Below are 283,077 nucleotides of genomic sequence, written 5' to 3' on the forward strand. Positions count from 1 at the left end.
CCCCCCTCAGGGGTTTTGGGGACACACGGGGGGGGTCCAGCCCCTCCCCAAGTTTTGGGGTTCCCCTCCCTCCCCTCCCTTAGCATGGAGGGACCCCAAAACTTCCTCGGGGACCCAAATTTGGGGGTGCAGAGGGGGAATCCCCCTCCCCTCCCACCCCCGGATCGTGGGGTCCCCCCTCCCCCCCCCGGGTTTGGGGGGTCCCTCCCCTCCTCCCCCCCCAAATTCTGCCAAACCAACTTTGGGTCGAGTGCGTCAAACCAACGAAACTGGAGCCGGAGGGGACGCGGGGCCACCAAGGGCCACCACGGGCCACTGAGGTCACTGTGGGGTCACCCAGGGCCACCGACAGGACCTTCAAGGGGCCACCACAGGGTCAGTGTGGCCACCAAGGGAACAGCCAGGGCCATCAAGGGTCACCAAGGGCCAACGGACAGTCACCACAGGGTCACCAGGGCCACCATGGGGGTGGCCAGACGGCCACCACGAGGCCACCACAGGGCCACTGGGGCCAGCACAGGAAGAGCCAGGAGGTGGCCAGGGCCACCAAAGGGGCACCAAGGGCCATCACAGGGAGTCAGGGGATGGCCACCACCGCCGTGGGGGACAGCCAGAGCCACCAAGGGCCACCACTGGGATGGACTGGGCCACCACAGGAAGAGCCAGGGAACAGCCACGGCCACCAAGGGGCCACCAGCACCCTGGTGGCCACTTTTGAGGCCACTACGGCCACCACCGAGGTGACTAGGGCTACCAAAGGGACCAGAGGAGAGCCAGGGCCACCAGGGCCATGGAGGGGGTGGCCAGGGTTGCCATGGGGACAGTCAGGGCCACCATGGGGTTGGTCAGGGCCACCACGGGGTCAGGGCCACCGTGGAAACGGTCATGGACAGGAACCAATAAAGGTGACACCAGTTCTTGGAGCCACCGCCTGTGTCTGGGGGGGCATGGGCACACCGGGGGGGCCACAGGGACATTGGGGGGAAAGGGACTTGGGGGGCGCACAGGGACATGGGGGGAGGGGCACAGGGAGACCAGGGGGGACACCGGGGGGCTCTGGAGCTGTGGGCCCCCAGTCCCCCCCGTTAATCCCGCCCCTCCCCCAGTGCCGGGCCAAGCCCTGTCCCCACAAAGGAGGCGGAGCCTCCGGCTCAGGCCCCGCCCCCGCGGCGGCCCCGCCCCCGGGCGCGCCCTGCGCACCGTGACCCGCCCGATCGTGGTGACGCTGGGGACACCCCGCGACCCCCGCGCCCGGTACGGGACCCCCGGGCGGGGACACCCCCCGGGACCCCCCGGACCCCAAACTCCGCTCCGACCCCGGCACCCCCTGACCGGGACCCCCCCCACTGGGATCACGCCCCCCGAGACCCCCGGGCGGGGGACCCGCCCCCCAAACCCCCCGGGACCCCCAACCGACACCCCCCCTGGGGACCCCCCGTAACCCGGGACCCCCGACAGAGACCCCCCCACTCCCCGCCCCCGGAACCCCCCCCCCACAACAGGGATCCCCCCCCCCCCAACCGGGACCCCCCCCACAACCGGGGCCCCCAATTTCCCCCCCCGCGGGCAGAAGGCCCCCCCTCCCCTCCCCTCCCGATGCCTCCCAGTAACCGCCCCTCCCCCCCAGGTGCCCCCCCGGGGCTCCCCCCGCTGCCGTTCCCGCCGCCCCCGCCCCTCCTGCGCCCCCCGCCCCCACCCCGGGAGCGGCCCCGGGCCCTCCCCGCGGGTGAGTGACAGGAATGGGGGGGGGGGGCACCGGGACCCCCGGGATTGGGGAATTTGGGGGGGGTCCCGGAGCCCTAGGTCCTTCCTGGGGGGGTTTGGGGGGCTGGGGAGGAGTCCCCTGGCTCATTTGGGGGGGGGGGGTCCCGAACTCCTGGGTCCCTTTTGGGCCAGGGGGGGGATTTTGGGGGGTCTCGGACCCCTTGGGGGGGGTTTGGGGGGGCTGCGGGGGGGTCCCGAACTGCTCAGTCCCTTTCGAGGCAGGGGCTTTAGACGGGGGGGGTCCCGGAGCCCTGGGTCCTTCCTGGGGGGGGGGGGTTGGGGGGCTGGGGGGGTCTCGGAGCTCTGATTTCCCTTTTGGGGGGGTCCTGGACTCCGGGGTCCCTTTGGGGGGGGGCTTTAGGAGAATTTGGGGGGGTCCCGGCCCCAAATTTGGGGGTCAGGATTTTGGGGGGCTGACGCTGCCCCCCAGCCTCCCCCGTGCCCCCCGGGGCCGTGGCCGCCGTTTCCTTTGGTGCCTTTGTGGTGGGGGTGGCGCTGGCGGGGGGGGCTCTGGCTCGTGCACGGTCAGACAGGTGAGGGACCCCCCCCCAGAATCATCCCTGTCCTCCCCAAAATAATCCCCTCAACATAATCCCCCTCCTCAAATCATCCCCAACTCCAAAAAGACCCCCCAACAATCCCCCCCAACAATCCCCCACCCCAAATAATTACCGTCCCCAAAATATCCCCCTCCCTAAATTAATCCAATCCCCCCAAATCCCCCCCCAAATTAACCCCATCCCAAAAGAACTCCCCCGAAATAATCCACAGCCCCCCAAAGAATCCCCCTCCCCAAAATAACCCCCCACAAATGACCTCCTCCCCAGAACAATCCCCACCCCCAAAATCCCCCCCCGAATCCCATCCCTTGGCCCTGCCCCTCCCCCAGACCCCCCCAGGGCTGGGACCCCCCCCCAAACTCCCCCTTTGCCTCCCCAACCCCCCAGGACCCCCAAACCCCCCTTAAGCCCCCAAATTCACCCCCCCCCCGCAGTTCCCATTTAACCGAGACCCCCCCAAAATCCTCCGAGCCCCTCCCCCACCCCCCAATTTGGGGTGGGACCTCCCCTGATCTCTGCCCCTCCCCCCCACAGCCCCCCGGCCCCCCCCCGGCCCGAGCGCTGCCCCCCAGCCCGGGGGGGGGCAGGTACTGGGGGGACTGGGGGGAGTGGAAAGGGATACTGGGAGCACTGGGGGCAACTGGGAGGGACATGGGGGATACTGGGAGTACTGGAAGGGGGGAACTGGAGGGCCAGGGGAGAACTGGGAGCACTGGGGGGATTCTTGGGGGAACTGGGAGGGGATTCTGGGGGGAACTGGGAGGGATGTGAGGGTATTGGGGGGACACTGGGAAGGGATGCTGGGAGTACTGGGGGAATCGGTCATACTGGGGATACTGGGAGCGGCACATGGGATACTGGGAGCACTGGTGTTATAAACTCCAATCACTTGGTTTTTAAAATTTTAAAAGTTTAATAATAATAAAATAGTTATAAAAATAGTAATACAATTAGAGTAATGAAAATTTAGAGTTAGGACAATTACAAGACAATAAAAAAGCAAAGAATTACGGACGTCCGGATGCTCTCAGGCACTTAAGCCCGATAAGCATGCCTTGTGAACAAAGGAATAATCTTTAAAAGCAGTAGCCTGTTGCATATTCATACATCTCATACATGATGCATAAGTTCCTTGCAAATTAAGAACTTTTCTGGTTTTTGTCAACTTCTTCCCCTTAATCCTGGTGGTTCCATACAGACGGAGAGAAGGTGGAAGGATGTTTGTCTTTTCCGATAAGGAGGCAGTAATTCTTTATGGGCCCCCATCATTGTCATCTCTGTGTGAAGAGTTTCTTCATTATCTCATCTCTTGCTTGAGCTAGTAAAAAAAAAAACCCACATACATAGGCTCTATTTTAACTACAAAACTACATATACCATACTATTAAAATGTTAATACAGCACTTCTAATCAATATAACATAATACATATAGTATTCAATTTAATATTTGCAAAAAGCCAATCATAAAATATGCATTTTTCACACCACTGCTCCCAGAGCCCCCTCCCAGTGCTCCCAGTGCCTCACCTCCGTGCTCCCAGTTCTCTTCAGAGCGCCCAGTAGAACTCCCTGGTTCGCCTCCGTGCTCCCAGTTCCACCCAATGCTCCCAGCTGACTCGCAGTTCACTCCTGGTGGACTCAGTGTTGCTCCCTGCAGTGCCATCCCAGTCTCACCCCTTGTCTCCCCCTGTGCTCCCAGTGCCATCCCCGTGTCACTCCCAGCCTGACCTCAGTGCTCCCAGTTCACTCCCAGTGCTCCCAGGGTCACCCCTGGCCCCCCTCCCCACCCCCCCCCCCCAACTTTTCAATCTTTCTGGAGTCGTGGGCTCACCCCAAAGTGACTCCGGCTCTTTCAGATTCATCAAGGACAGAGCAAAGGGGAATTTCTGGGGAAGCTGCAGAACCCCGGGCAGCACTGGAATTCCCAATGTTTCACCCACTGTCCCAAGGCAACACCTAATCCTGGCTCTTCCCACCTAAACCTGGGTCTTCCCACCTAAACCTGGCTTTTCCCATCAACGACTCCGGGAAATCGCACATGCCAAGGACCTGTAGTCCCGGACACGGCACCAAAACGGAGACACAAAACTTCCTGCAGAGCCCAAGCCCCAAATCCTGTGGCTGCTTTGGCCGTTCCTAACCTGGAGAACACTCTGAGATCACCCAGAGCACAGACATGGGGGACGAGGACACCCCGAGCCCCTCAGAGCCCCTGGGTGGAGGGGGGGGCTGAGGACACCAAGGCCCCCAGGAAGGCTGCAGGGACCCCCTACCCCGCTGGGATCCCCCCGAGTTCAAACCCCCACATGGCTCCCCCTGAATTTTCTTGACCAGTGGATATTAACTGAGTTTTTCCTGGTTTTCTTTTGTTTCCAGGAAAGGTTTCTGTCCATTTTTGGGTGTAGCCCCTAGGGGGGCTTCATCTGCCCGATATGCACCTGAAAGCACTTAAATAAATACAACTGCTTTTTATTCCCTTAATGTTGTCTGGCCTCTGTTTTTAGGTAGCCCCAGAAAAGGCATCAGGTTAATGAAATGCTTATTTTAAAAAACCCATTGGCCGATGGAACCGCATGAGGCTTTTTCTGTAGGAAGAAGAACTGGAAAGCAACCAGTCCAGCTGTGCCAACTTTTACCAGTTGTGACCAACTGGTAAAAGCTTTTACCAGCTGTGCCAACTTTTACCAGGGGTGACTTTGGGGTTGCCAACTGCCAGGGACCACCAAAGAGACCCCGAAGACTGAAGAACACGTGCAGAAAGGGAAGAGAAAATACATTAATGATCTTGGGGAAATGATTATCATATGTATGTTTATTCCAGGATAATCAGTAAACATGTATATAAAATAGAGTATAGAAACAGAAGCATTTCCTATAATCGGTGTGTGAGTTTGGAGGACTCGCACCCCACACATCCGGCTAAATAAAGAATGCCTGCTTTCTACAGGAAAACACGTGAGAGACTTCCTCTAACATAGAACTGAAATGCAAAAGAAAGAAAATACCCACAAAATGTTACCAAACTATTTCCAAGCCACTGATTAATTAAAGAAATATGGATATTGATCTAGTACTGATATCCAACTGTGACAGACAAAAACTCTCTAACAGTTTAAAGTTAGAAAGTGTATGTTTATTACGACGCCGGGCGGCGTGCGGGATAGCTCCCAAATACACACTGTTCCTTTCAAATGAATACAGAGTCCTTTTATCCATACAAGTATTGACTACCCAAAATACAAATGCATATTCATAATTTTGGTACATCCCATCCTTGCTTCGTTCAAAAGCTATTAAGCATGTGTAGTTTGTTCCTTGAAATGGGTCAGTGGTCCCTTTAATGAGGAGGGGGTCCCAAAATGAGGAAGTAAATGAAGTCTTCCCCATTCTGACATTTCTACCTTTTCAATGCAAATATGACAAATGAACCTTGGTAGAACTCCCATTCCCTGTTTTCAGTTGGTTTCAGAACAGAGGAGGCCCACAATTGTCTTATGTTCCTAAAAGCTATTTGTCAGTTTCCATATTCTTCATTACAAACCCAGGTAACTAAACATTGTGCTGACAAGCAATCAATTATTAGTTAACTACTAATTCTTAACTTCATCAAGGCCTACTCGTTTATTTTAATTAACTCTAGTAAGGTGTCAGGGGTGTCTGGCAAGACCCCAACAGAGTGAAAGTCCTTTTTTCCCTAGCCTGGCAGCCGAAGAAAAGGTCTGGAACGCAAGAAGCTGAGTTTTCAAGGTTGTTTATTTTTTCTTATCTATAATAGTTTCTCTCTGACCTGCTGAGGTCCCACCTAGTACAGAAGCCATGGCAGTCTGCCCCGAGCCCCGGGCATCTCCCACATGATATACTCAAAACTACGTGCACCATGTTTATAGTTCCCGTACCAATACCTAAGATCTATGTTGGACAGTGTGTCCCTATCCTAAACCAATTGAAAAGTGTCACCATCACACCAAGACATGGAGGACGAGAAGAAGGGAAAGGAGGCTAGGACACGCCCAGATTCCTCCATCTCGTACCCCTGAATTACATTCTAAAAAACCCCAAAATTCTACTTTTCCACCCTGTGTCAACTCACCTATTACATTACTTAAACTCTTTTGGTTTGTAATTGCTCATGAAGAGTTGGCAGCCTCTCCCATGGGCTAGAATCAAAGGCACGGGTATTTTTGACTTCTTGCCAAGCTCCCCGAGCCCCCTGCCAGGGTCTCGAGACATCCAGGGCAGCCAAAGGGATGCTCTGGACTCCGACAGTAAGGCTTATCTCTAACTAAAATCTTAGCTCCTCTAAAATCTCTAAATTCCTTAAAGTTTATGTTTCACCACCAAAATCCATGAAATGTAATCAGACAATTTAATTTAAACTGCAGAATGTGACAGGCTCCTTAACTTTGCTTTGCAAAGAACAAAAAGTACAGTATGTCTGTGGTGGCGCGGCAGGAGCTGCCAAGATCACCGCCTTCCTGAGAGCATCTTACTCCAGAAGGGGATGGATAGCTCAGAGCGCACCAGACACTCGTGCTGCCAATGGTGATTGCAGGCCAAAGGAAAAAAGGCGGGAGGGGTTCTTTCTTTGGAGTTCCAGTGTAAGTTTATTACCTTACACACTGAAGGAGTCCAGGCACAGAAGAACCAAGAACAAAGGAGGGTTCAGGGTTTTACATGGGGCTATGGGGGCAGAGCATCAGGTCTGAGGACCAATGGGTATAGGGAGAAGGGGCGGTACAAAGGAGGGGCTGTAAGGAATGGGGACCAATAGGGTAAGCGGGAGTGAGGAACATTCTGGAACTGGGGAGGACAACAGGGATGATGTGACTGGGTTCATTAACATAACGGGGCAAAGGAACTGTGGGACAGCGCCTCTTTGGGTTGCCCTATCCTAGAGCTGTCTATCTTCTCAGGTCATCCCAGTGTAAGAGCCCGTCTGAAGCCCCTTGTTCTCCATTCTGCCTTCCGATTGCCACGAGAAAGAATCCCTTCCCCCGCTGCAGTTCCAGCTTAGAACAGGACACAGTGCAGGTGGAACCACTGAACCATCATGCTAGCTGTTCCGAACAAGGCCTGGCAAGAACTTGGCAAGGAGTTGGCAAGGACTTGGCAAAGACCTGACATTGACCCAGCTCGGGACAGCCTGATGCACGGCCTGCTTCTAATCTCCGTTCTTAAGCCGAATGAACTTCTGGGGGGACTCCCGTGGTCCTTCATTGAAGACCCCTCATCTGCCTCCTTACCACTGTGACAAATAAAGAATGAGAACCCTCCTCCCAAGGACTGAGACTGAGACCCCTGCTATAGGGAGGAGGGGAATTTGGTGGTCTGACCACTAATGACATGACCGGTTTCCCTTCAGTAATTTCAATGGACTTATTCTTCATTATATTCGTCTTGCTTTGGTGGTTTCTGTGGACTCACCTGTTCCCTCGTGGTGATTACAATGGGCTTTCATTGTTACACTTGTTCCCCCCTCTTTCCTCTGTGGACTATAAATGGACCCCCACGTCGACCAGAACTTCGGAGACTCCCCTGACACGACAGACGGATCCCCATCGTCTGGACCACTGAGGATCTCGCCTGTGTTGGTAGCTATTCCCATCCCCCTCTTTTCTCTCTCTCTCTCTCTATCCTTTTCTCTCCTTTCTGATCCCCACTATCGCATTTACTGTTTTGGCCCCTAATAAAGGTGCATTTGTTGTGATTAACTGATAGTCCCTTGTTGTTTGCCTTTTTTGCACTTTTGGGATCGGTGAAAAGAACCATCACGACACCCCGCAATAAGCGGATCGTGACATTAAAATTGGCGTCACGGACAGGATTTCTGTCTAGACAGAAGGGCTGCAGCTGAAAAGGCACCCACACTGTCTTTGGAAATTCATAAAGGATCCCTTAGTGCAAAAGGTGGGACACTGTTGTTTTGTTGTTGTTGTGTGTATCTGGTCTGGGAAGGAAGGGACAACTTGAAGAAACTAAGCAGAGCCTCCCAGGCAGATTATTGTCCTTTCACCCACCCAGGGAAGCGAAGGGTGACACAGCGAGGGCTGCGTGGTTTGTGGAACTTAAGTGTGTACCTCCCTGTCGTGGTTTTGGTCCCTTCACAAAATGAGTGATACCCTTAATGATAAAGCTAAAGTTGGGCTTTATGCTCTACTAGCTAAACACAATGCCAAACCTTCTCCGGGAGGAGAGGAATGGGCACAAAATAATTGGTTTAATTTGGATAATGTGGTTGATAGAGTGTGTTCTTTACAACATGATACAAAGTTCAAACTGGGCAAGAATAAAACCATCTTATGCTCAGTTTTGGGAGCTTGTCTTATGGCAGCCGTAGAAACTCGCTCACAACGAAGAAGTGAGCAAGAAATAATAATAGACTCCCTTCAAAATTTAGTAGAAATTTTACAAAAACAGTTATATGAAGCAAGAAATGTGATCTATGCATTGCGAGCTGCCTTAACAGAAGAACGTGTTAACAAATCACACAATGCTGATTCCCCTACAGAAACAGAGGAGAAGGAAACTCCTCACAATAAACAAATTTACCCCCAAAAGGAACTTGAAGCAGCAAGTAATTGTGAGGAACATTGCTGCCATCACTTGAGACCCCTAATTAAAGCAGAGTATAATTATCTCAGTGATGATGATCTCGAACCTCACATCACAACCAAACACATACCATACACTGCCACTGAGTTAGCTAAGCTTAAAAGGGAATATGGACGCCTTCCACACGAATCAGAAACAGAATATGTTTTCCGGGTGTCCCTCACTGGTGGTGATCAAATTAAATTAACTGAACAAGAAGCCAGCGGGTATTGGGGACATGGTGTCTTCCTAACAACGGGAGATAAACGTGACACGCGGTCCCTGACACAGCGTGCGGCTTTTTGGGACTGGGGAACGAGCCCCTTGGAAAGGGGAGACCCCATAGCTATAATTAGTACCCCTGACCAACTCTTAGAAAGTGTGCATAAAGCCGCTTGCCTGCAAATGATTCATGAGAAGAAATTAATTCCTGGCTTTGAATCCCCAATGCAATTACCTGTGAAGCCCGAAATAATGACCCCTTTAATTCGTGGGCTTCCAGAAACACTTAAACCTACTGCCATTATCTTACAAAAAACTATTATGACACTAAGCCCTGTGGAAAGACTGGACAGATTCCTGGGTAATCCCACTGATTGCACTGGATCCACTGATCCCAACTTCACCCCATCCCCTTCATCCTTACAAGCCGCAGCTTCTAAATGCAGCTCGCCTGCCAGTAAAATAACGAATGTGAAACAATACCCTCTACCTTCTGGTGCCAGAGAAGGTATCAAACCAGTTATACAGGATTTGCGAGACCAGGGAGTAATAATTAACACACATTCTGCTTTCAACTCGCCTGTCTGGCCAGTGCGTAAATCCAATGGGAAATGGAGGCTAACAGTTGATTTCCGCAGGCTTAATGCCAACACAGACCCTCTCACAGCAGCGGTCCCGAATTTAGCTGAGTTGATAACATCTATTCAAGAAAAAGCTCATCCAATTATGGCAACTATAGATGTCAAAGACATGTTTTTTATGATACCTATACAGCCAGAAGATAGGGACCGTTTCGCTTTTACGTGGGAAGGACAGCAATACACTTTCACTAGGCTTCCCCAAGGATACAAGCATTCCCCCACTCTAGCCCACCATGCACTAGCTAAAGAAATAGAAAAGATATCCAAACCTGATGATGTAGCTGTTTACCAATACATTGATGACATTTTGGTGGGAGGGGATGAAATTGAAGCAGTAGGAGAGACTCAACAGAAAATAATCTCTCATTTAGAGAGTCTCGATTTACAGATTCCCCCAGAAAAAATTCAAAAGCCCTCCCAAGAAGTAAAGTTTTTGGGAATTTGGTGGAAAGGGGGCATGACATGTATTCCACCAGACACCTTGACTTCTTTAGATCAGATTAAAATGCCTCACACTAGGAAGGATCTCCAACAGGCTCTGGGACTATTAGTGTTCTGGAGAAAACACATTCCAGATTTCTCGATAATTGCTAGGCCCCTTTATGACTTGCTGAGGAAAGGGTTAAAATGGGATTGGACTCCTTCTCAGGAAGAAGCATTGCAATTGCTGATTTTTGAGGCAACAGCTCATCAAGCATTGGGTCCCATCCATCCTACAGATCCCTTTCAGGTAGAATGGGGATTCGCTGCCTCAGGGCTGTCAGTACACATATGGCAGAGGGGACCTGAGGGTCCAACAAGGCCTGTGGGCTTCTATTCTCGTGGTTTCAGAGATGCTGAGAAAAGATACACTGCCCGGGAAAAGGGGCTGTTTGTGGTTAGTTTGGCTCTCATTGAAGTGGAAAAAATAGCACGTCAACAACCTATTGTGCTAAGGGGCCCCTTCAAGGTTATTAAGACAGTCACTAGTGGAACCCCCCCCCCCCGACGGGGTGGCTCAGAGGGCCTCAGTTAGAAAGTGGTATGCTCAAATCGAACATTACTGTAATATTTTTACAATAACAGAAGGAGCTGTAAAAAATTTAGCAATCCAAGAAACTGAGGGGTTGGATAATGGCCAAGATAAACCAGTCTCTGTAATCAAAGTGGCCCCTCCTTTCTCTTCTGAACAATCAGCAAATTCTTGGTTTACTGATGCTTCTGCTAAAAGGGAAGGTAAAATGTGGAAGTATAAAGCAGCAGCCCTTCACATTTCCTCTGGTGAGTGAATAATTACAGAAGGAGAAGGTAGTGCAGAGGTCGGGGAGCTGGTAGCTGTCCGGAGTGTTTTCCAACGAAAAGCACAAAATTCCTCTTTGGTCTGCATTTATACTGACTCTTATGCTGTATACAAAGGTTGTACTGAATGGCTTCCTTTTTGGCAGCAAAACGATTGGGAAGTCAACAGAATTCCGGTATGGCAAAAGGAAAAGTGGCAAGAAATATTAAATATTGCAAGTCAGGGGAACTTTGCAGTAGGCTGGGTGGCCTCTCATCAAACAGATGGGAATCCAGCAGGAGAATGGAATAATAAAGCTGATGAGCTAGCAAGGCTTAGTCCCCTGAAAAAGGAGCAAATTACAGAGGAATGGAATCAATTGTTAGAATGGCTGCATGTAAAAAGGCAGCACACAGGTGCAAAAGATTTATACCAGGAAGCTCATGCCCGGGGTTGGCCCGTTACTAGGGAAATGTGTAAAACATGCATATCAGCCTGTGAGCAGTGTCGCAAGCGACTGGAAAGACACCCTTTAGAAGATGACCCTTTGCATTTGAGGAAAGGCAAAAGCTTGTGGGACGCATGGCAGGTAGATTATATTGGTCCCTTTAAGAAATCAGGAGGAAAACATTTTGTGTTGGTAGGAGTAGAGATTGTGTCTGGGTTAGTCCAAGCTGATGATTTTAAAAGAGCTACTGGGGACAATACTGTCAAAGCTTTGCAGGGGTGGTTTGGAACTTTCCCAAAGCCACAGGAAATTCAATCTGATAACGAGTCTCATTTCACTGCTAGAGTTGTACAGGACTGAGCAAAAGGTGAAGGAATCAAATGGATTTTTCACACCCCTTACTATCCTCAAGCTAACGGGATTGTAGAAAGGACTAACGGTCTTTTAAAGCGACTGTTAAAACCACAGGAAGGAAATTGGGACCTCCGATTATGGAAAGCTGTCAAAGGTGTAAATGACAGATGGGGAGTAAATGGGTGTCCCAAGATCACTGCTTTTTGTCCAACAGCTCCAAGCATCATTCCCGCACTGGAAGGACCTGACGATTCCACAAACCCTGCTCATTATCCTGGACAACCTGTTTTGGTAGACCTCCCTACAGTAGGGGAGGTATCACTTGTGTTGAAAACTCCTCTGAATAAATATGCATGGATAGCTTCCGATGCTCTGGGAAAGGAGCACAGGATAAATACACGCTGGATAATTCCATCATTCTAACCTTTTCTGCCATATAGTGGCAGAACTTTTCTGTTGTGTTTACCTTTACAGAAGAACCTCGAGGGACGACATCATCTGAACCATGATAAAATTGGTGATACTTTTCTGCATCTTACCACAACTCTTTGGCCAGAACCCTGCTGAGTGGCTGTGGTCTGAAGCTACCATCGAGCACACTAATGTCCTGGGATCATATCCTAAAGGTCGTCACCCGAATCTGGCAACTATTGTGCTACATAACTCTAAGGTATATCGTCCAAGTGAGTGGGGATGGGATCAGAAGGAATGGACCAGAACCCTAACTGGAACGACTGGTGAGACTATTGTGGTAGCATGCAGAAAAGTGGAAGGATCTCTACATGAGAAAGCTTCCTCTATCACAATTGCTGGAAATTTTATGGAGCCAGGAGGAGAAAATTATTTTAAAATCCCTTCAGCAAAATTATGCCCTACCAAGAAATGGGAGTGTGCCAAAATATTTCCCCTTACCCTATGCTGCCGTCAAGAATATATTGGTAATTATACCGCAGTTCGCCGAACTAACAATATTGCAATTACAAAAGACTGTAAAAATGAATCTGTTGATTGCTGGTATAGCTTTACTTTAGCTAAAACCACTTATGTGACATGTAGCTGGCAAAAAACTTGACTAAACCATTTAGTTTGCAAGGCCTGGTTTACAAATTTAAGATTAATGCTGCAACCAATAATAACACAATAGTCATACCCCAATGGACGGAAAGCCCCTTCACCGAAGGACCTTGGTCCCAAGCTTTTGTTTATTTTTCTGGATACATGGGAAATATAAAAGATTTAAATCTAATAACTCTTGTCATGCATAATAATCAGATATACACCAGGCAAGAATGGAAAGAACACAAAACCTGGCAACTTCAAGGGATAATGGGGCAGAAAATTAGCATAGGATGCCGAATGGTTAACAAAACTGCTTAGAGTAAGGCAACCTCAATCAGTGTTCAAATAGGTCAAACAGACAAGCAGGAGAAAGTTTGCACGCACCCAAGCGTACAGGATTGTTGGCACAATTTTACACTAACACAGACTGCAGAAGTGGTTTGCTTATGGGGAAAAAAAACACCGAAGGGCTTTCTTTTAAGTTCATAATAAATGCTGTAGCCCAATCCACTACGGTTTATACCACCACCACTACCACCACTCGAGCCCAACCACCAGTTATGCTTACCCCGAAAATTTTTGAAGTTGGACCATATATAATCGGGAAAGCTGGCCAACAACAGATATTATTTAATCCGGCATGGTCTCTTAAACAAGTTAAATTGCTGATGCAAAACAATGTCTCAGAAATACAACCAGCTTGTTCACCCTTTTTGCAAACCTCTTTTCAGGGCTGGACAACCTGGCTGCGACAGTGGAACCCTCCTAAAAACCGGGTGCCAAGAGACATAACTGGTGTCGTGGGAACGGGACTGGGAATCCTAAATAGTATAGATTCAGAAGTATTAATGAATAAATTGGCTTCTATGACTAAAGATTTAACCAAAATACAACAACCACTGCAATCGTCCTTATCGGCCTTGGGAACACATCAGTGGTTGCTATCAAACATATTATCTAATTGGGAAAAGACAAATGTGAATGATAGCAAATTGATAATTGATGCACTTAATGCCACACAAAGCAATGTTTCCTTAGCTCTTAGCTGTATCCAGGCTTAATTATGGATGCAGTTGGTTGCTGCCTCAATTGTAAGAGAAGGTGAAGAAGGCACTTTTCCTACTGAAATTAGGAAAATAGTCTGGGGCAGTGCCACTGACCTTGAAAGAGATTTCCAATCCTGGTGGAATTTAGTGAATTTTACCTATGAGCCCATCACAAACATAGCCACAGCATTTGTGTTGACCATAAGTGATGCCTCAGTACATTTGATATTCCCTATCATTGCACTAGGATTAAATCATGATGGAGCCACTCTCTATCCTTCTGAACATAGAGAATGGGCCCGTCAAATTGATGACAAATGGCAAACTGTCAATTTAGAGTCCTGTACTATCCGAGAACCACTAGGGTTTATCTGTGAAGGTAATGCAATTGTAGCTCAAGATATTTGTCTGGACACAGAACAAAATATCTGTCACTTAGATATTCATCCTAACGAGACTTCTGAAACAGTCCTTGTATATACAGGCAATGGGTGTGCCTGCTTCAGAACCACTTGTGATACTGTGTTTACAGAAAGTACAGTAGTAGATACTAAAAATCATTCAAATTTTTGTGCTTGCAACTTTACTAAAATTGCAGGATGTGATTTTTCTTTTGTAGCTCCAGTTACTTCACAGGAATTTTTAGAATCCAACCTCACGTTGATTCACAAGCTACTGCCTACTCCCATTGGGATGAACCTTACTCTGGTAAAGCAATTATTACTTCATCAAGATCTAATAGAGATCCTAGGAAAAATCAAGGAGAATGGACAGAAAACTCTGGTAGCTGTTCATCATAATGTGCAAGAAATACATCGTGTTGTAGAAAGGGTGAAAAGTGATGCCGAGCACAGGTGGTGGGATACCCTTTTTGGGTGGTCGCCTACCGCCACCAGTGTCCTGAACAAATGGTGTCATCGCATTGTTGTTCTTTTGATTTTAGTTATGAGTGGTTTTGTTTTATTAGTAATCTTGCTTATTGTGAATTGGAGAATGATGAAGCGGTTAACAAAATTGACATCTATAATTAATGCACACCACTTGGCCGACATCCTTTAGACTATAGATGTTCCCAGGACTGTAGACACAAGGAGATTATAAGGTTAGAAGATATGTTTTACATAATTTTCTCCTATGATTTGTTCTAATCACTGTTTTAATTATTTTTGTTTATTGATTATAAAATTGTACTGAGTAATATTGGTTATACTAGGTTTATTACTTTATTGTTTAATATTGATTATACTGGTTTACTATTTGATCAATTTATTGTTTAATTGAATAATACTGATTATTATCTAAACAATTTATTGTTTAACTATTACTGATTTAATTAATGCTTATTATTTAATTATAATTTGCTTACAAATAGGTTGTGATTGTTTTATTTTTCCTGTTTTCTCTTTCCTTTCCTTTTTCTCTTCTCTTTTCCCTGGGATGTGCTGCCAACACTTGATGAGTCCTGAAGACTCCACAACGATGCCATGGAATCCTGCTGATGAAGATCTTTCAAGGGCAATCGTCAGTCACGAGGTGGTGTAAGAGCCCGTCTGAAGCCCCTTGTTCTCCATTCTGCCTTCCGATTGCCACGAGAAAGAATCCCTTCCCCCGCTGCAGTTCCGGCTGAGAACAGGACACAGTGCAGGTGGAACCACTGAACCATCATGCTAGCTGTTCCGAACAAGGCCTGGCAAGAACTTGGCAAGGAGTTGGCAAGGACTTGGCAAAGACCTGACATGGACCCAGCATGGGACAGCCTGATGCACGGCCTGCTTCTAATCTCCGTTCTTAAGCCGAATGAACTTCTGGGGGGACTCCCGTGGTCCTTCATTGAAGACCCCTCATCTGCCTCCTTACCACTGTGACAAATAAAGAATGAGAACCCTCCTCCCAAGGACTGAGACTGAGACCCCTACTATAGGGAGGAGGGGAATTTGGTGGTCTGACCACTAATGACATGACCGGTTTCCCTTCAGTAATTTCAATGGACTTATTCTTCATTATATTCGTCTTGCTTTGGTGGTTTCTGTGGACTCACCTGTTCCCTCGTGGCGATTACAATGGGCTTTCATTGTTACACTTGTTCCCCCCTCTTTCCTCTGTGGACTATAAATGGACCCCCGAGTCGACCAAAATTTCGGAGACTCCCCCGACACGACAGACGGATCCCCATCGTCTGGACCACTGAGGATCTCGCCTGTGTTGGTAGCTATTCCCATCCCCCTCTTTTCTCTCTCTCTCTCTCTCTCTCTATCCTTTGATCTCCTTTCTGATCCCCACTATCGCATTTACTGTTTTGGCCCTTAATAAAGGTACATTTGTTGTGATTAACTGATAGTCCCTTGTTGTTTGCCTTTTTTGCACTTTTGGGATCGGTGAAAAGAACCATCACGACACCCCGCAATAAGCGGATCATGACACTCAGTCTGGCCATCCCCTTCGTTATCCTGGGATGAAACATATGTCCACTGAAGACAATTCCTTCTGGAATAACACATTGTTCAATTTCCCCTGAAACTGGGATTTTGAAGTAAATACAGACAGGATTAAGACTTTTTTTTAAACCTGACTTTCGTGGCAGTCCATTTGTGTCCTGTGAGTTCCGCCTTAAAATGCTTTTGAAGAGATTGTTTTATCTCCTATGATTTTGTGCCTGTAATCAGGAAGTATTTTTAATTATTCTTTTCACCATTGCTGCCCTCAGAGTGAGTTTGCCAGAGGAGAATAGAAGCTCAGGCATGTGGGTGTGAGCAGGCTGCTTCCCCTGGAGAAATCAGAGCAAACACAGAGCTCAGATCTGGGATTTGAGGGGTCCCGGCTGACTGGAAGCTGGAGAATGTTGTCCTGATTTTCAAGAAGGGCAAGAAAGAGGACCCAGACACTACAGGCTTGTCAGTCTCACTTCAATACCTGATAAAATCACAGAAAAGTTTATTCTGGGAAGTATTGAAAAACACCTGGAGCACAATGCAGGCATCAGTCAGAGTCAGCACAGCTTCATGAAGGGAAAGGCCTGCTTGTGAAATCTGAGTTCCTTCTACAACAGAGGAACACATTTGGTTGATCCAAGGAAAGGAGGAACCCACTTGGGATCCAGGAAAGCCATTAGATGGAATCTTTCTGGATTTCAGCAAAACTTTTGGTCCTGTGTTTCCCAGAATGCTTCTGGACAAAGTTTCCAGCACACAGCTGGATAAACACATTGTGGGATGGGGGAGCAACAGGCTTATGGGTCAGGCACTAGGGGTGGCAGTGACTGGGGTGACACCATGCTGGCAGTGGTCACCAGAGGGTTCTGCAGGGCTCCATTGGCAGCCTTGGCTCCCCAACATCTTTGTTAATGACCTGAACACAGGACTTGAAGGGATAATCAGTAAATTTGCTGATGACACTAAACAGAGAGGAGCTGTCAACTGTCTGGATGGCAGAGAAGCTCTACAGAGAGACCTCCTAAATAGAGATGGGCAATCACCAATGGTGTGGAGTTTAACAAGGGAAGGGTCAGATTCTGCCCCTGGGATGGGCACCACTGGCTTGGTGTATGGACTGGGGAAGGAGAAGCTGGAGGGCAGCTGCCTGGGATCCTGGCCAAGGGCAAGTGAACATGAGCCAGCAGTGCCCTGGCAGTCTAAAGTGTCACTGTGTCCTGGGGGCAGCAGGCCCAGCATCAGCAGCTGGGCCAGGGAGAGGATTGTCACACTCTGCACTGGGGTGTGGAGACCCATGAGCCTACTGGGGAGAGGGCAACAGTGATCCCCTGGAGATGCACCTTAGGCTCCGGGCATTCCTCACCGCTCAGGGTGAGGAAAGAAGCTTCCCCCATGGTGCTCTGCAGCACTATGTTAGTTTGTCCCAGTTCTGTCCTCTCCATTGGCCCTTCCCTACTCCTTTTACCCTTATAGGAGTAGGTCTTCCCTGCCCCTTTTACCCTTATATGTGTATGTTCTAGTGAGTTCTCCCTTCCCTGACTTCCCATTGGTTTGTGTAACCCCACCCATCCACCCTGGAATGTCCTATTAGTCTCTTCCCTGTTTACCACCCTTGAGCCCTCAGACCATTGGATCCCCAACACTCTTCTCCACCCCCTCTTTCCCTGTATTTATACCCTGGACCCTCCTTTGTCTTAGGCTTTGGTCCCTGGACTCCTTCAGAGTTGGACCCTAATAAAACCTTGTTGGAACTCCATGTCTGGACTCTCCCGTGTCTTCACTGCCGAGCTGCTGCTGCTGTGTGTGTGTGTGTGTGTGTGTGTGTGCTGGTGGCTCCTACCTGTTGGCACAAGATGCTCTTGGGGAAGGTTGCGTCCACCACCACTGTGGACCGCAACAAGTGGCGCCCTGTAAGAGGCTGTCTGAAGCCCCCCTCATTCTCCTTTTGCCTTCCGATTGCCACGAGCAGAAACCCCTTCCCTCACTGCAGTTACGGCTTGGAGAGAGCGGCAGTGCAGGTGCAGTTGCTGTACCGTTATGTTACCTGTTCTGAACAAGGCCTGGCAAGGAGTTGGCAAGGAATTGGCTAAGACCTGGCACGGACCCAGCAAGGAACAGCCAACTGCATATTTACCCACTCTCCTCCTTTAAGCTGAATGAACTTTTGGGGTGACTCTAGTGGTCTCTCACTGAAGAACCCTCATCTGCCCCGTTACCACTGTGACAGATGGAGATCAAGAACCCTCCTCCCAAGGACTGAGAGACCCCTAGCACAGGGAGTGGGGAAACCACTAATGACACGAACTGTTCTTCTTCAGTAATTCCAATGGACGACTTCTTCATTGTGTTTGTCCTGCTTTGATGGTTTCACTGGACTCACCTGTTCCCCTGCAGCAATTTCAATAGACTTTGACTGTCCTGCGTGTTCCTGCCTCTTTCCTCTGTGGACTATAATTGGATCCTCAAGCTGACCAGGACTTTGAAGACTTCCCCGACACGACAAGACGGATCCCCATAGTCCGGACCAGTGAGGATCTCGCCTGTGTTGGTAGCTATTCCCATCCCCCCTTTTTCCTCTCTCTTTCTATCCTTTTATCTCCTTTCTGCCCCCTACTCTTGCATTTACTGTTTTGGCCCCTAAAAAAGGTACATTTGTTGTGATTAACTGATAGTCCCTTGTTGTTTGCCTTTTTGCACTTTTGGGATTGGTGAAAAAGAACCATCACGATTCCTTTGCCCCTACGGGCGGATCATGACAGGCCCGAACAGGGACCTTCATCTGGTATCCCTGAAGAGAATCTCCAGTGTCACTGGACCTTAAGTCGCCTTCAGGTCAGCCACTACCCCAAAGCAACCTCTGAGTTTTATCAGGGAACGTGGAGGGGAGAGAGCGGCAACCCTCCCAGAGTCACGGACTGGAGGATCGCTCTCCTCGACAGACCCCCACAAGATCCGTTGTTGACCCACCGTTGGTTGAATATGTCACGGTCAGGGTCACCCTTTTCTTTTGTTTTCTTATTTTAAGTCTTGTGGGTGGGAAGACTGTGGAATGGGCACAAGACTCACCATTCTGCAGTGGGAGATTTATATCCAAGTTAAATTAACCCTTGTTGCTTGGGGAATTCGTTTTGTTCATTTTCTTTTCAAATATTTTGTGAATGTTATGAGGGAATCAGTTTTATTGCTTGAATTTTGGGATAATGTTGCGGTAAAGGTATTTGTTTTACAAATAGAGGGAAATTTTAAGGTTGGGAAGTTTTATCTTCTTTTTTGTTTTATGATTCAGTAAAAAAATCAGGGGAAAGTTCAGAAGTTACATGTTTACATCTCCAGTTGTCTCCCCAGTTGCTGTGTTCCTCCCCTTGCTTCCCTGCTCCCTTGTCCCCTAAGGGGAGCAACGGAACCTACCAAGAGGTGCAGGAATGCCACCAGCTTTCTGCTGTCTCCCGACCTCTCCTCTCCTTCTCTCAGGATGGTGCTGGCCACGCCATCCTGAGCCCTAACCTCCTTCCCATGCCCTCTACCCACTTCCCCTGTCCAGTTTTATTAGCCAAGATGACGCCGTGAAGAGACCCACCATCTTAGGCAAAGTAGCACCAAATTTCGTCACTGCAAAATGGCACCCAGGACCCTCCTTCTCCTTTTTCTGTTCCCGCTCCTACATCATCGGGCTCCTCTCCTGCGACGCGTTCCCCTCCACCCGTCACTTCGACGGTCACCCTGCGTCAGGATCCCCCCTTTCCATCAGTGCCACCCTTCGTGGCACTCCCCTCGTGGCTTCCACCCCTTCTGCTTCAAGCTCCACCCCCAGCGGCCATGACACTTCCAGTTCCCATGTCACCAGAACTGAAGGTAGCCATGAAGGTGATCAGAAGGCAGCCACCTTGGCTGCTGGCAGCCCACGCCACCAGACTGCACCAGTTAACTGGAAGCACCACACCTCTACCGAAAGATGTCCCTCCTCCTCTGAGGAGGAGGACAGTGACTCCTTGAACGCGACTACTGAGCCGGAGTATCACTGGGCAGAGGTGCAGGAGACACCGTAACAATTCCATGCCCTTCCTTATTGGCTGCCTGTAGGGGGGGCATTTGCAGGGTACCTTGGCAGGGGCTGTGGCTTCCCCAGCCATGGAAGGGGACAGAACAGGCTGTGGGTGCCTCCCGTGCCCCTGTCAACCATGGGGGGTGTGGCAGTGATGGGGGACAGGTGGCCCCTGCCACCAGGGGTGCCAGGATGGGGCATAGGTGGCAATGGAGGTGCCACAAAGGGTGTGGTGACAGCAGGGTACAGGTGGCTATGGAGATGCCACCGTGGGTGTCATGACACAAGGGGACAGGAAGCCATGGAGGTACCACCATGGATGTGGTGACATCGGGGACGGGCAGCCAGGGAAGTGCTACCATGTGTGTGGTGACTCCCGGGCACACCTGGCCATGGCGGTGCCACCGTGGGTATGGTGACACGAGGGGACAGTTGGCTGTGGAGGTGCTACCATGGGTGTAGTGACACCAGGGCACACGTGTCTATGGACATTCCACTGTGGGTATGGTGACACCAAGGGACAGGTGGCCATGGAGGTGCCAACATGAGCGTGATGACACTAAGGGACACATGGCCATGGAGGTGGCGCCATGAGTGTGGTGACACCAGGGCACACGTGGCCATGGAGATGCCACCATGATCATGACAGTGCCAGGGTACATGTGTCCGTGGGGTGGCAATGTGGTGGGTGTGGAAGTGTGACAGTGGCAGGCCACACACAGGGCCAGGCCCCGGTGGCTCCGTGCCTGCCCTGTGGGTGGCCCCACTGGAGCCAAGCCGGTTTGGCTGGGTCCCGGTGGCAGTGCCACGAGGCCCGTCCCCGTGCCACCATCAGTACCATCCCTGACATGGGGAGACACAGGAACAGCCGCTTGAGACAGGGGAGACCAGGCACCCTGGGGGGCTGTGCCAGGCCAGCACCTCCCACCCAACACCCCAAAATTCATCATCCCCCACTCATCATCATCATCACCATTACCCCAAAAGTCATCACCCCCCCAAACCATGACACCCAAATCATCTTCATCACCCCCCACCCATCACTGTCACCCTAAAATCCATCACCCCCCACCCACCATGATCACCCCCTAACCCATCACCCCATAATTTGTCACCCCACCTATCATCATCATCACCACCTCATAACCCATCACCCCCCAACCCATCCTTATCAGCCCCCACCCATCACCCCAAAATTCCCCCCACTCTCCTACCTGTACCCCACTCACCTGCCCCATTCTGCACCCCCAGCTCTGCCCTGGCCCTGCTGTGGCTGTGTCCCCTCCTCCTGCCCACGGAGCGCAGGTACAGCTGCAGGGGTGGCCTCATCCTCTCGTGTCCCCTCAGGTCCCTGTGGCTTCTTGGGCCCCTTGGAGGGGGCAGAAACGCCCTCTGGAACAGCGACCAGTGTGCACTGGCCTTGGGGACACCCCTGTCACCTCCCCTGTTGCCGTTGGTGTTGGGGTGGCTGGTGGAGTGTTTCCAGCCCTGCAGCCGCACCCAGCGCTGGATCCCCAGGACCCCCCGCCCGTTTCAAGGTCCCCTCTGGTGGTGGTCGCAGTGTGCCACTTGTAGGTCTTCAGTAGGGCGGGGAACTCAGGGGTGGTTTGGGGGGCTTCCACCTCCATCAGCTGGGGAGGGGGGTGGGAGTAGAGTTTGGGGGTTCAGAGGGTGGATTTGAGGGTGGTGGGATGGGGTGAGTCACTTTCGGGAGTCCAGGGGCCAGATTTGGGTGTGGTGAGGCGGGCATCCCCAACCCGGCATCCGTACATTGAGGGGTCCCCAGTATTTGGGGTCCCAAATCTAACCATCCAGGTGTCCCAATTTTTTGGGTGCCCACTCCAAGGGTCCCAGTTTTATGGGTTTTCTCCTGCCCATTGAGAAGGTTCCCACCCAGTGGGTGCCCGGACCAGCCTCTCGCAGTCCCTACCCCAGCCAGGGACAAGGGGACAGGGTGACCCAGTGACAGGAGGATAGGTGCCCTGCCACCCCTGCGTCCCGGGCACAGGCGAACCAGAGGCATTTCTGTCGCACCCCTGCCGCGCTTCCCCTCCCCCTTTGTCACTCCCTCAGCAGGGGGGGCTTGGTGGCACCGCAGGACCCCCTCTCTGTGCCATCCCCGAGGTGGCACCTGTGCTTTTTGTCACCACCACCCAACAATTTGTCACCAGCGCCCCAAAACAGGGGTGGCTCACATCCTACGGTGCGGGGGGAGGGACAACAACATTTTTGGGGTCCCCCCGGCTACTTCCACCCTCCCGCATCCCTCCGAGGATGCTGTGTGACCCTGCATCCCTCCCTGCCCTCACCTCCTCCTCCTCCTCCTCCTTTGCCTCCGCCCTGGGAGGTGATGCAGCTGCTCCCACTAAAGACGCACCGGTGACACCAGGGGGACACTGCGGGTCACCCCTCGAAGGGACTGTAGGGTCATGGTGGCTCCTGGAGTCCCCCCCATGTGACAGCTGGGGGTCCCACAGTGCTGCGGTGACAATTTGGTGGGTGGGTGCTCATCTTGGGGTCTCTCCAGGGTGGGTCCCGAAGTCTGCTGCCATCACCACAACATCATGCCCCCAGCCTGTGCCTCAGTTTCCTCCTCACTCTGCAAGGAACACCTCCTGTCGATGTTTTGGAATTGAGTTTATTTTGGGAGGTTTTGGGGTTGGGGCTACTGGGACGGGCTAGTGGGACAGCGGGATGGGCCAGGGTGTGACCAGGTTGGTGGTCATCTGGGCTGGGGGCTGGCCAGGCTGGGGGGCTGCAGGGTCAGTTGCTGTCCAGACCAGAGTCCAGGTGGGATCCATGGCTCTGGTGTCCATCTGGACCAGGGTCCACCCAGAGTGGGATCTATGGCTCTTGTCTGTGTCCATCTGGACCAGTGTCCAATCTCTCCTGCCCTCGTCCATCCCAGACTCCCTGGCCGTGGCCACTCCTCACTGCAGAGTGGACAAGACCCACGGTCAGTCCCAAGATGACCCCAAGCCCCCTCCCACCAACCCCACCAGGCCACCCACCGCGAGCCCTGGGGCCACCAGTGTCCCCCGGAAGCCAGGCCAGCTCTGGATCTCTTGGAAGAGGAGATCTACAGTCCTGGGCTGGGGACTTGAGGGAATCCAGGATGGTGAGCACTGAATCCTTGTGGCATGGGGGGACAGATGGGGACACAGCTGTAGACAGGCCTGGGGTGATGAGGCCGGGGGGTGAAGGGGGTTTAAGGGTAGGGAGAGGGTTGGAGGGTGGAATGCGCCCAAAAATTTGCCAAAGTCGAAGGGGAGGATGCCCAAAATTGGGGGGAAGGATGTAAAAGAGGGAAAGGATCCAAAATAGGGGGAAAAGGACCCCAAACAGGGGAACAGTGACCCAAAACAGGGGAAGGAGCCAAAATACAGGGAAAGGATCCAAAACAGGGAGAAGGGACACAAACCAGGGGAGAAAGGACCCAAAATACGGGGGAAAGGATCCAAAATTGGTGGGGGGAGGACCCAAAATCAGAGGACAAAGTATGTAGTGGGATGTCATGGGATGCTGTGGGGTGTCACAGGATGCCCCTACCTGTGCTGGGGTGGGTGCAGATGCTCCCCACCAGGAGCAGCCACGGGAACATCCTGAGGAACACGGTGACACCTTGAGGGACATGAGGACACCTTGTGGGACATGGGTTGGGACCTCTGGGACTTTGGCCCCACCAGGGGTGGGGGACAGGGACATCGGGGGAGGGACAGGGACACACAGAGGGATGACAGGGAGCCATGGTGGGGGATGAGGACAGAGGGGAGGGGACACGATGCCACCAGGACACACATCAGGGGACAACGTTGGCACACCTATGGGAATGCTGCCACCAGGACATCTCTGGTGACACCCAGCACGGGGTCATGTGACCCTGTGGGTGACTCTGACCCTTGCCCTGTCCCCAGGGGCGGTCAGGGTCCCCCGAGTGAGGAGGCCCTGGGACACCCTGGTGTCTGTCACTCTCTTCCAGGCCACTTGTCACCAGCTGAAGAAGGTCCCTGTCCTTCTGGGTGCCCTTTGGGTGGTGACATTTGGCTGGGACACCACAGTGGTGACAGTGGGGATGTGGTGCCAGGAACTGCATCGGGTAGTGCTTGGTCATGGCCGAGATGAAGGTGCTGGTGGCACTGTGGTGGCACAGGTGGTGGCACTGATGCTGTCCCAGTTCATGTCCTCATTCATGTTCCACATGTCCCCATCCATGTCACCTCATGTCCCCACCCAGGGCTGTGACCCCACACGGACCCATCCATGTCTATGTTCCACATGTCCCCATCCATGGCCATGTCTCCATCCACGATGCTGACCCCATATCCACGTCCTCCTGTATGTCATTGTCCCTCACATGTCCCCATTCATGGCCACGTCCCCATATCTCCCCATCCATGCCCTAGTTCAATGTCTTTATTTTTACCCCAATTTCAGGGCTTTCAAAGGTGATGCATGGACAGACGACTCCCCAACTAATTAAAGTTAAAAAGTGGTACATTTACTACGATGCCAGGCACAAGCAGAATAATTTCCAAAGGCATGTGCACCCCCAAGAGTCCAGACCTCCCCTTTGTCCCCTAACTTGTTGTATAGGCATTAAGTTTTGAAATAGGTTCATGCATATTCATTTACTAGTTTTGCATTATAATTAGTTATCTGCTTGTCCATCCCTCTCCTGCAGCCTCAGTTTTGGTTTGCTCCATGTTTCAAGGTCCAAGGGGCCCCTCTTATCTTCCTCTAGCTTGGAAGTCCACATTCCTTTCATCTTGTTTGAGGCAGTTTTGCAAGCTACTGCACAACAAATTAACAGACTCTACAGACTAAACAATTCAAGGCAGTGAACTTCACCAAAATCTGAAATGGATTTCTAACCCAAGTTAATTCCTAACCCCATGTCTCAAAGGGATCAACAGAAACCTTTTTGTTTCAAGGCAAAACAAAAGGATTTACGTGTCCCTGCTGGCAGAGCATCCACATGCTTGAGTGGGTGGGAAGAACCTTTTTTGGAGGGGTTTCCACATCACTGTCTCCAAAATCAGGGGTTTACCCCAGTCTGTTCCCATTTAGCTGTAGAAGATCCCCAAGGGTCAGAGAGAATTAAAAGAATGGATTTGTGTTGGAGAAGACCTTCAAGGCCATCCAGTGTTGCTTGATGACACCAGAAGATGCAAAAAGAGAGATTTTTCTGGGGTCAGAAGTCAAAAAAACTGCTCTCTACAATGGATTTCTGATGTTGGTCTGTGGATGTGTGCAGGTGCCCACAGGGAGCCAGGAGGATGTGGAGCCCCCAGGCAGGTGTCTTCCCAACACGGATCACCAGCACCATGGATCACTGGGGCTCTGCTCACCGGGGGTCACTGGGGATCATCCAGTGAGGATCCTCCCACAGGGGATGGAGCTGGAGCAGCGCACGGAGCTCTTCCTGCACTCAGGGCACTCACAGGGCTTCCCTTACTGGTGGCTCCGTTGGTGTCTGGCCAAGTTACCACTGTGTGAGAAGCCCTTCCCACACTCGGGACACTTGTGGGGCCTCTCCCTGGTGTGGATGCGCCGGTGCTTGAGGAGGGTGCAGTTGCGCTGGAAGCCCTTCCCGCACTCGGGGCAGCGGAAGGGCCTCTCATCTGTGTGAGTGCGCTGGTGCAGCATGAGAGAGGAGCTCATCTTAAACGTCTTGCTGCATTTATCACACTCGTAGGGCCTCTCATCCGTGTGGCTCCTCCGGTGCCTGACGAGGGTGCAGTTGCGCTTGAAGCCCTTCCCGCAGTCGGGGCAGCGGAAGGGCCTCTCATCCGTGTGAATCTGCTGATGCCTGAGGAGACTGGTACTCTTCAGAAACCTCTTCTTGCATTTATCACACTCATAGGGCCTCTCCCCGGTGTGGCTCCTCTGGTGTTTGATCAGTACAGCATGCTTGCAGAAGCTCTTCCCACACTCGGGACACTCGTAGGGCCCTTCCCCCATGTGGGTCCTCTGGTGTTTGATCAGGTCAGCACGCTCACAGAAGCTCTTCCCACACTCGGGACACTTGTAGGGCTGTTCCCCTGTGCTGCTCCTCTGGTGTCTGGTCAGTTCGTAGCTCCTCTTGAAGCTCTTCCCACACTGCCCACACTCATAGGGCCTCTCCCCCGAGTGGATTACCATGTGGCTGATCAGGCTGGAGCTATAGCTGAAGCTCTTCCCACACTGCCCACAGTTGTAGGGCCTCTCCCCTGTGTGGGTCCTCTGGTGTTTGATCAGGTCGCCACGCTCGCAGTAGCTCTTCCCACACTCGGGACACTTGTAGGGCCGTTCTCCTGTGTGGACCCTCTTATGTCTGGTCACTTCAGAGCACGTCCTGAAGCTCTTCCCACACTCCCCACACTTGTAGGGCTTCTCCCCCGTGTGGGTCCTCTGGTGTTTGCTCAGTCTGGCACGCTCACAGAAGCTCTTCCCACACTCAGGACACTTGTAGGGCTGTTCTCCCGTGTGGCTCCTCTTGTGTCTGGTCAGTTCGGATTTCATGGTGAAGCTCTTCCCACACTCCTCACACTCGTAGGGCCGTTCCCCTGTGTGGATTCTCCTATGGTAGTTCAGTTCGGATCTCCACCTGAAGCTCTTCCCACATTTTGAGCACTTGGGCTTCTCCCCATTGTGAACCTGCTCATGGACCCCCAGCTCTGAGCTCTGGCCGCCTCCCTGGCCCAGGGTGGGTCTTTCCTCCTCAGATCCCTGTGATCTGCGTTTGAAACCCCTCCTTGTGTGGGATCTCTGGGGCTTTTCCTCCCCTTTGGATTCCTGATCCATGGAGCCACTCAAAATGGCCTCTTCCACGAGGTTCTGCTGTGGGGACTTTTCCTCCCTGGTCTCCATCCTCAGCTCCTTGTCTGGGGGAGGAAGGACAAGGAGAGGATGGGATTTGCCTCTGTGCCACAGGGAAGGGGAAGGAAATGCCCCCAGTGCGTCCCCGGCAGGACGGTGTTGGCAGCGGGGCTGTCCTGCAGCCGGGGGCCGTGCTGGGCTGGGAGAAGGAGCAGGAGAGAGGGGGAAAGGGGCAGTGACTTCCTCCTCACCTGACTGGAGCTCCTGGTCCATCTTCCTCCTCCTTGCGGCCTCCTCCTCCTGCATTGGGCCAAGGTTTGGAATGGGAAATCCTGGTTTGGGGAGAAAAACAAGGGCTGAGCGCGTTGGCTTTGATGGTCCTGCTGCCCAAGCACAGCTGGAGAAGTCAACGCCCCTTTCAGCCTCGGGGGGTCTGTAGCCCACTCATCCCTGGCCTCCCCCACTGCTCCAGGCTGCTGGGGGTGCTCCAGCTCCCGAATTGCCCTGTGGGAACCCTTAAAATCAGGGTTTTGGGCAAGTTGCCAAAGGCAGGCCTCAGAGACAGCAGAACTGCGATTAGAGCTAAGCAGTAGACCTAAGATTTGTCAGCAGAAAAATACAAGAATATACAAGAAAATAAGGACAAATAGAGCAATGGTCAGTGTATTAATGCTTGGCTAGAATAACTCCATAAGTTATAGAAAAGGATATCTAGTGTGAAAAGTGCTTATTATATGGCTCTACACAGATGTTTACTATATGTATTATGTTATATTGATTAGTAGTGCTGTATTAACATTTTAATAGTATGGTAAATGTAGTTTGGTAGTTAAAATGGAGCTTTTGTAGTTAAAATAGAAACTATGTACGTGGGAAGAAAGGAATGAGGTACTTGCATCGAGATAGCACCCACAGGACACCTAAATCTTCCAGAGAAAAAGAATTTATGGCTCCCTTATCAGAAGAAATTAACATCTTCCTGCCTCGCTCAGCCCTGAGGACGCCACAGGATTAAGAGGAAGATGTTGATCAGAGTTCTTGGTTTCGACAGAATTTATGCATCATGTATGAGATGTATGAATATGCAACAGGCTATTGCTTTTAAGGGTTAATCCTTTGTTCACAAGGCAGGCTTTTAATGGCTTAGTGCCTGAGAGCATCCGGACGTCTGTAATTCTTTGCTTTTATTGTCCTTTATTGTCCTAACTCTGATTGTCCAAATTCTTATTGCTCTAATTTTTATTACTGTTTTTATAACTATTTTATTACTATTAAACTTTTTAAATTAAAAAAAAGTGATTGGCGTTTTTCACATCTAGCAAGATATTAGGAAATTCTAAGCTTAATAATGGAGCTCTGCGCATTGTATCTTAAGGCTTACAAGCAAGTATTGTATTCTAAATAAGCAAGCATTGTTTTAACCAAAGGTATGTGTGCTTATAGTGGTTGGATAGAACTACTGTCATTATGCTTTTGCTTTGTGTGATTGGTCAAGAAGCTTTCAGAGTAAGTTGTAACATTAAGTTCTTGGTCTGCTGCCGGGGATGTGAGCTGCTGGCATCTTCCCATTGTCATAACCATGTCATGAGACTGACGCTGGAAAATAAACAGCTCGAGACGCGTTCCTCAGCAGTCCCGTCCCGTTCGTGATTTGTACATAGTGCCCCGGCCGGCGATCTCGCCCCCCCTGCACTGTCCCCGCTCCGGGGCTCCCGCCTTCCCCCCCGGCTCTCCCGAGCATCCCCAAACCCGAGATCGCCCCTGTGCCGCCGGTACCGGGCGATCACCACGTGGAACCCGCCAAGATCCCTCCAGAGGCATTTCCGGCTCGGCTCTGGAGTACTGCAAGATCCAAACATCCCCCGCCCCGCAGAAAAACCCTCCCGGAGAACGCCCCGATGGATTTGGGGCGAGCTCCCCCTCCCTGCTCACCTGCGGGTTCCGAGGGGGGCGATGCTGGTGGATCCGGGGGAGCTGCGGACCGAGCGGGCGGGGGAACCGCGTGTCTCTCCCGGTGCTGCTGCTCTTCCTCCTCCAGCCGCTCCTCTTCCTCCCGCTCCTCCTCCGCTCCCAGCCCGCGCCGGGCAAGTGCTGACACCCAAAAGCAGCCGCGCTCTGCCCTGGGGGGGTTCCAAAGCGGCGCCTCCCCGCGCAGCTCGAGGAGCGATCCTGGGAGCACCGGGCAGGAACTGGGAGCGCTCTCCCTCCCAGCACCGCTCTTACTGGGAGCACTGGGAGGGAACTGGCAGCAAACAGCGCCCGGCTCCGGCTGCAGCCGGCGCTGGGCGGGGCCTACCGAAGGGCGTGGCTATGCAAACACAGGAGAGATCCCGCGCTGGGATTGGTGGGCGGGAGCAGCGCGGGGGTTTCCTCGGTCACGTGAGGGCCGGGAGGGCGGGAGCGATGGCGTCCGGTGAGAGGAGACAGGGAGCGGGAATGGGGACAGGGAATGGGGACAGGGAACAGGAATGGGGACAGGGAATGGGGACAGGGAATGGGGAGAGGGAGCGGGAATGGGGACAGGGAATGGGGATAGGGAGCGGGAATGGGGACAGGGAGCGGGAATGGGGCCAGGGAATGGGACTGGAAATACAGTACAGGAACCAGGAATGTGAATATGGGAACGAGACAGGGAACATGGAAAGAGCAACCGCAGAGAGAATATGGGATGGGGATTCGTGTTCCAGAGTGTCCAGGTGGAACCCAGGAGGGGCTGTGAGCTCTGCAGCTGCGCCTCCCCTGGGCTGCTGCGGCCCGGGGCCCAAAGCCGGGAGCTGCAGCTTTGCTCCTGTGAAAAACTGCATTGACTTGTTTGTTCATCGAGAATGTAGAATTAAAATAAAGAAAAATGTAAGGGTCAAAGCTTAAAACTTACAGGCTTAAGCAGAACTGGTAACCGAAAGCAAATATTGTGACACAATGTAATGACTATATATGGAAGAAAGATCTTGCAGGCTTAGTCCGAACTGCTAACCGCAACGGAGCAGGCCCATCACCCCGCTTGTAAGATCAACCTATGCCCACTTAACACAGCGCGGAGAAGGACACGAACACTGAAGTTGTAGAAGAGTATAAAAAAGGGACTGATAAGAAGGAAGTGTGTGAGCCGTTGGCGGAGCACAGACTCCCCGGCTGCACCCAGCGCTATTTGCTTGCTATCGCTTGCTATAATTAATAGAATTGTTAATTGATCTTTACAGGCTGAATCAAATTATTCGCCAGAAATTTATAACACTCTTGTCTCAGGAGCAGGAGCCTCCTCCAGGCCCATGTCCCCTCCACGGCCCCAGCATGAGGGAGGGCTCTGAGGCACAGCGGGTGCTGGCAGGAGGGGCTGCTCTGGCCAGCTGGGGGCCTCTGAGAAATGCCCAAAGCCTTGTGCTCTCTGCAGCTGGCCAAGGACAGCAGCAGGGCTGAGGGGTTCGTGTGGCACAGCCAGCCCGAGCTCTGGAGCCCTCAGGGCCCCATGCGAGAAGCGGCCCAAAGGAATGGGACCGGGAATGGGGACACGGACCAGGAATGGGGACAGGGACTGGGAATACTGGACTGGGACTGGGAATGGGTACAGGGACAGGGAATATGGAACCGGGACCAGGAATGGGGACAGGGACCGGGAATAGGATCATGAATCAGAATATGGAATATGGGAATATGGAAACAGGAAGCAGAGAGAGAATATGAGATGGAAATTAGGAAGATAAGACTGGGATGGGAAATGAGAATATGAGAACGGGACTGGGAATGGGAATATGGGAACGGGATAGGGAATATAGAAATAAAAAATGCAGCAAATAGCAGCGGGGCCAGGAATATGGGAATGGAAACAGGACAAGGAATATGGGACTGGGCATATGGGACTGGCAACCAGACAGAGAATATGGGACAGGGAATGAGATTCGGGATGGGACCGGCAGTGGGGTGACATGGTGTTGTGGGTTCAGTGTTGGTTAAACGCTCGTGTACTCTCTAGAATTAGTTACTTATTTGTTGTTGTAAGGTAGGATTATGAGGAAGGTAAAGTAGGGTTAAAACTTTAACAGGGTATAATGAAACCTTTAGTAGTAGGACTAGAAGAAAAAATAAGAAGAATCAGAATAAACTTTTTGAACACTTCTCCTCCCCTCCCCACAACTTTTTATCTTTCCTATTGACAATGTCCAGAGACAAATTTGGTATTCTCGGTCAGTTTACTTCTCCTAAAATAATCTTTCATCAGTTTTCTTAGGGAGAGGAGTCTTTCTTGCCATGGCTATGGAGATTTCTCTACAAGAAACAGTGTTCTTGTGGCTTCAGTCTACACCAATAGCAGCCACTTGGGAATCTGCTTTTGTGAAGTCTTTCTCATCTTTCACAGCCTTCCCACAGCTGCGTTTTTGGGCAATGTTAACTTATTGGGGTGCCATTTTTAAGGATGAGCTGTTTAAAAGCAAAGGTTCTTTTTATGTATCTCTGAAATCATCTTCATTTCTGAGAACAGAAGCTTTATTCTTCTTTCCTGGGAGCAAAGGGGCTTCATTACTTTTGTCTCTGCTCAAGTTTCTCATCAGGATAGCAGCTACTTTAACAGCTGTTCACTGTAGCATTGGTGTCTCTGTTCATGACTGTAATTAAAACGCTATATCCTTCTAATGCAGTTTAAGGAGTTACAGGGGAAAAGGGTCTGATGTATCAATTACATTCTTCTCTATAGCCTTATGGAAAGATTTCAGCCCAAGACTAAGGCATTTCTTCATTCTTTCTCTATCTGGGACTTGGAATCCTTTATTACTGACTTTGGTGTCTTTATGTTGTCTTCTATATGTCTTTATCTTTTTCTATCACTCGAGAGAGGACTGAAGGTCTCTAAGTTTCATTTGTGCGGTGAAGGAGTTGATGTTACCCAGGCATTGCATCCTTCTTGCCGTTGGTTCTGCGATTCCTGCCAGGCAGTGCTTGCAGCAGTCACGGTGCAGTCTTTCAGGCTGCGCTGAGGGGGCTGTGCCAGGATCTCAGGAGGGCCTGGGCTAGAACAGCAGCACGCCACAGGCCAATGGCTTCCGCTCCCTCTGCTCGGCAGTTTCTGGTGAAATTCAGCTGAGCCGCGGGCCAGCCTGGCCGCGTTGGAGGGGAGGCCAGGATCTCGGTAGCCAGGCTAGAACGCAGCAGCAGCATGCCAGGGCCCGATGGCTTTCCCTCCCCCTGCCCGGTGGTTGAGGACAAACCTCAACAGTGGCACAATCTTGGCCGAGCCGCCAAAAATCCAGCGGCGGGGCCGGCAGAGCCCAGCAGCTGCAGGTGGGGCTTAGCAACAGCCCGCACCATAAATGTGAATGTCACAGAGGTGAATCTAGGTTTAATTGGCTTGTAAACATGCCTGTTCTCAAAGCTAGGCAGCAATTGCTTTTGCTAGGCACAGAGAAGCTCTCACCAGCCCTTTCCAGAAAAAATAATTTCTGTGGGTGACTTCTTCCCTCCTCACTAAATGTCAATTAAGCAAACACAAATGGGAACCACTGGGGGGCAAGGGAAGTCACAGCAGGGAGAGGGGGATCCGGAACAGGGGACACCGGGAAGCAGAACAGGGGGACATGGGGGCAGTTCCAGAGCAGGGTTCCTTGATCTGCTGCCCCACAGCCTCCGCCAGGGTCTCCCAGCACAGCCACAGCTACTTGGCCTGGTCTGTGGCCAAAGGCCTGAGCAACCCCCAAGTCCCTCCCAGGAATCCTCAGCTCCCTCGGACCCAGCATCCCTCACATCCCGGGAAGATCCCCCCATGTCCCCAACCTTGTCTTTATACCCTGACTTTGGGTGTTTGGACAGGACAAAGAAAAATGAAAAGAAAACCCAGGCTGCAGGGAGCCAGGACAATGTGGAGCCCCCAGGCAGGTGTCTTCCCAACATGGATCACGGGCACCACAGATCACTGGGGCTCTGCTCACTGGGGGTCACTGGGGATCATCCAGTGAGGATCCTCCCACAGGGGATGGAGCTGGAGCAGCGCACGGAGCTCTTCCTGCACTTGGGGCACTTGCAGGGCTGCACTTAGTGCTGGCTCTGTTGGTGTTTAGTCATGTTAGAGTTCTGGGAGAAGCTCTTCCCACTCTGGGGACACTCACAGGGCTTCTCCACGGAGTGCATGCGCTGGTGCCTGGCGAGGTTGGAGCTTTCTTTGAAGCCCTTCCCGCAGTCAGGGCAGCGGAAGGGCCTCTCATCTGTGTGAGTGGCGTGGTGCCTGAGGAGACTGGAGCTGGTCTGAAATGTTTTCCTGCATTTGTCACACTCATAGGGCCTCTCCCCTGTGTGGCTCCTCTGGTGGACAATCAGGTGGGACTTCTGGATGAAGCTCCTCCCACACTCGGGACACTCGTAGGGCCTCTCTCTGCTGTGGCTCTTCCGGTGGGCCATCAGGCTGGAGCTCTGGATGAAGCTCTTCCCACACTGCCCACACTCGTAGGGCCTCTCTCCGGTGTGGATGCGCCGGTGCTTGATAAGTACGCCGTTTTCTTTGAAGCCCTTCCCGCAGTCGGGGCAGCGGAAGGGCCTCTCATCTGTGTGAGTGCGCTGGTGCCTAAGAAGACTGGAGCTGGTCTGAAATGTCTTCCTGCATTTGTCACACTTGTAGGGCCTCTCCGGTACAAGTGTGGTGGATCCAGATTCACCAGATGTGTGGATCATCTGGTGGTGGATCAGACTGGCGTTTGTGCTGAAGCCCTTCCCACACTCCCAACACTTGTAGGGCCTCTCCTTGCTGTGGATCCTCCGGTGGACAATCAGGTGGGAGCTCTGGGTGAAGCTCTTCCCACACTCGGGACACTTGTAGGGCCTCTCCCCGGTGTGGATGCGCCGGTGTTCGACAAGGTGGGAGTTGTTCCTGAAGCTGTTCCCGCAGTCGGAGCAGCGGAAGGGCCTCTCGTCTGTGTGAGTGCGCAGGTGCTGGAGGAGACTGGAGCTGGCCTGAAACCACTTCCTGCATTTGTCACACTCGTAGAGCCTCTCCCGTAAAAATGTGGTGGATCCACATTCAACAGATGTGTGGATCATCTGGTGGCGGAGCAGGGTGGAGCTCCTGGTGAAGCTCTTCCCACACTCCCCACACTTGTAGGGCCGTTCCCCTGTGTGGATTCTCCTATGGTAGATCAGGTGTGATCTCCACCTGAAGCCCTTCCCACATTCCAAGCACTTGTGGGACTTCTCCCCATCATGAACCAGGTCATGGACCCCCAGCTCTGAGCTCTGGCCGCCTCCCTGGCCCAGGGTGGGTCTTTCCTCCTCAGATCCCTGTGATCTGTGTTTGCAGCCTCTCCTTGTGCGGGATCTCTGGGGCTTTTCCTCCCCGCTGGATTCCTGATCCATGGAGCCACTCGAAATGGCCTCTTCCACGAGGTTCTGCTGTGCGGATTTGTCCTCCCTGGTCTCCATCCTCAGCTCCTTGTCTGGGGGAGGAAGGACAAGGAGAGGATGGGATTTGCCTCTGTGCCACAGGGAAGAGCAAGGAGATCCCCCCCAGTGCATGCCCAGCAGGATGCTGTTGGCAGTGGGGTTGTCCTGCAGCCGGGGAACATGCTGGGCTGGGAGATGGAGCAGGAGAGAGGGGGAAGGGGGCCGTGATTTATTCCTCCTCACCTGCCTGGGGCTCCCGGCACATCTTCCTCTTCCTCGCAGCCTCCTCCTCCTGCATTGGGCTGAGGTTTGGGAATGAGAAATCCTGGTTTGGGGGAAACAAGGGCTGAGCCCGTTGGCTGTGATGCCCCCGCTGCCCAAGGAGTCAGCGCAGCTGGAGTAGTCAGCGCCCCTTTCAGCCTCGGGGGCCCGGTGCCCCCTCGTCCCCAGCCTCCCCCTCCCCTCAGGCAGCCGGTTTGTTCCCCACTCCGGGATCGCCCCCCTGCGCTCTCCCCGCTCCGGGGCTCCCGCCTTCCCCCCCCCGGCTCTCCCGAGCATCCCCAAACCCGAGATGGCCCCTGTGTCCGCCGGTACCGGGCGATCGCCACGTGGAAACTCTCCCAAGTTCCCTCCAGAGGCATTTCCGGCTCGGCTTTGGGGTCCTGCAAGATCCAAACATCCCCCGCCCCGCAAAAAAACCCTCCTGGAGAACGCCCCGATGGATTTGGGGCGAGCTCCCCCTCCCTGCTCACCTGCGGGTTCCGAGGGAGGCGATGCTGGTGGATCCGGGGGAGCTGCGACCTGAGAGGGGAAACCGCGTGGTGTTGGTGCTGCTCCTCCTCCTCCTCTGTCCCTCCGCTTCCTCCCGCTCCTCCTCCGCTCCCAGCCCGGCCCGGGCAGGTGCCGACACCCAAATGCAGCCGCGCTCTGCCCTGGGGGGCTTCTCAAAGCAGCCCCGCCCGGCGCGGCACTGGGAGCGATCCTGAGAGCAACGGGCAGGAATTGGGAGCGCTCTCCCTCCCAGCACCGCTCTTACTGGGAGCACTGGGAGGGAACTGGGAGCAAACAGCGCCCGGCTCCGGCTGCAGCCGGCGCTGGGCGGGGCCAAGTCAAGGGCGTGGTTATGCAAACACAGGAGAGATCCCGCGCTGGGATTGGTGGGCGGGAGCAGCGCGGGGGTTTCCTCGGTCACGTGAGGGCCTGGGGAGGGGCGGGAGCGACGGCGGCGGCGTCCGGTGAGAGGAGACAGGGAGCGGGAATGGGGACAGGGAATGGGGACAGGGAATGGGGACAGGGAATGGGGATAGGGAGCGGGAATGGGGACAGGGAATGGGGACAGGGAACGGGAATGGGGCCAGGGAATGGGGACAGGGAGCGGGAATGGGAGCAGGAATGGGGATAGGGAGCGGGAATGGGGACAGGGAATGGGGACAGGGAATGGGGACAGGGAATGGGGATAGGGAGCGGGAATGGGGACAGGGAATGGGGACAGGGAGCAGGAATTGGCATAGGGACCGGGAATGGGGACAGGGAACTGGGACATGCACCGGGAATAGGACAGGGAATGGGACTGGGAATAGGACTGGGAATGGAATCCAGGCTTGGATGAGAGCAGGATGGGCCCAGGACTGGAGTGACACGAGAATGGGCGGGGAGCAAGGGGGGTGATAGCAGGGACAGGGGGATGCTGGACAGGGGACACCGGGAAGCGGGATGTGGGGACATGGAGACAGTTCCAGGGCGGGAGTTCCTTGGTCAGCTGTCCCAGTACCTCTGCCAGGGTCTCCCAGTGCAGGTGGAGCCGCTGGGCCTGGGGTGCCCAAAGCCTTGAGCAATCCCAGGAACCCTCAACTCCTTTGGACCGAGCATCCCTCATACCCCCTGAAAGACCCCCCCATGGCCCAATTGCTGTATTAGTTCAGCGTCTTTATTTTTACCCTGATTTTGGGTGTTTGGAAAGGACAAAGAGAACTTAAAAGAAAATCCAGGCCGTGGGGAGCCAGGAGGATGTGGAGCCCCCAGGCAGGTGTCTTCTCAACATGGATCACCAGCGCCATGGATCACAGGGGCTCTGCCCACCAGGGGTCACTGGGGATCATCCAGCGAGGATCCTCCCACGGGGGATGGAGCTGGAGCAGCGCACGAAGCTCTTCCCGCACTCGGGGCACTCGCAGGGCTGCCATTACTGGTGCCTCCGTTGGTGTCTGGTCAAATGAGACCTCCTGGAGAAGCTCTTCCCACACTTGGGACACTTGCAGGCCCTCTCCCTGGTGTGGATCCTCTGGTGGTGGATCAGGCTGGAGCTCTGCGTGCCGCTCTTCCCACACTGCCCAAACTTGTAGCGTCGTTCCTTTGTGTGGCTCCTCTGGTGGGCAGTCAGATTGGAGCACAAACTGAAGCTCTTCCCACACTCAGGTCACTCGTAGGGCCTCTCCCCAGAGTGGATTCCCATGTGGCAGTCCAAGTGGGAGCTGATCCTGAAGCTGTTCCTATGCTTCTCATACTTCCCATAATCCCCACACTTGGAGGGCCGTTCCCCTGTGTGGATTGTCCAGTGGATGATCAGGTCGGATCTCTGGCTGAAGCTCTTCCCACATTCTGAGCACTTGTGGGGCTTCTCCCCATCATGAAGCTGCAGGTGGATGCCCAGCTCTGAGCTCCGGCCGCCTCCCCAGCCCAGGGTGGATCTCTCCTCCTCGGATCCCTGTGATCTGTGTTTGCAGCCTCTCCTCGTGCAGGATCTCCGGGGCTTTTCCTCCCTGTTGGGTTCCTGTGCCATGGAGCCACTCAAAATGGCCTCTTCCACGAGGTTCTGCCATGCGGATTTGTCCTCCCTGGTCTCCATCCTCGGGTCCTTGTCTGGGGGAGGATGGACAACGAGAGGATGTGATTTGCCTCTGTGCCACAGAGAAGGGCAAGGAGATTCCCCCAGTGCGTCCCCAGCAGGACGGGCTTGGCTGTGCGCCTGTCCCACAGCTGGGGGCCGTGCTGGGCTGGGAGAAGGAGCAGGAGAGGGGAAAGGGGCACTGACTTCCTCCTCACCTGCCTGGGGCTCCTGGTCCATCTTCCTCTTCCTTGCAGCCTCCTCTTCCTCCATCCAGCCAGGGTCTGGGAATGGGAAATCCTGGTTTGGGGGAAAACAAGGGATGAGAGCTTTTGGTTGGGAATTTCTCCTGCCCAAGCCCAACTCTAGAATGTCACCAGACATTTTGTGTCCATAAAAGCCTTCTGACTACCAAGATTTAGCTGGCAAAACCTTTAGAATAATAGGATTGAGCCCACCAAGACTTGAATGGCTCGTGATCATCCCAAAAAAAACCTCTCCAGGAGTTTGTCCTCTCTGGTCTCTCCCATTTGGACTTCTGGGGGTCCTGCGTGTATTGAGGGTTTTCTCTGGGGTCCCCACCCTCTCCAGGCTGTCACGGGTCCCAGGAATCCCTAGGGTCCCCCCTCTCTGCTCTTCCGACCTTGGGCTTCGTGGGCTCCCCCTTCTCTGTGCTGCTGGGGGTTCCCTGCAGCCCCTGGGGGTTCCCTGGCTCCCCCTCTCTGGGCTCCCACTTAGCGATGCCGGGGCTCTTGGGCTCCCAGTGCTCCCCTTTCCCCTGACTGCTTCAGGCTGCAGGGAGCTCCTGGGCTTCCCCCTCGCCAGGGTGTTCCCCTCTCCGGGCTCAGTCCTGGGGGTCTCCTCTCTCTGGGCTGCACACTTCGGTGTCCCAGAGTTCTCCCCTCTCCTGCCCTCCTCCACGAAAAAACAACCACCCGGGACACCCCCAAAATCTCCCCTAAGGCCGTTTGCGGCTTAGCTTTGGAGTCCTTCGAGCTCCAAAAATCCCCCGCCCCCCTTAAAAATACCCTCCCACGGAGTTCCCAGGATATTTGGACGAGCTCCCCCCCCGAGGTCACCTGCGACACAGAGGGGGGGACAATGCCCCAGGGGGCGGGAGGGCTGCGGACACAGCGAGGGCTGGACCGTGTGGTGCCCCCGCTTCCACTTCCTCCTCCTCCTCCTCTATCCCAGCTCTTCCTCCCACTCCTCCTCCTTTTCTTAATCCCTCCAGCACATGTCCCGCTGCTTCTCCATCACCACTCCGCCATCCCCATTCCTCCTGCCCCGTTCCCGAAGCCCTCGCAGCCCGCGGCAGGAGCGGGGATGGAGCCGGGACAGGTCGGGATGGGCAGCGCGAGGCTCTCGGCTGCTCCCACCCGCTGGGGGCGGGGGGAACCCGGCCCGAGGAAAAGGAGAGGCAAACTGGGAAAACCGGGGGCTGCACATCCAAACTGGGGCTCGGTGGGGACCCTGGGTGGGAAATTCCATCCCTTTGGGCTGATGCCCAAAAGACAGGCTGGAAATAAATCCCCACAGACCGGTGTCTATAGAGCAGGTATTTGTTTATTGCAGCGCTGGTGGTGAGGGGATTTCTGCGCCCAAGTCACCCACCTTTGTCCCGTGCTGTGGTATATTTATAGATTAAGTGTTGCTCAGTGTCACTATGTCACCACAACATTGTAGTATATGATTTAGGATAAATTCGTGCTCAGGACTAAAAAATACAGTATCTTTTAAAATGGAACCTAATGACCGGAAAGAGCAATATACACAGGATGAATTCCTGCCTCAAATGATGGTTATTCTGACGGATTATTCCGTCTAGAAAATATACATTGAACAATAAGATGAATATTAGTTGCCAGAACAAGATGTTTGAGGGGATTACTGTCTAACAGGATTTCAGCAATCAGAATATTCCGGGAAAACCTCTGTTTAGAAACACCCCAAGAAAAGAACATGCATTAATATGTGAAAACAGTCAAGATCTGTTCGAGAGGAAACAGGAAGACCCCCCCGGAATCCTGCTAAGTCTGAAAACAGTATAAAAAAGGCCCTGTGAAATCAGTACCTCGTGAACTGCCAGGGGTACGGAGCTGCATAGTCCAAACCCAGTTCACCCAGCACCGAACGCCTGGCTCGGTGCTGATTTGCTTGTGGCTTTCCCAATTTTACTTTGATTTAATAAATTCCTTAAATTATTAAATTGGCTGATTCATTTGTAACAAACATCATCACATATGTGCTGGAACTCATTTACATTGTATGAGCTTATGGTAATTAGATAGTTCTTCACTGCACTTGCACCTCTCTAATTTGGGGTCTGTCAGGAGTCTGTATTTGTCCTGGTTTTGCAGGGGAGGCATTTTAGGGAGGGCTTCTAAGGTTGTCTTCGCATCTGAACTTTTCAACTTTGTCTTCGGAGCATGTGCAGTTACGGTGTTCCTTGGTGTGTCTGGTCCTAACCAGCCTAAATTCTTTTTTTATTGTGGCTATAATTGGCATTGCACTTGCCAATTTCTCACTAGTACTATACCCTCTAAAACTCTCCACCTGGCAAGTTTTTTTCTCCTTTTTGTGGTCTATTCAGCATTAAGCAACTAGTTAACCATATACTAGCCATTACATTGTAGAAAGTTATTTATATCAGGTTTTATAGGTATGAAAGTTATGATTCAGGTTATATAGGTACAAAAGTATGATTCAGGTTATCTAGATACTCAGTTATATAGAGATATAAAAAGTCATTATTTAGGTTCTATTGATATCAGCTTCTATAGATATATCAGGTTATACTGATATCTTATAACTCAAGCTATATCATCACTTTGTAACTTTGCACTGTCCCAGCTGCAGGATCTGCTTCCCATCGGCCTCTTCCTCCTGTGGCCCCGAGCCCAGCTTGGTGCTGAACAAAGGGGCTGTGGTGGGGTCATTTGCGCACCCCCTCTGCCCCCTCCCCAAATTCCCTCCTGGGGGACCAGGAGCTGGGTCAGGAGCCCTGTGGGGAGGGAAAAGGGGTGACATTGGAATGGGGGAGGAGGTCACACACAGCCCCTGGGGATTGCCCCTCACTCCCACAGTGCCAGAGGACAAAACCCTACATGGAGCCCCTGTCCCCTGGCAGCACCTTGTGGGCAGGGTCTGGTGGCAGCTCTGGGGGTCTGGGTGGTCACAACTCCCCTAAAACCCCCTCCCAGTCCCACAGCCACTCCCAGCCCCCTCAAACCACCCCAAAGATCTCTGCTGCCACCCCCATCCATCCCAAACCACTTTGTGCAATAGAAATGGCCCCAAGATCCATCAAAACTCTTTCCTACCTCTCCAAAGACCCATCCAAATTCCCTACAAGCCGCACAGCCCTTCCAGAACTCCCAAAATTCCCTCACAGATGCCTCCAAAGCCCCCTAAACCCCCTCCCAGCACCACAAATGCCCCTAAGAGCCACCAAAACCCCCTTCCAATCCCCTCAGGATCCCCTAAACCCCTTCCCAGCCCCCCATGGCACTGACCAGGAGAGGTTTGTGGACAGGAACATGCACAGCTGGGACCAGTTCCAACACTTCATCCTTCTAAGCATTAATCTTTCTAAGATCATGTAACAATCACCAGGCACCAGAAGTTTTCTTGCAGATGACAAACACAGGTGAATTCCACGGACTGGTAGTGGGTTTAACGTGGCCTTTTTGTAGCTGCTCAGCCACTAGTTGTTTTGAGGGCACTTAGTTTCTTATCTTGTAGGGACCACTGCGGTGTTAGTTTTCCAGGTCAGCTTCAGGGTGGTGAGTGCCTCAATGGCCCCTATTAAAAACCCACTTCAATTTTTGCTCTCATTGAGAAAGCAAATCCCTTCCCCACACCGTGATGGGTTCCTGCACTACACAGGGGCGGATCAATGCTTTCTTCCTTTCTGGTCCTGTGACACTAATGATAAATTCACTTTGTAAGCACCGCGTGGCACCGCCGATGCCTGTGAGAGTGCCTGGAGGTGTTCTTAATTTCCAATTTCTTGGCCAAAGAGAATGAGATATTACAGTAACATCGGCTCCTGTATCTACCGTGCCTGTGATATCAACTCGAGCTTCACACTTTGATAATTCACAAGTCAGCAGTGGTCATTGGTGATGAATCTCTTGAAGCCAAAAAACATCAGGATTTTCAGGAGCAACCGAAAAACAGCGTGTTGGCATTTGGTCTGCAGTCCCCAGAGGCAGAGCTATAGCAATGGCTCTAGGGCTTCTAGGTGGAATATGCAGTGGGGGATAGTAAGCTTTAGCTAACACCAGTAACTCTTCGTTGCAGTCTACAGACATTAGGCAAGGCAAAGCAAGCAGTCCAAGAATGCTGTTCCTCTCTTTACCAACAACTAAAAAGTCTTGTCATTTTTGTGAGGTTCCAGCGACTCCTGTTGAATTATAATAATAGCCATTATCTTTTAAAAAGGTTGTTGGTTTGGATGTAGCCAAAGTGCAGCAGGACCCAGGGGGTAGTAGGTCTGGGTCACTCCCTGGGATTTGGCTGGCAATGAAGCATAGTGCTTCAGAGTTGGGGTATTCACAAATCTTACCCTGGGTGTGTTCTCAGGTATGTGTGGTGCCACTGTGTGCTCATTTTGAAGTCTTTTGGACTCGGATTTCCACCAACATCATATTTAGAGCGGCACCATTTAACAAAATGCCTTCCTTTCCTACATTTTGGACAAAGGTCCGATGTCCGTGCATCTCTTTTCAGCTCCGGGAAATTTCTCATTATGTGGCCAGGTTTTTTTACAGAAATAGCACAGCCCTGGGACCACAGAAGCTTGCATAAAAGCCCCATTGTTGTCCTGTTGTTGAGAGTTTAAATGAAGAGCAGCCAAGATTTCAGTAGGGTTTTGGTCTCATGCTTCTATTTGCGCTGCCTGGGCTGTAAGAGCTCTTTCAATTTTTTCTCCTAGAGTCTTTCCAAGCTCATTTGTATGGATAGCTGCCACGTGCTCTTTGACCTGTTGCTTAGGCAGGTTGCTTTTTGGACTTGATTCAATTAAAGATTTTAAATGCTGATACACATCCCTCTGACTTGCAGATATATTCTGCCCCACGATTGCCTGGTGCGCACCTGCTGTCCTCCTCCGCACCAGACACTGCAGTTGAGCTCCAGGCCGCATACTGTCCAGCAGCAACAGCATCCGGGCCCTGGACCTTTCTTTCAAAGTGCCAAATCTGCTTCCCTTTTAAGTTCACTGGGAAGTCTCTCACTGCCAAAACTCTGAGTTTGCCTACTAAAACGTGGGCACAAATTGCAAGAGCCATATTGAGAGATGCGGGACTCCAGGCGACTCTTCAAAATGCAGTTTATTGTATCCAAGATGTTACAACAGTCCAGGATCGTGGGTGACAGAGCCATGGCTACAGCTGTCAGCTCCAGCTGCAGACAAGTCTGAAGACCCTTTAATGTTGGTTACAATGCATTATATACTTTGCTGAATATCTTAATACATAAGAATCAATCTATTGCCTTTACTTTTACCCATAGCCTATCATAACTACTATAATTACCATATTCATGTTACTATTCTCCAATCACAAAAGGTTAGTATGTTAAGAGTTTAAGCTAGAAGTTGTTTTTCAGTTTTCTTGCAGTGGAAAATTCTGAGACCTTTTTTCTACTTGCAACATCAGCAGCCTTGCCGATTCTACAGTTTGTCTGTGGAATCTTTCTGATTGGCAAAAACATCTTCTTGATGTGGGTTTGAGGTGGGTTTATCCTTTGCTCTAAGCCATAAAACCCCCTTCTAACTAACATACCCTTTGCCTTCTTAGTTATCCAGCAAGACTGGCTCAGCAATTCTTTTCTTCTATATCAAAACTTGCTTTCATCTCTATTCCTTTTTCAGATTCTACATTCAAACATAGTTCTGCCAAGAATACATATCTGTGAGGCTTTCTTGTCAAATGTTGATCCGTCTCAACACTAGATGCCACGTTTTGCCCCTTTCCCAACCCTTTTCACACAATCCCCCCCAATCCCCAGCCCCCGCCCACTCAGTTTCAGGATGCCATCCTTCCTTTTCCCCACTTTTCTAACCTCTCCCACCCCTTTGCTGTCATCTGCCAGTCCTCAGCCCCCTTCCCACTCTTGCTTTTGGGGGGGTCCCATTCCCACTACCCCACCAACTCATTTTATGCGTCCCACCCACCCATTTCCCCTCCTCTCTCTACCTTTCCCACCATACCCTGGCTCCTCTTCCCACCCCCTCTACTCACCTGACAGCTCTGCACCCAGAGCTGGGGCGGCTTCAAGTACCACCAGTGCCACCAGTATAGCCCCAGCTGCCCCCAGACACCCCATCCTCAACACTGGGCAGGTGTTGAAGCCTCCCCCCTCCCTAAATTCGGCTCCTAGGGGCACTGGGGGCTCGGGGCTCACGGGTGGGGTCCAAGTGGGGAGCGCTGGGCACTGTGGGTCTGCCGGGCACCAGTGAGAAAAGCTCTGCTTGGCTAATCATTTAGTGACTTTTCTGACTGGTTGAGGAAAGGCCCAGGAGTTGAGACAGGGCCTGGGAGAGATCCTGCCCCGATCACCCGCAATGGAAAAACACCCAGCCTGAGGACTGCATTTATTACCAATGAAATCAGAGCAGGAGAATAAGAACTGAAAGAAATCTCTCAAACACCTTCCCCACACCCAATGGGGATTATCTGGAATGGGGGTCACCAGGTTTCTGCCCAGCATGGGTCACTGTGGATCATCCAACATGGATCCTCCGGTGGGGGATGAAGTTGGAGCAGTGCACAAAGCTCCTCCTGCAGTTGGGGCATTCGTAGAGCTTCCCTTATTGGTGGCTCTGTTGGTGTCTGGTCAAGTTAGACCTCTGTGAGAAGCTCTTCCCACACTGGGGACACTCAAAGGGCCTCTCCCCAGTGTGGATGCGCCGGTGCCTGACGAGGTTGGAGTTGTGGGTGAAGCCCTTCCCGCAGTCGGGGCAGCGAAAGGGCCTCTCTCCAGTGTGGATCATCCGGTGGGAGGTCAGGCTGAAGTTCTGGCTGAAGCTCATCCCACATTCCTCACACTTGTAGGGCTTCTCCCCAGTGTGGATGTGTCGGTGCCTGATGAGGTGGTAGTTTTGATTGAAGCCCTTCCCGCACTCAGGACAGCGGAAGGGCCTCTCCCCTGTGTGTGTCCGCTGATGCGTGAGGAGATTGGAGCTGCTTTGGAACCTCTTCCCACAGTCAGGACAATCGTAGGGCCTCTCCATGGTGTGGATCCTCTGGTGCTCGACTAGTAATGAGCTCTGGCTGAAGCTCTTCCCACATTCCCTACACTCACAGGGCTGTTCCCCCGTGTGCAGGCGCTGGTGCTTGATGAGGCTGGAGCTCCACCCGAAGCTCTTCCCACATTCCAGGCATTTGTATGGTCTCTCCCTTGGGTGCACACTGTGGTGGATGAAGAGGTTGGAAGTGTGGCTGAAGCTCTTCCCACACTCCAAGCACTTGTAGGGCCGCTCCCTGGTGTGAAGCTGCTGATGGACTACCAGGTTGGGGAGCCAGCTGAAGCTCCTGCTGCCACCCAGGCCCAGGGTGAGTCTTTCCTCCTCAGATCCTTGTGATCTGTGATTGGAGCCCCTCCTCCTGAGGGATCCCCAGGGCTTTTCCTCCCCATTGGATTCCTGCACCGTGGAGCCGCTCAAAACAGCCTCTTCAACAATGTTCTGCTGTGGGGATTCGTCCTCTCTGGTCTCCATCCTCAGCTCCTGGTCTGGGGCAGGAAGGACAAGGAGAGGATGGGATTTGCCTCCATGCCACTGGGAAGGGGAAAGAGATCCACCCAGTGCATCCCCAGCAGGACGAGGTCGGCAGCGGGGTTGTCCTGCAGCCGGGGCCTGTGCTGGGCTGGGAGATGGAGCAGGAGAGAGGGGGGAAGAGGCAGTCACTCCTCCCTCTTCAGTCTCCCCACTTAGGGATGCTCTGGGGTTTTGGGATCCTGGGGTCCCTTCTCCCCTCATTCTCTGCTTTGGGCTGCAGGGGCTCCAAGGAGTCCCCCCTGTCCCTCTTCAGGCTGTTGAGGGTCCCGCCAATGGTGGCGCTCCTCCCTCTCTGGGCTCCCCACTTTGGGCTCCTGGGGGACACAGGGCTCTGCTCCTCCAGGATGCCTCTGCCGGCAGCCACTACCGGGATCCCCCAATGTCCCCCCAAGGGGCCTTTTCCGCTCAGCTTTGCAGTTCTTCATTCTCCAAACATCCCCTCAAAAAACCCAACCCAGGGCCCCCCAAGATATTTGGGCTGAGCTCCCTCTCCCCGGTCACCTGTGAGATGGGGGGGACAATGCTCCCACAGGTGGGGGGATTGAATTCAGAGAGTGCTCAACCTCACGGCTTCTTCTACTTTTTTTGATCCTGCTTTGTTCTTCCTTTTCTTCCTGCTCCTCCTCTTCCATCTCTCCTCCTCTTTCTGCTACTTAAACCCACCTCCTTCTCCTACTTCCATCCCTTCTGATGCTTCTTCTTCATCCCTCGTCCACTTCCCCCGGGGCTACCAACACCCTCGGTGCCCCGTTCCCGCAGCCCTGGCAGCCCGCGGGAGGAGCGGGGATGGAGCCGGGACAGGTCGGGATGGGCAGCGCGGAGCTCTTGGCTGCTCCCACCCACTGGGGGTGGGGGGAACCCGGCCCGGCCAAAAGGAGAGGCAAACTGGGAAAACTGGGGGCTGCAGATCCAAACTGGGGCTTGGTGGGGACCCTGGCTGGGGACTGCCAGCCCTTGGGGCTCCTCTTGGGAGATCCAGGCGGGGGGAACACAGAGAGGGCTGAAGGATCCCAGGAGTGGCAGCACTGGGAGAGACTGGGCTGTACTTGGGTAACTGGAACCTTGCTGGGGCAACTGGGAGTGACTGGGAATAACTACAAGCATGCTGAGGGCAACTGGGATATACTGGGAGTATCTGTGACCACACTGGGGTGACTGGAACTACACTGGGAACAGCTGGGTCCATGAAGGGGAGGACTGGGACCATGCTGGGGACAACTGGGAGCGAGTGGGAGTCACTGGGTCTTCACTAGGGGTAACTGGACATGACTGGGACCATGCTGGGAGGGACTGGGATCATATAGGGAGTGACTGGGACTATACTAGGGGCAAATGGGTGCAGCTGGGATCACTCTGGGATCACTGTGGGAGCAGCTGGTCAGGATTAGGGACACTGGAATCAGGCTGGAAGCAACTGAGGACAACTGGGAGTAACTGGGAACATGCTGGCAGCAACTGGGATACACTGGGAAACACTGAAACCATACTGGGGGTAAATGGGGGTAAACTGGAACCACACTGGATGATAATGGGAGCTGCTGTGCCCATGCCAGGCATCCTGCTGGAACTGGCTGGGATCATACTGGGAGTGACTGGAATTGTACTGGGAGTATCCGAGAGTGACTGGGATCCTACTGGAATCAGACTGGGAGTGATTGGAAAGGTGCTGGCTATGACTGGAACCATGTTGGAGGTGACTGGGAGCAACTGGGCCCACCCTGAGAGTGACAGGGAATCACTCTGGGCATGACTGGAATAATACTGGAAGAATCCAGGAGTGACTGGGGTCATAGTGGGGGTGACTGTAAACATACTGGGAGTGACTCAGATTGTAGCAGGAGTGGCTGAGATCATCCTGGAAGTGACTGGAACTATACTGGGAGTGACTATGGGTCCTACTGGGACCACCCTGGGAGACACTGGGATTACAATGGGTGTGAATGGAACCTGACTGGGCATTACTGGGAGCTACCAGGCCCATGCTGGGAGCCAACTGCACACACACTGGGAGGAACTGGGAGCAACTGGCAATTATGGGGTGCATGCTGGTGACAACTCGGATATGCTGAGAGTGATTGGGATAATCCTGGGGGGAACTGAACCATGCTGAGGTAAATGGGAGTGCCTGGGAATGACTACAAGAATGTTCAGGACAGCTGGGATGTACTGGGAATATGTGAGACCACGTGGGTGGTGACTGGGACCAGATTGGTAAGGTGCTGAGAGGAACTGGGACCATGCTGGGGGCAAATGGGGGCAAGTCTGAGTGACTGGGGCCCTGCTGGAATAGACAGAGATCATACTGGGAGTGACTGGGACTATAGAACGGGCAGCTGGGAGAACTGGGAACACACTGGCTGAAAGTGGGAGGAACTGGTGGCAACTGGGACCATGCTGGGGGCAAATTGCATCATAATGGGGAATGAATGGGAGCAACAGGGATCATGCAGGGAATGAGATAAAGTGACCAGCATCATACTGGGACTGACTGGGCTCATACTGGGAGCAGCCCGAACCCCTTTCCTGGGCAATCCCGCCCCTCCAGCCCCAGCACGCCCCGCGGAGGTCTCGGGAATCCCAAGGGTCCCCACCCCCGGGGTCCCCACTTTGGCCTTCTGCGGGTCTCCTCTCTCTGGGCCCCCTCTCAGGGAAGCCGCGGCTCTCCCGGGGCTCCCCAAAACCGGTGTCCCCCCGCCGATCCCGCCACTCCCGCACGGTCCCCACGTGGTCCTGGCAGAGCTCGGAGAGCCCGGCCGGGAAGCCCAACCCCCACTGCGGGGGGACCCGCATCCCCCCGGCCCCCGCCGGGGCTCTGCCGCACCCACACCAGGACTCCCCAAAAACACCTCCCGGGGACCCCCCGATGTCCCCCCGAGGGACATCTAAGGCTCGGCTTTGGAGCCCTGCGAGCTCCAAACATCCCTCCCAAAATCCCCAAACCCAGGGACCCTCGGGATATTTGGGGCGAGCTCCCCCTCCCCGGGCACCTGCGGGATGGGGGGCGATGCTCCCGGGGTGCTGCGAGTTCAGGCAGCGCTGGATTGGCGCGATTCCTCCTCCCGTCCTCCTGCTTCCTGCTGCCGGTCCGCCACTTCCTCCCTCTCTCCTCCTCCTGCCCCGTTCCCGACGCCCTCGCAGCCCGCGGGAGGAGCGGGGATGGAGCCGGGACAGGTCGGGATGGGCAGCGCGAGGCTCTCGGCTGCTCCCACCCGCTGGGGGCGGGGGGAACCCGGCCCGAGGAAAAGGAGAGGCAAACTGGGAAAACTGGTGGCTGCAGATGCAAACTGGGGCTCGGTGGGGACCCTGGGTGGGAAATTCCATCCTTTTGGGCTGATACCCGAAAGACAGGCTGGAAATAAATCCCCACAGACCGGTGTCTGTAGAGCGGGTATTTGTTTATTGCAGCGCTGGTGGTGAGGGAATTTCTGCACCCAAGTCACCCACCTTTGTCCCGTGCTGTGGTATATTTATAGAGTAAGTGTTGCTCAGTGTCACTGTGTCACTCCAACATCATCACTTATGCATGGGAACTCATTTACATTGTATGAGCTCATGGTTATTAGATAGTTCTTTTGCGCTGCCCTTGCGCCTCCCCGATTCGGGGGTTAGCAGGGGTCTTTGATGAAGGCTTCCAAGATCTTCTTCACATCTGAACTTTTCAACTTTGTCTTCGGAGCACGTGCAGTTACAGTGTTCCTTGGTGTGTCTGGTCCTAACCAGCCTAAATTCTTTATTTTGTGGCTAATTGGCTTTGCGCTTGGCAATTTCTCATTAGTATTATCCCTATCTATCTCTAAAGCTATCCACCTGGCAAGTTTTTATCTTCCTTCTTTGTCTATTCCGCATTAAGCAACTAGTTTACCATATATTAGCCATTACATTACATAGAAAGTTATTTACATCAGGTTATATAGGCATAAAAGTTATGATTCAGGCTATATAGGTATAAAAGTAGGATTCTGGTTATATAGGTATATTTATATAGATATATAAAAATTAATGTGTTGAAACCCAGGGCAAGGGGGATACCCCCCTGTCTGCCCTGGGATGCTCTGACTCCCAGGAAAACACTGACTTTGACCCTCATCCACGGAGAAGGCCTCCTAAGCCTCAATGTAAACCAGAGACCACAAAAGTGTAAAATGGATTCTAGAGATTGAGAGAGTAGTTTAGTATGTCACATGGGTGAGAAACTTAGATTTTAGGATTTTTAGCATATTGTCGATAGATGCAATATGGAGGATGCAGGGTGTTGTCTTGTGTTCCTTTCTTTTTTCTTCATCTTCCTTCTTCTTCTTGGGTTTGGGTGGTATCTTGTAATTGGGCAGAAAAATCCACATTGCGGGCTTTTAGGGGTCAGTTATTGGGTCAGAAAGGGAAATAATCTAGGTGTCACTTCTTAATTGGGTAGTTTACTTCTAGATTACACTTAAAAAGACCTTGCGGCGCGAGTTTGTTAGCCATTTTGTGCTGTTTTCATGCATGTAAGATCTGAGTGCAGACAGTGTACTGAAGTCATGATAGGATAACAATAAAACAAGAACCTGAAGACTGAAAAAGTCCTGTGCGTCTGCTTCACCTAACAAAGAACTGCTTCAAGAGGGTTTCCCCCTGCCGGGGGAGCCCTCAGGGAGTTGCCCGACGTGGGGCCCACAAACTCACAGTAATGATTTAGGTTCTATTGATATCAGGTTATATAGATATATCAGGTTCTATTGATATATTATAACTCAAGCTGTATCATCACTTTGTAACTTTGGTCTAAGTTCTGTTGGCACCAGGGCTCTTCCCAGAGGCCTGGAGATGTTGGAGTGGGGACTGAAGAGACGGATGAGGGATCCCAAGAGTGGGATTTTGGGGATAGGATCCGTGGGGTGGGAATGTGCAACTCCATTCCCAGGGCCGGGTCACACCTGAGCCAGGTGTGTGCAGGGCAGGACCTTGCCCTGACCCCAAGCACTGTCCCAGCTGCAGGATCTGCTTCCCATCGGCCTCTTCCTCCTGCGGCCCTGTTGCCCTATCCTTTTGAGAGTTTTAAAGTTCTTCTAAAAGTTTCAATGCCTTCTGATATTTAGGTATTTCTACTGAATTTTCTCACACTGTTCATGTAAATAATGATTGTTTTGCATTCTTCTTTGTGGGTGGAGAGAATTGATGGACTGTTGGTTTGACCAGTGTGGTTGGAGAGGTGGCAGTTTCACCCTCCAATCCACTGTCACTTTTTCTATTGTATATATAGTGGAGTCAGAAAAGAAAGTTTCCTTTTTTGGGTTCCTTTTCTTTCCTTTTACATCTAGCCTGCGTCTGTGAGTTATTTCATGTCACAGTGTGACACGGCCCTAAGCCCAGCTTGGTGCTAAACAAAGGGGCTGGGGTGGGGTTATCCCCGGTGGGGGCTGCACACCCCCTCTGCCCCCTCCCCAAATTCCCTCCTGGGGGAGCAGGAGCTGGGTCAGGAGCCCTCTAGGGAGGGAAAATGGGGTGACACCAGCATGGGTGGGGGGCGGGTCACGCACATCCCCTGGGGATCCCGCCTCACTCCCACAGTGCCAGGAGGACAAAACCTTAAAAGCAGCCCCTGTCCCCCAGCAGCACCTTGTAGGGAGGGCCTGGTGGCAGTCACTCGCTTCCTGGCCACTTGTCACCAGTTGAACAAGGTCCCCATCCTGCCCTGGTGGTTGGTGACATTTGGCTGGGACACCGCGGTGGTGACAGTGGGGACATGGTGATACAAGTGCATTATGGTAATGGCCAAGATGAAGGTGCTGGTGGCACTGTGGTGGCACAGGTGGTGGCACTGATGCTGTCCAAGTTCATGTTCCCATTAATGTTTCCCATGTTCCCACCCATGCCCATGACCCCACATGTCTTGACCCAGGGCTTTGTCCCCCTGTGTCCCCACATGTACCCATTCATGTCTGTGTTCCCCATGTCCATGTCCCCCCATGTTCCCATCCATGTTCTCCATGTTCCTCTCAATGTCCATGTCCCACCATGTCCAAGTCCACCATGGCCTTACACATGTCATTATCCCCTACACAGCACCATCCATGCCTTAGTTCAATACCTTTACTTTTACCCCAGTTTCAGGGCTCTCAAAGCGATGAACAGAAAACTTTTTGTTTCCGTCAAGGATAAAACAAGGTAATCTGTGTATCCCTGTGAGCAGAGCATTCATTTGAGTGGGTGGATGGGAAGAATCATTTTTGGAGGGGTTTCCACCCCACTGTCTCCAAAATCTTATGTTTTGCCCCAGCCCATCCCCATTTGGCTGTGGAAGATATCCATGGGGCAGAGAGAATGAAAATGATGGATTTATGTTGGAAAAGCCCTGCAAGACTATTCAGTATTGCTTGATAACACCAGAAAATGCAAAAAGTGAGATTTTTCTGGAGTCAGAAGTCAGCAATGGATGTTGGTCTGTGGATGAGTTCAGGTGACCACGGGGAGAAAGAGGATAATTTTCCAACACGGATCACCAGCACCACGGATCGCCAGAGCTCTGCCCACTGGGGGTCATTGGGGATCATTCAGAGCAGATGCTCCCATGGGGGATGGAGATGGAACAGTGCATAAAGCTCTTCCTGCACTCGGGGCTCTCTCAGGGCTTCCCTTACTGGTGGCTCCGTTGGTGTCTGAACAAGGCTGAACTCTGGGAGAAGCTCTTCCCACACTTGGGACACTGGTAGGGCCTCTCCCCAGTGTGGATGCGATAATGCCTGATGAGGTTGGACTTTTGGTTGAAGCCCTTCCCACAGTCAGGGCAGCGGAAGGGCCTCTCCTCTGTGTGAATCCACTGGTGGTGGCGGAGATAGGCACTGCTCAGAAACCTCTTCTTGCATTGCTCACACTCATAGGGCCTCTCCCCTGAGTGGCTCCTCAGGTGGACAATCAGGCTGGCGCTGTGCCTGAACCTCTTCCCACACTCCTCACACAAGTAGGGCCTCTCTCTGTTGTGGCTCTTCATGTGGACCGTCAGGTGGGAGCTCTGGATGAAGCTCTTCCCACACTCCTCACACATGTAGGGCCGTTCTCCTATTTGGCTCCTCTTGTGTCTGGTCAGTTCCGAGCTTGTCCTGAAGCTCTTCCCACACTCCCCACATTCATATCGCTGTTCCCCTGTGTGGATTCTCCAGTGGCAGACAAGGTAGGATCTCCACCTGAAGCTCTTCCCATATTTCAAGCACTTGTGAGGATTCTCCTCATCCTGGGACTGGTCATGGACCCCCAGCTCTGAACTCCTGCCACCTCCATGGCACACAGTGGGTCTTTCCTCCTCAGATCCCTGTGGTCTGCTTTTGCAGCCCCTCCTCCTGCGGGATCTCAGGGGCTTTTCCTCCCCTTTGGATTCAGCGCCCTTGAGCCCCTCAAAAGGGTCTCTTCCATGAGGTTCTGCTGTGGGGATTTGAGCTTCTTGGTCTCCGACCTCAGCTCCTTTTCTGGGGGAGGAAGGACAAGGAGAGGATGGGATTTGCCTCTGTGCCACAGGGAAGGAGAAGGAGTTCCCCCCAGTGTGTGCCCGGCAGGACGGTGTCAGCAGCAGGGCTGTCCTGCAGCTGGGGGCTGTGCTGGGTTGGGAGATGGGGCAGGAGAGAGTGGGAAAGGGGCACTGACTTCCTCCTCACCTGACTGGGTCTCCCAGGACCTCTTCCTCTTCCTTGCAGCCTCCTCCTCCTCCTGCATCGGGCCAAGGTTTGGGAATGGGAAATCCTGGTTTGGGAGAAAACAAGGGATGATCCCATTGGGTTTCATGGTCCCACTGCCTGTTTTGATTTTAAAAGACAGGTGTCTGCTAATGATGGCTGGAACGTTCCTTGAAACGGAAAATGTAAACCCCCTCCTTCAAAATTAAGATTTTGAAATTAAGGGGTTCTCGGGCAAAGATGTGGGAAGAGTGATAACAGTTCTTCATTAGGAAAATAAAAAATGTAATTGTAATAGTACCAAAATAACCCCCAGCCACTGACAGAGTCAGAATACAATCTGACACCCTGTTGGTCAGGCTGTTGGTAGCAGTCTGATAGAATGGTGGCTGCAGTCCTCCTGGAGGGACAGATGTGGTTCTGTTGAAGCAGTGATCCTGTAGAAGGGTTTCGTTTTATTCTGAAGGTCTAGTGGTGGTGTCGATGGGCCTGGTCTTCCTCTAGGAATCCAGTGGAAAAAGAGGCTGCTCCTCTGGGAATCCAGTGGGAGAAGGCTGCTCTGCTGTTTCAAATGTCAGATTATATCCAGGTAGGGGTGCTTGGCTCCTCCCACTGGGTGGAGCATCTCACAATGGGATGATGTAATTTTATCAGTCATGCAGTGACACTCAATGGCCCATTAACTGAAGATATTTCCCTGGACAGGGGATGGGTTGTGGAAGAGATAAAGAAAACGGCCCCACCTGGTTTTAACAGCTGGCCCATTAAGAGAAGATATTCCCCCCCAGAGTTATGAGGGATGGGTCATGGAAGAGATAAAGAACACTGCTCCACCTGGTTTCAACAGATGGTGATAGAATACAAACTTCTGCTTACATCTTGCATTGCAACCCAAGACAAGGAGGGACACAAACCACGGGGTGAGACCGAGCAAGGGGTCACTGACACCGGGGTGACGCTGGGACAAGGGGGACACTGGGACAGGGGGTGACATTTGGTCTGAGGAGCACATGGACCAGAGTGTGATGCTGAGCAGGGGGCACAGAGGATCAAGGTGACACCGTTGGGTGTCCCCAGAGACTGGGCAGCTGCTAAACCGAGGCCTATGGTATGGAACAGCTGAGGCGGCCCTGGGTTCAGCCCGACACCAGTGCCAGTATCAGAGGAGGAGGAACAGGAGGAGGAGGAGGAGGAGCTGCTGTGGCACCTTCTCAAGTATTTCTTCATGAGCCCCTGTGACAAGTACCGGGCCAATGGCAGGAGACTTGTGAACTTCGTGCAGCATCTGGCCATGATCGTCCTTGTCACCATACAGATGACACGGGCCAGGGACAGCGAGGATAGCGGGAACTTTGGAAGTGCTGTGGGGCTGGGATACAGGATAACTCAAACAGAGTGCAGTTGAATCCTTCATCATTTGCAAGATTCTCTACATGACCAATTCCCACCTGGCCAGCGTCAAGATTTGTGTTGCCTACCCCACAAACACTTCCAGCTACGAGAACATGGATATCCCCTTCCATAAGCAGTATTCCCACATTTCCATGCTGGACTGCAACCCACGGGGGAGGGTGCTCTACACCTGGAATAACGGCCACCAGGTCATCTACAATTTCGCACTCTTCCACATCGTCAACATGGCTGGAGAGCTGGAACTGACATTCCCAAGGGAAGAGACAATTCCTGGCTTTTTTTAATACGCTTCCACGCATTCCCTTTCCATCCACAGAATTACCGGGGGAAGCAACGAGGTGGAAATTCCCGGTTCTCAGCACATCCCAAACACAAATTCTACTTAATTCCAACTATTTCCTGCCCATGTTGCATTTTTCACTTTTTCCCTCGTTTTTTCCTCTTGTTCCCCTATTTTTTCTTCGTTTTTTCTCCTTTCCCCTCTTTTTGTCATTTTCCTCCCTCTTTTACCCTTTCTCTTTTCTTTTTCTCCTTGTTTCCTTTTTCTCCATTTTTCTTTTCCCCCCTTTTTTTCTGCCACTTTTTTTTTTATTTTCCCCTCCTTTTTCTGTCATTCCCCCTTTTATCCCTCATCACCCCCATTTTTCCGTTTTCCCCATTTCTCCCTCTTACCCCACTTTTCCCCCCTTTTGTCCCCTTTTTTACCCTTTTTTCCCCAGTATATTCTATTTTCTTTTTTCTCACTCTTTTCTTCCAATTCTTCAACAGTTTTCCCCATCCTCTTCCTCCTCCTCCTCAGTTCTTCTGGAATTCGGTGAGATTCATGATGCATGGAGCTGCTCTGCCTTGGGTTTTCCCCTACTTTTGGGGGGAATTTTGGGGCCAAATTCCATCTCTATTTCGACAGGAAATTAAAAAAAAATCTCTCTGGCCCTTGTGGGGTTTTGGTGACTTTTTTCCTCCACCTTTTTTCTCTGTTTTGAATTAATTGTTTAAATATTACTTTAATTTCTCGCTCCCAGGTTGTTCTGATATTTTCCTGCTTTTTTCCACCTGTTTTTCCAAGAGGAAGAGGCAGAAAAGTGCGGGGAAAAAAGGACGGAAAAGGGGAGAAAAGGATGGAAAAGGGGAAAAGAGGGCAGGGGTGGAAAAGTTGTGATGATCCAGAGGGGATGGAGAATTTGGGGTAACCCTGAAGATTTGGGATAATCCCAGGAATGGTCAAGGATCCTGCTGGAGGTTGGGAATAGGCACAGATCACGTTGGAGACTGGAAATGGCCATGGAAACTGTTAGAGACTGGGAATGGGCATGGAACCTGTTGGAGATTGGGAATGGGCATGGATCACGTTGGAAACCGGGAATGGGCACTGACCCCATTGGAATGCAGGAATGGGGACAGGTCCCATTGGTAAACAGGAATGAACACAGATCCCATTGGAGATTTGGAATGGGCATGGATCCCGGTCCTGGCGCTGGAGGAAGAATTTTGGGAAGTGAGTGAGTTCCCACTGGCTCTGGGCAGCACTGGAAAAGGGCCCTTAAGGGATCAATTAGGAATTTAATTGGGAATTTATTTGGGAATTTAATTGGGAATTGCAGTCACCATGGATGGGGGGAATACAAGGGGCTGGAGCAATGGAGGTGGTGTCCGGTAAGAGGGCACAGGGACTGGGAGCAGGACCAGGAATTGGGACAGGGAATGTGGACAGAGACAGGAAACGGGACCAGGAATGGGGACAGAGACCAGGATGAGGGCCAGGCATGGGGACAGGGGCCGGAAACTGGGAGAGGGAGTGGGTCTGCAGGATTTGGACTGGGAATGGGACTGGAAAAAGGTGATAGGAGCCGAGAATCCATGACCTGGAATGGGACTGGAAATATGTGACAGGGACAATGAATGGGACCAGTAATGGGGACAGGGACCAGAAATGGGGACAGGGACCAAGAATGGGGACAGGGACCAAGAATGGAGACTGGGACTGACAGGGGGTACAGGGACACACAGGGCTGGCCAGGGAAACACAGAGGGGTGACAGGGAGTCATGGCAGGGGATAGGGAGGGGAGGGGACGTGCTGCCACCAGGAGACACATCAGGGGACAGTGTCACCACACCTGTGGTGTGATGCTGCCACCAGGGCACCTCCAGTGACACACAGTGCAGGGCCACGTGACCTCTGCATGTGGAAGTGAGCCTTGCCCTGTCCCCAGTCTGTCCCCAGGGGCGGTTGAGGTCCCCTGAATGCAGTGGCCCAGGGACACCCTGGTGACTGTCACTCACTTCTGGGCCACTTGTCACCAGCTGAACAAGGTCCCCATCCTGCCCTGGTGGGTGGTGGCATTTGGCTGGGACACCACAGTGGTGACAGTGGGGCCGTGGTGACCGGAAGTGCATCAGGGACATGGCCAAATTGAAGGTGCTGGTGGCACTGTGGTAGCACAGATGGTGACACTGATGTTGTCCAAGTTCATGTCCCCATTCATGTTTGCCATGTTCCCACCCATGTCCATGTCCCCCCAGGTCCCTATCCATGGCTATGTGCCCATCCATGTTCCCCATGCCACTCTCCATGTCCCCCCATGTCCATGTCCCCCCATGGTCCTATGCATGTCATTGTTCCCCACATGCCCCAATCCATGCCTTAGTTCAACACCTTTATTTTTACCCCAGTTCCAGGGATCTCAAAGGGACGAACAGAAACCTTTTCCTTTCAAGGATAAATCAAAATAATTGATGTGTCCCTGCCAGCAGAGCACTCATGTGCTTGGGTGGGTGGGAAGAACCTTTTTTGGAGGGGTTTCCACCCAACTGTCTCCAAAATCGTGGGTTTTTCCCCAGACCATCCCCATTTGGCTGTGGAAGATGCCCATGGGGCAGAGAGAATGAAAACAATGGATTTTGTTGGAGAAGACCTCCAAGGCTATCCAGCATTGCTTGATGCCACCAGAAGGTGCAAAAAGTGAGATTTTTCTGGGGTCAGAAATCCACAAATCTGCTCTCCACAATGGATTTCTGATGTTGGTGTGTGGATGAGTTCGGGTGACCATAGGCAGCCAGGAGCATGTGGGGCCTCCAGGCAGGTGTTTTTCCAACACAGATCACCGGCACCACGGATCACCGGGGCTCTACCCACCAGGGGTCACTGGGGATCATCCAAAGCAGACTCTCCCGTGGGGGATTGTCAGGGTTTGCCTGCTTGCAATGACCCCAACAGTGTGATAGTCCTTGTTCCCCTAGCTCGGCAGCCGAAGAAGAGGTCTGGAACGCATGAAGCTGAGTTTTCAAGGTTGTTTATTTTTTCTTATCTAAAACTTTTTCTCTCTGACCTGCTGACGTCCGCCTAGTACAGAAGCCGTAGCAGTATCTGCTGAGTCCCGGGTGTCTCCCACACTATATACTGAAAACTACGTGTACCATGTTTATAGTTCCCGTACCAATACCTAAGATCTATGTTGGACAGTGTGTCCCTATCCTAAACCAATTGAAAAGTGTCACCATCACACCAAGACATGGAGGACGAGAAGAAGGGAAAGGAGGCTAGGACACGCCCAGATTCCTCCATCTCGTACCCCTGAATTACATTCTAAAAAACCCCAAAATTCTACTTTTCCACCCTGTGTCAATTCACCTATTACATTACTTAAACCCTTTTGGCTTGTAATTGCTCATGAAGAGTTGGCAGCCTCTCCCATGGGCTAGAATCAAAGCCACGGGTGTTTTTGACTTCTTGCCAAGCTCCCCGAGCCCCCTGCCAGGGTCTCAAGACAGCCAGGGCACCCAGAGGGATGTCTTGGACCCCGACAGGGGATGGAGATGGAGGAGTGCATAAAGCTCTTCCTGCACTCGGGGCTCTCTCAGGGCTTCCCTTACTGGTGGCTCTGTTGGTGTCTGGTCAAGTTTGAACTCTGGGAGAAGCTCTTCCCACACTTGGGACACTGGTAGGGCCTCTCCCCAGTGTGGATACGATAATGCCTGATGAGGTTGGACTTTTGGTTGAAGCCCTTCCCACAGTCAGGGCAGCGGAAGGGCCTCTCCTCTGTGTGAATCCACTGGTGGTGGCGGAGATAGGCACTGCTCAGAAACCTCTTCTTGCATTGCTCACACTCATAGGGCCTCTCCCCTGAGTGGCTCCTCAGGTGGACAATCAGGCTGGCGCTGTGCCTGAACCTCTTCCCACACTCCTCACACAAGTAGGGCCTCTCTCTGTTGTGGCTCTTCATGTGGACCGTCAGGTGGGAGCTCTGGATGAAGCTCTTCCCACACTCCTCACACATGTAGAGCCGTTCCCCCGTGTGGCTCCTCTTGTGTCTGGTCAGTTCTGAGTTTTTCCTGAAGCTCTTCCCACACTCGGCACACTCATAGGGCAGTTCCCCTGTGTGGATTCTCCAGTGGACAATCAGTTCGGATCTCCACCTGAAGCTCTTCTCACATTCTGAGCACTTGTGCAAATTCTCCCCTTCCTGGAGCTGGTCATGGACCCCCAGCTCTGAGCTCCTGCCATCTCCATGGCACACGGTGGCTCTCTCCTCCTCAGATCCCTGTGATCTGCTTTTGCAGCCCTTCCTGGTGCGGGATCTCTGGGCCTTTTCCTCCCCATTGGAGTCCTGCGCCGTGGAGCCTCTCAAAACAGCCTCTTCCATGAGGTTCTGTCGCGGGGATTTGTCCTCCCTGGTCTCCATGCTCAGATCCTCTTCTGGGGGAGGAAGGACAAGGAGAGGAGGGGATTTGCCTCTGTGCCACAGGGAAGGAGAAGGAGATTCCCCCAACGCATCCCCGGCAGGATGGTGTCGGCAGCAGGGTTGTCCTGTAGGCGAGGGCCTTGCTGGGCTGGGAGATAGAGCAGGAGAGAGGGGGAAAGGGGCAGTGACTTCTCCCTCCTCACCTGCATGGTGCTCCCGGGCCATCTTCCTCTTCCTCAGGGCCTCCTCCTCCCTCATCGGGCCAGAGTTTGGGAATGGCAAATCCTGATTTGGGGAAAAACAAGGGATGATCCCATTGGGTTTCATGGTCCCGCTGCCTGTCTCGATTTGAAAAGGCCAGTGTCTGCTAAGGAAGGTAGAAGCCTCCCTTGAAATGGCAAATGTAAACTCCATCCGAATTATTGGGATTTTGAAATGAGGGGGCTCTCAAGCAAAGATAAGGGAATAGGAATAACAGTTCTTGACTAGGAAAATTAAAATCAAAGTGCAGTAGTACAAACAAATCACAGACAGAGTCAGAATACAATCTGACACCCTGTTGGTCAGGCTGTTGGTAGCAGTCTGGTAGAATGGTGGCTGCAGTCCTCCTGGAGGGACAGATGTGGTTCTGCTGAAGCAGTGATCCTGTAGAAGGGTTTCGTTTTATTCTGAAGGTCTAGTGGTGGTGTCGACGGGCCTGGTCTTCCTCTGGGAATCCAGTGGAAAAAGAGGCTGCTCCTCTGGGAATCCAGTGGGAGAAGGCTGCTCTTGTGTTCCAAATGTCAGGTTATATCCAGGTAGGAGTGCTTGGCTCCTCCCACTGGGTGGAGCATCTCACAATGGGATGATGTAATTTTATCAGTCATGCAGTGACACTCAATGGCCCATTAACTGAAGATATTTCCCTGGACAGGGGATGGGTTGTGGAAGAGATAAAGAAAACGGCCCCACCTGGTTTTAACAGCTGGCCCATTAAGAGAAGATATTCCCCCCCAGAGTTATGAGGGATGGGTCATGGAAGAGATAAAGAACACTGCTCCACCTGGTTTCAACAGATGGTGATAGAATACAAACTTCTGCTTACATCTTGCATTGCAACCTAAGGCACAGCAGGCCTTAGGGGGACACTGGCACAGGGGTGACGCTGGGATGAGGGTGGCACTGGGAAAGGGGGTGACACTTGGGCTGAGGATCACAAGTGGGCTGAGCTATGAGAACATGGATATCCCCTTCCATAAGCAGTATTCCCACATTTCCATGCTGGACTGCAACCCACGGGGGAGGGTGCTCTACACCTGGAATAATGGCCACCAGGTCATCTACAATTTCGCACTCTTCCACATCGTCAACATGGCTGGAGAGCTGGAACTGACATTCCCAAGGGAAGAGACAATTCCTGGCTTTTATTTCTATGCTTCCACGCATTCCCTTTCCATCCACAGAATTACCAGGGGAAGCAATGAGGTGGAAATTCCCGGTTCTCAGCACATCCTGAACTCAAATTCTATTGAATTCCCACTATTTCTGGCCCTTGTTGCATTTTTTGCTCATTTCCCCCAATTTTTGTTTTCCATCTTTTTCCCCCTTTTTCCCATCTTTTTTTTCTTTCTTCCTCCCTTCTCCCACTTTTCTCTTTTATCTCCCTCTTTTTCCCTTTTCCCCCTTATTTCCATTTCCCCGGCTTTTTTCTCTCTTTTTCCATTTCCCCCTCTATTTTCTTCTTTTCCCACTTTTATCCCTCTTTACCCCTATTGTTCAAATTTACCCCCATTTTTCCGTCTTTCCTCCCTTTCCCCCCTTTTATCCCCCTTTTTTACCCCTTTTTTCCCAGCTCAATTGCTCTTTCCCACATTTTCTCCAAATTCCTCAATATTTTTCCCCTCCTCTTCCTCCTCCTCCTCGGTTCTTCTGGAATTCAGTGAGATTCAGGGTGGCTGGAGCAGCTCTGCCTTGGTATTTTCCTTTTTTTGGGGGGGAATTTTGGGGCCAAATTCCATCTCTAGTTCGACAGCAAATTAAAAAAAAATCTCTCTGGCCTTTGGTGGGATTTGATTACTTTTTCCCTTCCTTTTTTCTCTGTTTTGAAATAATTGTTTAAATATTTTTTTAATTTCTCACCCCCAGGGTTGTTCTGCTATTTTCCTGCTTTTTTCCACCTCTTTTTCCAAGAGGAAGAGGCAGAAAAGGGGGGGGAAAGGATGGAAAAGGGGAAAACAAGGCAGGGATGGAGATGCTATGATGATCCAGAGGGGATGGAGGATTTGGGATAACCTTGAAGATTTGGGATAATCCCAGGAACAGGCATGGGTCCTGCTGGAGACTGGGAATGGGCACGGATCACACTGGAGACCAGGGATGAGCACTGATCCTATTGGAAAGCGGGAATGGGCACAAATCCCATTGGAGATTTGGAATGGGCACGGATCCTGGTCCTTGCACGGGAGGAGGAATTTGGGGAAGTGAGAGTGATCTCCCTCTGGCTCTGGGCAGCACTGGGAAAAAGCCCTGCAGGGTTTAATTGGTAATTTAATTGATAATTTATTTGGGAATGTAATTAGGAATTGCATCCACTACGGATGGGGGGTATCCAAGGAGCTGCAGCTATGGTGCTGTTGTCCAGTGAGAGGGCACAGGGACTGGGAACAGGACCAGGAATGGTGACAGGGAGTGGGAATGGGACTGGGAATGGGGACAGGTACCGGAAACTGGGAGAGGGAGTGAGTTTGTGGGATTGGGACTGGGAATGAGACTGGAAATATGCGATAGGGACCAAGAGTCCATGACCTGGGATGGGACTGGAAATATGGGACAGGGACCAAGAATGGGGACAGGGACTGGGAATAGGGGAAAGGAACCAAGAATGGGACTGGGAAAAGGGACAGGGATTGGAAATGGGGACAGGGACTGAGAATGGGGACAGAGACCAAGAATGGGTAGGGGAATAGGGAGAGGAAAAGAAACTGACTGGGATTGGGACCAGCAATGGACACAGGGACTGGGAATTGGGACGGGAACCGGGATTGGAAACGTGAATGGGGACAGGGACTGGGAACAGGTCCAGGAATGGAGACTGGGACTGAAATACAGGACAGGAACAGGAAAAGGGACCAGGAATGGGGACAGAGATTGAGAATGGGATCAGGAATGTGGACGGGGACTGGGACTGGGAATAGGGACAGGGACAGGTACCAGGAAAGGGAACAGGAGTGGGAACAGGGACCTGTAATGGGGACAGGGACTGGGAATTGGATCTGGGATTGGGAATACTGGACAGGAACAGAGTAAGGAACGGGAATGGGGACAGGGACTGGGAATATGGGACCTGGATTGGGAATGAGACTGGAAAAATAAGACAGGGATTAGTAACGGGATCAATAATAGGGACTGGGAATGGGACAGGGAATACAGGACTGTCCTGACTTGTAGCATGTGTGTATTCTATTTCCCATCTGATAGAGGTGGGGCAGTTATCTTCTGTTAATTGGGCAGTTTTCTTTATCTCTTCCACAACCCATCCTCTCTTGGGGGAGATATCTTCTGTTAATGGGCCATAGAGTGTCACTGCATGACTGATAAAATTACATCATCCCATTGTGAGATGCTCCACTCAGGGGGAGAAGCCAAGCATTCGTACCTAAATATAACCTGACATTTGGAACACAAGAGCAGCCTTCTCCCACTGGATTCCCAGAGGAGCAGCCTCTTTTTCCACTGGATTCCCAGAGGAAGACCAGGCCCATCGACACCACCACTAGACCTTCAGAGGAAAACAACACTCTTCTACAAGATCACTGCTTCAACAGAACCACATCTGTCCCTCCAGGAGGACTGCAGCCACCATTCTATCAGACTGCTACCAACAGCCTGACCAACAGGGTGTCAGGTCGTATTCGGACTCTGTCAGTGGTTTGGGGTTTTTTTTGTACTATTTCATTTCTATATTTAATTTTCCCAGTAAAGAACTCTTATTCCTTTTCCCATACCTTTGCCTGAGAGCCCCTTAATTTCAAAATCACAATAATTCAGAGAGTGGGGGTTTACATTTCCATTTCAAGGAAGGCTCCTGCCTTCCTTAGCAGACACCTGTCTTTTTAAACCAAGACAGATTTTGTCACACAACATGAGGCCCAAGGGCATTGGGAGAAAAAGGGGGAAAAAGGAATAATATTTCTTGACTAACCTAATTTTTGTCTGCTGGTATAGAAACCTCGTTAAGTGCCACCATGTGGTCCAGCCTACCCTGGTTTGGGTGGAACGTGGTCGTGGCTATATTTCTCCCATTTGCAGGCCATTATCTAAAAACAAATCCTATAACTAAGGCTTCTGTGGCTGTTATCCAGTTTGCTTTATGGGTTAATAAGGTGAGGGATTCATGGATTTTTTAACTTCCTCTAGAAGGCAGGCACCCAGATTCAAAGCTACCACACACTAACTGTATATTTTTGGGGTTACTTTAATAATTGTACCTACTGTAAAGAAATTCCACTGGGGGAAATTTTCTCCCAACCCTTCAACCAGCCCTTTGCATCTGCCCCACCACTTTTCAAAGGGTTCCAGTCTTCTCTAAATGCTAATGATATCACACAGTTGTTGGTGTAGCTGATATGCCTGTCCTATTTAGCATTCAGAGATAAGGGAAGGTAGACTTGGATTGGATAACCACCCTGACCCCTACCTCAGAAAGCAGGGGTGCTGCCACAGAATCTGACATTGCCCTGAGGACTAGAGATGCTGCCCCAGAACCTGACCTTGCCCCACAACTATTGTGATCCGCTTAGAGGAGCAGGGTGTCGTGGTGATTCGTTAACCGGTGAAACAGAGTATGAATTTAACAGGGTAGAAATCCATTTGGATTAAGGTGAAATGTGCCGCTTTGAGCTTGCTAGCATAAGTAAAATATGCTGTTTAGTCTGGTAGCTCTGCTGCCCTAGCTGACGCAAAAGAATGCGAATTTCTAAGCTGAAGAGATGAGAGAGGCTCCTCGAACCTTGAAACAGACAGGGCAGCGTCACCCAGGAGTTCTTTCTGTACTTTCTGATAAAAATCTGGCTACCAGTGTAACTAGCTGTAAGTGTAATGTGAAATCAGTAGAATGAATATGCATGACCCTCATGTGAAACACTATGCATATGTAAACTAGTAAAGAGGGTGAAAAAGGGATCTGGAGTTCTCAGGGATGTGCATGTTCTTTGAAGGGGAACAATCCCCACATGAGTCCAGGCTGTAATAAACATTCCTTACAAATCTTTATGGCAATTGTGGGGTTTTGAGTTTTCATCCGCGTTTCATGGGAGCCCCAGGAAGGTGCAGAGGAAGTCACTGCCCATTTTCACCTCTCTCCGGCTCCATCTGCCAGCCCAGAGTGGCTCCTGGCTACAGGGCAACCCCACTGCCAACTCCATCCTGACAGGGATGGATTGGAAAAATCTCTTTCTCCTTTCCTGTCGCATAAAAATAAATCTCCTTCCCTCCTTCCTTCCTTCTGTCTTTCTGTCTTTTTTTCCCCCTTTTTCTTGTTCCTTCCTCTCCTTGTCTTTCCTCCCCCAGAGAAGGAGCTGAGGATGGAGACCAGGGAGGACAAATCCCTGTGGCAGAACCTTGTAGAAGAGGCTGTTTTGAGAGGCTTGACAGTGTAGGAATTCAGTGGGGACAAAAAGCCCCAGAGATCCCAAATGAGGAGGGGCTCCAAACCCAGCCCAGGGAGCCTTGAGAAAGAAAGGCCCTCCCTTGGCCAGGAAAGCAGCTGGAGACCCAGATGCAGCTCGCAGCTGGTGGTCCCTGAGCAACTTCATGGCAAGGAGAATCCGAACAAGTGCTTGGAATGTAAGAAGAGCTTCAGTCAGTGCTCCAGCCTCCTCGCCCACCTTCGGGTGCACGTGGATGGGACCCTCTTTGAGCAGGACCAGATTTGAGCCAGAATATCGGGATTCCCAGAGCCAGGCAGGTGATTGCACCTGGCACATCCCCCACCGACCTGGAGATGCTGCAAGTCCAGTACAGGGAGAGCAGGGGTGAGTAGGAGGAGCCAGGGGTTGGAGGGATCCCTGGAAATAGGGGTATTTGTGGGGCTGGGATGGAAGTTGTCCTCCTGCTCCTCACCATCCTGGGCTTCCCAGAGCCCAGTCACTCCCCGTTTGATCCCAGTTGTCCTCAGCATGGTTCCAATTGCCTCCTGTTGCTCCCAGTGTGATACCAGGGGCCTCTAGAATTGTCCCAGCCACTCCCTGTATGATCCCAATCTCTTCCACCAGGGTCCCAGTCACGCCTAGCTGCCCTCAGTATAGACCCAATCACTCTCTCTTGCTCCCAGTTGCCTCCATCATGGTCCCAGTTGTTCCCAGGATGGTCCCTGTTGCTCCCAGTGTGGCCCCTGTCAACCCCCAACAGGGTTTCGGACACTCCCAAGATATCCCAGTTGCCCTCAGCATGCTTGGAGTCATTCCCAGTCACCCCCAGTATGATCTCCATATGATGCCAGGAGAGCCCAGTCACTTCCAGCAGGAGCCCAAAGCTCATGGAACACCTGGAGGATCCACCCGGAGGAGGGTCCCTACAAGTTCCCTGGCTGCAGGAAGAGCCCCAAGGAACGCAGGTCCCACCAGAGCCACCACCCAAAGTAGGAGGTGGAGACAGCGCTGCAGCCTGGGGCCTGGGACCACCAGGAGGGCCTGCAGACCTCCACCCCAGCAAGTGCCTCACACAGCCCCTCATCCTGTCCCCAAAATGCCACTCTTGGCATCCCTCATCCCTCTCTGCAGTCCCCCCTCCAACATCTGCAGACCTCTGGGAAGAGCCCAAAGGGATGGAAGTGCCCAAAACGCTGCTGAAGTGCTGGAACTGCTCCCAGCTGTGGATGTTCCTGTCCACAAACCTCTCCTGGTCAGTGCCATGGGGGGCTGGGAAGGGGTTTAGGGGATCCCGAGGGGATTGGAAGGGGTTTTTGGTAGCTCTTGGGGTCATTATTTGTTCTGGGAGGGGGTGTAGAGGGCTTTTGAGGGGTCTGTGGGGGAGTTTTGGAAGTTCTGGAAGGGCTATGCGGCTTGGAGAGAATTTGGGTGGGTTTTTGGAGAGGTGGAAGAGAGATTTGATGGATATTTGGGCCATTTCTATTGCACAGGGTGGGGGGCAGCACGGATCTCTTGGGTGATTTGAGGGGGCTGGGAGTGGCTGTGGGACTGGGAGGGGGTTTTAGTGGAGTTGTGACCACCCAGACCCCCAGAGCTGCCACCAGACCCTGCCCACAAGGTGCTGCTGGGGGACAGGGGCTCCATTTAAGGTTTTGTCCTCCTGGCACTGTGGGAGTGAGGGGCGATCCCCAGGGGATTTGTGTGATCTGCCCATGCCGGTGTCATCCCTTTTCCCTCCCCAGAGGGCTCCTGACCCAGCTCCTGCCTCCCCAGAAGGGAATTTGGGGAGGGGACAGAGGGGGTGCGCAGCCCCCACCGGGGGATGACCCCACCTGTTCTGGTTTAGGGCAAATTTGGAAGAAAACGTCCAGAAGGAGAGCCAGAAAGCAAACCCCCACAGCCCATCCCCCCACCTGGTTCCAGAAGAATTTCCTTGGAGAGAAGTGGAAAAAAACCTGTTTATTTGACAGGCAAAGCACTCCCCAGCACAAAAAAATGAACACCACCAGATGACAAAACTCTTTCACCGCTCTGAAGAGATGACAAATTCAGAAAGCCTCTCCTGGGAGCGGTCGCTCTGTTATCCGTCCCTCCAGCACTGGGAATGGCTGCTGCAGGCCACAAAGTGCAAAACTCTTGGTGTTCCCAGGACCCAGTCCGGAGCAGGCTTGAATAGTTCCAAGAAAAGGGAAAGAAAGACAGTCCAGGGAAAAATTCGGACTGCCCAGCTAAACTAACTAACAAGCAAAAAGCAAAAGCAAGCAGAAGCAGGAGAAAGAGCAAAGGCGAAAGCAAAGCCAAAAGCAGAAGCAGCACTATGTGCTGCCATCTGTGTCCAGCAGACTGTGGGGGAGTGAGCAGGCTGATAACAAAACAAAACTTGGCTTTTCAGAGCCAGTCTTGAAGGCACAGAACATAATATCCAGCATAAACAGGACAGACGACTGGGGATACAAGCATCATAACGTCACCCTAGGACACCACCGAGCCCCTTTGTTCAGCACCAAGCTGGGCAGGGGGGCACAGGAGGAAGAGGCCGATGGGAAGCAGATCCTGCAGCTGGGATAGTGCTTGGGGTCAGGGCAAGGTGCTGCCCTGCACACCTGGCTCACGTGTGACCCTGCCCTGGGAATGCAGCTGCACATTCCCACCCCACGGATCCTATCCCCAAAATCCCACTCTTGGGATCCCTCACCTGTCTCTGCAGTCCCTGCTCCAACATCTCCAGGGCTCTGGGAAGAGCCCTGGTGCCAACAGAACTTAGATCAAAGTTACAAGGTGCTGATACAGCTTGAGTTATAAGATATCAGTATAACCTGATATATCTTTATGACCTGATATCATTAGAGCCGAAATAATTACTTTTTATGTATCTATATAAATATACCTATATAATGTGAATCATACCTCTTTATACCTATATGACCTGAATCATAACTTTTATGCCTATATAACCTGATGTAAATAACTTTCTATGTAATGTAATGGCTAATATATGGTTAACTAGTTGCTTAATGCGGAATAGACAAAGAAGGAAGATAAAAACTTGCCAGGTGGATAGCTTTAGAGATAGATAGGGATAATACTAATGAGAAATTGCCAAGCGCAAAGCCAATTAGCCACAAAATAAAGAATTTAGGCTGGTTAGGACCAGACACACCAAGGAACACTGTAACTGCACGTGCTCCAAAGACAAAGTTGAAAAGTTCAGTTGTGAAGAAGATCTTGGAAGCCTTCATCAAAGACCCCTGCTAACCCCCGAATTGGGGAGGCGCAAGGGCAGTGCAAAAGAACTATCTAATAACCATGAGCTCATACAATGTAAATGAGTTCCCACGTATAAGTGATGATGTTGGAGTGACACAGTGACACTGAGCAACACTTACTCTATAAATATACCACAGCACGGGACAAAGGTGGGTGACTTGGGCGCAGAAATCCCCTCACCACCAGCGCTGCAATAAACAAATACCTGCTCTATAGACACCGGTCTGTGGGGATTTATTTCCAGCCTGTCTTTCGGGCATCAGCCCAAAAGGATGGAATTTCCCACCCAGGGTCCCCACCGAGCCCCAGTTTGCATCTGCAGCCACCAGTTTTCCCAGTTTGCCTCTCCTTTTCCTCGGGCCGGGTTCCCCCCGCCCCCAGCGGGTGGGAGCAGCCGAGAGCCTCGCGCTGCCCATCCCGACCTGTCCCGGCTCCATCCCAGCTCCTCCCGCGGGCTGCGAGGGCTTCGGGAACGGGGCAGGAGGAGGAGAGAGGGAGGAAGTGGCGGACCGGCAGCAGGAAGCAGGAGGACGGGAGGAGGAATCGCGCCAATCCAGCGCTGCCTGAACTCGCAGCACCCCGGGAGCATCGCCCCCCATCCCGCAGGTGCCCGGGGAGGGGGAGCTCGCCCCAAATATCCCGAGGGTCCCTGGGTTTGGGGATTTTGGGAGGGATGTTTGGAGCTCGCAGGGCTCCAAAGCCGAGCCTTAGATGTCCCTCGGGGGGACATCGGGGGGTCCCCGGGAGGTGTTTTTGGGGAGTCCTGGTGTGGGTGCGGCAGAGCCCCGGCGGGGGCCGGGGGGATGCGGGTCCCCCCGCAGTGGGGGTTGGGCTTCCCGGCCGGGCTCTCCGAGCTCTGCCGGGACCACGTGGGGACCGTGCGGGAGTGGCGGGATCGGCGGGGGGACACCGGTTTTGGGGAGCCCCGGGAGAGCCGCGGCTTCCCTGAGAGGGGGCCCAGAGAGAGGAGACCCGCAGAAGGCCAAAGTGGGGACCCCGGGGGTGGGGACCCTTGGGATTCCCGAGACCTCCGCGGGGCGTGCTGGGGCTGGAGGGGCGGGATTGCCCAGGAAAGGGGTTCGGGCTGCTCCCAGTATGAGCCCAGTCAGTCCCAGTATGATGCTGGTCACTTTATCTCATTCCCTGCATGATCCCTGTTGCTCCCATTCATTCCCCATTATGATGCAATTTGCCCCCAGCATGGTCCCAGTTGCCACCAGTTCCTCCCACTTTCAGCCAGTGTGTTCCCAGTTCTCCCAGCTGCCCGTTCTATAGTCCCAGTCACTCCCAGTATGATCTCTGTCTATTCCAGCAGGGCCCCAGTCACTCAGACTTGCCCCCATTTGCCCCCAGCATGGTCCCAGTTCCTCTCAGCACCTTACCAATCTGGTCCCAGTCACCACCCACGTGGTCTCACATATTCCCAGTACATCCCAGCTGTCCTGAACATTCTTGTAGTCATTCCCAGGCACTCCCATTTACCTCAGCATGGTTCAGTTCCCCCCAGGATTATCCCAATCACTCTCAGCATATCCGAGTTGTCACCAGCATGCACCCCATAATTGCCAGTTGCTCCCAGTTCCTCCCAGTGTGTGTGCAGTTGGCTCCCAGCATGGGCCTGGTAGCTCCCAGTAATGCCCAGTCAGGTTCCATTCACACCCATTGTAATCCCAGTGTCTCCCAGGGTGGTCCCAGTAGGACCCATAGTCACTCCCAGTATAGTTCCAGTCACTTCCAGGATGATCTCAGCCACTCCTGCTACAATCTGAGTCACTCCCAGTATGTTTACAGTCACCCCCACTATGACCCCAGTCACTCCTGGATTCTTCCAGTATTATTCCAGTCATGCCCAGAGTGATTCCCTGTCACTCTCAGGGTGGGCCCAGTTGCTCCCAGTCACCTCCAACATGGTTCCAGTCATAGCCAGCACCTTTCCAATCACTCCCAGTCTGATTCCAGTAGGATCCCAGTCACTCTCGGATACTCCCAGTACAATTCCAGTCACTCCCAGTATGATCCCAGCCAGTTCCAGCAGGATGCCTGGCATGGGCACAGCAGCTCCCATTATCATCCAGTGTGGTTCCAGTTTACCCCCATTTACCCCCAGTATGGTTTCAGTGTTTCCCAGTGTATCCCAGTTGCTGCCAGCATGTTCCCAGTTACTCCCAGTTGTCCTCAGTTGCTTCCAGCCTGATTCCAGTGTCCCTAATCCTGACCAGCTGCTCCCACAGTGATCCCAGAGTGATCCCAGCTGCACCCATTTGCCCCTAGTATAGTCCCAGTCACTCCCTATATGATCCCAGTCCCTCCCAGCATGGTCCCAGTCATGTCCAGTTACCCCTAGTGAAGACCCAGTGACTCCCACTCGCTCCCAGTTGTCCCCAGCATGGTCCCAGTCCTCCCCTTCATGGACCCAGCTGTTCCCAGTGTAGTTCCAGTCACCCCAGTGTGGTCACAGATACTCCCAGTATATCCCAGTTGCCCTCAGCATGCTTGTAGTTATTCCCAGTCACTCCCAGTTGCCCCAGCAAGGTTCCAGTTACCCAAGTACAGCCCAGTCTCTCCCAGTGCTGCCACTCCTGGGATCCTTCAGCCCTCTCTGTGTTCCCCCCGCCTGGATCTCCCAAGAGGAGCCCCAAGGGCTGGCAGTCCCCAGCCAGGGTCCCCACCAAGCCCCAGTTTGGATCTGCAGCCCCCAGTTTTCCCAGTTTGCCTCTCCTTTTGGCCGGGCCGGGTTCCCCCCACCCCCAGTGGGTGAGAGCAGCCAAGAGCTCCGCGCTGCCCATCCCGACCTGTCCCGGCTCCATCCCCGCTCCTCCCGCGGGCTGCCAGGGCTGCGGGAAAGGGGCACCGAGGGTGTTGGTAGCCCTGGGGGAAGTGGACAAGGGATGAAGAAGGAGCATCAGAAGGGATGGAAGTAGGAGAAGGAGGTGGGTTTAAGTAGCAGAAAGAGGAGGAGAGATGGAAGAGGAGGAGCAGGAAGAAAAGGAAGAACAAAGCAGGATCAAAAAAAGTAGAAGAAGCCATGAGGTTGAGCACTCTCTGAATTCAATCCCCCCACCTGTGGGAGCATTGTCCCCCCCATCTCACAGGTGACCGGGGAGAGGGAGCTCAGCCCAAATATCTTGGGGGGCCCTGGGTTGGGTTTTTTGAGGGGACGTTTGGAGAATGAAGAACTGCAAAGCTGAGCGGAAAAGGCCCCTTGGGGGGACATTGGGGGATCCCGGTAGTGGCTGCCGGCAGAGGCATCCTGGAGGAGCAGAGCCCTGTGTCCCCCAGGAGCCCAAAGTGGGGAGCCCAGAGATGGAGGAGCGATGCCATTGGCGGGACCCTCAACAGCCTGGAGAGGGACAGGGGGGACTCCTTGGAGCCCCTGCAGCCCAAAGCAGAGAGGGAGGGGAGAAGGGACCCCAGGATCCCAAAACCCCAGAGCATCCCTAAGTGGGGAGACTGAAGAGGGAGGAGTGACTGCCTCTTCCCCCCTCTCTCCTGCTCCATCTCCCAGCCCAGCACAGGCCCCGGCTGCAGGACAACCCCGCTGCCGACCTCGTCCTGCTGGGGATGCACTGGGTGGATCTCTTTCCCCTTCCCAGTGGCATGGAGGCAAATCCCATCCTCTCCTTGTCCTTCCTGCCCCAGACCAGGAGCTGAGGATGGAGACCAGAGAGGACAAATCCCCACAGCAGAACATTGTTGAAGAGGCTGTTTTGAGCGGCTCCACGGTGCAGGAATCCAATGGGGAGGAAAAGCCCTGGGGATCCCTCAGGAGGAGGGGCTCCAATCACAGATCACAAGGATCTGAGGAGGAAAGACTCACCCTGGGCCTGGGTGGCAGCAGGAGCTTCAGCTGGCTCCCCAACCTGGTAGTCCATCAGCAGCTTCACACCAGGGAGCGGCCCTACAAGTGCTTGGAGTGTGGGAAGAGCTTCAGCCACACTTCCAACCTCTTCATCCACCATTGTGTGCACCCAAGGGAGAGACCATACAAATGCCTGGAATGTGGGAAGAGCTTTGGGTGGAGCTCCAGCCTCATCAAGCACCAGCGCCTGCACACGGGGGAACAGCCCTGTGAGTGTAGGGAATGTGGGAAGAGCTTCAGCCAGAGCTCATTACTAGTCGAGCACCAGAGGATCCACACCATGGAGAGGCCCTACGATTGTCCTGACTGTGGGAAGAGGTTCCAAAGCAGCTCCAATCTCCTCACGCATCAGCGGACACACACAGGGGAGAGGCCCTTCCGCTGTCCTGAGTGCGGGAAGGGCTTCAATCAAAACTACCACCTCATCAGGCACCGACACATCCACACTGGGGAGAAGCCCTACAAGTGTGAGGAATGTGGGATGAGCTTCAGCCAGAACTTCAGCCTGACCTCCCACCGGATGATCCACACTGGAGAGAGGCCCTTTCGCTGCCCCGACTGTGGGAAGGGCTTCACCCACAACTCCAACCTCGTCAGGCACCGGCGCATCCACACTGGGGAGAGGCCCTTTGAGTGTCCCCAGTGTGGGAAGAGCTTCTCACAGAGGTCTAACTTGACCAGACACCAACAGAGCCACCAATAAGGGAAGCTCTACGAATGCCCCAACTGCAGGAGGAGCTTTGTGCACTGCTCCAACTTCATCCCCCACCGGAGGATCCATGTTGGATGATCCACAGTGACCCATGCTGGGCAGAAACCTGGTGACCCCCATTCCAGATAATCCCCATTGGGTGTGGGGAAGGTGTTTGAGAGATTTCTTTCAGTTCTTATTCTCCTGCTCTGATTTCATTGGTAATAAATGCAGTCCTCAGGCTGGGTGTTTTTCCATTGCGGGTGATCGGGGCAGGATCTCTCCCAGGCCCTGTCTCAACTCCTGGGCCTTTCCTCAACCAGTCAGAAAAGTCACTAAATGATTAGCCAAGCAGAGCTTTTCTCACTGGTGCCCGGCAGACCCACAGTGCCCAGCGCTCCCCACTTGGACCCCACCCGTGAGCCCCGAGCCCCCAGTGCCCCTAGGAGCCGAATTTAGGGAGGGGGGAGGCTTCAACACCTGCCCAGTGTTGAGGATGGGGTGTCTGGGGGCAGCTGGGGCTATACTGGTGGCACTGGTGGTACTTGAAGCCGCCCCAGCTCTGGGTGCAGAGCTGTCAGGTGAGTAGAGGGGGTGGGAAGAGGAGCCAGGGTACGGTGGGAAAGGTAGAGAGAGGAGGGGAAATGGGTGGGTGGGACGCATAAAATGAGTTGGTGGCGTAGTGGGAATGGGACCCCCCCAAAAGCAAGAGTGGGAAGGGGGCTGAGGACTGGCAGATGACAGCAAAGGGGTGGGAGAGGTTAGAAAAGTGGGGAAAAGGAAGGATGGCATCCTGAAACTGAGTGGGCGGGGGCTGGGGATTGGGGGGGATTGTGTGAAAAGGGTTGGGAAAGGGGCAAAACGTGGCATCTAGTGTTGAGACGGATCAACATTTGACAAGAAAGCCTCACAGATATGTATTCTTGGCAGAACTATGTTTGAATGTAGAATCTGAAAAAGGAATAGAGATGAAAGCAAGTTTTGATATAGAAGAAAAGAATTGCTGAGCCAGTCTTGCTGGATAACTAAGAAGGCAAAGGGTATGTTAGTTAGAAGGGGGTTTTATGGCTTAGAGCAAAGGATAAACCCACCTCAAACCCACATCAAGAAGATGTTTTTGCCAATCAGAAAGATTCCACAGACAAACTGTAGAATCGGCAAGGCTGCTGATGTTGCAAGTAGAAAAAAGGTCTCAGAATTTTCCACTGCAAGAAAACTGAAAAACAACTTCTAGCTTAAACTCTTAACATACTAACCTTTTGTGATTGGAGAATAGTAACATGAATATGGTAATTATAGTAGTTATGATAGGCTATGGGTAAAAGTAAAGGCAATAGATTGATTCTTATGTATTAAGATATTCAGCAAAGTATATAATGCATTGCAACCAACATTAAAGGGTCTTCAGACTTGTCTGCAGCTGGAGCTGACAGCTGTAGCCATGGCTCTGTCACCCATGATCCTGGACTGTTGTAACATCTTGGATACAATAAACTGCATTTTGAAGAGTCGCCCGGAGTCCCGCATCTCTCAATATGGCTCTTGCAATTTGTGCCCACATTTTAGTAGGCAAACTCAGAGTTTTGGCAGTGAGAGACTTCCCAGTGAACTTAAAAGGGAAGCAGATTTGGCACTTTGAAAGAAAGGTCCAGGGCCCGGATGCTGTTGCTGCTGGACAGTATGCGGCCTGGAGCTCAACTGCAGTGTCTGGTGCGGAGGAGGACAGCAGGTGCGCACCAGGCAATCGTGGGGCAGAATATATCTGCAAGTCAGAGGGATGTGTATCAGCATTTAAAATCTTTAATTGAATCAAGTCCAAAAAGCAACCTGCCTAAGCAACAGGTCAAAGAGCACGTGGCAGCTATCCATGCAAATGAGCTTGGAAAGACTCTAGGAGAAAAAATTGAAAGAGCTCTTACAGCCCAGGCAGCGCAAATAGAAGCATGAGACCAAAACCCTACTGAAATCTTGGCTGCTCTTCATTTAAACTCTCAACAACAGGACAACAATGGGGCTTTTATGCAAGCTTCTGTGGTCCCAGGGCTGTGCTATTTCTGTAAAAAAACCTGGCCACATAATGAGAAATTTCCCGGAGCTGAAAAGAGATGCACGGACATCGGACCTTTGTCCAAAATGTAGGAAAGGAAGGCATTTTGTTAAATGGTGCCGCTCTAAATATGATGTTGGTGGAAATCCGAGTCCAAAAGACTTCAAAATGAGCACACAGTGGCACCACACATACCTGAGAACACACCCAGGGTAAGATTTGTGAATACCCCAACTCTGAAGCACTATGCTTCATTGCCAGCCAAATCCCAGGGAGTGACCCAGACCTACTACCCCCTGGGTCCTGCTGCACTTTGGCTACGTCCAAACCAACAACCTTTTTAAAAGATAATGGCTATTATTATAATTCAACAGGAGTCGCTGGAACCTCACAAAAATGACAAGACTTTTTAGTTGTTGGTAAAGAGAGGAACAGCATTCTTGGACTGCTTGCTTTGCCTTGCCTAATGTCTGTAGACTGCAATGAAGAGTTACTGGTGTTAGCTAAAGCTTACTATCCCCCACTGCATATTCCACCTAGAAGCCCTAGAGCCATTGCTATAGCTCTGCCTCTGGGGACTGCAGACCAAATGCCAACACGCTGTTTTTCGGTTGCTCCTGAAAATCCTGATGTTTTTTGGCTTCAAGAGATTCATCACCAATGACCACTGCTGACTTGTGAATTATCAAAGTGTGAAGCTCGAGTTGATATCACAGGCACGGTAGATACAGGAGCCGATGTTACTGTAATATCTCATTCTCTTTGGCCAAGAAATTGGAAATTAAGAACGCCTCCAGGCACTCTCACAGGCATCGGCAGTGCCACTCGGTGCTTACAAAGTGAATTTATCATTAGTGTCACAGGACCAGAAAGGAAGAAAGCATTGATCCGCCCCTGTGTAGTGCAGGAACCCATCACGGTGTGGGGAAGGGATTTGCTTTCTCAATGAGAGCAAAAATTGAAGTGGGTTTTTAATAGGGGCCATTGAGGCACTCACCACCCTGAAGCTGACCTGGAAAACTAACACCCCAGTGGCCCCTACAAGATAAGAAACTAAGTGCCCTCAAAACAACTAGTGGCTGAGCAGCTACAAAAAGGCCACGTTAAACCCACTACCAGTCCGTGGAATTCACCTGTGTTTGTCATCTGCAAGAAAACTTCTGGTGCCTGGTGATTGTTACATGATCTTAGAAAGATTAATGCTTAGAAGGATGAAGTGTTGGAACTGGTCCCAGCTGTGCATGTTCCTGTCCACAAACCTCTCCTGGTCAGTGCCATGGGGGGCTGGGAAGGGGTTTAGGGGATCCTGAGGGGATTGGAAGGGGGTTTTGGTGGCTCTTAGGGGCATTTGTGGTGCTGGGAGGGGGTTTAGGGGGCTTTGGAGGCATCTGTGAGGGAATTTTGGGAGTTCTGGAAGGGCTGTGTGGCTTGTAGAGAATTTGGATGGGTCTTTGGAGAGGTAGGAAAGAGTTTTGATGGATCTTGGGGCCATTTCTATTGCACAAAGTGGTTTGGGATGGATGGGGGTGGCAGCAGAGATCTTTGGGGTGGTTTGAGGGGGCTGGGAGTGGCTGTGGGACTGGGAGGGGGTTTTAGGGGAGTTGTGACCACCCAGACCCCCAGAGCTGCCACCAGACCCTGCCCACAAGGTGCTGCCAGGGGACAGGGGCTCCATGTAGGGTTTTGTCCTCTGGCACTGTGGGAGTGAGGGGCAATCCCCAGGGGCTGTGTGTGACCTCCTCCCCCATTCCAATGTCACCCCTTTTCCCTCCCCACAGGGCTCCTGACCCAGCTCCTGCTCCCCCAGGAGGGAATTTGGGGAGGGGGCAGAGGGGGTGCGCAAATGACCCCACCACAGCCCCTTTGTTCAGCACCAAGCTGGGCTCGGGGCCACAGGAGGAAGAGGCTGATGGGAAGCAGATCCTGCAGCTGGGACAGTGCAAAGTTACAAAGTGATGATATAGCTTGAGTTATAAGATATCAGTATAATCTGATATATCTATAGAAGCTGATATCAATAGAACCTAAATAATGACTTTTTATATCTCTATATAACTGAGTATCTAGATAACCTGAATCATACTTTTGTACCTATATAACCTGAATCATAACTTTCATACCTATAAAACCTGATATAAATAACTTTCTACAATGTAATGGCTAGTATATGGTTAACTAGTTGCTTAATGCTGAATAGACCACAAAAAGGAGAAAAAAACTTGCCAGGTGGAGAGTTTTAGAGGGTATAGTACTAGTGAGAAATTGGCAAGTGCAATGCCAATTATAGCCACAATAAAAAAAGAATTTAGGCTGGTTAGGACCAGACACACCAAGGAACACCGTAACTGCACATGCTCCGAAGACAAAGTTGAAAAGTTCAGATGCGAAGACGACCTTAGAAGCCCTCCCTAAAATGCCTCCCCTGCAAAACCAGGACAAACACAGACTCCTGACAGACCCCAAATTAGAGAGGTGCAAGTGCAGTGAAGAACTATCTAATTACCATAAGCTCATACAATGTAAATGAGTTCCAGCACATATGTGATGATGTTTGTTACAAATGAATCAGCCAATTTAATAATTTAAGGAATTTATTAAAACAAATCAAAGTAAAATTGGGAAAGCCACAAGCAAATCAGCGCCGAGCCAGGCGTTCGGTGCTGGGTGAACTGGGTTTGGACTATGCAGCTCCGTACCCCTGGCAGTTCACGAGGTACTGATTTCACAGGGCCTTTTTTATACTGTTTTCAGACTTAGCAGGATTCCGGGGGGGTCTTCCTGTTTCCTCTCGAACAGATCTTGACTGTTTTCACATATTAATGCATGTTCTTTTCTTGGGGTGTTTCTAAACAGAGGTTTTCCCGGAATATTCTGATTGCTGAAATCCTGTTAGACAGTAATCCCCTCAAACATCTTGTTCTGGCAACTAATATTCATCTTATTGTTCAATGTATATTTTCTAGACGGAATAATCCCTCAGAATAACCATCTTTTGAGGCAGGAATTCATCCTGTGTATATTGCTCTTTCCGGTCACTAGGTTCCATTTTAAAAGATACTGTATTTTTTAGTCCTGAGCACGAATTTATCCTAAATCATATACTACAATGTTGTGGTGACATAGTGACACTGAGCAACACTTACTCTATAAATATACCACAGCACGGGACAAAGGTGGGTGACTTGGGCGCAGAAATCCCCTCACCACCAGCGCTGCAATAAACAAATACCTGCTCTACAGACACCGGTCTGTGGGGATTTATTTCCAGCCTGTCTTTTGGGCATCAGCCCAAAGGGATGGAATTTCCCACCCAGGGTCCCCACCGAGCCCCAGTTTGCATCTGCAGCCCCCAGTTTTCCCAGTTTGCCTCTCCTTTTCCTCGGGCCGGGTTCCCCCCGCCCCCAGCAGGTGGGAGCAGCCGAGAGCCCCGCGCTGCCCATCCCGACCTGTCCCGGCTCCATCCCAGCTCCTCCCGCGGGCTGCGAGGGCTTCGGGAACGGGGCAGGAAGAATGGGGATGGCGGAGTGGTGATGGAGAAGCAGCGGGACATGTGCTGGAGGGATTAAGAAAAGGAGGAGGAGGAGGAAGAGGAGGAGGAGTGGGAGGAAGAGCTGGGATAGAGGAGGAGGAGGAGGAAGTGGAAGAGGGGACACCACACGGTCCAGCCCTCGCTGTGTCCGCAGCCCTCCCGCCCCCTGGGGCATTGTCCCCCCCTCTGTGTCGCAGGTGACCGCGGGGGGGGAGCTCGTCCAAATATCCTGGGGGCTCCGTGGGAGGGTATTTTTAGGCGGGGCGGGGGATTTTTGGAGCTCGAAGGACTCCAAAGCTAAGCCGCAAACGGCCTTAGGGGAGATTCTGGGGGTGTCCCGGGAGGTTGTTTTTTCGTGGAGGAGGGCAGGAGAGGGGAGAACTCTGGGACACCGAAGTGTGCAGCCCAGAGAGAGGAGACCCCCAGGACTGAGCCCGGAGAGGGGAACACCCTGGCGAGGGGGAAGCCCAGGAGCTCGCCGCAGCCTGAAGCAGAGTCAGGGGAAAGGGGAGCACTGGGAGCCCAAGAGCCCCGGCATCGCTAAGTGGGAGCCCAGAGAGGGGGAGCCAGGGAACCCCCAGGGGCTGCAGGGAACCCCCAGCAGCACAGAGAAGGGGGAGCCCACGAAGCCCAAGGTCGGAAGAGCAGAGAGGGGGGACCCTAGGGATTCCTGGGACCCGTGACAGCCTGGAGAGGGTGGGGACCCCAGAGAAAACCCTCAATACACGCAGGACCCCCAGAAGTCCAAAGGGGAGAGACCAGAGAGGACAAACTCCTGGAGAGGTTTTTTTTGGGATGATCATGAGCCATTCAAGTCTTGGTGGGCTCATTCCTGTTATTCTAAAGGTTTTGCCAGCTAAATCTTGGTAGTCAGAAGGCTTTTATGGACACAAAATGTCTGGTGACATTCTAGAGTTGGGCTTGGGCAGGAGAAATCCCCAACCAAAAGCTCTCATCCCTTGTTTTCCCCCAAACCAGGATTTCCCATTCCCAGACCCTGGCTGGATGGAGGAAGAGGAGGCTGCAAGGAAGAGGAAGATGGACCAGGAGCCCCAGGCAGGTGAGGAGGAAGTCAGTGCCCCTTTCCCCCTCTCCTGCTCCTTCTCCCAGCCCAGCACAGCCTCCAGCTGCGGGACAGTCCCACAGCCAAGCCCATCCTGCTGGGGATGCACTGGGGGAATCTCCTTGCCCTTCTCTGTGGCACAGAGGCAAATCACATCCTCTCATTGTCCATCCTCCCCCAGACAAGGACCTGAGGATGGAGACCAGGGAGGACAAATCCACACGGCAGAACCTCGTGGAAGAGGTCATTTTGAGTGGCTCCATGGCACAGGAACCCAACAGGGAGGAAAAGCCCCGGAGATCCTGCACGAGGAGAGGCTGCAAACGCAGATCACAGGGATCCGAGGAGGAGAGATCCACCCTGGGCTGGGGAGGCGGCCAGAGCTCAGAGCTGGGTGTCCACAAGCAGGTTCATGATGGGGAGAAGCCCCACAAGTGCTCAGAATGTAGGAAGAGCTTCAGCCAGAGATCCGACCTGATCATCCACTGGACAATCCACACAGGGGAACGGCCCTCCAAGTGTGGGGATTATGGGAAGGATGAGAAGCATAGGAACAGCTTCAGGATCAGCTCCCACTTGGACTGCCACATGGGAATCCACACCGGGGAGAGGCCCTAGGAGTGACCTGAGTGTGGGAAGAGCTTCAGTTTGTGCTCCAATCTGACTGCCCACCAGAGGAGCCACACAAAGGAAGGACGCTACAAGTTTGGGCAGTGTGGGAAGAGCGGCACGCAGAGCTCCAGCCTGATCCACCACCAGAGGATCCACACCAGGGAGAGGGCCTGCAAGTGTCCCAAGTGTGGGAAGAGCTTCTCCAGGAGGTCTCATTTGACCAGACACCAACGGAGGCACCAGTAATGGCAGCCCTGCGAGTGCCCCGAGTGTGGGAAGAGCTCCGTGCGCTGCTCCAGCTCCATCCCCCGTGGGAGGATCCTCGCTGGATGATCCCCAGTGACCCCCGGTGGGCAGAGCCCCTGTGATCCATGGCGCTGGTGATCCATGGTGAGAAGACACCTGCCTGGGGGCTCCACATCCTCCTGGCTCCCCACGGCCTGGATTTTCTTTTAAGTTCTCTTTGTCCTTTCCAAACACCCAAAATCAGGGTAAAAATAAAGACGCTGAACTAATACAGCAATTGGGCCATGGGGGGGTCTTTCAGGGGGTATGAGGGATGCTCGGTCCAAAGGAGTTGAGGGTTCCTGGGATTGCTCAAGGCTTTGGGCACCCCAGGCCCAGCGGCTCCACCTGCTCTGGGAGACCCTGGCAGAGGTACTGGGACAGCTGACCAAGGAACTCCCGCCCTGGAACTGTCTCCATGTCCCCACATCCCGCTTCCCGGTGTCCCCTGTCCAGCATCCCCCTGTCCCTGCTATCACCCCCCTTGCTCCCCGCCCATTCTCGTGTCACTCCAGTCCTGGGCCCATCCTGCTCTCGTCCAAGCCTGGATTCCATTCCCAGTCCTATTCCCAGTCCCATTCCCTGTCCTATTCCCGGTGCATGTCCCAGTTCCCTGTCCCCATTCCCTGTCCCTATGCCAATTCCTGCTCCCGGTCCCCATTCCCTGTCCTATTCCCGTTCCCTGTCCCCATTCCCTGTCCCCATTCCCGCTCCCTCTCCCCATTCCCTGTCCCCATTCCCGCTCCCTGTCTCCTCTCACCGGACGCCGCCGCCGTCGCTCCCGCCCCCCGGCCCTCACGTGACCGAGGAAACCCCGCGCTGCTCCCGCCCACCAATCCCAGCGCGGGATCGCTTCTCTATTTGCATAGCCACGCCCTTGACCCTGGCCCCGCCCAGCGCCGGCTGCAGCCGGAGCCGGGCGCTGTTTGCTGCCAGTTCCCTCCCAGTGCTCCCAGTAAGAGCGGTGCTGGGAGAGTGAGCGCTCCCAATTCCTGCCCGGTGCTCCCAGAATCGCTCCTAGGGCCGCGCGGGAAGGGTCCGCGAACCCCCCAGGGCAGAGCGCGGCTGCTTTTGGGTGTCGGCACCTGCCCGGGCCAGGCTGGGAGCGGAGGAGGAGCGGGAGGAAGCGGAGGGACAGAGGAGGAGGAGGAGCAGCACCAACACCACGCGGTTTCCCCTCTCAGGTCGCAGCTCCCCCGGATCCACCAGCATCGCCCCCCTCGGAACCCGCAGGTGAGCAGGGAGGGGGAGCTCGTCCCGAATCTATCGGGGCGTTCTCCGGAGGGTTTTTTTGCGGGGCGGGGGATGTTTGGATCTTGCAGGACCCCAAAGCCGAGGCGGAAATGCCCCTAGAGGGAACTTGGGGGCTCCCACTTAGCGATCGCCCGGTACCGGCGGACACAGGGGCCATCTCGGGTTTGGGGATGCTCGGGAGAGCCGGGGGAAGGCGGGAGCCCCGGAGAGGGGAGAGCGCAGGGGGGCGATCCCGGAGTGGGGAACAAACCGGCTGCCTGAGGGGAGGGGGAGGCTGGGGACGAGGGGGCACCGGGCCCCCGGGGCTGAAAGGGGCGCTGACTACTCCAGCTGCGCTGACTCCTTGGGCAGCGGGGCCATCACAGCCAACGGGCTCAGCCCTTGTTTCCCCCAAACCAGGATTTCTCATTCCCAAACCTCAGCCCAATGCAGGAGGAGGAGGCTGCGAGGAAGAGGAAGATGTGCCGGGAGCCCCAGGAAGGTGAGGAGGAAGTCACTGCCCCCTTCCCCCTCTCTCCTGCTCCATCTCCCAGCCCAGCATGGCCCCCGGTTTCAGGACAACCTCACTGCCGGTGCCGTCCTGCCGGGGACACATTGCAGGGATCTCCTTGCCCTTCCCTGTGGCATGGAGTCAAATCCCATCCTCTCCTTGTCCTTCCTCCCCCAGACAAGGAGCTGAGGATGGAGACCAGGGAGGACAAATCCCCACAGCAGAACCTCGTGGAAGAGGCCATTTGTGGAGGCTCCACAGTGCAGGAACCCAACGGGGAGGAAAACCCCAGGAGATCCCACATGAGGAGGGGCTGCAAAAGCAGATCGCGAGGATCCGAGGAGGGAACACCCACCCTGGGCCAGGGAGGTGGCCGGGGCTTGGAACTGGTGGTCCATGAGCAGGTTCATGATGGGGAGAAGCTCCACAAGTGCTCGGAATGTGGAAAGAGCTTCAGCCAGAGGTGTGACCTGATCTGCCACTGGAGAATCCACACTGGGGAACGGCCCTACGAGTGTGATAAATGCAGGAAGAGGTTTCAGATGAGTTCCTGTCTCGTCAGGCATCAGCGGAGTCACACAGAGGAGAGGCCCTTCCACTGCCCCAGCTGTGCGAAGGCCTTCAGGAACAACTCCGCTCTCGTCACCCACCTGCGCATCCACAGCGGGGAGAGGCCCTATGAGTGTCCCGAGTGTGGGAAGAGCTTCACCCAGAACTCCACCCTGACTGCCCACCTGAGGAGCCACACGGGGGAACGGCCCTACGAGTGTGCCGAGTGTGGGAAGGGCTTCAGGACGAGCTCTGAACTGACCATCCACCAGAGAAACCATACTGGGGAACGGCCCTTTGAGTGTGGGGAGTGTGGGAAGAGCTACCAGAGGAGGTGCCACCTGACCCGCCACATGGGAATCCATGGCGGAACAGCCAGGATCACACTGCTGGAACGGCGCGTCAAGTGTGAGCAGTGTGGGAAGAGCTTGAGGTCAAGGTCTGAACTGATTGTCCACCAGAGGAGCCACACGGGGGAACGGCCCTATGAGTGTGGGGAGTGTGGGAAGCGCTTCATGTCAAAGTCCCACCTGATCTACCACCAGAGGAGCCACACCGGGGAGAGGCCCTATGAGTGCGATAAATGCAGCAAGACGTTTAAGATCAGCTCCAGTCTCATCCTGCACCAGCAGATTCACACGGATGAGAGGCCCTTCCGCTGCCCCGAGTGCGGGAAGGGCTTCACCCGCAACTGCACCCTTGTCACCCACCTGCGCAACCACACTGGGAAGAGGCCCTACAAGTGTTCTGAGTGTGGGAAGAGCTTCTCACAGAGCTTTCTCTTGACCAGACACCATCAGAATCACCACTAAGGGAAGCCCTGGAAGTGCTCCAGTGCAGAAAGAGCTTTGTGCGCTGCTCCAGCTCCATCCCCCGTGGGAAGATCCTCGCTGGATGATCCCCAGTGAGCCCCAGTGGGCAGAGCCCCGGTGCCGGTGATCCGTGTTGGGAAGACACCTGGCTGGGGGCTCCACATCCTCCTGGCTCCCTGTGGGCACCTGCACACATCCCCTGACCAAGATCAGAAATCCATTGTAGAGAGCAGATTTGTTGACTTCTGACCCCAGAAAAATCTCTCTTTTTGCATCTTCTGGTGGCATAGCAAAACTGGATAGCCTTGGAGGTCTTCTCCAACATAAATCCATAATTTCAATATTCTCTTGCCCACGGGCATCTTCCACAGGCGAATGGGGAGTGACTGGGGTAAAACCCCTGATTTTGGAGACGGGTGGAAACACCTCCAAAAAAGGTTCTTCCCACCCACCCAAGCTCATGGATGCTCTGCTAGCAGGGACACATAAATCATTTTGTTTTTGTTCATCCCTTTGAAAGCCCTGAAACTGGGGTAAAAATAGACATTGAACTAAGGCATGGATGGGGACATGAAGGGACATGGACATGGGCGGCAACATGGGAAACATGGATTGGGACATGAACTACGACAGCATCATTGCCACCACCTGTGCCACCAGCAGCTTCCTGTAAGCTATGGCCAGGCACAGTCTGTTGCAGCTTCTGCCACCGTGTCCCCACTGTGACCACTGCAGTGTCCCAGCCAAATGTCACCACCCACCAGGGCAGGGCAGGGATCTTGTTCAGCTGGTGACAAGTGTCCCAGAAGCGAGTGACTGCCACCAGGGTGTCCCAGGGCCACTTCGCTCAGGGGGCCCCAACCGCTGCTGGGGACAGGGCAAGGGTTAGTGTCACCTGGGGGCCCACATGGCCCCATGCTGGGTGTCACCAGAGGCGTCCTGATGGCAGTGTCCATACAGTTGTGGCGACGTTGTCCCCTGATGTGTGTCCTGGTGGCATTGCGTCCCGTCTGCTCTGTTTGTCCCCCTTCCCCACCACAACTCCCTGCCACCCCTCTGGGTGTCCCAGTCCTCGCTGTCAGTTAACGTCCCCATCTCCCCTATGTGTCCCTGAACCCTTCCATGTGCCCCTGTCCCTCCTCTGATGTCCCTGTCCCCTGCCCCTGGTGGCACCAAAATCCCCAAAGCCCCAGGGCCATGTCCTACAGGGTGTCCCTGTGTCCTGCAGGGTGACCCTGTGACCTTCAGGTTGTTCCCGTGGCTGCTGCTGGTGCTGAGCATCTGCGCCCGCTCCGCTATAGCTAGGGACGTGCCATGGCACCCTGTGACACCCAATGACATCCCACAACACCCTTTGTCCTCTGATTTTAGGTCCTCCCCCCCAACTTTGGGACCTTCCCCTTCTTTTGGATCCTTTCTCCCCCTTTTGTGTCCCTTCTCCCTATTTTGTGTCTTTTCCTCCCAATTTTGGATCCTTTCGCCGTCATTCAGGTCCTTTCCCCATTTTGGGTCACTTCCCAATTTAGGGTCTGTTCCCCCCTATTTTGGATCCTTTCTGTCTTTCCCATTTTCCCCCATTTTGGGGTGCCCTCCCCTTTGACTTTGGCAAATTTTTGGGTGCATCCCACCCTCCAACCCTCTCCCCACCCCTTAACCCCTTCACCCCCCACCCCTGTCCCCCCAGTCGTGTCCCCAGCTGTGTCCCCAGCTGTGTCCCCATGCCACATGGATTAGGTGCTCACCATCCTAGACAGCCTCAAGTCCCCAGCCAAAGACTCTCAATCTCCTCTTCCAGGAGATCCACAGCTGGCCCGGCTTCCAGGGGACACTGGTGGCCCCAGGGCTCAAGGTGGGTGGCCTGGTGGGGTTGGTAGGAGGGGGTTTACAGTCATCTTGGGACTGACCGTGGATCTTGTCCACTCTGCAGTGAGGAGCAGCCCCGGCCGGGGAGTCTGGGACGGATGGGGCAGGAGAGATTGGACACTGGTCCAGATGGACACAGACAAGAGCCATGGATCCCACTCTCGATGGACACTGGTCCAGAAGGATCCCAGCTGGACACTGGCATGCTGCGGGAGCTGGCATGGGCACCCACTGGGTGGCGACCCCCTGGGTGGGCAGGAGAATCCAAAAACTTGGGATCCCCAGGTGTGCAGGGACACCTTGGGGATTTGGGACCCCACCAATTGGCACTTTTCAATGTGGGGATGCCAGATTGGGGGTGCCTCCCCCACCACCCCAAAATCCAGCCCCTGAACCTCCCCAAATTATTCTCCCCATCCCATCACTCCCAAATTCAGCCCTCAAAATGCCTCCTCTGTCCCACCAACCCAAAATCCAACCCCAAAATACCTCTCCGCGTCCCACCACCCCCAAATGCAGCCCCGGAGCCCCCCAAAATTTTTCTCCCTATCCCATCAGTCATAAATTCAACCCCCAAAATGATTCTCCCAATCCCACCAGCCCCAAATACAACCCCCAAAATGACTCCCCCCATCCCACCGGCCCCTAAATCCAGCCCCTGAACCCCCCAAACTCTACTCCCCCTGCAGAACTGATGGAGGTGGAAGCCCCCCCAGCCACCAAGCCCCCCGCCCTACTGAAGACCTGCAGGTGGCACACTGCAACTGCCACCTCCCCCAGAGGGGACCTCTAAAGCAGGGGGGGTCCGAGAGAGCCGGCGCTGAGTGCAGCTGCAGGGAAACGCTGCTGGAAACGCTCCTACAGCCACCCCAACACCGACGGTGACAGGGGAGGTGACGGGGTGTCCCCAAGGCCAGCACGCTGTTCCGGAGGGTGTTTGTGCCCCCTCCAAGGGGCCCAAGAAGCCACAGGGACCTGAGGGGACACGAGAGGATGAGGCCACCCCTGCAGCTGTACCTGCGCTCCGTGGGCAGGAGGAGGGGACACAGCCACAGCAGGGCCAGGGCAGAGCTGGGGGTGCAGAATGGGGCAGGTGAGGGGGTACGGATTGGGGAGCGAGGGGTTAAGGGGTGGGGTGTGGATTTTGGGGTGATTATGGGTGGGGACTGAGGGATTTTGGGGTGACTATAGGTAGGGGTTATGATTTTTAGGGTGATGAGAGTGGGTGTGGGGTTCTAGGGATGGTTTGGGGGGTGATAGGTTATGGGGGGATAGGTGGGGGTAATGAAGATAGGTGGGGGGGTGATGAATTTGGGATGATTATGATGGGTGAGGGGTGGTGACTTTAGGGGTGATTATGATGGGTGGGGATGATCATGGATGGGGGGTGATGGGTTACGGGGTGATGATGATGGGTGAAAGGTGATGGAGGTGGTTTGGGGGTTGATGGGTTATAGGGTGAACGTGGGCCGGTTTGGGGAGGACAGAGGGATAATCTGGGGGGCTTTTTGGGGTGTTGCTATGTCCCCCCTTGCCCCAAATTTCCCCTTCCTCTGGCACTCCCGAGGAGATACTTTAATATTCTGTGGTTTGATGGCATGGTGCTTGGATCTGGAGCTTGCTCCCCACATTCCAGGTCTGGTCCCGGTATGGAAGTGGCTGTAGGAAAGGAGCACCCCACCATGGCACATTCCTGGCTCAACTCTAGACACAAAGAGTGCTGAACCAAAGGCCCACACACTGCTCTGCAGGCAGTGCCACCTTTCAGAACATAGAAACCCAAAACGTTTGCATGGAGATTTCTAACTGCAAAGCAGGCAGCTGGCAGCTGCTTCTTGCCCAGGAGCCAGGAACTGCCCTTGGTGCTTTAGCACATGGCTCTCCCTCCAGGGATTTCCAATGGGTAATGGAATATCCTGAACTGGAAGGGATGCACAAGGGTCATCAAGTCCAACTGCTGGCCCTGCACAGGACACCCCAGGGGTTTTCCTAAGGTTAAATGTCCTAAGGAGATGAAGGATAAATGTCCTAAGGATAAATTTTCCTAAGGAGAAAGTCCTGCACTTTCTCTTCTGTAACTTCTTCCTGCTCCCCAGCAGCTGCTGCCCACACTTCTGCTGTCTCTGCCTGCCCTTCCACAGCCTCTCCCTTTTCCTTAGGTGCCTCTTCTCTTTCTTCCACTGCCTGCTCTCCTGGCTCTCCCTCCTCTGCCACAGCCACTTCTCCAGCTTTGTCTCCTTGTCTCACACTTCTGTCTTTTTCTCCTTCTCCTCATCCTCCTCATCCTACCGATTCCTGTCCTGGCCTATTCACTCTCTTTGCTTCTAAAAGTTTCCAAGCCTGAGCTCACCTCTCCCTTTCACACGCTAATTCTTCCTGCACTTTCCCAGCTCTTCCTCATCTGACCCGCTGTCCATGTCCTTGTGCTCACCCCGCTGGCTCCTCATCCCTGTCCATGTACCCAACGTCTCTCTCAATGCATTCTCCCACTCTGCAGCCTTAAGTAGCCCAAGGTGCATTTGTCTGCTAAGGTCTCATTCCACATTCAGCAGAGATTCCAATTTTGCTCTCTCATTTTGCTCTCCATCGGAATGTTTTTGGAAGGAGTTAACCAAATTTTGAAGAAATTTGTCTCTCTCATCTTGCTCTCTAGCTAAATCTTTTAGCAAGGAGTCATGAATCCTTTTATGCTTCTGAACTGCCATTGATGCCTTAGCAATTTTAGCTTTTATATATTTTTTCATATATTTGTAATCCTGCAATTCTTTAGTGTATAACTACACTCCATATAGGATGTTCACTGCTGCTTTCCCATTCTCGTCAGACAAAACAGTTCCTCTCCAGGCCTGGGAATCAAGGATGCCTCACTGTTTCAGGTCCCCACAAAAGTAAACAACAGTGATTTGGAGGGTAGCAAATTTGGGGTAAATTACTTCCTTACCTGAAGCTATAATTGGAAGATTAACCCCCACTATGCAAATTGACCAAACTTATAAAAGCATGAAAACCTGTGACCTGTCATCCATTCTTGGGTGTAGCCCCTGGGGGCCTTTGTCTGCCTGAAATGTACCTGAAGGCCCTTCAATAAATACAACTGCTTTTTATTCCCTTAATCTTGTCTGGCCTCTCATTTTAGGTAGTCCCAAAAAGGCTTCAGTCCAAAGCCCTCTCTTTTATCTCTTCTCCCCCACCTTTCCTATCGTGCCCTGAATCCCCAACTCCCACCCCTGCTCCTGGTTTGGGGGATCCCATTCCTCCCTCACTCCTTTTGGGGATCCCACCCTTCTTTTCTTCCCCCTTACCCACATTTCCCATCACCCCCCCCTCCCCCCGCCCTCCCCACTCACCAAGTTCCCTTGACTCCCATCTGGGGGCCTCCCAGCACCACCAGTATGGCCCCAGTTGCCCCCACAGGCCCCATCCACAGCTCTGGGCAGGTGCTGACAGCCCAAAAGCAGCCATGCTGTGCCATGAGAGGCTCCAAGATGATCCAGTGCTGCTTGATGCTATCAGAAGAAATGACTGGACAGAGCAGGTGAGACTTTTTGCAGTTTAAAGGCAAAAAATCTCCTCTTTCCAATGAATTCCTGATGTTAGTCTCTGTCCTAATGGATGTTCCTGCCCCTGTGTTCATCCAGGTGCCCATGGAGAACCAAGAGGACACGGAGGGCACCAGCCAGGTGTCTTCCCAACATGGATCATAGGAATGTGGGTCACCAGGGCTCTGCTGTACGGGTGTCCTCTGGTGAGGGATGGAGTTGGAGCAGCAGACAAAGCTCCTCCTGCAGTTGGGGCCCTCACAAGGCTTCCCTTACCGGTGGCTCTGTTGGTGTTTGGTCAAGTGACAGCTCCTGGAGAAGCTCTTCCCACACTTGGGACACTCAAAGGGCCTTTCCCCAGTGTGGATGCGCCGGTGGGTGAGGAGGCTGAAGTTGCGGGTGAAGCCCTTCCCGCAGTCGGGGCAGCGGAAGGGCTTCTCCCCTGTGTGTGTGCGCTGGTGCTTGAGGAGATCCGAACTGCTCCGAGCCTTTTTCCCACACTCGGAACACTCGTAGGGCCGTTCCCCAGTGTGGATCTTCTGGTGGGAGGTCAGATTGGACTGAACGCTGAAGCTCTTCCCACATTCCAAGCACGTGTAGGGCCGTTCCCCGGTGTGCATGCGCCGGTGGGTGAGGAGGCCGGAGCTGTCTCTGAAGCTCTTCCCACATTCCCCACAGTTGTAGGGGTAGCCGCGTTCCCCCGTGTGGATCTTCTGGTGCGAGAGCAGGTGGGAATTCTTGCTGAAGCTCTTCCCCCATTCCAAGCACTTATAGGGCCGTATACCCGTGTGCACCCGCTGGTGGTAGAGGAGGTGGGAGCCGTGCCGGTACCTCTTCCCACATTCCCCACACGCGTAGGGCCGCTCGCCTGTGTGCACCCGAAGGTGGGCAAGGAGATAGGATCTCCACCTGAAGCTCTTCCCACATTCTGAGCACTTGTGGAGCTTCTCCCCATGCTGGGGCTGCTCACGGACCCCCAGATCTGAGCTGTCACCACCTGGGCCCACAGTGGGTCTTTCCTCCTTGGATCCCCGTGATCTGCGTTTGCAGCCCCTCCTCATGTGGGATCTCCGGGGCTTTTCCTCCTCATTGGATTCCTCTGCCATGGAGCTGCTCAAAACAACCTCTTCCACGAGGTTCTTCTGCAGGGATTTGTCCTCTCTGGTCTCCATCCTCAGCTCCTGGTCTAGGGGAGGAAGGACAAGGAGAGGATAGGATTTGCCTCAGGGAACACCAAGGAGATCTCTCCAAGGCATCCCCAGCAGGACAGCATTGGCAGCGGGGTTGTCCTGCAGCCAGGAGCCACGATGGGGTGGGAGATGGAGCAGGAGAGAGTGGGAAAGGGGCACTGACTTCCTCCTCACCTGCCTGGGGCTCTCAGGCATCTTCCTCTTCCTCACGACCTCCTCCTCCATCCAGCCAAGGTTTGGGAATAAGAAATCCTGGTTTGGGGGAAAACAAGCTGTGAGAGTGTTTGATTGGGGATTCTTCCAGCCCAAGTGACTCTAGAAGTCACTGACAGAGTAAGGGTTAAATTTAGTAGCTTAGAATTGAAATCATAGGAATGATTTCTAAACTGTATCGGGGGAGGGGGGTTGGTGGTGGCTAGAGCAGGCAGGTAGAAGGAACAGGCCTGGACCAGCAGGACAGCCAGGCCTTGGGAGTGAATGATAGCCCTGTTACAGTGATTGTCCTAACCAAATCAAGCATGGTCTTCAGCAAATCAAGCATAGTCTTCAGTAGGTCAAGCGAAACTGCACCTGTGTGGGAATGGGAACTAGAATGGAACAATATAAGTTTAATAATTAATTGGGGGAGGGGGGGAAGAGTAGAAGGGGTTACTAGCTACCGATTCGGGTGTATCGTTGAAGCCCAGATCTGGGATCTCACCCCCGGGCTTCCGCGCGCTTCAATAAAACACCTTCATATACAATCAATTCTGATTTTGTGTGGATCCTGACGCTAACATCACCAGACATTTTGTGTCCATAAAAGCCTTCTGACTACCAAGATTTAGCTGACAAAACTCCAGAAATACCAACATTGAGCCACTCAAGACTTAAATGGCTCATGATCATTCCAAAAAAAACCTCTCCAGGAGTTTGTCCTCTCTGGTCTCTCCCCTTTGGACTTCTGGGGGTCCTGCGTGTATTGAGGGTTCCCCTCTCTGGGGTCCCCACCCTCTCCAGGCATTCACGGGTCCCAGGAATCCCTAGGGTCCCCCCTTTCTGCTCTCCCGACCTTGGGCTTCGTGGGCTCCCCCTTCTCTGTGCTGCTGGGGGTTCCCTGCAGCCCCTGGGGGTTCCCTGGCTCCCCCTCTCTGGGCTCCCACTTAGCGATGCCGGGGCTCTTGGGCTCCCAGTGCTCCCCTTTCCCCTGACTGCTTCAGGCTGCAGGGAGCTCCTGGGCTTCCCACTCGCCAGGGTGTTCCCCTCTCCGGGCTCAGTCCTGGGGGTCTCCTCTCTCTGGGCTGCACACTTCGGTGTCCCAGAGTTCTCCCCCCTCCTGCCCTCCTCCACGAAAAAACAACCTCCCGGGACACCCCCAGAATCTCCCCTAAGGCCGTTTGCGGCTTAGCTTTGGAGTCCTTCGAGCTCCAAAAATCCCCGCCCCCCTTAAAAATACCCTCCCACGGAGTCCCCAGGATATTTGGACGAGCTCCCCCCCCGCGGTCACCTGCGACACAGAGGGGGGGACAATGCCCCAGGGGGCGGGAGGGCTGCGGACACAGCGAGGGCTGGACCGTGTGGTGTCCCCTCTTCCACTTCCTCCTCCTCCTCCTCTATCCCAGCTCTTCCTCCCACTCCTCCTCCTCTTCCTCCTCCTCCTCCACGCCTCCTCCTCCTCTACCTTTTCTTAATCCCTCCAGCACATGTCCCGCTGCTTCTCCATCACCACTCCGCCATCCCCATTCCTCCTGCCCCGTTCCCGAAGCCCTCCCAGCCCGCGGCAGGAGCGGGGATGGAGCCGGGACAGGTCGGGATGGGCAGCGCGGGGCTCTCGGCTGCTCCCACCCGCTGGGGGCGGGGGGAACCCGGCCCGAGGAAAAGGAGAGGCAAACTGGGAAAACTGGTGGCTGCAGATGCAAACTGGGGCTCGGTGGGGACCCTGGGTGGGAAATTCCATCCTTTTGGGCTGATGCCCGAAAGACAGGCTGGAAATAAATCCCCACAGACCGGTGTCTATAGAGCAGGTATTTGTTTATTGCAGCGCTGGTGGTGAGGGGATTTCTGCACCCAAGTCACCCACCTTTGTCCCGTGCTGTGGTATATTTATAGAGTAAGTGTTGCTCAGTGTCACTGTGTCACTCCAACATCATCACTTATGCATGGGAACTCATTTACATTGTATGAGCTCATGGTTATTAGATAGTTCTTTTGCGCTGCCCTTGCGCCTCCCCAGTTCTGGGGTTAGCAGGGGTCTTTGGTGAAGACTTCCAAGGTCTTCTACACATCTGAACTTTTCAGCTTTGTCTTTGGAGCACGTGCAGTTACAGTGTCCCTTGGTGTGTCTGGTCCTAACCAGCCTAAATAGTTTATTTTGTGGCTAATTGGCTTTGTGCTTGGCAATTTCTCATTAGTACTATCCCTATCTATCTCTAAAGCTATCCACCTGGCAATTTTTTATCTTCCTTCTTTGTCTATTCAGCATTAAGGAACTAGTTAACCATATATTAGCCATTACATTACATAGAAAGTTATTTACATCATGTTATATAGGCATAAAAGTTATGATTCAGGTTGTATAGGTATAAAAAGGTATGATTCAGGTTATATACAAGCTGCACAGCCCTTCCAGTACTTACAAAAAGACCCCATAGACCCCTCAAAAGTCCTCTACACCCCCTCCCAGAACAAATAATGACCCCAAGAGCTACCAAAAACCCCTTCCAATCCCCTCGGGATCCCCTAAACCCCTTCCCAGCCCCCCATGGCACTGATCAGGAAAGGTCTGTGGACAGGAACATCCACAGCTGGGAGCAGTTCCAGCACTTCAGCAGCGTTTTGGGCACTTCCATCCCTTTGGGTTCTTCCCAGAGGTCTGCAGATGTTGGAGGGGGGACTGCAGAGAGGGATGAGGGATGCCAAGAGTGGCATTTTGGGGACAGGATGAGGGGCTGTGTGAGGCACTTGCTGGGGTGGAGGTCTGCAGGCCCTCCTGGTGGTCCCAGGCCCCAGGCTGCAGCGCTGTCTCCACCTCCTACTTTGGGTGGTGGCTCTGGTGGGACCTGCGTTCCTTGGGGCTCTTCCTGCAGCCAGGGAACTTGTAGGGACCCTCCTCCGGATGGATCCTCCAGGTGTTCCATGAGCTTTGGGCTCCTGCTGGAAGTGACTGGGCTCTCCTGGCATCATATGGAGATCATACTGGGGGTGACTGGGAATGACTCCAAGCATGCTGAGGGCAACTGGGATATCTTGGGAGTGTCCGAAACCCTGTTGGGGGTTGACAGGGGCCACACTGGGAGCAACAGGGACCATCCTGGGAACAACTGGGACCATGATGGAGGCAACTGGGAGCAAGAGAGAGTGATTGGGTCTATACTGAGGGCAGCTAGGTGTGACTGGGACCCTGGTGGAAGAGATTGGGATCATACAGGGAGTGGCTGGGACAATTCTAGAGGCCCCTGGTATCACACTGGGAGCAACAGGAGGCAATTGGAACCATGCTGAGGACAACTGGGATCAAACGGGGAGTGACTGGGCTCTGGGAAGCCCAGGATGGTGAGGAGCAGGAGGACAACTTCCATCCCAGCCCCACAAATACCCCTGTTTCCAGGGATCCCTCCAACCCCTGGCTCCTCCTACTCACCCCTGCTCTCCCTGTACTGGACTTGCAGCATCTCCAGGTCGGTGGGGGATGTGCCAGGTGCAATCACCTGCCTGGCTCTGGGAATCCCGATATTCTGGCTCAAATCTGGTCCTGCTCAAAGAGGGTCCCATCCACATGCACCCGAAGGTGTGCGAGGAGGCTGGAGCACTGACTGAAGCTCTTCTTACATTCCAAGCACTTGTTCGGATTCTCCTTGCCATGAAGTTGCTCAGGGACCACCAGCTGCGAGCTGCATCTGGGTCTCCGGCTGCTTTCCTGGCCAAGGGAGGGCCTTTCTTTCTCAAGGCTCCCTGGGCTGGGTTTGGAGCCCCTCCTCATTTGGGATCTCTGGGGCTTTTTGTCCCCACTGAATTCCTACACTGTCAAGCCTCTCAAAACAGCCTCTTCTACAAGGTTCTGCCACAGGGATTTGTTCTCCCTGGTCTCCATCCTCAGCTCCTTGTCTGGGGGAGGAAAGACAAGGAGAGGAAGGAACAAGAAAAAGGGGGAAAAAAAGACAGAAAGACAGAAGGAAGGAAGGAGGGAAGGAGATTTATTTTTATGCGACAGGAAAGGAGAAAGAGATTTTTCCAATCCATCCCTGTCAGGATGGAGTTGGCAGTGGGGTTGCCCTGTAGCCGGGAGCCACTCTGGGCTGGCAGATGGAGCCGGAGAGAGGTGAAAATGGGCCGTGACTTCCTCTGCACCTTCCTGGGGCTCCCATGAAACGCGGATGAAAACTCAAAGCCCCACAATTGCCATAAAGATTTGTAAGGAATGTTTATTACAGCCTGGACTCATGTGGGGATTGTTCCCCTTCAAAGGACATGCACATCCCTGAGAACTCCAGATCCCTTTTTCACCCTCTTTACTAGTTTACATATGCATAGTGTTTCACATGAGGGTCATGCATATTCATTCTACTGATTTCACATTACACTTCCAGCTAGTTACACTGGTAGCCAGATTTTTATCAGAAAGTACAGAAAGAACTCCTGGGTCACGCTGCCCTGTCTGTTTCAGGGTTCGAGGAGCCTCTCTTATCTCTTCAGCTTAGAAATTCGCATTCTTTTGCGTCAGCTAGGGCAGCAGAGCTACCAGACTAAACAGCATATTTTACTTATGCTAGCAAGCTCAAAGCGGCACATTTCACCTAAATCCAAATGGATTTCTAGCCTGTTAAATTCATACTCTGTTTCACCAGTTAACGAATCACCACGACACCCTGCTCCTCTAAGCGGATCACAACAGTTGTGGGGCAAGGTCAGGTTCTGGGGCAGCATCTCTAGTCCTCAGGGCAATGTCAGATTCTGTGGCAGCACCCCTGCTTTCTGAGGTAGGGGTCAGGGTGGTTATCCAAGTCTACCTTCCCTTATCTCTGAATGCTAAATAGGACAGGCATATCAGCTACACCAACAACTGTGTGATATCATTAGCATTTAGAGAAGACTGGAACCCTTTGAAAACTGGTGGGGCAGATGCAAAGGGCTGGTTGAAGGGTAGGGAGAGAATTTCCCCCAGTGGAATTTCTTTACAGTAGGTACCATTATTAAAGTAACCCCAAAAATATACAGTTATTGTGTGGTAGCTTTGAATCTGGGTGCCTGCCTTCTAGAGGAAGTTAAAAAATCCATGAATCCCTCACCTTATTAACCCATAAAGCAAACTGGATAACAGCCACAGAAGCCTTAGTTATAGGATTTGTTTTTAGATAATGGCCTGCAAATGGGAGAAATATAGCCACGACCACGTTCCACCCAAACCAGGGTAGGCTGGACCACATGGTGGCACTTAACGAGGTTTCTATACCAGCAGACAAAAATTAGGTTAGTCAAGAACTGTTATTCCTTTTTCCCCTTTTTCTCCCAATGCCCTTGGGCCTCATGTTGTGTGACAAAATCTGTCTTGGTTTAAAAAGACAGGTGTCTGCTAAGGAAGGCAGGAGCCTTCCTTGAAATGGAAATGTAAACCCCCACTCTCTGAATTATTGTGATTTTGAAATTAAGGGGCTCTCAGGCAAAGGTATGGGAAAAGGAATAAGAGTTCTTTACTGGGAAAATTAAATATAGAAATGAAATAGTACAAAAAAAACCCCAAACCACTGACAGAGTCCGAATACGACCTGACACCCTGTTGGTCAGGCTGTTGGTAGCAGTCTGATAGAATGGTGGCTGCAGTCCTCCTGGAAGGACAGATGTAGTTCTGTTGAAGCAGTGATCTTGTAGAAGAGTGTTGTTTTCCTCTGAAGGTCTAGTGGTGGTGTCGATGGGCCTGGTCTTCCTCTGGGAATCCAGTGGAAAAAGAGGCTGCTCCTCTGGGAATCCAGTGGGAGAAGGCTGCTCTTGTGTTCCAAATGTCAGGTTATATTTAGGTACGAATGCTTGGCTTCTCCCCCTGAGTGGAGCATCTCACAATGGGATGATGTAATTTTATCAGTCATGCAGTGACACTCTATGGCCCATTAACAGAAGATATCTCCCCCGAGAGAGGATGGGTTGTGGAAGAGATAAAGAAAACTGCCCAATTAACAGAAGATAACTACCCCACCTCTATCAGATGGGAAATAGAATACACACATGCTACAAGTCAGGACAGTCCTGTATTCCCTGTCCCATTCCCAGTCCCTATTATTGATCCCGTTACTAATCCCTGTCTTATTTTTCCAGTCTCATTCCCAATCCAGGTCCCATATTCCCAGTCCCTGTCCCCATTCCCGTTCCTTACTCTGTTCCTGTCCAGTATTCCCAATCCCAGATCCAATTCCCAGTCCCTGTCCCCATTACAGGTCCCTGTTCCCACTCCTGTTCCCTTTCCTGGTACCTGTCCCTGTCCCTATTCCCAGTCCCAGTCCCCGTCCACATTCCTGATCCCATTCTCAATCTCTGTCCCCATTCCTGGTCCCTTTTCCTGTTCCTGTCCTGTATTTCAGTCCCAGTCTCCATTCCTGGACCTGTTCCCAGTCCCTGTCCCCATTCACGTTTCCAATCCCGGTTCCCGTCCCAATTCCCAGTCCCTGTGTCCATTGCTGGTCCCAATCCCAGTCAGTTTCTTTTCCTCTCCCTATTCCCCTACCCATTCTTGGTCTCTGTCCCCATTCTCAGTCCCTGTCCCCATTTCCAATCCCTGTCCCTTTTCCCAGTCCCATTCTTGGTTCCTTTCCCCTATTCCCAGTCCCTGTCCCCATTCTTGGTCCCTGTCCCATATTTCCAGTCCCATCCCAGGTCATGGACTCTTGGTCCCTATCGCATATTTCCAGTCTCATTCCCAGTCCCAATCCCACAAACTCACTCCCTCTCCCAGTTTCCGGTACCTGTCCCCATTCCCAGTCCCATTCCCAGTCCCTGTCACCATTCCTGGTCCTGTTCCCAGTCCCTGTGCCCTCTCACTGGACAACAGCACCATAGCTGCAGCTCCTTGGATACCCCCCATCCGTGGTGGATGCAATTCCTAATTACATTCCCAATTAAATTATCAATTAAATTACCAATTAAACCCTGCAGGGCTTTTTCCCAGTGCTGCCCAGAGCCAGAGGGAGATCACTCTCACTTCCCCAAATTCCTCCTCCGGTGCAAGGACCAGGATCCGTGCCCATTCCAAATCTCCAATGGGATTTGTGCCCATTCCCGCTTTCCAATAGGATCAGTGCTCATCCCTGGTCTCCAGCGTGATCCGTGCCCATTCCCAGTCTCCAGCAGGACCCATGCCTGTTCCTGGGATTATCCTAAATCTTCAGGGTTATCCCAAATCCTCCATCCCCTCTGGATCATCACAGCATCTCCATCCCTGCCTTCTTTTCCCCTTTTCCATCCTTTCCCCCCACTTTTCTGCCTCTTCCTCTTGGAAAAAGAGGTGGAAAAAAGCAGGAAAATATCAGAACAACCCTGGGGGTGAGAAATTAAAAAAAATATTTAAACAATTATTACAAAACAGAGAAAAAAGGAAGGGAAAAAGTAATCAAATCCCACCAAAGGCCAGAGAGATTTTTTTTAATTTGCTGTCGAACTAGAGATGGAATTTGGCCCCAAAATTCCCCCCCAAAAAAAGGAAAAAACCAAGGCAGAGCTGCTCCAGCCACCCTGAATCTCACTGAATTCCAGAAGAACCGAGGAGGAGGAGGAAGAGGAGGGGAAAAATATTGAGGAATTTGGAGAAAATGTGGGAAAGAGCAATTGAGCTGGGAAAAAAGGGGTAAAAAAGGGGAATAAAAGGGGGGAAAGGGAGGAATGACGGAAAAATGGGGGTAAAATTGAACAATAGGGGTAAAGAGGGATAAAAGTGGGAAAAGAAGAAAATAGAGGGGGAAATGGAAAAAGAGAGAAAAAAGCTGGGGAAATGGAAATAAGGGGGAAAAGGGAAAAAGAGGGAGATAAAAGAGAAAAGTGGGAGAAGGGAGGAAGAAAGAAAAAAAGATGGGAAAAGGGGGGAAAAAGATGGAAAACAAAAAGTGGGGGGAAATGAGCAAAAAATGCAACAAGGGCCAGAAATAGTGGGAATTCAATAGAATTTGAGTTCAGGACATGCTGAGAACCGGGAATTTCCACCTCATTGCTTCCCCCGGTAATTCTGTGGATGGAAAGGGAATGCGTGGAAGCATAGAAATAAAAGCCAGGAATTGTGTCTTCCCTTGGGAATGTCAGTTCCAGCTCTCCAGCCATGTTGACGATGTGGAAGAGTGCGAAATTGTAGATGACCTGGTGGCCATTATTCCAGGTGCAGAGCACCCTCCCCCGTGGGTTGCAGTCCAGCATGGAAATGTGGGAATACTGCTCATGGAAGGAGATATCCATGTTCTCATAGCTCAGCCCACTCGTGATCCTCAGCCCAAGTGTCACCCCCTGTCCCAGTGCCCCCCTCATCCCAGCGTCACCCCTGTGCCAGTGTCCCCCTAAGGCCTGCTGTGCCTTAGGTTGCAATGCAAGATGTAAGCAGAAGTTTGTATTCTATCACCATCTGTTGAAACCAGGTGGAGCAGTGTTCTTTATCTCTTCCATGACCCATCCCTCATAACTCTGGGGGGGATATCTTCTCTTAATGGGCCAGCTGTTAAAACCAGGTGGGGCCGTTTTCTTTATCTCTTCCACAACCCATCCCCTGTCCAGGGAAATATCTTCAGTTAATGGGCCATTGAGTGTCACTGCATGACTGATAAAATTACATCATCCCATTGTGAGATGCTCCACCCAGTGGGAGGAGCCAAGCACTCCTACCTGGATATAATCTGACATTTGAAACAGCAGAGCAGCCTTCTCCCACTGGATTCCCAGAGGAGCAGCCTCTTTTTCCACTGGATTCCTAGAGGAAGACCAGGCCCATCGACACCACCACTAGACCTTCAGAATAAAACGAAACCCTTCTACAGGATCACTGCTTCAACAGAACCACATCTGTCCCTCCAGGAGGACTGCAGCCACCATTCTATCAGACTGCTACCAACAGCCTGACCAACAGGGTGTCAGATTGTATTCTGACTCTGTCTGTGATTTGTTTGTACTACTGCACTTTGATTTTAATTTTCCTAGTCAAGAACTGTTATTCCTATTCCCTTATCTTTGCTTGGGAGCCCCCTCATTTCAAAATCCCAATAATTCGGATGGAGTTTACATTTGCCATTTCAAGGGAGGCTTCTACCTTCCTTAGCAGACACTGGCCTTTTCAAATCGAGACAGGCAGTGGGACCATGAAACCCAATGGGATCATCCCTTGTTTTTCCCCAAACCAGGATTTGCCATTCCCAAACTCTGGCCCGATGAAGGAGGAGGAGGCCCTGAGGAAGAGGAAGATGGCCCGGGAGCACCATGCAGGTGAGGAGGAAGAAGTCACTGCCCCTTTCCCCCTCTCTCCTGCTCTATCTCCCAGCCCAGCAAGGCCCTCGCCTACAGGACAACCCTGCTGCCGACACCATCCTGCCGGGGATGCGTTGGGGGAATCTCCTTCTCCTTCCCTGTGGCACAGAGGCAAATCCCCTCCTCTCCTTGTCCTTCCTCCCCCAGAAGAGGATCTGAGCATGGAGACCAGGGAGGACAAATCCCCGCGACAGAACCTCATGGAAGAGGCTGTTTTGAGAGGCTCCACGGCGCAGGACTCCAATGGGGAGGAAAAGCCCCTGAGATCCCGCAGGAGGAGGGGCTGCAAAAGCAGATCACAGGGATCTGAGGAGGAGAGAGCCACCGTGTGCCATGGAGATGGCAGGAGCTCAGAGCTGGGGGTCCATGACCAGCTCCAGGAAGGGGAGAATTTGCACAAGTGCTCAGAATGTGAGAAGAGCTTCAGGTGGAGATCCTACCTTGTCCGCCACTGGAGAATCCACACAGGGGAACTGCCCTATGAGTGTGCCGAGTGTGGGAAGAGCTTCAGGACAAACTCAGAACTGACCAGACACAAGAGGAGCCACACGGGGGAACGGCTCTACATGTGTGAGGAGTGTGGGAAGAGCTTCATCCAGAGCTGCCACCTGACGGTCCACATGAAGAGCCACAACAGAGAGAGGCCCTACTTGTGTGAGGAGTGTGGGAAGAGGTTCAGGCACAGCTCCAGCCTGATTGTCCACCTGAGGAGCCACTCAGGGGAGAGGCCCTATGAGTGTGAGCAATGCAAGAAGAGGTTTCTGAGCAGTGCCTATCTCCGCCACCACCAGTGGATTCACACAGAGGAGAGGCCCTTCTGCTGCCCTGACTGTGGGAAGGGCTTCAACCAAAAGTCCAACCTCATCAGGCATTATCGTATCCACACTGGGGAGAGGCCCTACCAGTGTCCCAAGTGTGGGAAGAGCTTCTCCCAGAGTTCAACCTTGTTCAGACACCAACGGAGCCACCAGTAAGGGAAGCCCTGAGAGAGCCCCGAGTGCAGGAAGAGCTTTATGCACTCCTCCATCTCCATCCCCTGTCGGGGTCCAAGACATCCCTCTGGGTGCCCTGGCTGTCTTGAGACCCTGGCAGGGGGCTCGGGGAGCTTGGCAAGAAGTCAAAAACACCCGTGGCTTTGATTCTAGCCCATGGGAGAGGCTGCCAACTCTTCATGAGCAATTACAAGCCAAAAGGGTTTAAGTAATGTAATAGGTGAATTGACACAGGGTGGAAAAGTAGAATTTTGGGGTTTTTTAGAATGTAATTCAGGGGTACGAGATGGAGGAATCTGGGCGTGTCCTAGCCTCCTTTCCCTTCTTCTCGTCCTCCATGTCTTGGTGTGATGGTGACACTTTTCAATTGGTTTAGGATAGGGACACACTGTCCAACATAGATCTTAGGTATTGGTACGGGAACTATAAACATGGTACACGTAGTTTTCAGTATATAGTGTGGGAGACACCCGGGACTCAGCAGATACTGCTACGGCTTCTGTACTAGGCGGACGTCAGCAGGTCAGAGAGAAAAAGTTTTAGATAAGAAAAAATAAACAACCTTGAAAACTCAGCTTCATGCGTTCCAGACCTCTTCTTCGGCTGCCGAGCTAGGGGAACAAGGACTATCACACTGTTGGGGTCATTGCAAGCAGGCAAACCCTGACAATCCCCCACGGGAGAGTCTGCTTTGGATGATCCCCAGTGACCCCTGGTGGGTAGAGCCCCGGTGATCCATGGTGCCGGTGATCTGTGTTGGAAAAACACCTGCCTGGAGGCCCCACATGCTCCTGGCTGCCTATGGTCACCTGAACTCATCCACGCACCAACATCAGAAATCCATTGTGGAGAGCAGATTTGTGGATTTCTGACCCCAGAAAAATCTCACTTTTTGCACCTTCTGGTGGCATCAAGCAATGCTGGATAGCCTTGGAGGTCTTCTCCAACAAAATCCATTGTTTTCATTCTCTCTGCCCCATGGGCATCTTCCACAGCCAAATGGGGATGGTCTGGGGAAAAACCCACGATTTTGGAGACAGTTGGGTGGAAACCCCTCCAAAAAAGGTTCTTCCCACCCACCCAAGCACATGAGTGCTCTGCTGGCAGGGACACATCAATTATTTTGATTTATCCTTGAAAGGAAAAGTTTTCTGTTCATCGCTTTGAGATCCCTGAAACTGGGGTAAAAATAAAGGTGTTGAACTAAGGCATGGATTGGGGCATGTGGGGAACAATGACATGCATAGGACCATGGGGGGACATGGACATGGGGGGACATGGAGAGTGGCATGGGGAACATGGATGGGCACATAGCCATGGATAGGGACCTGGGGGGACATGGACATGGGTGGGAACATGGCAAACATGAATGGGGACATGAACTTGGACAACATCAGTGTCACCATCTGTGCTACCACAGTGCCACCAGCACCTTCAATTTGGCCATGTCCCTGATGCACTTCCGGTCACCACGGCCCCACTGTCACCACTGTGGTGTCCCAGCCAAATGCCACCACCCACCAGGGCAGGATGGGGACCTTGTTCAGCTGGCGACAAGTGGCCCAGAAGTGAGTGACAGTCACCAGGGTGTCCCTGGGCCACTGCATTCAGGGGACCTCAACCGCCCCTGGGGACAGACTGGGGACAGGGCAAGGCTCACTTCCACATGCAGAGGTCACGTGGCCCTGCACTGTGTGTCACTGGAGGTGCCCTGGTGGCAGCATCACACCACAGGTGTGGTGACACTGTCCCCTGATGTGTCTCCTGGTGGCAGCACGTCCCCTCCCCTCCCTATCCCCTGCCATGACTCCCTGTCACCCCTCTGTGTTTCCCTGGCCAGCCCTGTGTGTCCCTGTACCCCCTGTCAGTCCCAGTCTCCATTCTTGGTCCCTGTCCCCATTCTTGGTCCCTGTCCCCATTTCTGGTCCCTGTCCCCATTACTGGTCCCATTCATTGTCCCTGTCACATATTTCCAGTCCCATTCCAGGTCATGGATTCTCGGCTCCTATCGCCTTTTTCCAGTCCCATTCCCAGTCCCAATCCTGCAGACCTACTCCCTCTCCCAGTTTCCGGCCCCTGTCCCCATGCCTGGCCCTCATCCTGGTCTCTGTCCCCATTCCTGGTCCCATTTCCTGTCTCCGTCCACATTCCCTGTCCCAATTCCTGGTCCTGTTCCCAGTCCCTGTGCCCTCTTACCGGACACCACCTCCATTGCTCCAGCCCCTTGTATTCCCCCCATCCATGGTGACTGCAATTCCCAATTAAATTCCCAAATAAATTCCCAATTAAATTCCTAATTGATCCCTTAAGGGCCCTTTTCCAGTGCTGCCCAGAGCCAGTGGGAACTCACTCACTTCCCAAAATTCTTCCTCCAGCGCCAGGACCGGGATCCATGCCCATTCCAAATCTCCAATGGGATCTGTGTTCATTCCTGTTTACCAATGGGACCTGTCCCCATTCCTGCATTCCAATGGGGTCAGTGCCCATTCCCGGTTTCCAACGTGATCCATGCCCATTCCCAATCTCCAACAGGTTCCATGCCCATTCCCAGTCTCTAACAGTTTCCATGGCCATTTCCAGTCTCCAACGTGATCTGTGCCTATTCCCAACCTCCAGCAGGATCCTTGACCATTCCTGGGATTATCCCAAATCTTCAGGGTTACCCCAAATTCTCCATCCCCTCTGGATCATCACAACTTTTCCACCCCTGCCCTCTTTTCCCCTTTTCCATCCTTTTCTCCCCTTTTCCGTCCTTTTTTCCCCGCACTTTTCTGCCTCTTCCTCTTGGAAAAACAGGTGGAAAAAAGCAGGAAAATATCAGAACAACCTGGGAGCGAGAAATTAAAGTAATATTTAAACAATTAATTCAAAACAGAGAAAAAAGGTGGAGGAAAAAAGTCACCAAAACCCCACAAGGGCCAGAGAGATTTTTTTTAATTTCCTGTCGAAATAGAGATGGAATTTGGCCCCAAAATTCCCCCCAAAAGTAGGGGAAAACCCAAGGCAGAGCAGCTCCATGCATCATGAATCTCACCGAATTCCAGAAGAACTGAGGAGGAGGAGGAAGAGGATGGGGAAAACTGTTGAAGAATTGGAAGAAAAGAGTGAGAAAAAAGAAAATCGAATATACTGGGGAAAAAAGGGTAAAAAAGGGGACAAAAGGGGGGAAAAGTGGGGTAAGAGGGAGAAATGGGGAAAACGGAAAAATGGGGGTGATGAGGGATAAAAGGGGGAATGACAGAAAAAGGAGGGGAAAATAAAAAAAAGTGGCAGAAAAAAAGGGGGGAAAAGAAAAATGGAGAAAAAGGAAACAAGGAGAAAAAGAAAAGAGAAAGGGTAAAAGAGGGAGGAAAATGACAAAAAGGGGAAAGGAGAAAAAACGAAGAAAAAATAGGGGAACAAGAGGAAAAAACGAGGGAAAAAGTGAAAAATGCAACATGGGCAGGAAATAGTTGGAATTAAGTAGAATTTGTGTTTGGGATGTGCTGAGAACCGGGAATTTCCACCTCGTTGCTTCCCCCGGTAATTCTGTGGATGGAAAGGGAATGCGTGGAAGCGTATTAAAAAAAGCCAGGAATTGTCTCTTCCCTTGGGAATGTCAGTTCCAGCTCTCCAGCCATGTTGACGATGTGGAAGAGTGCGAAATTGTAGATGACCTGGTGGCCGTTATTCCAGGTGTAGAGCACCCTCCCCCGTGGGTTGCAGTCCAGCATGGAAATGTGGGAATACTGCTTATGGAAGGGGATATCCATGTTCTCGTAGCTGGAAGTGTTTGTGGGGTAGGCAACACAAATCTTGACGCTGGCCAGGTGGGAATTGGTCATGTAGAGAATCTTGCAAATGATGAAGGATTCACCTGCACTCTGTTTGAGTTATCCTGTATCCCAGCTCCACAGCACTTCCAAAGTTCCCGCTATCCTCGCTGTCCCTGGCCCATGTCATCTGTATGGTGACAAGGACGATCATGGCCAGATGCTGCACGAAGTTCACAAGTCTCCTGCCATTGGCCCGGTACTTGTCACAGGGGCTTATGAAGAAATACTTGAGAAGGTGCCACAGCAGCTCCTCCTCCTCCTCCTCCTGTTCCTCCTCCTCTGATACTGGCACTGGTGTCAGGCTGAACCCAGGGCCGCCTCAGCTGTTCCATACCATAGGCCTCGGTTTAGCAGCTGCCCAGTCTCTGGGGACACCCAGCGGTGTCACCTTGATCCTCTGTGCCCCCTGCTCAGCATCACACTCTGGTCCATGTGCTCCTCAGACCAAATGTCACCCCCTGTCCCAGTGTCCCCCTTGTCCCAGCGTCACCCCGGTGTCAGTGACCCCTTGCTCGGTCTCACCCCGTGGTTTGTGTCCCTCCTTGTCTTGGGTTGCAATGCAAGATGTAAGCAGAAGTTTGTATTCTATCACCATCTGTTGAAACCAGGTGGAGCAGTGTTTATCTCTTCCATGACCCATCCCTCATAACTCTGGGGGGGATATCTTCTGTTAATGGGCCAGCTGTTAAAACCAGGTGGGGCCGTTTTCTTTATCTCTTCCACAACCCATCCCCTGTCCAGGGAAATATCTTCAGTTAATGGGCCATTGAGTGTCACTGCATGACTGATAAAATTACATCATCCCATTGTGAGATGCTCCACCCAGTGGGAGGAGCCAAGCACCCCTACCTGGATATAACCTGACATTTGAAACAGCAGAGCAGCCTTCTCCCACTGGATTCCCAGAGGAGCAGCTTCTTTTTCCACTGGATTCCTAGAGGAAGACCAGGCCCATCGACACCACCACTAGACCTTCAGAATAAAACGAAACCCTTCTACAGGATCACTGCTTCAACAGAACCACATCTGTCCCTCCAGGAGGACTGCAGCCACCATTCTATCAGACTGCTACCAACAGCCTGACCAACAGGGTGTCAGGTCGTATTCTGACTCTGTCAGTGGCTGGGGGTTATTTTGGTACTATTACAATTACATTTTTTATTTTCCTAATGAAGAACTGTTATCACTCTTCCCACATCTTTGCCCGAGAACCCCTTAATTTCAAAATCTTAATTTTGAAGGAGGGGGTTTACATTTTCCGTTTCAAGGAACGTTCCAGCCATCGTTAGCAGACACCTGTCTTTTAAAATCAAAACAGGCAGTGGGACCATGAAACCCAATGGGATCATCCCTTGTTTTCTCCCAAACCAGGATTTGCCATTCCCAAACCTTGGCCCGATGCAGGAGGAGGAGGAGGCTGCAAGGAAGAGGAAGAGGTCCTGGGAGATCCAGTCAGGTGAGGAGGAAGTCAGTGCCCCTTTCCCACTCTCTCCTGCCCCATCTCCCAACCCAGCACGGCCCCCAGCTGCAGGACAGCCCTGCTGCTGACACCGTCCTGCCGGGCACACACTGGGGGGAACTCCTTCTCCTTCCCTGTGGCACAGAGGCAAATCCCATCCTCTCCTTGTCCTTCCTCCCCCAGAAAAGGAGCTGAGGTCGGAGACCAAGAAGCTCAAATCCCCACAGCAGAACCTCATGGAAGAGACCCTTTTGAGGGGCTCAAGGACACTGAATCCAAAGGGGAGGAAAAGCCCCTGAGATCCCGCAGGAGGAGGGGCTGCAAAAGCAGACCACAGGGATCTGAGGAGGAAAGACCCACTGTGTGCCATGGAGGTGGCAGGAGTTCAGAGCTGGGGGTCCATGACCAGTCCCAGGATGAGGAGAATCCTCACAAGTGCTTGAAATATGGGAAGAGCTTCAGGTGGAGATCCTACCTTGTCTGCCACTGGAGAATCCACACAGGGGAACAGCGATATGAATGTGGGGAGTGTGGGAAGAGCTTCAGGACAAGCTCGGAACTGACCAGACACAAGAGGAGCCAAACAGGAGAACGGCCCTACAAGCGTGCCGTGTGTGGGAAGAGCTTCTGCAACCGTGCCAACCTGATCAATTATCTGAGGAGCCACACGGGGGAACGGCCCTACGTATGTGAGGAGTGTGGGAAAAGCTTCAGCCACAGCTCCCGCCTGATTGCCCACATGAGGACCCACTCAGGGGAGAGGCCCTATGAGTGTGAGCAATGCAGGAAGAAGTTCCTGACCAGCACCTATCTCCTCCTCCACCAGTGGATTCACACAGAGGAGAGGCCCTTCCGCTGCCCTGACTGTGGGAAGGGCTTCAACCAAAAGTCCAACCTCATCAGGCATTATCGTATCCACACTGGGGAGAGGCCCTACCAGTGTCCCAAGTGTAGGAAGAGCTTCTCCCAGAGTTCAGCCTTGTTCAGACACCAACGGAGCCACCAGTAAGGGAAGCCCTGAGAGAGCCCCGAGTGCAGGAAGAGCTTTGTGCACTGCTCCATCTCCGTCCCCCATGGGAGCATCTGCTCTGAATGATCCCCGATGACCCCCAGTGGGCAGAGCTCTGGCGATCCGTGGTGCCGGTGATCCGTGTTGGAAAATTATCCTCTTTCTCCCCGTGGTCACCTGAACTCATCCACAGACCAACATCCATTGCTGACTTCTGACTCCAGAAAAATCTCACTTTTTGCATTTTCTGGTGTTATCAAGCAATACTGAATAGTCTTGCAGGGCTTTTCCAACATAAATCCATCAATTTCATTCTCTCTGCCCCATGGATATCTTCCACAGCCAAATGGGGATGGACTGGGGCAAAACATAAGATTTTGGAGACAGTGGGGTGGAAACCCCTCCAAAAATGATTCTTCCCATCCACCCACTCAAATGAATGCTCTGCTCACAGGGATACACAGATTACCTTGTTTTATCCTTGACTGAAACAAAAAGTTTTCTGTTCATCGCTTTGAGAGCCCTGAAACTGGGGTAAAAGTAAAGGTATTAAACTAAGGCATGGATGGTGCCGTGTAGGGGATAATGACATGTGTAAGGCCATGGTGGACTTGGACATGGTGGGACATGGACATTGAGAGGAACATGGAGAACATGGATGGGGACATGGGGGGACATGGACATGGGGAACACAGACATGAATGGGTACATGTGGGGACACAGGGGGACAAAGCCCTGGGTCGAGACATGTGGGGTCATGGGCATGGGTGGGAACATGGGAAACATTAATGGGAACATGAACTTGGACAGCATCAGTGCCACCACCTGTGCCACCACAGTGCCACCAGCACCTTCATCTTGGCCATTACCATAATGCACTTGTATCACCACGTCCCCACTGTCACCACCGCGGTGTCCCAGCCAAATGTCACCAACCACCAGGGCAGGATGGGGACCTTGTTCAGCTGGTGACAAGTGGCCAGGAAGCGAGTGATTGCCACCAGGCCCTCCCCACAAGGTGCTGCTGGGGGACAGGGGCTGCTTTTAAGGTTTTGTCCTCCTGGCACTGTGGGAGTGAGGCGGGATCCCCAGGGGATGTGCGTGACCCGCCCCCCACCCATGCTGGTGTCACCCCATTTTCCCTCCCTAGAGGGCTCCTGACCCAGCTCCTGCTCCCCCAGGAGGGAATTTGGGGAGGGGGCAGAGGGGGTGTGCAGCCCCCACCGGGGATAACCCCACCCCAGCCCCTTTGTTTAGCACCAAGCTGGGCTTAGGGCCCTGTCACACTGTGACATGAAATAACTCACAGACGCAGGCTAGATGTAAAAGGAAAGAAAAGGAACCCAAAAAAGGAAACTTTCTTTTCTGACTCCACTATATATACAATAGAAAAAGTGACAGTGGATTGGAGGGTGAAACTGCCACCTCTCCAACCACACTGGTCAAACCAACAGTCCATCAATTCTCTCCACCCACAAAGAAGAATGCAAAACAATCATTATTTACATGAACAGTGTGAGAAAATTCAGTAGAAATACCTAAATATCAGAAGGCATTGAAACTTTTAGAAGAACTTTAAAACTCTCAAAAGGATAGGGCAACAGGGCCGCAGGAGGAAGAGGCCGATGGGAAGCAGATCCTGCAGCTGGGACAGTGCTTGGGGTCAGGGCAAGGTCCTGCCCTGCACACCTGGCTCACGTGTGACCCTGCCCTGGGAATGGAGTTGCACATTCCCACCCCACGGATCCTATCCCCAAAATCCCACTCTTGGGATCCCTCATCCGTCTCTTCAGTCCCCACTCCAAAATCTCCAGGCCTCTGGGAAGAGCCCTGGTGCCAACAGAACTTAGATCAAAGTTACAAAGTGATGATACAGCTTGAGTTATAATATATCAATAGAACCTGAAATATCTATATAACCTGATATCAATAGAACCTAAATCATTACTGTGAGTTTGTGGGCCCCACGTCGGGCAACTCCCTGAGGGCTCCCCCGGCAGGGGGAAACCCTCTTGAAGCAGTTCTTTGTTAGGTGAAGCAGACGCACAGGACTTTTTCAGTCTTCAGGTTCTTGTTTTATTGTTATCCTATCATGACTTCAGTACACTGTCTGCACTCAGACCTTACATGCATGAAAACAGCACAAAATGGCTAACAAACTCGCGCCGCAAGGTCTTTTTAAGTGTAATCTAGAAGTAAACTACCCAATTAAGAAGTGACACCGAGATTATTTCCCTTTCTGACCCAATAACTGACCCCTAAAGGCCCGCAATGTGGATTTTTCTGCCCAATTATAAGATACCACCCAAACCCAAGAAGAAGAAGAAGGAAGAAGAAGAAAAAAGAAAGGAACTCCAGATAACACCCTGCATCCTCCATATTGCATCTATCTACAATATGCTAAAAATCCTAAAATCTAAAGTTCTCAACCATGTGACATACTAAACTACTCTCTCAATCTCGAGAATCCATTTTACACTTTTGTGGTCTCTGGTTTACATTGAGGCTTAGGAGGCCTTCTCCATGGATGAGGGTCAAAGTCAGTGTTTTCCTGGGAGTCAGAGCATCCCAGGGCAGACAGGGGGGTATCCCCCTTGCCCTGGGTTTCAACACATTAATTTTTATACATCTATATAAATATACCTATATAACCAGAATCCTACTTTTATACCTATATAGCCTGAATCATAACTTTTATGCCTATATAACCTGATGTAAATAACTTTCTATGTACATGTAATGGCTAGTATATGGTTAACTAGTTCCTTAATGCTGAATAGACAAAGAAGGAAGATAAAAACTTGCCAGGTGGATAGCTTTAGAGATAGATAGGGATAATACTAATGAGAAATTGCCAAGCGCAAAGCCAATTAGCCACAAAATAAAGAATTTAGGCTGGTTAGGACCAGACACACCAAGGAACACTGTAACTGCACGTGCTGCAAAGACAAAGTTGAAAAGTTCAGATGTGAAGAAGATCTTGGAAGCCTTCATCAAAGACCCCTGCTAACCCCCGAACTGGGGAGGCGCAAGGGCAGCGCAAAAGAACTATCTAATAACCATGAGCTCATACAATGTAAATGACTTCCCACGTATAAGTGATGATGTTGGAGTGACACAGTGACACTGAGCAACACTTACTCTATAAATATACCACACCACGGGACAAAGGTGGGTGACTTGGGTGCAGAAATCCCCTCACCACCAGCGCTGCAATAAACAAATACCTGCTCTACAGACACCGGTCTGTGGGGATTTATTTCCAGCCTGTCTTTCGGGTATCAGCCCAAAAGGATGGAATTTCCCACCCAGGGTCCCCACCGAGCCCCAGTTTGCATCTGCAGCCACCAGTTTTCCCAGTTTGCCTCTCCTTTTCCTCGGGCCGGGTTCCCCCCGCCCCCAGCGGGTGGGAGCAGCCGAGAGCCTCGCGCTGCCCATCCCGACCTGTCCCGGCTCCATCCCCGCTCCTGCCGCGGGCTGCGAGGGCGTCGGGAACGGGGCAGGAGGAGGAGAGAGGGAGGAAGTGGCGGACCGGCAGCAGGAAGCAGGAGGACGGGAGGAGGAATCGCGCCAATCCAGCGCTGCCTGAACTCGCAGCACCCCGGGAGCATCGCCCCCATCCCGCAGGTGCCCGGGGAGGGGGAGCTCGCCCCAAATATCCCGAGGGTCCCTGGGTTTGGGGATTTTGGGAGGGATGTTTGGAGCTCGCAGGGCTCCAAAGCCGAGCCTTAGATGTCCCTCGGGGGGACATCGGGGGGTCCCCGGGAGGTGTTTTTGGGGAGTCCTGGTGTGGGTGCGGCAGAGCCCCGGCGGGGGCCGGGGGGATGCGGGTCTCCCCGCAGTGGGGGTTGGGCTTCCCGGCCGGGCTCTCCGAGCTCTGCCGGGACCACGTGGGGACCGTGCGGGAGTGGCGGGATCGGCGGGGGGACACCGGTTTTGGGGAGCCCCGGGAGAGCCGCGGCTTCCCTGAGAGGGGGCCCAGAGAGAGGAGACCCGCAGAAGGCCAAAGTGGGGACCCCGGGGGTGGGGACCCTTGGGATTCCCGAGACCTCCGCGGGGCGTGCTGGGGCTGGAGGGGCGGGATTGCCCAGGAAAGGGGTTCGGGTTGCTCCCAGTATGAGCCCAGTCAGTCCCAGTATGATGCTGGTCACTTTATCTCATTCCCTGCATGATCCCTGTTGCTCCCATTCATTCCCCATTATGATGCAATTTGCCCCCAGCATGGTCCCAGTTGCCACCAGTTCCTCCCACTTTCAGCCAGTGTGTTCCCAGTTCTCCCAGCTGCCCGTTCTATAGTCCCAGTCACTCCCAGTATGATCTCTGTCTATTCCAGCAGGGCCCCAGTCACTCAGACTTGCCCCCATTTGCCCCCAGCATGGTCCCAGTTCCTCTCAGCACCTTACCAATCTGGTCCCAGTCACCACCCACGTGGTCTCACATATTCCCAGTACATCCCAGCTGTCCTGAACATTCTTGTAGTCATTCCCAGGCACTCCCATTTACCTCAGCATGGTTCAGTTCCCCCCAGGATTATCCCAATCACTCTCAGCATATCCGAGTTGTCACCAGCATGCACCCCATAATTGCCAGTTGCTCCCAGTTCCTCCCAGTGTGTGTGCAGTTGGCTCCCAGCATGGGCCTGGTAGCTCCCAGTAATGCCCAGTCAGGTTCCATTCACACCCATTGTAATCCCAGTGTCTCCCAGGGTGGTCCCAGTAGGACCCATAGTCACTCCCAGTATAGTTCCAGTCACTTCCAGGATGATCTCAGCCACTCCTGCTACAATCTGAGTCACTCCCAGTATGTTTACAGTCACCCCCACTATGACCCCAGTCACTCCTGGATTCTTCCAGTATTATTCCAGTCATGCCCAGAGTGATTCCCTGTCACTCTCAGGGTGGGCCCAGTTGCTCCCAGTCACCTCCAACATGGTTCCAGTCATAGCCAGCACCTTTCCAATCACTCCCAGTCTGATTCCAGTAGGATCCCAGTCACTCTCGGATACTCCCAGTACAATTCCAGTCACTCCCAGTATGATCCCAGCCAGTTCCAGCAGGATGCCTGGCATGGGCACAGCAGCTCCCATTATCATCCAGTGTGGTTCCAGTTTACCCCCATTTACCCCCAGTATGGTTTCAGTGTTTCCCAGTGTATCCCAGTTGCTGCCAGCATGTTCCCAGTTACTCCCAGTTGTCCTCAGTTGCTTCCAGCCTGATTCCAGTGTCCCTAATCCTGACCAGCTGCTCCCACAGTGATCCCAGAGTGATCCCAGCTGCACCCATTTGCCCCTAGTATAGTCCCAGTCACTCCCTATATGATCCCAGTCCCTCCCAGCATGGTCCCAGTCATGTCCAGTTACCCCTAGTGAAGACCCAGTGACTCCCACTCGCTCCCAGTTGTCCCCAGCATGGTCCCAGTCCTCCCCTTCATGGACCCAGCTGTTCCCAGTGTAGTTCCAGTCACCCCAGTGTGGTCACAGATACTCCCAGTATATCCCAGTTGCCCTCAGCATGCTTGTAGTTATTCCCAGTCACTCCCAGTTGCCCCAGCAAGGTTCCAGTTACCCAAGTACAGCCCAGTCTCTCCCAGTGCTGCCACTCCTGGGATCCTTCAGCCCTCTCTGTGTTCCCCCCGCCTGGATCTCCCAAGAGGAGCCCCAAGGGCTGGCAGTCCCCAGCCAGGGTCCCCACCAAGCCCCAGTTTGGATCTGCAGCCCCCAGTTTTCCCAGTTTGCCTCTCCTTTTGGCCGGGCCGGGTTCCCCCCACCCCCAGTGGGTGAGAGCAGCCAAGAGCTCCGCGCTGCCCATCCCGACCTGTCCCGGCTCCATCCCCGCTCCTCCCGCGGGCTGCCAGGGCTGCGGGAAAGGGGCACCGAGGGTGTTGGTAGCCCTGGGGGAAGTGGACAAGGGATGAAGAAGGAGCATCAGAAGGGATGGAAGTAGGAGAAGGAGGTGGGTTTAAGTAGCAGAAAGAGGAGGAGAGATGGAAGAGGAGGAGCAGGAAGAAAAGGAAGAACAAAGCAGGATCAAAAAAAGTAGAAGAAGCCATGAGGTTGAGCACTCTCTGAATTCAATCCCCCCACCTGTGGGAGCATTGTCCCCCCCATCTCACAGGTGACCGGGGAGAGGGAGCTCAGCCCAAATATCTTGGGGGGCCCTGGGTTGGGTTTTTTGAGGGGACGTTTGGAGAATGAAGAACTGCAAAGCTGAGCGGAAAAGGCCCCTTGGGGGGACATTGGGGGATCCCGGTAGTGGCTGCCGGCAGAGGCATCCTGGAGGAGCAGAGCCCTGTGTCCCCCAGGAGCCCAAAGTGGGGAGCCCAGAGATGGAGGAGCGATGCCATTGGCGGGACCCTCAACAGCCTGGAGAGGGACAGGGGGGACTCCTTGGAGCCCCTGCAGCCCAAAGCAGAGAGGGAGGGGAGAAGGGACCCCAGGATCCCAAAACCCCAGAGCATCCCTAAGTGGGGAGACTGAAGAGGGAGGAGTGACTGCCTCTTCCCCCCTCTCTCCTGCTCCATCTCCCAGCCCAGCACAGGCCCCGGCTGCAGGACAACCCCGCTGCCGACCTCGTCCTGCTGGGGATGCACTGGGTGGATCTCTTTCCCCTTCCCAGTGGCATGGAGGCAAATCCCATCCTCTCCTTGTCCTTCCTGCCCCAGACCAGGAGCTGAGGATGGAGACCAGAGAGGACAAATCCCCACAGCAGAACATTGTTGAAGAGGCTGTTTTGAGCGGCTCCACGGTGCAGGAATCCAATGGGGAGGAAAAGCCCTGGGGATCCCTCAGGAGGAGGGGCTCCAATCACAGATCACAAGGATCTGAGGAGGAAAGACTCACCCTGGGCCTGGGTGGCAGCAGGAGCTTCAGCTGGCTCCCCAACCTGGTAGTCCATCAGCAGCTTCACACCAGGGAGCGGCCCTACAAGTGCTTGGAGTGTGGGAAGAGCTTCAGCCACACTTCCAACCTCTTCATCCACCATTGTGTGCACCCAAGGGAGAGACCATACAAATGCCTGGAATGTGGGAAGAGCTTTGGGTGGAGCTCCAGCCTCATCAAGCACCAGCGCCTGCACACGGGGGAACAGCCCTGTGAGTGTAGGGAATGTGGGAAGAGCTTCAGCCAGAGCTCATTACTAGTCGAGCACCAGAGGATCCACACCATGGAGAGGCCCTACGATTGTCCTGACTGTGGGAAGAGGTTCCAAAGCAGCTCCAATCTCCTCACGCATCAGCGGACACACACAGGGGAGAGGCCCTTCCGCTGTCCTGAGTGCGGGAAGGGCTTCAATCAAAACTACCACCTCATCAGGCACCGACACATCCACACTGGGGAGAAGCCCTACAAGTGTGAGGAATGTGGGATGAGCTTCAGCCAGAACTTCAGCCTGACCTCCCACCGGATGATCCACACTGGAGAGAGGCCCTTTCGCTGCCCCGACTGTGGGAAGGGCTTCACCCACAACTCCAACCTCGTCAGGCACCGGCGCATCCACACTGGGGAGAGGCCCTTTGAGTGTCCCCAGTGTGGGAAGAGCTTCTCACAGAGGTCTAACTTGACCAGACACCAACAGAGCCACCAATAAGGGAAGCTCTACGAATGCCCCAACTGCAGGAGGAGCTTTGTGCACTGCTCCAACTTCATCCCCCACCGGAGGATCCATGTTGGATGATCCACAGTGACCCATGCTGGGCAGAAACCTGGTGACCCCCATTCCAGATAATCCCCATTGGGTGTGGGGAAGGTGTTTGAGAGATTTCTTTCAGTTCTTATTCTCCTGCTCTGATTTCATTGGTAATAAATGCAGTCCTCAGGCTGGGTGTTTTTCCATTGCGGGTGATCGGGGCAGGATCTCTCCCAGGCCCTGTCTCAACTCCTGGGCCTTTCCTCAACCAGTCAGAAAAGTCACTAAATGATTAGCCAAGCAGAGCTTTTCTCACTGGTGCCCGGCAGACCCACAGTGCCCAGCGCTCCCCACTTGGACCCCACCCGTGAGCCCCGAGCCCCCAGTGCCCCTAGGAGCCGAATTTAGGGAGGGGGGAGGCTTCAACACCTGCCCAGTGTTGAGGATGGGGTGTCTGGGGGCAGCTGGGGCTATACTGGTGGCACTGGTGGTACTTGAAGCCGCCCCAGCTCTGGGTGCAGAGCTGTCAGGTGAGTAGAGGGGGTGGGAAGAGGAGCCAGGGTACGGTGGGAAAGGTAGAGAGAGGAGGGGAAATGGGTGGGTGGGACGCATAAAATGAGTTGGTGGCGTAGTGGGAATGGGACCCCCCCAAAAGCAAGAGTGGGAAGGGGGCTGAGGACTGGCAGATGACAGCAAAGGGGTGGGAGAGGTTAGAAAAGTGGGGAAAAGGAAGGATGGCATCCTGAAACTGAGTGGGCGGGGGCTGGGGATTGGGGGGGATTGTGTGAAAAGGGTTGGGAAAGGGGCAAAACGTGGCATCTAGTGTTGAGACGGATCAACATTTGACAAGAAAGCCTCACAGATATGTATTCTTGGCAGAACTATGTTTGAATGTAGAATCTGAAAAAGGAATAGAGATGAAAGCAAGTTTTGATATAGAAGAAAAGAATTGCTGAGCCAGTCTTGCTGGATAACTAAGAAGGCAAAGGGTATGTTAGTTAGAAGGGGGTTTTATGGCTTAGAGCAAAGGATAAACCCACCTCAAACCCACATCAAGAAGATGTTTTTGCCAATCAGAAAGATTCCACAGACAAACTGTAGAATCGGCAAGGCTGCTGATGTTGCAAGTAGAAAAAAGGTCTCAGAATTTTCCACTGCAAGAAAACTGAAAAACAACTTCTAGCTTAAACTCTTAACATACTAACCTTTTGTGATTGGAGAATAGTAACATGAATATGGTAATTATAGTAGTTATGATAGGCTATGGGTAAAAGTAAAGGCAATAGATTGATTCTTATGTATTAAGATATTCAGCAAAGTATATAATGCATTGCAACCAACATTAAAGGGTCTTCAGACTTGTCTGCAGCTGGAGCTGACAGCTGTAGCCATGGCTCTGTCACCCATGATCCTGGACTGTTGTAACATCTTGGATACAATAAACTGCATTTTGAAGAGTCGCCCGGAGTCCCGCATCTCTCAATATGGCTCTTGCAATTTGTGCCCACATTTTAGTAGGCAAACTCAGAGTTTTGGCAGTGAGAGACTTCCCAGTGAACTTAAAAGGGAAGCAGATTTGGCACTTTGAAAGAAAGGTCCAGGGCCCGGATGCTGTTGCTGCTGGACAGTATGCGGCCTGGAGCTCAACTGCAGTGTCTGGTGCGGAGGAGGACAGCAGGTGCGCACCAGGCAATCGTGGGGCAGAATATATCTGCAAGTCAGAGGGATGTGTATCAGCATTTAAAATCTTTAATTGAATCAAGTCCAAAAAGCAACCTGCCTAAGCAACAGGTCAAAGAGCACGTGGCAGCTATCCATGCAAATGAGCTTGGAAAGACTCTAGGAGAAAAAATTGAAAGAGCTCTTACAGCCCAGGCAGCGCAAATAGAAGCATGAGACCAAAACCCTACTGAAATCTTGGCTGCTCTTCATTTAAACTCTCAACAACAGGACAACAATGGGGCTTTTATGCAAGCTTCTGTGGTCCCAGGGCTGTGCTATTTCTGTAAAAAAACCTGGCCACATAATGAGAAATTTCCCGGAGCTGAAAAGAGATGCACGGACATCGGACCTTTGTCCAAAATGTAGGAAAGGAAGGCATTTTGTTAAATGGTGCCGCTCTAAATATGATGTTGGTGGAAATCCGAGTCCAAAAGACTTCAAAATGAGCACACAGTGGCACCACACATACCTGAGAACACACCCAGGGTAAGATTTGTGAATACCCCAACTCTGAAGCACTATGCTTCATTGCCAGCCAAATCCCAGGGAGTGACCCAGACCTACTACCCCCTGGGTCCTGCTGCACTTTGGCTACGTCCAAACCAACAACCTTTTTAAAAGATAATGGCTATTATTATAATTCAACAGGAGTCGCTGGAACCTCACAAAAATGACAAGACTTTTTAGTTGTTGGTAAAGAGAGGAACAGCATTCTTGGACTGCTTGCTTTGCCTTGCCTAATGTCTGTAGACTGCAATGAAGAGTTACTGGTGTTAGCTAAAGCTTACTATCCCCCACTGCATATTCCACCTAGAAGCCCTAGAGCCATTGCTATAGCTCTGCCTCTGGGGACTGCAGACCAAATGCCAACACGCTGTTTTTCGGTTGCTCCTGAAAATCCTGATGTTTTTTGGCTTCAAGAGATTCATCACCAATGACCACTGCTGACTTGTGAATTATCAAAGTGTGAAGCTCGAGTTGATATCACAGGCACGGTAGATACAGGAGCCGATGTTACTGTAATATCTCATTCTCTTTGGCCAAGAAATTGGAAATTAAGAACGCCTCCAGGCACTCTCACAGGCATCGGCAGTGCCACTCGGTGCTTACAAAGTGAATTTATCATTAGTGTCACAGGACCAGAAAGGAAGAAAGCATTGATCCGCCCCTGTGTAGTGCAGGAACCCATCACGGTGTGGGGAAGGGATTTGCTTTCTCAATGAGAGCAAAAATTGAAGTGGGTTTTTAATAGGGGCCATTGAGGCACTCACCACCCTGAAGCTGACCTGGAAAACTAACACCCCAGTGGCCCCTACAAGATAAGAAACTAAGTGCCCTCAAAACAACTAGTGGCTGAGCAGCTACAAAAAGGCCACGTTAAACCCACTACCAGTCCGTGGAATTCACCTGTGTTTGTCATCTGCAAGAAAACTTCTGGTGCCTGGTGATTGTTACATGATCTTAGAAAGATTAATGCTTAGAAGGATGAAGTGTTGGAACTGGTCCCAGCTGTGCATGTTCCTGTCCACAAACCTCTCCTGGTCAGTGCCATGGGGGGCTGGGAAGGGGTTTAGGGGATCCTGAGGGGATTGGAAGGGGGTTTTGGTGGCTCTTAGGGGCATTTGTGGTGCTGGGAGGGGGTTTAGGGGGCTTTGGAGGCATCTGTGAGGGAATTTTGGGAGTTCTGGAAGGGCTGTGTGGCTTGTAGAGAATTTGGATGGGTCTTTGGAGAGGTAGGAAAGAGTTTTGATGGATCTTGGGGCCATTTCTATTGCACAAAGTGGTTTGGGATGGATGGGGGTGGCAGCAGAGATCTTTGGGGTGGTTTGAGGGGGCTGGGAGTGGCTGTGGGACTGGGAGGGGGTTTTAGGGGAGTTGTGACCACCCAGACCCCCAGAGCTGCCACCAGACCCTGCCCACAAGGTGCTGCCAGGGGACAGGGGCTCCATGTAGGGTTTTGTCCTCTGGCACTGTGGGAGTGAGGGGCAATCCCCAGGGGCTGTGTGTGACCTCCTCCCCCATTCCAATGTCACCCCTTTTCCCTCCCCACAGGGCTCCTGACCCAGCTCCTGCTCCCCCAGGAGGGAATTTGGGGAGGGGGCAGAGGGGGTGCGCAAATGACCCCACCACAGCCCCTTTGTTCAGCACCAAGCTGGGCTCGGGGCCACAGGAGGAAGAGGCTGATGGGAAGCAGATCCTGCAGCTGGGACAGTGCAAAGTTACAAAGTGATGATATAGCTTGAGTTATAAGATATCAGTATAATCTGATATATCTATAGAAGCTGATATCAATAGAACCTAAATAATGACTTTTTATATCTCTATATAACTGAGTATCTAGATAACCTGAATCATACTTTTGTACCTATATAACCTGAATCATAACTTTCATACCTATAAAACCTGATATAAATAACTTTCTACAATGTAATGGCTAGTATATGGTTAACTAGTTGCTTAATGCTGAATAGACCACAAAAAGGAGAAAAAAACTTGCCAGGTGGAGAGTTTTAGAGGGTATAGTACTAGTGAGAAATTGGCAAGTGCAATGCCAATTATAGCCACAATAAAAAAAGAATTTAGGCTGGTTAGGACCAGACACACCAAGGAACACCGTAACTGCACATGCTCCGAAGACAAAGTTGAAAAGTTCAGATGCGAAGACGACCTTAGAAGCCCTCCCTAAAATGCCTCCCCTGCAAAACCAGGACAAACACAGACTCCTGACAGACCCCAAATTAGAGAGGTGCAAGTGCAGTGAAGAACTATCTAATTACCATAAGCTCATACAATGTAAATGAGTTCCAGCACATATGTGATGATGTTTGTTACAAATGAATCAGCCAATTTAATAATTTAAGGAATTTATTAAAACAAATCAAAGTAAAATTGGGAAAGCCACAAGCAAATCAGCGCCGAGCCAGGCGTTCGGTGCTGGGTGAACTGGGTTTGGACTATGCAGCTCCGTACCCCTGGCAGTTCACGAGGTACTGATTTCACAGGGCCTTTTTTATACTGTTTTCAGACTTAGCAGGATTCCGGGGGGGTCTTCCTGTTTCCTCTCGAACAGATCTTGACTGTTTTCACATATTAATGCATGTTCTTTTCTTGGGGTGTTTCTAAACAGAGGTTTTCCCGGAATATTCTGATTGCTGAAATCCTGTTAGACAGTAATCCCCTCAAACATCTTGTTCTGGCAACTAATATTCATCTTATTGTTCAATGTATATTTTCTAGACGGAATAATCCCTCAGAATAACCATCTTTTGAGGCAGGAATTCATCCTGTGTATATTGCTCTTTCCGGTCACTAGGTTCCATTTTAAAAGATACTGTATTTTTTAGTCCTGAGCACGAATTTATCCTAAATCATATACTACAATGTTGTGGTGACATAGTGACACTGAGCAACACTTACTCTATAAATATACCACAGCACGGGACAAAGGTGGGTGACTTGGGCGCAGAAATCCCCTCACCACCAGCGCTGCAATAAACAAATACCTGCTCTACAGACACCGGTCTGTGGGGATTTATTTCCAGCCTGTCTTTTGGGCATCAGCCCAAAGGGATGGAATTTCCCACCCAGGGTCCCCACCGAGCCCCAGTTTGCATCTGCAGCCCCCAGTTTTCCCAGTTTGCCTCTCCTTTTCCTCGGGCCGGGTTCCCCCCGCCCCCAGCGGGTGGGAGCAGCCGAGAGCCCCGCGCTGCCCATCCCGACCTGTCCCGGCTCCATCCCCGCTCCTGCCGCGGGCTGCGAGGGCGTCGGGAACGGGGCAGGAAGAATGGGGATGGCGGAGTGGTGATGGAGAAGCAGCGGGACATGTGCTGGAGGGATTAAGAAAAGGAGGAGGAGGAGGAAGAGGAGGAGGAGTGGGAGGAAGAGCTGGGATAGAGGAGGAGGAGGAGGAAGTGGAAGAGGGGACACCACACGGTCCAGCCCTCGCTGTGTCCGCAGCCCTCCCGCCCCCTGGGGCATTGTCCCCCCCTCTGTGTCGCAGGTGACCGCGGGGGGGGAGCTCGTCCAAATATCCTGGGGGCTCCGTGGGAGGGTATTTTTAGGCGGGGCGGGGGATTTTTGGAGCTCGAAGGACTCCAAAGCTAAGCCGCAAACGGCCTTAGGGGAGATTCTGGGGGTGTCCCGGGAGGTTGTTTTTTCGTGGAGGAGGGCAGGAGAGGGGAGAACTCTGGGACACCGAAGTGTGCAGCCCAGAGAGAGGAGACCCCCAGGACTGAGCCCGGAGAGGGGAACACCCTGGCGAGGGGGAAGCCCAGGAGCTCGCCGCAGCCTGAAGCAGAGTCAGGGGAAAGGGGAGCACTGGGAGCCCAAGAGCCCCGGCATCGCTAAGTGGGAGCCCAGAGAGGGGGAGCCAGGGAACCCCCAGGGGCTGCAGGGAACCCCCAGCAGCACAGAGAAGGGGGAGCCCACGAAGCCCAAGGTCGGAAGAGCAGAGAGGGGGGACCCTAGGGATTCCTGGGACCCGTGACAGCCTGGAGAGGGTGGGGACCCCAGAGAAAACCCTCAATACACGCAGGACCCCCAGAAGTCCAAATGGGAGAGACCAGAGAGGACAAACTCCTGGAGAGGTTTTTTTTGGGATGATCATGAGCCATTCAAGTCTTGGTGGGCTCAATCCTATTATTCTAAAGGTTTTGCCAGCTAAATCTTGGTAGTCAGAAGGCTTTTATGGACACAAAATGTCTGGTGACATTCTAGAGTTGGGCTTGGGCAGGAGAAATTCCCAACCAAAAGCTCTCATCCCTTGTTTTCCCCCAAACCAGGATTTCCCATTCCCAGACCCTGGCTGGATGGAGGAAGAGGAGGCTGCAAGGAAGAGGAAGATGGACCAGGAGCCCCAGGCAGGTGAGGAGGAAGTCAGTGCCCCTTTCCCCCTCTCCTGCTCCTTCTCCCAGCCCAGCACAGCCTCCAGCTGCGGGACAGTCCCACAGCCAAGCCCATCCTGCTGGGGACGCACTGGGGGAATCTCCTTGCCCTTCTCTGTGGCACAGAGGCAAATCACATCCTCTCGTTGTCCATCCTCCCCCAGACAAGGACCCGAGGATGGAGACCAGGGAGGACAAATCCGCATGGCAGAACCTTGTGGAAGAGGCCATTTTGAGTGGCTCCATGGCACAGGAACCCAACAGGGAGGAAAAGCCCCGGAGATCCTGCACGAGGAGAGGCTGCAAACGCAGATCACAGGGATCCGAGGAGGAGAGATCCACCCTGGGCTGGGGAGGCGGCCGGAGCTCAGAGCTGGGCGTCCACCTGCAGGTTCATGATGGGGAGAAGCCCCACAAGTGCTCAGAATGTAGGAAGAGCTTCAGCCAGAGATCCGACCTGATCATCCACTGGACAATCCACACAGGGGAACGGCCCTCCAAGTGTGGGGATTATGGGAAGGATGAGAAGTATAGGAACAGCTTCAGGATCAGCTCCCACTTGGACTGCCACATGGGAATCCACACCGGGGAGAGGCCCTAGGTGTGACCTGAGTGTGGGAAGAGCTTCAGTTTGTGCTCCAATCTGACTGCCCACCAGAGGAGCCACACAAAGGAACGACGCTACAAGTTTGGGCAGTGTGGGAAGAGCGGCACGCAGAGCTCCAGCCTGATCCACCACCAGAGGATCCACACCAGGGAGAGGGCCTGCAAGTGTCCCAAGTGTGGGAAGAGCTTCTCCAGGAGGTCTCATTTGACCAGACACCAACGGAGGCACCAGTAATGGCAGCCCTGCGAGTGCCCCGAGTGCGGGAAGAGCTTCGTGCGCTGCTCCAGCTCCATCCCCCGTGGGAGGATCCTCGCTGGATGACCCCCAGTGACCCCCGGTGGGCAGAGCCCCTGTGATCCATGGCGCTGGTGATCCATGTTGAGAAGACACCTGCCTGGGGGCTCCACATCCTCCTGGCTCCCCACGGCCTGGATTTTCTTTTAAGTTCTCTTTGTCCTTTCCAAACACCCAAAATCAGGGTAAAAATAAAGACGCTGAACTAATACAGCAATTGGGCCATGGGGGGGTCTTTCAGGGGGTATGAGGGATGCTCGGTCCAAAGGAGTTGAGGGTTCCTGGGATTGCTCAAGGCTTTGGGCACCCCAGGCCCAGCGGCTCCACCTGCTCTGGGAGACCCTGGCAGAGGTACTGGGACAGCTGACCAAGGAACTCCCGCCCTGGAACTGTCTCCATGTCCCCACATCCCGCTTCCCGGTGTCCCCTGTCCCTGCTATCACCCCCCTTGCTCCCCGCCCATTCTCGTGTCACTCCAGTCCTGGGCCCATCCTGCTCTCATCCAAGCCTGGATTCCATTCCCAGTCCTATTCCCAGTCCCATTCCCTGTCCTATTCCCGGTGCATGTCCCAGTTCCCTGTCCCCATTCCCGGTCCCTATGCCAATTCCTGCTCCCTGTCCCCATTCCCTGTCCCCATTCCCTGTCCCTATCCCCATTCCCTGTCCCCATTCCCGTTCCCTGTCCCCATTCCCTCTCCCTGTCTCCTCTCACCGGACGCCGCCGCCGTCCCTCCCGCCCCTCCCCAGGCCCTCACGTGACCGAGGAAACCCCGCGCTGCTCCCGCCCACCAATCCCAGCGCGGGATCGCTTCTCTATTTGCATAGCCACGCCCTTGACTTGGCCCCGCCCAGCGCCGGCTGCAGCCGGAGCCGGGCGCTGTTTGCTCCCAGTTCCCTCCCAGTGCTCCCAGTAAGAGCGGTGCTGGGAGGGAGAGCGCTCCCAGTTCCTGCCCGGTGCTCCCAGGATCCCTCCCGGTGCCGCGCCGGGCGGGGCTGCTTTGAGAAGCCCCCCAGGGCAGAGCGCGGCTGCTTTTGGGTGTCGACACCTGCCCGGGCCGGGCTGGGAGCGGAGGAGGAGCGGGAGGAAGCGGAGGGACAGAGGAGGAGGAGGAGCAGCACCAACACCACGCGGTTTCCCCTCTCAGGTCGCAGCTCCCCCGGATCCACCAGCATCGCCCCCCTCGGAACCCGCACGTGAGCAGGGAGGGGGAGCTCGCCCCAAATCCATCGGGGCGTTCTCCGGAGGGTTTTTTTGCGGGACAGGGGTTGTTTGGATCTCGCAGGACCCCAAAGCCGAGGCGGAAATGCCCCTAGAGGGAACTTGGGGGCTCCCACTTAGCGATCGCCCGGTACCGGCGGACACAGGGGCCATCTCGGGTTTGGGGATGCTCGGGAGAGCCGGGGGGGGGAAGGCGGGAGCCCCGGAGCGGGGAGAGCGCAGGGGGGCGATCCCGGAGTGGGGAACAAACCGGCTGCCTGAGGGGAGGGGGAGGCTGGGGACGAGGGGGCACCGGGCCCCCGAGGCTGAAAGGGGCGCTGACTACTCCAGCTGCGCTGACTCCTTGGGCAGCGGGGGCATCACAGCCAACGGGCTCAGCCCTTGTTTCCCCCAAACCAGGATTTCTCATTCCCAAACCTCAGCCCAATGCAGGAGGAGGAGGCTGCGAGGAAGAGGAAGATGTGCCGGTAGCCCCAGGAAGGTGAGGAGGAAGTCACTGCCCCCTTCCCTCCTCTCTTCTGCTCCATCTCCCAGCCCAGCATGGCCCCCGGTTTCAGGACAACCCCACTGCCGGTGCCGTCCTGCCGGGGACGCATTGCAGGGATCTCCTTGCCCTTCCCTGTGGCATGGAGTCAAATCCCATCCTCTCCTTGTCCTTCCTCCCCCAGACAAGGAGCTGAGGATGGAGACCAGGGAGGACGAATCCCCACAGCAGAACCTCGTGGAAGAGGCCATTTGTGGAGGCTCCACAGTGCAGGAACCCAACGGGGAGGAAAACCCCAGGAGATCAGACATGAGGAGGGGCTGCAAAAGCAGATCGCGAGGATCCGAGGAGGGAACACCCACCCTGGGCCAGGGAGGTGGCCGGAGCTTGGAACTGGTGGTCCATGAGCAGGTTCATGATGGGGAGAAGCTCCACAAGTGCTCGGAATGTGGAAAGAGCTTCAGCCAGAGGTGTGACCTGATCCGCCACTGGAGAATCCACACTGGGGAACGGCCCTACGAGTGTGATAAATGCAGGAAGAGGTTTCAGATGAGTTCCTGTCTCGTCAGGCATCAGCGGAGTCACACAGAGGAGAGGCCCTTCCACTGCCCCAGCTGTGCGAGGGCCTTCAGGAACAACTCCGCTCTCGTCACCCACCTGCGCATCCACAGCGGGGAGAGGCCCTATGAGTGTCCCGAGTGTGGGAAGAGCTTCACCCAGAACTCCACCCTGACTGCCCACCTGAGGAGCCACACGGGGGAACGGCCCTACGAGTGTGCCGAGTGTGGGAAGGGCTTCAGGACGAGCTCTGAACTGACCATCCACCAGAGAAACCATACTGGGGAACGGCCCTTTGAGTGTGGGGAGTGTGGGAAGAGCTACCAGAGGAGGTGCCACCTGACCCGCCACATGGGAATCCATGGCGGAACAGCCAGGATCACACTGCTGGAACGGCGCGTCAAGTGTGAGCAGTGTGGGAAGAGCTTGAGGTCAAGGTCTGAACTGATTGTCCACCAGAGGAGCCACACGGGGGAACGGCCCTATGAGTGTGGGGAGTGTGGGAAGCACTTCATGTCAAAGTCCCACCTGATCTACCACCAGAGGAGCCACACCGGGGAGAGGCCCTATGAGTGCGATAAATGCAGCAAGACGTTTAAGATCAGCTCCAGTCTCATCCTGCACCAGCAGATTCACACGGATGAGAGGCCCTTCCGCTGCCCCGAGTGCGGGAAGGGCTTCACCCGCAACTGCACCCTTGTCACCCACCTGCGCAACCACACTGGGAAGAGGCCCTACAAGTGTTCTGAGTGTGGGAAGAGCTTCTCACAGAGCTTTCTCTTGACCAGACACCATCAGAATCACCACTAAGGGAAGCCCTGGAAGTGCTCCAGTGCAGAAAGAGCTTTGTGCGCTGCTCCAGCTCCATCCCCCGTGGGAAGATCCTCGCTGGATGATCCCCAGTGAGCCCCAGTGGGCAGAGCCCCGGTGATCCATGGTGCCGGTGATCCGTGTTGGGAAGACACCTGGCTGGGGGCTCCACATCCTCCTGGCTCCCTGTGGGCACCTGCACACATCCCCTGACCAAGATCAGAAATCCATTGTAGAGAGCAGATTTGTTGACTTCTGACCCCAGAAAAATCTCTCTTTTTGCATCTTCTGGTGGCATAGCAAAACTGGATAGCCTTGGAGGTCTTCTCCAACATAAATCCATAATTTTAATATTCTCTTGCCCACGGGCATCTTCCACAGGCGAATGGGGAGTGACTGGGGTAAAACCCCTGATTTTGGAGACGGGTGGAAACACCTCCAAAAAAGGTTCTTCCCACCCACCCAAGCTCATGGATGCTCTGCTAGCAGGGACACATAAATCATTTTGTTTTTGTTCATCCCTTTGAAAGCCCTGAAACTGGGGTAAAAATAGACATTGATCTAAGGCATGGATGGGGACATGAAGGGACATGGACATGGGCGGCAACATGGGAAACATGGATTGGGACATGAACTACGACAGCATCATTGCCACCACCTGTGCCACCAGCAGCTTCCTGTAAGCTATGGCCAGGCACAGTCTGTTGCAGCTTCTGCCACCGTGTCCCCACTGTGACCACTGCAGTATCCCAGCCAAATGTCACCACCCACCAGGGCAGGGCAGGGATCTTGTTCAGCTGGTGACAAGTGTCCCAGAAGTGAGTGACTGCCACCAGGGTGTCCCAGGGCCACTTCGCTCAGGGGGCCCCAACCGCTGCTGGGGACAGGGCAAGGGTTAGTGTCACCTGGGGGCCCACATGGCCCCATGCTGGGTGTCACCAGAGGCGTCCTGATGGCAGTGTCCATACAGTTGTGGCGACGTTGTCCCCTGATGTGTGTCCTGGTGGCATTGCGTCCCGTCTGCTCTGTTTGTCCCCCTTCCCCACCACAACTCCCTGCCACCCCTCTGGGTGTCCCAGTCCTCGCTGTCAGTTAACGTCCCCATCTCCCCTATGTGTCCCAGAGCCCTTCCATGTGCCCCTGTCCCTCCTCTGATGTCCCTGTCCCCTGCCCCTGGTGGAACCAAAGTCCCCAAAGCCCCAGGGCCATGTCCTACAGGGTGTCCCTGTGTCCTGCAGGGTGACCCTGTGACCTTCAGGTTGTTCCCGTGGCTGCTGCTGGTGCTGAGCATCTGCGCCCGCCCCGCTATAGCTAGGGACGTGCCATAGCACCCTGTGACACCCAATGACATCCCACAACACCCTTTGTCCTCTGATTTTAGGTCCTCCCCCCCAACTTTGGGACCTGCCCCTTCTTTTGGATCCTTTTCCCCCCTTTTGTGTCCCTTCTCCCTATTTTGTCTCTTTTCCTCCCTATTTTGGATCCTTTCCCCGTAATTCAGGTCCTTTCCCAATTTTGGGTCATTTCCCCCTATTTAGGGTCTGTTCCCCACTATTTTGGATCCTTTCTGTCTTTCCCATCCTTTCCCCCAGTTTGGGGTGCCCTCCCCTTCGACTTTGGCAAATTTTTGGGTGCATCCCACCCTCCAACCCTCTCCCCACCCCTTAACCCCTTCACCCCCCACCCCTGTCCCCCCAGTCGTGTCCCCAGCTGTGTCCCCAGCTGTGTCCCCATGCCACATGGATTAGGTGCTTGCCATCCTAGACAGCCTCAAGTCCCCAGCCCAAGACTCTCAATCTCCTCTTCCAGGAGATCCAGAAGCTGGCCCGGCTTCCAGGGGACACTGGTGGCCCCAGGGCTCGAGGTGGGTGGCCTGGTGGGGTTGGTGAGAGAGGGTCTGGGGTCATCTTAGGACTGACCATGGGTCTTGTCCATTCTGCAGTGAGGAGCAGCCCCGGCCGGGGAGTCTGGGACGGATGGGGCAGGAGAGATTGGACACTGCTCGAGATGGACACAGACAAGAGCCATGGATCCCACTCTCGATGGACACTGGTCCAGAAGGATCCCAGCTGGACACTGGCATGCTGCGGGAAGCTGGCATGGGCACCCACTGGGTGGCGACACCCTGGGTGGGCAGGAGAATCCAAAAAATTGGGATCCCCAGGTGTGCAGGGACACCTTGGGGATTTGGGACCCCACCAATTGGCACTTTTCAACGTGGGGATGCCAGATTGGGGGTGTCTCCCCCACCACCCCAAAATCCAGCCCCTGAACCTCCCCATCCCATCACTCCCAAATTCAGCCCTCAAAATGCCACCTCTGTCCCACCAACCCAAAATCCAACCCCAAAATACCTCTCCGCATCCCACCACCCCCAAATGCAGCCCCGGAGCCCCCCAAAATTTTTCTCCCTATCCCATCAGTCATAAATTCAACCCCCAAAATGATTCTCCCAATCCCACCAGCCCCAAATACAACCCCCAAAATGACTCCCCCCATCCCACCGGCCCCTAAATCCAGCCCCTGAACCCCCCAAACTCTACTCCCCCTGCAGAACTGATGGAGGTGGAAGCCCCCCCAGCCACCAAGCCCCCCCGCCCTACTGAAGACCTGCAGGTGGCACACTGCAACTGCCACCTCCCCCAGAGGGGACCTCTAAAGCAGGGGGGGTCCGAGAGAGCCGGCGCTGGGTGCAGCTGCAGGGAAACGCTGCTGGAAACGCTCCTACAGCCACCCCAACACCGACGGTGACAGGGGAGGTGACGGGGTGTCCCCAAGGCCAGCACGCTGTTCCGGAGGGTGTTTCTGCCCCCTCCAAGGGGCCCAAGAAGCCACAGGGACCTGAGGGGACACGAGAGGATGAGGCCACCCCTGCAGCTGTACCTGCGCTCTGTGGGCAGGAGGAGGGGACACAGCCACAGCAGGGCCAGGGCAGAGCTGGGGGTGCAGAATGGGGCAGGTGAGGGGGTACGGATTGGGGAGAGAGGGGTTAAGGGGTGGGGTGTGGATTTTGGGGTGATTATGGGTGGGGACTGATGGATTTTGGGGTGACTATAGGTAGGGGTTATGATTTTTAGGGTGATGAGAGTGGGTGTGGGGTTCTAGGGATGGTTTGGGGGGTGATAGGTTATGGGGGGATAGGTGGGGGTGATGAAGATAGGTGGGGGGTGATGAATTTGGGATGATTATGATGGGTGAGGGGTGATGACTTTAGGGGTGATTATGATGGGTGGGGATGATCATGGATGGGGGGTGATGGGTTACGGGGTGATGATGATGGGTGAAAGGTGATGGAGGTGGTTTGGGGGTTGATGGGTTATAGGGTGAACGTGGGCCGGTTTGGGGAGGACAGAGGGATAATCTGGGGGGCTTTTTGGGGTGTTGCCATGTCCCCCCTTGCCCCAAATTTCCCCTTCCTCTGGCACTCCCAAGGAGATACTTTAATATTCTGTGGTTTGATGGCATGGTGCTTGGATCTGGAGCTTGCTCCCCACACTCCAGGTCTGGTCCCGGTATGGAAGTGGCTGTAGGAAAGGAGCACCCCACCATGGCACATTTCTGGCTCAACTCTAGACACAAAGAGTGCTGAACCAAAGGCCCACACACTGCTCTGCAGGCAGTGCCACCTTTCAGAACATAGAAACCCAAAACGTTTGCATGGAGATTTCTAACTGCAAAGCAGGCAGCTGGCAGCTGCTTCTTGCCCAGGAGCCAGGAACTGCCCTTGGTGCTTTAGCACATGGCTCTCCCTCCAGGGATTTCCAATGGATAATGGAATATCCTGAACTGGAAGGGATGCACAAGGGTCATCAAGTCCAACTGCTGGCCCTGCACAGGACACCCCAGGGGTTTTCCTAAGGTTAAATGTCCTAAGGAGATGAAGGATAAATGTCCTAAGGATAAATTTTCCTAAGGAGAAAGTCCTGCACTTTCTCTTCTGTAACTTCTTCCTGCTCCCCAGCAGCTGCTGCCCACACTTCTGCTGTCTCTGCCTGCCCTTCCACAGCCTCTCCCTTTTCCTTAGGTGCCTCTTCTCTTTCTTCCACTGCCTGCTCTCCTGGCTCTCCCTCCTCTGCCACAGCCACTTCTCCAGCTTTGTCTCCTTGTCTCACACTTCTGTCTTTTTCTCCTTCTCCTCATCCTCCTCATCCTACCGATTCCTGTCCTGGCCTATTCACTCTCTTTGCTTCTAAAAGTTTCCAAGCCTGAGCTCACCTCTCCCTTTCACACGCTAATTCTTCCTGCACTTTCCCAGCTCTTCCTCATCTGACCCGCTGTCCATGTCCTTGTGCTCACCCCGCTGGCTCCTCATCCCTGTCCATGTACCCAACGTCTCTCTCAATGCATTCTCCCACTCTGCAGCCTTAAGTAGCCCAAGGTGCATTTGTCTGCTAAGGTCTCATTCCACATTCAGCAGAGATTCCAATTTTGCTCTCTCATTTTGCTCTCCATCGGAATGTTTTTGGAAGGAGTTAACCAAATTTTGAAGAAATTTGTCTCTCTCATCTTGCTCTCTAGCTAAATCTTTTAGCAAGGAGTCATGAATCCTTTTATGCTTCTGAACTGCCATTGATGCCTTAGCAATTTTAGCTTTTACATATTTTTTCATATATTTGTAATCCTGCAATTCTTTAGTGTATAACTAAACTCCATATAGGATGTTCACTGCTGCTTTCCCATTCTCGTCAGACAAAACAGTTCCTCTCCAGGCCTGGGAATCAAGGATGCCTCACTGTTTCAGGTCCCCACAAAAGTAAACAACAGTGATTTGGAGGGTAGCAAACCTGGGGTAAATTACTTCCTTACCTGAAGCTATAATTGGAAGATTAACCCCCACTATGCAAATTGACCAAACTTATAAAAGCATGAAAACCTGTGACCTGTCATCCATTCTTGGGTGTAGCCCCTGGGGGCCTTTGTCTGCCTGAAATGTACCTGAAGGCCCTTCAATAAATACAACTGCTTTTTATTCCCTTAATCTTGTCTGGCCTCTCATTTTAGGTAGTCCCAAAAAGGCTTCAGTCCAAAGCCCTCTCTTTTATCTCTTCTCCCCCACCTTTCCTATCGTGCCCTGAATCCCCAACTCCCACCCCTGCTTCTGGTTTGGGGGATCCCATTCCTCCCTCACTCCTTTTGGGGATCCCACCCTTCTTTTCTTCCCCCTTACCCACATTTCCCATCACCCCCCCCTCCCCCCGCCCTCCCCACTCACCAAGTTCCCTTGACTCCCATCTGGGGGCCTCCCAGCACCACCAGTATGGCCCCAGTTGCCCCCACAGGCCCCATCCACAGCTCTGGGCAGGTGCTGACAGCCCAAAAGCAGCCATGCTGTGCCATGAGAGGCTCCAAGATGATCCAGTGCTGCTTGATGCTATCAGAAGAAATGTCTGGACAGAGCAGGTGAGACTTTTTGCAGTTTAAAGGCAAAAAATCTCCTCTTTCCAATGAATTCCTGATGTTAGTCTCTGTCCTAATGGATGTTCCTGCCCCTGTGTTCATCCAGGTGCCCATGGAGAACCAAGAGGACACGGAGGGCACCAGCCAGGTGTCTTCCCAACATGGATCATAGGAATGTGGGTCACCAGGGCTCTGCTGTACGGGTGTCCTCTGGTGAGGGATGGAGTTGGAGCAGCAGACAAAGCTCCTCCTGCAGTTGGGGCCCTCACAAGGCTTCCCTTACCGGTGGCTCTGTTGGTGTTTGGTCAAGTGACAGCTCCTGGAGAAGCTCTTCCCACACTTGGGACACTCAAAGGGCCTTTCCCCAGTGTGGATGCGCCGGTGGGTGAGGAGGCTGAAGTTGCGGGTGAAGCCCTTCCCGCAGTCGGGGCAGCGGAAGGGCTTCTCCCCTGTGTGTGTGCGCTGGTGCTTGAGGAGATCCGAACTGCTCCGAGCCTTTTTCCCACACTCGGAACACTCGTAGGGCCGTTCCCCAGTGTGGATCTTCTGGTGGGAGGTCAGATTGGACTGAACGCTGAAGCTCTTCCCACATTCCAAGCACGTGTAGGGCCGTTCCCCGGTGTGCATGCGCCGGTGGGTGAGGAGGCCGGAGCTGTCTCTGAAGCTCTTCCCACATTCCCCACAGTTGTAGGGGTGGTTGCGTTCCCCCGTGTGGATCTTCTGGTGCGAGAGCAGGTGGGAATTCTTGCTGAAGCTCTTCCCACATTCCAAGCACTTATAGGGCCGTATACCCGTGTGCACCCGCTGGTGGTAGAGGAGGTGGGAGCCGTGCCGGTACCTCTTCCCACATTCCCCACATGCGTAGGGCCGCTCGCCTGTGTGCACCCGAAGGTGGGCGAGGAGATAGGATCTCCACCTGAAGCTCTTCCCAAATTCTGAGCACTTGTGGAGCTTCTCCCCATGCTGGGGCTGCTCACGGACCCCCAGATCTGAGCTGTCACCACCTGGGCCCACAGTGGGTCTTTCCTCCTCGGATCCCCGTGATCTGCGTTTGCAGCCCCTCCTCATGTGGGATCTCCGGGGCTTTTCCTCCTCATTGGATTCCTCTGCCATGGAGCTGCTCAAAACAGCCTCTTCCACGAGGTTCTTCTGCAGGGATTTGTCCTCTCTGGTCTCCATCCTCAGCTCCTGGTCTAGGGGAGGAAGGACAAGGAGAGGATAGGATTTGCCTCAGGGAACACCAAGGAGATCTCTCCAAGGCATCCCCAGCAGGACAGCATTGGCAGCGGGGTTGTCCTGCAGCCAGGAGCCACGATGGGGTGGGAGATGGAGCAGGAGAGAGTGGGAAAGGGGCAGTGACTTCCTCCTCACCTGCCTGGGGCTCTCAGGCATCTTCCTCTTCCTCACGACCTCCTCCTCCATCCAGCCAAGGTTTGGGAATAAGAAATCCTGGTTTGGGGGAAAACAAGCTGTGAGAGTGTTTGATTGGGGATTCTTCCAGCCCAAGTGACTCTAGAAGTCACTGACAGAGTAAGGGTTAAATTTAGTAGCTTAGAATTGAAATCATAGGAATGATTTCTAAACTGTATCGGGGGAGGGGGGTTGGTGGTGGCTAGAGCAGGCAGGTAGAAGGAACAGGCCTGGACCAGCAGGACAGCCAGGCCTTGGGAGTGAATGATAGCCCTGTTACAGTGATTGTCCTAACCAAATCAAGCATGGTCTTCAGCAAATCAAGCATAGTCTTCAGTAGGTCAAGCGAAACTGCACCTGTGTGGGAATGGGAACTAGAATGGAACAATATAAGTTTAATAATTAATTGGGGGAGGGGGGGAAGAGTAGAAGGGGTTACTAGCTACCGATTCGGGTGTATCGTTGAAGCCCAGATCTGGGATCTCACCCCCGGGCTTCCGCGCGCTTCAATAAAACACCTTCATATACAATCAATTCTGATTTTGTGTGGATCCTGACGCTAACATCACCAGACATTTTGTGTCCATAAAAGCCTTCTGACTACCAAGATTTAGCTGACAAAACTCCAGAAATACCAACATTGAGCCACTCAAGACTTAAATGGCTCATGGTCATTCCAAAAAAAACCTCTCCAGGAGTTTGTCCTCTCTGGTCTCTCCCCTTTGGACTTCTGGGGGTCCTGCGTGTATTGAGGGTTCCCCTCTCTGGGGTCCCCACCCTCTCCAGGCATTCACGGGTCCCAGGAATCCCTAGGGTCCCCCCTTTCTGCTCTCCCGACCTTGGGCTTCGTGGGCTCCCCCTTCTCTGTGCTGCTGGGGGTTCCCTGCAGCCCCTGGGGGTTCCCTGGCTCCCCCTCTCTGGGCTCCCACTTAGCGATGCCGGGGCTCTTGGGCTCCCAGTGCTCCCCTTTCCCCTGACTGCTTCAGGCTGCAGGGAGCTCCTGGGCTTCCCCCTCGCCAGGGTGTTCCCCTCTCCGGGCTCAGTCCTGGGGGTCTCCTCTCTCTGGGCTGCACACTTCGGTGTCCCAGAGTTCTCCCCCGTCCTGCCCTCCTCCACGAAAAAACAACCTCCCGGGACACCCCCAGAATCTCCCCTAAGGCCGTTTGCGGCTTAGCTTTGGAGTCCTTCGAGCTCCAAAAATCCCCCGCCCCCCTTAAAAATACCCTCCCACGGAGTCCCCAGGATATTTGGACGAGCTCCCCCCCCGCGGTCACCTGCGACACAGAGGGGGGGACAATGCCCCAGGGGGCGGGAGGGCTGCGGACACAGCGAGGGCTGGACCGTGTGGTGTCCCCTCTTCCACTTCCTCCTCCTCCTCCTCTATCCCAGCTCTTCCTCCCACTCCTCCTCCTCTTCCTCCTCCTCCTCCACGCCTCCTCCTCCTCTACCTTTTCTTAATCCCTCCAGCACATGTCCCGCTGCTTCTCCATCACCACTCCGCCATCCCCATTCCTCCTGCCCCGTTCCCGAAGCCCTCGCAGCCCGCGGCAGGAGCGGGGATGGAGCCGGGACAGGTCGGGATGGGCAGCGCGGGGCTCTCGGCTGCTCCCACCCGCTGGGGGCGGGGGGAACCCGGCCCGAGGAAAAGGAGAGGCAAACTGGGAAAACTGGTGGCTGCAGATGCAAACTGGGGCTCGGTGGGGACCCTGGGTGGGAAATTCCATCCTTTTGGGCTGATGCCCGAAAGACAGGCTGGAAATAAATCCCCACAGACCGGTGTCTATAGAGCAGGTATTTGTTTATTGCAGCGCTGGTGGTGAGGGGATTTCTGCACCCAAGTCACCCACCTTTGTCCCGTGCTGTGGTATATTTATAGAGTAAGTGTTGCTCAGTGTCACTGTGTCACTCCAACATCATCACTTATATGTGGGATCTCATTTACATTGTATGAGCTCATGGTTATTAGATAGTTCTTTTGCGCTGCCCTTGCGCCTCCCCAGTTCTGGGGTTAGCAGGGGTCTTTGGTGAAGACTTCCAAGGTCTTCTACACATCTGAACTTTTCAGCTTTGTCTTTGGAGCACGTGCAGTTACAGTGTCCCTTGGTGTGTCTGGTCCTAACCAGCCTAAATACTTTATTTTGTGGCTAATTGGCTTTGCGCTTGGCAATTTCTCATTAGTACTATCCCTATCTATCTCTAAAGCTATCCACCTGGCAATTTTTTATCTTCCTTCTTTGTCTATTCAGCATTAAGGAACTAGTTAACCATATATTAGCCATTACATTACATAGAAAGTTATTTACATCATGTTATATAGGCATAAAAGTTATGATTCAGGTTGTATAGGTATAAAAAGGTATGATTCAGGTTATATACAAGCTGCACAGCCCTTCCAGTACTTACAAAAAGACCCCATAGACCCCTCAAAAGTCCTCTACACCCCCTCCCAGAACAAATAATGACCCCAAGAGCTACCAAAAACCCCTTCCAATCCCCTCGGGATCCCCTAAACCCCTTCCCAGCCCCCCATGGCACTGACCAGGAAAGGTCTGTGGACAGGAACATCCACAGCTGGGAGCAGTTCCAGCACTTCAGCAGCGTTTTGGGCACTTCCATCCCTTTGGGTTCTTCCCAGAGGTCTGCAGATGTTGGAGGGGGGACTGCAGAGAGGGATGAGGGATGCCAAGAGTGGCATTTTGGGGACAGGATGAGGGGCTGTGTGAGGCACTTGCTGGGGTGGAGGTCTGCAGGCCCTCCTGGTGGTCCCAGGCCCCAGGCTGCAGCGCTGTCTCCACCTCCTACTTTGGGTGGTGGCTCTGGTGGGACCTGCGTTCCTTGGGGCTCTTCCTGCAGCCAGGGAACTTGTAGGGACCCTCCTCCGGGTGGATCCTCCAGGTGTTCCATGAGCTTTGGGCTCCTGCTGGAAGTGACTGGGCTCTCCTGGCATCATATGGAGATCATACTGGGGGTGACTGGGAATGACTCCAAGCATGCTGAGGGCAACTGGGATATCTTGGGAGTGTCCGAAACCCTGTTGGGGGTTGACAGGGGCCACACTGGGAGCAACAGGGACCATCCTGGGAACAACTGGGACCATGATGGAGGCAACTGGGAGCAAGAGAGAGTGATTGGGTCTATACTGAGGGCAGCTAGGTGTGACTGGGACCCTGGTGGAAGAGATTGGGATCATACAGGGAGTGGCTGGGACAATTCTAGAGGCCCCTGGTATCACACTGGGAGCAACAGGAGGCAATTGGAACCATGCTGAGGACAACTGGGATCAAACGGGGAGTGACTGGGCTCTGGGAAGCCCAGGATGGTGAGGAGCAGGAGGACAACTTCCATCCCAGCCCCACAAATACCCCTGTTTCCAGGGATCCCTCCAACCCCTGGCTCCTCCTACTCACCCCTGCTCTCCCTGTACTGGACTTGCAGCATCTCCAGGTCGGTGGGGGATGTGCCAGGTGCAATCACCTGCCTGGCTCTGGGAATCCCGATATTCTGGCTCAAATCTGGTCCTGCTCAAAGAGGGTCCCATCCACGTGCACCCGAAGGTGTGCAAGGAGGCTGGAGCACTGACTGAAGCTCTTCTTACATTCCAAGCACTTGTTCGGATTCTCCTTGCCATGAAGTTGCTCAGGGACCACCAGCTGCGAGCTGCATCTGGGTCTCCGGCTGCTTTCCTGGCCAAGGGAGGGCCTTTCTTTCTCAAGGCTCCCTGGGCTGGGTTTGGAGCCCCTCCTCATTTGGGATCTCTGGGGCTTTTTGTCCCCACTGAATTCCTACACTGTCAAGCCTCTCAAAACAGCCTCTTCTACAAGGTTCTGCCACAGGGATTTGTCCTCCCTGGTCTCCATCCTCAGCTCCTTATCTGGGGGAGGAAAGACAAGGAGAGGAAGGAACAAGAAAAAGGGGGAAAAAAAGACAGAAAGACAGAAGGAAGGAAGGAGGGAAGGAGATTTATTTTTATGCGACAGGAAAGGAGAAAGAGATTTTTCCAATCCATCCCTGTCAGGATGGAGTTGGCAGTGGGGTTGCCCTGTAGCCGGGAGCCACTCTGGGCTGGCAGATGGAGCCGGAGAGAGGTGAAAATGGGCCGTGACTTCCTCTGCACCTTCCTGGGGCTCCCATGAAACGCGGATGAAAACTCAAAGCCCCACAATTGCCATAAAGATTTGTAAGGAATGTTTATTACAGCCTGGACTCATGTGGGGATTGTTCCCCTTCAAAGGACATGCACATCCCTGAGAACTCCAGATCCCTTTTTCACCCTCTTTACTAGTTTACATATGCATAGTGTTTCACATGAGGGTCATGCATATTCATTCTACTGATTTCACATTACACTTACAGCTAGTTACACTGGTAGCCAGATTTTTATCAGAAAGTACAGAAAGAACTCCTGGGTCACGCTGCCCTGTCTGTTTCAAGGTTCGAGGAGCCTCTCTTATCTCTTCAGCTTAGAAATTCGCATTCTTTTGCGTCAGCTAGGGCAGCAGAGCTACCAGACTAAACAGCATATTTTACTTATGCTAGCAAGCTCAAAGCGGCACATTTCACCTAAATCCAAATGGATTTCTAGCCTGTTAAATTCATACTCTGTTTCACCGGTTAACGAATCACCACGACACCCTGCTCCTCTAAGCGGATCACAACAGTTGTGGGGCAAGGTCAGGTTCTGGGGCAGCATCTCTAGTCCTCAGGGCAATGTCAGATTCTGTGGCAGCACCCCTGCTTTCTGAGGTAGGGGTCAGGGTGGTTATCCAAGTCTACCTTCCCTTATCTCTGAATGCTAAATAGGACAGGCATATCAGCTACACCAACAACTGTGTGATATCATTAGCATTTAGAGAAGACTGGAACCCTTTGAAAAGTGGTGGGGCAGATGCAAAGGGCTGGTTGAAGGGTAGGGAGAGAATTTCCCCCAGTGGAATTTCTTTACAGTAGGTACCATTATTAAAGTAACCCCAAAAATATACAGTTATTGTGTGGTAGCTTTGAATCTGGGTGCCTGCCTTCTAGAGGAAGTTAAAAAATCCATGAATCCCTCACCTTATTAACCCATAAAGCAAACTGGATAACAGCCACAGAAGCCTTAGTTATAGGATTTGTTTTTAGATAATGGCCTGCAAATGGGAGAAATATAGCCACGACCACGTTCCACCCAAACCAGGGTAGGCTGGACCACATGGTGGCACTTAACGAGGTTTCTATACCAGCAGACAAAAATTAGGTTAGTCAAGAACTGTTATTCCTTTTCCCCCTTTTTCTCCCAATGCCCTTGGGCCTCATGTTGTGTGACAAAATCTGTCTTGGTTTAAAAAGACAGGTGTCTGCTAAGGAAGGCAGGAGCCTTCCTTGAAATGGAAATGTAAACCCCCACTCTCTGAATTATTGTGATTTTGAAATTAAGGGGCTCTCAGGCAAAGGTATGGGAAAAGGAATAAGAGTTCTTTACTGGGAAAATTAAATATAGAAATGAAATAGTACAAAAAAAACCCCAAACCACTGACAGAGTCCGAATACGACCTGACACCCTGTTGGTCAGGCTGTTGGTAGCAGTCTGATAGAATGGTGGCTGCAGTCCTCCTGGAAGGACAGATGTAGTTCTGTTGAAGCAGTGATCTTGTAGAAGAGTGTTGTTTTCCTCTGAAGGTCTAGTGGTGGTGTCGATGGGCCTGGTCTTCCTCTGGGAATCCAGTGGAAAAAGAGGCTGCTCCTCTGGGAATCCAGTGGGAGAAGGCTGCTCTTGTGTTCCAAATTTCAGGTTATATTTAGGTACGAATGCTTGGCTTCTCCCGCTGGGTGGAGCATCTGACAATGGGATGATGTAATTTTATCAGTCATGCAGTGACACTCTATGGCCCATTAACAGAAGATATCTCCCCCGAGAGAGGATGGGTTGTGGAAGAGATAAAGAAAACTGCCCAATTAACAGAAGATAACTGCCCCACCTCTATCAGATGGGAAATAGAATACACACATGCTACAACTCAGGACAGTCCTGTATTCCCTGTCCCATTCCCAGTCCCTATTATTGATCCCGTTACTAATCCCTGTCTAATTTTTCCAGTCTCATTCCCAATCCAGGTCCCATATTCCCAGTCCCTGTCCCCATTCCCGTTCCTTACTCTGTTCCTGTCCAGTATTCCCAATCCCAGATCCAATTCCCAGTCCCTGTCCCCATTACAGGTCCCTGTTCCCACTCCTGTTCCCTTTCCTGGTACCTGTCCCTGTCCCTATTCCCAGTCCCAGTCCCCGTCCACATTCCTGATCCCATTCTCAATCTCTGTCCCCATTCCTGGTCCCTTTTCCTGTTCCTGTCCTGTATTTCAGTCCCAGTCTCCATTCCTGGACCTGTTCCCAGTCCCTGTCCCCATTCACGTTTCCAATCCCGGTTCCCGTCCCAATTCCCAGTCCCTGTGTCCATTGCTGGTCCCAATCCCAGTCAGTTTCTTTTCCTCTCCCTATTCCCCTACCCATTCTTGGTCTCTGTCCCCATTCTCAGTCCCTGTCCCCATTTCCAATCCCTGTCCCTTTTCCCAGTCCCATTCTTGGTTCCTTTCCCCTATTCCCAGTCCCTGTCCCCATTCTTGGTCCCTGTCCCATATTTCCAGTCCCATCCCAGGTCATGGACTCTTGGTCCCTATCGCATATTTCCAGTCTCATTCCCAGTCCCAATCCCACAAACTCACTCCCTCTCCCAGTTTCCGGTACCTGTCCCCATTCCCAGTCCCATTCCCAGTCCCTGTCACCATTCCTGGTCCTGTTCCCAGTCCCTGTGCCCTCTCACTGGACAACAGCACCATAGCTGCAGCTCCTTGGATACCCCCCATCCGTGGTGGATGCAATTCCTAATTACATTCCCAATTAAATTATCAATTAAATTACCAATTAAACCCTGCAGGGCTTTTTCCCAGTGCTGCCCAGAGCCAGAGGGAGATCACTCTCACTTCCCCAAATTCCTCCTCCCGTGCAAGGACCAGGATCCGTGCCCATTCCAAATCTCCAATGGGATTTGTGCCCATTCCCGCTTTCCAATAGGATCAGTGCTCATCCCTGGTCTCCAGCGTGATCCGTGCCCATTCCCAGTCTCCAGCAGGACCCATGCCTGTTCCTGGGATTATCCTAAATCTTCAGGGTTATCCCAAATCCTCCATCCCCTCTGGATCATCACAGCATCTCCATCCCTGCCTTCTTTTCCCCTTTTCCATCCTTTCCCCCCACTTTTCTGCCTCTTCCTCTTGGAAAAAGAGGTGGAAAAAAGCAGGAAAATATCAGAACAACCCTGGGGGTGAGAAATTAAAAAAAATATTTAAACAATTATTACAAAACAGAGAAAAAAGGAAGGGAAAAAGTAATCAAATCCCACCAAAGGCCAGAGAGATTTTTTTTAATTTGCTGTCGAACTAGAGATGGAATTTGGCCCCAAAATTCCCCCCCAAAAAAAGGAAAAAACCAAGGCAGAGCTGCTCCAGCCACCCTGAATCTCACTGAATTCCAGAAGAACCGAGGAGGAGGAGGAAGAGGAGGGGAAAAATATTGAGGAATTTGGAGAAAATGTGGGAAAGAGCAATTGAGCTGGGAAAAAAGGGGTAAAAAAGGGGAATAAAAGGGGGGAAAGGGAGGAAAGACGGAAAAATGGGGGTAAAATTGAACAATAGGGGTAAAGAGGGATAAAAGTGGGAAAAGAAGAAAATAGAGGGGGAAATGGAAAAAGAGAGAAAAAAGCTGGGGAAATGGAAATAAGGGGGAAAAGGGAAAAAGAGGGAGATAAAAGAGAAAAGTGGGAGAAGGGAGGAAGAAAGAAAAAAAGATGGGAAAAGGGGGGAAAAAGATGGAAAACAAAAAGTGGGGGGAAATGAGCAAAAAATGCAACAAGGGCCAGAAATAGTGGGAATTCAATAGATTTTGAGTTCAGGACATGCTGAGAACCGGGAATTTCCACCTCATTGCTTCCCCAGGTAATTCTGTGGATGGAAAGGGAATGCGTGGAAGCATAGAAATAAAAGCCAGGAATTGTGTCTTCCCTTGGGAATGTCAGTTCCAGCTCTCCAGCCATGTTGACGATGTGGAAGAGTGCGAAATTGTAGATGACCTGGTGGCCATTATTCCAGGTGCAGAGCACCCTCCCCCGTGGGTTGCAGTCCAGCATGGAAATGTGGGAATACTGCTCATGGAAGGAGATATCCATGTTCTCATAGCTCAGCCCACTCGTGATCCTCAGCCCAAGTGTCACCCCCTGTCCCAGTGCCCCCCTCATCCCAGCGTCACCCCTGTGCCAGTGTCCCCCTAAGGCCTGCTGTGCCTTAGGTTGCAATGCAAGATGTAAGCAGAAGTTTGTATTCTATCACCATCTGTTGAAACCAGGTGGAGCAGTGTTCTTTATCTCTTCCATGACCCATCCCTCATAACTCTGGGGGGGATATCTTCTCTTAATGGGCCAGCTGTTAAAACCAGGTGGGGCCGTTTTCTTTATCTCTTCCACAACCCATCCCCTGTCCAGGGAAATATCTTCAGTTAATGGGCCATTGAGTGTCACTGCATGACTGATAAAATTACATCATCCCATTGTGAGATGCTCCACCCAGTGGGAGGAGCCAAGCACTCCTACCTGGATATAATCTGACATTTGAAACAGCAGAGCAGCCTTCTCCCCCTGGATTCCCAGAGGAGCAGCCTCTTTTTCCACTGGATTCCTAGAGGAAGACCAGGCCCATCGACACCACCACTAGACCTTCAGAATAAAACGAAACCCTTCTACAGGATCACTGCTTCAACAGAACCACATCTGTCCCTCCAGGAGGACTGCAGCCACCATTCTATCAGACTGCTACCAACAGCCTGACCAACAGGGTGTCAGATTGTATTCTGACTCTGTCTGTGATTTGTTTGTACTACTGCACTTTGATTTTAATTTTCCTAGTCAAGAACTGTTATTCCTATTCCCTTATCTTTGCTTGGGAGCCCCCTCATTTCAAAATCCCAATAATTCGGATGGAGTTTACATTTGCCATTTCAAGGGAGGCTTCTACCTTCCTTAGCAGACACTGGCCTTTTCAAATCGAGACAGGCAGTGGGACCATGAAACCCAATGGGATCATCCCTTGTTTTTCCCCAAACCAGGATTTGCCATTCCCAAACTCTGGCCCGATGAAGGAGGAGGAGGCCCTGAGGAAGAGGAAGATGGCCCGGGAGCACCATGCAGGTGAGGAGGAAGAAGTCACTGCCCCTTTCCCCCTCTCTCCTGCTCTATCTCCCAGCCCAGCAAGGCCCTCGCCCACAGGACAACCCTGCTGCCGACACCATCCTGCCGGGGATGCGTTGGGGGAATCTCCTTCTCCTTCCCTGTGGCACAGAGGCAAATCCCCTCCTCTCCTTGTCCTTCCTCCCCCAGAAGAGGATCTGAGCATGGAGACCAGGGAGGACAAATCCCCGCGACAGAACCTCATGGAAGAGGCTGTTTTGAGAGGCTCCACGGCGCAGGACTCCAATGGGGAGGAAAAGCCCCTGAGATCCCGCAGGAGGAGGGGCTGCAAAAGCAGATCACAGGGATCTGAGGAGGAGAGAGCCACCGTGTGCCATGGAGATGGCAGGAGCTCAGAGCTGGGGGTCCATGACCAGCTCCAGGAAGGGGAGAATTTGCACAAGTGCTCAGAATGTGAGAAGAGCTTCAGGTGGAGATCCTACCTTGTCCGCCACTGGAGAATCCACACAGGGGAACTGCCCTATGAGTGTGCCGAGTGTGGGAAGAGCTTCAGGACAAACTCAGAACTGACCAGACACAAGAGGAGCCACACGGGGGAACGGCTCTACATGTGTGAGGAGTGTGGGAAGAGCTTCATCCAGAGCTGCCACCTGACGGTCCACATGAAGAGCCACAACAGAGAGAGGCCCTACTTGTGTGAGGAGTGTGGGAAGAGGTTCAGGCACAGCTCCAGCCTGATTGTCCACCTGAGGAGCCACTCAGGGGAGAGGCCCTATGAGTGTGAGCAATGCAAGAAGAGGTTTCTGAGCAGTGCCTATCTCCGCCACCACCAGTGGATTCACACAGAGGAGAGGCCCTTCCGCTGCCCTGACTGTGGGAAGGGCTTCAACCAAAAGTCCAACCTCATCAGGCATTATCGTATCCACACTGGGGAGAGGCCCTACCAGTGTCCCAAGTGTGGGAAGAGCTTCTCCCAGAGTTCAACCTTGTTCAGACACCAACGGAGCCACCAGTAAGGGAAGCCCTGAGAGAGCCCCGAGTGCAGGAAGAGCTTTATGCACTCCTCCATCTCCATCCCCTGTCGGGGTCCAAGACATCCCTCTGGGTGCCCTGGCTGTCTTGAGACCCTGGCAGGGGGCTCGGGGAGCTTGGCAAGAAGTCAAAAACACCCGTGGCTTTGATTCTAGCCCATGGGAGAGGCTGCCAACTCTTCATGAGCAATTACAAGCCAAAAGGGTTTAAGTAATGTAATAGGTGAATTGACACAGGGTGGAAAAGTAGAATTTTGGGGTTTTTTAGAATGTAATTCAGGGGTACGAGATGGAGGAATCTGGGCGTGTCCTAGCCTCCTTTCCCTTCTTCTCGTCCTCCATGTCTTGGTGTGATGGTGACACTTTTCAATTGGTTTAGGATAGGGACACACTGTCCAACATAGATCTTAGGTATTGGTACGGGAACTATAAACATGGTACACGTAGTTTTCAGTATATAGTGTGGGAGACACCCGGGACTCAGCAGATACTGCTACGGCTTCTGTACTAGGCGGACGTCAGCAGGTCAGAGAGAAAAAGTTTTAGATAAGAAAAAATAAACAACCTTGAAAACTCAGCTTCATGCGTTCCAGACCTCTTCTTCGGCTGCCGAGCTAGGGGAACAAGGACTATCACACTGTTGGGGTCATTGCAAGCAGGCAAACCCTGACAATCCCCCACGGGAGAGTCTGCTTTGGATGATCCCCAGTGACCCCTGGTGGGTAGAGCCCCGGTGATCCATGGTGCCGGTGATCTGTGTTGGAAAAACACCTGCCTGGAGGCCCCACATGCTCCTGGCTGCCTATGGTCACCTGAACTCATCCACACACCAACATCAGAAATCCATTGTGGAGAGCAGATTTGTGGATTTCTGACCCCAGAAAAATCTCACTTTTTGCACCTCTGGTGGCATCAAGCAATGCTGGATAGCCTTGGAGGTCTTCTCCAACAAAATCCATTGTTTTCATTCTCTCTGCCCCATGGGCATCTTCCACAGCCAAATGGGGATGGTCTGGGGAAAAACCCACGATTTTGGAGACAGTTGGGTGGAAACCCCTCCAAAAAAGGTTCTTCCCACCCACCCAAGCACATGAGTGCTCTGCTGGCAGGGACACATCAATTATTTTGATTTATCCTTGAAAGGAAAAGGTTTCTGTTCATCCCTTTGAGATCCCTGAAACTGGGGTAAAAATAAAGGTGTTGAACTAAGGCATGGATTGGGGCATGTGGGGAACAATGACATGCATAGGACCATGGGGGGACATGGACATGGGGGGACATGGAGAGTGGCATGGGGAACATGGATGGGCACATAGCCATGGATAGGGACCTGGGGGGACATGGACATGGGTGGGAACATGGCAAACATGAATGGGGACATGAACTTGGACAACATCAGTGTCACCATCTGTGCTACCACAGTGCCACCAGCACCTTCAATTTGGCCATGTCCCTGATGCACTTCCGGTCACCACGGCCCCACTGTCACCACTGTGGTGTCCCAGCCAAATGCCACCACCCACCAGGGCAGGATGGGGACCTTGTTCAGCTGGCGACAAGTGGCCCAGAAGTGAGTGACAGTCACCAGGGTGTCCCTGGGCCACTGCATTCAGGGGACCTCAACCGCCCCTGGGGACAGACTGGGGACAGGGCAAGGCTCACTTCCACATGCAGAGGTCACGTGGCCCTGCACTGTGTGTCACTGGAGGTGCCCTGGTGGCAGCATCACACCACAGGTGTGGTGACACTGTCCCCTGATGTGTCTCCTGGTGGCAGCACGTCCCCTCCCTCCCTATCCCCTGCCATGACTCCCTGTCACCCCTCTGTGTTTCCCTGGCCAGCCCTGTGTGTCCCTGTACCCCCTGTCAGTCCCAGTCTCCATTCTTGGTCCCTGTCCCCATTCTTGGTCCCTGTCCCCATTTCTGGTCCCTGTCCCCATTACTGGTCCCATTCATTGTCCCTGTCACATATTTCCAGTCCCATTCCAGGTCATGGATTCTCGGCTCCTATCGCCTTTTTCCAGTCCCATTCCCAGTCCCAATCCTGCAGACCTACTCCCTCTCCCAGTTTCCGGCCCCTGTCCCCATGCCTGGCCCTCATCCTGGTCTCTGTCCCCATTCCTGGTCCCGTTTCCTGTCTCTGTCCACATTCCCTGTCCCAATTCCTGGTCCTGTTCCCAGTCCCTGTGCCCTCTTACCGGACACCACCTCCATTGCTCCAGCCCCTTGTATTCCCCCATCCATGGTGACTGCAATTCCCAATTAAATTCCCAAATAAATTCCAATTAAATTCCTAATTGATCCCTTAAGGGCCCTTTTCCAGTGCTGCCCAGAGCCAGTGGGAACTCACTCACTTCCCAAAATTCTTCCTCCAGCGCCAGGACCGGGATCCATGCCCATTCCAATCTCCAATGGGATCTGTGTTCATTCCTGTTTACCAATGGGACCTGTCCCCATTCCTGCATTCCAATGGGGTCAGTGCCCATTCCCGGTTTCCAACGTGATCCATGCCCATTCCCAATCTCCAACAGGTTCCATGCCCATTCCCAGTCTCTAACAGTTTCCATGGCCATTTCCAGTCTCCAACGTGATCTGTGCCTATTCCCAACCTCCAGCAGGATCCTTGACCATTCCTGGGATTATCCCAAATCTTCAGGGTTACCCCAAATTCTCCATCCCCTCTGGATCATCACAGCTTTTCCACCCCTGCCCTCTTTTCCCCCTTTTCCATCCTTTTCTCCCCTTTTCCGTCCTTTTTTCCCCCTTTCTGCCTCTTTCTCTTGGAAAAACAGGTGGAAAAAAGCAGGAAAATATCAGAACAACCTGGGAGCGAGAAATTAAAGTAATATTTAAACAATTAATTCAAAACAGAGAAAAAAGGTGGAGGAAAAAAGTCCCCAAAACCCCACAAGAGCCAGAGATATTTTTTTAATCTCCTGTCGAAATAGAGATGGAATTTGGCCCCAAAATTCCCCCCAAAAGTAGGGGAAAACCCAAGGCAGAGCAGCTCCATGCATCATGAATCTCACCGAATTCCAGAAGAACTGAGGAGGAGGAGGAAGAGGATGGGGAAAACTGCTGAAGAATTGGAAGAAAGAGTGAGAAAAAAGAAAATCGAATATACTGGGGAAAAAAAAAAGGTAAAAAAAGGGGACAAAAGGGGGAAAAAGTGGGGTAAGAGGGAGAAATGGGGAAAACGGAAAAATGGGGGTGATGAGGGATAAAAGGGGGAATGACAGAAAAAGGAGGGGAAAATAAAAAAAAGAGGCAGAAAAAAAAGGGGGGAAAAGAAAAATGGAGAAAAAGGAAACAAGGAGGAAAAAGAAAAGAGAAAGGGTAAAAGAGGGAGAAAAATGACAAAAGAGGGGAAAGGAGAAAAAACGAAAGAAAAATAGGGGAACAAGAGTAAAAAATGAGGGAAAAAGCGAAAAATGCAACATGGGCAGGAAATAGTTGGAATTAAGTAGAATTTGTGTTTGGGATGTGCTGAGAACCGGGAATTTCCACCTCATTGCTTCCCCCAGTAATTCTGTGGATGGAAAGGGAATGCGTGGAAGCGTATTAAAAAAAGCCAGGAATTGTCTCTTCCCTTGGGAATGTCAGTTCCAGCTCTCCAGCCATGTTGACAATGTGGAAGAGTGCGAAATTGTAGATGACCTGGTGGCCGTTATTCCAGGTGTAGAGCACCCTCCCCCGTGGGTTGCAGTCCAGCATGGAAATGTGGGAATACTGCTTATGGAAGGGGATATTCATGTACTCATAGCTCAGCCCACTCGTGATCCTCAGCCAAGCCCAAGACAAGCCCAAGCCCAAGACAAAGACGATCATGGCCAGATGCTGCACGAAGTTCACAAGTCTCCTGCCATTGGCCCGGTACTTGTCACAGGGGGCTCATGAAGAAATACTTGAGTAGGTGCCACAGCAGCTCCTCCTCCTCCTCCTCCTGTTCCTCCTCCTCTAATACAGGCACTGGTGTCGGGCTGAACCCAGGGCCGCCTCAGCTGTTCCATACCATAGGCCTCGGTTTAGCAGCTGCCCAGTCTCTGGGGACACCCAGCGGTGTCACCTTGATCCTCTGTGCCCCCTGCTCAGCATCACACCCTGGTCCATGTGCTCCTCAGCCCAAATGTCACCCCCTGTCCCAGTGTCCCCCTTGTCCCAGCGTCACCCCGGTGTCGGTGACCCCTTGCTCGGTCTCACCCCGTGGTTTGTGTCCCTCCTTGTCTTGGGTTGCAATGCAAGATGTAAGCAGAAGTTTGTATTCTATCACCATCTGTTGAAACCAGGTGGAGCAGTGTTTATCTCTTCCATGACCCATCCCTCATAACTCTGGGGGGGATATCTTCTGTTAATGGGCCAGCTGTTAAAACCAGGTGGGGTCGTTTTCTTTATCTCTTCCACAACCCATCCCCTGTCCAGGGAAATATCTTCAGTTAATGGGCCATTGAGTGTCACTGCATGACTGATAAAATTACATCATCCCATTGTGAGATGCTCCACCCAGTGGGAGGAGCCAAGCACTCCTACCTGGATATAATCTGACATTTGAAACAGCAGAGCAGCCTTCTCCCCCTGGATTCCCAGAGGAGCAGCCTCTTTTTCCACTGGATTCCTAGAGGAAGACCAGGCCCATCGACACCACCACTAGACCTTCAGAATAAAATGAAACCCTTCTACAGGATCACTGCTTCAACAGAACCACATCTGTCCCTCCAGGAGGACTGCAGCCACCATTCTATCAGACTGCTACCAACAGCCTGACCAACAGGGTGTCAGGTCGTATTCTGACTCTGTCAGTGGCTGGGGGTTATTTTGGTACTATTACAATTACATTTTTTATTTTCCTAATGAAGAACTGTTATCACTCTTCCCACATCTTTGCCCGAGAACCCCTTAATTTCAAAATCTTAATTTCGAAGGAGGGGGTTTACATTTTCCGTTTCAAGGAACGTTCCAGCCATCGTTAGCAGACACCTGTCTTTTAAAATCAAAACAGGCAGTGGGACCATGAAACCCAATGGGATCATCCCTTGTTTTCTCCCAAACCAGGATTTCCCATTCCCAAACCTTGGCCCGATGCAGGAGGAGGAGGAGGCTGCAAGGAAGAGGAAGAGGTCCTGGGAGACCCAGTCAGGTGAGGAGGAAGTCAGTGCCCCTTTCCCACTCTCTCCTGCCCCATCTCCCAACCCAGCACAGCCCCCAGCTGCAGGACAGCCCTGCTGCTGACACCGTCCTGCCGGGCACACACTGGGGGGAACTCCTTCTCCTTCCCTGTGGCACAGAGGCAAATCCCATCCTCTCCTTGTCCTTCCTCCCCCAGAAAAGGAGCTGAGGTCGGAGACCAAGAAGCTCAATCCCCACAGCAGAACCTCATGGAAGAGACCCTTTTGAGGGGCTCAAGGGCGCTGAATCCAAAGGGGAGGAAAAGCCCCTGAGATCCCGCAGGAGGAGGGGCTGCAAAAGCAGACCACAGGGATCTGAGGAGGAAAGACCCACTGTGTGCCATGGAGGTGGCAGGAGTTCAGAGCTGGGGGTCCATGACCAGTCCCAGGATGAGGAGAATCCTCACAAGTGCTTGAAATATGGGAAGAGCTTCAGGTGGAGATCCTACCTTGTCCGCCACTGGAGAATCCACACAGGGGAACAGCGATATGAATGTGGGGAGTGTGGGAAGAGCTTCAGGACAAGCTCAGAACTGACCAGACACAAGAGGAGCCAAACAGGAGAACGGCCCTACAAGCGTGCCGTGTGTGGGAAGAGCTTCTGCAACCGTGCCAACCTGATCAATTATCTGAGGAGCCACATGGGGGAACGGCCCCTACGTATGTGAGGAGTGTGGGAAAAGCTTCAGCCACAGCTCCTGCCTGATTGCCCACGTGAGGAGCCACTCAGGGGAGAGGCCCTATGAGTGTGAGCAATGCAGGAAGAAGTTCCTGACCAGCACCTATCTCCTCCTCCACCAGTGGATTCACACAGAGGAGAGGCCCTTCCGCTGCCCTGTGGGAAGGGCTTCAACCAAAAGTCCAACCTCATCAGGCATCGTCGTATCCACACCGGGGAGAGGCCCTACCAGTGTCCCAAGTGTGGGAAGAGCTTCTCCCAGAGTTCAGCCTTGTTCAGACACCAACGGAGCCACCAGTAAGGGAAGCCCTGAGAGAGCCCCGAGTGCAGGAAGAGCTTTGTGCACTGCTCCATCTCCGTCCCCCATGGGAGCATCTGCTCTGAATGATCCCCGATGACCCCCAGTGGGCAGAGCTCTGGTGATCCATGGTGCCGGTGATCCGTGTTGGAAAATTATCCTCTTTCTCCCCGTGGTCACCTGAACTCATCCACAGACCAACATCCATTGCTGACTTCTGACTCCAGAAAAATCTCACTTTTTGCATTTTCTGGTGTTATCAAGCAATACTGAATAGTCTTGCAGGGCTTTTCCAACATAAATCCATCAATTTCATTCTCTCTGCCCCATGGATATCTTCCACAGCCAATGGGGATGGGCTGGGGCAAAACATAAGATTTTGGAGACAGTGGGGTGGAAACCCTCCAAAATGATTCTTCCCATCCACCCACTCAAATGAATGCTCTGCTCACAGGGATACACAGATTACCTTGTTTTATCCTTGACTGAAACAAAAAGTTTTCTGTTCATCGCTTTGAGAGCCCTGAAACTGGGGTAAAAGTAAAGGTATTGAACTAAGGCATGGATGGTGCCGTGTAGGGGATAATGACATGTGTAAGGCCATGGTGGACTTGGACATGGTGGGACATGGACATTGAGAGGAACATGGAGAACATGGATGGGGACATGGGGGGACATGGACATGGGGAACACAGACATGAATGGGTTACATGTGGGGACACAGGGGACAAAGCCCTGGCTCGAGACATGTGGGGTCATAGGCATGGGTGGGAACATGGGAAACATTAATGGGAACATGAACTTGGACAGCATCAGTGCCACCACCTGTGCCACCACAGTGCCACCAGCACCTTCATCTTGGCCATTACCATAATGCACTTGTATCACCACGTCCCCACTGTCACCACCGCGGTGTCCCAGCCAAATGTCACCAACCACCAGGGCAGGATGGGGACCTTGTTCAGCTGGTGACAAGTGGCCAGGAAGCGAGGTGACTGCCACCAGGCCCTCCCCACAAGGTGCTGCTGGGGGACAGGGGCTGCTTTTAAGGTTTTGTCCTCCTGGCACTGTGGGAGTGAGGCGGGATCCCCAGGGGATGTGTGTGACCTGCCCCCCACCCATGCTGGTGTCACCCCATTTTCCCTCCCTAGAGGGCTCCTGACCCAGCTCCTGCTCCCCCAGGAGGGAATTTGGGGAGGGGGCAGAGGGGGTGTGCAGCCCCCACCGGGGATAACCCCACCCCAGCCCCTTTGTTTAGCACCAAGCTGGGCTTAGGGCCGTGTCACACTGTGACATGAAATAACTCACAGACGCAGGCTAGATGTAAAAGGAAAGAAAAGGAACCCAAAAAAGGAAACTTTCTTTTCTGACTCCGCTATATATACAATAGAAAAAGTGACAGTGGATTGGAGGGTGAAACTGCCACCTCTCCAACCACACTGGTCAAAGCAACAGTCCATCAATTCTCTCCACCCACAAAGAAGAATGCAAAACAATCATTATTTACATGAACAGTGTGAGAAAATTCAGTAGAAATACCTAAATATCAGAAGGCATTGAAACTTTTAGAAGAACTTTAAAACTCTCAAAAGGATAGGGCAACAGGGCCACAGGAGGAAGAGGCCGATGGGAAGCAGATCCTGCAGCTGGGACAGTGCTTGGGGTCAGGGCAAGGTCCTGCCCTGCACACACCTGGCTCAGGTGTGACCCTGCCCCGGGAATGAAGCTGCACATTCCCACCCCACGGATCCTATCCCCAAAATCCCACTCTTGGGATCCCTCATCCGTCTCTTCCGTCCCCACTCCAACATCTCCAGGCCTCTGGGAAGAGCCCTGGTGCCAACAGAACTTAGATCAAAGTTACAAAGTGATGATACAGCTTGAGTTATAATATATCAATAGAACCTGATATATCTATATAACCTGATATCAATAGAACCTAAATCATTACTGTGAGTTTGTGGGCCCCACGTCGGGCAACTCCCTGAGGGCTCCCCCGGCAGGGGGAAACCCTCTTGAAGCAGTTCTTTGTTAGGTGAAGCAGACGCACAGGACTTTTTCAGTCTTCAGGTTCTTGTTTTATTGTTATCCTATCATGACTTCAGTACACTGTCTGCACTCAGACCTTACATGCATGAAAACAGCACAAAATGGCTAACAAACTCGCGCCGCAAGGTCTTTTTAAGTGTAATCTAGAAGTAAACTACCCAATTAAGAAGTGACACCTAGATTATTTCCCTTTCTGACCCAATAACTGACCCCTAAAGGCCCGCAATGTGGATTTTTCTGCCCAATTATAAGATACCACCCAAACCCAAGAAGAAGAAGAAGGAAGAAGAAGAAAAAAGAAAGGAACTCCAGACAACACCCTGCATCCTCCATATTGCATCTATCTACAATATGCTAAAAATCCTAAAATCTAAGTTTCTCACCCATGTGACATACTAAACTACTCTCTCAGTCTCTAGAATCCATTTTACACTTTTGTGGTCTCTGGTTTACATTGAGGCTTAGGAGGCCTTCTCTGTGGATGAGGGTCAAAGTCAGTGTTTTCCTGGGAGTCAGAGCATCCCAGGGCAGACAGGGGGGTATCCCCCTTGCCCTGGGTTTCAACACATTAATTTTTATATATCTATATAAATATACCTATATAACCAGAATCCTACTTTTATACCTATATAGCCTGAATCATAATTTGCATACCTATATAACCTGATATAAATAACTTTCTATGTACATGTAATGGCTAGTATATGGTTAACTAGTTCCTTAATGCTGAATAGACAAAGAAGGAAGATAAAAAATTGCCAGGTGGATAGCTTTAGAGATAGATAGGGATAGTACTAATGAGAAATTGCCAAGCGCAAAGCCAATTAGCCACAAAATAAAGAATTTAGGCTGGTTAGGACCAGACACACCAAGGAACACTGTAACTGCACGTGCTCCAAAGACAAAGTTGAAAAGTTCAGATATGAAGATCTTGGAAGTCTTCACCAAAGACCCCTGCTAACCCTAGAACTGGGGAGGCGCAAGGGCAGCGCAAAAGAACTATCTAATAACCATGAGCACATACAATGTAAATGAGTTCCCATGCATAAGTGATGATGTTGGAGTGACACAGTGACACTGAGCAACACTTACTCTATAAATATACCACACCACGGGACAAAGGTGGGTGACTTGGGTGCAGAAATCCCCTCACCACCAGCGCTGCAATAAACAAATACCCGCTCTACAGACACCGGTCTGTGGGGATTTATTTCCAGCCTGTCTTTCGGGTATCAGCCCAAAAGGATGGAATTTCCCACCCAGGGTCCCCACCGAGCCCCAGTTTGCATCTGCAGCCACCAGTTTTCCCAGTTTGCCTCTCCTTTTCCTCGGGCCGGGTTCCCCCCGCCCCCAGCGGGTGGGAGCAGCCGAGAGCCCCGCGCTGCCCATCCCGACCTGTCCCGGCTCCATCCCCGCTCCTGCCGCGGGCTGCGAGGGCTTCGGGAACGGGGCAGGAGGAATGGGGATGGCGGAGTGGTGATGGAGAAGCAGCGGGACATGTGCTGGAGGGATTAAGAAAAGGTGGAGGAGGAGGAGGCGTGGAGGAGGAGCAGGAAGAGGAGGAGGAGTGGGAGGAAGAGCTGGGATAGAGGAGGAGGAGGAGGAAGTGGAAGAGGGGACACCACACGGTCCAGCCCTCGCTGTGTCCGCAGCCCTCCCGCCCCCTGGGGCATTGTCCCCCCCTCTGTGTCGCAGGTGACCGCGGGGGTGGAGCTCGTCCAAATATCCTGGGGACTCCGTGGGAGGGTATTTTTAGGGGGGGCAGGGGATTTTTGGAGCTCGAAGGACTCCAAAGCTAAGCCGCAAACGGCCTTAGGGGAGATTCTGGGGGTGTCCCGGGAGGTTGTTTTTTCGTGGAGGAGGGCAGGAGGGGGGAGAACTCTGGGACACCGAAGTGTGCAGCCCAGAGAGAGGAGACCCCCAGGACTGAGCCCGGAGAGGGGAACACCCTGGCGAGTGGGAAGCCCAGGAGCTCGCCGCAGCCTGAAGCAGAGTCAGGGGAAAGGGGAGCACTGGGAGCCCAAGAGCCCCGGCATCGCTAAGTGGGAGCCCAGAGAGGGGGAGCCAGGGAACCCCCAGGGGCTGCAGGGAACCCCCAGCAGCACAGAGAAGGGGGAGCCCATGAAGCCCAAAGTCGGAAGAGCAGAGAGCGGGGACCCTAGGGATTCCTGGGACCTGTGACAGCCTGGAGAGGGTGGGGACCCCAGAGAAAACCCTCAATACACGCAGGACCCCCAGAAGTCCAAAGGGGAGAGACCAGAGGGGACAAACTCCTGGAGAGGTTTTTTTTAGAATGATCATGAGCCATTTAAGTCTTGAGTGGCTCAATGTTGGTATTTCTGGAGTTTTGTCAGCTAAATCTTGGTAGTCAGAAGGCTTTTATGGACACAAAATGTCTGGTGATGTTAGCGTCAGGATCCACACAAAATCAGAATTGATTGTATATGAAGGTGTTTTATTGAAGCGCGCGGAAGCCCGGGGGTGAGATCCCAGATCTGGGCTTCAACGATACACCCGAATCGGTAGCTAGTAACCCCTTCTACTCTTCCCCCCCTCCCCCAATTAATTATTAAACTTATATTGTTCCATTCTAGTTCCCATTCCCACACAGGTGCAGTTTCGCTTGACCTACTGAAGACTATGCTTGATTTGCTGAAGACCATGCTTGATTTGGTTAGGACAATCACTGTAACAGGGCTATCATTCACTCCCAAGGCCTGGCTGTCCTGCTGGTCCAGGCCTGTTCCTTCTACCTGCCTGCTCTAGCCACCACCAACCCCCCTCCCCCGATACAGTTTAGAAATCATTCCTATGATTTCAATTCTAAGCTACTAAATTTAACCCTTACTCTGTCAGTGACTTCTAGAGTCACTTGGGCTGGAAGAATCCCCAATCAAACACTCTCACAGCTTGTTTTCCCCCAAACCAGGATTTCTTATTCCCAAACCTTGGCTGGATGGAGGAGGAGGTCGTGAGGAAGAGGAAGATGCCTGAGAGCCCCAGGCAGGTGAGGAGGAAGTCACTGCCCCTTTCCCACTCTCTCCTGCTCCATCTCCCACCCCATCGTGGCTCCTGGCTGCAGGACAACCCCGCTGCCAATGCTGTCCTGCTGGGGATGCCTTGGAGAGATCTCCTTGGTGTTCCCTGAGGCAAATCCTATCCTCTCCTTGTCCTTCCTCCCCTAGACCAGGAGCTGAGGATGGAGACCAGAGAGGACAAATCCCTGCAGAAGAACCTCGTGGAAGAGGCTGTTTTGAGCAGCTCCATGGCAGAGGAATCCAATGAGGAGGAAAAGCCCCGGAGATCCCACATGAGGAGGGGCTGCAAACGCAGATCACGGGGATCCGAGGAGGAAAGACCCACTGTGGGCCCAGGTGGTGACAGCTCAGATCTGGGGGTCCGTGAGCAGCCCCAGCATGGGGAGAAGCTCCACAAGTGCTCAGAATTTGGGAAGAGCTTCAGGTGGAGATCCTATCTCCTCGCCCACCTTCGGGTGCACACAGGCGAGCGGCCCTACGCATGTGGGGAATGTGGGAAGAGGTACCGGCACGGCTCCCACCTCCTCTACCACCAGCGGGTGCACACGGGTATACGGCCCTATAAGTGCTTGGAATGTGGGAAGAGCTTCAGCAAGAATTCCCACCTGCTCTCGCACCAGAAGATCCACACGGGGGAACGCAACCACCCCTACAACTGTGGGGAATGTGGGAAGAGCTTCAGAGACAGCTCCGGCCTCCTCACCCACCGGCGCATGCACACCGGGGAACGGCCCTACACGTGCTTGGAATGTGGGAAGAGCTTCAGCGTTCAGTCCAATCTGACCTCCCACCAGAAGATCCACACTGGGGAACGGCCCTACGAGTGTTCCGAGTGTGGGAAAAAGGCTCGGAGCAGTTCAGATCTCCTCAAGCACCAGCGCACACACACAGGGGAGAAGCCCTTCCGCTGCCCCGACTGCGGGAAGGGCTTCACCCGCAACTTCAGCCTCCTCACCCACCGGCGCATCCACACTGGGGAAAGGCCCTTTGAGTGTCCCAAGTGTGGGAAGAGCTTCTCCAGGAGCTGTCACTTGACCAAACACCAACAGAGCCACCGGTAAGGGAAGCCTTGTGAGGGCCCCAACTGCAGGAGGAGCTTTGTCTGCTGCTCCAACTCCATCCCTCACCAGAGGACACCCGTACAGCAGAGCCCTGGTGACCCACATTCCCATGATCCATGTTGGGAAGACACCTGGCTGGTGCCCTCCGTGTCCTCTTGGTTCTCCATGGGCACCTGGATGAACACAGGGGCAGGAACATCCATTAGGACAGAGACTAACATCAGGAATTCATTGGAAAGAGGAGATTTGTTGCCTTTAAACTGCAGAAAGTCTCACCTGCTCTGTCCAGTCATTTCTTCTGATAGCATCAAGCAGCACTGGATCATCTTGGAGCCTCTCATGGCACAGCATGGCTGCTTTTGGGCTGTCAGCACCTGCCCAGAGCTGTGGATGGGGCCTGTGGGGGCAACTGGGGCCATACTGGTGGTGCTGGGAGGCCCCCAGATGGGAGCCAAGAGAACTTGGTGAGTGGGGAGGGCGGGGGGAGGGGGGGGTGATGGGAAATGTGGGTAAGGGGGAAGAAAAGAGGGGTGCGATCCCCAAAAGGAGTGAGGGAGGAATGGGATCCCCCAAACCAGGAGCAGGGGTGGGAGTTGGGGATTCAGGGCACAATAGGAAAGGTGGGGGAGAAGAGATAAAAGAGAGGGCTTTGGACTGAAGCCTTTTTGGGACTACCTAAAATGAGAGGCCAGACAAGATTAAGGGAATAAAAAGCAGTTGTATTTATTGAAGGGCCTTCAGGTACATTTCAGGCAGACAAAGGCCCCCAGGGGCTACACCCAAGAATGGATGACAGGTCACAGGTTTTCATGCTTTTATAAGTTTGGTCAATTTGCATAGTGGGGGTTAATCTTCCAATTATAGCTTCAGGTAAGGAAGTAATTTACCCCAAATTTGCTACCCTCCAAATCACTGTTGTTTACTTTTGTGGGGACCTGAAACAGTGAGGCATCCTTGATTCCCAGGCCTGGAGAGGAACTGTTTTGTCTGACGAGAATGGGAAAGCAGCAGTGAACATCCTATATGGAGTTTAGTTATACACTAAAGAATTGCAGGATTACAAATATATGAAAAAATATAAAAGCTAAAATTGCTAAGGCATCAATGGCAGTTCAGAAGCATAAAAGGATTCATGACTCCTTGCTAAAAGATTTAGCTAGAGAGCAAGATGAGAGAGACAAATTTCTTCAAAATTTGGTTAACTCCTTCCAAAAACATTCCGATGGAGAGCAAAATGAGAGAGCAAAATTGGAATCTCTGCTGAATGTGGAATGAGACCTTAGCAGACAAATGCACCTTGGGCTACTTAAGGCTGCAGAGTGGGAGAATGCATTGAGAGAGACGTTGGGTACATGGACAGGGATGAGGAGCCAGCAGGGTGAGCACAAGGACATGGACAGCGGGTCAGATGAGGAAGAGCTGGGAAAGTGCAGGAAGAATTAGCGTGTGAAAGGGAGAGGTGAGCTCAGGCTTGGAAACTTTTAGAAGCAAAGAGAGTGAATAGGCCAGGACAGGAATCGGTAGGATGAGGAGGATGAGGAGAAGGAGAAAAAGACAGAAGTGTGAGACAAGGAGACAAAGCTGGAGAAGTGGCTGTGGCAGAGGAGGGAGAGCCAGGAGAGCAGGCAGTGGAAGAAAGAGAAGAGGCACCTAAGGAAAAGGGAGAGGCTGTGGAAGGGCAGGCAGAGACAGCAGAAGTGTGGGCAGCAGCTGCTGGGGAGCAGGAAGAAGTTACAGAAGAGAAAGTGCAGGACTTTCTCCTTAGGAAAATTTATCCTTAGGACATTTATCCTTCATCTCCTTAGGACATTTAACCTTAGGAAAACCCCTGGGGTGTCCTGTGCAGGGCCAGCAGTTGGACTTGATGACCCTTGTGCATCCCTTCCAGTTCAGGATATTCCATTATCCATTGGAAATCCCTGGAGGGAGAGCCATGTGCTAAAGCACCAAGGGCAGTTCCTGGCTCCTGGGCAAGAAGCAGCTGCCAGCTGCCTGCTTTGCAGTTAGAAATCTCCATGCAAACGTTTTGGGTTTCTATGTTCTGAAAGGTGGCACTGCCTGCAGAGCAGTGTGTGGGCCTTTGGTTCAGCACTCTTTGTGTCTAGAGTTGAGCCAGGAATGTGCCATGGTGGGGTGCTCCTTTCCTACAGCCACTTCCATACCGGGACCAGACCTGGAGTGTGGGGAGCAAGCTCCAGATCCAAGCACCATGCCCTCAAACCACAGAATATTAAAGTATCTCCTCGGGAGTGCCAGAGGAAGGGGAAATTTGGGGCAAGGGGGGACATGGCAACACCCCAAAAAGCCCCCCAGATTATCCCTCTGTCCTCCCCAAACCGGCCCACGTTCACCCTATAACCCATCAACCCCCAAACCACCTCCATCACCTTTCACCCATCATCATCACCCCGTAACCCATCACCCCCCATCCATGATCATCCCCACCCATCATAATCACCCCTAAAGTCACCACCCCTCACCCATCATAATCATCCCAAATTCATCACCCCCCACCTATCTTCATTACCCCCACCTATCCCCCCATAACCTATCACCCCCCAAACCATCCCTAGAACCCCACACCCACTCTAATCACCCTTAAAATCATAACCCCCACCTATAGTCACCCCAAAATCCCTCAGTCCCCACCCATAATCACCCCAAAATCCACACCCCACCCCATAACCCCTCGCTACCCAATCCGTACCCCCTCACCTGCCCCATTCTGCACCCCCAGCTCTGCCCTGGCCCTGCTGTGGCTGTGTCCCCTCCTCCTGCCCACAGAGTGCAGGTACAGCTGCAGGGGTGGCCTCATCCTCTCGTGTCCCCTCAGGTCCCTGTGGCTTCTTGGGCCCCTTGGAGGGGGCAGAAACACCCTCCGGAACAGCGTGCTGGCCCTGGGGACACCCCGTCACCTCCCCTGTCACCGTCGGTGTTGGGGTGGCTGTAGGAGCGTTTCCAGCCCTGCAGCCGCACTCAGCGCCGGCTCTCTCGGACCCCCCCTGCTTTAGAGGTCCCCTCTGGGGGAGGTGGCAGTGTGCCACCTGCAGGTCTTCAGTAGGGCGGGGGGCTTGGTGGCTGGGGGGGCTTCCACCTCCATCAGTTCTGCAGGGGGAGTAGAGTTTGGGGGGTTCAGGGGCTGGATTTAGGGGCCGGTGGGATGGGGGGAGTCATTTTGGGGGTTGTATTTGGGGCTGGTGGGATTGGGAGAATCATTTTGGGGGTTGAATTTATGACTGATGGGATAGGGAGAAAAATTTTGGGGGGCTCCGGGGCTGCATTTGGGGGTGGTGGGACGCGGAGAGGTATTTTGGGGTTGGATTTTGGGTTGGTGGGACAGAGGAGGCATTTTGAGGGCTGAATTTGGGAGTGATGGGATGGGGAGAATAATTTGGGGAGGTTCAGGGGCTGGATTTTGGGGTGGTGGGGGAGGCACCCCCAATCTGGCATCCCCACGTTGAAAAGTGCCAATTGGTGGGGTCCCAAATCCCCAAGGTGTCCCTGCACACCTGGGGATCCCAAGTTTTTGGATTCTCCTGCCCACCCAGGGGGTCGCCACCCAGTGGGTGCCCATGCCAGCTCCCGCAGCATGCCAGTGTCCAGCTGGGATCCTTCTGGACCAGTGTCCATCGAGAGTGGGATCCATGGCTCTTGTCTGTGTCCATCTGGACCAGTGTCCAATCTCTCCTGCCCCATCCGTCCCAGACTCCCCGGCCGGGGCTGCTCCTCACTGCAGAGTGGACAAGACCCATGGTCAGTCCTAAGATGACTGTAAACCCCCTCCTACCAACCCCACCAGGCCACCCACCTTGAGCCCTGGGGCCACCAGTGTCCCCTGGAAGCCGGGCCAGCTGTGGATCTCCTGGAAGAGGAGATTGAGAGTCTTGGGCTGGGGACTTGAGGCTGTCTAGGATGGTGAGCACCTAATCCATGTGGCATGGGGACACAGCTGGGGACACAGCTGGGGACACGACTGGGGGGACAGGGGTGGGGGGTGAAGGGGTTAAGGGGTGGGGAGAGGGTTGGAGGGTGGGATGCACCCAAAAATTTGCCAAAGTCAAAGGGGAGGGCACCCCAAAATGGGGGAAAGGATGGGAAAGACAGAAAGGATCCAAAATAGTGGGGAACAGACCCTAAATTGGGAAGTGACCCAAAATGGGGAAAGGACCTGAATGACGGGGAAAGGATCCAAAATAGGGAGGAAAAGACACAAAATAGGGAGAAGGGACACAAAAGGGGGAGAAAGGATCCAAAAGAAGGGGAAGGTCCCAAAGTTGGGGGGGAGGACCTAAAATCAGAGGACAAAGGGTGTTGTGGGATGTCATCGGGTGTCACAGGGTGCCATGGCACGTCCCTAGCTATAGCGGAGCGGGCGCAGATGCTCAGCACCAGCAGCAGCCACGGGAACATCCTGAAGGTCACAGGGTCACCCTGCAGGACACAGGGACACCCTGCATGACATGGCCCTGGGGCTCTGGGGACTTTGGTGCCACCAGGGGCAGGGGACAGGGACATCAGAGGAGGGACAGGGGCACATGGAAGGGCTCTGGGACACATAGGGGAGATGGGGACGTTAACTGACAGCGAGGACTGGGACACCCAGAGGGGTGGCAGGGAGTTGTGGTGGGGAAGGGGGACAAACAGAGCAGACGGGACGCAATGCCACCAGGACACACATCAGGGGACAACGTCGCCACAACTGTATGGACACTGCCATCAGGACGCCTCTGGTGACACCCAGCATGGGGCCATGTGGGCCCCCAGGTGACACTAACCCTTGCCCTGTCCCCAGCAGCGGTTGGGGCCCCCTGAGCGAAGTGGCCCTGGGAAACCCTGGTGGCAGTCACTCGCTTCTGGGGCACTTGTCACCAGCTGAACAAGATCCCTGCCCTGCCCTGGTGGGTGGTGACATTTGGCTGGGATACTGCAGTGGTCACAGTGGGGACACGGTGGCAGAAGCTGCAACAGACTGTGCCTGGCCATAGCTTACAGGAAGCTGCTGGTGGCACAGGTGGTGGCAATGATGCTGTCGTAGTTCATGTCCCAATCCATGTTTCCCATGTTGCCGCCCATGTCCATGTTCCTTCATGTCCCCATCCATGCCTTAGATCAATGTCTATTTTTACCCCAGTTTCAGGGCTTTCAAAGGGATGAACAAAAACAAAATGATTTATGTGTCCCTGCTAGCAGAGCATCCATGAGCTTGGGTGGGTGGGAAGAACCTTTTTTGGAGGTGTTTCCACCCGTCTCCAAAATCAGGGGTTTTACCCCAGTCACTCCCCATTCGCCTGTGGAAGATGCCCGTGGGCAAGAGAATATTAAAATTATGGATTTATGTTGGAGAAGACCTCCAAGGCTATCCAGTTTTGCTATGCCACCAGAAGATGCAAAAAGAGAGATTTTTCTGGGGTCAGAAGTCAACAAATCTGCTCTCTACAATGGATTTCTGATCTTGGTCAGGGGATGTGTGCAGGTGCCCACAGGGAGCCAGGAGGATGTGGAGCCCCCAGGCAGGTGTCTTCCCAACACGGATCACCGGCACCATGGATCACCGGGGCTCTGCCCACTGGGGCTCACTGGGGATCATCCAGCGAGGATCTTCCCACGGGGGATGGAGCTGGAGCAGCGCACAAAGCTCTTTCTGCACTGGAGCACTTCCAGGGCTTCCCTTAGTGGTGATTCTGATGGTGTCTGGTCAAGAGAAAGCTCTGTGAGAAGCTCTTCCCACACTCAGAACACTTGTAGGGCCTCTTCCCAGTGTGGTTGCGCAGGTGGGTGACAAGGGTGCAGTTGCGGGTGAAGCCCTTCCCGCACTCGGGGCAGCGGAAGGGCCTCTCATCCGTGTGAATCTGCTGGTGCAGGATGAGACTGGAGCTGATCTTAAACGTCTTGCTGCATTTATCGCACTCATAGGGCCTCTCCCCGGTGTGGCTCCTCTGGTGGTAGATCAGGTGGGACTTTGACATGAAGCGCTTCCCACACTCCCCACACTCATAGGGCCGTTCCCCCGTGTGGCTCCTCTGGTGGACAATCAGTTCAGACCTTGACCTCAAGCTCTTCCCACACTGCTCACACTTGACGCGCCGTTCCAGCAGTGTGATCCTGGCTGTTCCGCCATGGATTCCCATGTGGCGGGTCAGGTGGCACCTCCTCTGGTAGCTCTTCCCACACTCCCCACACTCAAAGGGCCGTTCCCCAGTATGGTTTCTCTGGTGGATGGTCAGTTCAGAGCTCGTCCTGAAGCCCTTCCCACACTCGGCACACTCGTAGGGCCGTTCCCCCGTGTGGCTCCTCAGGTGGGCAGTCAGGGTGGAGTTCTGGGTGAAGCTCTTCCCACACTCGGGACACTCATAGGGCCTCTCCCCGCTGTGGATGCGCAGGTGGGTGACGAGAGCGGAGTTGTTCCTGAAGGCCTTCGCACAGCTGGGACAGTGGAAGGGCCTCTCCTCTGTGTGACTCCGCTGATGCCTGACGAGACAGGAACTCATCTGAAACCTCTTCCTGCATTTATCACACTCGTAGGGCCGTTCCCCAGTGTGGATTCTCCAGTGGCGGATCAGGTCACACCTCTGGCTGAAGCTCTTTCCACATTCCGAGCACTTGTGGAGCTTCTCCCCATCATGAACCTGCTCATGGACCACCAGTTCCAAGCTCCGGCCACCTCCCTGGCCCAGGGTGGGTGTTCCCTCCTCGGATCCTCGCGATCTGCTTTTGCAGCCCCTCCTCATGTCTGATCTCCTGGGGTTTTCCTCCCCGTTGGGTTCCTGCACTGTGGAGCCTCCACAAATGGCCTCTTCCACGAGGTTCTGCTGTGGGGATTCGTCCTCCCTGGTCTCCATCCTCAGCTCCTTGTCTGGGGGAGGAAGGACAAGGAGAGGATGGGATTTGACTCCATGCCACAGGGAAGGGCAAGGAGATCCCTGCAATGTGTCCCCGGCAGGACGGCACCGGCAGTGGGGTTGTCCTGAAACCGGGGGCCATGCTGGGCTGGGAGATGGAGCAGGAGAGAGGGGGAAGGGGGCAGTGACTTCCTCCTCACCTTCCTGGGGCTCCCGGCACATCTTCCTCTTCCTCGCAGCCTCCTCCTCCTGCATTGGGCTGAGGTTTGGGAATGAGAAATCCTGGTTTGGGGGAAACAAGGGCTGAGCCCGTTGGCTGTGATGGCCCCGCTGCCCAAGGAGTCAGCGCAGCTGGAGTAGTCAGCGCCCCTTTCGGCCTCGGGGGCCCGGTGCCCCCTCGTCCCCAGCCTCCCCCTCCCCTCAGGCAGCCGGTTTGTTCCCCACTCCGGGATCGCCCCCCTGCGCTCTCCCCGCTCCGGGGCTCCCGCCTTCCCCCCCCCCGGCTCTCCCGAGCATCCCCAAACCCGAGATGGCCCCTGTGTCCGCCGGTACCGGGCGATCGCTAAGTGGGAGCCCCCAAGTTCCCTCTAGGGGCATTTCCGCCTCGGCTTTGGGGTCCTGCAAGATCCAAACATCCCCCGCCCCGCAAAAAAACCCTCCGGAGAACGCCCCGATAGATTCGGGGCGAGCTCCCCCTCCCTGCTCACCTGCGGGTTCCGAGGGGGGCGATGCTGGTGGATCCGGGGGAGCTGCGACCTGAGAGGGGAAACCGCGTGGTGTTGGTGCTGCTCCTCCTCCTCCTCTGTCCCTCCGCTTCCTCCCGCTCCTCCTCCGCTCCCAGCCCGGCCCGGGCAGGTGCCGACACCCAAAAGCAGCCGCGCTCTGCCCTGGGGGGGTTCCGAAACAGCCTCGCCACGCGCGGCACTGGGAGCGATTCTGGGAGCAGCGGGAGCGATCCTGGGAGCACCGGGAGCGATCCTAGGAGCACCGGGCAGGAACTGGGAGCGCTCTCCCTCCCAGCACCGCTCTTACTGGGAGCACTGGGAGGGAACTGGGAGCAAACAGCGCCCGGCTCCGGCTGCAGCCGGCGCTGGGCGTGGCCATGTCAAGGGCGTGGTTATGCAAATAGAGAAGCGATCCCGCGCTGGGATTGGTGGGCGGGAGCAGCGCGGGGTTTCCTCGGTCACGTGAGGGCCGGGGGGGGGCGGGAGCGATGGCGGCGGCGTCCGGTGAGAGGAGACAGGGAGCGGGAATGGGGACAGGGAATGGGGAGAGGGAGCGGGAATGGGGACAGGGAATGGGGAGAGGGAGCGGGAATGGGGACAGGGAACGGGGAGAGGGAACGGGAATAGGACAGGGAATGGGGACAGGGAGCGGGAATGGGGACAGGGAATAGGACTGGAAATACAGTACAGGAACCAGGAATATGAATATGGGAACGGAACAGGGAACATGGAAACAGCAACCGCAGAGAGAATATGGGATGGGGATTCGTGTTCCAGAGTGTCCAGGTGGAACCCAGGAGGGGCTGTGAGCTCTGCAGCTGCGCCTCCCCTGGGCTGCTGCGGCCCGGGGCCCAAAGCCGGGAGCTGCAGCCTTGCTCCTGTCTCAGGAGCAGGAGCCTCCTCCAGGCCCATGTCCCCTCCACGGCCCCAGCATGAGGGAGGGCTCTGAGGCACAGCGGGTGCTGGCAGGAGGGGCTGCTCTGGCCAGCTGGGGGCCTCTGAGAAATGCCCAAAGCCTTGTGCTCTCTGCAGCTGGCCAAGGACAGCAGCAGGGCTGAGGGGTTCGTGTGGCACAGCCAGCCCGAGCTCTGGAGCCCTCAGGGCCCCATGCGAGAGGAAGCCCAAAGTAATGGGACTGGGAATACGGGACACAGACCAGGAGTATAGGATGGGACCAGGAATGAGGACAGTTACTGGGAACGGGCACATGGACCATGAATGGGCACAAGGACCAGGAATAGGGACATGAATCTGGACTGGGAATGGGACTTGAAATAAGAGACTCGGACTGGGACTATGGGACTGGGACTGGAAATGAGAACACAGACTGTGAATAAGGGTCTGGGAATGGGACTGGAAATACAAGAGATACTGGGAATGGGAGCGGGAATGGGGACAAGGACCTGGAATGCGACCAGGGATCGGACTATGTGAAGGGATAGGGAATATAGAAATGGAAATGTGGGATTTGGAATACGGAAATGGGACTGGGAATATGGGAATGGCAACCAGATACAGAATATAGGAAGGGGAATGAGACTCGGAATGGGACCCAGACTGGGATGGGAGCAGGACAGGATGAGGAGTGCAGTGAGAAGGGAACTAGTCATGAGTAAGCGGGGTGATAGCAGGGAGAATGTAATCCTGGACAGGGGACACCAACAAACAAGACAGGGGGACAGTTCCAGGACAGGGGGTCCTTGATCAGCTGCCCCAGAACCTCTGCCAGGGTCTCCCATCGCAGTCTGATCTACTTGGCCAGGGGTGGCCAAAGCCCTGAGCAATCCCCAAGTCCTTCCCAGGAAGCCTCAACTCCCTCAGACCCAGCATCCTCCACATCCCCTGGAAGATCCTCCCATGGCCCAATCATTGTCTTAATTCAACGTCTTTATTTTTACTCTGGTTTTGGGTGTTTTGAAAGGACAAAGAGAGATGAAAAGAAAATCCAGGCCACAGGGAGGCGGGAGGATGTGGAACCCCCATGCAGGTGCCTTCTCAATATGGATCACTGGCACCATGGATCACCAGGGCTCTGCCCACTGGGGCTCACTGGGGATCATCCAGCGAGGATCTTCCCACGGGGGATGGAGGTGGAGCAGCACACGAAGCTCTTCTTGCACTTGGGGCACTCGCAGGGCTGCCATTAGTGGTGCCTTCGCTGGTGTTGGCTCAAGGCTGAACTCTGAGAGAAGCCCTTCCCACACTTGGGACATTTGTAGGGCCTCTCCCCGGTGTGGATGCGCCGGTGCTTGAGGAGGGTGCAGTTGCGCTGGAAGCCCTTCCCGCAGTCGGGGCAGCGGAAGGGCCTCTCATCTGTGTGAATCCGCTGATGTGCGAGAAGATTGGAGCTGGTCTGAAACTTCTTCCCACATTCCTCACACTCATAGGGCCTCTCTCCTGTGTGGTTCCTCTGGTGGCGGATCAGGCTGGAGCTCGTGCTGAAGCTCTTCTCACACTGGGGACACTCATACGGCCGTTCGCCTGTGTGCCTCCTGTGGTGGATAATGAGGGTGGAGATCTGCCCAAAGCTCTTCCCACACTCGGGACACTCATAGGGCCTCTCCCCGGTGTGGATCCGCTGGTGGGTGACAAGGCTAGACTTGTACCTGAAGCCCTTCCCGCATTTGGCACAGCGGAAGGGCCTCTCCTCTGTGTGAACGCGCTGATGCCTGAGGAGACAGGAGCTGGTCTGAAACCTCTTACTGCATTTATCACATTCATAGGGCCTCTCCCCAGTGTGGATGATCTGGTGTTTGATCAGGCAGGAGCTCCGGCTGAAGCTCTTCCCACACTGCCCACACTCGTAGGGCCGTTCCCCTGTGTGGTTCCTCTGATGGGCAGTGAGATAGGCATTCCGGCTGAATCTCTTCCCACATTTGGGACACTCGAAGGGCCTCTCTCCGGTGTGGATGCGCCGGTGGGTGACGAGTTCAGATTTGTCCCTGAAGGCCATTCCGCAGTCGGGGCAGCGGAAGGGCCTCTCCTCTGTGTGAATACGCTGATGCCTGAGGAGATGGGAGCTGGTCTGAAACCTCTTCCTGCATTTATCACACTCGTAGGGCCTCTCCCCAGTATGAATCCTCTTGTGGCCAATAAGGTTGGATTTGTTGCTGAAGCTCTTCCCACACTGCCCACATTCATAGGGCCTCTCCCCAGTATGGATTATCCAATGAGAAATCAGGTGGCATCTCCACCTGAAGCCCTTCCCACATTCTGAGCACTTGTGGGGCTTCTTCCCATCATGAACCAGCTCATGGACCCCCAGCTCCGAGCTCTGTCCACCTCCTGGGCTCACAGTGGGTCTTTCCTCCTCAGATCCCTGTGATCTGCGTTTGCAGCCCCTCCTCGTGCGGGATCTCCAGGATGTTTCCTCCCCATTGGATTCCTGTGCCGTGGAGCCGCTCAAAACGGCCTCTTCCATGAGGTTCTGCTGTGGGGATTTGTCCTCCCTGGTCTCCATCCTCAGCTTCTTTCCTAGGGGAGGAAGGACAAGGAGAGGATAGGATTTGCCTCTGTGCCACAAGGAAGGGCAAGGAGATCCCCCCAATGTGTCCCCGGAGGGACGGTGTCCGCAGCAGGGCTGTCCTGCAGCTGGGGGCTGTGCTGGGCTGGGAGAAGGAGCAGGAGAGAGGGGGGAAGGGGGCCGTGATTTATTCCTCCTCACCTGCCTGGGGCTCCCGGGCCTTCTTCCTCTTCCTCAGGGCATCCTCCTCCTCCTGCATTGGGCTGAGGTTTGGGAATGGGAAATCCTGGTTTGGGGGAAACAAGGGCTGAGCCCGTTGGCTGTGATGGCCCCGCTGCCCAAGGAGTCAGCGCAGCTGGAGTAGTCAGCGCCCCTTTCAGCCTCAGGGGCCCGGTGCCCCCTCGTCCCCAGCCTCCCCCTCCCCTCAGGCAGCCGGTTTGTTCCCCACTCCGGGATCGCCCCCCTGCGCTCTCCCCGCTCCGGGGCTCCCGCCTTCCCCCCCCCGGCTCTCCCGAGCATCCCCAAACCCGAGATGGCCCCTGTGTCCGCCGGTACCGGGCGATCGCTAAGTGGGAGCCCCCAAGTTCCCTCTAGGGGCATTTCCGCCTCGGCTTTGGGGTCCTGCGAGATCCAAACATCCCCTGCCCCGCAAAAAAACCCTCCTGGAGAACGCCCCGATGGATTTGGGGCGAGCTCCCCCTCCCTGCTCACGTGCGGGTTCCGAGGGGGGCGATGCTGGTGGATCCGGGGGAGCTGCGACCTGAGAGGGGAAACCGCGTGGTGTTGGTGCTGCTCCTCCTCCCCCTCCTCGTCTTCCTCTTCTGTCCCTCCTCTTCCTGCTCCTCCTCTTCTTGCCGGTCCTCTCTTTTCCTCCTCCTCTGTCCCTCTTCTCCCTCCCGTTCCTCCTCCGCTCCCAGCCCGGCCCGGGCAGGTGCCGACACCCAAAAGCAGCCGCGCTCTGCCCTGGGGCGGGGGTTCCGAAACAGCCTCGCCACGCGCGGCACTGGGAGCGATCCTGGGAGCACCGGGAGCGATGCTGAGAGCACCGGGCAGGAACTGGGAGCGCTCTCCCTCCCAGCACCGCTCTTACTGGGAGCACTGGGAGGGAACCGGGAGCAAACAGCGCCCGGCTCCGGCTGCAGCCGGCGGTGGTTGGGGAGGGCGTGGTTATGCAAATACAGTGTGTATCCCGTGATGTGATTGGTTGGTGTTAAGGCGAGGCCTGGACAGTCTTTTGGGTGCAGTTTTGGGCGTGGTTTTGTGTCGGGAAGGATCAAAGTTTGACAAGAAAGTCTCACAGGTATGTATGCTTGGCAGAAAGATTTTTGAATGTAGAATCTGAAAAAGAAATAGAGATGAAAGCAAGTTTTGGTATAGAAGAAAAGAATTGCTGAGGCAGTCTTACTGGATAACTAAGAAGGCAAAGGGTATGTTAGTTAGAAGGGGTTTTTATGGCCTAGAGCAAAGGATAAACCCACCTCAAATAAGATGATATTTTACAAAGCAAAAGGATACCGCAGGCAAACAAGACTGCCAATTTTGCAAGAAGTAAAAAAGGTCTCAGAATTTTCCAATACAAGGAAACTAAAAAACAACTTCTAGCTTAAACTGTAACATACTAACTTTTTGTGATTGGAGAATAGTAGCATGAATATGGTAATGACAGTAGTTATGATAGGCTATAGGTAAAAGTTAAAGTATAGATTGGTTCTTCTCTGTTAAGATGCTCAGCAAAGAAAAGTATATAATGCATTGTAACCAACATTAAGAAGACCAGGTCTTCTGACTTGTCTGCATCTGGAGCTGACAGCTGTAGCCATGGCTCTGTCACCCATGACCCTGGACTGCTGTAACGTCTCGGATACAATGTTTATTGCATTTTGAAGAGCTGCCTGGAGTCCTGCATCTCTAAATACGGCTCTTACTGTTATGCAAATGTTTTGTTTTGTGTTAGTTTTGGAATCATGTGGGCAGCGTTATGCAAATAAAAGTCGGTTCTCAGATGTGATTTAATACAGTGTGTGGGCAGGGCTGTGCAAATAGCTCAGTGGTTATTGTGCGGTGCTTTGTGGGAAGCCCTGAGAGCCACCTCATGGATGGGCCGTGGGCTTGGGCCCCTCCCCCCCAATTTTAGGTCCTCCCCTCCCCCAGAGCCACAGGGAATCACTCTGGGGGAAAAGTTTTGGGGTCCCCCCTGAAGTTTGGGGATCCCACCCCCAAACACCCTCAGGACCCTCAAAATCTGCCCAGGACCCCCCAGTTCACCCCTGCCAGGGGTCTCTGGGGACCCCAAACCTTCCCCTCCCCACCCTGGGGTATCTCTGGGGACCTCTGTGGGGGATGATTTTTGGGGTGGGCCTGGGGACCACCCCGCAGGGCTCGGTACCTGCTGAGACTGGGCTGTGAGGCCTGGGGTGGGCATCCCGGGGCCATGGGGGGAGTTCTGGGCGGATCCTGGAGGTCTCCGGTGCTCAGTACCTGGAGCAAAGCCCAGGCCGGGGGTCCCCGGTGAGTCTGGGGTCTGGTGTTGCTGCTTGGAATGAGCACAAGGAGTCTCTGGTAGGTACGGGGAGTCCTCGGTGCTTGGTCCCAGAGCTCAGAGCAGACATCAGAGTCCAAGCAGTCACGGTGTCTGGTCCCAGAGCTCGGAGCTCGCTCTGGCTGCTTGGGAAGATTTGGGGTTCCCAAAGTCTCCTGAGACAAGAAGGGGATTTAGGGTCCCCAGGTGAAGGGAGCGGAGCCACCCCACACTGTGCTGCCCCCAGGAATATCCCCTCATCTCTGCCACACTCTGAGGGGGGGTTCCCTCTTTGTATCCCCCCATCTTGGGGGCATCCTGAGGTGTCACCCCCCTTTGTTCCCCCATCCTGACCATGATCCCGATGCCACGTGAGCGCTGATCCTGTTAAGAGCCTTTGCCTGGGGTGGAGGACTATGGCCACCCACCCGGCCCACACTGTCCTTGTCACCTGCTGCAGCTTGGGCATCAGCCTGGTCATGGCTGTGCAGCTCGCCAGGGACCCCCAGAAGCGATACCTGGGGGAGGGGCGTGTCCCCAAATGTCCCCAAGGCAGGGAGGGTGAGGGGGACACACTGGGCAGGGAGGGGTGGACATCCTGGGGTTGTCCTCAGCTCTTTAAGGGACACATTGGGATTTTCCCCAGCACGGGATTTTGGGATCCCTGATGGATTTTTGAGATCCCTGATGAATTTTTGGGGTTTTTGGGATCCCCACTCCTGGCCACCATGCGGGACCTGTCCTGGGGGAAACTGCATGGGATCCGTGATGAATTTTTGGGGTCACAGTGCTGGCCAGTATGCAGAACCTGTCACGGCGTCTTTGGATGGCAGATCTCTAATGGGGTTGTTGGGATCCCTGATGCATTTTCAGGGTCACTGTCTGATTTTTGGGGTTGCAGACCTGGCCACCATGAGGGACCTGTTGCAGCAGGGGCCACTGGAAGAGGCAGCTGGGGGCCACCCTCGGGGACAGCCTGTGGATCCTGTGGCTCAATGTCACCAGCGACAGCTCCATGGCCAAGTGCCTGGGGGACTTCTAGGGGGATGCATGGACATCATGGTTGAGGAATTTTGGGGGGTACTGGGGTGGTTTGAAGTGAGATGCATAGCAGAGGAAATGGACCCAAAATGGAGGGGGAAGGACTCAAAATCAGAGGACAAAGGGTGTCGTGGGATGTCATGGGATGTCACAAGGTGTGAGAGTGTTGTGGCATGACCTACCTGTGCCAGGGTGGGCGCAGACACTCAGTGCCAGGAGCAGCCATGGTAACATCCTGAGGGACATGGGGACACCCTGCAGGACAACCCCAAGACCTCGGGGACTTTGGCCCCACCAGGGGTGAGGGCAGGGACACAGGGAGAGGGACAGGGACACACAGAAGAGGACAGGGACACATGGCACAGGACAGGGACACACAGAGGGGTGGCAGGGACACACAGGTCAGGACAGGGACACAAAGAGGGGTGACAGGGAGCCACAGTGGGGGATGAGGACATACAGAGGGGAGGGGACACGATGCCACCAGGACACACATCAGGGGACAATGTCGCCACATCTGTGTGGATGCTGCCACCAGGATGCCTCTGTTGACACCCAGTGCAGGGCTACGTGACCACCCAGGTGACACTGACCCTTGCCTTGTCCCCAGCCTGTCCCCAGGGATGGTTGAGGTCCCCTAAGTATGGTGGCCCTGGGACACCCTGGTGGCTGTCACTCACTTCCAGGCCGCTTGCCACCAGCTGAATAATGTCCCCACCCCACCCTGATGGGTGGTGACATTCAGGATACCGTGGTGGTGACAGTGGGGATGTGGTGGCAGGAACTGCATCGGGCAGTGCTTTGCATTGGCCAAGATGAAGGTGCTGTAGTGCTGGCACTGTAGTGGTACAGGTGGTGGCACTGATGCTGTCCCTGTTTATGTCCCCATCCAAGTCTCCCATGTCCCCATCCATGTATGTGTTCCGCCAATTCCCACACATTCCCGTCTATGTCCATGTCTGCTCACGGCCCCACTATGCCCATGGCATTGTCCCCCACATGTCCCCATCCATGCCATAGTTCAATGCCTTTATTTCTACCCCAGTTTCAGGGCTTTGAAAGGGATGAACAGAAACCTTTTTGTTTCAAGGCCAAATCAAAATGATTTATGTATCCCTGGTGGCAGAGCATCCATGTGCTTCAGTGGGTGGAAAGAACCTTTTCTGGAGGGGTTTCCACCCATCTCCAAAATCAGGGGTTTTGCCCCAGTCCCTCCCCATTTGGCTGTGGAAGATGCCTGTAGGCCAGACAGAATTAAAAAGATGGATTTATGATGGAGAAGACCTCCAAGACAATCCAGTGCTACTTAAGGCCACCAGAAGATGCAAAAAGTGATTTTTTTCTGGGGTCAGGAGTGGACAAATCGTCTCTACACAATGCATTTCGGATGTCGGTCCGTGGATGTCTGCAGGTGTCCATAGAGAGCCAGGAGGATGTGGAGCCCCCAGGCAGATGTCTTCCCAACACAGATCACTGGCACCATGGATCACCATGGCTCTGCCTACCGGGGGTCACTGGGGATCATCCAGTGAGGATCCTCCCACAGGGCATGGAGCTGGAGCAGCGCACGGAGCTCTTCCTGCACTCATGGCACTCGCATGGGTTCCCTTAGTGCTGGCTCCGTTGGTGTTGGGTCAAGGCTGAGCTGTGCCGGAATCTCTTGCCACACTCGGGACACTCATAGGGCGTCTCCCTGGTGTGGATGCGCCGGTGGCTGGTGAGGTGGGTGTTACGCTGAAAGCCCTTCCCGCAGTCAGGGCAAAGGAAGGGCCTCTCATCTGTGTGAGTGCGCTGGTGCAGCAGGAGATGGGAGCTGGTCTTAAACGTCTTGCTGCATTGATCACACTCATAGGGCCTCTCCCCAGTGTGCATGCGCCGGTGCCTGACAAGGCAAGACTTGTCCTTGAAGCTGTTCCCGCAGTCGGGGCAGCAGAAGGGCCTTTCATCTCTGTGAATGCGCTGATGCTGGAGGAGATGGGAGCTGGTCTGAAACCTTTTCCTGCACTCATCACACTCGTAGGGTCTCTCCCCAGTGTGGATCCTCTGGTGGTAGATCAGGTTGGAGCGCTTGCTGAAGCTTTTCCCACATTCGGGACACTCATAGGGCCTCTCCCCAGTGTGGCACCTCTGGTGGACAGTCATGTGAGAGCTCCTCCTGAAGCTCTTCCCACACTGCCCACACTCATACGGCCGATCTCCCATGTGGATTACCCAGTGGCAGATCAGGGAGGATCTCTTGCTGAAGCTCTTCCCACATTCTGGGCACTCATAGGGCTTCTCCCCATCGTGAACCTGCTCATGGACGCCCAGCTCTGAGGTCTGCCTGCCTCCCGGGCCCACAGTGGGTCTTTCCTCCTCAGATCCTTGTGCTCTGCTTTTGCAGCCCCTCCTCGTACGGGATCCCCAGGGCTTTTCCTCCCCATTGGATTCCTGCACCACGGAGCCGCTCAAAACAGCCTCTTTCATGAGGTTCTGCTGTGGGGATTTGTCCTCCCTGGTCTCCATCCTCAGCTCCTTGTCTGGGGGAGGAAGGACAAGGAGAGGATGGGATTTGCCTCTGTGCCACTGGGAAGGGCAAGGAGATCTCCCTAGTGCATCTCCGGCAGGACGGTGTCAGCAGCAGGGCTGTCCTGTAGCCGGGGGCCATGCTGGGCTGGGAGATGGAGCAGGAGAGAGTGGGAAAGGGGCACTGACTTCCTCCTCACCTGCCTGGGTGTCCCGGGCCATCTTCCTCTTCCTCGCGACCTCCTCTTTCTTCATCTGGCAAAGGTTTGGGAATGGGAAATCCTGGTTTTGGGGAAAACAAGGTGTGATCGCATCGGGTCTGATGGTCCCGCTGCCCAAGTGCAGCTCTAGAAGTCAGCGCTCCCTTCAGCCTCGGAGGCTCCGGATCTCGCTCATCCCCAGCCTCCGCCACCCCTCCAGGCTGCCGGTGATCCCCCGGCTCCGGGATCGCCCCTCTGCACTCTCCTCGCTCCGGGGCTCCCGCCTTCCCCCCCCGCGCCCCGATCTCCCCGCTCTCCCCCGCTCTCCCGCCCCGATCCCCAAACCCGAGATCGTCCCTGTGCCCGCCGGTACCGGGCGATCGCCACGTGGGTTCCGCCAAGATCCCTCCAGAGGCATTTCCGGCTCGGCTTTGGAGTACTGCAAGATCCAAACAACCCCTGCCCCGCAGAAAAACCCTCCCGGAGACCCCCCCGCGATGGATTTGGGGCGAGCTCCCCCACCCCGCTCACCTGCGGGTTCCGGAGGTGGTGGGGCGATGCTGCCGGAGCCAGGTGAGCTGCGGCCCGAGCGGGTGGGGGAAGCTGGAGCGGAAACCAGCGCGGTTCTACTGCTCCTCTTCCTTCCGCTCCTCCTCTTCTTCTTCTTCCTCCTCCTCCTCCTCTGCCTCTCCTCCTCTGCTCCCAGCCCGGCCCGGGCAGGTGCCGACACGCAAAAGCAGCCGCGCTCTGCCCCGGGGGGGTTTCAAAGCGGCTCAGCCCCGCGCGGCACTGGGAGTGATATTGGGAGCACTGGGAACGACCCTGAGAGCACCGGGAACGACCCTGAGAGCACCGGAAAGGAAGGACTGAGGGTGGGAATACGGGAACGAGACAGGGAACATGGAAAGAGCAACCGCAGAGAGAATATGGGATGGGGATTCGTGTTCCAGAGTGTCCAGGTGGAACCCAGGAGGGGCTGTGAGCTCTGCAGCTGCGCCTCCCCTGGGCTGCTGCGGCCCGGGGCCCAAAGCCGGGAGCTGCAGCCTTGCTCCTGTCTCAGGAGCAGGAGCCTCCTCCAGGCCCATGTCCCCTCCACGGCCCCAGCATGAGGGAGGGCTCTGAGGCACAGCGGGTGCTGGCAGGAGGGGCTGCTCTGGCCAGCTGGGGGCCTCTGAGAAATGCCCAAAGCCTTGTGCTCTCTGCAGCTGGCCAAGGACAGCAGCAGGGCTGAGGGGTTCGTGTGGCACAGCCAGCCCGAGCTCTGGAGCCCTCAGGGCCCCATGCGAGAGGCAGCCCAAAGGAATGGGACTGGGAATATGGGACAGGGACCAGGAATGGAGAAAGGGACCAGAAATGGGTACAGGGACTAAGAATGGGACCGGGAATGGGAACAGGGACCGAAAATTGGACCAGGAATACGAGATGGGAGCGGCAATGGGGACAGGGATAGGGAATGGGACAGGGAATATGGAACAGGGACCAGGAATGGGACTGGGAAGTGGGGACTAGGACTGGGAATACGGGACAGGGGCCAAGAATGGGATCCAAACTGGGATGGGAGCAGGATAGCACCAGGATAGGGGAGACACAAGAACAGGTGGGGGGAAGGGGAGTGACAGCAGGGTATCAGAACGAGGATGAACCCAACACAGGGAAATTATGATCTCTGGCTCCAGATCAGAAGGCTTTGGAATGCTAAACACTTGCTTTATTAAAACTATACTATAGTACATTAATATACTATTTAAAGATATACTATACTATTCTGCATACTTTCTAACTTACCATATCTACCATAACAAAGTCTTGACTCTGCTGAGAGTCCAAGACACAACTGGATCCGATTAGTCATTGAACCCAAACAACCTTCACCAGAATCCAATCAAGCAATCATCTCCAGGTAAACAATCTCCATACCACATTCCATGTGGGACAAACACAGGAGCAGGTAAGAATTGTTTTCTCCTGTTCTCCCTGAGGCTTCTCACTGCCTTTCCCAGTAAATCCTTGGGGAAAAGTTGTGGCTTGGTTTTCTCTGTAAAGAGAAATGAGGCGACAGCAGGGAGTGGGGCAGCTGCTACAGGGGACACTACGAGTCGGGATGAGGGGACATGGGGATAGGTCCAGGGCAGGGAGTACTTGATCAGGTGCGCCAGAACCTCTACCAGGCTCTTCCAGCGCAACCCGAGCCACTTGGCCTGGGGTGCCCAAAGCCCTGAGCAACCCCCAAGTTCCCCCCAGGAACCCTGAACTCCCTTGAACCCAGCATCCCCCACATCCCCTGGAAGATCCCCCATGATACCATCCATGGCCATGCCCATACCATGTCCTCATCCATGTTTCAGTTCAACATCTTTATTTTTACCCCAGTTTTGAGTGATTTGAAGGGACAAAAAGAAAATTCAGGCCACAGGGAGCCAGGACAATGTGGAGCTCCCAGGCAGGTGTCTTCCCAACACGGGATCACTGGGGCTCTGCCCACTGGGGGTCACTGGGAATCATCCAGCATGGATCCTCCCATGGGGGATGGAACTAGAGCAGCGCACGGAGCTCTTCCTGCACTCAGGGCACTCACAGGGCTTCCCTTACTGGTGGCTCCGTTGGTGTCTGGCCAAGTTGCCACTGTGTGAGAAGCCCTTCCCACACTTGGGACACTTGTGGGGCCTCTCTCCGGTGTGGATGCGCCGGTGGGTGATGAGGTTGGAGTTGTACCTGAAGCCCTTCCCGCAGTCGGGGCAGAGGAAGGGCCTCTCCTCTGTGTGAATCCGCTTGTGCAAGAGGAGATGGGAGTTGCTCTGAAACCTCTTCCTGCATTCGTCACACTCATAGGGCTGTTCCCCCGTGTGGATCCTCTGGTGAACAATCAGTTCAGAGCGTGTCCTGAAGCTCCTCCCACACTCGGGACACTCGAAGGGCCTCTCACCAGTGTGGATGAGCTGGTGGGTGACAAGGCGGAAGTTGTATTTGAAGCCCTTCCCGCAGTCGGGGCAGCGGAAGGGCCTCTCCTCTGTGTGAATCCGCTGATGTGTGAGGAGATTGGAGCTGGTCTGAAACCTCTTCCCGCATTGATCACACTCGTAGGGCCTCTCCCCGGTGTGGATCATCTGGTGGCGGGTAAGTTTGGATCTCGTCCTGAAGCTCCTTCCACACTCCCCACACTCATAGGGCCGTTCCCCTGTGTGGCTCCTCTGGTGGACAATCAGTTCAGAGCTCTGGATGAAGCTTTTCCCACATTGCCCACACTCGTAGGGCCGTTCCCCCATGTGGATTCTCCAGTGGCAGATCAGGGAGGATCTCTTGCTGAAGCTCTTTCCACATTCTGGGCACTCATAGGGCTTCTCCCCATCATGAACCTGCTCATGGACCCCCAGCTCTGAGCTCTGGCCGTCTCCCCAGCCCAGGGTGGGTCTTTCCTCCTCGGATCCCTGTGATCTGCATTTGCAGCCCCTCCCTGTGCAGCATCTCCAGGGTTTTTCTTTCCCGTTGGATTCCTGTGCAGTGGAGCCGCTCAAAACGTCCTCTTCCACGAGGTTCTGCCTCAAATCTGGGGATTTGTCCTCCCTGGTCTCCATCCTCAGCTCCTTGCCTGGGGGAGGAAGGACAAGGAGAGGATGGGAATTGCCTCCTTGCAGAAGGCAAGGAGAAAGAGATTTCTTCAATCCACCCCCAGCAGGACAGCATTGGCCACAGGGTTGTCCTGCAGCCAGGGCTGGGAGATGGAGCAGCAGAGAGGGGGAAAGGGGCAGTGACTTCCTTCTCACCTGCTTTGGGCTCTCAGGGCATCTTTCTCTTCCTCGCAGCCTCCTCCTCCTCCAACAAGCCAAAGTTTGGGAATGGGAAATCCTGGTTTTGGGGGGAAAACAAGGCTGAGCAATTTCATTTGATGGTCCTGCTGCCCAAGTGCAGCTGGAGAAGTCAGTGCCTCTCTCAGCCTCGGAGGCCCTGGACTACTCATCCAGTAGTCCGCTCACCGAGCTGCCTGCACCCCTCCAGGGTGCTGGGGGTCCCCTGGCTTCGGGATTACCCCTCTGCAGTCTCTCCCCTCCCTGCGTTGTCCCCGGTTCTCCCGGGGATCCCCAAACCTGATATTGCCCCCTCCACGCCAGTACTGGGCGATCACCACGTGACATCGCTCAACATCCCTCCAGGGGCATTTCCTGCTCAGACTTGGAGTCCTGCAAGATCCAAACATCTCCTGCCCCGCAAAGAAAACCCTCCCGGAGACCTCCCGCATAGATTTGGGGTGAGCTCCGTCTGCCCGCTCACCTGCGGATTCTGGCGGGTGTGTGGGGGGGTCGGTCCTACTGACGCCGGGGGAGCTGCGGCCTGAGCGGGCGGGCCGGAGACCGGCAGGGGAACCAGCGTGGTTCTGTCCCTCCTCTTCCTCCCGCTCCTCCTCCGTTCCCAGCCCGGCCCAGGCAGGTGCCGATGCCCAAATGCAGCCGCGCTCTGCCCTGGGGGGTTCGCGGACCCTTCCCGCGCGGCCCTAGGAGCGATCCTGGGAGCACCGGGCAGGAACTGGGAGCGCTCTCCCTCCCAGCACCGCTCTTACTGGGAGCACTGGGAGGGAACTGGGAGCAAACAGCGCCCGGTTCCGGCTGCAGCCGGCGCTGGGCGGGGCCAGGGTCAAGGGCGTGGTTATGCAAATAGAGGAGCGATCGCGCGCTGGGATTGGTGGGAGGGAGCAGCGCGGGGGTTTCCTCGGTCACGTGAGGGCCGGGGGGGGCGGGAGCGACGGCGGCGGCGTCCGGTGAGAGGAGACAGGGAGCGGGAATGGGGACAGGGAATGGGGACAGGGAACGGGAATGGGGACAGGGAATGGGGAGAGGGAACGGGAATGGGGACAGGGAATGGGGAGAGGGAACGGGGAGAAGGAGCGGGAATGGGGAGAGGGAGCGGGGACAGGGAATGGGGACAGGGAGTGGGAATGGGGACGGGGAGCGGGAATGGGGACAGGGAATGGGAGCGGGAATGGGGGACAGGGAATGGGGACAGGGAGCGGGAATGGGGACAGGGAGCGGGAAGGTGGACCGGGAATGGGGACAGGGAGCGGGAATGGGGATAGGGACTGGGAGTGGGGGACCGGGAATGGGGGAATGGGACGGGGACTGGGAATGGATCTGGAAACGAGACGGGGTGGGATATATGGGAACGGGACATAGAATATGGAAACAGCAACCACAGACAGATTATGGGATCGGGAATAGGAAGATGGGACCAGGATCAGAAACGGGAATAGGACTGGGCCCAGGGATGGGAATATGGGAACAGGAGAGGGTATATAGAAGTGGAAGTATGAGAACGGGAGCTAGACCGGGAATAGAGAACAGGACAGGGAATATGGGACTGGCAATATGGGAACGCCAACCAGACAGAGAATATGAAACATGGACAGGGAATGAGACCTGGAATGGGATCCGGATTGGGATAGGAGCAGGACGGGATCAGGAGTGGGGTGACAAGGGAACTGGCAGGGGGGTGAGGGGGGGGACAGCGGGGAGAGGGAGAATCTGCATAGGGGCACTGGGAATTGGGATGGGGGGATATGGGGACAGTTCTAGGGCAGGGGGTCCTTGACCAGCTTCCCCACAACCTCTGCCAGGGTCTCACAATGCAGCAGGAACTGCTTGGCCTGGGGTGCCTGAAGCCCTAAATAACCTTCAAGTCCCTCACACCCAGCATTCCCCACATCCCCTGAAAGATCCCTACATGTCAGTGTCCATAGCCATGCCTGCACCATGTCTTCATCCATTATTTAGTTCAACATCTTTATTTTAACCTCAGTTTTGCTTTTAAAAGGACAGAGTAATGAAAAGAAAATCAAGAGCACAGGGAGTCAGGAAGAATTGGAGCCCCCCAGCCACTGGCATCATGGACCAGTGGGGCTCTGCCCACCAGGGGTCACTGGGGATCATCCAGCACAGATCCTCCCATGGGGGATGGAGCTGGAGCAGCGCACAAAGCTCTTCCTGCACTTGGGGCGCTTGCAGGGCTGTCACGATCTGCTAGGACAGGCGGGGTGTCATGATGGTTCATTTACCGATCCCAAAAGTGCAAAAGGCAAACAGCGGGGGACCATCAGTTTAATCACAACAAATGCACCTTTATTGAGTGCCAACAGGAAAAGCGATAAAAGGATTTAGAAAGGAAATAAAGGATAGAGAGAGAGAGAGAGAAAGAGGGGGCAGGATATAGCTACCAAACGGAGAGATGAAATCCTCGATGGTCCAGCCGCTTCTTGCCAGGCCCTGCTGGAAGCAGTGCAGCATGAGGACACAGCAAACACACCTACAATCAGTTGCCGAGCATCCACCTCAACCAGGCCAGAACTTCAACTGGGGTCTTGAGGATCTTAGTCTCTGCCATTGTGATGATTGTGAGGCAAAAATGAGGGGAATTTCGGACTGTCTCTTACAAGGGCTTCCCTTAATGGTGGCTCCTTTGGTGTTTGGTCAAATTAGAGCTTTGTGAGAAGTTCTTCGTTCACTCAGGACACTCATAGTGCCTCTCCCCAGTGTGCCTTCTTTGGTGGTAGATCAGGTAGCATGTCTAGCTGTAGCTCTTCCCACAATCCGAGCACTTGTGGGGCTTCTCCCCATTGTGAAGCTGCTCATGGACCCCGAGCTCCAAGCTCCAGCTGCCTCCCAGGCCCAGGGTGGGTCTTTCCTCCTCGGATCCCTGTGATCTCTGTTTGCAGCTCCTCGTGTGGGATTTCCAGGGCTTTTCCTCCCTGTTGGATGCCTGCACTGTGGAGCCACTCAAAACAGCCTCTTCCAGGAGGTTCTGCTGTGGGGATTTGTCCTCCCTGGTCTCCATCCTCAGCTTCTTCCCTGGGGTAGGAAGGACAAGGAGAGGATGGGATTTGCCTCTGTGCCAGAGGGAAGGGCAAGGAGATCCCCCCCCAGTGCGTCCCTGGTAGGACTTTGTCGGCAGCGGGGTTGTCCTGCAGCCAGGGGCCATACTGGGCTGGGAGATGGAGCAGGAGAGAGGGGGAAAGGGGCACTGACTTCCTCCTCACCTGCCTGGGTGTCCCGGGCCATCTTCCTCTTCCTCACAGCCTCCTCCTCCTGTATCGGGCCAGAGTTTGGGAATGGCAAATCCTGGTTTGGGAAAAAACAAGGGCTGAGTATTGGGTTTGATGGTCCCACAGTTCAAGTGCAGCTCTTGAAGTCAGCGGCCCATTCAGCTTCACAGGGCCCAGATGCTGCTCGCTCATCTCCAGCCCAGCCTCCCCTATGCCTCCAGGGGTGCCGGAGGTCCCCAGCTCCGAGATCACCCCTCTGTGCTGTCCCTGCTTCAGGGCTCCCACGTTCCACCCCGGCTCTCCTGGGGATCCCCAAACCCGATATTGCTCCTCTGCCTGCTGGTACCAGGTGATCCACCACATGGGACCCCCCCAAAATCCCTTTAGGGGCATTTCCGCCTCAGCTTGGGAGTTCTGGAAGATCCAAACATTCCCTGCCCTGCCAAAAACCCCTCCCCGAGACCCCCGCAATGGATTTGGGCGAGGTCCCTCTCCTCGCTCACCTGCGGGTTCTGGGGCAGGGTGGCGGGGCCATGCTGCCAGATCTGTGGGAGCTGCAGCCTGAGCAGGCAGGTGGGGGAACCGCATGGTTCTGTTGCTGCTCTTCCTCCCTCTCCACCTCTTCCTCCTGTTCCTCCCAGTCCTTTTATCCATTTCCCTTTCCTCCTTCTCTCTTCCTCCTCTTTCCTTTCTCTTCTTTTTAGGTTTTTTTAGGGGGTTATGCAAATAACTCAGCGGTTCTTGCGTGGTGCTTCGGTGGGAAGCCACATGAGCACCCCTATGGATGGGTTGGAGGCTTGGGGACCTGCCCTAGTTTCGAGTCCTCTCCTCCCCCAAAACCCCAGGGAATCGCTCCGGGGCTCAAGTGCCCACCTGGGGCTCAGGGACACCCCTGAAGTTTTGGGATCCCACCCCCAAAAACCCTCGAAATCCACCCAGGATCCCCCAGTTCACCCTTGTCAGGAATCTATGGGGGACCCCCAACCTTCTCCCCACCCTGTGGGGTCTCTTGGGGACCCCAAATTTCCTTCTCCAGGGATGATTTTTGGGGTAGGGGTGGGCATAGGGATCCCCCCGCGTGGCTTGGTACCTGCCAGGACCGGGCGTGGGGCCCAGATGGGTCATCCTGGGGCCATGGGGGGAGCCCCGGGGGGAACCAGGGGTCCTCGGTGCTCAGTACTGGAGCTCAGAGCCTGGTCTGCATGGTCCTGGTGTCCGGTCCTGGAGCTCGCTTTGGCTGCATGAGGAGGGAAAGATTTGGGGTCCCCAGGGTCCCACGAGGTAGGGAAGGGGAAAATTTGGGATCTTCAGGAGAGGGAGGGTGAAATTTTGTGGTTTCCAAAGTCCACTGAGATGGGAAGGAGGAGCAGATTTAGGGTCCCCAGGTGAAAGTGGGGGCCGACCCCACACTTTGTGTTGTCCACAGGAATGTCCCCAAATCTCTGCCACCCCCGAAGGCAGCTAAAGGGGGATTCCCCCTTTGTGCCCCCCGCATTGGGGGGATCTCAGGGCGTCACCTCCGTTTGTTCCCTCCCGTCCTGTCCCCAGTCCCGGTGCCACATGAGCACTGATCCAGGGCAAGGAGGTGACACCATGGCCGCGCCCCCGGCTCGCACTGTCCTTGTCACCATCTGCTCCTTGGGCATCAGCCTGGCTCTGGCTGTACAGCTGACCAGGGACTTCTAGAAATGATACCTGGGTGAGGGGGTTGTTCCCAAATGTCTCCAAGTCGAGGAGGGTGAGGAGGGACATCCTGGGGTTGTCCCCAACTCGTTAAGGGACACCCCAGGATGTGCAGAACATGGGAGGGTAAGGGGAGTTGTCCTCTAATGTCCCCAACACATGAGCGAAAGGGCGGTCACCACAAAAGGGGAGGGGGGATCGGAATTGTCCCCAGCATGGGAGGGAAAGGGAGGACTCTAGTGGATGGTGAGGGGGGTGTCCCCAGTTGTCCCCAAGGCAGGAGGGGAAATACTGGGAGGAGAGGGGGCGGACGCTCCTGGATTGTCCCCAGCGTGGGATTTTGGAATCCCTGACAGGTTTTTGGGATCCCTGATGAATGTTTTGGATCTCTGACTGATTTTTGGTGTTGCAGTCCTGGCCACCTGTTGTGGCAGGGGCTGCTGGAGGCGGCAGCCACAGCCATCCTTGGGGACACCCTGCAGATCCTGCAGCTTGATGTCACCAGTGATGGCTCTGTGGCCAAGTGCCCGGGGCAGGGGCCCAGGGGGGGTGCATGGATGTCATGGGTGAACATTTTAGGGGATCTTGATGGCTTTTGGTGTGGTTTTCATGGATTTTGTGATGCACCAGTGACAGCTCCGTGGCCGAGTGCCTGTGGGGGGTCCAGGAGGTGGACATTGTGGGTGAGGAATTTTGAGGGATTTTGGGGTGGTTTGATGTGGAACCCAAAAGAGGTGGAATGGACACAAAATGGATGGGGGTGGACCCAAAATCAGAGGACAAAGGGTGTTGTGGGATGTCGTGGGGTGTCACAGGGTGTCATGTCATGTCTCTACCTATGGTGGGGCGGGCGCAGACGCTCAGCACCAGGAGCAGCCACGCGAACATCCTGAGGGATGCAGCAACACCCTGCAGAACATGGCCTCAGGACCTCTGGGACTTGGGCCCCACAGGGGTCGGGAGACAGGAACATCGTGGAAGGGACTGGGACACATGGAAGGGGACAGGGACTTACAGGGGTCACACGGGGCAGGACAGGGACACACAGAGAGGACACACACAGGAGCCATGGCAGGGGATGAGGACATGATGCCACCAGGACACACATCAGAGGACAATGTTGCCACACCTGTGGGGACACTGCCACCAGGATGCCTCTGGTGACACCCAGCATGAGGCCATGTGACCCCCCCCAGGTGACACTATGTCCTCTGTAATTTGTTAATTGCTCCCAAATCTTGTGCTAATCGATAACTTTTGCCATCTGCTTTTTTAACAGCTAAGATGGCGGTGTTGTATTTGGGCTCACATTGCACTAGTAACCTGTGTTGAAGGAGTTTTTCAATTACAGATACTAATCCCTTATGGTTTTCAAATTTCAAAGGGTATTGTTTTTTACTTACTGGTGTGGCTCCTAGTTTGAATGCAATATTCACTGATTCTGTTTGTTTGGATCTTCCTGGCATGTCAGTGGCCCACCCTATTGGACTTACTGCATTCTCAACTTCTCAAAGTGGGAATTTCACCATATTTTTCCTGTATAAAAAGTGCAGCAACTTGGATAAATTTAGATTCAGGAATTACAACTCTTACACCCTTTTCATTTTAAAATTTAATTTCTGTATCAGTTTCTCGAGGTTGGGATTGAAGGCACTTGAGACGGCATTCCATGTTCAGACTCAGGTGTTTATTATTTCTTATCAGTGAAACAGTCTCACAACCATGAATTTGACAGCTTTTCATTAGCAAGGCACAAAATGGCTAACAAACTCTTGTTACAAGGTCTTTTAAAACTAAACTATCCAATTAAAAAAAGACACCTAGATTATTTTCCCTTTTAACCCAATAACTGATCCCCCGAAGCCCGCAATGTGGACCTTTCTGTCCAATCACAAAACATCACTCAAACCCATGAAGAAGGAAGAAGGTAAAAAAGAACAACTTGTCTCCACCCTAAAACCTCCCTCTTGCTTCATGTTTATTTCTATATTTTAGAACCCCAAAGTTTTCCACCCTGTGATATTCCACACTTCTAACCAACTATATACCCAGTAATCCCAGTACTATCAATTTTTAAAGTCTTCTCCACAGCCTCAGGTCAAATGCAGTGTTCTCTTGTGGGTTTGTCCCTTTCAGCACAGAATGTCTAAAATTCTCAGCATCCAGGATTCCAACATTTCTGCTTCCAATTTTTCTAATAAATCCCTCCCTAGCAATGGTTTAGGGGAGTTAGGCATATAGAGGAATTGATGGGTTACCCAGTGCTTTCCCAGTTTAAATTTTAAAGGTTGGGAAAAGGCCAAGTTTCGTTTACCCCGGTTGCCCCAGCAACATGTGCAGTATCATGACTTGGCTTCCCTTCTAAGGTATTTAACACAGAACATGCCACTTCAGTATCTACTAAAAATTCAGTGTCATCATTCTCCAGTTTAGCTATAACCGAAGGCTCCACTGAGGGGCTAGCCTTCGGTCCACATCACTTCAAACTTGACCTGCTAGAGCTTTGTACTACTGGGAGCTGGGGAACTGGGGACTTTTCTTTCAGCGCTGGAAAGTCATTCTTCCAATGTACCCATTTTTTACAATAAACTGATCTTTCTCCATAGGGGATGTTTTCTTAGATGACTTTTCCTGAGTTGCCTTCTTACCAGATTGGGATTTAACTCTTTCAGTTGGGCCCCTGTCTTGAAATACCTTCCAGGCCACCTCTACCAATTTATCTATGTCTCAAACTCCCTCTTTTGCAGCTTTCTTCTTATATCATTTGCAGCTTGAGCCATAAATAAGAGAACTAGATGTGCTTTACCATCAGCTGATTCATGGTCTAGATCTGTATATTTGATGGCAGTTTCTCTTAATCTGCTTAAAAAAATCAGTGGGTGATTCATCATAATTTTGCCTTACTTTGTAAGTCTTTGACCAATTTATAGCTTTAGGGACACCATGTTTTAACCCATATACCACAAGACTTTGATATTGTTTTAACCTTGCCATATGTTCTGGTATATTTAGATCCCAACCTGGATTTTCTAGGGGAAATATCTGTGTAATGGTGCCTTGAAGCAACTAATTTGCTATGCTAGCCTCTACTGATGTAATCGCTTTATTGACCATTTGTCTCTCAGTGGGATCGGGTGATGTGTCTGACATAGAGTTCAAATCAGCCCAGTCAGGGTTTTGTGAGTTAATTGCCCTTTCTACTAATTTTGCTACCTTATCTGGATTCTCTTTATATTTCCCCACAGTAGTTTTCCACTGTTCCAACTCGATAAGGGAGTATGGAACCTTTACACAGATTGGACCCTGGTTGCTGACTGCCTGCTGCAATGGGGCTTGCAAAACCGGTTCTTCTCCTTTTTTCTTTTTTGACCTAGTACGTTTCGCTATGGGGGTTCTTTAATGGCCCTTTTAGCTATCTTTCCCCTCCTTTGCTTGCTTGGGGGCAGCAATAACCTCATTCTCCTCCTCGGAGTTACTTGAGCAAGAGCTGTCTGGCTCTGTTGACTCTGCTGGAGTAGTACATCTGCTTCGACCAATCCCAATTCTAGAAAGCACTAAGCATAACTTACACCATGGTGGAAGCTGGGCTGTGTGCCTGCTCGCTGTGAAGATGTCATCTCCTGAGCCAGCTCCGCAGTGTTCGGGCTTGCTATGGAAACTCATGGGCCTGTGAGCGGAAGAAGCACCACTCCCTCCATGGGGCGATCCCCTCTCCGCAAAAGGCTCTGCCCCCCTAACCTCGCCCCCCCAGGAGCGAGTGGGGATGGAAGGGGAGACTCAGCTGGAGCGGAGAGCCATGGCAGTGGGGGTGGTGGCTGCCGGAGCCCTCCCCTGCTCTCCTCTTCCACTGGCTGGGAGCACGGTAGGGGCATGCCCCCCCATCCCACCCCCACATGCTCGGACGGCAGTGGCACCGCCGGGGGTGGCACTGGTGGTGGAGGAGCCCCGCCTGGGCCTGCCATGAGTATGCCTTCAGATCAGAGGCGAAGAGGTCTAACTGCGCCTCCTCCTTATCTTTACGTCCACTGCTCAATATCGACTGTTCTTTTTTACTTTTCCCTTCTTTCTTCTTCAAAACCAATATATGCTGTTCCTTTTTGTTTGCTGATGGCCTTTGCTGACATGCTAATACCATAAAAAGCCTAGCATATTCTAAGATGACGGAATATTTGTCCTCCCATATGCGGGATATTAAACTTCACATTAACTTCTTACCGAAACTACCGAATTCAGGCCACGTCTCATCGTTGTCTAGTTCGTACGCTGGCCACATCTTTTCTGAGAGCCTGATAAGTCTGGGTTTAAAAAGTGTTATAAACGCCAATCACTTGTTTCAAAAAATTTAGAAAAGTTTAATAAAAATAGAATGGTTATAAAAATAATGCAAATGTAGTAATAAAGGTTAAACAATTAGAGTTAGGACAATTAATGAAACAATAACAGCAAAGAGTTACAGCCCGGGCTGGGTACCTCTTTCTGGACAAAAGTGAGCCAGGAAAAAGACCCCGTTAAAAGAAAATTTACTCCTTAAGAAGAGTAATCTGTTGCATATACAAAACACTTTATGAATATGCATATATTTTATTTAAAACAAAAAATCCATCTGGTACTTGTCAAGAAATTTTCTGTAATCCCCAGGCGCCTTCCAGTCTAAGTCCAGCTTGAAGAAGTTCGTTTCTGTTGATAAGGAAAACCATAAACTCCTCTTCTCTGGAAAATTTATGGGTTTCTGTAATTGTTATACCTGTGTGAAGAATTTTTTTGATTATCTTCTCCTTTTCTTGAGCTAATTAAAAGAATACCTTACACACATAATTTCTATTTTAACTACTAAAGCTTAATTTTAATTACAAAACTACATTTACTATATTATTAAAATGTTAATACAACACTTCTAATCAATATAACATAATACATATAGTATTCAATTTAGTATTTGCGAAAAGCCAATCATAAAATATGCATTTTTCACAAAAGCAATGACTTACCACCTGTTAGTTCATGCCAGTTTTTCAATACTAACCCCAGAGGACTGTTTCTTGGGATATTACTATTACAATCACAGAAGAATGCATACCCCATCTTAACACTTACGAGTAGGAAAGTCCGCGGAGATCAAAAGAACCAGCGAGAGATAGAGCGAAAGAGCAAGCAAGAATTAAGATGCAGCATTAGAACTCACAAGCTTTGGATCCATAGCACAGGAGCTAACCTACAGCACCACCCCTGGCCTCAGGCCACTGCTTACCACTAAAGGCGCTTTTCCAGAGAGTGTCCTCTCTTACTCTAGTGGATGACACGGAGAGTGAATGTAAAGCAACTCCACCTGGACCCCCTAGGGTCCTTCCACATTAACAAAACTACAAGAGATCTCCTAACACCGAACTCAGGTGCTAAAACAGAATTCCCCCTTTATTCAGTTATTCATTCAGTGCCTCTGTGCCCCCAAGGATTCTCGGCCTTCAGTACTGCAGCTGGGGCACCATGGGAGTGCTGGCAGGATTGGGGGGGCAGCGAGGTGTTCCTCTGGTCCAGGGGGTTTTCCAGATGCCTTCTGTCTCTTCATGGGGTGCCAGAACTGATGCCTATGAGAGGCTCACCTGGAAGAGAGGTCAGACAGAGTTAAACGAATAAAGTAGGTATTTATGAAAAGGCCTTTAAAGGATATACCTTGGGCAGTACAAGAGCCTGACCGGGCCTCTACCCAAGATGGACCACAGGTCATGAGTTTTCACACTTTTATAAGTTTTTCACACTCATAAGTAATGGTTTGGTAAAGAACCATTTACATTCTGGGGCTAATTGTCCAATTACAGCTTCAGGTTATGAAGTCCCATCCTCCTTGTTTCCTCCCTTCAATTCACTGTTGTGTATGCTTTTTGGGCCTGAGACTGTAATGGTTGTCCTTGGTTTCTCAAGCAGGAAAAGGATCGTTTTGTCTAACTACCCTATGAAGAGAAATATACTAACAATTAAAACAAAGTTCAGAGTTACACACCAAGGCAGTACAGAATCTGAAAAATATGAAAACTAAAACTTAGGGCATCACACCCATGTCACTCTCCATGTCTGTGTGCCCATGTCCCCATCTATTTCCATGTCCCCCTGTTGCATGCCGGGTTGGTTCAGTTAGGGATTTTAATAAATGTTAGTTAGTCGGTTCTATGTACCCCTATTTCCCCCTCACAGTGGTGTGCCCCAAGCTGTCCGCCATAGGGGCTCTTACATGTCAATCTTATAGCCACCCCCTGCTCATTCCTGAAAGTTCCGTGTCAGTCACCCCATCCTTGTAATCCTGTTTGTCCCAGAACCCTGTACCCACCTCTCTAATGCTCCCGTAGGTTGCAATGGTCTGCGTTACTCCCCTGTTGTCTGTCCCCACTGGGTGAGGGGGGCTTCCGCCCCTGTCTGCCCACCCCCTATTTAACCCAATGCTCGCTTTGTTCCAATCGCCATTTTGTCCACGCGCGCGCTGGGGGACAGCTGCTGCGACCACCGCTGCAGCCACACGGGACAATGGTGTGCCTTCTCTCTCCCTTTGTCTCCTCTCAGAGTGTGGCTATGAAGACGGCAAACCCACGCGGAGTCTCAGCTCTAGAGCTCCACACATGCGACAGCCTCGGACTCACCGAAAGGCAGCGCTGCTAGCCGGGCGCCCCAGCTGCCCAGGACCAAGACAAAGAATAACCAAAGCTGCATCCCCCCTTGTCCCCACCCATGTCATTGTCCTCCCATGCCTCCATCCATGCCTTAGTTCAACGTCTTTATTTTTACCCCAGTTTCAGAGGTTTCAAAGGGATGAACAGAAAAGAAAATCAAGGCCAAAACAAAATTACTTACATGTCCCTGCCAGCAGAGCATCCATGGGCTTAGGTGGGTGGGAAGAGCCTATTTGGAGGGATTTCCATCCCACTGTCTCCAAAATCAGGGGTTTTGCCCCAGTTCGTCCCCATTTAGAGGTGAAAGGCAGCCGTGGGCCAGGGAAAACTAAAAGAATGGATTTATGTTGCAGAAGACCTGTTAGGCCATCCAGAGTTGATTAAAGCCACCAGAAGATGCAAAAAGTGACATTTTTCTGGGGTCAGATGTTGGCATATCTGCTCTCCACAAGGGATTTCTGATGTTGGTCTGTGGATGTGTCCGGGTGCCCACACGGAGCCAGGAGGATGTGGAGTTCCTCACCAAGGTGTCTTCCCAACATGGATCACCTAAGGATTACCAGCACCATGGATCAGCGGGGTTCTGCCTACCAGGGGTCATTGGGAATCATCCAGTGCAGATCCTCCCACGGGGGATGGAGCTGGAGCAGCGCACAAAGCTCTTCCCACATTTGGGGCACTCACAGGGCTGCCATAGTGGTGCCTCCATTGGTGTTGGGTCAAGGCTGACCTCTGGCTGAAGCTCTTGCCACAGCTGGGACACTCGTAGGGCCTCTCCCCAGTGTGGATGCGCCGGTGGCTGACGAGGGTGGAGTTGTGCTTGAAGCCCTTCCCGCAGTCAGAGCAGCGGAAGGGCCTCTCATCTGTGTGAATCCGCTGATGTACGATGAGATCTGAGCTGCTTTGAAACCTCTTCTGGCACTCCCCACACTCGTAGGGCCGCTCCCCAGTGTGGCTCCTCTGGTGCATCATCAGGTGGTAGCTCCGACTGAAGCTCTTCCCACATTTGCCACACTCGTAGGGCCGTTCCCCAGAGTGGATCCTCAGGTGATGCATTAGTTCAGAGCTCTGGCTGAATCTCTTCCCACATTGCCCACAATCGTAGGGCCTCTCGCCGGTGTGGGTCCTCTTGTGGACAATCAGGTTCGACTTCTGGGTGAATCTTTTCTCACACTCGGGACACTCGTAGGGCTTCTCCCCGGTGTGGATGCGCCGGTGCTTGATGAGGTCGGGGTTATGTTTGAAGCCCTTCATGCAGTCAGGGCAGCGGAATGGCCTCTCCTCAGTGTGAATCCGCTCGTGACTGAGGAGATGGCAGCTTGTCTGAAACCTCTTCCCACATTCGGGACACTCATAGGGCCTCTCATCTGTGTGTGTCCGCTGATGCTGCAGAAGAGTGGAGCTTCTCTGAAAGCTCTTCCCACATTCCCCACACTCGTATGGCCGTTCCCCTGTGTGGCTCCTCTGGTGGTTGATCAAGTCAAAGGTGTCTCTGCAGCTCTTCCCACACTCCCCACACTCACGGGGCCTTTCTCCTGTGTGGATCCTTTGGTGGCGGATCAGGTTTGAGCTTCGGCTGAAGCTCTTCGAACATTCCCCACACCTGTAAGACTTCTCCCCATCATGAAGCTGCTCGGGGACCCCCAGCTCTGAGCTCTGGCTGCCATCCTGGCCCAGGGTGGATCTTTCCTCCTCTGACCTCCCCGGGCTGCGTTTGCAGCCCCTCTTTGTGTGGGATCTCCGGGGATTTTCCTCCCCGTTGGATTCCTGTGCTGTGGGGCCACTCAAAATGGCCTCTTTCATGAGGTTCTGCTGCAGGGATTTGTCCTCCCTGGTCTCCACCCTCAGCTCAGTGCCTGCGGGAGGAAGGACAAGGAGAGGATGGGATTTGCCTCTGTGCCACAGGGAAGGGCAAGGAGATCTCCCTAGTGCATCTCCGGCAGGACGGTGTCAGCAGCAGGGCTGTCCTGTAGCCGGGGGCCGTGCTGGGCTGGGAGATGGAGCAGGAGAGAGTGGGAAAGGGGCACTGACTTCCTCCTCACCTGACTGGGGCTCCCAGGCCATCTTCCTCTTCCTCGCGACCTCCTCTTTCTTCATGTGGCAAAGGTTTGGGAATGGGAAATCCTGGTTTTGGGGAAAACAAGGTGTGATCGCATCGGGTCTGATGGTCCCGCTGCCCAAGTGCAGCTCTAGAAGTCAGCGCTCCCTTCAGCCTCGGAGGCTCCGGATCTCGCTCATCCCCAGCCTCCGCCACCCCTCCAGGCTGCCGGCGATCCCCCGGCTCCGGGATCGCCCCTCTGCACTCTCCTCGCTCCGGGGCTCCCGCCTTCCCCCCCCCGCGCCCCGCTCTCCCCGCTCTCCCCCGCTCTCCCGCCCCGATCCCCAAACCCGAGATCGTCCCTGTGCCCGCCGGTACCGGGCGATCGCCACGTGGGTTCCGCCAAGATCCCTCCAGAGGCATTTCCGGCTCGGCTTTGGAGTACTGCAAGATCCAAACAACCCCTGCCCCGCAGAAAAACCCTCCCGGAGACCCTCCCCCCGCGATGGATTTGGGGCGAGCTCCCCCACCCCGCTCACCTGCGGGTTCCGGAGGTGGTGGGGCGATGCTGCCGGAGCCAGGTGAGCTGCGGCCCGAGCGGGTGGGGGAAGCTGGAGCGGAAACCAGCGCGGTTCTACTGCTCCTCTTCCTTCCGCTCCTCCTCTTCTTCCTCCTCCTCCTCCTCCTCTGCCTCTCCTCCTCTGCTCCCAGCCCGGCCCGGGCAGGTGCCGACACGCAAAAGCAGCCGCGCTCTGCCCCGGGGGGGTTTCAAAGCGGCTCAGCCCCGCGCGGCACTGGGAGTGATATTGGGAGCACTGGGAACGACCCTGAGAGCACCGGGAACGACCCTGAGAGCACCGGAAAGGAAGGACTGAGGGTGGGAATACGGGAACGAGACAGGGAACATGGAAAGAGCAACCGCAGAGAGAATATGGGATGGGGATTCGTGTTCCAGAGTGTCCAGGTGGAACCCAGGAGGGGCTGTGAGCTCTGCAGCTGCGCCTCCCCTGGGCTGCTGCGGCCCGGGGCCCAAAGCCGGGAGCTGCAGCCTTGCTCCTGTCTCAGGAGCAGGAGCCTCCTCCAGGCCCATGTCCCCTCCACGGCCCCAGCATGAGGGAGGGCTCTGAGGCACAGCGGGTGCTGGCAGGAGGGGCTGCTCTGGCCAGCTGGGGGCCTCTGAGAAATGCCCAAAGCCTTGTGCTCTCTGCAGCTGGCCAAGGACAGCAGCAGGGCTGAGGGGTTCGTGTGGCACAGCCAGCCCGAGCTCTGGAGCCCTCAGGGCCCCATGCGAGAGGCAGCCCAAAGGAATGGGACTGGGAATACGGGACAGGGACCAGGAATGGAGAAAGGGACCAGAAATGGGTACAGGGACTAAGAATGGGACCGGGAATGGGAACAGGGACCGAAAATTGGACCAGGAATACGAGATGGGAGCGGCAATGGGGACAGGGATAGGGAATGGGACAGGGAATATGGAACAGGGACCAGGAATGGGACTGGGAAGTGGGGACTAGGACTGGGAATACGGGACAGGGGCCAAGAATGGGATCCAAACTGGGATGGGAGCAGGATAGCACCAGGATAGGGGAGACACAAGAACAGGTGGGGGGAAGGGGAGTGACAGCAGGGTATCAGAACGAGGATGAACCCAACACAGGGAAATTATGATCTCTGGCTCCAGATCAGAAGGCTTTGGAATGCTAAACACTTGCTTTATTAAAACTATACTATATTACATTAATATACTATTTAAAGATATACTATACCATTCTGCATACTTTCTAACTTACCATATCTACCATAACAAAGTCTTGACTCTGCTGAGAGTCCAAGACACAACTGGATCCGATTAGTCATTGAACCCAAACAACCTTCACCAGAATCCAATCAAGCAATCATCTCCAGGTAAACAATCTCCATACCACATTCCATGTGGGACAAACACAGGAGCAGGTAAGAATTGTTTTCTCCTGTTCTCTCTGAGGCTTCTCACTGCCTTTCCCAGTAAATCCTTGGGGAAAAGTTGTGGCTTGGTTTTCTCTGTAAAGAGAAATGAGGCGACAGCAGGGAGTGGGGCAGCTGCTACAGGGGACACTACGAGTCGGGATGAGGGGACATGGGGATAGGTCCAGGGCAGGGAGTACTTGATCAGGTGCGCCAGAACCTCTACCAGGCTCTTCCAGCGCAACCCGAGCCACTTGGCCTGGGGTGCCCAAAGCCCTGAGCAACCCCCAAATTCCCCCCAGGAACCCTGAACTCCCTTGAACCCAGCATCCCCCACATCCCCTGGAAGATCCCCCATGATACCATCCATGGCCATGCCCACACCATGTCCTCATCCATGTTTCAGTTCAACATCTTTATTTTTACCCCAGTTTTGAGTGATTTGAAGGGACAAAGAGAAAATTCAGGCCACAGGGAGCCAGGACAATGTGGAGCTCCCAGGCAGGTGTCTTCCCAACACGGGATCACTGGGGCTCTGCCCACTGGGGGTCACTGGGAATCATCCAGCATGGATCCTCCCATGGGGGATGGAACTAGAGCAGCGCACGGAGCTCTTCCTGCACTCGGGGCACTTGCAGGGTTTCCCTTAGTGGTGGCTCCGTAGGTGTTTGGTCAAGTGAGAGCTCTGTGAGAAGCTCTTGCCACAGTTGGGACACTCGTAGGGCCTCTCCCCGGTGTGGATGCGCCGGTGGGTGATGAGGTTGGAGTTGTACCTGAAGCCCTTCCCGCAGTCGGGGCAGAGGAAGGGCCTCTCCTCTGTGTGAATCCGCTTGTGCAAGAGGAGATGGGAGTTGCTCTGAAACCTCTTCCTGCATTCGTCACACTCATAGGGCTGTTCCCCCGTGTGGATCCTCTGGTGAACAATCAGTTCAGAGCTTGTCCTGAAGCTCTTCCCACACTCGGGACACTCGAAGGGCCTCTCACCAGTGTGGATGAGCTGGTGGGTGACAAGGCGGAAGTTGTATTTGAAGCCCTTCCCGCAGTCGGGGCAGCGGAAGGGCCTCTCCTCTGTGTGAATCCGCTGATGTGTGAGGAGATTGGAGCTGGTCTGAAACCTCTTCCCGCATTGATCACACTTGTAGGGCCTCTCCCCGGTGTGGATCATCTGGTGGCGGGTAAGTTTGGATCTCGTCCTGAAGCTCCTTCCACACTCCCCACACTCATAGGGCCGTTCCCCCGTGTGGCTCCTCTGGTGGACAATCAGGTCAGAGCTCTGGATGAAGCTTTTCCCACATTGCCCACACTCGTAGGGCCGTTCCCCCATGTGGATTCTCCAGTGGCAGATCAGGGAGGATCTCTTGCTGAAGCTCTTTCCACATTCTGAGCACTCATAGGGCTTCTCCCCATCATGAACCTGCTCATGGACCCCCAGCTCCGCGCTCTGGCCGTCTCCCCAGCCCAGGGTGGGTCTTTCCTCCTCGGATCCCTGTGATCTGCATTTGCAGCCCCTCCCTGTGCAGCATCTCCAGGGTTTTTCTTTCCCGTTGGATTCCTGTGCAGTGGAGCCGCTCAAAACGTCCTCTTCCACGAGGTTCTGCCTCAAATCAGGGGATTTGTCCTCCCTGGTCTCCATCTTCAGCTCCTTGCCTGGGGGAGGAAGGACAAGGAGAGGATGGGAATTGCCTCCTTGCAGAAGGCAAGGAGAAAGAGATTTCTTCAATCCACCCCCAGCAGGACAGCATTGGCCACAGGGTTGTCCTGCAGCCAGGGCTGGGAGATGGAGCAGCAGAGAGGGGGAAAGGGGCAGTGACTTCCTTCTCACCTGCTTTGGGCTCTCAGGGCATCTTTCTCTTCCTCGCAGCCTCCTCCTCCTCCAACAAGCCAAAGTTTGGGAACGGGAAATCCTGGTTTTGGGGGGAAAACAAGGCTGAGCAATTTCATTTGATGGTCCTGCTGCCCAAGTGCAGCTGGAGAAGTCAGTGTCTCTCTCAGCCTCGGAGGCCCTGGAGCCCACTCATCCAGTAGTCCGCTCACCGAGCTGCCTGCACCCCTCCAGGGTGCTGGGGGTCCCCTGGCTTCGGGATTACCCCTCTGCAGTCTCTCCCCTCCCTGCGTTGTCCCCGGTTCTCCCGGGGATCCCCAAACCTGATATTGCCCCCTCCACGCCAGTACTGGGCGATCACCACGTGACATCGCTCAACATCCCTCCAGGGGCATTTCCTGCTCAGACTTGGAGTCCTGCAAGATCCAAACATCTCCTGCCCCACAAAGAAAACCCTCCCGGAGACCTCCCGCATAGATTTGGGGTGAGCTCCGTCTGCCCGCTCACCTGCGGATTCTGGCGGGTGTGTGGGGGGGTCGGTCCTACTGACGCCGGGGGAGCTGCGGCCTGAGCGGGCGGGCCGGAGACCGGCAGGGGAACCAGCGTGGTTCTGTCCCTCCTCTTCCTCCCGCTCCTCCTCCGTTCCCAGCCCGGCCCAGGCAGGTGCCGATGCCCAAATGCAGCCGCGCTCTGCCCTGGGGGGTTCGCGGACCCTTCCCGCGCGGCCCTAGGAGCGATCCTGGGAGCACCGGGCAGGAACTGGGAGCGCTCTCCCTCCCAGCACCGCTCTTACTGGGAGCACTGGGAGGGAACTGGGAGCAAACAGCGCCCGGCTCCGGCTGCAGCCGGCGCTGGGCGGGGCCAAGTCAAGGGCGTGGCTATGCAAATAGAGAAGCGATCGCGCGCTGGGATTGGTGGGCGGGAGCAGCGCGGGGTTTCCTCGGTCACGTGAGGGCCGGGGGGGGCGGGAGCGACGGCGGCGGCGTCCGGTGAGAGGAGACAGGGAGCGGGAATGGGGACAGGGAATGGGGACAGGGAACGGGAATGGGGACAGGGAATGGGGAGAGGGAGCGGGAATGGGGACAGGGAATGGGGACAGCGAGAGGGATTGGGGAGAGGGCCAGGGACTGGGGACAGGGAGCGAGAATGGGAATAGGGAGCGGGAATGGGGACAACGACCGGGAATCCGGGACTGGGAATGGGGACTGGAAATACAGGAAAGGGACCGGGAGCGGGAGTGGGAATGGGAACGGGACAAGAGGGACGCGGTGAACAGGAGCACTGGGAACCGGGCGGTTGGGGGGTGACACCGGGGCGAGTGGGGCCGGGGATAGGAGCGACAGTGGGGCGAGAGGACACCGGGGACCGAGCCGGGGATGTTACCGGCTGCAGGGGACGCTGTGCAGCTGCACTGTGGGCAGGGGGGACACCAGAACGGTGTTGGGGAGACACGGGGACAGGGGTGACACCGGGGACAGGGAGTCCGTACCGGAGGTTTAACGTAGACAGGGGACACTGTGAACTGGGCAGCGGGGACACCGGAACAGAGGAGTGACACCGGACAGAGGGGGACGCGGACCGGGGACCGACACCGAGCAGGGGGGACACCGGGACAAGGTTGATCCCGGGACACGGGGGTGACTCCGAGCAGCGGGGACACGAATCAGGGGGTGACACCGAGCAGGGGGGACACCCGACCGAGGGGACACTGGCGGGTGTCCCCAGAGACCGAGCGGCTCCTTGAGCCGCGGCCCCAGGTACGGCATGGCCGAGGCGGCTCCGGTGCCGGTAGCAGAGGAGGAGCTGCGGTGCCGCCTCAAGGATTTCCTCATGAGCCCCCATGACAAGTACCGGGCCCCAGCAGGCGGCCCGCGAAGTTCATGCTGAAGCACGCCAAGATCGTCCTTGTCACCGTGCAGGTGACACCGCTGGGGACAGCAGGCTGGCACAGCAGGGATGGCAGGCAGGGACAGCAGGGACAGCAGCACAGGGACCTGGGACACCGGGGAGGGTGCAGAGGGACATGGGGACAGCGGGCTGGGGCAGCAGGGACAGCAGGGATGGCAGGTGGGGACAGTGGGGACGGCATCGTGAGGGGCTGGGACACCGGGGAGGGAGCAGGGGACATGGGGACACGGGGGACAGTGGGCATGGGGGGCTGGGACACTGGGGAGGGAACATGGGGACATTGGGGAAGAGGTGCCAGGGACAGTGGAGAGGAAACATGGATGCCAAGGACATGGGGACATTTTGAAAGGAACGCTGAAGTGTCCTGGGACAAAGCATGGCAGCATCACTGTGGTTGGACAGAGGCTGATGGCAATGGAAGTCTTTGTCCCCCAGCATGGAGTGACACTCTTTTGGGGAGAAACACGGCAGTGTCACTGGGGTGGGACAGGGGCTGACGGGGGTGGTGGCCTTTGTCCCCAAGCTGTGACACCATTTTGGGACAAAACACACCAGTGTCACCATGATGGGACAGGTGGTGACAGAGGTGGTGACCTTTGTCCCCAGCTGATCCTGTTTGGGCTCAGCAACCAGCTGGTGGTGGCCTTCAAGGAGGACAGCACAGTGGCCTTCAAGCATCTGTTCCCCAAGGGCTACAAAGACTGCACGGATGACACCCGGGCCATCTACACCCGTGGGGACCTCCTGGAGCACCTGGCCTTTGTCCTCAAGAAGGTGGCATGGGGACACTGGAGGGGCTGGGGACATTGGGAGGGGTGGGGAACACTGGGTCCTCCTGGAGCATGTGGCCTATGCCCTTGAGAAGGTGGCACAGGGACACCGGAAGGGGTTAGGGACATCGGTGGAGGGTTGAGGGACTTCAGGAGGGTTGGGGACACCAGGAGAGGTCTGGGAGCATGTGGATTATTTGGGGCCATCAAGGTGCCACCCCCAGTGCTCCTGTCCCTGTCCCCGCAGTACCTGGCTGTCCTCCATGAGACCTTTGACCACCACACTTATGGCTTGGGACACTGAGATGTTTCTGGGAGACTGAGATATTTCTGGAACACAGAGATGTTTTGGCACCACTGAGATATTTTGGGGTCATGGAGATGTTTTGGGGCCATGGGGTGGTTTGGGGCCACCAAGGTGGCCAGGGTCTCCAGCCTTGGTGCCCCTGTCCCTGTAGTACCTGGCTGTCCCCAATGAGACCCTGGGCCACTATGCCTATAGTAGCACTGGGGGTGGCACCGGGCTCCGGCTGTGCCAGCACTTCTTCCATAGGGGGGACATCAACCTCAGCAACAACACCTTTGACTTTGACCCCAGCATCATCACTGGTGGGGACACTTGGAGTTTGAGGTTTGGGGTGCAGGTTTGGGATTTGTGGTGTGGGGTGCTGGGTTTGGAGTTTGAGGTTTGGGTTTGGATTTGGGATGGTCCCATGTCCTGGTTTAGGGCAAATTTTGGGAGAAAACCTCCAGAAGGAGCCCCCAGAAAGCAAACCCCTTTGGCCCTTCCCCCCTCCTGGTTCGGGAGGAATTTCCTCAGAGAGAAGTGGGAAAAAACCTAAGTTTATTTAACAGGCAAAGCACTCCCCCAGCACAAAAAATGAACAACAGCACAAATGAACAAAACTCTTTCACCGCTCTGAAGAGATGACAAATTCAGAAAGTCTCTCCTGGGAGCGGTCGCTCTGTTATCGGTCCCTCCGGCACTGGGAATGGCTGCTGCAGGCCACAAAGTGAAAAACTCTTGGTGTTCCAAGGACCCAGTCCGGAGCAGGCTCGAATAGTTCCAAGAAAAGGGAAAAACAGTCCAGGGAAAAATTTGGACTGCCCAGCTAAACTAACAAACAAGGAAAAAGTAAAAGCAAGCAGGAGCAAGAGCAAAGAGCAAGAGCAAAGGCGAAAGCAAAGCCAAAAGCAGAAGCAGCACTATGTGCTGCCATCTGTGTCCAGCAGACCGTGGGGGAGTGAGCAGGCTGATAACAAAACAAAACTTGGCTTTTCAGAGCAGTCTTGAAGGCACAGAACATAATATCCAGCATAAACAGGACAGACGACTGGGGATACAAGCATCATAACGTCACCCTAGGACATCCCAAGGGGTTTGGGGTTTGGGTTTGGGTTTTATGGTTTAGAGTTTGGGAGCTGGGTTTGAGGATTGGAATTTGGGATGGTCCTGGAGCATTCAGAATGGTCCCAGGACATTTGGAATTCAGGATTTGGGAAGTCCCAGGGGCTTTGGGCTCCCGGCATTCCATGACCTCACTTCTGACCCCACAGAGTACCTGGGGGTGCATCCCAGGGACCCTCGGCCACCGGCGCTGGACAGCACTGACAGAAACTTCACCCTCCAATTCCACAGGTAAATCCCAAAAAAACCCAAAATTCCTGAAAATCCAACTTAAGGGAGTTTCCCATCCCTAAAATCCTGGTGTGGGATTTGCATTCACTTTTCCCAAATTCCTTTTTGGGATTTTGGGGTGGAATTTTCCCTTTCCTTGGATTTTTTTTGGGAAATTTTGTGGCAAATTTTCCCTTTCCCATTGTTTTTTTGAGGATTTTTGTGTAGAATTTTTCCTTTTTCTTGGTTTTATCTTGGGAGTTTGGGAACTCCTGGGTGGAATTTTTCCTTTTCCTGGTGTTTTTTGGGGACTTTGAGAACTCACGGGATTTTTTTGGGATATCGAGGCAGATTTGTTCCCTTTCCTGTTGTTTGTTTGGGGATTTTGGGGAGGAATTTTCCTTTTTCATTGGTTTATTTTGAGATTTTGAGGCAGATTTTTTCCTTTTTTGGGGTGATTTTAGGGACACATGGAGGTTTTTTGGGATTCTGGGGCTTCCTGGGGTGTTTTTTGTCGTCTCAGGCTGATCGATGTCACCGTGGAGTACCAGCTCATGGCCATGAACATCCAAATGCTGCTGAACCACAAAATCCCTGACTGCTCCACCTTCAGTGTCACTGTGAGTGTCCCCAAGTGTCCCCGAGTGTCTGCAAATATCCTAAAGTGACTCCAGTGTCCCCCGAGTGTCTCCAAATATCCCAAAGTGTCCTCTGAGTGTCCCTCGAGTGTACCCCAGTGTCCCCTGAGTGCCCTTCTGTATCCTCTCATGTCCCTTTTGTGCCCCTCATGTCCCTCCTGGTGTCCCACTCATGTCCCCCTCGTGTCCCTCTTGAGTGTCCCTCTGTCCCTCATCTCTCCCTGTGTCCCTTGGCTGTCCTCCGGTCCCTCTGCATGCCCTGGGGGGCAGCCAATGAGTGCTGTGACAGTAGTGGTGACAGTGCCAGTGACAATGACAGTGATGGTGACAGTGATAGCAACAGTAACAGTCACAATGCCAATGCTACCCAGTGTCTCCAGGTCACGTTTGACATCCGTGCCCACAGTGGGCGAGTGCGGATCCGCGTGGACACCCACGCATCCATCCGGGAGTGCCACCACCCCTCGCTGCCCAGCAGAGGTGACACTGGGTGACAACGGGTGCCAGGGGGACATGGTGACAGGGGAACAGGGGGACAGGTGCCCCACCACCCCCATGCCACAGGCACAGGTGGGACTGGAGGCGTTTCTGTCATGCCCTGACCATGCTTCCCCTCCCCTCCGTGCTCCCCCTGCAACTTGGGGACACCCCTGAGCTCCCCCTTGACACCCTGGGGTGCCCCTCAGCGGGGGTGGTGGCTTGGTGGAACCACAGGAACCCCCCTCTGTGCCATCCACGAGGTGGCACCTGTGCTTTTTGTCACCACCACCCGCCAATTTGTCACCAGCACCCCAAAGTAGTGGGGGAAGACACATCCCAGAGGAGGGGGGGGTGACAACATTTTTAGGGTCAACCCCCGCCACTTCCACCTCCCTGAATACCCCCAAGGATGCTGCGCAACCCCGCACCCCATGCACTGCCTCACCCCTGAAGGGACTTTGGGGACTGTCCCCGTGTCCCCCTCCCATCCCCACGGTACCTACACTGCTGTGCCCATGCTTGGCCCTGTTTTGTGGCTTCCTCACGTGACCGGGCAGGAGTTTCAGTCACACCCTCACCTCCTCCTTCTCCTCCTCTGGGTTTGATGTCGCTTCTCCGGCTGAGGATATGCCAGTGACACCGGGGAGACACCGCAGGTCACCTCTCCAAGTGACCGCAAGGTCACGGTGGCTCCTGGAGTCCCCCTGATGTGACAGCTGGGGGGACTGGGATGCTGCGATGACGATTTGTGGGGTCAGTGCTCATTTTCAAGTCTCCAGAGTGGCTCCCGATGTCCCCTCCCATCACCACAAAGTCACCCCCCTGGCCCGTGCCTCAGTTTCCCCGTCGCTCTGCAGGGATTACTCAGATCCGATGTTCTGGAATTGGGTTTATTTTGGGGGGTTTTGGTTGTTGGGCCTACTGGGACAGACTGGTGGGCCAGTGGGGTGAGCCAGAGTGTGGCCAGGATGGTGGTCAGCTGGGCTGGGGGCTGGCCAGGCTGCGAGGCTGCAGGGCCAGGGGCTGTCCAGACCAGAGTCCAGGTGAGATCCGTCGCGCTGGTGTCCATCTGGACCAGTATCCAACCTCTCCTGCCCCCGTAAATCCCAGGCTCCCTAGCCGTGGCCACTCCTCACTGCAGAGTGGACAAGACCCACGGTCAGTCCCAAGATGACTGTAAACCCCCTCCTACCAACTCCACCAGGCCATCCACCCTGAGCCCTGGTGCCACCAGTGTCCCCTGGAAGCCAGGCCAGCTCTGGATCTCCTGGAAGAGGAGATCCAGAGTCGCGGGCTGGGTACTCAAGGGCATCCAGGATGGTGAGCACTGAGTCCATGTGGTCTGGGGGGACAGTTGGGGACACAGCTGGGGACCGGCCTGGGGTGACAGTGGGAGGAGGGTCAGAGGGGTAAGAGTTGGAGGGGGGGATCCACACAACTCCAACAACAAGAGTTGGAGGGGGGGATCCACAGCTTTTGGATGTGCCAAAAAGCAAGGGGAGGGCTCCCAAATTTGGGGGAAAGAATGGAAAAGAGAGAAAGGATCCAAACCAGGGGGGAAAGGATGCAAAATGAGGTAAAGGACCCAAAAGAAGGGGAAATGATCCGAAAGAAGGGGAAAGGACCCAAAATGGAGGAGGGGAAACTAAAAATCAGAGGACAAAGGGTATTGTGGTGTGTCACAGCGTGTCAATGGGTGTCATGGCACATCCTTCTCTGTGCCAGAATGGGGGAAGACACTCTGTGCCAGGAGCAGCCACAGGAACATCCTGAGTGACACGGGGACACCATGCAGGACATGGCCCGGGACCGGCCGGGATCGGAAACAGGGACACATAGGGGGAATAGGGACAGGAAGACACAGAGGGGTGACACTGAGGGGTGACACAGAGCCACAGCAGGGGATGGGGCTATTTGGAGGGGAGGGGATACGATGCCATCAGGATACACATCAGGGGACAATGTCGCCACACTTGCATGGACACTGCCACCAGGATGTTTCTGGTGATACGCAGTGCAGGGCTACATGACCCCCCACGGGTGACACTGACTCTTGTCCCCAGGGGTGGTTGGGGTCCTCTGACTGCCATGGTCCTGGGACACCCTGGTGGTTGTCCCTCGCTTCAGGGCCACTTGTTGCCAGCTGAACAAGGTCCCCGTCCTGCCCTGGTGGAGGGTGACATTCGGCTGGGAAACGGCGGTGGTGACATGTCCTTATCCATGTCCATGTATATCCATGTCCCCATTCATGTCCATATCCCCACGTGTCCCCGTCCATGCCTTAGTTCAATGTCTTTATTTTTACCCCAGTTTCAGGGGTTTCAAAGGGATGAACAGAAACTTTTTTGTTTCAAGGCCAAAAAAAAATTATTTATGTGTCCCTGCCAGCAGAGCATCCATGTGCTTGGGTGGGAGGGAAAAACCTTTTTGGAGAGGTTTCCACCCTACTGTCTCCAAAACTGTGGGTTTTGCCCCACTCCATCCCTATTTGGTCGTGGAAGATGCTCATGGGCCAGAAAGAATTAAAAGGATGGATTTATGCTGGAACGCTGACCTGCAAGGCCATCCACTGTTGCTTGATGACACCAGAAGATGCAAAAAGTGAGATGTTTCTGGGGTCAGAAGTCAACAAAACTGCGCTCCACAATGGATTTCTGATGTTGGTCTGTGGATGTGTCCGGGTGCCCACAGGGAGCCAGGAGGATGTTGAGCCCCTCAGTCAGTTGTCTTCCCAGCACAGATCACTGGCACCATGGATCACTGGGGCTCGGCCAAACAGGAGTCACTGGGGATCATCCAACGCAGATCCTCCCATGGGGGATGGAGCTGGAGCAGCGCATGAAGCTCTTCCCACACTCAGGACACTCACAGGGCTTCCTTTGTGGTGGCTCTGTTGGTGTTGAGTCAAGGCTGAGCTCTGTGAGAAGCAGAAGGCTGAACTCTGTGTCCACAATTGGGACACTTGTAGGGCTTTTCCCTGGTGTGGATGTGCCAGTGGCTGATAGGGTGGGAGTTGTGCCTAAAGCCCTTCCCACAGTCAGGGCAGCAGAAGGGCCTCCCTGTGTGAATCCACAGGTATACAAGGAGATGGCAGCTGGTCAGAAACCTCTTCCTGCATTCCTCACACTTATAGGGCCTCTCCCCAGTGTGGCTCCTCAGGTGGACAGTGAGGTTGGCACATTTGCAGAAGCTCTTCCTACACTCCCCACACTCATAGGGCTGTTTCCCTGTGTGGATTCTCCAATGATAGATCAGGAAGAATCCCTTGCTGAAGCTGTTCCCACATTTCAAGCAGTTGTGGAGCTTCTCCCCGATGTGAAGCTGCTCAGGGACCCCCAGCTCTGAGCTCCAGCCACATCTCTGGCCAAGGGTGGGTCTTGGATCCCCACGATCTGTGTTTGCAGCCCCTCCTTGTGTGGGATCTCTGTGGCTTTTCCTCCCAGTTGGATCCCTCTGCCGTGGAGCTACTCAAAACAGCCTCTTCCATGAGGTTCTGCCACAGAGATTGGTCCTCCATAGTCTCCATCCTCAGCTCCTTCCCTGGGGGAGGAAGGACAAGGAGAGGATGGGATTTGCCTCTGTGCCACAGGGAAGGGCAAGGAGATCCCCCCAGTGCCTCCCCAGCAGGACACTGTTGGCAGTGGGGTTGTCCTGCAGCCGGGGGCCATGCTGGGCTGGGAGACGGAGCAGGAGAGACGGGGAAGGGGGCACTGACTTCCTCCTCACCTGCCTGGGGCTCCCAGGCCATCTTCCCCTTCCTCAGAGCCTCCACCTCCATTGGGCCAAGGATTAGGAATGGGAAATCCTAATTTCAGGGGGAAAACAAGGGCTGAGCACGTTGGGTTTGATGGTCCCACTGCCCAAGTCCAGCACGAGAAGTCACTGCCCCTATTGGCCTCGGGGGGCCTGGATCCGGCTCATCCCTAGCCTCCCTCACCCCTCCAGGCAGCCGGGGATCCCCCTGCTCCAGGATCGCCCCTCTACACTCTCCCACCTCCAGGGCTCTCACGTTTATCCCCGGCTCTCCTGGGGATTCCCAAACCCGATATCGCCCCTCTGCCCGCAGGTACTGGGCCAATCGCCACATGGGACCCTCCCAAGATCCCCCAAATGGACATTTCCGGCTCAACTCTGGGGTCCTGCAAGATCCAAACATCTCCTACCCCGCAAAAAAACCCTCCTGGAGACATCCCGATGGATTTGGGGCGAGCTCCCGCTCACCTCTGGGTTCTGAGGGGGGCGATGCTGGTGGAGCCGGGCTGCCGCAGCCTGAACGGGCGGGCGGGGGAACTGCGTGGTTCTGCTGCTGCAGCTGCTCCTATTCCTCCTGTTCCAGCTCTTCTTCCTCGGCGTCCTCTGTCCCTCCGCTTCCTCCCGCTTCTCCTCCGCTCCCAGCCCGGCCCGGGCAGGTGCCGACACCCAAAAGCAGCCGCGCTCTGCCCTGGGCGAGTTACAAAGCGGCCCCGGCCCGCGCGGAATTGGAAGAGATACTGGGAACACCGTGAGGGAGCCTGGGAGCACCGGGAAGGAATTGGGAGCGCTTTCCCTCCCAGCACCGCTCTTACTGGGAGCACTGGGAGGAGACGACAGCCGACGCCGGGCGTGGCCAAATGTAAGGGCGTGGCTATGCAAATAGAGAAGCGATCGCGCGCTGGGATTGGTGGGCGGGAGCAGCGCGGGGTTTCCTCGCTCACGTGAGGGCCAGGGGGGCGCCGGAGCGATGGCGGCGGCGTCCGGTGAGAGGGGCCAGGGAGCGGGAATGGGGACAGGGAATGGGGAGAGGGAGCGGGAATGGGGCCAGGGGACGGGAATGGGACAGGGAATGGGGAGAGGGCCAGGGAATGGGGATAGGGAATGGGGACAGGGAGCGGGAATGGGGATAGGGAATGGAGACAGGGAGCAGGAAGGGGGAGAGGGCCAGGGAATGGGGGCAGGGAGCGGGAATGGAGACTGGGACCGGGAATGGGGGCAGGGAGCGGGAATGGGAACATGGAGACCGCAACCGGAGAGAGAGAATATGGAATGGGGGTTAGGAAGATGGGACCAGGATCGCAAACGGGCATACAGGAATGGGACAGGGAATGTAAAAATGGAGATATGGGAACGGAAGCACAACCGGCAGTGGGACTGGGAATATGAGAATGTGAATATGGGAACAGCAGCCAGACAAAGAATTCTGGACTAGGACGTGGAATGAAACTGGGAATGGGATCCAGACTGGGATGGGGGCAGGAGAGGACAGGGAGTGTTGTGACATGGGAATGGGTGGGGAGCAAGGGGAGTGACAGCAGGGGGATGGGAATTGTGGACAGGGAACACCAGGAACCAGGACAGGGAGACATGGGGACAGTTCCAGGGCAGAGGGTGCTTGATCAGCTGCCCAAGAAACTCTGGCAGGGTCTCCCAGCACAGCCAGAACCGCTCAGCCAGGGAAAAGCTGAGCCAAGCCCTGAGGAACCCCCAAGTCCCACCAAGGAACCCTTAACTCACTGGAACCCAGCATACCCCAGATCCCCTGGAAGATCCCCCCCATGTCCCCATCCTTGTCTTAGTTCAGTGTTTTTATTTTTACCCAGCTTTTGGGTGTTTTGAAAGGACAAAGAAATGAAAAGATAATCCAGGCCATGTGGAGCTATCAAGAGGTGGAGACCCCCAGGCAGGTGTCTTCCCAACATGGATCACTGGCACCATGGATCAGCGGAGCTCTGACCAGTGGGGGTCACTGGAGATCATCCAGTGCAGATCCTCCCACGGGGGATGGAGCTGGAGCAGCGCACAAAGCTCTTCCCACACTCGGGGCACTCGCAGGGCTGCCATAGTGGTGCCTCCATTGGTGTTGGGTCAAGGCTGACCTCTGGCTGAAGCTCTTGCCACAGCTGGGACACTCGTAGGGCCTCTCCCCAGTGTGGATGCGCCGGTGGCTGACGAGGGTGGAGTTGTGCTTGAAGCCCTTCCCGCAGTCAGAGCAGCGGAAGGGCCTCTCATCTGTGTGAATCCGCTGATGTACGAGGAGATCTGAGCTGCTTTGAAACCTCTTCTGGCACTCCCCACACTCGTAGGGCCGCTCCCCAGTGTGGCTCCTCTGGTGCATCATCAGGTGGTAGCTCCGACTGAAGCTCTTCCCACATTTGCCACACTCGTAGGGCCGTTCCCCAGAGTGGATCCTCAGGTGATGCATTAGTTCAGAGCTCTGGCTGAATCTCTTCCCACATTGCCCACAATCGTAGGGCCTCTCGCCGGTGTGGGTCCTCTTGTGGACAATCAGGTTCGACTTCTGGGTGAATCTCTTCCCACACTCGGGACACTCGTAGGGCTTCTCCCCGGTGTGGATGCGCCGGTGCTTGATGAGGTCGGGGTTATGTTTGAAGCCCTTCATGCAGTCAGGGCAGCGGAATGGCCTCTCCTCAGTGTGAATCCGCTCGTGCCTGAGGAGATGGCAGCTTGTCTGAAACCTCTTCCCACATTCGGGACACTCATAGGGCCTCTCATCTGTGTGTGTCCGCTGATGCTTCAGAAGAGTGGAGCTTCTCTGAAAGCTCTTCCCACATTCCCCACACTCGTATGGCCGTTCCCCTGTGTGGCTCCTCTGGTGGTTGATCAAGTCAAAGGTGTCTCTGCAGCTCTTCCCACACTCCCCACACTCACGGGGCCTTTCTCCTGTGTGGATCCTTTGGTGGCGGATCAGGTTTGAGCTTCGGCTGAAGCTCTTCGAACATTCCCCACACCTGTAAGACTTCTCCCCATCATGAAGCTGCTCGGGGACCCCCAGCTCTGAGCTCTGGCTGCCATCCTGGCCCAGGGTGGGTCTTTCCTCCTCTGACCTCCCCGGGCTGCGTTTGCAGCCCCTCTTTGTGTGGGATCTCCGGGGATTTTCCTCCCCGTTGGATTCCTGTGCTGTGGGGCCACTCAAAATGGCCTCTTTCATGAGGTTCTGCTGCAGGGATTTGTCCTCCCTGGTCTCCACCCTCAGCTCAGTGCCTGCGGGAGGAAGGACAAGGAGAGGATGGGATTTGCCTCGGTGCCACAGGGAAGGGCAAGGAGATCCCCCCAGTGCGTCCCCATCAGGATGGCATCGGCAGCGGGGTTGTCCTGCAGCCAAGGGCCATGCTGGGCTGGAAGAAGGAGCAGGAGAGAGGGGGAAAGGGGCACTGACTGCCTCCTCACCTGCCTGAGTCTCCTGGGTCATCTTCCTCTTCCTCCCAGCCTCCTCTTCCTCCATTGGGCCAAGGTTTAGGAATGGGAAATCCTGGTTTGGGGAGGAAAACAAGGGTTGATTGGGTTGGGTTTGATGGTCCCGCTGCCCAAGTCTAGCTCTAGAAGTCAGCGCTCCCTTCAGCCTAGGGGTGTCCGGACCCCGCTCATCTCCAGCCTCCTTCAACCCTCCGGGCTGCCGGGGTCCCCCAGCTCCGTGATCGCCCCTCTGCACTCTCCCCTCTTCCTGGCTCTTTCCCCCCGGCACTTCCTGGGATCCCCAAAACCGATGTCGCCCCTCTGCCCGCAAGTACAGGCACGTTGGACCCCCGCAAGGGGCATTTGTGGCTCAGCTTTGGGGTCCTGCAAGATCCAAACATCCCCTGCCCCACAAAAAAAAACCCTCCCGGAGACCCCCCCGATGGATTTGGGGCGAGCTCCCGCTCCCCACTCACCTGCGGGTTCTGGACGCGGGGGGACGATGCTGCCGGAGCCGGGGGAGCTGCGGCCTGAACGGGCAGGCGGGGAAACCGCGTGGTGTTGGTGCTGCTGCTGCTCTTCCTCGTCCTTCTCTTTCTTCCGTTGCAGCTCCTCTTCCTCTTCCTCTTTCTCTGTCCCGCCTCTTTTTTCCGCTCCTCCTCCGCTCCCGGCCCGGGCAGGGTCCGACACCCAAATGCAGCCGCGCTCTGCCCTGGGGGGCTTCCCAAATTAGCCCCGCCCGGCACGGCACCGGGAGGGATCCTGGGAACACCGGGAAGGAACTGGGAGCGCTCTCCCTCCCAGCACCGCTCTTACTGGGAGCACCGGGAGGGAACTGGGAGCAAACAGCGCCCGGCTCCGGCTGCAGCCGGCGCTGGGCGGGGCCAGGGTCAAGGGCGTGGTTATGCAAACACAGGAGAGATCCCGCGCTGGGATTGGTGGGCGGGAGCAGCGCGGGGTTTCCTCGGTCACGTGAGGGCCGGGGGAGGGGCGGGAGCGATGGCGGCGGCGTCCGGTGAGAGGAGACAGGGAGCGGGAATGGGGACAGGGAACGGGAATGGGGACAGGGAGCGGGAATGGGAGCAGGAATGGGGATAGGGAGCGGGAATGGGGACAGGGAGCGGGAATGGGAGCAGGAATGGGGATAGGGAGCGGGATTGGGGATAGGGAACGGGGACAGGGTCAGGGATCAGGAATACAGGACTTGGAATGGGTATTGGCATAGGGACCGGGAATACAGGGATGGGGCCAGGAATATGACTGGAAATACGTCACGGGGACCGGAATGGGGCCCGGGCTGGGATGGGAGCAGTACGGAACCGGGATAGGGGCCACACGGGAACGGGCGGGAGGCAGGTGTGTGACAGCGGGGTAAGAGGCTTCCGCGACAGGCGACACCAGGAATTGGGATCGGGAGATATGAGGATAGTCCCGGGCAAGAGGTCCCTGATCAGCTGCCCCAAAACGTCCGCCAGGGTCTCCCAGTGCAGCCGGAGCCGCTGGGCCTGGGGTGCCAAAAGCCTTGAGCAATCCCCAAGTTCCTCCCAGTGTGAAAAATGCTTATTTTATGATTGGCTTTTCGCAAATATTACAATGAATATTATATGTGTAACGTTAGAAAGTATGCTGTATTAATTCTCGTAAGTAGTGTGTTTAATGTATTTTTAAGTTCTAACACAATGTTAAAATAGAAACTATGCTATGTAAGATACTTTTTAACTAGCTCAAGAAAGAGATGAGATAATCAAGAAATTCTTTGCACAGATGGTAGTGACGGTGCCCATAAGGAGTTACTGCCTCCTTATCAGAAAAGATAAACATTCTTCCACCTTCTGTCTTTATGGAACCACCAGGATTAAGGGGAAGAAGTTGACAAAAACCACAAAAGCTCTTAATTTGCAAGGAATTTATGCATCATGTATGAGATGTATGACTATGCAACAGGCTATTGCTTTTAAGGTTATTCCTTTGTTCACAAGATTGGCGTTTTTCACACCAGGAACCCTCAGTTCCCTCAAAGCCAGCATCCCTCACATCCCCTGGAAGATCCCCTCATGGCCATGTCCACACCATGTCTCCAGCCAGGGGAACGGGGAGCCCTTGTCGGAGCAGCTTCGCACACAGCAATGACACAGAACAGGGCAGGGCAAGCAACTGCCAAAATTATAACTTCTACTTGCAAGTAAGAACTTTTGTTTCCACTTCTGCTGTAGCCACTATTAATATAAAGTCAAAGAGGCTAAAAGTACTAGTAAAAACAACAATAGTAACAGTAATATTAATAGCAAAAATAGAGATAATAGCAAAAATAAGAATTAATAATGGTAATAAAACCCCTACCATACTTATACTAGGTTTGCATGGCCACGTTTCTGTAAGGGGGGTCTCTAGGAGCACTTTCTGTGAGAGGCTGTTGGAAGCAGCTGCTCCTCCATGTCCCGCAGAGCCAACGCCAGCCGGTTCCTGGATGGACCGGCCACCAGCCAAGGCTGGGCCAGTTAGAAATGCTGGTAATGCCTTTAGGATAAGACATTTAAGAAAACAAAAACTGGTGATCGTGTAGCTGTAACTGTGAGCAGGGAAGAGCAGGATGAAAACATGTGAGAGGAACAGCTCTGCACACCCCCAGCGCAGGAGGAGGGGCAGGAGCTGCTCCAGGTGCTGGAGGTGATTGCCCTGAGATTCCCTGGTGCAGTCCCTGGTGAGGCAGCTGGGCCCCTGCAGCCCATGGAGGGCACGGAGAGCAGAGATGCACCTGCAGCACCTGGAGGAGCCCATGCTGGAGCAGGGGGATGCCTGAGCAGAGGCTGTGACCCCACGAGAAACCTGTGCTGGAGCAGGGACCTGGCAGGGACCTGGCAAACCCCTGGAGAGAGGAGCCCAGGCTGGAGCAGGGTCCTGGTAGGACTCTGCTCTGTTCCTGATTGCATCTCACAGCACTTATTGGGGAAGGTGCATTTTTATGGGGGTGCAAGCATTGCACCAGCGTCAAGCCATGACAAGCAGTTAATGGTGTTCTTAAGACGGGAAGGTAAATGGGATAAGGTTTCGTATGCTGATATGTTTTTCGCTTTAAGAAATCACCCAGAATGGCAGAGGGACTGTGGGCTCAGAGCTCCCTCTGACCCACTGGTGTTAGCTCTTGAAAAGGAAAACAAAGCAAAGAGAGGGCAAATAAAACATTGTTGTTCAGCATGCAGTATAGGACAGCAATGTATGAGATCGGATAAAGTTTATCATGCTGAGGAGCAAGAACAAAATACATTTCATCTGTTAAAAGCTCCTCCTAGGAGATGGAGGGATGAGAGGGATGATGATAAAGACAAGGAGGGCTTCCCAAAAAGGGAGGAGGACTCAGGTGGGGAAGGCACATCCACTCAGACTCATCCCCCTCCTGACAGCCCAATTTCATCCAGAACTAGGAGGCAAGCAGTGTTACAGGCCCCTCTGTGAGAGGCAGTGGGACCAGAAGGGGAGAAACTAATGATTAAAGTGCCATTTACCACTCTTGATTTAGAAGCATGGGAAAGGATTGCTAAAAATTATCGTGTTGATCCGATACTTACTGCCAAATGTTCACAGTATGTTATCAAACAACACAATCCAGATTGGGCTGACATGCAGTTACTATTGGAGGCTTTTACTGAAACAGAGAAACAACTAATCTTAAAAACAGCAGGAACTTTGGCAGAAGATTACTGCAAGAGCAAGCAGCTAGATGTAAAAGAGTATTTTCCCCTCCAAGACCCAAAGTGGAATCCAAACATATCAACAGAAGTAAAGAAATTAACCGATTATCAAGGGTGGATAGTAACAGGAGTGGAAAGAGCTATTCCAAACACCATAAACTGGTCTGCCTTATATTCCCTTAAGCACGGGCCTTCCGAGACTCTGTCCGAGTTTCTAGAGCATTTAAGGGATGCAATGCATTGCCATACATTGTTGGACCTGGGGTCTGAAATAGGGATAAACCAGCTAGTTACTTCATTTTTGGGACAGTCAGCTGGAGATATTAGGTGTAAACTTCAGAAAATCTGGGGGCCAGAAGGGAGAAACCTTGAAACCTTGCTAGAAGAGGCATGGAGAGTATTTAACAACCGGGAAGAAGGATATAAACAGGGAATGAAAAAGCTGGTGGCAGTAGTACAAGAGGAAAGGCAAGGGAGACACAGGCAGGGACCACCCAGACAAGGCCCAACTCAGCTGGGCAGAAACCAGTGTGCAATCTGTAAAAGAAGTGGTCACTGGAAAAACCAATGCCCAGAACAAAGATGAGGTGACCAAAAGGTGGTTGCACCTGTACAAAACAACTGAGGAGGACTGGGGGATTCCACCCCAGCGGATCCACTGGTTATAACGATGAGGCTGGGGGAAGAAGGGAAAAGGGTGGCATTTTTAGTGGATACAAGGGCCACATATTCAGTTTTAAAAAAAGCATTAATACCTGTGGAAAGTGATCATATTGTGGTGTGGGGAGCAACTGGCCAATCTGAGAAGGCATATTTTTGCAAACCTCTGAAGTATAAATTGGGAAAACAATGGGGCATTCACAAGTTTTTGTATATGCCCAATTCTCCAAAGGCATTTTTAGGGAGACACTTGTTGGAGCAGTTACAAGCAACCATTACATTAAAAAATGGGGAGGTTACTCTAGAGGTAAATGATCAAAAGTATATAGAGGTGTTAAGTTTAACATTAACAGCCATTGAGAATAAGGAAGAAATTAGCAAAGAGGTATTAAGTCAATTATTTCCTGGGGTATGGGCCTCTGATGTACCAGGGAGGGCGAAAATGCCTCCCACATAGTAATTAAGCTTAAGGAAGGGGCACAACCAGTAAGAATTAAGCAGTATCCCCTGAAAAAAGAGGACGGGGAAAGAATTAGACCAATAATTGAAAATTTTCTGCAGTTAGGGTTATTGAAGGAATGCCAATCTGATTTCAATACTCCCATTCTACCTGTTCGGAAACCTGATGGGTCATATCGGATAGTACAGGATTTGAGGGCTGTCAATAAGATAACAGAAGATTTATATCCTGTAGTAGCAAATCCATACACCCTACTAACTTGTTTAACACCTGAGCTAACCTGGTTTACTGTTTTAGATCTGGAAGATGCCTTCTTTTGCCTCCCTATCCACGAAGCCAACCAGAAAATTTTTGCATTTGAATGAGAAAGCCCTAAAAGCGAGCATAAAACCCAGCTCACATGGTCAGTGTTACCCCAAGGCTTCAAAAATTCCCCCGCTCTGTTTGGGGAACAACTTGCAAAAGATCTAGAGTCCTGGGAAGCTCCACAGGAAGAAGGGAGGCTATTGCAGTATGTGGACGATCTTCTAGCAGCCACTCAGAGGAGGGAAGCATGTGTGGCCTGGACGGTAAAACTTTTAAATTTCCTAGGGCTCCAAGGATACAGAGTATCAAAGAAAAAGGCACAAGTAAGTGAAGCAGATGGTAATCTACCTGGGGTACTAGGTCAGTGCTGGGCAATGGACTTTAGGGCAGGCTTGCAAGGAAGCAATATGCCAAACCCCGAAACCCCAGACAATAAAGGAACTCTGAACCTTCTTAGGCATGGCAGGGTGGTGCCAGCTGTGGATTTATAATTATGGACTGCTTGTCAGACTTCTCTATGTTCTTATTGCCAAAGGAAAGATCTCTAGTGGACAAAGGAAGCCACACAGGCCTTTCACCAGCTAAAGAGTGCCCTCATGTCAGCTCCAGCTTTAGGACTTCAGATGTAAGTAAACCATTCTTTCTATTTTCCCACGAAAAACAAGGAATTGCCTGGGGATATTGGCTCAGGACTTGGGTCCCTACCAGAGGGCAGTTGCTTACTTTTCCAAGCAACTAGATGCAATGGCCAAGGGATGGCCAGGTTGCCTCAGAGCTGTAGTAACAGTTGTGCTGAATATTCAAGAAGCATGCAAGTTTACCCTGGGACAAAAAAATGACTGTGCTAGTGTCCCACACAGTGTCCGCAGCACTGGAAGTAAAGAGTGGCCACTGGCTCTCACCACAGAGGTTCCTGAAGTATCAGACCATCATGGTAGAACAAGAGGATATAGAGAGAGTGGTATCTAACATTGTCAACCCAGCTTCTTTTCTCAGTGGAAATCAAGGAGAAGCAGTACACCACGACTGCCTTGAGACTATTGAAGCTACTTATTCCAGCTGCCCTGGACAGTAAAGGACACTCCTTTGGACGATGCAGAGACCTGGTTCACTGACGGGAGCAGCTATGTTGCCAGTGGAAAGCGACATGCTGGATATGCTGTCACTACCTGCAGGGAGGTAATAGAATCTGGACCCTTACCAACAGGCACCTCTGCGCAGAAGGCTGAGATAATTGCACTGACCCATGCCTTGGAAATGGCCAAAGGAAAGAAAATAAACATTTACACAGATTCGAGGTATGCATTCGGAGTTGTGCATGCACATGGAGCCATTTGGAAGGAAAGGGGACTGTTGACTTTGCAAGGGAAAAACATTAAACATGCACAAGAGATAATCCGTCTGCTGGAAGCAGTTCAGCTGCCTGAAAAGGTAGCAATAATGCATATTAAGGCACACCAGAAAGTGAGCTCAGAATTGGAGGAAGGGAATGAGCTGGTGGATAGAGAGGCAAAAGAAGCGGCAAAAGGTGAGGTAACTACTGAAGGAGCTCTGATGCCAGATGGACAAATTTCCCTTGAAGGTAAGCCAGAATATAGTAAGAAAGACAGAAAACTAATCGAGGATCAAAAAGGGAAATATAACCAAGAGGGGTGGGCCACCATTAAAAGGAAGCTAGTAATTCTTTCCCACTTGTTGTGGTCACTAGTAAGGGAGAAGCATCAGAAAACACTCTGGGGAGTAGATGCCGTGAACACTTATTTGATTGAAAGGATTATTGCCAGGAATCTATATGCCATTATTAATCAGGTGACCCAGCAATGTGATCTTTGCCTCCAGACTAAACCCAAGAATATCCCCAGAACAAAACTCGGTCAGATTGGGAGGGGCCATGGACCTGGACAGCAGTGGCAAATTGACTTTTCAGAACTCCCAAGGAAAGGGGGATATAAGTATTTATTAGTGTTGACTGATACATTTTCAGGGTGGCCAGAGGCATTCCCCACCAGAACTGTCAAAGCTCAAGAAGTGACCAGGGTATTATTACAAGAAATAATACCATGCTTCAGAGTTCCAGCCACAATATACTCAGACAAGGGATCGCACTTCATTTCCAGAATAGTACAACAGATTAGTAGCCACCTGGGCATAGATTGGGAACTTCATACTCCATACCGCCCCCAACTGAGCAGCCAGGTGGAGAAAATGAATCATCTGATTAAGCAACAAATGGTAAGGCTGGGGCAGGAAGTTAATCTACCCTGGCCTCAAGCTCTTCCACTGGCACTGTTGCGGATTCGAACTAAACCTAGAGCTAAAGAAAAGCTGAGTCCCTTTGAAATGCTTTATGGAAAGCCATATGGAACACAAAAGGGGATGTCCACCCACACTGGGGAGGTAGCATTGACCACCTATATGGTGGCATTAGGTAAAAAGCACAGAGAAATTGAAAAACATGTGGCTGGAACTCAGAGCAGGGAATTAAATGGACCAGTACATAACATACAACCTGGGGACTATGTATATATTAAGTCTCTTACAAAAAAGACTTTGGAACCACAGTGGGAAGGACCAGGTGCTTCTCACCACCTTCACCGCGATCAAGGTCAAGGAGCAGAATGCCTGGATCCACCACTCTTGAGTGAAGAAGGCCCCAGAAGCCCCTTGGAAAGTGACACCAGGAGACAAAGGACTGAGACTAAAACTTACTCGGGCAAAATGAGTATATTGCGGCCGGGGGTAGCTTGTAATTTCATTTACAGAATTGTTCTGTATATAATTATAATTGGAGTCTCGGAATTAGAAAGTACCTCTATCCAAACTGATGCTGAATAGCCTTGGTCCCAGGCTTTTAATCAGTATACTGGATCCATGGGGGAACTTTTTTGAGATAAAAGATTTAAACATGTCTACTGTAGTTATCCACGGGGATCAGGTATATGAAAAGCAGGAGTGGCAGGAACAAGAACTGTGGACATTTCAAGGAATTAGAGGAGAAGAAATTGCCACTTTGAGATCCATCCAGCCGCTGATCAGAAAACTGTGCTTGTATATACTGGTAAAGGTTGTGTATGCTTGAGAACTGCTTGTGATGTTGTAAAAATCGATAACAGTGATTTTATTTTGTCTACTAGAAATCATTCTAATTTTTGTACTTGCAATTTTGTTAAGATTATCGTGTGCGATTTTCCATATTTGGTCCCAGTTACACCCTCCCACCTGATTAAAACCAATTGCACAATGTATCATAAACTATCACCCACTCCTATTGCAATGGACCTCACATTAGTAAAACAATTAACTGAACACCAAGACCTATTAGAGATTTTGAAGAAAATCCAAAAAAGTGGAGAAAAAACCCTAGTTACTGTCCATCACGATACCAAAGAAATAACCAGAATTCTGCAAAGAATAAAACAGAATGCAAATAATCACTGGTGGGATGTAATCTTTGGATGGTCACCAACTGCAAATGGTATTTTTAATAAGTTGTGTCACCCCATTGTAGTTTTATTGGTATTAGTTGGAGTAAGTTTAGGATTATCCTTCATATTGCTAATCTGGAATTGGAGAATACTACAGCGAATAGCTGTGTTAACCTCCTTATCAAATGTACATGGTAAAGCATTAAGGGACACTTATTATTGTAGTGATTCGCATTAAGTAAAAGAATTTACTTATATGTAGGAGAGCGGGGGATGAAACAAAGTACAATTTAACAGGGTAGAAAATCCACTTGGATTTAGGTGAAATGTGCTACTAATAGCTTGCTAACATGAGTAAAATATGCTGTTTAGTCTGTTAACTATGCTGTGCTTGTAAAACCATCCCAGCCAAGGAGAAAGAATACAATCTCCAGGGTGAAGAGATAAGAGGGGCCCCTTGAACTCTGAAACAAAGGAGAAAAAAAAAAAACAAAGCTAAGTCTGCAAGACATGGACAAAGGGATTAAAGAGTTCTCTGTACAAAGGGCCAACTGCAGATTGTAATTTGAAATCAGCTGAATGAATATGCATAAACCTATTGTGAGATTCTGTGTATATGTAAATTAGTATGGGATAATAAAAAGGATCAGGAATCCTCAAGGGGTGTGCATGCCCTTTGAAGGGAAATCCCTGCATGTGCCCAGCGCTGTAATAGAAAACATACTGTCCCTACAAATCTTTATTGGAATTGTGGGGTTTTGATTTTTCACTGCAATTCAACTTGCACTGGTCCACAGTGGCATCCTGACCTCAAAATTTGCAAACTTTGCAGGATTTCTCCAAAACTAAAGCTGACAGAACAGAAGACCCGGCATTCCCTTAGAGCCCCAAACACCATGTCTAAGTAGATACCCAGAGCCTGGGGAAATGACTTCTTTTTCCCATGGAAAATGGCCTGTCTTTGCGGCCACTTGCACTGGCCCACAGTGGCATCCTGACTTTAAAATTTCCAAACTTTGCAGGATTTCTCCAAAACAACAGATGTCAACAACTAGGAACCTGTGTGATCATAGAGCCCCAAACACTACCTCTAAGTATATACCAAGAGCCTGGGGAAATGACTTTTTCCCATGGAAAATGGCCTCTCTTTGCGGCCACTTGCACTGGCCCACAGTGGCGTCCTGACCTCAAAATTTCCAAACTTTGCAGGATTTATCCAAAACTAAAGCTGACAGAATAGAGGACCAGGCATTCCCTTGGAGCCCCAAACACCATCTTTAAGTAGATATCCAGAGCCTGGAGAAATTACTTCTTTTTCCCATGGAAAATGGCCTCTCTTTGCAGCCACTCGCACTGGTCCACATTGGCATCCTGACTTTAAAATTTCCAAACTTTGCAGGATTTCTCCAAAACTACAGATATCAGCAACTAGGAACCTATGTGATCATAGAGCCCCTTGGTGTGCCACTCCTCCAGGAGCGCGCGGGTGGTCGGGCGCAGCACAGCTTTGGGCTTGCGACCTCAGATCAGACGTGGCGACCCGCTGAATTTAAGCATATTAGTCAGCGTCGGAAAAGAAACTAACGCGGATTCCCTCAGTAACAGCGAGTGAAGAGGGAAAAGTCCAGCACTGAATCCCCGCCCTGCAGTGGGGTGCAGGACATGTGGCGTACAGAAGCCCCCCTCCCCGGCGGCGCTCTCGGGGGATCCAAGTCCTTGTGATCAAGGCCGCAGCCCACGGACGGTGTGAGGCTGCCAGGCAGCAGGTCTTGCCGAATCCTGGGGCTGAGGGAGAGGACCACCGCTGCGCCCTCCCCCTACCCCTGTCGGTGGCGCCATGGCGGGGTCATCACTCCCTCCCGGGGTGGTGGCGTCCTCACAGAGCGGCGTTTTGTGTGGGGGTGCAGCGGCCGGGCTTGCTGGCCCCCGGTGCCACTGTCAGCCAGGGCAGACTGTCCTCAGTGCAGCACCACCAGGCCGGGCCTTGTAGACACAGAGCCCTGTCCCACCGGCCCTAGACCCAGGTCGGACACAATCGTAGTGTCACAACGGCCCCTTGCTCCCATGAGGCCGTGCCATGCCACAATGGTCTCATTGGTTCCATGAGGCCCTGCAATTCCACAATGGCCCTTGAAGTGTCACAATAGTCTCAGCAGGTTCCCCTGCTGGTTTCCAATGGCCTCCTTCATTCCATGATGCCCTGTAGTGTAACAATGGATTCCTTGGTTCCACAGTCAAAATGGCCCCGTGGTCTCATGGAGACCCATGGCCCCTTATGGAGCCCCACAGTGTCACTGTGATCCCCTTGATTCCATGAGGCCCTGCCGTGCTACAATGACCCCTTGGTTATACAAGGCCCTGCAGTGTCACAATGGCCCCTTGGCTCCAGTGGGTCCTGAAGTGTCATAATGGTCTCCATGGTTCCATGAGGCCCCAGAATGTCACAAGGGACTTTGGGTTCCATTAACTTTCGTACTGCCAACAGCAGTCTCCTTGGTTCCACAGTGTCACAATGGACCCTTGGTTCCCTGAGGTTCAGTAGCGTTACATGGATGCCCTGTTTCCATGACGTTGTGTGTCGCTGTAGAGCAGGACGGTAACAAGAAGACTCCAAATCAAAGGCAAAGAGAATGAACTCTGATTTATTTCAAATGCACCGTTCTATATATAGAGAACATTGTGCGGACTAGTTTCACTGGTCTTAGAGTAAAAACATATCACACTGTTGGTGTGCAGTGAATGACGCACGGTGGCAGAACATATCTATAAACAATGTGAACAACAAGATAGATTAGAGAATTATTTACATTCTTTCCCAATTTCTCCCAGGCTCTCGCCTGGTTAGAAAACCTTCTCTTTTTCTCTCTGACTGAACTGAGAATATCCACAGTTGTGTAGTGTCACAACGATCTTCTTGGTTCTGCGGCCCTGCTGTGGCTGCTGTGTAACAATGAACCTGTGGTACCATGAGGTTCCACAGTGTCACCCTGGTCCCTTTGGTTCCACAAGGCCTTGCTGTGCTACAATGGCCCCTTGGTTCCATGAGGTTCTGTACTGTCAACAATGATCTCCTTGATTCCGCAATGTCACAATGGACCCTTGGTTCCATAAGGTACCTGGCCTCCCACAGCCCCTTCACAGACCCTTATGGCCACTCATGGCCCCTCACATCCCCAGTCATGGTGCTCCTCCCAAAGGAGAAGGGGTCAGGCTCTGCTTGTTCTCCTTTAATTCCAGTCCCTTCCCAGTGACAAGTAAAGAAAGGCTGAAATGGAGCCTTTCCCCAGAGTTTCCCTCTGGGTTCATTGTGGGCTGAAGCTCTGTGCTGGCGCTGGCCCGAGCACCAACATCCCTGCAGCCCCACGGCTTTTGCTGTCCCCCCGTGTCCCTTCCCTGTCCCCGAGTCCCACCCGGGTCTGGCAGCAGCAGCAGCCACAGCACAGTGGGCGCCGGCCTGGCCCAGCTGGGGCTCCCGGGCAGGAGCAGCAGCAGCGCCAGCCCCTTCCCACCTGCTCCTGCCTCGGCTCCCAAGGGCTTTTTCCAGCTGAATTCTGGAGTAGTGCAACAATCACCCACACACAGCCCTGACTCCTCAGGGCCCGCCTGTGCGGCTTGAGCCAGCCCTCTGAGGAAGAAAGGATCGGGTACCAGCGCTGTTTTCAGCGCTGTTTTACTCACCATGAGCTGACAGCAGGAGGCTGCTGGTGCCTTTGCCTTGGGAATTGCAGATCACGGCTGCTCTTGGCCCTCTTCTGCTTGCCACCTGAATTTTATCCATGAACTGCAAGTGCCTCTTTCAGTTGGTGCTGCCCACGGTGCTCTCATGACAGTGAAGTCAGTATTTTTGTTGCAGGCATAAAGATCAGCAGATTCTGGAATGCCCACCAGCCACGGAGTACTAAGAGAGAGGAATTAATGCCACACAGGCCACATTTGCAGCACTCAAACACAGCCCCTGTTGCTGATGAAATAGAATAAATTGACAGAGGCCATCACAGAAATTGCAGTGTGGAATTAAATTTAAAATCCACCAGGAGAAACAGAAACCAGAACTTCTCAACTCGCTTCATTGCTTCTTCCCAGCAGCAGGAAACGTAGATGCCCAAAGGTGTTTTCCACTGCTGGTGAGCACAGTGAGAGCCCAGTCCCAGCAGGAACCTGAGCCCAGCCCAGGGAGCTCAGCGCACGCGGGGCCAGGCCCAGAGCCCCAGGCACGGCTGCCCATTGTGGGGCAGCGGTGCAGACAGAATGTCCTGAGGCCCAAACCTCCTGCTCCCGCCACACAGCACCCAGCGTTCTCCCCCTCCTCCTCCTCCTCTCCCAGCACGGCACAAATTCCAGCTCAGAGGAGGCTTCCCCAGAGAGGGCTCTGGCTCCTGCTCCAGCCTGAGTGTCCCTGCAGAGGAACAGGGCATTTTTCAGGCACTTCCACAAGCTCAGGCTTCTCACTTCATGAGGAATCTGGGATGCAAATGGCCTCGCTAAGAAAGTGAAAAGCCAAGGGAATGGACTAGTACTTATTAGAAAAAAATCACCCTTCTTCGAGGCAAGGTTCACCAAGTCACTGCCTGCATAACTCCTTTTCAGACTCTTTCAGTCGGCTATTCTGAGAGGTCCAGCTTGTTCTGGTGCTTATCATGAACTAATTGTGCTTTTGATTTATGCATCAATGCACCAGATGTGGAATTATCTACACTGAACTCAGAAACAAACTCCCTCTGTCAGAGCATTTTCACATTCCAGATAATTTTCAAGATGTCCACTGACAGGCTGGAATGAATATCACACAACTCTCCACTTCTGGCTGCAGGCTCTGGAGATTCTTTCTCTGAATTCAGCCAGGCCTGTATTCCCTAACAATTCCTTGTAACACCTCCTGTTTTCTTAGTGTAGAACAGCAACAATGAAAACCTCACCAATGGCACAACTCCCCAGTCCACCAGGAAAAGAAAGGACAAGCTGTCAAGTTCTCAAAAACCTTTCTCCTGCTTGGCTGCAAAAGTCCTGCTGCACGCAGGATGTGGAAAGCCAAGAGAAGCTGCAATTGGTGCACATCTTGTGACAGGTGTTCGACCTCATTCTCCAGGAAAGGTTCTTGAAAAGAGCAAATAGGACAGCAGAGAAGATTCCCGGAAAACTGAAACAGCTTTCCAGAAGTTAAATGAAAATGGAAAGAAACAATCTGAAATGTTTTCCTCTATTTATCTCTATGCTCCCCTTTTACATCTTGCACTACTTCTCCATCTCATAAATTCCAAATGCATCTCAACTCTAAGATCGATGCCTTATTGAGTTTTAGACACTCTAAAATACCTGGGGCCCCAGGGGGACAGCGAGAGGTGCGGGGGACCCCCGGCACCGGGACTCTTTGATCGCCCATTCCGGAGCACCGAGGGGCCCCTGAACCCCCATTCCCGGGCGCCGCCATCCCCCCGCACCCCCATTCCCGGCCTGGATTCCACCCCGCACCCCCTTATCCGGCACCGGCAACCCCCGCACCCCTTTCCCGGCCATCCCGCCTCTCCCAGCCCTCAGAGCCCCCTTTTCCTTCACCCAGAGACCCCCTGGACCCCTATTCCTGCCTTTCCTAGCGCCCAGCCCCTCCTTTCCTCAACACCGAGGACACCCGGGACCCCTATTCCCAGCCAGCCTGGGTTTTCCCACCTTTTGCTGGGAATGGGGACACCGGGGACCTTTGGAGTCCCCTTTCCTGACGATAGTGACACAATTAAGCTCGCCCAAACGCCTCCTGGATCTCCCCTAAGCCCCCAGTGGGGATTCCTGAGAGTTCCCCTGTGTTCCCCCTTTCTCAGGACTTTGGGGGTCCCCCCGACCTGTGTGTGCACCCCCAGATTTCTTCCACAGCCCCCTGTGATGGTGGGGGTGGGGGCCGAGTGTTGGTGCCCCCCTGCCTGCAGCAGATCCAGTGGTGAGGGGAGTTTGGGGGGGATCCCTGAGCATTTGGGGTCCTCTGGGGTTTGTGGTGACCCCACAGCCCCCCAGGATCTCCCTGAACACGCTGACGCTGCCCGTGCGCAGTGAGAAGGTTCATACCCGGCACGGGGTCCCAGCTCTGTCACCGGCATCGCCCAGGAACCCCGAAACCCCCGGGACACCCTGACATCCCCGGGGCCCCAGAACCATCCCTGGGCCCTCCAAAAACTTCCCAAGACCGCAAAACCCCACACAGACCCCCCCCCCCAAACCCTCCCAGGACATCAAAATTCCCACAAGACCTCCCAGCACCACCCAGACCCCCCTGAGAAGGTTCATAGCTGGCAGGGGGTCCCCATCTCTGTCACCAGCAGGTACCCCAAACCAGCCTTGGGTTCCCCCTGGGATTGCCCAATTCCCCCTTTTGGGACCCTTGAAAACCTCCCTGGGAACCCCCCAAAAATCCACCAGGACCCCAAAAACCCTGGAGATAGACAAATCCCCCCCAGGAATTCATCATGAAATTTATACCCAGCACGGGGTCCCCATCGCCATCATCGGCATCACCCGGGTACCCCCAGATCCTCTCGGGACTCCCAAACCCTCCTGGGACCCCCAAACCCTCCCAGGTACCCCTAAATCCTCCCAGGACTCCCAACCCTCCCCGGGCTCCGCTGCCGGAATCAGCAGGAGTGGTGTTGGCCTCTTCAGGGGAGTTAGAGTGGGACCCGACCAGAGCGGGGGCCCTTAAACCCCAAAAATCCACCCTGGGGGGCAAAACATCCCCTACAGCGGCTTGGAGTGAGTCCCCCAGAAAAATGTCCCTTAAAGCTGTCATGATCACCCCTGAAAAGGGGCTTGTGGGGCTGTGGCCCCACAAACACCTGAAAATGGGGAGGAAAAAACACCCTTGGAGGGGTGAGGTCCCCCCAAACATCCCTAAAAAGAGAAAAACTCCTCTTCAGAGGGGCCTGAAGACCCTTCAGGGCCCTCGAGGAGGGACAAGATCCTCTCCTCTGCTGGGGCCTCTCCGAGCCGGGAGCTCTCCCGTTGGCGGCTGCCCTCGGGGGAGCCCCGAACGACGGCGGCTCCTGGGCTGAGCCCCCCTCAGCCGGGGCTGTGGAGGGAACTGGGGGGGCTGGGACGGGGCCTGGGGGTCCTGGGGTGACCTGGGGGAGCCTCAGTGGGTCCCACCTCCCCCTGTGCCCCCTCTCCCACCCCCTTCCCATTGTTCCCCCCAAACCTCCGCTCCCCCCAGCTCGGTTTGGGGTGACCCAGCCCTTTCCCATCGTGTCCCGGCCCGAGAAGAGGAGAAGGAGGAAAAGGAAGAGGACGGATAGAGGAAAAGGAAAAGGAGGAGCGGAAGGAGGAGGAGGTGGCGCAGGCGGAAGAAACCACGCGCGCTTTCAGCGGTCTCTGCTCCCGCAGCAGCTGCTTCGGCCCGGGAGCATCGCCCCCATCCCGCAGGTGCCCGGGGAGGGGGAGCTCGGCCCAAATATCCCGGGGCTCCCTGGGTTTGGGGATTTTTGGGGGGGATGTTTGGAGCTGGCAGGGCTCCAAAGCCGAGCCGCAGCTGGCCCTCGGGGGGACATCGGGGGGTCCCCGGGAGGTGTTTTCGGGGGATCCCAGTGTGGGTGGCGGCAGAGCCCCGTCGGGGGGACACCGGTTTTGGGGAGCCCCGGGAGAGCCGCGGCTGCCCTGAGCGGGTGTCCAGAGAGAGGAGAGCCCCAGAAGCCCCAGCGGGGAACCCGAGAGGGGGGGACCCCTGGCAGTGCCGGCACCCCGGCAATGGGGGGTGCTGGGGCTGGAGGGGCGGCATGGCCGGGAAAGGGGTGCGGGGCTCCCGGGGCCGCCAGGGACTGCTCCCAGCCCGGGGGGAATTCCAGTCATTCCTCATTATGATGCAATTTGCCCCTAGCACAGTCCCAGTTTTTCCCAGTTGCTCCCACTTTCATCCAGTGTGTTCCCAGTTCTCCCAGTTGCGCCAGTATAGTCCCTGTCACTCCCAGTATGATCCCAGTATTAGTCCAGTATGATCCCACTCTCCCAGCATAGCCCCAGTCACTCACCCTTGTCCCAAGTTATTGTTGTGGGCGGTGAGGGAAGACAAATATGATTGATAAGTTTTAGTTTTTTCAAGGATCTAGTCAATTTATATAATCTTTTGCAAGCAATATCAGCAACAAGCTCTGATTGTCTAATTCATAAAGGTTCATTGTTTTATGTTCTTCTACGTGCGGTTTCAGCTGCAGCTAAGTTTTTCATCTGCTAGCTTTTTACTTTGCTAAGTACATCTTGTTTTACATCCTGTTCTTGTACAACTCATATCTCAAGGATATTCTGCCTTTTGCTCTCTGTACATGCACAGTGTACTGTTCACAGCCAATGCTGTTTTCCAGGCCAGTTTCCCAGGCCAGAGCTCCTCCCGGGCACAGAGCTCAGGTCTGGGGTCTCAAACAGAGGATTGATGGAATAACTGTTCCATCGATCCATGACCCTGTTCTTGCAGGCATTCCCCAACAATTCCCCCGTTTTTCTTTTGTGCAAGCATTGTTTGATTGGTAACTGATGAAGCAATTTGATGTATGACTTTCTGTAAGTAAGTACAAATACATGGCAATAAACATACAAACAGCAAAATTACTAAACTGAGTATAATTAAATATTGAATGATAGAACGAAACTAGGCTTAATGATTTTAACTAGTTATCTAATTTAAATTTATCTGTTTGTTGTAACTGAGTAGAAAGTTTATGCAATTTATTGATTTGCTTATGTATTGACTTTGAATGATTAGATAAATTCATGTAACACATACTTTTAAAATTTTTACAACTATGTTTTTGAGCTAATAGTAAAAAATCAATAGTAGCACGATTTTGTAAAGTAGCATGCTTAACAGAATTAACATCTAGTAAAAGATTAGACAATGCAGTAGATGTAGCATTAGTCTGTTTGGTAAGCCAGCAACCTAATTTGTTCAGTGTAGTTTGTGCTTTAGTTATTGTAGCGCTAGGAACAAAAATAGAAGCAGTTACAATTGCTCCTGGGGACTAAAACTTTATATCATCTCTGCAGTTGCTCTGAAATGTATGGGTTAACTTTTTTTGTCTATGTTGTCGGGATACTTTTAATATTATAGACGTGTTTTGTGTTAATAAAGACAGTTGTTTAATAGTACAGGGACTTCTTTTAAATCTAGAAGGGATACTAGACTAAGTACCATTTCTATAAATGAGAAAATACCCAGTAGGTAGCTGCAGTGGAGATGTAGAGGAAACTGAGACATGTGCTGAAGTGTAGTTATACTAATAAGAGGAATTTCTATATATTGGAAGGTTGGAATTTGCTGAAATCGAATACCTGCTGATGGGGTTTTGTTGCTGTACACTAGCTTAATTAAAAATAATGTATGCATTAGCCTTAACTGATCTTAAAAACTCTAACTCTTGTGGCTCAAGAGGAGTAAGAGGAAGGTAAGGAACTTAAGAATCTTAGTTATCTACATTATATTGAGGCTGTGTTAATTTACAGGTTGATGTCTTCTGAGGGCAAGGCTAATTTTTGATTGGTACTTCTACTAGACAGGCAGAAAATGGATTTCTAGGTGAGGATAAAGACAGACAGATAGTACTCTGGTTTGTTAAATTAGTTAAAGTGATTTATATGTTTGTTTTTGGTTGTGTAGGAGCCTAAGTATTAGTGTACAGTAAAATTGACAATAGCAAAATTAAAGGTATTATTTTGAGCTATTAAAATTGTATTATGATTAGTTTAATGAATATTAGTCTTTAAAACATCATTTAGTTCTTGACAAATAGGCTTAAGCTGTAGTTGTCTTTGGTGGAGCCTTCGTTCATCGGTGGAGGTGTCAGCTGTGGCTGTGGAGGTGTTGGTGGTGGCTGTGTTGTAGTTGGACGTGTCCACTTGTTAGTTACCTACAAGGGACTTGTAGGTGTGGATACACACATATGACTTTTACTCATATAATTTACAGGTGTTTGTCTTGACTATATTTCTGTAGCAGGATGCCTATACATTACAGTTATTGATTTTTCTGTATCATTTTGTTTTGTAAGTGTCTTATGTACAAATGTAGGGGGCATATTATGAACACTAAATATACAAAGATGATTTAAAGTGAATAATGCTTTTGCTAATTTTCTTGTGGATCAGTAATTGTTTTAAATTTTGTAAAGTATTGTTTTAAAGCTTTTTTTACAATGTCTTGACCTGTGGGAAAATGTGGTATACCTGTAACATGCTTAACACCCCATAATTGCAGAAAGTGATTAACTTTCTTCCTTACGTATGTAGGTTTATTATCTGTTTTGATAACTCCAGGTACTCTTAAGATAGTAAAACACAGTGTTAAATGTCGGATGGTATGAACTGTTTTTTCTCTAGCTTGTGGAGAAGTTCAAATGAAATGACTGTAAGTATTAATAACTACATGGATATAACGTAAACGCTCAAATTTAGTTACATGAGTTACATCTATTTGCCACAATTTATTAGGGCCTAAACATCGAGGATTTATTTTAAGGTTGAGACCTGGTCCATTGTGATGACTGCAGTCTGGACATGCTCTGATAATTCTTCGGGTTGCTTCTATTGTAATATCAAAGCAACGCTGTAGCCCTCTTGCATTTTGATGAAACAAGGTATGGGCATTGCGTGCTTTTGTGAAATTGTCCATAGGCACACTTATTGACACTAGTTTATCAGCACGAGCATTACTTTTTTTTAATCTTTCTACTCACTTATGACTCCTGATGTGAAAAGTAGCATATGGAGCAGATCTTTGTCATATTGCAGACTGCAACTGTGCGAAAAGTGCACTCAAGTGCTGATTTTGTACTTCTTGTAACAGAGCATCTTCAATACGCTGCGTTACTCTGACTGTATATATAAAGAATTAGATACAACATTTATAGGATTATGTACTCATTGACAAAATGCACACACAATAGTTAAAAGTTCTAATGTCTGTAGAGTATCTGATTCTTGACTCTTTATTATGATTCCATTGCCCTTGTTCATTCTAGGTGGGAGCAGCTTTTCTGAGATTTGCGACCTGCATTTGTAAACACAGGAACAGCATTAATTAACGGTGTTTCACAATATTTTGGCTGTAACAGCTAATTTTGTGAGGAGACCCAGCACAGAATAGGTGAAGATAGCGGTGACAATTGAATTTCAGGATTAGAGTTTAAAATGCTAGCTTGTAATTCAGGAGAATGTTGTAAAAAACAGTCTAAATCGGCCTGTTTTATTGGAACAAAAATTCTTTGTGGCTTTTCCCCTGTAATTTGTACCACTTGTTTCTGGCCTTTTTGAATTAAAAGTGTGAGCGCCTCCACACATGGTTGGATAGAATTACAAGGCTGTAAAGGTTTAAACACTTATTTTAACACTTTAGTATTTTTTTGGTTTTTTCTTTTGTCTTTTAACTGCTGAGTGAGAGTACCTATAAGGTGTTTTGGATGAGACAGAATAGTAATGTTTATAGGTAAATTAGGATTTTTACGATCAATAGTTCTCTGGGTTACAGTATTAGTAATATTTGCTACAACTGCACACTGTTTATCAGTTAATTGAATAGGTGCAGTGGGATCTGTACTTTTTAGCAATGGTCTTAATTTATTAAGTTCATTATTTGAAATACTAACAATTGGATGGAGCTACTGAATGTTTCTTATGAATTACTGCATATTATGTAGAGCATGTAAATTAAGTTGCAGGGCAACTTTTTGTGGCTGAATGTGTATATTAGAAATTACTTAGCTTAAATATTTTTAGGGTGTAGAATGTTGAATTTTTTGGGGGCCAGTATATAAATTGTGATTATGTAGTTGTGTGAAAATAAAGGCTTCTTGTTGAGCAGTAAATGGAGTTTTTTGTGTAAACAAAATATTATCTATACAATGATATATTATTATATTAGGACAAGTAGTTTGAATGGGTAGTAAGGCAGTATCTACAAACAATTGACACAGTGTAGGACTGTTGCATATTCTTTGAGGAAGTGTTATTTATACTGACTTGTAGGTGCCTTACGATTCAGGGAAGGTAATGTAAATGCAAATTGTTTAGTATTATTTGGATGGATGCTAATTGTAAAGAAACAGTTTTAAATTAATGATAAGGAGGTTCTGGCCTTTAGGCAGCATGGTTGGATTGGGGAGGTCTGGTTGAAGTGCCTTTATTGCTTCTATTTGGGCATTAACTGTACGTAAATTGCGTAAATCATGAAGTAAATGAAATTTACTAGTTTTTTTTTATTATAAATATTGGAATGTTTCATGGACTAGTAGAAGGTTTAATGTGTTCTTGATTTAATTGTTCACTAACTAGGGCATGTGTTTGTTGTAGTTTTTTTTTTTAGTGGTTATTGCTTGATTTATACTGGATTATTAGATTTTTAGATTGGGGGATCAGGAAAGCTTAAGTAGTGACTGTTACTAAAAAGGATCTTTTGTTATTAGGCAAGTTCTTAATTGTATAAGGATATCTCGGTTAATTAATGCTTTAACTTTAGGTGGTAATGGTATAACAGTAACAAATTGTACACAAGTGTGACTATTTAGTAATAAACAAATTTTGTTTTTACTGTGGTAAACTGAAGCAGACCCCCACTTACTCCTTTAACTCTAATAATTATAGGAGAAAGTGACTAAGAGGTAGGCTAACAGTCCCTGCTGATGATAGTGATGTTTGTTCTAGTATTGAGGAGTGTCATTAATTGTAGTTTTTGATGACTGTTCTCTAAAATAACAGGAGTTTTGGGTTGTTCCTCCATGGGAAGACAAAGAATTGCTGTACTTTTTGTAGATCTAAATCTTGCTGACCCCCGTTGTTGATGTATGGTGGTTGAGGCAGTTTTTGTTAACTGTAATGTAGGCACTAGTTGAGCGATTTTACTGCCCTTAGAAATAAACAAAGGAGGATAAAATGTTATAGCAACAATAAGAATTTTACCTGTAAAATTAACATTAATAATACTAGGTAACACAAAAAGACTTTTTAAACTAGTAGATGATTAACTTAAAAGAAGAGTACTACAAGTTTTATCTTTGTGCATTACTGGTCCTTTGACTCTAGTAGGGATTTTTATAGGCTTTTTGATTAATCAGGGTAATGTTTATTGTGGTTGTCAGGTCTAGGCTGAGGCTCCCTCTTGTGGGTGGCTGGAGAGAGCTGGCTGGTTGTAGTTGTCTAGAGCATATTATACAGGAGCCGCTGTTGGGATCTTCGCGCCGCGGCCCTTCACGCTCCATGTCGCGTTTCTCAATTGTCTGTAAGCTTTAGTGGAATGAGAGTTCACAGAACATTTGTTACACTATACTGTCCCCTCTCTGCAGTTGTGACGAAAATGTCTTATTTTCTTACACTGGTAACATTTTATACGAGGTTGTTGCTTAAATTTATTTGTCGGTTGTAACGGAGTTAAGAATAGTAAAGGTTTGTGTTTGGGCTTGCACTAAATATTTTTCTATATTTCTGAGTGCTTCTACTAACATTGCTTGAGGACTTGTAGGACTTGTAGGAACTCTTGACATTATTTCTAACATTTCTTCTACTGTTGCATCAATGTTTATTATATTGAGAATACTTTTAGTAGAGGTATTACAATTTTTAAAACATACTGTTTTAATAGGGCTCTTTTTATAAAGTCTTGTACATCAGCTAAATTGATAGTTCAGTCACTTGGTTAACAAAGGAAATAAAAAGCTCATCTTTGTTTTGCTTAATAGACATATAAGAAGGAGATACTGGTTTTGTCTTAACTTTGGAGACTGCTTCTTTAGCTAATTGTATAGCAGTATGATCCAGAGATGAGCCCAGTGTGTTCCCAGTCACTGCCAGTATGAACCAGTTGTGCCCCACATGGTTCCAGCTGCTCCCTTTCACCCTCACTTTTGTTCCAGTCACTCCCAGTCTCTCCCAGTGTACCCCAGTTCCTTCCAGCATATTCCCAATCACTCCCAGTTCCTTCCAGCATGATCCCATTTGCTCACAACCACTCCCAGTCATCCTCAGTGTAGTTCCATTCACTGCCAGTATGATCCTGGTCACATCCAGCATGATCCCAGTTCATCCCAGTATAAGCCCAGTTGTTTCCAGTCACCCCCAGCATGCACCCAGTGACTCCCAGTTCCTCCCAGTTGCTCATAGCATGATCCCAGTTGCTCACAGCTGCTCCCAGTAACTCCCAGTATATCCCATTTGCCCCCAGCATGGTCTCAATTGCCCGCTGCAGGCTCCTACTCACTCCCAGTCTGATCCCAGTATGATCCCAGTCTCTCTCAGTGTGATTACAGTCTCCTCTGGCATGGGCCCAGCTACTTCCAATATGATCCCAGTATGATGTCAGTACAAAGCCAGTACAGTCACAGTCACTGCCGGTATGATCCCACTATGATCCCCAGTACAATCTCAGTAGAGCCCAGTGATGTCACTCCTGGGATCCCCCAGCCCTCTCTGCGTTCCCCCCTCCTGGATCTCCTGAGAGGAGCCCCAAAGGCTGGCAGTCCCCTGGCAGGGTCCCCAGCAAGGCCCAGTTTGGATGTGCAGCCCCCAGTTTTCTCAGTTTGCCTCTCCTTTTGCCCAGGCCGGGTTCCCCCCTGGAACAGCGGGTGGGAGCAGCGGAGAGCCCCGCGCTGCCCATCCCGACCCGTCCCGGCTCCATCCCCGCTCCTGCCGCAGGCTGCCAGGGCTGCGGGAACGGGGCTCTGAGGGTGTCGCTGCTCCTGGGGGAGGAGGAGGAGGAAGGGAAGAGGAGGGATGAAGAAGGAGAGCCAGAAGGGATGGAAGTAGGAGAAGGAGGTGGGCTTAGGGAGGAGGAGGATGAGGGATGGAAGAAGAGGAGTGAGAGGAAGTGGAAGAGGAGGTACAAAGGAGGATCAAGGAAAGGAGAAGGAACCATGAGGTTAAGCACTCCCTGAATTCCCAGCCCCCCCACCTGTGGGATCATCACCCCCCATCTCTCAGGCGACCAGGGAGGGGGAGTTTGGCCCAGATATCCTGGGTGTCCATGGGTTGGGTTTTTTGGGGAGATGTTTGGAGAATGAAGAACTGCAAAGCTGAGCGGAAAAGGCCCCTTGGGGGGACACTGGGGGATCCCGGTGGCAGCTGCCGGCAGAGGCAGCCTGGAGGAGCAGAGCCCTGTGTCCCCCAGGAGCCCAAAGTGGGGAGCCCAGAGAGGGGGGAGCGCCGTCATTGGCGGGACCCCAACAGCCTGGAGAGGGGCAGGGGGGACTCCTTGGAGCCCCTGCAGCCCAAAGCAGAGAAGGAGGGGAGAAGGGACCCGGGGACCCTAAAACCCCCAGTATCCCTAAGTGGGGAGATGGAAAAGGGGGGAACTTGTTGGGTTCCTTGGACTCCCAGCAGCCTGGTAAGGGGGTGACCGACTAGACGGGGGACTCCCAATACAAGCGTGGCCCCCAGCAGCCTGGAGAGGGGGGAACCCCGCACACCAAAGGGGAGGGACCAGGGATAGGGAATACCTGGGAGGCTTTTGCAGGGCTGAATCTTGGTGTTTGGGAGGTTTTTATGGACCCCAGATGGATGGTGACTTCTAGAGATGGACTTGGGCACAGGGACCTTCAAACTCAGTGTGCTCATCCCTTGTTTTCAAACCAGGATTTGCCATTCCCAGCCCCTGAGAGGCTGCGAGGAAGAGGAAGATGCCCTGGGACACCCAGGCAGGTGAGGAGGAAGTCAGTGCCCCTTTCCCACTCTCTCCTGCTCCATCTCCCAGCCCTGCATGGCCCCCAGCTGCAGGACAGCCCCGCTGCCATTGCTGTCCTGCCGGGGACGCACTGCGGGGATCTCCTTCCCCCTCCCTCTGGCACAGGGACAAATCCCACCCTCTACTTATCCTTCGTCCCCCAGACGAGCTGAGGATGGAGATCAGGGAGGACAAATCCCCGAGGCAGAACCTCGTGGAAGAGGCCGTTTTGAGTGGCTCCACAGTGCAGGAACCCAACAGGGAGGAAAAGCCCCAGAGATCCCGCACGAGGAGGGGCTGCAAACTCAGATCACGGGGATCTGAGGAGGAAAGACCCACCCTGGACCAGGGAGGCAGCTGGAGATCGGGCCAGAGCTGGGAGTTGGTGGTCCATGAGCAGGTTCATGATGGGGAGAAGCCCCACAAGTGCTTGGAGTGTGGGAAGTGCTTCAGGAAGAGCTCTGACCTCATCAATCACCAGAGGATCCACACTGGGGAGAGGCCCTATGAGTGTGATCAATGCAGGAAGAGGTTTCAGACCAGCTCCCATCTCCTCAAGCACCAGCCCACGCACACAGATGAGAGGCCCTTCCGCTGTCCTGACTGCGGGCAGGGCTTCAGGCAGAACGTCAATCTTGTCAGACACCGGCGCATCCACACAGGGGAGAAGCCCCACGAGTGTGGGGAATGTGGGATGACCTTCAGGCAGAGCTCCCACCTGATGCAGCATCAGATGATCCACACTGGGGAACGGCCACATGAGTGTGGGGAATGTGGGAAGAGCTTCAGGCGGAGCTCCAGCCTGATCAGGCACCAGAACATCCACACTGGGCAAAGGCCCTACAAGTGTGGGGAGTGTGGGAAGAGCTTCAGGCAGCGTTCTGACCTGATCGTCCACCAGAAGATCCACACTGGGGAGAGGCCCTACGAGTGTTCCAAGTGTGGGAAGGGGTTTCCGATGACCTCCTACCTCCTCAAGCACTATTGGATTCACACGGATGAGAGGCCCTTCCGCTGCCCCGACTGCGGGAAGGGATTCAAGCACAACTGCGCCCTCATCATCCACCGGCGCATCCACACTGGGGAGAGGCCTTACGAGTGTGGGGAGTGTGGGAAGAGCTTTTGCAGCAGCTCTGACTTGACCAAACACCAACGGAGGCACCGGTAAGGGAAGCCCTGCCAGTGCCCCAAGTGCAGGAAGAGCTTTGTGCACTGCTCCAGCTCCATCCCCCACTTCAGCACCCACGTTGGGCACAGCCCTGGTGACCCACATTCCCTGTGATCCATGTTGGGAACACACCTGGCTGGATTTCTTTTTGGTTTGGCCTTAATTTTCTTCTGATTCATCTTTATCCCTTAAAAATAGCTAAAACAGGGTTAAATGAAAGAAATTGATCAAAGATATCTGAAGTCCCACCATTTCACAGGTGTTTGAGGGGGAATTTAGGATTTGAGAACACATTCCGTGTGGAATTCCCCTCTTGCTAAGAGGCAGGAGTTTGATCTCACCCTTCTTGTCTTGCTAATAGCTCCTCCCTTGACCCAAACCCTAACTCCACCCCTGGGATACCCTGTACAAACCCCACGGCCCTGTCTTTACCCCTGTCTTTCGGGGGTAAGAAATGGACTCTGGAGCATTCTGAAACCAAGACCTGTCTCGTTTGTTCCTGGCACCAGCAGCTGCACCCTCCCTGGACACCATGAACTCTGGAGAATGGGGGCAGCCAGTGAGGACATGTCCTGGATTGCAAGATAAGTGTATGTTCTATTTGCCATCTGTCAGAGGTGGGGCAGGTATCTTCTGTTCATTGGGTAGTTTTCTTTATCTCTTCCACAACCAGTCCTCCCTCCAGGAGATATGTTCCATTAATGGGCCATTAATTATTAATTATCTTCTGTTAATGGTTCAGTGAGTGTCACGGCATGGCTGATAAAATGACATCATCCCACTGGGAGATGCTCCGCCCAGGGGGAGGAGCCAAGCATTCCTATCTGGGTAGAATCTGAGGCTTGGAACACCGCAAGCAGCCTTTTCCCACTGCATTCCCAGAGGATCAGCCCTTCTCCCACCGGATTCCCAGAGGAAGACCAGGCCCATCTACACCACCACTGGAGCTTCAGAGGAAAACTCCACCCTTCTACAGGATCCCTGCTCCAACAGAACCACACCTACCACTGCAGGAGCACTGAAGCCACCATTCAATCAGACTGCTGCCAACACCCTGACGGACAGGGTGTCAGGTTGTATCTGACTCTGTCAGTGGTTTTTTTGTACTAATAAATTTGTATTTTTTAATTTTTCCTAATGAAGAACTATTATTCCTATTCCCATATCTTTGCCTGAGAGCCTTTTAATTTCAAATTTATAATAATTTGGAGGGAGGGGGTTTACATTTTCCATTTCAGGGGAGGCTCCTTCCTTCCTTAGCAGACACCCCCAAGATTTATTTTAATGACTTTGGGGTTATTCAGGTTTATTTGTATTTATTTGGGGTTTTTTTTGGCATTATCTGGGGTTTATTTAGGTGTACTTGGAGTTATTTGGGTTTGTTTGTGTTTATTTGGCTTTTTTGGGGTTTATTTAGGTATTAATTGGGCTTATTTGGGGTCAAAAAATGTGGGAACGTTCCTCAAAAAAGGTGGGAATGTTCCCCGAAAAATCAGGAATGCTTCTCCTCCAAAAAACGGGAATTTTTCCCAGATAATTTGGGAATTTTCCCAAAAAAATCTGGGAATGTTCCCCTAAAAATCCTGGACTTCTCCCAGCCAATAGCGGCGTGCCCCACCCCAAACCATCCAGTCACCATGCTTCACCTCCCAATCCAACCAATCACGATGCACCTCCCCATAGCAACTCCCGTCTCCCTCTCCCCGAACCAACCAATCACTGCGCGTCTCTCCTCATCAACCCCTGCCTTCCCCACACCTCTCCAGCCAATCACTGCACCCCACCCCAAACCAACCAATCACTGCGTGGCTCCCCATAGCAACTTCCGCCTCACCATCTCCGAACCAACCAATCACCGCGCGGCTCCCCTCAGTAACACCCGCCTCCCCCGCGCCACTCCAGCCAATCAGAGGCGAGGGGTCTGGGGGAGAATATGGGGAGGGGTCCTGGGGGTTCGGGGCTGGATTTTGGGGAGGGGTCTTGGGGGTGTTGGGGGGTTTTGGGGAAGCTCTGAGGGGTCCTGAGGGCGTTTGGCGGGTCTGGAGGTGCTGGGGGGGTCTGGAGGCTTTGGGGAGGAATTTGGGGAGGGGTCCCGAGGGGCTTTTGGGAAGGGATCTGGGGGGGTCTTCGAAGGGTCCTGTGGGCATTTTGGGGAGGGGTCCCGGGGGGATTTGGGGGAATTTGGAGAGGAGTCCTGGGGGTGGGGGGTTTGGGGGGGAATTGGGGAGGGTCCTGGTGGGGGAGTGGTTGCGGTGGATTTGGGGAGGAATCCGGGGGAGGTTTTTGGGGGCATTTGGGGGCATTTGGGGAGGGGTCCAGGGAGTGTTTGGGGAGGGGTCCTGGGGAGATTTGGGGAGGTTTAGGGGGGATTTGAGGGATTTTGGGGAGGGGTCCTGGGGGGTGTTTGGGGGTCTTTTTGGGCCTTTTTTTAGGTTTTGGGGCCTTTTTGGGGGAGTTTTGGGGGATTTGGGGTGTCTGGGGGAGCCTGGGGGGATTTGGGGGATTTTGGGGGGCTTTGGGGGGGCCAGGGGGGATTTTGGGGTGATTTGGGGTAATTTTGGGGGCATTCAGGATTTTTTAGGGCGGTCTTGGGGTGATTGGTGGGGGGGGATTCCAGGATGGTTTGGGATTTTTTTTGGGGTGATTTTGGGGTTATTTTCAGGATGTTTTTTGGGGTAAATTTCAGTATGGTTTTGGGGTTTTTATGGTGAGTGTGGTGTGATTTGGGAGTTCTGGGGTGGTTTGGGGGTAATTTTCAGGTGTTTTTTTGGGTGATTTTTGTGTGGTTTTCTGCATGGTTTTGGGGTGGTTTTGGGGTGATTTTCAGCATGGTTTTGGGGTGATTTGGGGATGTTTTGGGGATGTTTTTGGGATGTTTTTGGGGTTTTTCAGCCGCCCATTTGGCCTCACTAGCCCAGGAGCTGTTCCTGGTGTCACCGCAGGGATCCCGAACTCTCGGGGGTTTTGGGAAGATTTTGGGGTGGTTTTAGGGATGGTTTTGGGGTTTGGGTGCTCCATTTGGGGTTTGGGGTCTGGGGTTTGAGGTCAGGTTTGGGGTTTGGGATGGGAATGGCTCCTGCTCGTCCCGGATCCCTCCTTTGGGGTTTGGGGTCTGGGGTTTGGGGTCAAGATTTGGGGTTTGGGGTCAGTTTTGGGGTGTGAGGCAGCCCCTGCTCATCCCATATCCTTCGGGATTTGGGGTTTTGGGGTACCCTTTGGGGTTTTGGGGTCTCCCTTTGGGGTTTTGGATCTCCCTTTGGGGTTTTGGGGTCTGGGACTGGGGTTTTGGTGTCTCCCTTTGGGGTTTTGGGGTCCCCTTTGGGGTTTTGGAGTCCAGGAATGGGGTTTTGGGGTCTGGGATTGGTTTTTTGGGGTCCCCTTTGGGGTCAGGCTCCATTGGGGTTCCTTGACCCCCCAGCTATGATGGGGACAGCAACCATGCCCCGTGCTGCTGCTGCGGCCACTGCACCCACTGGGCCCTGCTGATCGGTGAAGGGGGGTCTGGGGGGGTCCCCAAAACCCCCCCAAACCCCCCCCAAAAACCCCTGAGCCCCCTAAACCCCCATGAGCCCCAAAACAGCCCCAAAATACCCCCAAATCCCCTGACACCCCCAAAACTCCCTGAGCCCCAAAAACCCACCCCAAAATCCCTAAAATTCCCCCAAAACCACCCCAAAATCCCCCCCAAACTGCCCCCAAAATTCCCCTTAGAAACATCCAAAACTACCTAAAAACCACCCCAAAATCCCCCCTAAAAATCACCCCCAAAATCCTCAAAAATATGCCAAAAAACCTCCCCAAAAATCCCACAAAAAACCCCTTAAACACCCCAAACCACCCCAAAACCATCCCCAAAAACCACCCCCAAAATCACCTCAAAATCTCCCCAAAATCCCCCCAAAAGCCCCAAATCCCCCCAAAAAACCCAAAAAATCACCCCCAAAATCCCCAAAATTCCCCCAAAACACCAGAAAATCCCCCAAATCCCCTTAAAAGCACCCCCAAAGACACCCCCAAAACCACCCTGAAAATCCTCAGAAATATTCCAAAACCATCCCAAAATCCCCAAAATTCCCCCAAAACCAGCCCTAAAATCCCGCACCAAAATCCCCCTGAAAGATCCCAGACTGACCCCCAAAATCCCCCAAATCCCCCTAAAAACACCTCCAAAATCCCCCAAATCCCCCTAAAAACACCCCCAAAATCCCCCTAAAACCACCCCCCAAAACCCCCTAAAACCACCCCCCAAAACCCCCTAAAATCCCCCCAAAATCCCCCAAATCCCCCTAAAATCTCCCCTAACCCCCCCCCAAAAATCCCCCAAATCAGCCTGAAAATACCCTCAGTGTGAGAGACGGTGTGGAGTTCCCTTCCTTTGCCTCATGGCCGTCGCAAGGGCCCTGCCGACCCTGACAGGAGCTCTGGGCTGGCCGAGGGGCACGCGGACGCTTGCCCAGTGACTGTCAGCAGCTGCGCTCGCTGTGCTGCTACAGAACGCTGCATTCCTGCAGGCTGTGACCAGCGGTGGCTCGTCCCTGCGTGCCAGCACCTGCTCCACGGACCAAGGGGCTCTTCACAATGGCCCATCAATCCCGCCCACCTTCTGGCCAGGTGCCCCTCGCTTCGGCTAAGGACTGTATCAGCTGTAACTTTTTGGAAAACCTTTGGTGAACCCCCACGGACGACGGCGAATCCATGTGGCTGGACCATTGAGGACCTCGTCTCTACGGTGGTAGCTATATTCCCCTTCCCCTCTTTTCTCTCTATTCTTTATTTCCTTTTCTGTCCCCTCTATCGCATTTGCTGTTGGTACCTAAATAAAGGTGCATTTGCTGTGATTAAACTGATGGTCCCCTGCCATTTGCCTTTTTGCACTTTTGGGATCGGTTAACGAACCAGCATGACACCCCGCACGAGCGGATCGTCACAGGTTGCGGGGGATCCTTTGGTCTCTTGGATGGGGAGGGGAGCGGGGAAATGGAATCAAGATGAGACAGGGATCAGACAGCCCCACGCCAGGCAGTGTTTTCTCCTCTGAGAGCTCCTCTCAGTTGAGTGAGCTGGTGAATCCTGTGGAGAAAATGAGACCCGGGAGTGAGGGAAAGACTGGCTGGGAAGGAGTCAGATAAACCCGTGTGGGCATTTCCCTTTCCAAGGGGCTCCTGGGCAGACAAAGGAGACAAGAAGGATGCCCCACCTCACGACATTCCCTTTTTTCCTTCAGTAGCTCTATTGCAGTCACTGCATACAAGAGTTTACTTGGTCCCTTTGATGCCAGGGAGCACCAAGAACTTGAACCTTGCTGGAGTCCAGCCCTGCCTGCCTATCATGGAGCAGAGGGGAAAGATGAAGAACCTGGGCAGGGCTTGAGCCAAATTGGCATTTTGCCGCTTCTGATTTCCTCCCAGCTTTTGCAGCAGGGCGACAACCCCATCGCTGCAAACCACTCCCTATTGCAAGGCAGACGTGGACCTCGCTGGTAGCTCAGAGCTCTTGAAGGGGCTGCTGCAGTTGGCAACAGGAGCTGTTGTTGAACTTTTCACGTTGCTTAACCCCCCCTGCCAAATGCCATCAAGCGGCTGAGGAAGGACACAAAAAGATTACTCTGGAGGAAGGGAGGTCAAAAGCTTGGAAAAGGATGAAAGAAATGCTCTGATCATGACGATGACAAAAAAAAAAAACATTTAATGGGGAAGAATTGCCTCTTCTGACAGTTTTGCAAGAGTGGACAGGAGGGGAGCATTTAATTTTCATGTAGAAAAGGGAAATCGTATCAGTAAATTAATCTCTTTTCATCCTCTGTTGAGACAGTTGCAGGCTGCCAAAAGACATGATCTGCATGTGGAACATGGGGCCAAGTTTCTTTTTCTGCCAGAGGACAAGGAGGGGAAGTATCCCAGAATCATGGAGTCATGGCATGGTTTGGTTTGGAAGGGATCTGAAAAATCACACGGCTGCAACTCCCCTGCTGTGGCTGGGGACCCCTTGCACTAGCCCGGCTTGTCTAGAGCTCCATGCAGCCTGGCCTTGAACACTGTCAGGGACGGGACAGCCACACCTTCTCTGGGCAACCTGTTCCAGGAGAGTCTTTTTTCTGAATTCCTTACCTAAACCGACTCTTACCATTTGGATCCATTCTCCCTTGTCTTGTCCTTGCCTGCCCTCGTACAAAGTCCCTGTCCAGCTTTCTTGTAGGTTGCCCTCAGGTACTGGAAGGTCACAGTTGGATCAAGTCTAAGTCACTTGCCCAGGCTGAAGAAGCCGAGCTGTCAGCCTTTTCTTGCAGGAGAGAAGTGTTATAGATACATATTATAATATTTGCTTTTGCAAATATTAAAATGGATTTTATATGTGAGATGTTAAAGTAACTTTGTTCCAAAGATATAGTTTTTAATTTTGTTGTTAATTAAGCTTAGACATAGTAGTGCAATAGCTGATGGAAGTATGCTTGTGTTAAAATGCCTGCTTGGATGGGATAACATCCAATGAACACAGGATGAGGACACCTGTACAGATCTGCCAACCATCAGCATTCACCATCTGAAGGCAGTGTGGACCAAGGCCCAAACTGTAAGTGATAAAGAGAAGAAGCCAAAACCACAGCCAAGAAACATGCCTGCTCTAAAAAGGCAGACCCAAGGAGGGGCCATGTAAAATAGCTCCTGGAAAATGTAAACTCGTTTATGGATATGCATAAGGGGCTATGAATATGCAACAGGCTGATGTAAGGGAAAAGGTATTTAAGGGATATCCCCGAGGGTAACAGGGTGGTCTTGGTTGAGTGCCAAGATGCACCCAGCCATAAATAACCTTTCCTCTATGGTCCTTGTCTCCCATCCTTTATTAAACATTTTACATTTTCACAGGAGAGTGAATTTATTTTTCACATGGGCTACACATGCTTATATACAACTCTAGGAAGACTAGTAATTTTTTACTACAATGATTGCATTAATCGTCACACAAACATCCATTTTGCAGCATCTCTTGCTAAGAGAAGTTGATTCAATCTTCTTTCTTGATTCAGTCTTCTTGCAGTCTTCAAAGCTCTGTTTGTTCTTGCCAAGGCATTCTGATTATCAAATCTTTTATGCTAATCAGGTCCAAAGTACATCAACTCACTTCTGTCCTGGCAGCACAGGTGCGTCGGCTTAAGGGGGGAAACGCTAATCGAGAGAATTCCAGTAAGGTGAAGGTAGCCTCAGCCTCCCATGACCGAGCTGCTGGGTATTATCCGTCAGATCCCCTTGAAGGAACCTCTAGTATGTATGCCCAGGAAAGAAATGGTAACCGGGGCTAGAGGGGCCCTGCCCCGAGCCAGGGAGAGGCACGGGAAAACCAGATCTTTGGTCAGTGTGGATCCGATGGCCTGGCACATCAGAGCCACAGAAATATGAAACCTTAGCTGATACAGGAGCGCAGTGTACCCTGATACCATCGGGACATGTGGGGGCAGAACCTGTTTCGATTGCTGGGGTGACTGGGGGATCACAGCAACTGACCCTGCGGGGAGCCGAGGTGAGCCTGACTGGGAAGGAGTGGCAGAAACATCCTATTGTGACTGGCCCAGAGGCCCCGTGTATTCTGGGCATAGACTTCCTCCAGAACGGCTACTACAAAGAACCAAAGAGACTCAGATGGGCTTTTGGCATAGCTGCTGTAGAGGCAGAGGACATTAAGCAGTTGAACACCTTGCCTGGACTATCAGAGCACCCATCTGCAGTAGGACTCCAGAGGGTGGAAGAGCAATGAGTGCCAATTGCCACCTCAACAGTGCACGGCCAGCAGTATTGAACGAATCGGGATGCTGTGATCCCCCTCCACAGAATGATCTGTGAGCTGGAGAGCCAAGGGGTGGTCAGTAAGGCCCACTCACCCTTCAACAGCTCCCCTTGGCCTGTGCACACGTTGACAGAGATTGGAGATTGGCTGTGGAATATTGTGCCTTGAATGAAGTGACTCCACCGCTGAGCGCTGCTGTGCCGGACATGCTGGAACTCCAGTACGAGCTGGAGTCCAAGGCAGCAAAGTGGTACGCCACTGCTGACATTGCTATCGCGATTTTCTCCATTCCTCTGGCAGCAGAATGCAGGCCTCAGTTTGCCTTTATGTGGAAGGGAGTGCAGTACACCTGGAACCGACTGCCCCAGGGGTGGAAGCACAGCCCCACCATGTGCCATGGACTGATCCAGGCTGCACTGGAAAAGGGTGAAGCTCCAGAACCCCTGCAGTACATCGATGGCATCATTGTGTGCGGGAACACGGCAATGGAAGTACTTGAGAAAGGAGAGAGGATCGTCCAGATTCTGCTGGAAGCCGGCTTTGCCATCAAGAGGAGCAAAGTCAAGGGACCTGCTCAAGAGACCCAGTTTCTGGGAGTAAAGTGGCAAGATGGACGGCGTTAGATTCGCACTGAGGTCAACAAAAAGATCACCGCGATGTCTCCACTGACCAACAAGAAAGAAACATAAGCTTTCCTAGGTGCCATAGGTTTTTGGAGAATGCACATTCCTGAGTACAGTCAGATCATGAACCCACTTTACCTGGTCACCCGCATGAAGAAAGATTTCCACTGGGGCCCTGAACAGCAACAAGACTTTGCTCACATCAAGCAGGAGATCGCTCTCAATTGACTGGTTTCATGCTTTGAGCTGCAGGAAGTTGCCCAATCTTTCCGAAGTTCAAATCAATAACGCATTAGTCAACACTTTACTTATATTTTTACCTATCACAGAATTACATTTTCTAATGTCTTTGTCTAAAACTGTTCCTATACAGAAATCCCTTGGGGATAGGGGACATGTCCAATGCTGCTGGGACATCACAGAGAGCTGAGGGAAGAGCTGTGATGGTTATTAAACTGTTCAAATGTTCAACTTGGCAAGAAACCTTTCTGTGCTTCTGAGTGTCACCATCCCTGAGCCCAAAGGACACAAACCTGATGAGTTGTGATTCCCTGCAGGGGCCCTTGGACCTTGGCTCTGCACAGGAGAGCTCTTCATCCACTTTCCCGCTTTTCCTCCCTCTCGGCATGGAAGGAGCTCGTGCCTTCAGTGTGTGACTCGTGTGTGCAAAGAGCAAATCTGGGCAGAATTGGGGCAGGGAGGGTTTGGGGGGGACCTTGAGACCTATGCTGGGCACAGAAGGTGTTTTCCATTGCTCTGAGACTGTCTGCAGTGCAAAGTGGATTTAATATCCAACAGAGGAATGACTTTTGCATTTGATGGAGCTGTGCCTTCCCTTGACTTTGTTGGCTGACAAGAAATGAACATCCCTCTGTGTTTGGGGCAGCTCCTTCTCCAAGGAGCTGAAACCTGCAGGTGCAGCCTGGGCTGGAGGGAGCTCAGATTTGCACAAGGCTGCTCTGAGTGCCAGGGCTTGGATGGGGGAAATGGTGGGTGGGGGTAGGGACAGAGGGATGATTGATTGTCAGCCATGAAGGGTCTTGATTTTCATATCTATTCAAACTGCATGAGGAGGTACTTGGATTCAGTGTCAATTGGAGACTGCACATATCAATGAATTATCAGTAAAAAAAAAACTAAACAGGAGCTAAACATTTTTTCTCACTATCTTTGTAAAAATAATACATTCACTTTGAATACAATACAGAAATATATCTAATCACCCACAAAAGATTTGAAAACTTAAATCAAATTATTCCCAGAGGCTTGGCTTGTTAAGGTGTTCTGAATGTTAATGAGCTCTGGGACATTGAATTGCTGAACTGAAGAGCTGAAGGCTGAAGAAGCCTCTGGAGCAGTAAAATTCAGCAGCAGCCTCCAAGGTGCCGAGGATGTCAGCAGCCCCCACTGAGGCCATCCCTGCCCAGAGACCGTGGGGGAAGGGGCAGACAAGGAGAGTGTCCCTGGGGCTGGGGCAGCAGAACTCAGAGGCACCAGCGGCTCCAGCTGGGAAATGGAGTGTGGAATGTGGCTGTGAAAGCCCTGCCTGGGCTGTGCCAAGCAGGACACACAAGCCCTGACTCCCATCCCCCCAAAAATTCTCTCAAGGAGACATTTAAAAGGAATTACAATTGTTTGTGTCCTCTGAGTTGGATTTCCTGGAGAGACACTAGGAAACACTCTCCAGGATCTCTCTCCTGGAGAGATACCAGGAGATACTCTCAGGAGCTCCAAACAACAAAACAGCCTTTACTGGCAACTTTAGAAAATCAGAGAAACTTTGGCAAAAGGTTTAATAAGACATTCAATGAACACAAAACACTTCTCAAAGCTGTATATTGGTCCATTCAACTTCACAAACTCTAAGCCATCTGAGTTTTAAGTTGCTCAAAATTTTCAAGAGGTCAGAAATAAAAGAAGAAGAGACAGAAATAGAGAATGATGAAAAAGATTTAGAGAAGCACACACAGAGCTACCAACTCCTGGGTTCCAGCACTGTTCAGATTGAAATTCCAAGAGGAGGTAGGGTCAAGATGTGTGCTCGCCTTGTGCTCAGCCTTAAATACCCCTTGGTCTTCCTGGGCCCTTCCCCCAGGTGGGACTTGGGGTCATTTGGTCACTCAGGAGCTGGGCTGGGGGCTCCAGAGGTGGCTGGGGAGCATTGCCTGTGCTGTGCCAGGGACTGGCAGACACTGCTGGGCTGGGATAGAGGCCCTGGGGGGATTGGGGTTCCAGGGCAGGGCAGGGCTGGGGTTCCAGGGCAGGGCAAGGCTGGACCTGCCCCTTCCTCCCCCCCACACAAAATGTTTCCAGCCCACAATCTCCTCCAGTCTCTCAACAATGGGCAATGCAGGAGGTGAAATCCCAATTCTTGCCATGGGCACTTGCAGGAAGAAGGACAGTTCTTTTCCATAGGAATGAAAGCCCCAGTTCTCGGTTTATTTCTGATTTAATTGCCTGGAATTTATTTGGTTTTGTTGTTGCTTTGTTTCCTTTTTTGTGCCTGAAGTGTCCAGTCAGGAGCAGAGTGACTCTTGCCAAGGGATTTTGTGGTGCTGTTGCTCAATATTAAATCTGGTTTTTGCTGCTCCCTTGCTGGGGATTTTTTCAGCGCTCTCAAGCCCTCGTTGGTAACAGGGTGAAGGAGCCCTGGGCCAGGCTCTGGCCCTGGGGGACACGGGGACGCTGCTGGGGGGTCCCTGTCCCCTGTCCCACCCCCCATGGCCCTGTGTCAGGCTCGGGGGTCGATCTCGTGGAACATCCTCTGGGGGAGGCTGCGGCGCCGGGGGCGAGGGCACCGGGGGGACAGGGGACCCCACTGTGCACGAGCAGCGTTGGACTTCTCTGGGAGAACTGGGAGGGGGGGCTGGGGCAGAGTCACCTCCCCAGTGACCTCAAACAGCCCCTGTGACATCACACAGCCCCTGTGATGTCATACAACCACCTGTGATGGCACACAGTCCCTGTGATGTCACACAGCTGCCCTGTAATGTCACACAGCCCACTCGGAGATGTAACAGGCCACCTGTGATTTCATACAGGTGCCCTGTGATGTCACAGCCTGCTCTTTGAGGTCCCAGTGTGCTCTGTGATGTCACAACATCTGCCCTGTGATGTCACAGCCCAGGCTGTGATGTCACAGACACCCTGTGATGTCACAGCCAGCTCTATGATGGCACAGCTACCTTTGTGATGTTATGCAGCCTCGCTCTGATGTCACAGCCTGCCCTGTGATTTCACAGTCAGCTCTGTGATGTCACAACCCACTCTCTATTGTCTCAGCCTTCTCTGTGGCATCACACCGCTGCTCTGTGATGTCACAGAGCCCTTTTCTATGATGGCAGAGTCTTCTCGGTGGCCTCACAGCCCATTCTGTGATGTCACACAGCCAGCCTGTAATGTCACAGCCAACTTTGTGACATCACAACCTCCTCTGTGATGCCACAGCCTGCTCTGTGATGTCACAGCCTGCTCTGTGATGGCAGAACTCACTTAACATGTCACACAGCACCTCTGTGGTCACACAGACCCACTGTGTGATGTCACAACACCTTCAGTGATGGAACACAGCCACCCTATAATGTCACAGCACACTCTTTGACCTCACAGCTTGCTCTGCTCTGTGATGTCATACAGGCATGCTCTGATGTCACAGCCTGCTCTGTGATGTCGCATAATAAACCAGTGATGTCACAGCCAACTATATGATGCCACAACCTGGTCTGTGATGTCACACAATGACAGAATCACAGAATTGCTGGGTTGGAAGAGACCTTTAAGGTCATCAAATCCAACCCATGCCCTAACACCACCTCAGCTAAACCATGGCACCGAGTGCCACATCCAGTCTTTTTTTAAACACATCCCATGATGGTGACTCCACCACCTCCCTGGACAGACAAGTCCTGTAATTTATCACCCTTTCCATAAAAAAAACTTTTTTCCTAATAGCTGACCTAAATTTCCCTTGGTGCAGCTTAAGACTGTGTCCTCTTGTTCAGTCAGTTGCTGTGAGGAGAAAGAGACCGACCCCCACCTGACTGCAACCACCTTTCAGAGAGTGTAGAGAGTGATAAGGTCACCTCCGAGTCTTCTCCAAGCTAAACAACCCCAGCTCCCTCAGTCATTCCTCACAGGACTTGTGTTCCAGACCCCTCACCAGCCTTGTTGTCCTTCTTTGGACACGCTCCAGCCCCTCCATGTCCTTCCCAAACTGGGGAGCCCAGAACTGGACACGGCACTCGAGGTAGGGTGCCAGTACAGGGGAGGAATGCCAAGCACAGCAGTGCCAAGTACAGGGGAAGAATGACCTCTCTGCTCCTGCTGGCCACACCATTCCTGATCCAGGCCAGGAGCCATTGGCCTTCTTGGCCACCAGGGCACACTGCTGGCTCGTGTTCAGCCTGCTGTCGACCAGTGGCCCCAGGTCCCTTTCTGCCTGGGCACTGTCCAGCCACGCCGACCCCAGCCTAGAGCAGTGCAGGGGGTTATTGTGGCCAAAATGCAGGACTGGGCACTTGGATTTATTAAACTTCATCCTATTGGATTCTACCCATCCATCCAACTGTTCCAGGTGTCCCTGCAGAGCCCTCCTGCTTTCCAACAGATGGACACGTGCTCCCAGCTTAGTGTCATCTGCAGATTTACCAATGAAAGCCTCAATGCCCTCATCCATGTGGTCAATAAAAATATTGAACAGAGCTGGCCCAGCACAGAGCCCTGAGGGACAGCACTGGTGACTGTCCCCAGCTGGATGCAGCACCGCTCACCACCACTCTCTGGGCTGGCCATCCAGCCAGTTCTGAACCCAGCACAGAGTGCTCCTGGCCCAGCCGTGGGCTGCAGCTTTTCCAGGAGTGTGCTGTGTGAGACAGTGCCAAAGGCCTTGCTGGAGTCCAAATAGACACATCCACAGCCTGTCCTGCATCCACCAGGAGGGTCACCTGGTCATGAAAGGAGACCAGGTTGGTCAAACACGACCTAGCCCTCCTAAACTCCTGCTGGCTGGGTCTGACACCCTGGCCATCTGTCACGATCTGCTTGTGCGGGGTGTCGTGATGGTTCTTTTCACCAATCCCAAAAGTGCAAAACGGCAAACAGCAAGAGACTATCAGTTAATCACAACACATGCACCTTTATTAAGGGCCAAAACAGTAAATGCGATAGTGGGGATCAGAAAGGAGATAAAAGGATAGAGAGAGAGAGAGAGAGAAAAGAGGGGGATAGGAATAGCTACCAACACAGGCGAGATCCTCACAGTTATAGTCCACAGAGGAAAGAGGGGGGAACATGCTGGACAATGAGAGTCTCTTGTGATTGCTGTGGGGGAACAGGTGAGTCCACTGAAACCACCAAGGCAGGACGAACACAATGAAGAATAAGTCCGTTGGAATTACTGAAGAAGAACAGGTCGTGTCATTAGTGGTTTCCCCTCTCCCTGTGGGAGGGGTCTCAGTCTCAGACCGTGGGAGGAGGGTTTTCCATCTCCGTCCGTCTGTCACAGTGGTCACGGGGCAGATGAGAGGTCTTCAGTGAGAGATCATTAGGGTCACCCTAAAAGTTCATTCAGATTCAGGAGGAGAGTGGGCAAATATGCAGTAGGCCGTTCCTTGGTGGCTTCATGCCAAGTCCTTGCCAATTCCTTGCCAACTCCTTGCCAGGCCTTGTTCGGAACAGCTAACGTAACGGTACAGCAACTGCACCTGCACTGCCGCGCTCTCCAAGCCGGTACTGTAATGGGGGAAGGGGTTTTTGCTTGTGGCAACCGGTAGGCAAATGTGGGGGCTTCAGACGGCCTCTTACACCTTCCCCGAGCTGTATGCAGAGCAATCCACATCAGCCCAGGCTGGGCTGGTCAGTGGCCGGTCAGTTCCATTGACTGGACGCGGCTCTGGACGCTTCCCTTGGAGCGACTCCAGGGAGGGAACGCTGGGACTGTCACCACTGGGGTGCCACAGACAAGGGAACGCTGGGGCTGTCACCCTGGGGTGTCACAGACAGGGGAAAGCTGGGGCTGTCACCGCTGGGGTATCACAGGCAGGGGAACGCTGGGGCTGTCACCGCTGGGGTGTCACAGACAGGGGAACGCTGGGGCTGTCACTGCTGGGGTGTCACAGACAGGGGAACGCTGGGGCTGCCCCGCTCCTGCCCTGTCCCCAGCAGCTCTGCCAGCGCCTCGAGGGGACACAAAGGCTGATCCAAAGGGTGAGAATTGCAGAAGGGGCTGAGCTGGGAGAGAACCATTGGGATCATCAAGTCCAGCCCCCAGCCCTGCACAGACACCCCAACAATCGCAGCCCGTGAAGCCCCGGGAGCGGGATCCAAAGGCTCCTGGAGCTCCAACAGCCTCTGGGCTAAGCCCATTCCTTGGGGAGCCTGGGCAGTGCCTGAGCCCCCTCTGGGGGAAGAAGCTTTTGCTGATCTCCAGCCCAGCCCTGCCCTGGCCCAGCTCCAGCCGTTCCCTTGGGTCCTGTCCCTGCTCACCTGGGCAGAGATCAGAGCTTGCCCACAGAAGCTGTGGCTGCCCCTGGATCCCTGGCAGTGTCCAAGGCCAGGTTGGACAGGGCTTGGAGCAGCCTGGGATAGTGGAAGGGGGCATGGAAGGAGATGAACTTGAAGGTCTTTTCCAAGCCAAGCTCTTCTGTGATTCTGTGATTTTGGGGGAGATGCTGAAGCTCTGTCTCGGCTTTATCTCACCCAGAGTCTGGACCCAGCAGCAGCCATGGGTGGGATCATCTCCTCCTCCCTCTCCCTGTGGCTGGAACTCACCCAATGGCAGCAACTGAATAATGTCCCTCACGGGGCAGTGAGTGCCAGAAAGGAGCGTTGCTCCTCGGGGAAACACAATGTCCTTGGACTTCAGCAGAGCATTGAAATGGGCCCCCTCGAGCACCTCAGCCCCACTGAAATCTCCTCTTAGTGGACTCAGCCCCAGAGATCTCCCAGTGCAGCTGCAGAGGAGTCGCTGTCAGGAGGAGGGACAATTATCAAAAGCTGATGTAGATCAAAACAAGCTCTGGCACCATTCCACATTTCTGTTTGCCACTGGGAAATAAATACAGATGTCCCCATGCCACAATCTCAGTCCCCCCAGGGTTCCTGGGTTTGGTTTTATCCCCTGGTATGGAGACACAGGAGCTCTCCCAGCTGGACAGGGTGTCAGGAATCCCTTCCTGAGCTTGACACCCTTGGAGAGGGTGGACAAGGAGGTTCCTTGCTGAGGGAGACTGTGCGGGTTTTGGAAACAGGCCAGACCTAGAGAAGGCTCCTTCTACAGCTCCTCAGCACCTGGTAATCCCATGTCTTTATTTGTGTGACTGTCTTGTCAGGGCAGGGAGAGGAAGAGAGGAGCCTCCTTGGGCCAGGGAGAGGAGGCAGAGACACCAAAAGCAGGAGTCCCAAAGGGATCTGGGCAGCTCATGATCCAATGGCTGCAGTAGGTGTGCCATTCCTAAATCCAGTTTGGGAGAGTCACGGCCGTGTTACTGTGTAAGCTCTGAGGTATCTGCTGGTGGGAGATGCTCAGGTTCATCCTGTTTGCATCCCCAGTTCCTGCTGAGCCGGTTTTAAACAGCGCCAGGGGATGCTCCTGGCACTGACCCTGGCATGGCTCAGGGTGCTCCCAGGTGCCTCAGGCTGCTGTGACACCGCTGCACACGGGAGGCAAGAGTGGCAGGGGCTGTGCTGAAAGTCAGCTCCATGTGCTGCTGCTGCTGCTGCTGGGTGTCATTTGTCCAGCCCTGCCCCAGAGTCAGGGATCAGACCCAGGCCCTGCTGCTGCTCCCTCGGGATCAGCCCCACTTTGGGTGCTGCTGTCAGGACCAGCAGAAGGGGTGGCTGGCGCAGTGGGTGCCGACAGTGTCCCAAGCCCTGGGGCCGGAGGAGTCCCTGGGCTGGGGCTGGGAGGGAGCTGCTCCAGACCGGAGTGCACAGCTGAGTGCTGTGCTCTGGGGCTGGGGCTCCCCGCACAGGGGACTGGACTGGTGTGCCACAGGAGACAGAGAAGCTGCAGCTTCAGCCTTACTGAGGTGGGTGCGTGGGCTGGGAAGAGTGGAGAGGCTCAAGGGGATTCACAGAGCTCATCCTGCTGCAAGGATGAGGAAAAGGGAGTGGGAACTCAGCAGTGAGGACAGCTGAGGGCTGGAAAGCAGCTCTGAATGACACTAAAATCCCACTGGACCTCTAAGACATTGCTGCTCCTCAGCCAGTGACAGGATGAGTCCCCAAGCCTGGGGCTCGGCCTTCCTCATGGTGAGGGGCACCAAGGAAGGCAACAGTGTGATGGAGACTGCCATGGGCTGGGAACTCACTGGGGGACAAGAGGGAGCAGTTGGGAAGTAAAAGGCAGGTGGGGGAGAGAACAGTTCAGAGAAGGGCTGAGCTACAGCTTGAGCAAGTTGCAAAATATCATTTGGGGTCATCCCAGATTGATTTCATTTCAGAAGCTATTGAACAAGTTTAATTTTTGGGTGGTGTCATGTTTGCCCTTGGAGGTGTACACTCTGCAAACTTGAGCTGTGATGCTGAAATGCTCAAGCAGGTCTGTGCTGCAGGTCACCCCATTTCTTCTTTGGCTGATTGCGGCCCGGTGCTGAGCTCCAGCAGAGCCCTGGCAGAGCCCAGAGCAGCCTCAGCACCCGCAGAGCCTGGCTGCAAGGAGAGAAACCAGAAAGCGCCCGTCAGCTGAAGGCTCCTGTCCCCTTGTCCCAGCCGCCCGCAGTGCCCAGGCCATGCTGGCCGTGCCCAGAGCTGTGCCCAGAGCTGCCCATCCCTGCTGCCTGTGGGAGCAGAGCAGGAGGGCAGGACATGTGCCCAGCCTGCAGCCGGCCACGGCACATCCAGCCCTCAGCAGCTGCCCAGAGCAGGATGCTCCTGTGCTCGCTGCCATCTCCCCAAAGCTCTGATCCCACCATGCAAAGCAGACCGGACCCACCTCACGCCATCCCCCGCTGGAAGAAAAGCTGGTCCCAAACGATGTCCTCATCCTTCTCCCAGGGCACGGCCCATCCACGCCACAGCTGCTCCCAAGCACTTCCCCATCCAGACTGGACCCCACCTGGAACGCTTCCTCTAGAAAAACACACAACAAATTATTGAAAATAGATTACAGACAAAAAGGGGAACAAGAAAAAAGGTCAAAAATCTTATCTCTGTCAGGGGCTAAGGAAGGCCCAACCCCTGCAGGCCAGGGAAAAACCCACCCACAGGTGAGGGAAGCCCAGGCTATCTCCCTTCCCCCTGCACTGCCCTCCAAAATAACGGTGATCCCAAAGCAAACAGGGGCAGTGGAGCAGCCCAAGCCCTTCCTTGCCTGCAAAGCAAAGCAGCCCCTGCACAGGTTCTGGAGTCCCACCTCTGCTCCCACCATGGGGGTTTCTTTGTGTCGGGCTGGCTGCCCCAGCCCCAGCCCGGGGCACGGTGGGTGCTGGGGCTGTTGGCAGGGCCAGGAGCCCACTCCCATTTCATCAGCACCCCAGCCCATCCCCCCAGCCCTGCCAAAAGCAGCCTGGCAGCCGACTGAAGGATCAGCTGCATCCGCCCCAGCAAAGGGGGAACCTTTGGTTCCCGGCCAGGCTGTGCAATGCCCAAATCTGGGAGCATCCCCCTGTGTGTAGACTCACCTTCAAATTCCCTGTGGAGCCTGGCTTTGGAGAAGGTGTCAGAATCAAAGTCCATCATCCTCAGTTGCCGGTGGCCAGGTGGAGGAAGTGGTTGTCATCCTTGATGTCGTCCTCACTGTCCCCAGCAGCAGCAGCCCCACCTGGTACAGCTTCTCCAGGGGCTTCTTCTCCTTCCCTGGGGTGAGCCCAGGCTGTCTGGGTTCTGCCCAGGGCCCCAGCTGTCAGGGAACCAGGACAAGCAAAACCAGCTCAGATGGTGGCCACCAGTGCTGGGCAGAGCAGCTCAGCTCCAGCACAAGGGCTGCGTGTTCCCATCTGATGACCCCTGGGCAGTGACACAGGCAGGACAAAACCAGTCTGGTTGGCTTTGCCACTGATTGCCAGGACATGTGTGGAGCTGTTACCTGCCAGGCCCCTGGATCCAACTGTGCACGTGGAGCTCTCCCATCTTCTAGGGCAGAAGACCACCCTGCACCCATGCATCACGGAAAAGCTCTTCTAAGGATGGCCTGTCCAAGGGCTGCATGGACAAACACCTCTTAATGAGATCCTGGCACTCTGGGGAAACAAACCAGAAATCACCAGTCAGTTGGAGAAGTTGCCCCCCTGTTCCCATGCCCAGGCCATGCTGGGTGTGCCCAGAGCTGGGCCTAAACTTCCCCATGGATTCTGTGTTTGGAGGAGAGCAGGAGAGCAGGACATGTGCCACCTCCTCAGCAGCTGCCAGAGCAAGATGCTCATGAGCTGCTGCTGTCTCCCAGCACTGGTATTGCCCCCGTGGCCAGAGATGAGGACCCACCTTGAGAGAGCCGTCGTGGGAACAAGATCCGCCCCCAGATGATCTCCTGGCCCCTCCTGAATGGGTGCTTCCCCATGACCAGGTGGTACAGCAGGAGGCCCAGGGACCAGATCGTCGCTGCCTCGTCGTGGTAGCATTGGTGGTGGATCCACTCTGGTGGGCTGTAGGACAGGGTTCCTGTGGAACACAGACAGAGTTCATCAGGGGGACGCTGCTGCTCCCAGAGCCTGACCCCAGCACCCCATGGCATGTGGGGGCTGCCCCAGTGGCACACAGGGTGACTGCTGCCCTCTCACCAGCACCTGGGACTTGTGTACAGACTTGGGGCTGGAAAAGAAGCCACTGGTGTTGGAAGAGGGCAGCAGAAATCCTGGGAAGGCCCAACCATGACACACAAAAGCAAAACTCATCCAGTGGTGGAGAAAGCCCGCTCTACTCCCCGCCTGCACGCCCCCCCAAAAATGTTAACCAGTCAAGGCAAACAATGGGAGCAGAGCAGTCCAAGCCCTTCTCGCCTGCACACCAAACCATCCAGGGCACAGGGTCAGACGCCCCTCTCTGCTACCCCCACTGGGGTTTTTGTCAGGCTGGCTGCCTCAGCTCCAGCCTTAGCCCAGGCCACAGTGGGTGCTGAAGGCTGTCGGCAGGGCTGGAGCTGGTCCCCCTCACACCCCCACCCAAATCAGCTTGGCTCCAGCATTAATCCCATCCTGGCTGCAATAGGGGGAGCCCTGGGGCTGCACCCCAGCTGGGCCATGAGATGCCCAGGAGCATCCCCAGGCAGAGCTCACCTGCAAACTGGGTGTAGGCTGTGTCTTGGAGGAAGGCGCCACAGCCAAAGTCAATCAGTTTCAGCTGCCCGGTGGCCAGGTCGAGCAGGATGTTCTCAGGCTTGATGTCCCTGTGCAGGACCCCGCAGCTGGTGCAGTGCCACACGGCCTCCAGCACCTGGCGGAACAGCCCCCGCGCCTCCTCCTCTGGCAGGAACCTCCGCTCCGCAGGGAAACCTGACAGCTCCTGGCACCGCTCCGGACGCTCCAGCACCAGCACGACGCTGTCAGGGAGCTCAAGCCACTCCAGGAGCTGAATGACACCAGTGCAGCCAGAGGACACCTTGTCCAGCAGCACGACCTCCAGGGGTGCGCTGGTGCCGTCGGGCTGCGGGAGGAGCGCGATGCCGTCAGTGGGGCTGAGGCCGTGCCAGGGCTGGGGAACCCCTCAGCCAGCCCGGGATGCTCTGCATGCCCCGCTCAGCCCATGCCCGCTCTCCCTGCAGGGCTCCCGGCGGCTCCCACCCTGCCGGGCCCCGGCTCCTCGCCACCCGGCACGGCCCGGCTTCTGCTGCTGGCCCCGCTCACTCACCAGCTCGCCCCAGTGCCGGACGCGGTTCCGTGGCACCCTTTTGATGGCCACCTGCGAGCAAGGGAGAGCAGTGGGTTGAGCGCACCACCCGCCCCGCCGAGCCCCATCCTCCTCCTCCTCCGCCCCCTCCACCTCCTCCTCCTCCTCCTTCCCCCCCTCCTCCTGCTAATCCTCCTCCTCCTCCACCCCCTTCTCCTGCGCCCGCCGCCGGCCCCGCCGCTCACCGGGGCGCCGTCCGAGAGCCGCGTGGCCGCGAAGACGCTGCCGAAGCCGCCGCTGCCCAGCAGCGAACCCAGCCGGTACCGCTCCTGCAGGGCCTCCTCCTGCGCCTTCCCTGCGGGCGGGACGGGGCTGTCAGCGCTCGGCCCGGGGCCAGGAGCGGCCCCCGAGCGCCCCCCGAGCGCCCCGGGCCGGCCCTCCCCAGGCGTTCTGTCCCTGGAACGGGACAGCGGCGGAGCTCGGGCCGGGGAAGCCGCAGCGGGGGCGGCGGGAGCGGCCGCGCCGCGTGTGTCCTCCGCGGGGCCCGGGAGGAGCCGGGGCCGGGGCCGGGACTGGAGCCCACGTCGGGGCCGGGGCCGGGCTCGGGCCAGGCGGAGCCAGAGGGCGGCGGTGCCGCCCGAGCTCCAGGCACTGATGCCCGCCCAGCAGCGCCACCGCCAGCACGGCCAGAGCCGGGCGGAGACGAGACCCCGGCGGGACGGCCGGGGACGGGGACGGGGCCGGGGCAGACCCGCCCGGGGCTGGGGGCGGGCTGGGGACATGGCCCGGCCGGGAATGGGGAGAGAGAGATTGGGAGAGGAGGGGACAGCGGGAAAGGGAGAGGAGAATCAAGAGGAATGCGACAAAATCACTGCTTTGTCTGCTTTCGCTGCTGCAGCCGCTGCCGCTGCCGCTGCTGCTGCTGCTGCCGCTGCAACTGAAGCTCCGGGGCCGTTTGTCCCCGTGTCCGTTTTTCCGTTGCCCGCTCGCCCCCGCGCCCAGCCCCCCGCTCCCCAGGGGCAGCCCCTGAGCCTGTCCAAACACGGGAACTTTGCCCTGTTAAGCCCAGACTCAGAGTCTGGACTCCTGCACAGGGGAACAGGAATCCCCTTGAGCGCTGCTGTGCATTGTCCCCGCTGAGGATCAAACCCTAGGGGAGCACATTCCCTGAATGCTGAATTTGTACCTGACCCAAGGGCTGCACTTAGTCTCCATCACTGCTTTCTAAGTAAACCAGGGGAAGGCAAAAACTGTGTGTAGCTCATGGTATTTTACAGTGTCTAAAACTTGCCATGTCATGGATCTTAGAGCTGAGATCTATTTGGATTAAGGGGATGGAGAAGCAGTGCAACATGGAAAAGGGGAGCATAAAAATAAACAGAGAAAAACATCTTGGATTGTTTCTTTCCATTTTCATTTCATTTCCTAAAAGCTGTTTCAGTTTTCCCAGAATCTTCTCCACACTCCTGTTTGCTCTTTCCAAGAACCTTTCCTGGAGAACGAGGTGCAGCTTCTGTCACAAGATGTGCCACCAACTGCAGCTTCTCTAGGCTTTCCACACCTTGTGTGCAGCTCAACTCTTGCAGCACAGCAGGACAAATGTTTGAAGAACTTGACAGCTTGTTCTTTCTTTTCCTTGTGGGCTGGGCAGTTGTGCCATTGGTAAGGTTTTCATTGTTACTGTTCTGCCCTAAGAAACCATGACGGGCTACCAGGAATTGTCAGGAAATGCAAGCCTGACTGAATGCAGAGAAAGAATCTGCAGAGCCTGCATCCAGAAATGGAGAGCTGTGTGATAATCATTGCAACATCGCCATGGGCATCTTGAAAGTGATCTAGAAGATGAAAATGCTCTGACAGAGGGTGTTTGTTTCTGAGTTCAGTGTAGAGGATTCCACATCTAGTGCATTGGTTCATAAATCAAGAGCTCAATCAGTTCATGGAAAGCACCAGAACAAGCTGGACCTCTCAGCCTTAAACACTTCAGTTGTTCAGGGACCCAAAAATGTTCCATAGAAAGAGCATTAGAAGGAGAGGAAAGAGACAGAGAGACAGAGAGACAGAAGCTCCACAGAAAGACACACATGTGGCTCCCAGCTCCTGGGGTTCCAGTGTGGGTGAGACACAAGCCCCAGGAGAAGGCAGACTCCATAGCAGGGGCTGACCTTGTGCTCCTTGGTTTTAAGCCCCTGGGCCTTCGTGGGCCTCCCCCCAGCTGGGATTTGTGATTGCTCGGGCGTTCAGAGCCGGGTTAGCGCTGTCCCAGCTGTGGGATGGATTGACAGCTCAACCCAAGGTGTCTCGGGACACTGATCTCATCCAGCCTCTGACAGTGACCATGGTGACACTGGGGAACCTCATGGAACCGTGGGTCAGTGTGACAATGCAGGTCCAAGGACACCATGGTGATATCCAGGTTTGCTCAGCACCAGAGACACCTTTGCCTTGTTTGTCCCCAGCTGTCATCACTGCCTCCAGTGTTCTGCTCTAACTGGAACCCGGGGACACTTTCACATGAGTTGTGTCCCTCAGTGGGACCCATTAAAAGTTAAAGAAAGTCTGGACTTTGAATCTGACTTTGAGTTCTTGAGAAGTTCTTTGAGCACACTCTGAGGTCTGGGTCTGATGCAAAGAGCACCAAAGCCCCAGAGGGTCATTAACGTCCTGGTGCTGTGTCTGTGCTGCTGAGCTGGGCCAGGCTCCTGGCCCAGAGGCAGCTCCTGGCAAGGGCAGCGCTGCAGAGAGACAGCTGTGGCCAGGAGCAGCTCCTGTGCACAGCCCAGCAGGGCTGGGGCACTGCCAGGGCATCGCAGGGACACGAGCAGGGCGCAGACAGAGCTCACAGGGGCTCAGCACTGGCAGGGGCTGTGGGGTGTCCCAGAGGGGGCTGTGTCACAGCAGCGCCTCTGTGGCTGTGTCACGGAGGCACAGAGCAGCTGTGATGTCAGAGAGGGGCTGTGTGACAGCACAGCGTGGGTTGTGTGAGGTCACAGACTGGGCTATGACATCACAGAGCGTGTTGTGTGAGGTCATCAAGCAGCTATGGCATGATAGAGGGGACAGTGTGACATCAGAGAGCAGGCTGTGACATCATGGCATGGCTGTATGACATCATAGAGCGGGCAGTGAGGTCAAAGTGTGTGCTGTGACATCACTGAGTGGCAGTATGACATCACAGGGAGGGTTTTGTGACATCACTGAGGGGCTTGTGACATAGCACAGCAGGGTGTGACATCATAGTGTGAGGCCATAGGGCAGACTCTGCCGTCATGTAGAGAGTGGCTCTGTGACATCAGAGTGTGGGTTGTGACATCACCGAGTTGGCTGTGTGACATCATAGAGCAGGCTATGACGTCATGGAACAGACTGTGATGTCACAGGATGACTTTGCGACGTCATAGTACAGGGTGAATTTCTGACATCACAGAATCTTCTGTAACAGCACAGCTTTGTGACATCACAGAGTGACATCGCAGAGTTGGACCTATGACATCACAAGGGAGCTATGTGGCATCCAAGAGTGGGTTGTGACACCCCAGGGGCTGTGTGACATCACAGGGGCTGTGTGAGGTCAGTGGGGAGGTGACTCTGCCCCAGCCCCCCCTCCCAGTTCCCCCAGAGAAGTCCAACGCTGCTCGTGCACAGCGGGGTCCCCTGTCCCCCCAGGTCCCCCCGCCCCCGGTGCCGCAGCCTCCCCCAGAGGATGTTCCACGAGATCGACCCCCGAGCCTGACACAGGGCCATGGGGGGCGGGACAGGGGACAGGGACCCCCCGGCAGCGTCCCCGTGTCCCCCAGGGCCAGAGCCTGGCCCAGGGCTCCTTCACCCTGTTACCAACGAGGGCTTGAGTGCGCTGAAAAAATCCCCAGCAAGGGAGCAGCAAAAACCAGATTTAATATTGAGCAACAGCACCACAAATTTCCTTGGCAAGCGTCACTCTGCTCCTGACTGGACACTTCAGGCACAAAAAAGGAAACAAAGCAACAACAAAACCAAATAAATTCCAGGCAATTAAATCAGAAATAAACCGAGAACTGGGGCTTTCATTCCTATGGAAAAGAGCTGTCCTTCTTCCTGCAGGTGCCCATGGCCACAGCTGGGATTTCACCTCCAACACTGCCTGTTGTGACAGACTGGAGGAGATTGTGGGCTGGAAACTTTTTGTGTGTGGGGGAGGAAGGGGCAGGTCCAGCCTTGCCCTGCCCTGGAACCCCATGCCACACAGCCCCTGTGGTGTCATACAACCTCCTGTGATGTCACACAGCCCCTCTGATGTCACACAGCCCCTGTGATGTCACACAGCTGCCCTGTAATGTCACACAGCCCACTCGGAGATGTAACAGGCCACCTGTGATTTCATACAGGTGCCCTGTGATGTCACAGCCTGCTCTTTGAGGTCCCAGTGTGCTCTGTGATGTCACAACATCTGCCCTGTGATGTCACAGCCCAGGCTGTGATGTCACAGACACCCTGTGATGTCACAGCCGGCTCTATGATGGCACAGCTACCTTTGTGATGTTATGCAGCCTCGCTGTGATGTCACAGCCTGCCCTGTGATTTCACAGTCAGCTCTGTGATGTCACAACCCACTCTCTATTGTCTCAGCCTTCTCTGTGGCATCACACCGCTGCTCTGTGATGTCACAGAGCCCTTTTCTATGATGGCAGAGTCTTCTCTGTGGCCTCACAGCCCATTCTGTGATGTCACACAGCCAGCCTGTAATGTCACAGCCAACTTTGTGACATCACAACCTCCTCTGTGATGTCACAGCCTGCTCTGTGATGGCAGAACTCACTTAACATGTCACACAGCACCTCTGTGGTCACACAGACCCACTGTGCGATGTCACAACACCTTCAGTGATGGAACACAGCCACACTATAGTGTCACAGCACACTCTTTGTCCTCACAGCTTGCTCTGCTCTGTGATGTCATACAGGCATGCTCTGATGTCACAGCCTGCTCTGTGATGTCGCATAATAAACCAGAGATGTCACAGCCAACTATATGATGCCACAACCTGGTCTGTGATGTCACACAATGACAGAATCACAGAATTGCTGGGTTGGAAGAGACCTTTAAGGTCATCAAGTCCAACCCATGCCCTAACACCACCTCAGCTAAACCATGGCACCGAGTGCCACATCCAGTCTTTTTTTAAACACATCCCATGATGGTGACTCCACCACCTCCCTGGACAGACAAGTCCAGTAATTTATCACCCTTTCCATAAAAAACTTTTTTCCTAATAGCTGACCTAAATTTCCCTTGGTGCAGCTTAAGACTGTGTCCTCTTGTTCAGTCAGTTGCTGTGAGGAGAAAGAGACCGACCCCCACCTGACTGCAACCACCTTTCAGAGAGTGTAGAGAGTGATAAGGTCACCTCTGAGTCTTCTCCAAGCTAAACAACCCCAGCTCCCTCAGGCATTCCTCACAGGACTTGTGTTCCAGACCCCTCACCAGCCTTGTTGTCCTTCTTTGGACACGCTCCAGCCCCTCCATGTCCTTCCCAAATTGGGGAGCCCAGAACGGGACACGGCACTCGAGGTAGGGTGCCAGTACAGGGGAGGAATGCCAAGCACAGCAGTGCCAAGTACAGGGGAAGAATGACCTCTCTGCTCCTGCTGGCCACACCATTCCTGATCCAGGCCAGGAGCCATTGGCCTTCTTGGCCACCAGGGCACACTGCTTGCTCATGTTCAGCCTGCTGTTGACCAGTGGCCCCAGGTCCCTTTCTGCCTGGGCACTGTCCAGCCACGCCGACCCCAGCCTAGAGCAGTGCAGGGGGTTATTGTGGCCAAAATGCAGGACTGGGCACTTGGATTTATCAAACTTCATCCTATTGGATTCTACCCATCCATCCAACTGTTCCAGGTGTCCCTGCAGAGCCCTCCTGCCTTCCAACAGATGGACACGTGCTCCCAGCTTAGTGTCATCTGCAGATTTACCAATGAAAGCCTCAATGCCCTCATCCATGTGGTCAATAAAAATATTGAACAGAGCTGGCCCAGCACAGAGCCCTGAGGGACAGCACTGGTGACTGTCCCCAGCTGGATGCAGCACCGCTCACCACCACTCTCTGGGCCGGCCATCCAGCCAGTTCTGAACCCAGCACAGAGTGCTCCTGGCCCAGCCGTGGGCTGCAGCTTTTCCAGGAGTGTGCTGTGGGAGACAGTGCCAAAGGCCTTGCTGGAGTCCAAATAGACACATCCACAGCCTGTCCTGCATCCACCAGGAGGGTCACCTGGTCATGAAAGGAGACCAGGTTGGTCAAACACGACCTAGCCCTCCTAAACCCCTGCTGGCTGGGTCTGACACCCTGGCCATCTGTCACGATCTGCTTGTGCGGGGTGTTGTGATGGTTCTTTTCACCAATCCCAAAAGTGCAAAATGGCAAACAGCAAGAGACTATCAGTTAATCACAACACATGCACCTTTATTAAGGGCCAAAACTGTAAATGCGATAGTGGGAATCTGAAAGGAGATAAAAGGATAGAGATAGAGAGAAGAGGGGGATGGGAATAGCTACCAACACAGGCGAGATCCTCACAGTTATAGTCCACAGAGGAAAGAGGGGGGAACATGCAGGACAGTGAGAGTCTATTGTGATTGCTGTGGGGGAACAGGTGAGTCCACTGAAACCACCAAGGCAGGACGAACACAAAGAAGAATAAGTCCGTTGGAATTACTGAAGAAGAACAGGTCGTGTCATTAGTGGTTTCCCCTCTCCTTGTGGGAGGGGTCTCAGTCTCAGTCCTTGGGAGGAGGGTTTTCCATCTCCGTCCGTCTGTCACAGCGGTCATGGGGCAGATGAGAGGTCTTCAGTGAGAGATGATTAGGGTCACCCTAAAAGTTCATTCAGATTCAGGAGGAGAGTGGGCAAATATGCAGTAGGCCGTTCCTTGGTGGGTTCATGCCAAGTCCTTGCCAATTCCTTGCCAACTCCTTGCCAGGCCTTGTTCGGAACAGCTAACGTAACGGTACAGCAACTACACCTGCACTGCTGCTCTCTCCAAGCCGGTACTGTAATGGGGGAAGGGGTTTCTGCTTGTGGCAATCGGTAGGCAAATGTGGGGACTTCAGACGGCCTCTTACACCTTCCCCGAGCTGTCTGCAGAGGAATCCACATCAGCCCAGGCTGGGCTGGTCAGTGGCCGGTCAGTTCCATTGACTGGACGCGGCTCTGGACGCTTCCCTTGGAGCGACTCCCGGGAGGGAACGCTGGGGCTGTCACCACTGGGGTGCCACAGACAGGGGAACGCTGGGGCTTTCACCACTGGAGTGCCACTGACAGGGGAACACTGGGGCTGTAACTCTGGGGTATCACAGGCAGGGGAACGCTGGGGCTGTCACTGCTGGGGTGTCACAGACAGGGGAACTCTGGGGCTGCCCCGCTCCTGCCCTGTCCCCAGCAGCTCTGCCAGCGCCTCGAGGGGACACAAAGGCTGATCCAAAGGGTGAGAATTGCAGAAGGGGCTGAGCTGGGAGAGAACCATTGGGATCATCAAGTCCAGCCCCCAGCCCTGCACAGACACCCCAACAATCGCAGCCCGTGAAGCCCCGGGAGCGGGATCCAAAGGCTCCTGGAGCTCCAACAGCCTCTGGGCTAAGCCCATTCCTTGGGGAGCCTGGGCAGTGCCTGAGCCCCCTCTGGGGGAAGAAGCTTTTGCTGATCTCCAGCCCAGCCCTGCCCTGGCCCAGCTCCAGCCGTTCCCTTGGGTCCTGTCCCTGCTCACCTGGGCAGAGATCAGAGCTTGCCCACAGAAGCTGTGGCTGCCCCTGGATCCCTGGCAGTGTCCAAGGCCAGGTTGGACAGGGCTTGGAGCAGCCTGGGATAGTGGAAGGGGGCATGGAAGGAGATGAACTTGAAGGTCTTTTCCAAGCCAAGCTCTTCTGTGATTCTGTGATTTTGGGGGAGATGCTGAAGCTCTGTCTCGGCTTTATCTCACCCAGAGTCTGGACCCAGCAGCAGCCATGGGTGGGATCATCTCCTCCTCCCTCTCCCTGTGGCTGGAACTCACCCAATGGCAGCAACTGAATAATGTCCCTCACGGGGCAGTGAGTGCCAGAAAGGAGCGTTGCTCCTCGGGGAAACACAATGTCCTTGGACTTCAGCAGAGCGTTGAAATGGGCCCCCTCGAGCACCTCAGCCCCACTGAAATCTCCTCTTAGTGGACTCAGCCCCAGAGATCTCCCAGTGCAGCTGCAGAGGAGTCGCTGTCAGGAGGAGGGACAATTATCAAAAGCTGATGTAGATCAAAACAAGCTCTGGCACCATTCCACATTTTTGTTTGCCACTGGGAAATAAATACAGATGTCCCCATGCCACAGTCTCAGTCCCCCCAGGGTTCCTGGGTTTGGTTTTATCCCCTGGTATGGAGACACAGGAGCTCTCCCAGCTGGACAGGGTGTCAGGAATCCCTTCCTGAGCTTGACACCCTTGGAGAGGGTGGACAAGGAGGTTCCTTGCTGAGGGAGACTGTGCGGGTTTTGGAAACAGGCCAGACCTAGAGAAGGCTCCTTCTACAGCTCCTCAGCACCTGGTAATCCCATGTCTTTATTTGTGTGACTGTCTTGTCAGGGCAGGGAGAGGAAGAGAGGAGCCTCCTTGGGCCAGGGAGAGGAGGCAGAGACACCAAAAGCAGGAGTCCCAAAGGGATCTGGGCAGCTCATGATCCAATGGCTGCAGTAGGTGTGCCATTCCTAAATCCAGTTTGGGAGAGTCACGGCCGTGTTACTGTGTAAGCTCTGAGGTATCTGCTGGTGGGAGATGCTCAGGTTCATCCTGTTTGCATCCCCAGTTCCTGCTGAGCCGGTTTTAAACAGCGCCAGGGGATGCTCCTGGCACTGACCCTGGCATGGCTCAGGGTGCTCCCAGGTGCCTCAGGCTGCTGTGACACCGCTGCACACGGGAGGCAAGAGTGGCAGGGGCTGTGCTGAAAGTCAGCTCCATGTGCTGCTGCTGCTGCTGCTGGGTGTCATTTGTCCAGCCCTGCCCCAGAGTCAGGGATCAGACCCAGGCCCTGCTGCTGCTCCCTCGGGATCAGCCCCACTTTGGGTGCTGCTGTCAGGACCAGCAGAAGGGGTGGCTGGCGCAGTGGGTGCCGACAGTGTCCCAAGCCCTGGGGCCGGAGGAGTCCCTGGGCTGGGGCTGGGAGGGAGCTGCTCCAGACCGGAGTGCACAGCTGAGTGCTGTGCTCTGGGGCTGGGGCTCCCCGCACAGGGGACTGGACTGGTGTGCCACAGGAGACAGAGAAGCTGCAGCTTCAGCCTTACTGAGGTGGGTGCGTGGGCTGGGAAGAGTGGAGAGGCTCAAGGGGATTCACAGAGCTCATCCTGCTGCAAGGATGAGGAAAAGGGAGTGGGAACTCAGCAGTGAGGACAGCTGAGGGCTGGAAAGCAGCTCTGAATGACACTAAAATCCCACTGGACCTCTAAGACATTGCTGCTCCTCAGCCAGTGACAGGATGAGTCCCCAAGCCTGGGGCTCGGCCTTCCTCATGGTGAGGGGCACCAAGGAAGGCAACAGTGTGATGGAGACTGCCATGGGCTGGGAACTCACTGGGGGACAAGAGGGAGCAGTTGGGAAGTAAAAGGCAGGTGGGGGAGAGAACAGTTCAGAGAAGGGCTGAGCTACAGCTTGAGCAAGTTGCAAAATATCATTTGGGGTCATCCCAGATTGATTTCATTTCAGAAGCTATTGAACAAGTTTAATTTTTGGGTGGTGTCATGTTTGCCCTTGGAGGTGTACACTCTGCAAACTTGAGCTGTGATGCTGAAATGCTCAAGCAGGTCTGTGCTGCAGGTCACCCCATTTCTTCTTTGGCTGATTGCGGCCCGGTGCTGAGCTCCAGCAGAGCCCTGGCAGAGCCCAGAGCAGCCTCAGCACCCGCAGAGCCTGGCTGCAAGGAGAGAAACCAGAAAGCGCCCGTCAGCTGAAGGCTCCTGTCCCCTTGTCCCAGCCGCCCGCAGTGCCCAGGCCATGCTGGCCGTGCCCAGAGCTGTGCCCAGAGCTGCCCATCCCTGCTGCCTGTGGGAGCAGAGCAGGAGGGCAGGACATGTGCCCAGCCTGCAGCCGGCCACGGCACATCCAGCCCTCAGCAGCTGCCCAGAGCAGGATGCTCCTGTGCTCGCTGCCATCTCCCCAAAGCTCTGATCCCACCATGCAAAGCAGACCGGACCCACCTCACGCCATCCCCCGCTGGAAGAAAAGCTGGTCCCAAACGATGTCCTCATCCTTCTCCCAGGGCACGGCCCATCCACGCCACAGCTGCTCCCAAGCACTTCCCCATCCAGACTGGACCCCACCTGGAACGCTTCCTCTAGAAAAACACACAACAAATTATTGAAAATAGATTACAGACAAAAAGGGGAACAAGAAAAAAGGTCAAAAATCTTATCTCTGTCAGGGGCTAAGGAAGGCCCAACCCCTGCAGGCCAGGGAAAAACCCACCCACAGGTGAGGGAAGCCCAGGCTATCTCCCTTCCCCCTGCACTGCCCTCCAAAATAACGGTGATCCCAAAGCAAACAGGGGCAGTGGAGCAGCCCAAGCCCTTCCTTGCCTGCAAAGCAAAGCAGCCCCTGCACAGGTTCTGGAGTCCCACCTCTGCTCCCACCATGGGGGTTTCTTTGTGTCGGGCTGGCTGCCCCAGCCCCAGCCCGGGGCACGGTGGGTGCTGGGGCTGTTGGCAGGGCCAGGAGCCCACTCCCATTTCATCAGCACCCCAGCCCATCCCCCCAGCCCTGCCAAAAGCAGCCTGGCAGCTGACTGAAGGATCAGCTGCATCCGCCCCAGCAATGGGGGAACCTTTGGTTCCCGGCCAGGCTGTGCAATGCCCAAATCTGGGAGCATCCCCCTGTGTGTGGACTCACCTGCAAATTCCCTGTGGAGCCTGGCTTTGGAGAAGGTGCCAGAATCAAAGTCCATCATCCTCAGCTGCCGGTGACCAGGTGGAGGAAGAGGTTGTCATCCTTGATGTCGTCCTCACTGTCCCCAGCAGCAGCAGCCCCACCTGGTACAGCTTCTCCAGGGGCTTCTTCTTCTTCCCTGGGGTGAGCCCAGGCTGTCAGGGTTCTGCCCAGGGCCCCAGCTGTCAGGGAACCAGGACAAGCAAAACCAGCTCGGATGGTGGCCACCAGTGCTGGGCAGAGCAGCTGAGCTCCAGCACAAGGGCTGCATGTTCCCATCTGATGACCCCTGGGCAGTGACACAGGCAGGACAAAATGTCTGCGTTCCTTTGCTTCTGATTGCCAAGGCATGTGTGGAGCTGTAACTTACCAGGGCCTTGCATCAAAGTGTGCCTGTGGCTCTCTCCCTTCTTCTAGGGCAGATCAATATCCTGCAGCCAGGGATCACGGAACAGCTCTTCTAATGAGGGCCTGTCCGAGTGCAGCATGGATAAACACCTCCTGATCAGATCTTGGCACTCTGGACAGAGAAACCAGAAACCACCGGTCAGTTGGAGAAGGCTCCTGTTGGCTTTGCCCCACTATTCCCGTGCCCAGGCCATGCTGGATGTGCTCAGAGCTGGGCCTAAACTTCCCCATCAATTCCCTGTTTTGGAGGAGAGCAGGACATGTGCCACCTCCTCAGCAGCTGCCAGAGAGGGATGCTCACGAGCTGCTGCTGTCTCCCAGCACTGGTATTGCCCCCGTGGCCAGAGATGAGGATCCACCTTGAGAGAGCCGTCCTGGCAGCGAGAGCTCATGGTCACAGCTGATGTTCCAGCCCCTCCTGAAAGGGTGCTCCCCGCAGACCATCTGGTGCAGCAGGATGCCCAGGGACCAGATGGTAGCTGGCTTGCCGTAGTACCAGCCAAACTGGGTCCATTCCGGGGGGCTGTATGACCGTGTTCCTATGGAATACAGATGGGGTTCATCAGGGGGACGCTGCTGCTCCCTGAGCCTGGCTCCAGCATCCCCGGGTGTGTGGGGGCCGCCCCAGTGGCACACGGGGTGACCGCTGCCCTCTTGCCAGCACCTGGGACTTGTGTACAGGTGTACAGACTCGGGGATGGAAAAGAAGCCACTGGGGTTGGAAGAGAGCAGTGGAAGCCCTGGCAAGGCCCGACCATGAGGAGGAAAATCCCACTCAGTGCTTGGGAAAACCATGCCCTCATCCTCCCTGCCTGCACTGCCCCAAAAACCATTATGAAGCCAAAAGAAACCAGGTGAGTGGAGCAGTCCAAGCCCTTTCTCACCTGCACCCCAAACCGGCTGGGACACAGGTTCTGGCCACCCCTTTCTGCTACCCCACCCAGGGGTGTTTTTGTTGGGCTGGCTGCCCAGCCCTAGCCTCAGTCCTGCCCAGAGTGGTGGGCAAAGGCTGCCAGCAGGGCTGGAAGCTGGCTCCCCACCCAGCCCTGCTCAAAAGCAGCTCAGCTGAAATCTCAGTGCCATGAAGGGCAGCAAAAGGGAGAATCCCCGCTGCCACACCCAGCTTGGGCTGTGTGGTGTTGGGCCATGAGATGCCGGGACTGAGAGCACACCCCTGCGTGGGCTCACCTGCAAAGCGAGTGTAGGCTGTGTCCTGCAGGTAGGTGCCACAGCCAAAGTCAATCAATTTGGCCTGCCCGGTGGCCAGGTCAACCAGGATGTTCTTGGGCTTGATGTCCCTGTGCAGGACCCCGCAGCTGGTGCAGTGCCGCACGGCCTCCAGCACCTGGCGGAACAGATCCCGCGCCAACTCCTCGGACAGGACCACCTGTTCCCGAATGAAATGGTGCAGGTCCTGAGAGTGCTCTGGGCGTTCCAGCACCATCACGATGTCGTTGGGGAGCTCAAGCCATTCCAGCAGCTGGACGACACCGGGAAAGCCAGTGGAGACCTTGTCCAGCAGCACGACCTCCAGGGGTGCGCTGGTGCCGTCGGGCTGCGGGAGGAGCGCGATGCCATCAGTGGGGCTGATGCCGTGCTGGGGGTCGGGAACCCCTCAGCCAGCCCGGGATGCTCTGCGCCCTGCGCTGGCCCTACGCCCGCTCTCCCTCGAGGTGTCCTGGTGGCTTCCACCCTGCCGGGCCTCGGCTCATCCCTGCCCAGCTTCTGCCGCTGGCCCCGCTCACTCACCAGCTCGCCCCAGTGCTGTACGCGGTTCCGTGGCACCCTTTTGATGGCCACCTGCGAGCAAGGGAGAGCAGCGAGTTGAGCTCGCCCGCCTGCCCTGCGCAGCCCCATCCCCCTCCTCCTCCTCCACCTCCTCCTCCTCCTCCTCCTCCACCTCCGCCCCCTCCTCCTGCGCCCGCCGCCGGCCCCGCTGCTCACCGGGGCGCCGTCCGAGAGCCGCGTGGCTGCGAAGACGCTGCCGAAGCCGCCGCTGCCCAGCAGCGAACCCAGCCGGTACCGCTCCTGCAGGGCCTCCTCCTGCGCCTTCCCTGCGGGCGGGACGCGGCTGTCAGCGCTCGGCCCGGGGCCAGGAGCGGCCCCCGAGCGCCCCCCGAGCGCCCCGGGCCGGCCCTCCCCAGGCGTTCTGTCCCTGGAACGGGACAGCGGCGGCTCGGGGCCGACGGCCGCGCTGCCGAGCGGCGGAGCTCGGGCCGGGGAAGCCGCAGCGGGGGCGGCGGGAGCGGCCGCGCCGCGTGTGTCCTCCGCGGGGCCCGGGAGGAGCCGGGGCCGGGGCCGGGACTGGAGCCCACGTCGGGGCCGGGGCCGGGCTCGGGCCAGGCGGAGCCAGAGGGCGGCGGTGCCGCCCGAGCTCCAGGCACTGATGCCCGCCCAGCAGCGCCACCGCCAGCACGACCAGAGCCGGGCGGAGGCGAGACCCCGGCGGGACGGCCGGGGACGGGGACGGGACCGGGAACCGGGACGGGGACGGGGCCGGGGCCGGGAACCGGGACGGGGACGGGGCCGGGGCCGGGAACCGGGACGGGGCCGGGAACCGGGACGGGGACGGGGACGGGGCCGGGAACCGGGGCGGGGACAGGGCCGGGGCCGGGGCCGGGGACGGGGACGGGACCGGGAACCGGGACGGGGACGGGGACGGGGCCGGGAACCGGGGCGGGGCCGGGGCCGGGAACCGGGGCGGGGACGGGGCCGCCCCGCCCGGGGCCGGGGGCGGGCTGGGGACATGGCCCGGCAAGGGGAGAGGGGGACTGGGAGAGGAGGGGACACCGGGAAAGGGAGAGCGGGAGAGGGTGCGGGACAGCGGGCGAGGGAGTCCTCAAAGTGACTGGTTTTGCTGCTTTCGCTGCTGCTTTCGCTGCTGCTGCTGCTGCTGCGACTGCCGCCGCCGCTGCTGCCGCTGCAACTGAAGCTCCGGGGCCGTTTGTCCCCGTGTCCGTTTTTCTGTTGCCTGCTCGCCCCCGCGCCCAGCCCCCCGCTCCCCGGGGGCAGCCCCTGAGCCTGTCCAAACACGGGAACTTTGCCCTGTTCAGCCCAGACCCAGAGTCTGGACTCCTACACAGGGGAACAGGAATCCCCTCGGTCGCTGCCATGCATTGTCCCCGCTGAGGATCAAACCCTATCGGGGCACATTCCCTGAATGCAGAATTTGTATCTGACCCAGGCACTGCATTTACATCTCCAGCAGTGATTAAAAAAAAATAAAAAACAACACAAAAAAAACCCCAAAAAAACAAACGGGGAAGGCAAACTGTGTGTAGCTCATGGTATTTTAGAGTGTCTAAAATTCGCCAAGTCATGGATCTTAGAGATGAGATCTATTTGGATTAAGGGGATGGAGCAGTAGTGCAAGATGGAAAAGAGGAGCATAAAAATAAACAGAGAAAAACATCTTCAGTTGTTTCTTTCCATTTTCATTTCATTTCTTAAAAGCTGTTTCAGTTTTCCCAGAATCTTCTCCACACTCCTGTTTGCTATTTCCAGGAACCTTTCCTGGAGAACGAGGTGCAGCTTCTGTCACAAGATGTGGCACCAACTGCAGCTTCTCTAGGCTTTCCACACCTTGTGTGCAGCTCAACTCTTGCAGCACAGCAGGACAAATGTTTGAAGAACTTGACCGCTTGTTCTTTCTTTTCCTTGTGGGCTGGGCAGTTGTGCCATTGGTAAGGTTTTCATTGTTACTGTTCTGCCCTAAGAAACCATGACGGGCTACCAGGAATTGTCAGGAAATGCAAGCCTGACTGAATGCAGAGAAAGAATCTGCAGAGCCTGCATCCAGAAATGGAGAGCTGTGTGATAATCATTGCAACATCGCCATGGGCATCTTGGAAGTGATCTAGAAGATGAAAATGCTCTGACAGAGGGCGTTTGTTTCTGAGTTCAGTGTAGAGGATTCCACATCTAGTGCATTGGTTCATAAATCAAGAGTTCAATCAGTTCATGGAAAGCACCAGAACAAGCTGGACCTCTCAGCCTTAAACACTTCAGTTGTTCAGGGACCCAAAAATGTTCCATAGAAAGAGCATTAGAAGGAGAGGAAAGAGACAGAGAGACAGAGAGACAGAAGCTCCACAGAAAGACACACATGTGGCTCCCAGCTCCTGGGGTTCCAGTGTGGGTGAGACACAAGCCCCAGGAGAAGGCAGAGTCCATAGCAGGGGCTGACCTTGTGCTCCTTGGTTTTAAGCCCCTGGGCCTTCGTGGGCCTCCCCCCAGCTGGGATTTGTGATTGCTCGGGCGTTCAGAGCCGGGTTAGCGCTGTCCCAGCTGTGGGACTGATTGACAGCTCAACCCAAGGTGTCTCGGGACACTGATCTCATCCAGCCTCTGACAGTGACCATGGTGACACTGGGGAACCTCATGGAACCGTGGGTCAGTGTGACAATGCAGGTCCAAGGACACCATGGTGATATCCAGGTTTGCTCAGCACCAGAGACACCTTTGCCTTGTTTGTCCCCAGCTGTCATCACTGCCTCCAGTGTTCTGCTCTAACTGGAACCCGGGGACACTTTCACATGAGTTGTGTCCCTCAGTGGGACCCATTAAAAGTTAAAGAAAGTCTGGACTTTGAATCTGACTTTGAGTTCTTGAGAAGTTCTTTGAGCACACTCTGAGGTCTGGGTCTGATGCAAAGAGCACCAAAGCCCCAGAGGGTCATTAACGTCCTGGTGCTGTGTCTGTGCTGCTGAGCTGGGCCAGGCTCCTGGCCCAGAGGCAGCTCCTGGCAAGGGCAGCGCTGCAGAGAGACAGCTGTGGCCAGGAGCAGCTCCTGTGCACAGCCCAGCAGGGCTGGGGCACTGCCAGGGCATCCCAGGGACACGAGCAGGGCGCAGACAGAGCTCACAGGGGCTCAGCACTGGCAGGGGCTGTGGGGTGTCCCAGAGGGGGCTGTGTCACAGCAGCGCCTCTGTGGCTGTGTCACGGAGGCACAGAGCAGTTGTGATGTCAGAGAGGGGCTGTGTGACAGCACAGCGTGGGTTGTGTGAGGTCACAGACTGGGCTATGACATCACAGAGCGTGTTGTGTGAGGTCATCAAGCAGCTATGGCATGATAGAGGGGACAGTGTGACATCAGAGAGCAGGCTGTGACATCATGGCATGGCTGTATGACATCATAGAGCGGGCAGTGAGGTCAAAGTGTGTGCTGTGACATCACTGAGTGGCAGTATGACATCACAGGGAGGGTTTTGTGACATCACTGAGGGGCTTGTGACATCACACAGCAGGGTGTGACATCATAGTGTGAGGCCATAGGGCAGACTCTGCCGTCATGTAGAGAGTGGCTCTGTGACATCAGAGTGTGGGTTGTGACATCACCGAGTTGGCTGTGTGACATCATAGAGCAGGCTATGACGTCATGGAACAGACTGTGATGTCACAGGATGACTTTGTGACGTCATAGTACAGGGTGAATTTCTGACATCACAGAATCTTCTGTAACAGCACAGCTTTGTGACATCACAGAGTGACATCGCAGAGTTGGACCTATGACATCACAAGGGAGCTATGTGGCATCCAAGAGTGGGTTGTGACACCCCAGGGGCTGTGTGACATCACAGGGGCTGTGTGAGGTCAGTGGGGAGGTGACTCTGCCCCAGCCCCCCCTCCCAGTTCCCCCAGAGAAGTCCAACGCTGCTCGTGCACAGCGGGGTCCCCTGTCCCCCCAGGTCCCCCCGCCCCCGGTGCCGCAGCCTCCCCCAGAGGATGTTCCACGAGATCGAGCCCAGAGCCTGACACAGGGCCATGGGGGGCGGGACAGGGGACAGGGACCCCCCGGCAGCGTCCCCGTGTCCCCCAGGGCCAGAGCCTGGCCCAGGGCTCCTTCACCCTGTTGCCAACGAGGGCTTGAGAGCGCTGAAAAAATCCCCAGCAAGGGAGCAGCAAAAACCAGATTTAATATTGAGCAACAGCACCACAAAGTTCCTTGGCAAGAGTCACTCTGCTCCTGACTGGACACTTCAGGCACAAAAAAGGAAACAAAGCAACAACAAAACCAAATAAATTCCAGGCAATTAAATCAGAAATAAACCGAGAACTGGGGCTTTCATTCCTATGGAAAAGAACTGTCCTTCTTCCTGCAGGTGCCCGTGGCCACAGCTGGGATTTCACCTCCAACACTGCCTGTTGTGACAGACTGGAGGAGATTGTGGGCTGGAAACTTTTTGTGTGTGGGGGAGGAAGGGGCAGGTCCAGCCTTGCCCTGCCCTGGAACCCCATGTCACACAGCCCCTGTGATGTCCTACAACCTCCTGTGATGTCACACAGCCCCTCTGATGTCACGCAGCCCCTGTGATGTCACACAGCTGCCCTGTAATGTCACACAGCCCACTCGGAGATGTAACAGGCCACCTGTGATTTCATACAGGTGCCCTGTGATGTCACAGCCTGCTCTTTGAGGTCCCAGTGTGCTCTGTGATGTCACAACATCTGCCCTGTGATGTCACAGCCCAGGCTGTGATGTCACAGCCACCCTGTGATGTCACAGCCAGCTCTATGATGGCACAGCTACCTTTGTGATGTTATGCAGCCTCGCTGTGATGTCACAGCCCGCCCTGTGATTTCACAGTCAGCTCTGTGATGTCACAACCCACTCTCTATTGTCTCAGCCTTCTCTGTGGCATCACACTGCTGCTCTGTGATGTCACAGAGCCCTTTTCTATGATGGCAGAGTCTTCTCGGTGGCCTCACAGCCCATTCTGTGATGTCACACAGCCAGCCTGTAATGTCACAGCCAACTTTGTGACATCACAACCTCCTCTGTGATGTCACAGCCTGCTCTGTGATGTCACAGCCTGCTCTGTGATGGCAGAACTCACTTAACATGTCACACAGCACCTCTGTGGTCACACAGACCCACTGTGTGATGTCACAACACCTTCAGTGATGGAACACAGCCACACTATAGTGTCACAGCACACTCTTTGACCTCACAGCTTGCTCTGCTCTGTGATGTCATACAGGCATGCTCTGATGTCACAGCCTGCTCTGTGATGTCGCATAATAAACCAGAGATGTCACAGCCAACTATATGATGCCACAACCTGGTCTGAGATGTCACACAATGACAGAATCACAGAATTGCTGGGTTGGAAGAGACCTTTAAGGTCATCAAGTCCAACCCATGCCCTAACACCACCTCAGCTAAACCATGGCACCGAGTGCCACATCCAGTCTTTTTTTAAACACATCCCATGATGGTGACTCCACCACCTCCCTGGACAGACAAGTCCAGTAATTTATCACCCTTTCCATAAAAAACTTTTTTCCTAATATCTGACCTAAATTTCCCTTGGTGCAGCTTAAGACTGTGTCCTCTTGTTCAGTCAGTTGCTGTGAGGAGAAAGAGACCGACCCCCACCCGACTGCAACCACCTTTCAGAGAGTGTAGAGAGTGATAAGGTCACCTCTGAGTCTTCTCCAAGCTAAACAACCCCAGCTCCCTCAGTCATTCCTCACAGGACTTGTGTTCCAGACCCCTCACCAGCCTTGTTGTCCTTCTTTGGACACGCTCCAGCCCCTCCATGTCCTTCCCAAATTGGGGAGCCCAGAACTGGACACGGCACTCGAGGTAGGGTGCCAGTACAGGGGAGGAATGCCAAGCACAGCAGTGCCAAGTACAGGGGAAGAATGACCTCTCTGCTCCTGCTGGCCACACCATTCCTGATCCAGGCCAGGAGCCATTGGCCTTCTTGGCCACCAGGGCACACTGCTGGCTCGTGTTCAGCCTGCTGTCGACCAGTGGCCCCAGGTCCCTTTCTGCCTGGGCACTGTCCAGCCACGCCGACCCCAGCCTAGAGCAGTGCAGGGGGTTATTGTGGCCAAAATGCAGGACTGGGCACTTGGACTGGTTAAACTTCATCCTATTGGATTCTACCCATCCACCCAACTGTTCCAGGTGTCCCTGCAGAGCCCTCCTGCCTTCCAACAGATGGACACGTGCTCCCAGCTTAGTGTCATCCGCAGATTTACCAATGAAAGCCTCAATGCCCTCATCCATGTGGTCAATAAAAATATTGAACAGAGCTGGCCCAGCACAGAGCCCTGAGGGACAGCACTGGTGACTGTCCCCAGCTGGATGCAGCACCGCTCACCACCACTCCCTGGGCTGACCATCCAGCCAGTTCTGAACCCAGCACAGAGTGCTCCTGGCCCAGCCGTGGGCTGCAGCTTTTCCAGGAGTGTGCTGTGGGAGACAGTGCCAAAGGCCTTGCTGGAGTCCAAATAGACACATCCACAGCCTGTCCTGCATCCACCAGGAGGGTCACCTGGTCATGAAAGGAGACCAGGTTGGTCAAACATGACCTAGCCCGCCTAAATCCCTGCTGGCTGAGTCTGACACCCTGGCCATCTGTCACGATCTGCTTGTGCGGGGTGTCGTGATGGTTCTTTTCACCAATCCCAAAAGTGCAAAACGGCAAACAGCAAGAGACTATCAGTTAATCACAACAAATGCACCTTTATTAAGGGCCAAAACAGTAAATGCGATAGTGGGGATCAGAAAGGAGATAAAAGGATAGAGAGAGAGAGAGAGAAAAGAGGGGGATGGGAATAGCTACCAACACAGGCGAGATCCTCACAGTTATAGTCCACAGAGGAAAGAGGGGGGAACATGCTGGACAGTGAGAGTCTATTGTGATTGCTGTGGGGGAACAGGTGAGTCCACTGAAACCACCAAGGCAGGACGAACACAAAGAAGAATAAGTCCGTTGGAATTACTGAAGAAGAACAGGTCGTGTCATTAGTGGTTTCCCCTCTCCCTGTGGGAGGGGTCTCAGTCTCAGTCCTTGGGAGGAGGGTTTTCCATCTCCGTCCGTCTGTCACAGCGGTCACGGGGCAGATGAGAGGTCTTCAGTGAGAGATCATTAGGGTCACCCTAAAAGTTCATTCAGATTCAGGAGGAGAGTGGGCAAATATGCAGTAGGCCGTTCCTTGGTGGGTTCATGCCAAGTCCTTGCCAATTCCTTGCCAACTCCTTGCCAGGCCTTGTTCGGAACAGCTAACGTAACGGTACAGCAACTGCACCTGCACTGCCGCTCTCTCCAAGCCGGTACTGTAATGGGGGAAGGGGTTTTTGCTTGTGGCAACCGGTAGGCAAATGTGGGGGCTTCAGACGGCCTCTTACACCTTCCCCGAGCTGTCTGCAGAGCAATCCACATCAGCCCAGGCCGGGCTGGTCAGTGGCCGGTCAGTTCCATTGACTGGACGCGGCTCTGGACGCTTCCCTTGGAGCGACTCCAGGGAGGGAATGCTGGGGCTGTCACCACTGGGGTGTCACAGACAGGGGAACGCTGGGGCTGTCACCGCTGGGGTGTCACAGGCAGGGAAACGCTGGGGCTGTCACCGCTGGGGTGTCACAGGCAGGGGAACGCTGGGGCTGTCACCGCTGGGGTGTCACAGACAGGGGAACGCTGGGGCTGTCACCGCTGGGGTGTCACAGACAGGGGAGCGCTGGGGCTGTCACTCTGGGGTGTCACAGACAGGGGAACGCTGGGGCTGCCCCGCTCCTGCCCTGTCCCCAGCAGCTCTGCCAGCGCCTCGAGGGGACACAAAGGCTGATCCAAAGGGTGAGAATTGCAGAAGGGGCTGAGCTGGGAGGGACCCATTGGGATCATCAAGTCCAGCCCCCAGCCCTGCACAGACACCCCAACAATCGCAGCCCGTGAAGCCCCGGGAGCGGGGTCCAAAGGCTCCTGGAGCTCCAACAGCCTCTGGGCTATGCCCATTCCTTGCGGAGCCTGGGCAGTGCCTGAGCCCCCTCTGGGGGAAGAAGCTTTTGCTGATCTCCAGCCCAGCCCTGCCCTGGCCCAGCTCCAGCCGTTCCCTTGGGTCCTGTCCCTGCTCACCTGGGCAGAGATCAGAGCTTGCCCACAGAAGCTGTGGCTGCCCCTGGATCCCTGGCAGTGTCCAAGGCCAGGTTGGACAGGGCTTGGAGCAGCCTGGGATAGTGGAAGGGGGCATGGAAGGAGATGAACTTGAAGGTCTTTTCCAAGCCAAGCTCTTCTGTGATTCTGTGATTTTGGGGGAGATGCTGAAGCTCTGTCTCGGCTTTATCTCACCCAGAGTCTGGACCCAGCAGCAGCCATGGGTGGGATCATCTCCTCCTCCCTCTCCCTGTGGCTGGAACTCACCCAATGGCAGCAACTGAATAATGTCCCTCACGGGGCAGTGAGTGCCAGAAAGGAGCGTTGCTCCTCGGGGAAACACAATGTCCTTGGACTTCAGCAGAGCGTTGAAATGGGGCCCCTCGAGCACCTCAGCCCCACTGAAATCTCCTCTTAGTGGACTCAGCCCCAGAGATCTCCCAGTGCAGCTGCAGAGGAGTCGCTGTCAGGAGGAGGGACAATTATCAAAAGCTGATGTAGATCAAAACAAGCTCTGGCACCATTCCACATTTTTGTTTGCCACTGGGAAATAAATACAGATGTCCCCATGCCACAGTCTCAGTCCCCCCAGGGTTCCTGGGTTTGGTTTTATCCCCTGGTATGGAGACACAGGAGCTCTCCCAGCTGGACAGGGTGTCAGGAATCCCTTCCTGAGCTTGACACCCTTGGAGAGGGTGGACAAGGAGGTTCCTTGCTGAGGGAGACTGTGCGGGTTTTGGAAACAGGCCAGACCTAGAGAAGGCTCCTTCTACAGCTCCTCAGCACCTGGTAATCCCATGTCTTTATTTGTGTGACTGTCTTGTCAGGGCAGGGAGAGGAAGAGAGGAGCCTCCTTGGGCCAGGGAGAGGAGGCAGAGACACCAAAAGCAGGAGTCCCAAAGGGATCTGGGCAGCTCATGATCCAATGGCTGCAGTAGGTGTGCCATTCCTAAATCCAGTTTGGGAGAGTCACGGCCGTGTTACTGTGTAAGCTCTGAGGTATCTGCTGGTGGGAGATGCTCAGGTTCATCCTGTTTGCATCCCCAGTTCCTGCTGAGCCGGTTTTAAACAGCGCCAGGGGATGCTCCTGGCACTGACCCTGGCATGGCTCAGGGTGCTCCCAGGTGCCTCAGGCTGCTGTGACACCGCTGCACACGGGAGGCAAGAGTGGCAGGGGCTGTGCTGAAAGTCAGCTCCATGTGCTGCTGCTGCTGCTCGGTGTCATTTGTCCAGCCCTTCCCCAGAGTCAGGGATCACATCCAGGCCCTGTTGCTGCTCCCTCGGGATCAGCCCCACTTTGGGTGTTGCGGTCAGGGCCAGCAGAAGCGGTGGCTGGAGCAGCGGGTGCTGACGGTGCCCCAAGCCCCGGGGCCGGAGGAGTCCCTGGGCTGGGGCTGGGAGGGAGCTGCTCCAGACCGGAGTGCACAGCTGAGTGCTGTGCTCTGGGGCTGGGGCTCCCCGCACAGGGGACTGGACTGGTGTGCCACAGGAGACAGAGAAGCTGCAGCTTCAGCCTTACTGAGGTGGTTACGTGGGCTGGGAAGAGTGGAGAGGCTCAAGGGGATTCACAGAGCTCATCCTGCTGCAAGGACGAGGAAAAGGGAGTGGGAACTCAGCAGTGAGGAGAGCTGAGGGCTGAAAAGGAGCTCTGAATGACACTAAAATCCCACTGGACCTCTGAGACATTGCTGCTCCTCAGCCAGTGACAGGATAAGTCCCCAAGCCTGGGGCTCGGCCTTCCTCATGGTGAGGGGCACCAAGGAAGGCAACAGTGTGATGGAGACTGCCATGGGCTGGGAACTCACTGGGGGACAAGAGGGAGCAGTTGGGAAGTAAAAGGCAGGTGGGGGAGAGAACAGTTCAGAGAAGGGCTGAGCTACAGCTTGAGCAAGCTGCAAAATATCATTTGGGGTCATCCCAGATTGATTTCATTTCAGAAGCTATTGAACAAGTTTAATTTTTGGGTGGTGGCATGTTTGCCCTTGGAGGTGTACACTCTGCAAACTTGAGCTGTGATGCTGAAATGCTCAAGCAGGTCTGTGCTGCAGGTCACCCCATTTCTTCTTTGGCTGATTGCAGCCCGGTGCTGAGCTCCAGCAGAGCCCTGGCAGAGCCCAGAGCAGCCTCAGCACCCGCAGAGCCCGGCTGCAAGGAGAGAAACCAGAAAGCGCCTGTCAGCTGAAGGCTCCTGGCCCCTTGTCCCAGCTGTCTGCGGTGCCCAGGCCATGCTGGCCGTGCCCAGAGCTGTGCCCAGAGCTGCCCATCCCTGCTGCCTTTGGGAGCAGAGCAGGAGGGCAGGACATGTGCCCAGCCTGCAGCCGGCCACGGCACATCCAGCCCTCAGCAGCTGCCCAGAGCAGGATGCTCCTGTGCTCGCTGCCATCTCCCCAAAGCTCTGATCCCACCATGCAAAGCAGACCGGACCCACCTCACGCCATCCCCCGCTGGAAGAAAAGCTGGTCCCAAACGATGTCCTCAGCCTTCTCCAAGGGCACGGCCCATCCACGCCACAGCTGCTCCCAAGCACTTCCCCATCCAGACTGGACCCCACCTGGAACGCTTCCTCTAGAAAAACACACAACAAATTATTGAAAATAGATTACAGACAAAAAGGGGAACAAGAAAAAAGGTCAAAAATCTTATCTCTGTCAGGGGCTTAAGGAAGGCCCAACCCCTGCATTCTAGGGAAAAAACCCACCCACAGGTGAGGGAAGGCCAGGCTTTCTCCCTTCCCCCTGCACTGCCCTCCAAAATAACGGTGATCCCAAAGCAAACAGGGGCAGTGGAGCAGCCCAAGCCCTTCCTTGCCTGCAAAGCAAAGCAGCCCCTGCACAGGTTCTGGAGTCCCACCTCTGCTCCCACCATGGGGGTTTCTTTGTGTCGGGCTGGCTGCCCCAGCCCCAGCCCCAGCCCGGGGCACGGTGGGTGCTGGGGCTGTTGGCAGGGCCAGGAGCCCACTCCCATTTCATCAGCACCCCAGCCCATCCCCCCAGCCCTGCCAAAAGCAGCCTGGCAGCCGACTGAAGGATCAGCTGCATCTGCCCCAGCAAAGGGGGAACCTTTGGTTCCCGGCCAGGCTGTGCAATGCCCAAATCTGGGAGCATCCCCCTGCGTGTGGACTCACCTTCAAATTCCCTGTGGAGCCTGGCTTTGGAGAAGGTGTCAGAATCAAAGTCCATCATCCTCAGCTGCCGGTGGCCAGGTGGAGGAAGAGGTTGTCATTTTTGATGTCGTCCTCACTGTCCCCAGCAGCAGCAGCCCCACCTGGTACAGCTTCTCCAGGGGCTTCTTCTCCTTCCCTGGGGTGAGCCCAGGCTGTCTGGGTTCTGCCCAGGGCCCCAGCTGTCAGGGAACCAGGACAAGCAAAACCAGCTCAGATGGTGGCCACCAGTGCTGGGCAGAGCAGCTCAGCTCCAGCACAAGGGCTGCGTGTTCCCATCTGATGCCCCCTGGGCAGTGACACAGGCAGGACAAAACCAGTCTGGTTGGCTTTGCCACTGATTGCCAGGACATGTGTGGAGCTGTTACCTGCCAGGCCCCTGGATCCAACTGTGCACGTGGATCTCTCCCATCTTCTAGGGCAGAAGACCACCCTGCACCCATGGATCACGGAAAAGCTCTTCTAAGGATGGCCTGTCCAAGGGCTGCATGGACAAACACCTCTTAATGAGATCCTGGCACTCTGGGGAAACAAACCAGAAATCACCAGTCAGTTGGAGAAGTTGCCCCCCTGTTCCCATGCCCAGGCCATGCTGGGTGTGCCCAGAGCTGGGCCTAAACTTCCCCATGGATTCTGTGTTTGGAGGAGAGCAGGAGAGCAGGACATGTGCCACCTCCTCAGCAGCTGCCAGAGCAGGATGCTCATGAGCTGCTGCTGTCTCCCAGCACTGGTATTGCCCCCATGGCCAGAGATGAGGACCCACCTTGAGAGAGCCGTCGTGGGAACAAGATCCGCCCCCAGATGATCTCCTGGCCCCTCCTGAACGGGTGCTTCCCCATGACCAGGTGGTACAGCAGGAGGCCCAGGGACCAGATCGTCGCTGCCTCGCCGTGGTAGCATTGGTGGTGGATCCACTCTGGTGGGCTGTAGGACAGGGTTCCTGTGGAACACAGACAGAGTTCATCAGGGGGACGCTGCTGCTCCCAGAGCCTGACCCCAGCACCCCATGGCATGTGGGGGCTGCCCCAGTGGCACACAGGGTGACTGCTGCCCTCTCACCAGCACCTGGGACTTGTGTACAGACTTGGGGCTGGAAAAGAAGCCACTGGTGTTGGAAGAGGGCAGCAGAAATCCTGGGAAGGCCCAACCATGACACACAAAAGCAAAACTCATCCAGTGGTGGAGAAAGCCCGCTCTACTCCCCGCCTGCACGCCCCCCCAAAAATGTTAACCAGTCAAGGCAAACAATGGGAGCAGAGCAGTCCAAGCCCTTCTCGCCTGCACACCAAACCATCCAGGGCACAGGGTCAGACGCCCCTCTCTGCTACCCCCACTGGGGTTTTTGTCAGGCTGGCTGCCCCAGCTCCAGCCTTAGCCCAGGCCACAGTGGGTGCTGAAGGCTGTCGGCAGGGCTGGAGCTGGTCCCCCTCACACCCCCACCCAAATCAGCTTGGCTCCAGCATTAATCCCATCCTGGCTGCAATAGGGGGAGCCTCGGGGCTGCACCCCGGCTGGGCCATGAGATGCCCAGGAGCATCCCCAGGCAGAGCTCACCTGCAAACTGGGTGTAGGCTGTGTCTTGGAGGAAGGCGCCACAGCCAAAGTCAATCAGTTTCAGCTGCCCGGTGGCCAGGTCGAGCAGGATGTTCTCAGGCTTGATGTCCCTGTGCAGGACCCCGCAGCTGGTGCAGTGCCGCACAGCCTCCAGCACCTGGCGGAACAGCCCCCGCGCCTCCTCCTCCGGCAGGAACCTCCGCTCCGCCAGGAAACCCGACAGCTCCTGGCACCGCTCCGGACGCTCCAGCACCAGCACGACGCTGTCAGGGAGCTCAAGCCACTCCAGGAGCTGAATGACACCAGTGCAGCCAGAGGACACCTTGTCCAGCAGCACGACCTCCAGGGGTGCGCTGGTGCCGTCGGGCTGCGGGAGGAGCGCGATGCCGTCAGTGGGGCTGAGGCCGTGCCAGGGCTGGGGAACCCCTCAGCCAGCCCGGGATGCTCTGCATGCCCCGCTCAGCCCATGCCCGCTCTCCCTGCAGGGCTCCCGGCGGCTCCCCACCCTGCCGGGCCCCGGCTCCTCGCCACCCCGGCACGGCCCGGCTTCTGCTGCTGGCCCCGCTCACTCACCAGCTCGCCCCAGTGCCGGACGCGGTTCCGTGGCACCCTTTTGATGGCCACCTGCGAGCAAGAGAGAGCAGTGGGTTGAGCGCACCACCCGCCCCGCCGAGCCCCATCCTCCTCCTCCTCCGCCCCCTCCACCTCCTCCTCCTCCTCCTTCCCCCTCCTCCTCCTGCTAATCCTCCTCCTCCTCCGCCCCCTTCTCCTGCGCCCGCCGCCGGCCCCGCCGCTCACCGGGGCGCCGTCCGAGAGCCGCGTGGCTGCGAAGACGCTGCCGAAGCCGCCGCTGCCCAGCAGCGAACCCAGCCGGTACCGCTCCTGCAGGGCCTCCTCCTGCGCCTTGGGGCCGACGGCCGCGCTGCCGAGCGGCGGAGCTCGGGCCGGGGAAGCCGCAGCGGGGGCGGCGGGAGCGGCCGCGCCGCGTGTGTCCTCCGCGGGGCCCGGGAGGAGCCGGGGCCGGGGCCGGGACTGGAGCCCACGTCGGGGCCGGGGCCGGGCTCGGGCCAGGCGGAGCCAGAGGGCGGCGGTGCCGCCCGAGCTCCAGGCACTGATGCCCGCCCAGCAGCGCCACCGCCAGCACGGCCAGAGCCGGGCGGAGGCGAGACCCCGGCGGGACGGCCGGGGACGGGGACGGGGCCGGGGCCGGGGCCGGGGCCCGGAACCGCGGCGGGGACGGGGCCGCCCCGCCCGGGGCCGGGGGCGGGCTGGGGACATGGCCCGGTAAGGGGAGAGGGGGACTGGGAGAGGAGGGGACACCGGGAAAGGGAGAGCGGGAGAGGGTGCGGGACAGCGGGCGAGGGAGTCCTCAAAGTGACTGGTTTTGCTGCTTTCGCTGCTGCTTTCGCTGCTGCTGCTGCTGCTGCTGCGACTGCCGCCGCCGCTGCTGCCGCTGCAACTGAAGCTCCGGGGCCGTTTGTCCCCGTGTCCGTTTTTCCGTTGCCTGCTCGCCCCCGCGCCCAGCCCCCCGCTCCCCGGGGGCAGCCCCTGAGCCTGTCCAAACACGGGAACTTTGCCCTGGTCAGCCCAGACCCAGAGTCTGGACTCCTACACAGGGGAACAGGAATCCCCTCGGTCGCTGCCATGCATTGTCCCCGCTGAGGATCAAACCCTATCGGGGCACATTCCCTGAATGCAGAATTTGTATCTGACCCAGGCACTGCATTTACATCTCCAGCAATGGTTAAAAAAAAAAAAAAAAAAAAACACAAAAAAACCCCAAAAAACAAACGGGGAAGGCAAACTGTGTGTAGCTCATGGTATTTTAGAGTGTCTAAAATTCGCCAAGTCATGGATCTTAGAGATGAGATCTATTTGGATTAAGGGGATGGAGCAGTAGTGCAAGATGGAAAAGAGGAGCATAAAAATAAACAGAGAAAAACATCTTCAGTTGTTTCTTTCCATTTTCATTTCATTTCTTAAAAGCTGTTTCAGTTTTCCCAGAATCTTCTCCACACTCCTGTTTGCTATTTCCAGGAACCTTTCCTGGAGAACGAGGTGCAGCTTCTTTCACAAGATGTGGCACCAACTGCAGCTTCTCTAGGCTTTCCACACCTTGTGTGCAGCTCAACTCTTGCAGCACAGCAGGAGAAATGTTTGAAGAACTTGACAGCTTGTTCTTTCTTTTCCTTGTGGGCTGGGCAGTTGTGCCATTGGTAAGGTTTTCATTGTTACTGTTCTGCCCTAAGAAACCATGACGGGCTACCAGGAATTGTCAGGGAATGCAAGCCTGACTGAATGCAGAGAAAGAATCTGCAGAGCCTGCATCCAGAAATGGAGAGCTGTGTGATAATCATTGCAACATCGCCATGGGCATCTTGAAAGTGATCTAGAAGATGAAAATGCTCTGACAGAGGGCGTTTGTTTCTGAGTTCAGTGTGGAGGATTCCACATCTAGTGCATTGGTTCATAAATCAAGAGTTCAATCAGTTCATGGAAAGCACCAGAACAAGCTGGACCTCTCAGCCTTAAACACTTCAGTTGTTCAGGGACCCAAAAATGTTCCATAGAAAGAGCATTAGAAGGAGAGGAAAGAGACAGAGAGACAGAGAGACAGAAGCTCCACAGAAAGATACACATGTGGCTCCCAGCTCCTGGGGTTCCAGTGTGGGTGAGACACAAGCCCCAGGAGAAGGCAGAGTCCATAGCAGTGGCTGACCTTGTGCTCCTTGGTTTTAAGCCCCTGGGCGTTTGTGGGCCTCCCCCCAGCTGGGACTTGAGATAGCTCGGGCGTTCAGAGCCGGGTTAGCGCTGTCCCAGCTGTGGGACTGATTGACAGCTCAACCCAAGGTGTGTCGGGACACTGATCTCATCCAGCCTCTGACAGTGACCATGGTGACACTGGGGAACCTCATGGAACCGTGGGTCAGTGTGACAATGCAGGTCCAAGGACACCATGGTGATATCCAGGTTTGCTCAGCACCAGAGACACCTTTGCCTTGTTTGTCCCCAGCTGTCATCACTGCCTCCAGTGTTCTGCTCTAACTGGAACCCGGGGACACTTTCACATGAGTTGTGTCCCTCAGTGGGACCCATTAAAAGTTAAAGAAAGTCTGGACTTTGAATCTGACTTTGAGTTCTTGAGAAGTTCTTTGAGCACACTCTGAGGTCTGGGTCCGATGCAAAGAGCACCAAAGCCCCAGAGGGTCATTAACGTCCTGGTGCTGTGTCTGTGCTGCTGAGCTGGGCCAGGCTCCTGGCCCAGAGGCAGCTCCTGGCAAGGGCAGCGCTGCAGAGAGACAGCTGTGGCCAGGAGCAGCTCCTGTGCACAGCCCAGCAGGGCTGGGGCACTGCCAGGGCATCGCAGGGACACGAGCAGGGCGCAGACAGAGCTCACAGGGGCTCAGCACTGGCAGGGGCTGTGGGGTGTCCCAGAGGGGGCTGTGTCACAGCAGCGCCTCTGTGGCTGTGTCACGGAGGCACAGAGCAGCTGTGATGTCAGAGGGGGGCTGTGTGACAGCACAGCGTGGGTTGTGTGAGGTCACAGACTGGGCTATGACATCACAGAGCGTGTTGTGTGAGGTCATCAAGCAGCTATGGCATGATAGAGGGGACAGTGTGACATCAGAGAGCAGGCTGTGACATCATGGCATGGCTGTATGACATCATAGAGCGGGCAGTGAGGTCAAAGTGTGTGCTGTGACATCACTGAGTGGCAGTATGACATCACAGGGAGGGTTTTGCGACATCACTGAGGGGCTTGTGACATCACACAGCAGGGTGTGACATCATAGTGTGAGGCCATAGGGCAGACTCTGCCGTCATGTAGAGAGTGGCTCTGTGACATCAGAGTGTGGGTTGTGACATCACCGAGTTGGCTGTGTGACATCATAGAGCAGGCTATGACATCATGGAACAGACTGTGATGTCACAGGATGACTTTGTGACGTCATAGTACAGGGTGAATTTCTGACATCACAGAATCTTCTGTAACAGCACAGCTTTGTGACATCACAGAGTGACATCGCAGAGTTGGGCCTATGACATCACAAGGGAGCTATGTGGCATCCAAGGGTGGGTTGTGACACCCCAGGGGCTGTGTGACATCACAGGGGCTGTGTGAGGTCACTGGGGAGGTGACTCTGCCCCAGCCCCCCTCCCAGTTCCCCCAGAGAAGTCCAACGCTGCTCGTGCACAGCGGGGTCCCCTGTCCCCCCGGGTCCCCCTGCCTCCGGCGCCGCAGCCTCCCCCAGAGGATGTTCCACGAGATCGACCCCCGAGCCTGACACAGGGCCATGGGGGGCGGGACAGGGGACAGGGACCCCCCGGCAGCGTCCCCGTGTCCCCCAGGGCCAGAGCCTGGCCCAGGGCTCCTTCACCCTGTTGCCAACGAGGGCTTGAGAGCGCTGAAAAAATCCCCAGCAAGGGAGCAGCAAAAACCAGATTTAATATTGAGCAACAGCACCACAAAGTTCCTTGGCAAGAGTCACTCTGCTCCTGACTGGACACTTCAGGCACAAAACAGGAAACAAAGCAACAACAAAACCAAATAAATTCCAGGCAATTAAATCAGAAATAAACCGAGAACTGGGGCTTTCATTCCTATGGAAAAGAACTGTCCTTCTTCCTGCAGATGCCCGTGGCCACAACTGGGATTTCACCTCCAACACTGCCTGTTGTGACAGACTGGAGGAGATTGTGGGCTGGAAACATTTTGTGTGGGGGGGAGGAAGGGGCAGGTCCAGCCTTGCCCTGCCCTGGAACCCCAGCCCTGCCCTGCCCTGGAACCCCAATCCCCCCAGGGCCTCTATCCCAGCCCAGCAGTGTCTGCCAGTCCCTGGCACAGCACAGGCAATGCTCCACAGCCACCTCTGGAGCCCCCAGCCCAGCTCCTGAGTGACCAAATGACCCCAAGTCCCACCTGGGGGAAGGGCCCAGGAAGACCAAGGGGTATTTAAGGCTGAGCACAAGGCGAGCACACATCTTGACCCTACCTCCTCTTGGAATTCCGATCTGAACAGTGCTGGAATCCAGGAGTTGGTAGCTCTGTGTGTGCTTCTCCAAATCTTTTTCATCATTCTCTATTTCTGTCTCTCATTCTTTTATTTCTGACTTCTTGAAAATGTTGAGCAACTTAAAACTCAGATGGCTTAGAGTTTGTGAAGTTGAATGGACCAATATACAGCTTTGAGAAGTGTTTTGTGTTCATTGAATGTCTTATTAAACCTTTTGCCAAAGTTTCAGCTCCTTGGCTCCAACTCCCACCTGCTTTCCTTGGAGAAGGAGCTGCCCCAGACCTAGAGGGATGTTCATTTCTTGTCAGTCAGCAAAGCCAAGGGAAGGCACAGCTCCATCAAATGCAAAACTCATTCCTCTGCTGGATATTAAATCCACTTTGCACAGCAGACAGTCTCAGAGCAATGGAAAACACCTTCTGTGCCCAGCACAGGTCCCAAGGTCCCCCCAAACCCTCCCTGCCCCAATTCTGCCCAGATTTGCTCTTTGCACACATGAGTCACACACTGAAGGCACGAGCTCCTTCCATGCCCAGAGGGAGGAAAAGCGGGAAAGTGGATGAAGAGCTCTCCTGGGCAGAGCCAAGGTTCAAGGGCCCCTGCAGGGAACCACAACTCATCAGGTTTGTGTCCTTTGGGCTCAGGGATGGTGACACTCAGAAGCACAGAAAGGTTTCTTGCCAAGAAACACAAGTTGAACATTTGAACAGTTTAATAACCATCACAGCTCTTCCCTCAGCTCTCTGTGATGTCCCAGCAGCATCTGACATGTCCCCCATCCCCAAGGGATTTCCATACAGGAACAGTTTTAGACAGAGACATAAGAAAAGGCAATACTGTGACAGATATTAATATAAGTAAGGTGTTGATTAATGTGATATTTATTTTTGAACTTCTTAAAGACTGGGCAACTCCCTGAAGCTCAAAGCACGTAACCAGTCAGTTGAGAGGCCCTTGTGTGACCAGAGAGCATCTGGAGGAGGAAATCTGGGAGTAACAGGAAGGACATAGATCCAGCTGGTCTAGTGAAGAGATGTCCTTAGACATGGCCATTTCAACAGAAGAGGTGGAAATACCTGAAGGAAGAGAGAGATGATGTAGTAAACAATATTGGTGACTCAAGTAAAGGGGAAGATCAGTATTTCTTCTCCTTCTCCCATCAATACACTTCCAGGAAATTCCTGTTCCTGGAGGGAAGACTTTGGTATTTCTTAAAAGTACTCAAGTGACCCAGATAATAAAAATGTCCTTGTATATTATGAAATGTACAAGAATTTAAACCTGTGCCCCTTTCCAGGCAGATATCAGTTGTGTGCCCATGGACAGGCAGTGCCACTTGTGCCCTGAGGTGCCAAACTGGGATTGGATCTCTCAGAGTGGAGCTGAGGGAGAGCAGAGCACCTTGCAAGCTGCAGGTCCCTGCCAGCCCCGCAGGGCTCCTGTGCCATCAACATCTGCTCTGCTCCAGTCTGAAACAGGGCCCAGCATGGTGCCGGGATCATCAGAGAGCTGAGGTGTGTGCTGGAATTCAATGCCCTCCCCATGGCGCAGCAGCCCTGCATTTCCCTGCTCCAGCCTTGGTCTCCAGCACAGCCATGGAGGCTCTTTGGGCTCCTGAGTGTTCCTGCAGCCACCAAGGGCAGCTTAGCTCTGCCTTTGGCACAGTCAGCCCTGGCCAGCGCAGGCCATGCTCAGCAATTCC

The 283,077-nt window shown here is 53.7% G+C and overlaps 7 protein-coding genes and 5 pseudogenes across 7 annotated transcripts; 4 read left to right on the forward strand and 8 right to left on the reverse strand.

Annotated features, from left to right (window-relative positions):
• Window positions 1-25,471: 25,471 nt before the first annotated feature.
• LOC137467667 (zinc finger protein 850-like) lies at window positions 25,472-34,916 on the reverse strand (annotated as a pseudogene).
• Window positions 34,917-36,487: 1,571 nt separating this feature from the next.
• On the reverse strand, window positions 36,488-45,293 carry LOC137467670 (zinc finger protein 665-like; annotated as a pseudogene).
• Window positions 45,294-51,762: 6,469 nt separating this feature from the next.
• On the reverse strand, window positions 51,763-59,176 carry LOC137467675 (zinc finger protein 420-like). Its single transcript, XM_068179116.1, has 3 exons — window positions 59,122-59,176; window positions 58,110-58,932; window positions 51,763-52,621 (listed from the first exon to the last, which is right to left on the reverse strand). Exons 1-3 carry the CDS (start codon window positions 59,174-59,176, stop codon window positions 51,796-51,798), a joined length of 1,704 nt encoding a protein of 567 aa, XP_068035217.1. The 3' UTR covers window positions 51,763-51,795.
• A 12,196-nt stretch (window positions 59,177-71,372) lies between these two features.
• On the forward strand, window positions 71,373-124,921 carry LOC137467677 (zinc finger protein 208-like; annotated as a pseudogene).
• Window positions 112,905-114,707, forward strand: LOC137467664 (zinc finger protein 436-like). The gene is made up of 2 exons (XM_068179112.1): window positions 112,905-114,290; window positions 114,648-114,707. Exon 1 carries the CDS (start codon window positions 113,007-113,009, stop codon window positions 113,913-113,915), a length of 909 nt encoding a protein of 302 aa, XP_068035213.1. The 5' UTR covers window positions 112,905-113,006; the 3' UTR covers window positions 113,916-114,290; window positions 114,648-114,707.
• On the forward strand, window positions 123,201-154,331 carry LOC137467678 (zinc finger protein 721-like). The gene is given in 8 exon segments (XM_068179117.1): window positions 123,201-124,525; window positions 140,465-140,546; window positions 140,736-141,558; window positions 144,747-144,750; window positions 147,134-147,391; window positions 147,393-147,570; window positions 147,573-147,715; window positions 153,183-154,331. Coding segments are annotated over 8 exon segments (3,333 nt in total). The 5' UTR covers window positions 123,201-123,361; the 3' UTR covers window positions 153,864-154,331.
• Window positions 154,332-159,117: 4,786 nt separating this feature from the next.
• LOC137467669 (zinc finger protein 420-like) lies at window positions 159,118-175,946 on the reverse strand (annotated as a pseudogene).
• On the reverse strand, window positions 159,429-160,986 carry LOC137467662 (zinc finger protein 418-like). Its single transcript, XM_068179110.1, has 2 exons — window positions 160,903-160,986; window positions 159,429-160,716 (listed from the first exon to the last, which is right to left on the reverse strand). The coding sequence occupies exons 1-2, from the start codon at window positions 160,955-160,957 to the stop codon at window positions 159,533-159,535; spliced, it is 1,239 nt and encodes a 412-aa protein (XP_068035211.1). The 5' UTR covers window positions 160,958-160,986; the 3' UTR covers window positions 159,429-159,532.
• On the reverse strand, window positions 163,556-205,928 carry LOC137467679 (zinc finger protein 850-like). The gene is made up of 7 exons (XM_068179118.1): window positions 205,385-205,928; window positions 204,903-204,984; window positions 203,461-204,716; window positions 200,864-201,059; window positions 191,219-192,149; window positions 187,293-188,123; window positions 163,556-164,489 (listed from the first exon to the last, which is right to left on the reverse strand). Exons 2-7 carry the CDS (start codon window positions 204,955-204,957, stop codon window positions 163,571-163,573), a joined length of 4,188 nt encoding a protein of 1,395 aa, XP_068035219.1. The 5' UTR covers window positions 204,958-204,984; window positions 205,385-205,928; the 3' UTR covers window positions 163,556-163,570.
• A 23,335-nt stretch (window positions 205,929-229,263) lies between these two features.
• LOC137467663 (zinc finger protein 154-like) lies at window positions 229,264-230,497 on the forward strand. The gene has a single exon (XM_068179111.1). It carries the CDS (start codon window positions 229,291-229,293, stop codon window positions 230,281-230,283), a length of 993 nt encoding a protein of 330 aa, XP_068035212.1. The 5' UTR covers window positions 229,264-229,290; the 3' UTR covers window positions 230,284-230,497.
• Window positions 230,498-261,308: 30,811 nt separating this feature from the next.
• LOC137467665 (serine/threonine-protein kinase pim-1-like) lies at window positions 261,309-263,801 on the reverse strand. The gene is made up of 4 exons (XM_068179113.1): window positions 263,710-263,801; window positions 263,515-263,565; window positions 262,954-263,320; window positions 261,309-262,304 (listed from the first exon to the last, which is right to left on the reverse strand). Exons 3-4 carry the CDS (start codon window positions 263,207-263,209, stop codon window positions 262,063-262,065), a joined length of 498 nt encoding a protein of 165 aa, XP_068035214.1. The 5' UTR covers window positions 263,210-263,320; window positions 263,515-263,565; window positions 263,710-263,801; the 3' UTR covers window positions 261,309-262,062.
• Window positions 263,802-275,200: 11,399 nt separating this feature from the next.
• On the reverse strand, window positions 275,201-277,254 carry LOC137467666 (serine/threonine-protein kinase pim-1-like; annotated as a pseudogene).
• Window positions 277,255-283,077: the final 5,823 nt, after the last annotated feature.

The sequence above is a fragment of the Anomalospiza imberbis genome, unplaced genomic scaffold, assembly GCF_031753505.1.
Source record: "Anomalospiza imberbis isolate Cuckoo-Finch-1a 21T00152 unplaced genomic scaffold, ASM3175350v1 scaffold_74, whole genome shotgun sequence".
NCBI classification, from domain to species: Eukaryota; Metazoa; Chordata; class Aves; order Passeriformes; family Viduidae; genus Anomalospiza; species Anomalospiza imberbis.

What these genes read in the sequence shown, in the direction of transcription:
- LOC137467675 (XM_068179116.1), bottom strand. Translation starts at nt 59,176, where the DNA reads ATGAGGGAGGAGGAGGCCCTGAGGAAGAGGAAGATGGCCCGGGAGCAC. An exon ending in GGCCCGGGAGCACCATGCAG is followed by an intron (nt 58,933 to 59,121) that starts GTGAGGAGGGAG and finishes TTCCTCCCCCAG; the next exon opens with AAGAGGATCTGAGCATGGAG. An exon ending in AGACACCAACAGAGCCACCA is followed by an intron (nt 52,622 to 58,109) that starts GTAAGGGAAGCC and finishes TTCCTCCCCCAG; the next exon opens with AAAAGGAGCTGAGGTCGGAG.
- LOC137467664 (XM_068179112.1), top strand. Translation starts at nt 113,007, where the DNA reads ATGGAGACCAGAGAGGACAAATCCCCACAGCAGAACATTGTTGAAGAG.
- LOC137467662 (XM_068179110.1), bottom strand. Translation starts at nt 160,957, where the DNA reads ATGCAGGAGGAGGAGGCTGCGAGGAAGAGGAAGATGTGCCGGGAGCCC. An exon ending in GTGCCGGGAGCCCCAGGAAG is followed by an intron (nt 160,717 to 160,902) that starts GTGAGGAGGAAG and finishes TTCCTCCCCCAG; the next exon opens with ACAAGGAGCTGAGGATGGAG.
- LOC137467679 (XM_068179118.1), bottom strand. Translation starts at nt 204,957, where the DNA reads ATGGAGGAAGAGGAGGCTGGGAGGAAGAGGAAGATGACCCAGGAGACT. An exon ending in CTGCACTGGATGATCTCCAG is followed by an intron (nt 201,060 to 203,460) that starts TGACCCCCACTG and finishes GTCCCTGAGCAG; the next exon opens with CTTCACATCGGGGAGAAGCT. An exon ending in CGCATCCACACTGGGGAGAG is followed by an intron (nt 164,490 to 187,292) that starts GCCCTACGAGTG and finishes TACTGGGGAGAG; the next exon opens with GCCCTACGAGTGTGATAAAT.
- LOC137467663 (XM_068179111.1), top strand. Translation starts at nt 229,291, where the DNA reads ATGGAGATCAGGGAGGACAAATCCCCGAGGCAGAACCTCGTGGAAGAG.
- LOC137467665 (XM_068179113.1), bottom strand. Translation starts at nt 263,209, where the DNA reads ATGGTGCTGGAACGCCCAGAGCACTCTCAGGACCTGCACCATTTCATT. An exon ending in AGCCTACACTCGCTTTGCAG is followed by an intron (nt 262,305 to 262,953) that starts GTGAGCCCACGC and finishes TGTATTCCATAG; the next exon opens with GAACACGGTCATACAGCCCC.